At 42.2% G+C, this 245,189-nt stretch overlaps 4 protein-coding genes across 8 annotated transcripts; 3 read left to right on the top strand and 1 right to left on the bottom strand.

Annotated features, from left to right (window-relative positions):
- Window positions 1–5,065: 5,065 nt before the first annotated feature.
- Window positions 5,066–65,949, top strand: gaa2 (alpha glucosidase 2). The gene is made up of 20 exons (XM_048552724.2): window positions 5,066–5,253; window positions 9,925–10,520; window positions 11,464–11,609; window positions 23,201–23,366; window positions 29,450–29,546; window positions 30,464–30,583; window positions 38,993–39,111; window positions 39,425–39,556; window positions 40,703–40,813; window positions 41,654–41,767; window positions 44,583–44,667; window positions 45,168–45,285; window positions 50,030–50,163; window positions 50,854–51,005; window positions 51,950–52,098; window positions 52,600–52,741; window positions 60,785–60,883; window positions 62,235–62,399; window positions 63,933–64,079; window positions 64,731–65,949. Exons 2-20 carry the CDS (start codon window positions 10,002–10,004, stop codon window positions 64,791–64,793), a joined length of 2,778 nt encoding a protein of 925 aa, XP_048408681.1. The 5' UTR covers window positions 5,066–5,253; window positions 9,925–10,001; the 3' UTR covers window positions 64,794–65,949.
- Window positions 65,950–68,605: 2,656 nt separating this feature from the next.
- On the bottom strand, window positions 68,606–86,663 carry LOC125462382 (ADP-ribose pyrophosphatase, mitochondrial-like). 4 transcript variants are annotated; one of them, XM_048552394.1, is made up of 8 exons: window positions 86,249–86,663; window positions 82,532–82,786; window positions 81,993–82,100; window positions 77,821–77,907; window positions 71,811–71,919; window positions 69,728–69,877; window positions 69,452–69,536; window positions 68,606–69,153 (listed from the first exon to the last, which is right to left on the bottom strand). In XM_048552394.1, exons 1-8 carry the CDS (start codon window positions 86,335–86,337, stop codon window positions 69,008–69,010), a joined length of 1,029 nt encoding a protein of 342 aa, XP_048408351.1. In that variant the 5' UTR covers window positions 86,338–86,663; the 3' UTR covers window positions 68,606–69,007. The 4 variants fall into 4 exon arrangements, with proteins under 4 accessions (XP_048408351.1, XP_048408354.1, XP_048408355.1 ...); XM_048552397.1 differs by lacking the exon at window positions 86,249–86,663 and adding an exon at window positions 83,421–83,555; XM_048552398.2 differs by lacking the exon at window positions 86,249–86,663 and adding an exon at window positions 83,171–83,406.
- Window positions 86,664–86,850: 187 nt separating this feature from the next.
- Window positions 86,851–194,675, top strand: ints1 (integrator complex subunit 1). 2 transcript variants are annotated; one of them, XM_048552169.2, is made up of 48 exons: window positions 86,851–87,249; window positions 87,784–87,889; window positions 88,969–89,250; window positions 90,975–91,171; window positions 92,263–92,400; window positions 104,366–104,525; window positions 104,855–104,963; window positions 105,921–106,107; window positions 107,719–107,864; window positions 108,998–109,139; window positions 109,938–110,114; window positions 111,028–111,136; window positions 113,736–113,856; window positions 118,037–118,114; window positions 120,063–120,220; window positions 122,250–122,346; window positions 124,060–124,151; window positions 124,997–125,057; window positions 128,571–128,768; window positions 129,765–129,894; window positions 131,493–131,672; window positions 132,502–132,651; window positions 133,155–133,340; window positions 134,969–135,073; window positions 135,998–136,165; window positions 137,176–137,287; window positions 144,093–144,251; window positions 148,653–148,799; window positions 151,954–152,052; window positions 154,431–154,555; window positions 154,883–155,137; window positions 157,518–157,677; window positions 159,480–159,620; window positions 161,456–161,636; window positions 164,442–164,565; window positions 166,406–166,536; window positions 166,993–167,080; window positions 168,363–168,610; window positions 176,665–176,797; window positions 177,635–177,768; window positions 178,484–178,676; window positions 180,223–180,350; window positions 181,502–181,614; window positions 182,786–182,899; window positions 185,565–185,635; window positions 190,636–190,727; window positions 192,452–192,561; window positions 193,330–194,675. In XM_048552169.2, the coding sequence occupies exons 2-48, from the start codon at window positions 87,835–87,837 to the stop codon at window positions 193,443–193,445; spliced, it is 6,600 nt and encodes a 2,199-aa protein (XP_048408126.1). In that variant the 5' UTR covers window positions 86,851–87,249; window positions 87,784–87,834; the 3' UTR covers window positions 193,446–194,675. The 2 variants fall into 2 exon arrangements, with proteins under 2 accessions (XP_048408126.1, XP_059509916.1); XM_059653933.1 differs by lacking the exons at window positions 181,502–181,614; window positions 182,786–182,899; window positions 185,565–185,635; ... (1 more) ...; window positions 192,452–192,561; window positions 193,330–194,675 and adding an exon at window positions 180,509–181,491.
- Window positions 194,676–228,681: 34,006 nt separating this feature from the next.
- On the top strand, window positions 228,682–240,201 carry si:dkey-43p13.5 (homeobox protein unc-4). Its single transcript, XM_048552654.2, has 3 exons — window positions 228,682–228,928; window positions 237,297–237,454; window positions 239,229–240,201. The coding sequence occupies exons 1-3, from the start codon at window positions 228,682–228,684 to the stop codon at window positions 239,646–239,648; spliced, it is 825 nt and encodes a 274-aa protein (XP_048408611.1). The 3' UTR covers window positions 239,649–240,201.
- Window positions 240,202–245,189: the final 4,988 nt, after the last annotated feature.

Here is a 245,189-nt window from a genome sequence, read left to right as displayed (position 1 = left end):
TTCCCTAACCCGTAAAAGCATATGCCTTTTTTGCCATCTTCCCCACCTGCATGGTCACTTTTAGGGAGCTGTGGACTTGAAATCCAAGATCCCTTTTTCCTCAGAACTGGGCACATTTAAAACCATTATCACCTTTAATTGCACCAAGATTATGGCCCTCTTTCTCCTTCCTTATAAACCTGGCGAGAACCAACTTCAGATTACCTCTGAACTGAGCCCATGTTCACTTGAAATCCTCATACTCTTTCTAAATCTGCTTGGGCTCTGATTTGCCAAAGTGAGGCATTTCCATTTAAATCACAGCACTTCGAGTGGTGTGCTATTTTGTTTTCTCCTCTTTAAAAGGAAGGGTTCGGCAGCATTACCCCAAAGCACTTCACAGGAATGATACCAAATAAACCTTGACGTCAAACTACATAAGGAAACAGTGGGACAAATGCTGAATGTTTAGTCATAAAAGTTATTCTATTTTCTTCCACAAAAATCTTAAAGAAGGGACCTGGTAGAAACAAAGAGGTGAATGGAGCAAGTCCCAGAATTTAGGGTGCAGACTGCTAAAGATGTTGTCAACTGTGGTGGAGCAATAGACCAGAGATCTGAATTAGGAGAGTGCAAAGGGTTGCAAAGCTGGAGGAGGTAGAAAAGATAAGTGAGACCATCAAGGGATCTGAAAAAAATGGATGGAAAACTTAAAATCGGAGTGTGGCTGGAATGGAAGCCAATGTAGATCAGTGAGAACAGTGGAGGAAACCCTCCAATGCCTAAGAGACAAAGTCAGAAGTCACGTGACATCATCAAGTGAAGTCAGGGGCTACACTCTGAAAGGTTGTGATTTCAAATAAACTTGTTGGACTATAACCTGATGTTGTGTGACTTCTGACTTTGTCCACCCCCAGTCCAACATCTGCACCTCCATGTCCTGTCCAGTCCTGTTAGAGTTTTATAGGTTGCTGTGAGATCTCCCATCATTTTTCGAAGCTCCAGTGAATATAATCCTAACCAACTCAATCTCTCCTCATATGCCAGTCCTGCCATCCTAGAAATCAATTTGGTAAACCTTCGCTGAAATTCCTCGATTAAAAGAACATCTTTTGGTAGATAAGGAGATCAAAACTGCAAATAATATCCCAGGTGTGGCTTTCCCACACCCTGTATAATTGCAGCAAAACATCATTATTCCTGTACATTCCTGTTCCTCTCTTTATAAAGGCCAACATACAGTTTGCCTTCTTTACTGCCTGCTGCACCTGTGAGCTTACTTTCAGTGACTGGTGCACAAGGATACCCAGGTTTTGTTAAACATACCACTCTCTCAATTTATAACCATTCAAATAATAGTCTGCCTTCCTATTTTTGCTACCACAGTGGATAAACTAATACTTATCTGCATTAAACTACATCCTTTGTACATTTGCCCATTCACTGATTCTGTCCAAATCATGTTTTCCTCCTCTGCCACGTCTAAACACAAACTTAGCAAATACAAATCCAGTAAAACCCAGACATTCCAACAGGCGATCTGTGTTGCTACTTTTAACAGGTACTAAAATCCCATGAACTGGGAAAAGCATTTTTCTTAAAATTAAAGAACAACAGTATGAGGAAATACTTTAATTAACACTTACTTGGATTTATATTGAAACTTGAGAATGAAACCACTAAAATCCACTGGATAACTGTCTCAATTTGATATTGTATCATGATGTTAATGAACGGTCAGCACCCATAAACAAAACTGAGGACAGTTTTTTAAAAATCATGTTGAATAACCTACTAGAGTATATTTACTTAAGTCTCTCTGACTTAGCACACAATGAAGGCTGACACATCTGCAACAAGTTTGATTGTCAGATGATTCTTTAAATTCAAATTGAAACTGAAGATGTTTTTAAAAAGGGATTTCTTGGGTATGGCGTCGCTAAATCTAACCTCTGGCTGAGGTTGTTAAAGGATTTAAAGCTAAAGATAAAGCTAATTGAGGTGGTGCCTTGTTTAGCCTAATCTGAAATGGGGCACCATGAAAGGATGCAGAATTCATAGGTGTGAAACAAAGCTTCCTACAGAAAGATAAGTTTTTTGTTTTTGCAAGAAAAAAAATACAACTCCAGAATCTGCTCTGATGAAGGGTCTAGGCCCGAAACATCAGCTTTTGTGCTCCTAAGATGCTGCTTGGCCTGCTGTGTTCATCCAGCTCTACACTTTGTTACGATCAACTCCAGAATCTGTTAGCAAAATGCATGTGAGAACTAACAGGGACTGAATCCTGAAATTGGGGTGAACAGCTCATCTATACTAAGTAGCTGAGAGTTTGGTTGGAGGACCAGACTGTACACTGAATGTTGTTCGTCGGTCAGTTGAAAAATAAATCAACACTTACTTGCTTTCCCCTTGAGTAAGAGATTTGAACCAGGGAGACACCCAGTTAAAAGTACTGCGTCCCAACTTGTCCCAATTCATATGTGACAGTGGACAGCTATGACATCAAGACACACATGACCCAAGTGAGAGAGGATGTGTAGGCTTGGACCTTGTCAATGTTAACATTATCTCCGGACACAGTTGCGGACAAAAGGCAGCTGTGGTTGATATGATTTGAGAACTGAATTGATTTATTGAGAGATATGAGAGGGTTCATAGTTAACAGAGGTAATTTTAGAGAAGTTTGAAATTGCATGCAAAGCCATGTATGTATGATATGAACGGTTACTGTTTTCTAAAATGTATCTTTATTGGTATTGGCAATTAAAAGTGAAATTCATCTTATCAAGTGAAATACCTTTGGTTAGTTTTTCTTAAGTTGATTGTTGGTTTGACTGTTACAGTAAAAGTTTCATGAAGTGAAATGCTTTCCCTCTATGCCTTTTATCAATATAATTTGGAGATTCCTTTCTTTCTTCTATGGGATTGGACCACATCCATTTAATTTCACTTCCACATACTCTTTTGGTTCATGACTGAAACCCACCTCTTGCTCCCTTGATCCTATTTTTGATAAACTCTTGACCACCACCTGGCTTCCGTTCCTGATCCCCTGGCATTTGTAATCTCTTCCCTTTCCTTGATTACTGGATGCCTTTCTTTCCAAAAACCAACATTGTGAGACTCCTCCTCATCCCTTCAAACTACCATTCCCCAACCCCACCTGATCTCTACCCTCCCCTACTTTTCCAAGGTCTTTATATTGTCATTTAACAAATCAGTGCTCATCTTTCCTGCACACCACCATTTGACTCGCTCCAGTTCAATTTCTATTCATCCCACTGCAGTGAAACAACTTCACCCAAAATCAGAAAGTACATCCTGTCTGATTGTGGTGCGTATCTCTCTTCATCGTCATCCAGGAGGAGGCCATTCAGCCTTTGTTCTGGTCTGACATTCTAGCAAGACATGGCTAATCTGTACCTCAACACAATTTACTCACTTGCTTCTAGATTCCCTTAGCTGCCAAAAATCTATTGATCATTTGATAGTTCCAGCATTTCTGATCTCCATTTTTCAAAATTAATACAGAGGCTCTTGAGAAGCTACATCATTGACTTCCAAAGTTGATTCCAGAAGTGAGTGATTATTATGAGCAGGGAAGGTCTACAGGTGGCTGAGTTTTGTTTTTTGCTAGAAGTTGAAAGGCTGAGGAGTGACCTAAGAGTGGTTTCAAAAATTCTGAAAGGGTTTGAAATGGTTTACATAGAAACAATTTTTCCACCTGTTGGGAAGTCCAAAATTAGGAGACAAAAATATGAGTCCAAAAAATCCAATATGGAATTCTTTATCTGGAAGGTGAGAAGATGACAGAACTTGAAATAACTGTGGCTCTGTTGGCAACTCTCTCACCTCGCAATCACAAGGTTCTGGTCCCACTCCAGGTCTTGGGTACAAAAATCAAAAGTGACATTCCAATGCAGTGCTGAGAATGGCCAATTATGCTATCATTGGATACACTGTTAAAATGACATGCCATCTGTCTGATCACTGGATATGAAAGCTCCTGTGGCACTGTTTTGAAAAAGAGCAGCGGTGATACAACCAGTGTCCTGGACAGTGTTTCTCCTTCAGTAAACATCGCAATTATAGCCTGTCATTGTCACATTGCTGCATTTGGGAGCTTACTGTGCGTTAGTTCGCTGTTTTGATTTTGAAACATTGAGTCCCCATGTTTCAAAAAGGCTCTGCAGTGCTTTGAAATGTTAGATTGTCTTCCGAATGGTATGTACATGCAGGTTTTTCTGTTAAAACAGCAGGCAGTGAAGACAAAGAATTGAGGCATTTGAGGGGAAGCTAGAAAAGCACATGAAGGAGGTCTCTATGCTGATAGGGTGAGCTGAAAAGGGGCTGAGAAAGGAAGCTGATGTGGAGGACAATAACTAACAGAGAACATTTGGGCCCAATGATCTGTCTTGGTTCTGTTCATTCTGTGTAATTGAACAAGTACACTAAATTTTTTTAGACAGCAGTAGTTCCAATTGACTTTTACTACTCTTGAAGGATGTGGGCATGATTTTTGCCTGTTATAATTGCCCTTGAGGCAATGGCAGTGAAACAGTAACCTTCTTAAACTGCTGCGATTTATCTGCGATGGGTATACCCACAGTGATGTTAGGGAGGTAATTCCAGGAATTTGATCCAGCAACAGTGATGTTGTTCCAAGTCAGGATAGTTTGTGACTTGGAGAGGAACTTGCAGACGATGGTGATCCCCTCTGCCTCCTGCCCTTGTCCTTCTAGGTAGTAAAAGTCACAGGTTTGCAAGTTATTCTTGAAGGAGCCTGGGAAAACTGCTGTAAGGAATCTTGTATGTGCTACACACTGCCATTATCTTTTAAATAAAGCAAAATGCTTGCTCTTAAATGCCCTAGATTTAATTTTATGAATGTATCCTCTTATTCTAGATTTTCCCCATGATGGCTTTTGTACAAAACGCCCCTTTTCTTATTTTCATGTGTTTAGGATGACTGACTGCTTCAAGATAATATGCTCAGAGGGAAACAATGAGTTAACTGAAATGAATACACTCCCCAGCAAATTAAACCGATTGACTCGCTTGAAGGTCGTTGGGAGGTTGTATCTTGTGATGATCCCAGCAGAGGGCACTGTATGATGTGTACATGGGAGAGAGTTTCAAAGCAGTGTTGAAAAGCTTTTCTAAGGGTAAAAGGTTGAAACAGCACGGGAAGAGGCAGGGTGAAAAACACACAAAACTGTTGGCTTTCTATCTGCAAGATTCAGAGGACCTCTTCATCCAGTAACAACAAGTGAAGTAAGCGTGTTTGTACATTGCTGCAGTTCATGAAAGAGGGCTGTGTGTGTTTACAGATGTAATAGTAATACTGCATTGGCAGGCTGTATGAGAATAATTTACAAAGGGGGCCTGTTGCTGAGTGGGATAAGCGATCCATTACTGACAGCAGAGTATATCGGCAATGCTGTTCTTATAATGACAATGCTGGCAGTGCCAGTGTTGCCCTTTAAGTGGATTTATTATTAAAATTCAGCTTGTCACTGTGGTCCTCTCTGAAAAGTGTTGGTTATATTGTTGCCTGGTGAGGTAAGAAAAAGCACTGCTTGATTGAACCATTAGGCTTTAGTACAAATCTTGTAAAAATGACATTTTGGCTTCTTTAGTTGGGCAACTCCCCTGACACCAACAATCATTAGTTGATGCACATGTTTCCTGCCTCCCCTATTTTTGCTTGATCATTTCTCTCCTTTTAAAATGAACAGACTCCATGTTTGGGATATGGTTTTCCCTGTCACCCTGAATAACCAATCAACTTTATTTCCTGAACTCAGCTTTTCTCTTCAATTGTCTTTGTTAATGTCAAGTCATTACTTAACTGCAAGTGACCAGACAACAGTTCTATACCTGATTAGTTCTTCTTTCAATTTGCTTACTCATACTTCTCTGCAAGTCTGTACAGATCACTGATAAATGCATCAATACTTTCCCCTTGTTTTTGGGTACACGTGTTAAATAAGGCCTGTTTGACAGTGATAATGGGAACTGCAGATGCTGGAGAATCCAAGATAATAAAACGTGAGGCTGGATGAACACAGCAGGCCGAGCAGCATCTCAGGAGCACAAAAGCTGACGTTTCGGGCCTAGACCCTTCACGTCAGCTTTTGTGCTCCTGTGATGCTGCTCGGCCTGCTGTGTTCATCCAGCCTCACATTTTATTATCCTGTTTGACAGTGGTAGTTTATCCCAAAGATTGAATTCAACTTTGAGTGCGTTTACTGCTTCCTCATTCTTAGCCTTTTTTTTACCAGCCCCTTGTCTAACTAGGATATCTTCTGTGCAGCCACTATCTGCATACAATGGTGTACTGACTTGATCATTGTTTAAACCTCACAGTGAAGCCAAATTTGTAAAACTTCAATTGAATTCAGTGTGGCCTTGCTTGATTTGGACCTGTGACCTGTTTGAAACTTTTGCCTAATACCAGACCTTTCCATATCTTTTCTTTCACCCATTGCCACTGTATGTGATTTTTGTGTCATTATGCTGCTGAAGAATATTTACAATAACTTCTGAGGTCAGAAAAGCATCAACTTTATTTCAGAAACTTATTAATGTGGCTTCATCTTACCGCCATACTGTCAGTGCAGACTTGATGGGCTGAAGTGCTTTTTCTGCCGTGTGCAACTGACTTTTTATGTCAAAGCTGCAAAGGAGAACAAGATCTGGTGACATTATATCATCCTGTGATGTATATTGAGTTTCATCAGCATATTACACAATCAGTCTTAACCCATTGTATTATAGGCACCACACTTTAGGAAGAATATATTGACCTCTAAAGGAATACAGCTGCAGGTTTATCAGAACGATAAATGTTGAATTGTGAGGAGAGGTAATACAAGCTAGTGCGGTTTTCCTGGAAAACCTGGAAGTTAATGGGTGATTTCATCAAAGTTGTCAAGCTATCAAGGCGAACAGCTAAAGTAAATTGCTGGAAAATTGTTGCACTATTTGCAGAATCAAGAACTGAGGAAAAATCAAAGTGTGTGAGTCAGCCTAATGAGGAATGGAGTCAGAAACACTCCAACACGTGAACAGCAGTGAATGATTTGGAACTTTCTTCCTCAATTGATGCGATATCAATTGGAAAATGCTTACCTGAGACAGATGAGGCTTAGTTAATCAAACACATTGAGAGATATGAGGCACAGGCACATATATAGAGTTCAATCAAAAATCAGGCAAAATTATGTTGAATGGTCAAACAGACTTGGGGTGGGAGTGATGAAATGGCTTCCTCCTGTACCTATGTTGACAGCCAGTTTTGTCATTGATGAGACTAACTGCAGAGAAATGGTGACTAACTTATTTGATTTCAGTAATATTGTTTGAGGGATGTTTATTGGGCACGATACGAGGGAGGATTTCCTGCTATTTTTTGAACTGGTGCTGTGAGATTTTTTTAGCTTCCACTTGAGAGCACAGATCGTACCACTATCGATTCCCTCGATGAAAGACAGCAGCTCCAACAATGCAGCATCTTTCATTTTTTATTCTGAAGAGTCAGACCAGATTGTGTGTCAGAGTCTGTGCAGTCGAACTTAGACCCATGACTTTCTGAGCCTGAGATAAAGCTAATACTGACTGTAGGGGTGACTGCCACAGAGAGCAGTGTATAGACCACTCGGGCATCAGTGCAGCTCGACATTTCTGCAGTAAAATGCTGCTGATTTTATTCATTTAGAGGTTAGCTACTTGGTGTCATCCACGATTGTGAGAATCTCTTTACTGGACTTTGATGAGAACATGATGAGGCAAAACCAAAGAGTTTTGATTCTGGAGTCTGAGCCTATGTCACATATCCAAATCTTTGGAGTGGACCTTGAACACCTGAACATCTGATTTAGCACAAGTTTACCAAAAACAGGGTCACAGCTGATAGTTAAGCAAGTGCGGTTTGGCCCTAAAGCCTCTAGTGTAAACACTGGGAAAGTAAAGGGCCCCTTGTAAGACAGATTCCCATCAGGAGCATGTACATAACAGTGATGCCTTCCTGCCATCATCATGGGTTAAGTGTCTCTAAAGAACCTTTAACCCAGTAGCATGTCTTAAAGACTCCTCCAATGTGCATTGTCCCTGAATAGGCTCTGAATTGCATCAGGAAACATTAGGACCAATGAGCAAAAGCATGAACCTAAAGGGAGGTTTCATACCGTGTTTTAAAGATGAGAGGTTCGGGGAGGGAATTCCAGAGCCTGAAGGCCCTATCACAAATGGTGCAGCAATTTAAACAGTGTTGGGACAAGCAGCCAGAAGTAATGGAATAGAGGTATCCCAGTGTGGTGTAGGGTTGAAGGAGGTTAAGTGATTAGGAGGGCTGGTAGTTTTGGCACTCAGGTTTCTGAAGGCCTTCACCTCTGGCGATTTACTTATCTCATTGGGATCTGTGTCGAATTAGTTGATAGAGATTAATTGCTACCCTTTTGTTAACACCTCCATTACTATTGTATGTGTCTAGACCAGGATGATCTGAGGTCCACTAAAGGAATTCTCTCTTTCTATTCTATTTGTGTGAAATATTTTCCTATTGACGTTGTTTCAGTTCCTCATTTCTGGATGGGCATCAGCCTCCCACGAGCACTGCCTGCTTCATGTCACTTCCCTCTTTCTGTTCCATCAGCTACATTTGTGAGCAACCTTCACATGACCTCCTTCTCTGTCAAACATGTGACTCTTCTCTTGACTTTTTCAAAAAAATTAGACATCCCTGTGCTTTGGATGAAAATGTGAGAGGAGGAAGAATTGGGTTATTAAAGAAGGGGGAAACATAAATATGTGTCTTTAAAACACTCCATATTGGAGAATCGCTGAGGGAGGTAAGGGATTTCACTGAGTTGGGGGGAGAAAGAGCTAGATTGAGAGATGCAGAGATGAGATTTTATCTTTTTGCAGTGACAATGCATGGAGAAGTTAGGGCACCTAAGGGAAAAGGTGGCTTAACGCATGAGTCTATTGGGCTTGATCTAAGCCATGGCCATCAATGTCATCAAGGGATCTATGCAAGCTTAATTTAGTCATGCATATTGTCACATGACTCACTTAGCTGAGTGGGAACCATGGTCAGCGCGGACCAGGTTGGCCTGAAGGGCCTGTTTCCATGCTGTACTAATCTATGATTCTTTTCATTAGTGATGTAAACAGTCTGCAAGGGTATTTTAACGCATCCTTCAAATGAGAATGAGCTGTTTCAACTGCTTTTCTGAGTGACGTACTGTCTCAGAGGTGCAGGTGCTGTTGCCCTTTCTGTCAATGAATAACTTATTGTAACTCTTAAAGGAGCAGAGGAGTGGGTTCTACAATGGAGATGGTTTACTCTCTGTTTAATCTCCTTTGTTTCATGTGAAAAGACAACAACTAGAAAGCAAGTGCTGCATGATTGAATGTTCAGTCACAGTGGAGATTTTTTGCATGTCAGCTTGCCCCAGTGAGGACCCCTCTCGCCAGCTCCTCCACTTAGTTTGTGAACATCTGACATACAGCAGTGTCTCATCTACTGGGTCCTTGGATCTACCTTTTATGCTGATCAGTTGGGCAGTGAAAAGATCAGTGGCCGGTCCCCTACCTCTGACCACTGCAATCACTCCTGTTGCAAGGCATGAATACTCGGGTGTGTGGGTGCACGTGCGTTCGCTTGTGTGAGAGTGTGCACATTTGCATTGATGTTTGCATTCTTGTGTGTTTTTGTGGATACGAGTATTCATGTTTAGCTGTTTGGACATTAGCTGAGGGCAGGATTATATTGACCTGGGCTGTGCCCCACATTAACAAGCCAATGTGACAAATGGACAGATAGTGAGGTACTGGAGGGGCACCTTCGCTTCATTAACCTCTCCCCTTAACAGGAGTTTGGGAAATGGGAAGAAATTGGGATGAATATAAAATAAATTACATTCTTTATAATTATTTCAGGGTTGGTGAGAAGGCTAACGAGAGGGAGTTCCTGTTGAATCTCTTGGTGGGTGAAGAGGGGGTGAAATTCTCACCACATGGCCGAAGGAACTGCATTGCAGGGCAGTAAACAACGACACTGGTACCTGTGGGCGTCCATTCCCACTGTGATACTTCTTCTCGGATTAAGTGCCACCTGGGACCGATGCTGGACAATTGGGCCTTCAGCCAGCAGATGGACAGAGGGTCCAGAGAGGAAAATACGTCATGTGCTTCCCCAGAATATGCAGGAGGATGGATGGAAAGATCTGGACAGCTGCTCTGGGATCCTGGAAGGTCATAGGTTTGACTGTTACCCCGAAAGGGACCGAGTGGTCACCCGGGAGCTGTGTGAGCAGCGTGCATGCTGTTTTATCCAGGTACCCCCAAATCTAGCCGGGGTACCATGGTGCTTCTACCCACCCGACTTTCCAAGTTACACCCTGAGGAACCAGACTCCCACAGAGCTGGGCGAAGCTGGAGAGCTGCTGCGATGGAATAAAACCTACTACCCACGGGATGTTTTCAAACTTCATCTCAATGTGATGTTTGAAGCCAACAACAGACTTCACATCCAGGTGGGCAATTTCTACTGAAGCTGAAGTGGTGCTGCTTTTAAATTTTTGGTATCTGGCAAAGCTGGCATTTATCAGCCATCTTTAGCCATCCCTGTACTGGATGGTGCTGCTGTTGCTTGCATGTGTGCATGGGGCAATGAGGGTAGTTTGAGGGCTTCCCCTTCTTTTGCAGCAGTTGGGTTTTTAATGACATTCCACTACTTGTTACAGCAGAGTCTATGCTTCAAAAAGTACATAAGAGGCTGTGCAGCACTTTGAGACATTTGGAGGATGGGAAAGGTGCTATTTAAATGCTTTCTTCTATTGATAGAATTGAGTAATTTTTAGTGCCACTTCAGCGGGTAAGAGTGAGCAACATTGCTGTGGGACTGGAGTCACAGATGCTGATAAATTTCCTTTCCTTAAAGCACACTAATGAAACAGTCAAGTTTTTGCAACAATCCACCAGCTTCATAGTTGTTATCATTTTATTACCAGTTTTTAGAATGAAAGTTTTTAAAAATTCAATTCACAATCAAACCAAGATGGCAGAATTCAAACTCTCATTGTCTGAATTATTAGTCTGGGGAAAGAAAGGAAGATATGCATTTATATAGCATCCTACTTGGGTCTTAGGACAAATGATCAGCCCAACCTTGTTTCAGTTTAAAACAGGAATAAAAACAAAGCTGCTGGAAAAGCTGAGCAGGTCTGGCAGCATTTGTGGAGGAGAAAACAGAGTTAACGTTTCAGGTCCGGTGACCCTTCCTCAGAATTCTTGTTTCAGTTTAAGATTTATATGTTGACTCTAACAAATAAGATTCTTGGGTGGGAGAGAAAAAGCAATGACTTTATTGCACTCCATAGGAACTGACATTTTGTTACATCACTGGTCTAGTGAAATTAAGGTAATGCAGTTAGGTACTTTCTATAGATTTTCTTCTCTTTTTGTGACCAAACGTAGATAAATGATTCCTCCAACCCACGATATGAGGTCCCCATCGATGTTCCCAAAGCAACGCGAAAAGCTAAGAATCCATTGTATACCGTGGAATATTCTGAGGATCCATTTGGAATCATTGTGAAGAGGACATCCACAGGAACAGTGCTGTATGTACTTTAAAGATGTCTATTCTCCATTGCACTCACCAGAATTTTCCAAATGGGCTGGGATTCGGTATAAGAGCAGGGTTGGAGAAATTCTTTCTTTGTGGATCCATGTGCGAAAGTATGTGTGAGGGTGAGAGTGTGTGAGGATAAGAAATACATTCAGCACGGTGGCTTAGTGGTTAGCACTGCTGCTTCACAACGCCAGGGACCAGGGTTCGATCCCAGCCTTGGACTGTTTGTGTGGAGTTTGCACGTTCTCCCCGTGTCTGCATGGGTTTCCTCTGGGTGCTCCGGTTTCCTCCCACTGTTCAAATATCTGCAGCTTAGATGGATTGGCTGTGCTAATTTGGCTGTGGTGTTGTAGATCAGGTGGGTTATAAGGGGATAGGTCTGAGTGGGGTGTTCTGATGTTCACTGCCGTCTTGTTGGGTCAAAGGGCCTGTTTTCTACACTGTAGGGATGCTATAATGATGCACAGGGTCCAGACAGTATGTTAGGTCCTGACTACAGGGGCTTGCATTGAAGGTGCAGCTGCTGAACCCAGGCCTGGTACAGGGTCTGCTCGAGAAGCAGCAATGGAGCACCTGATTACTTTCCTCAGCCCCTGTGCATGAGTGCGTTTGTGTGGGTGATCTTGCACAGATTGATAACTTTGTAAATAGTAAATCAATAGTCTAGTTAACAGCTGAAAAGATGACACAACAAAATTCCATGTTTTAAGAATTATAATGCAGAGTCTTGGGCAAATTTTATGGATTTCCTATAATTGCCTGTGATCAATATATTTGTATGTGGATATGTATACTTTCTTTCCCTTGAGAGTTTTAATAATCCGACAATAAGCTTTTGTGTATTTCAAATGAAGGAGATCATGTTTCTCTCTCATTTGCCCCAGTGGTTAATTAAAACACAATGACTCAAATATTTGGCTCATGTACCGTCATCATACAAGTCCCAAACACCTACAGAGGAAGGAAAACAAACAATATAACTTAAGTCATTCTCTATCTTACTAAAGGCCTGTAGTTTCTTAGTTGAGTTGTTGATTTCACTGGAGTGAAGGTCTTGGAAACGCAGAGATTTCTCAGTAACTGTGAATGTTCTTGCAGTCTATCTGCTAGGTAGTAGATTTCAAGGGTGAACTTTAAAATGGATCTGGCTAAAGAGAGAGCCTTGCAGGCCAGGCAGCATCAGAGGAGGAGGAAAGCTGACGTTTTAGGTCTGGACCCTTCTTCAGAAATAGGGAAGGGGAAGGGGACTCTGAAATAAATAGAGGGAGGGTGGGAGGCAGATGGAAGGTGGACAAAGGAGCAGAGAGGTGGAGAGGAGACAGACAGGTCAAGGATGCAGGGATGGAGGCAGTAAAGTGAGTGTAGGTGGGGAGTTCAGATGGGGGTTGGTCAGTCAAGGGAAGATGGACAGGTTGAGGAGGCAGGGATGAAGCTGGTAGGTAGGGGTGGGGGTGGGGGTTGGTCAGTGTGGTGGGAGGAAAGGTGGACAGGTCAAACAGGCGGGGACGAACTGGGCTTGTTATGGGATGAGGTTGGGGTGGGGAGATTTTGAAGCTTGTGAAGTCCATGTTGATGCCATTGGGCTGCAGGTTTTCCGAGTGGAATATGAGTTGCTGTTCCTGCAACCTTCGGGTGGCATTGTTATGGTACTACAGGAGGCCCAGGATGGACATGTCGTCTAAGGAATGGGAGGGGGAGTTGAAGTAGTTTGCGACTGGGAGGTGCATTTGTTTGTCATGTACCGAGCGTAGGTGTTCCATAAAGTGGTCTCCAAGCCTCCGCTTGGTTTCCCAGGTGTACAGGAGGCCACATTGGCAAATCAGAATTGTTCAATAGAGATGTGAAGGGGCTTTTTAACTTAATAAATTACCTCAACGCTCGAAAGAAAATAAAACGATAACGCACTAGACAGTTGACCGAATACCTGTTTGAAAAGGTAGATTGTAGAATCCCTACAGTGTGGAAGCAGGCCGTTCGGCTATTGTGTCTACACCAACCCACCAAAGAGCATCCCACCCTATCCCTGTAACCCTGCATTTCCAAAGCCAACTTACCTATAACCTGCATGTCCCTAGACACTGTGGACAATTTAGCATGGCCAATCCACCTAAACTGCACATCTTTGGACCGTGTGAGGAAACTGGAGTACCCAGTGGAAATCCACACAGACACGGGAAGGATGTGCAAACTCAACAGAGACAATCCCCCGAGGGTGGAGTTGAACCCAGGTTCCCTGGCACTGTTAGGCAGCAGTGCTAACCACTGAGCCACTGTGTTATCGTTGATGTTAGGCAAAGGGGTAGTGGGACAGGGAGGAACTTAGATGGCTGAAAGCAGGTCTATCAATAGTTGGGAGCGGGAGATGGCCGATTCCTCCCTTCCCAGTTTCGCCTACAAATTATTTTCAGGTAAATAGATGGTTCACTTAGAATCAAATAATAGCACAGGAGGAGGCCAATTGGCTCATTGAGCCTGCATTGGCTTTTTGAAATAGCAATTCCATCATCTTTTCTTATTCTTTCCTCTCATCCCTGTAAATTTCCTGAAAGTACTACACGACCTGCTGTATTGTAGCTTTCATAACTCTGATCTGAACTATTTGGCAGTGGAATTCTCCATGCAAATTTTATGAATAAGTTTGAGTTGTAAAATTAGGCAAATTACCTTGCCTACGTAATGGCCCCCAGTTATGGGAATCATATATGGCCTTAAAAGAGGTAGGGTTGAGGATGTTCTGGGAGGGAACAGAAGAAGGATTAGATCAGGTTTGGAAGGCCAAATGTACCTCATGGGACCGAGAGTCGGTCACATCCAGAGGTATGGCCTCTGTCCTGTCTGGAAATTTGTTTCTTAATCCACAAAGACTTCTAGTGAGCCATCTTGATTTTAAAACTTTTATAATGTAGCATTGTAAACTGTACTTTCAAGAATTTATAATCTTGTCATGCTAGTACTTGGCATGATAATGGCAAAATACTATTGAATAAACACTATCACTGACTTATAATTTAAATCACAAAACAGACATTTTCTCATTGTATTTTAACGCAGTCTTCACAGATATACATCGTTTTTTCCAGTTGACATTCACTTCACCTGGAACAAATCCAAGGAGATTCTGAACTCCAAAGAAATTATTTCTGTTGTTTTCCTTTCTCAGCATGGGGACTTTTACTCTCTGAACTGTCTTTCACGGTGACCATTTTCTTTGGAAAATCTTAATGTAGCGCAAGCTAGGCAAATCTGCATGCTTCATTTTAACACCTCATGAATTCAAGCCTTCAAAATAGCATTTTTGTGCAAACTACAGAGCTTTTCTGACTGTAATTGTTCTCTCACACCTGGGTCCTGGCAGTCTAAGTTTGCAAGTAAACTTGCAGTACTGCAAGTTTTCAGGCACATTTTCTACCTGTAAACCACCTGAAGTTCTCCAACGGGCAATATGGTGGCTCAGTGGTTAGCACTGCAGCCTCACAGCACCAGGGACCTGGGTTCGATTCCATCCTCAGGCAATTGTCTGTGTGGAGTTTGCACAACCTAGGCACAGGGAGATCTTCTGGAGGTGCTCCGGTTTCCCCCCAGTCCAAAGATGTGTAGGCTAGGTGGATTAGCCATGCTAAATTGACCATAGTGTTTAGGGATGTGTAGTAAAGGTGGGTTATAGGGGGAATGGGTCTCGGTGGGGTGCTCTGAGGGTCGGTGTGGACTTGTTGGGCCGAAAGGCCTGTTTCCACACTGTAGGGGTTCTATGATCTATGAACATTTTTCTGGTATTTTAGAGGTTCTCAGTCTATCCACAGCTAGCTGATGTGAAGTTGCCATTAAACAGATCATAGAACTGCCTTCGAGACAACAAAATGTGAGGCTGGATGAACACAGCAGGCCAAGCAGCATCTCAGGAGCACAAAAGCTGACGTTTCGGGCCTAGACCCTTCATCAGAGAGGGGGATGGGGTGAGGGTTCTGGAATAAATAGGGAGAGAGGGGGAGGCGGACCGAAGATGGAGAGAAAAGAAGATAGGTGGAGAGAGTATAGGTGGGGAGGTAGGGAGGGGATAGGTCAGTCCAGGGAAGACGGACAGGTCAAGGAGGTGGGATGAGGTTAGTAGGTAGATGGGGGTGCGGCTTGGGGTGGGAGGAAGGGATGGGTGAGAGGAAGAACAGGTTAGGGAGGCGGAGAGAGGTTGGACTGGTTTTGGGATGCAGTGGGTGGAGTGGAGGAGCTGGGCTGGTAGTGTGGTGCAGTGGGGGGAGGGGACGAACTGGGCTGGTTTAGGGATGTAGTAGGGGAAGGGGAGATTTTGAAACTGGTGAAGTCCACATTGATACCATTAGGCTGCAGGGTTCCCAGGCAGAATATGAGTTGCTGTTCCTGCAACCTTCGGGTGGCATCATTGTGGCACTGCAGGAGGCCCATGATGGACATGTCATCTAAAGAATGGGAGGGGGAGTGGAAATGGTTTGCGACTGGGAAGTGCAGTAGTTTGTTGTGAACTGAGCGGAGGTGTTCTGCAAAGCGGTCTCCAAGCCTCCGCTTGGTTTCCCCAATGTAGAGGAAGCCACACCGGGTACAGTGGATGCAGTATACCACATTGGCAGATGTGCAGGTGAACCTCTGCTTAATGTGGAATGTCATCTTGGGGCCTGGGATAGGGGTGAGGGGGGAGGTGTGGGGGCAAGTGTAGCATTTCCTGCGGTTGCAGGGGAAGGTGCCGGGTGTGGTGGGGTTGGAGGGCAGTGTGGAGCGAACAAGGGAGTCACAGAGAGAGTGGTCTCTCCGGAAAGCAGACAGGGGCGGGGATGGAAAAATGTCTTGGGTGGTGGGGTCGGATTGTAGATGGCGGAAGTGTCGGAGGATGATGCGTTGTACCCGGAGGTTGGTGGGGTGGTGTGTGAGAACGAGGGGGATCCCCTTTGGGCGGTTGTGGCGGGGGCGGGGTGTGAGAGACGTGTTACGGGAAATACGGGAGATGCGGTCGAGGGCGTTCTCGATCACTGTGGGGGGAAAGTTGCGGTCCTTGAAGAATTTGGACATTTGGGATGTGCGGGAGTGGAATGTCTTGTTGTGGGAGCAGATGCGGTGGAGGCTGAGGAATTGCGAATAGGGGATGGAATTTTTGCAGGAGGATGGGTGGGAGGAGGTGTATTCTAGGTAGCTGTGGGAGTTGGTGGGCTTGAAATGGACATCAGTTACAAGCTGGTTGCCTGAGATGGAGATTGAGAGGTCCAGGAAGGTGAGGGATGTGCTGGAGATGGCCCAGGTGAACTGAAGGTTGGGGTGGAAGCTGTTGGTGAAGTGGATGTACTGTTCGAGCTCCTCTGGGGAGCAAGAGGCGGCGCCGATGCAGTCATCAATGTACTGGAGGAAGAGGTGGGGTTTGCGGCCTGTGTAGGTGCGGAAGAGGGACTGTACCACGTAACCTACAATGAGGCAGGCATAGCTGGGGCCCATGCGGGTGCCCATGGCCACCCCCTTCGTCTGTAGGAAATGGGAGGAGTCAAAAGAGAAGTTGTTGAGGGTGAGGACGAGTTCGGCTAGGCGGATGAGGGTGTCGGTGGAGGGGGACTGGTCGGGCCTGCGGGACAGGAAGAAGCGGAGGGCCTTGAGGCCATCTGCAAGCGGAATGCAGGTGTATAGGGACTGGATGTCCATGGTGAAGATGAGGTGTTGAGGGCCAGGGAATTGGAAGTCCTGGAGGAGGTGGAGGGCGTGGGTGGTGTCACGGACGTAGGTGGGGAGTTCCTGGACCAAGGGGGAGAAAATGGAGTCCAGATAGGTGGAGATAAGTTCGGTGGGGCAGGAGCAGGCTGAGACGATTGGTCGACCGGGGCAGGCAGGTTTGTGGATTTTGGGAAGGAGATAGAAACGGGCCGTGCGGGGTTGGGGAACAATGAGGTTGGAGGCTGTGGGTGGGAGGTCCCCTGAGGTGATGAGGTCATGAATGGTGTTGGAGATGATGGTTTGGTGCTCGGGCGTGGGGTCATGATCGAGGGGGCGGTAGGAGGTGGTGTCGGGGAGTTGGCGTCTGGCCTCGGCGATGTAGAGGTCAGTGCGCCATACTACCGTTGCGCCACCCTTGTGAACCGTAGAACTGCCTTCAGTTTACCTTCATTTAGTGTGTGTGTGTGAGAGAGAGAGAGAGCTCCTCAGTGCGATAGTGTGGGAGTGAGTTGAATTGTCCAATAGCCCCATGGTCTGAAACAAAACAGAAATTGCCGGTCAGAAGGTATGGCAGCATCTGTGGAGAGGAAGCTAAATTAACGATAGTGCAAGGTGATTGCAGGACAATTGTGAAGAAGGGTCACTGGAACCAGAATGTTAACTCTGCTTTCTCTCCACAGACACTGCTGGACCCTATGAGTATTTCCAGCGTTTTTTTTTGTTTTTTGTTTCTTGTTTCCAGCATCCACAGTTCTTTGGGTTTTTTAGGCTCACGGTCTACATCAATGGTGAAGAGCCTTTGCATATGTGATGTTAGTTTGGTGGGATACCAACATGGCAAGATAATTTTAAGTTTGAACAGTCGTCATAGAACCTTGGAGACAGGCCTTTGGTCCACGCACTGTTTAGTGCATTATCTAATTAGTCCCATTCCCCTTTTCTCTTTCCGCATAGCCCTGCTAATTTTCCCTCTTCAAATATTTATTGAACCCATCTTTTGAAAGGTATTATTGATTCATCTTCCACCTTATATCATAACTCACTGGAGAAAAGAAAATTTTCCTCATCTCATCCCAGTTTCTTTGCCAGTTGGTTATCATCACTGACCTTCCTGCCTCATTGCTCTGTCAAAAAGTGTCATATTGTTGAACATTTTCCCCTTTAAGTTTTTTCTGATCTCACATTTTTTCCTGTCTTCCCACATAACTGGAGGCCCTCATTCTAGGTACCTTTCTGGTAAATCCTCTGTTTACATCTCTTTTTAAAACAGGTTGTGCAGAATTGGACACAACACTCCAGTTTGTCCAACATGTGATTTTTAAAGAGTCTTGGGATAACATCTACTCCATAATCGGTTTATTTCCTTTCTTCAGCTTCCTGCAAGGTGACCACTACTTGGCAACCCTGCTGTGTTCACTTTATTTTTATTCATTCGTGGGTTGTGGTAGATGGGCATGTATTACCCATCCCTAATTGTTCAGATGGTTGTTAAGAGTCAACCACATTGCTCAGGGTCTGACTAAGTAATTATGGCGGGATTTCCTTCTCTGAAGAATTTCATTTTAAGAGACCCAATCAGCAGTGGTTACCTGACTCTGTTAGATTAGCCTTTTATTCCTTATTTTTATTGAATTTATATTTCATCATCTGCCATGGTAAGATTCAAACCAATGTCCCCAGAGCATTGATAATGGGAACTGCAGATGCTGGAGAATCCAAGATAACAAAGTGTGAAGCTGGATGAACACAGCAGGCCAAGCAGCATCTCAGGAGCACAAAAGCTGACGTTTCGGGCCTAGACCCTTCATCAGAGAGGGGGTTGGGGTGAGGGTTCTGGAATAAATAGGGAGAGAGGAGGAGGCGGACCGAAGATGGAGAGAAAAGAAGATAGGTGGAGAGGAGTGTATAGGTGGGGAGGTAGGGAGGGGATAGGTCAGTCCAGGGAAGACGGACAGGTCAAGGAGGTGGGATGAGGTTAGTAGGTAGGAGATGGAGGTGCAGCTTGGGGTGGGAGGAAGGGATGGGTGAGAGGAAGAACAGGTTAGGGAGGCAGAGACAGGCTGGGCTGGTTGTGTGGTGCAGTGGGGGGAGGGGACAAACTGGACTGGTTTTGGGATGCGGTGGGGAAAGGGGAGATTTTGAAGCTGGTGAAGTCCACATTGATACCATTGTTCTTCAGGGTTCCCAAGCGGAATATGAGTTGCTGTTCCTGCAACCTTCGGGTGGCATCATTGTGGCACTGCAGGAGGCCCATGATGGACATGTCATTCTAAGGAATGGGAGGGGGAGTGGAAATGGTTCACGTCTGGGAGGTGCAGTTGTTTATTGCGAACCGAGCAGAGATGTTCTGCAAAGCGGTCTCCAAGCCTCCGCTTGGTTTCCCCAATGTAGAAGAAGCCACACCGGGTACAATGGATACAGTATAGCACATTGGCAGATGTGCAGGTGAACCTCTGCTTAATGTGGAAAGTCATATTGGGGCCTGGGATGGGGTGAGGGAGGAGGAGTGGGGGAAATTGTCGCATTTCCTGCGGTTGTGGGGGAAGGTGCTGGGTATGGTGGGGTTGGAGGGCAGTGTGGAGGGAACGAGGGAGTCACGGAGAGAGTGGTCTCTCCGGAAAGCAGACAAGGGTGGGGATGGAAAAATGTCTTGGGTGGTGGGGTCGGATTGTAGATGGCGGAAGTGTCGGAGGATGATGCGTTGTATCTGGAGATTGGTGGCGTGGTGTGTGAGAACGAGGGGGATCCTCTTTGGGCGGTTGTGGCGGGGGCGGGGTGTGAGGGATGTGTTGTGGGAAATGCGGGAGACTCGGTCAAGGGCGTTCTCGACCACTGTGGGGGGGAAAGTTGCGGTCCTTGAAGAACTTGGACATCTGGGATGTGCGGGAGTGGAATGCCTCATCGTGGGAGCACGTGCGGCAGAGGCGGAGGAATTGGGAACAGGGGATGGAATTTTTGCAGGCGGGTGGGTGGGAGGAGGTGTATTCCAGGTAGCTGTGGGAGTCGGTGGGCTTGAAATGGACATCAGTTAGAAGCTGGTTGCCTGAGATGGAGACTGAGAGGTCCAGGAAGGTGAGGGATGTGCTGGAAATGGCCCAGGTGACCTGAAGGTTGAGGTGGAAGGTGTTGGTGAAGCAGATGAACTGTTCGAACTCCTCTGGGGAGCAAGAGGTGGGCCGATATAGTCATCAATGTAATGGAGGAAGAGGTGGGGTTTGGGGCCTGTGTGGGTGCGGAAGAGGGACTGTTCCACGTAGCCAAACTCGTCCTCATCCTCAACAACTTCTCTTTCGATTCCTCCCACTTCCTACAGACAAAGGGGGTGGCCATGGGCACCCGCATGGGCCCCAGCTCTGCCTGCCTCTTTGTAGGTTACATGGAACAGTCCCTCTTCCGCACCCACACAGGCCCCAAACCCCACCTCTTCCTCCGTTGCATTGATTGTATCGGCGCTGCCTCTTGCTCCCCAGAGGAGCTCGAACAGTTCATCCACTTCACCAACACCTTCCACCCCAACCTTCAGTTCACCTGGGCCACTTCCAGCACATCCCTCACCTTCCTGGACCTCTCAATCTCCATCTCAGGCAACCAGCTTGTAACTGATGTCCATTTCAAGCCCACCGACTCCCACAGTTACCTGGAATACACCTCCTCCCACCCGCCCTCCTGCAAAAATTCAATCCCCTATTCCCAATTCCTCCGCCTCCGCCGCATCTGCTCCCACGATGAGGCATTCCACTCCCGCACATCCCAGACGTTCAAGGACCGCAACTTTCCCCCCACAGTGGTTGAGAACACCCTTGACCGCATTTCACGCAACACATCCCTCACCCCGCCTCCGCCACAACCGCCCAAAAAGGATCCCCCTTGTTCTCACACCACCCCACCAATCTCCGGATACAATGCATCATCCTCCGACACTTCTGCCATCTACAATCCGACCCCACCACCCAAGACATTTTTCCATCCCCACCCCTGTCTGCTTTCCGGAGAGACCACTCTCTCCATGACTCCTTTGTTCGCTCCGCACTGCCCTCCAACCCCACCATACCCAGCACCTTCCCCTGCAACCGCAGGAAATGCTACACTTGCCCCCACACCTCCTCCCTCACCCCTATCCCAGGCCCCAAGATGACTTTCCATATTAAGCAGAGGTTCACCTGCACATCTGCCAATGTGGTAGACTGTACCCATTGTACCCGGTGTGGCTTCCTCTACATTGGGAAAACCAAGCGGAGGCTTGGGGACCGCTTTGCAGAACACCTCCGCTCGGTTCACAATAAACAACTGCACCTCCCAGTCGTGAACCATTTCAACTCCCCCTCCCATTCTTTAGATGACATGTCCATCATGGGCCTCCTGCAGTGCCACAATGATGCCACCTGAAGGTTGCAGGAACAGCAACTCATATTCCACTTGGGAACCCTGAAGCCCAATGGTATCAATGTGGAATTCACCAGCTTCAAAATCTCCCCTTCCCCCACTGCATCCCAAAACCAGCCCAGTTCGTCCCCTCCCCCCCCCACTGCACCACACAACCAGCCCAGCTCTTCCCCTCCACCCACTGCATCCCAAAACCAGCCCAGCCTGTCTCTGCCTCCCTCAACTGTTCTTCCTCTCACCCATCCCTTCCTCCCACCCCAAGCCGTACCTCCATCTCCTACCTACTAACCTCATCCCACCTCCTTGACCTGTCCGTCTTCCCTGGACTGACCTATCTCGTCCCTACCTCCCCACCTATACTCTCCTCTCCACCTATCTTCTTTTCTCCATCTTCGGTCCGCCTCCTCCTCTCTCCCTATTTATTCCAGAACCCTCACCCCATCCCCCTCTCTGATGAAGGGTCTAGGCCCGAAGCGTCAGCTTTTGTGCTCCTGAGATGCTGCTTGGCCTGCTGTGTTCATCCAGCTTCACACTTTGTTATCCCCAGAGCATTACTAGTTTACTACAGAGACTACTGGTCCAGTGAGTCTGTCACTGCCCCTCCAATGATTAGCCAATCATGTGACCCTTCCGCAACACTGTTTCTCTACCCTCCTTTCCTCCTCATTGCTCAGATATTGGAACATATGTACACGGCTGTTTAGCTCTGTGTGTCAGATGTGACACACAATCATGGCTAATATCTACCGGTAGTCCCTAAACAATGAACTTCTAAGTTTTAAATGCTCATACTAATGAACAGCATCCTTTACAAGGGTGTAATAGTGTTAATTTTAAAGATCTGGTTTGTGAACGTTTCCCTTCTACTTACGAATGACTTTTTTACATTGCCTTTATTGTGTTCTGACTTGTGTACAAATTGATTTGTGAGTGCACCCAGTAACAGAACTTACAGGGAGGCAATGGGCGACTGGACTGTGAATGTTCTGGGAACCTGGATTTGAATCCCACCATGACAGATGTGGAATTTTTCTTAAATTTTAAGAGTCTGGAATTAAGAGCCTAATGATGACCATGAACCCATTGTCAGTTGTTGAAAAAAAACACCTGATTCACTCATGCCCTTCAGGTGTATCCTAACCAGGTCTGGCCTACATGCGACTCCAGATACACAGCAATATGTTTAACGCTTAGCTTTCCTCTGGGAAACTAGGGATGGGCAATAAATGCTGGACTAGCCAGCAATGCCTTCACACTGTGAATGAATAAAAAATAACCTGCTCACAACCAAGGGACTGCCTGTATCTCAGTTCCATTGGCCTGCTGGCCTCCCCCATTATGATGCCAAAACACGTTGAGGATTTGGTGGTCATTGTGGCCGAGTGCTCCCAGGTCACATGCTCTCTCAGCCTATGGAGCCATCATGGCTGTTGCACCACGCCAGCTCCATCAGTCTGAGGACGTGTGTTCCCTTGTGTGTTACCTGCAAACTGCAATGCTATTGGACCCTGCTGACCTCTCTGTATTTTGAAACAGGTTAAACACCACCGTGGCTCCTCTGTTCTTTGCTGACCAGTTCCTACAAGTGTCGACCTCGCTGCCTTCAGTTTACATCTACGGCCTTGGGGAACACCAGGCCGGCTTCCTGCAGAGCGTCCAATGGAACACTCTGACCTTCTGGGCCCGTGACAGTGTGCCAAGGGTACGGTATGATTTGGAACATGACAAAAACAACTCTGCATTAGTATTAACTGAAGAAGATCTGTGTCCTATTTCAAATATAGCCACCTTGTTACCCACCATTCAGTCTACCTAGGTGCGGAAAAGCATACCAAAGATCAATTACCCTGGAATATCATCAAAACACTGATAAATACCCAGGAATTATTGATTGCAGCAGGGTTCCAAGAAACAATGAATACCTAGGAGAAAAAATAACACATATTTTTGAAATCGCTTTCATATCATCTAGAAATATTATTGGAGATAGAGACGGGGGTTTGAAAGGTCTTTTGACTGACAGTTTACATTTATCCAATGGGATAAAGAAGAATTTACTCACTGCCCAAAAGGCAGTTTCGGATGAGCAGTAATTTGGCTTTGTGGGTGTGTTGTGTAGAGATGTGCAATCGTGCTGAAATCTCCATGAATACATTCAACCAAAGTTGGCAACACCAGTGTATGTTTGCCCCCAAACATTACACCTGAAATCAGGGAGAGGTTTGGGGTGGAGGAGGCCCACAGTCAAAAACCTACCCAACCTCTGAAGGACTGTACACCTTCAAACTTGTTTGAACATACTTCACTATTAGCTGTATCTTCCTAAAAAATGAACAACTTTTCACCAGGATATTGTCTGGTCTCAAGGGCATTGGCTGTGAGGATAGGTTAGAAAGACTAGGACTGTTTTCATTGGAAAGAAGGTGGTTGAGAAGAGACCTGATAGGGGTCTACAAAATTATAAGAGGGATACAGACCGATAAGGGCAGAAGGTTTGTTTTTTTTAGATTAGTCTGGGCATGATGATTGGTACAGGCTTAGAGGATTTAGGGGTCTGTTCCTGTGCTGTACTTCTCTCTTAATTGGGGCTTTGATTTTTACAACATTTCCAGTTTTCTGAAGTAAAGGAAGATCTACATTGTAAGCAAGGCCTTTTGCTCTACTGGCATTGGACCAGTTGCTGTTAATTTTTTTTAACAAGTTAAAAATAAACATTAACATAAAACAGCCATAATCCTCCAAGGAAGCAACTCTGCCCTGTGGATTTTGAAGGATTAATGGAATTTCGATTGTGTGCTGCACCATTATTGGATAATTAATGGGATGTATTAAGTCAATTCTATAAACTACACCATAACCCATTTTGTTTCCTACTTCTTTCCGCCATCCCCTGAAGGCAATGCAATGCCAAGGTTGCCAGTTTTCTCCCATACACCAGTCAAGTGCCATTCTTTATTGCTGAGGTATAAGTGCCAGTTGGCTAATTAGTAGTGTCAGCATCTCTGCTGAAACAGGCGGAGACAATTCAACTGCTACAAAGTTGTTCCACAAGTCAACCTTACCTGCCATGGCTCCATAACTCAATGTACCGTGCATCATGTTACTCAGCACAGGTCCAAGAGAGCGCCTGGGAGCTTTCCTGGCTCAACTACCCGTCATGTAGCCTCACTGAGCCATACCAGTTACAGCCAAACAAATATCATTTTAGCTGAGGTGTTGGTCAGAACATTACACTGAGGCTCCATGTTGCTGGGGCAGTGAAAACTGGGGTGGGAAACTCACCTCCCTTACACAAAACACCCTTGGGTAATAAAAAATGATCAACCTCAGTTGTGAAATTTTTAATTATCCTGCAGCCTCAGCAACTATTTTTTTCAAGGGGAGTGTTTTTTCAATTTAAGTCCCAGTACAGCAGGAATCCTGGATGGTTTTCTCACCCTGGCATTCACTGCCCCAATACAGATTTTACGAATATTTCTATTTTGAGTTCCAGGCTCCTATTAGACCCTCGAGTCTTAGTTATTTAAAGGATATTTCCTCTGAGGAGATAGACGCAAAGACCTCGATATTCAGAGAAATGGCAAGCCCAGTAATATTTATTTTATTCATGTTTGAACCAAACTCCAAATTTCCAGCCAAGGAAGTCTGATCCTGGCTTCTTGAGAGCTTTGGAACATAGGTGAAACCAACACAGTTTGTCCGTGGTGGAGGACACTTGGGGAGACAACAACAAATTGTGCAACCCTTTAACATCAGTCAGTGTGCTATGTCTGCGATTTAAACCCTCAGCAGCACAGACTCACATTTTGACAGCTGCTCTGAAGGAATAAGATGTCAGGTAAAATGTGGGGTTAGGGTCGCAGTTGGTTAAGATGCGGGATATCAGGTGGGTTGCCCACCAGTTGGGTAGTGCCAGGTCATTGAACGGGGAGTTGTACAGTCATACAGCATGGAAGCAGATCCTTCGGTCCAACTTGTTCATGCTGACCAAGTTTCCCAAACTAAACTAGACTCACTTGCCTGCATTTGGCCCATATCCTGACAAATCTTTCCTATTTATGTTCCTGTCCAACTGTCTTTTAAATGTTGGAATTGTACTTGCATTTACTATTTCCTCTGGAAGTTCATCCAAACATGCACCATCCTCTGTGTGAAAAAGTTGCTCCTCAGGTACCTTTAAATCCTTTCTTCTCTCACCTTAAAAATATGGCCCTTGGTTTTGGACTCACCCCCTCCAGGGTGCTATTCACCTTATCTATGCCCCTCGGATTTTCTAAACCTATAGAGGTTGGGGTGGAGGTGGTAGATGTATCAGGGCTGGCAGTGGGCGAAGTGAGGATCCCAATGCAGGTGGCAGAAGCAGTGGAGGGGGAGATAGAGACTGGTGGAAAGTTCAGGGTCAGTCCCTGGGGTTCAGGCCAGGGGCATGGGGCTATCCGGGCAGGCAGGTGAAGCGGTGGAATTGTGTTGAGTGTGGTGGGTTTGGGAGTAGGGGGGAGATCAACTTAACTAGTTAACATAGAAATTAGACTATGTTTTTACTATAGCTCAATCTAAGTGGAACCCTTTGAAATTTCCACCTTTTGACAGATTCTTGTGGTGGGTTCCAGACACCAATGGAATTGCCCATCAGAAAGTTATATTTCTCTGACAATTCCCAGGCAGTCTGCTGCACCTGGGATTTTACAGGGTCCTGAGTCTACACTGCTCAAACAACTATCTTGTTGGAATATCTGGGCTAATATACTTATTTAGCTTCTCTACTATTTATCTATCACCTGTAACTTCACCTGTCTCTATCTGTAATGGAGCAATATTTGTCTTACTAATCTTTCCCTCTTCAGCTTTATTGCTATTTTACATTCGTATTTTGTTTACACTTTTTTTGCTGCAGCCTAATATTTCCCCAATCCTCAGGCTTACAAGTTTTAAAATAACTTTATTAGCCTCCTCCCTTGATATAGTACTACCATAATTTCCCTTGTTAGCCATGGCGCTCTCGCTCTTCCTGTTTAGTTTTGTGGGCGTCACTGGCTGGCCATCATTTCTTACCCGTCTCTAGTTGCCCTTGAGAAAGTGGTGGTGAGCTGCCTTTTGAACCATTGAAGTCTACCTGCTGTGGGTTGACCACAATGCTTTTAGGGAGGGAATTCCAGGATTTTGACCCAGCGACAGTGAAGGAACGGTGAAATATTTCCAAGTGAGAATGGTGAGTGGCTTGGAGGAGATTTTGGAGGGGGTCGTATTCCTATATGTCTGATGCCCTTGTCCTTCCAGATGGAAGTGGTCGTGGGTTTTGGAAGGTGCTGTCCGAGGATCTTTGGTGAATTTCTGCAGTGCATCATGTAGATCATACACACTGTTGCTACAGAGCATTGGTGGTGGAGGGAGTGGATACTTGTGGCTGTGATGCCAATCAAGTGGGCTGCTTTGTCCTGGATGGTGTCAGGCTTATTGAGTGCTGTTGGGGCTGCACTCATCCAGGCAAGTGGGGAGTATTCCATCACACTCCTGTCTTACCCCTTGTAGATGGTGGACAGGCTTTGAGGAGTCAGGAGTTGAGTTACTCGCCATAGTATTCCTAGCTTCTGGCCACTATGTTTGTGTGTTGCTCAACATTGAGGGAAGACAGTATGTAGTAATCAGCAGGAGATTTCCTTGCCCATGTTTAATCTGAAGTTATGTGACATCGTGGGGTCACAGTCAATGTTGAGGACTCCCAGAGCAACCCCCTCCCAACTGTATACACTGTGCTGCCACCTGTGCTGGGTATGTCCTGCCGGTGGGACAGGACATATCCAGGTACGGTGATGGTGGTGTCTCGGACCTTGTCTGTAAGGTATGATTTTGTGAGTTTGACTATGTTGGGCGGTTGCTTAACTAGTCGGTGAGACAGATCTCCTAACTTTGGCACTAACCCCCGGATGTTAGTGAGGAGGACTTTGCAGGGTCGACAGGGCTGTTTCTGCCGTTGTCTCTTCTGGTGCCCAAGTCGATGCCAGGTGGTCTGTCTGATTTCATTTCTTTGAGACTCTGTAGCGATTGGCTTGCTAGGCCATTTAAGAGGGCAGTTGAGAGTCAACCACATTTTTGTGGGTCAGGAGTCACATGGAGGCCAGACCAGGTGAGGATGGCAGATTTCCTCCCCAAAGGGCATTAGTGAACCAGATGGTTGTTTTTTTCCTGATACTCTTAATTCCAGACTCTCTTTTCAATTATTGAATTCCCATACCACCCTCTGCCATGGTAGGATTCGAACCCAGGTCCCCAGAACATTAGCTGGGTTTCTGGATTAATAGTCTAGTGACAATACATTAGGCCATCGCCTACCCCCTCATTTGTCCTAAAAAAAGTAGCTTTTTTTGAAAACCAAGCATTCATTATTTAAATACTAGCCATGGCCTATTTCCAATTGACCACAGCTAACTTCCTTCTCAGGCTTTCATAATTTCCCATGTTGAGACTAAAGACCCTAATTTCTGGTTGAACAACATCTTTTTCAAATGAATGGGAAACTTCTTACATACTTTGATCACTATTTCCTAAGGTTCTGTCCAAGAGGATTATTGATTATCCCTTTCTCATTCCATAATACTAAATCAGTCCTTGCCCTAGCTGTTTCCTCAGCATATTGCTTCAGAAAACTATCTTGAACACAATCTAGGAATTCTTCCTCTACAGCATTGATGCTCATTAGATTCACCCAGTCTAGCTTGAAGTCACCCATGATTTCTGGATTCCTTTTGCTACTGCATATCCGATTTCCTGATTTATAATATGTCTTACATTACCACCACTGTGGGGTGGTTTATAAACCTCTCCTAACAATCTTTGCTACCCCTTGCATTTTTTTTGCTTCCACCTGAACAGATTCTACATCCTGTTTTTCTGAGCAGAGATCCTCTTTCACAAATATGTGTCATTTATTATCAGCATGACAATGCTGACCCTTCCTTTTTGCTTTACTCTCCAAAATGTTGAACACCCTTTAATACTCAATTCCAGTTCTAGGTCATCTTCCAGCCACACCTCCATAGTGGCAATTAAATCATTCTCTTTTACTTCTGCTAGTGCTATCAATTCACTATCTTGTGAAAATGTCACAAGCATTCAGATTCAGGTTTTAATTCTTTCTTTTTGACACTGTTCTATAATTAAACGCTGGTTGGTTCAAGGATTTATTTATTTTTCTTGCTGCTATTCTTCTTGCGTTTACAGCTTTTCTACTTCCCATAACCAATTTTTGTTTTTATTCTGTCTGAATTCCTTCTTAGGTTCCCATTCCCTTGACAGACTCATTTAAACCTTTTCCAACTGCACCAGCAAACTGTTCCTTGAGGATATTAACCCATAATATGGATTTTTTTTTGTTTTGCTTTTTAATCCTTTAATCTTTTGTGGGGTGTGTGTATTGCTGCAAGGCCAGCATTGTTGCTTATCCCCAGTTGTCTCTGAAGTAAGGGTTTGCTAGCCCATATCTGAAAGCAGTTAAGGGTCCAGAGCCAATGTTAGCCAGCCCAAGTAGGGGTGGCAGATTTCCTTCCCTAAAGTATTAGTGAACCAGATGGTTTTTACAATAATCAAGGATAGTTAACCTGGTCGTCTGGATTACTCATCCTGTGACATTACCAGCGCAGCACCATCGACCTATGTTAGTGAGCAAATATTGTTGTATTGAGCAACTCCACCACATTCAAACTTTTTCTAACCTTATTTCCATGAACTGCTTGTAGCTTGTGATGTGATTCTTTATTCTTAAAAACCTACCTCCTCTTGTTCCTGCAGGAGTCTGCTAATCTCTATGGGGTCCACCCCTTTTACCTGTCTCTGGAGCCCAATGGAATGTCACATGGTGTTTTCCTCCTCAACAGCAATGCAATGGGTGAGCACAAGGGTTTCTGGGAGGAAACAAAGCATCATGGGAAAGTCAATTAATTCCATTTCTAATGGAGAGTTTCATCCAGCTGAATGAGCTGTTTATGGTGTGGGGTTTGTTGTGAGGTATTTTTGGGAATCTGCAGTTCATACATTAATATTTTTCACACCATTATTATTGATTACATTGGTAATCTGGTAACTTCATAAGCTTTTTATTTTGTGTTGAATCACAGCACTGAAGCTTGAGTCTAAAATGTATCCCGCGAGTTGGGATTGAACCCACAACCATTTGACTCTGAGAGAAAAGCATTAAATGAGTCATTGTTGATGAGTTGGATAGTTGGTTATGGTTTTGATTTTGAAGTGTTGGATATTTAGTTTGAGTTTTGGTAGTGAGATGTTGAGTATTGACTTTGAGTTTTGATGTTGCGTGTTGGATATTTGATCTGAGTCTTAGTGATATGATGCGTACTTGGGTTTTTGACGTAAGGTTTCAGTAATGTTTGGGTTATTCATGTTTGTTTTGGCAGCATGTTTTGTTCACAAATAAGCACATACTGGTAGAAAGATGGAGTAGACTTCAAGGTTTGATTGTGATGCTGAAATACTTTAAGGCCCTCAGCACTTCGCTGTAGAAAAATGCAGAGGGCAGAAAATGGAATGATTAGATGAGGTACTATCTCAAGCTGCTCTCTAAAATCCACTTCAGAGGGTCATGGGGAAAACAATACCCTGATTAGCGTGTGTCTTGATCAGAAACTGGAAAATTCAACCATCAAACAAATGGAGGCAAGTCCTGTTCTTACATTGATTTTAGGAAATTAGCAAGCCGCTGTACAGAGAAGTGTAGGAGAAAAGAATTGAGCAGCAAAAGCATTTAATGAGCGGGACTGTCATTAATAATCATTCTCCCTAATGCAGATGTGGTTCTCCAGCCTGCTCCTGCCCTGACCTGGAGAACTATTGGAGGGATCCTCGACTTCTATGTATTCATGGGCCCTGACCCCAACTCGGTCATCCAGCAGTACCTAGAGGTCATCGGTAAGTCTGAGAGCATTTTAAAATTGGCTGAGGATGGGAAACAAAGCGTCAATAGTCAATGAATATTTTCTAAGCCAGAGAAAGGTTTGTAGTGGAGTTCCCAAGGAGGGCAGTATTGAGACCCTTACTTTTCCCAATACATGTTAATGATCTTGATTTTTGTGTAGTGAATAATTTGAAATATTGCAATGGCACAAAGCTTGGAAAAATTTTAAACTGCAAGGAGGGCAATGGAGAATTTCAGAAGGTCATAGACAGATCAGAGGGGTGGGCTGATAGGCTACAGAAGAGCTTCAATTGAGAGAAGTTTGAGGTGATGCATTTTGGTTGGAAAGACATTGAAAGATAATAAAAAGATAGTGGGGTACAATTCTAAAGGAGTGCAAGAGCAGAGGGACCTAGTGATTATGTGCATAGGTAACTGAAGGTGTCAGGCCAATTGGAGAAGAATTAATGAAACATACATGTTCTGAGCTTTATTAATAGGTACATAGAGCAAGCAGGCAATGTTGAACTTGTAGAAGATGCTTGTGAGACATCAGCTGGAGTATTATTTCCAGTTCTGGACACCACCGCACAAGAAAGATGTGAATGCATTGGAGAGAGCTCAGAAGCAATTTAGAGGAATTGTTCCAGGGATAAGGAATCTTAGTTATGAGAATTAGATAGAAGTTGGAACTGGAGAGAAGGGGAGAATGCTAAAAGGAGACCTGATGGAGGTTTTCATAATCAGTAGGCTGAATAGAATGGATAAGAAGAAGCTTTCCACTCAGAAGGAACAAGAAGGGGAGGAACATGGGTTTAAAGATTTGAAAAGGAGCAAATTTGATTACACAATGAGTAGTGAAAGTATGGAATGCACACCTTGTAAATGCTAAATTGAGACATTTAGCAGAACTTTGGACAATTATTTGGATAGAAATTATGTGCCAGGATATAAGAAAATATATGCAGGAACGATGGACCAAATAACCACCTGCGCTATAACACTTGTGTGATTCTGTGAAGAGTAAAGGAAAAATGAGCTAATGGTCAGGTGTTCATGTTTATACATAATATCAAATGTGTGGCATTGCTGAGTAATTGGAATGATGTGATAATATATAATGACAGGGCTTTATACTATTAAACTCAGAATGATTCTTAGACAATTCTAGTTCAGCTGTGCTTACCTGGCCTTTCCCTTTTCAGATAACAATATCCATTTGTTGCCAAATATTTGAGTTAATTGCTGTTGCGATGGCTGTGCAATTGCCACTTTGAGCCAGCTCTCAAAATGAAATGACTGCCATTCTCCAGTTTCTGTTGATGGGAATCCAGATGATGCTACAATTTAATAGTGAGGTATATTCACAAAGTGGAATGTAATTGTAAGCAGGGATAGTTTGTTCATTGAGCCAGTACAAAAGCAGTGGGCCAGTCGTCTAAGTAACATTTTACAGTTCTAATACCCTGAATTTGTTTGATTTGGTGAAGTTACATTTGTTGCATTCTTAGAGCTGAACAAAGATCAGAAAAAGGTAAAACTTCTGGTGGTAGGAAGTAAAAATTGTCCTAATTATGAACAGTGCTGTTTATAAAGTTGGAGTGCACTTTTAAACCTAGATTTTACACTTTTTGACGTATGTAATTAATTAGAGTCAACATGAATTTGTGTGAAGGAAAACATGTTTATAATAAACCTGTACATGCTTTTGACTATATCACTCATTAGGTGGTTAAAAGGGAACAGGTTGAATGCAGGGAACTTTGATTTTAAAATCGAACATTTAATGCCACACAAGAGATTGTTAAATACTATTAAGATGAGGAGCAGTATATTATCATGGACTGAAGGTTGATAAATGGAGAGAAGGAATGAATACGCCATTTTCTTGTTGGCAGCCTATCACCTTGAGAATCAATATTTGGTTCTCAGCTGTTTACAAATTATATGAAGAACATACGTGAAGGGAACTCAGTGTAATATATCAAACCTTGCTGATGTTGTAAAGTTAGGTGGGAAAACAGTGGTCAGGAGAGACTATAGAGCAGCACTAGCAGACGTTTCTGGGGATAATTCAGGAGAAACAGCATAAATTTATCTCAAGTAATAAGAAAGATACCAAGGGGAGGACGAGGGAACCATAGATGACACAGGAGGTCAGGGACAACATAAAGACAAAAATAAAAGCACGTAATGTGGGGAAGATTAGTGGGAAGCCAGGAGATTGGGAAGCCTTTAAAACCAGCAGAAGACAATTTAAAAAGCAATGAGGAGAGAAGGGGGAATATGATGACAAGGTAGCTAGAATTATAAAAGAAAATTAGAGTACTTTAGGTATATAAAAGGTAGTAAAGAGGAAAGACCAGACATTGAATTGAAGGAAAATGAATTTGGGCAAGTAGTAATGGAGAACAAAGAAATGGTGTAGGAGCTGAATGTGTACTTTGCATCAATCCTCATGGCTGAAGACACCAGTAGCATGCCAGAACTTCAAGAGAGTTAAGAGGCTGAGGTGAGTGTAATGGCCATGACTAAGGAGAAGGTCCTAGGGAAGCTGAAAGTCTAAAGGTGGATAAATCACCCAGACCAGGTTGAATACTCCCCAGAGTTCAGAAGGAAATAGCTGAGGAGATTTTGGAGGCATAAGGATTGATCTTTCAGGAATCACTGGAGTCAGGAATGGTCCCAGAGGACTGGAAATTGGCTAATGTTACACCCCTGTTTAAAAATGGAGGAAGGCAGAAGTTGGGAGATTATAGACCAGTTAGCCTGACCTTGATCTTTAGTAAGATTTTAGAGTCTGTCATCAAAGATGAGAGTGTAGAGTACATTGAGGTACTTCGTAAGATAGGACTGGGGCTCTGTCAAGGGGAGGTCTTTCTTGACAATCTCCTGGAATTCTTTTGAGGAGGTAATGAACAAGTTAGACAAAGGAGATCCAATGGATATGACCTATTTGGATTTCCAAAATACCTTTGATAAAGTGAAGCACAGAAGGCTGCTAAATAAGATGTAAGCCCATGGTGTTAGGGGGAAGGCAGTGGCATGAATAGAGAATTGGGTGAATGGCAGAGACAGAGACTGGTGAGGAAAAGAGTCTTTCTTTAGGATGGCCGCTGATGACTAATGGTGTTCTGCTAATGTCTGTGTTGAGACCGTTACTATTCACATTATACATTCGTGATCTGGATGAAGGAACTGTAAGCATAGTTGCTAAGTTTGCAGAAGACCTACACATAGGTGGAGGGACAGGTAGTGTTAAAGTGGTGGAGAGACTGCAAAAGGACTTGAATAGGCTAGGAGAGTGGGCGAGAGAGTATGTTTTTTGGGAATGTGTGAGGTCATGCATTTTGACAAGAAGATTAGAAGCATAGACTATTTTTTTAAATGTGGAAAAACTTTGGAGATTTGAAGCTCAAAGGGACTTACGAGTTCTATTTTAGGATTCTCTTAAGATTAGCATGCAGTTTCACTTGGCAGTTAGGGAGGCAAAAGCAATGTTAGCATTCATTTTGAAAGGGTCAGAATTCAAAAGCAGACTTGTACTGTTGAGGCTGTATAAGACTTTTGTTAGACCGTGTTTGGAATATTGAGTAGTTTTGGGTCCCGTATTAAGGAAGTATATGCTGGAGTTGGACGGAGTCCACAGGAGGTTTACAAGAATGGCCTTGGGAGTGAACGGCTTGTCATGTTAAGAATGGTTGAGGACTCTGGGCCTGCACTGTTGGAGTTTATTAGGATGAGGGGAGAATCTGATTGAAACTCATTGAATACTGAGAGGCCTGGGTACAGCGGATGTGGAAAAGATATTTCCACTAGTAGGAGAGACTGGGACCTGAGAGAGACAACCTCAGAAGGGATGTCCCTCTAGAACTAAGATGAGGAGGAATTTCTTCAACCAAAGAGTGGTAAATCCACAGAACTTATTGCCGCAAAGGGCTGTGGAAGGCCAAGTCATTAAGTGTCTTGATTGGCAAAGGGATCAAAGTCTACACAGAGAAGGCAGGAGGATGGAGTTGTGAAACTTATCAGACGTGATAAATGGCAGAGCACAAGTCAATGTCTGACTGGCCTACTTCTGCTCCTATATCTTACGGTCTGTGAGAAAGATGCTGCAATGAGCTATAGATGAGTTGATGTGTAATAAAGACATCAATGGAATGCAACAAGGCAAAATGTGAAACTAGCCTGTACATTAGGAAAACTTAAAAGACAGAATAACTTAAAGAAGAGAGACTGTGGAATATTTGCACTTAAGTGGGTGTTCTTACACATGAATCACAGAATGTTAACATACAGGTGCAGCAAACAATTAGGGAGGAAATTAAGTCTGTCAGCTTCTGTTACAAAGGTACTTGAGTTTCAGAGTGAGGAAGTCTTATCACAATTATGCCAGGCGTAGGAGAGATTAGACCTGCAGTCCTGTGTGCAGCTTTGGTCTTTTTTTCCCTGAGAAAGAATATACTTGCCCTGGAAGAATAACAAGGAAGATTCACAAAACTAGTTCTGGGTATGAGGAGACTGTCCTGTTGTTATGTTCGTTTTTGGAGACCCTCACGGACTTGCTGCAATAACAAGACACTGACCTGTTTAGAAAAATACGAATCCTTTTATTACCAAGCAAGTACAAGCTGTGGAGAATCACTGTACTTAATCCGGCACAGAGCGCAGAGTCTCATAAGTAATTCTCCCCAAGCAGTGGACAGTCCCCACTTTTTATACTTTACAAAAAACATGGTACATGAAACAATTTCACAAATGACATGATACATAAAACAATTACTACAACAGACAAAGACAGGATACCAAACAATTATTACATCAAGAACATAAAAGACCAGGATATAGTATTGAATGCTAGTGAAGTGGCTGCTAATGGCAGGAGGCAATTTCAAATTGTTATCAGGACAGATTGTGATTTCAAGTTGCCAGTGTGTCTGGCTAGAACAAAGTCAGTGCCCTGGCCCCTTTGTCAGCGACAGAAGTTACATGCTTTAGAGGTCTCCCACTTTTACAGATGTTCCCCACCTAACCCTGTTTGAAACAGTTTAATTCTAATTTTATTCAATCAGGAATCTTAAGACAGTGTCTACATACCGATGTGTGGGAAGATAAGGAGTTACAAAAGTTTTACACTGAATTCCTAGCTGGGCAGGAAGCTTCAGGGCAGTGTCTGCATACCTACGTGTAGAGAGATAAAATACTTTGATTCCTATACTTCTATAAATTAATGGGATGTTATCACATTAACATCTCACTATAGAGAGAGATTTAACAGGTGAGACTTTTAGTTCCTGGAGTTTCGAAGAGTGAAAGGTGTTCTGATTGAAACACATGAAATTCTTCAAGGTTTGACAGCGTAGCAACCAACAATATGCTTCCCTTTGTCAGAGAATAAACAAAGGTCATAGACTCACAAAAGGGACTCACCTAATTATAACAAAAGTGAGGAGAAATTTCTTCAGTCAAAGTGTTGTGAATTTTTGGAATTCTCTACCTCAGAGAATTGGGGTACTCCATCGTTGATAATATCTGAGATAGAGAATGATAGATTTTTGGATACTGAAGGAATTAGGGCTTTGGGAATTGTATGGAAAGACAGAACTGAGATAATATGGTAGCCATGGTCTTGTTCAATGGTGGAGCAGATTCGAAGGGCCAAATGGCCTGTTCTAGTTTGTATTTCATATCAACTTTTGTGACCTAGATCAACTGGAGCCCTTGAGAAAGGGGAAGAGAGGGCTGTCAGCAAGTCATCTGTTAGGAATCACTAAACCAAGTGTGGGAGAGTAAACTTGCTAAGCTTAGAATGTATTTAATTGGGATAAAGTGTGATTGAGAAGAAGAGTTGCTGAGAAATACTATAGGAAGTGTTCCACCAAAGTGATTTCAACAAGTGTATGACAGTGCATATTGTATGCAGACTGTATTGGCAGGTAATAATGACCATGTTGTCACATTTTCCACAAAAGTCCACAAAAATATTGTAAAGTTTAGTACAGGTGAAGAAAGAGATTTATACCATCCTTTTATAGAAACCAATGATTGTGTCCTGCCTGTTTTCCGTTTCCTATATTACAGCAGTGACTGTGGGCTGATTTCTGATATCAGAAAAGTGTCATTTTTATTGAGTTTCAGGGAGGACTTTTCTTGGGTAGGCCCCGTGAGTTTTCATTGCACTATCAACCTAAACGCACCTCATTCATTATGAACCTTGCCCTTATAGTGCCGTGCCCAACCTATCCTCCCACTCACGATCGGGGAAGTGCTTGCTACTGCCAGGGTGTCCCAGGATTCCAAGTGCTGGTGCCATCTTTCAAAAGGTTTTGTGTACTTAACCAAACACTGGCAGCCTGGTGATGCCCTGCACAGTTTGGGCCATTTACCCGAGATATGGCGGATAAGAAAACCTTGGTGTTACACTTTTGCAGGCAGGGTCCTAGAGGACCTGGTGGATGGGGTGTGGTAGAGAAAGGGCTGTCTCCTAGGCCACTGCGATAACCGTGACCTTAACCCTATCGTAGGGTTGGTAGCGGAAACAATGACAACAGACTCTGCCAGCTTGGATCTGAAGTTGCCACTCGAGTCAGTGTCGTCTCCACAGGCTCGATAAAGATGCAGTCAATGCCATAGGAATGTCAATGACCTTCTCCATTTTGCCAGGGTAAATGCCACCATCGTCTCCCTGCTACCCCACACTCACTCTAACTTTGCCACTGTACCCGTCTCCCCACAAGTTTCATGCTCTACTGTCTGCAACATCTTCCCTCACTGCCTCTCACCCACCCTAAACCCCTCCCCTTGCATTGCTTCAGTGCAGCCTATTCACTGCCTTGGGACAGCTCTTTTGCCCACGAGCACCAGCACTAACAGCTGCCCTACTCACTTTCATCTCCCTCAACCCCTCCTGTTCTCTCGCTTCAGGATAAACCTGCCCATGACGGGACAGAAAGAGCCGATGCAAGCAGTGTGATGACCAACCTCCCTCACCCCCTATAAGTGTGGGATCGTGACCCTTGCCGGCAATGACAGCACTGGTCTAGTGGAGATACAGAAACATCCATATCTGGCAGAGGAAGAAATATCCCAGAATGCCAGCATTCAGAGGACTGCTGGAGACCAGGCAACTGCTCAGTCCTAGGCATAAGAGGATCCCACGGTGTTGCCAGTTTGTGATTTCATTGAGATGTGGAAGCAGATAGAGGAGCAGCAGGCAGGTTTGTCAGCGGCACTGGGCAACCTGACACACAGGCTGCAGGACTGCAGCAACACTGTTAGGACCCTGCTCCCTCGGGCTGATCTCTCATTACAGAGAGCCGACTGTGCCTGTATTAAACAGCAAGGCAAAACAGGAGTGGTGTGAGAATTTAAGATGAAGCTGAGGGGGCAAGGTTCAATTTAGAAAGGCAGGAACCAAAATAGGTGCAAAGCACTAAAAGAGCAAACAGGCAAGGATCTCTGAGAGGCACACTCATCTAAACCATGAGCTGGATGCCTGTCTCTGTACATAAGGCATCCTTCCAGCAGCATTGCAATGAGAGATACTAGTGTGTTCTAAAGTACTGCAGATCAGTGGTCAGTTGTGCAATAATGATGAGATGCGGCTGGTATGTGTTAGATGACAAAGTCCATTGACATGGAATGCTTGTGGTCACTGCCCATGGAGTCTACATTGAGCAGCTGATGTTGAGGCTTTGTCCGCGATGGGGAGAAATGAGAAGTTTCTCAGAGGAGCAGTCGGCAAGCTGGAGTTGCCAGGTAACAACGCTGACTTTCAGTCAGGAATTCTCAGCATCTGGACTCTATCTGGCAGATTGGAGAAGGGGGAGACTGCATATTAATGAGGTGAGATTAAGTAGTAATGAGGCTGTTAATGAGAGAGAGTGCATGCAAATAAGCCTCTCATTACTCACTAATGAGAATCTTAGCTCATTGTTCACACTTGCTTGGAAAATAAGCCATTTATCTTTCCATGTTGAGAAGGCCCTCATGTGACATCTCTCCCTATTTTCTCAACCTTCTAACCATGGGCATGCCATGCAGGGGCGTGGAAAATTCTACCTGATACTTCACAGGAACTTTAGCTATTGTAAATTCATTTGATTATCCTGAGCACGTAGGCTACTGTCGAAGTATTATTTCTTCTTTTTTTTCTCTTTTGCTTATCTTGTCAATTTGTCTTGTGAATGATTGCAGAGGTCTTGTCTCCCATTCTTTCTAGAGACCATCTCAAAGTACAAGTGATTTATCATTGCTTTCATATATTAGTCTTGACCACTCCTTTTACCCATGTCGCTGTGTGCCAATATCGTGGTTTTGACTGTTTATCTCTCTCTGTTTGAACATTTACGTTGTTCTGTCATTGTGTTGCTGTTCCTTGGTTAACTTACTGCCTCCATGATGCACGTTTTGTGTGTTGGCAGGTTTGCCAGCGATGGTGCCTGCTTGGGGCCTTGGATTCCATCTCTGCCGCTGGGGATACGGATCAAGTAACGCCACGTGGGAGATGGTGAAACAGATGAGAAAAGCTGGCATACCCCAGGTTCATAAAATTAAGTTCTTTGCCTGTCAACTCTGATACGTGACAAGTAATGTGTTGGAAGGGGTGAGAGGCGCACTTTTGTGGGCTGAGAGGGGTGTTGCCCTGGGTGAAAGGCGCGTCGTGTTGGGTGTGAGGCGCGTTTCACTTTGGGCTTGGAAACTAAATTGATTGCCTGCAGTCACTGAGGGTTTGTGAGTTTGGCATTTTGCTCGAGTAAATAATCAATCGTAGGGCTGTTTAAGCTGCTTTCTGACGAACTGGTTACCAGAACTGACGTTTCTAGTGTAACAGTCTCCTTTCCCTTTTTCTACAGGATGCTCAGTGGAATGATATTGATTACATGATGGATTATCGAGATTTCACCGTTGACCCTCAGAACTTTGCCACACTTCCTCAGATGGTTGCAGACTTGCACTCCCATGGGCAGCAATACATCATGATTGTGGTAATTGCCAGCAGCCAATGAAACCCGCAGAAAACGGCTGCAGTTTAGTGGGACTTCAGGTTCAGAAGTGGGTTAACAAGGGGTGCAAGATGCATAGCAACGCCACCAATTGTATGTTCCCTCCAAGTCACACACTATCTGACTTGGAACACTGCTGTCCCTTCCTTATTGGTGGATCATAATTCTAGAATTCACAGCATTGTGGATGTGGGACTGCTATGGTTCAAGAAGGTGGCTCACCTTCTCCCCTTCGGGTTGGCTAAAGAAGCAATAAAAGCCAGCAACACTCGCCACCCAAGAAAAATTGATAAAATTATATGCTGTGCCTGGAAAAAAGAAGCTCCTTGTTTTATCAAATGTTTTAAAAGGCTAACCAAGCCCCAGGGTTTGTAAGCAGATACCGTCTGTTACTGTGATATTGATCCTGGGGTATTGATTTTGTAGAGAATTCAAGAGGTTCACGACTTTGAGTTAAAAATGTTTCTATTTGTCTCTGACCTAAGTGGCATCCCCCTTTTTATTGTTTTAAATTTTAACCCCTTGTTCTAAACTCTCCAACCAAGGGAAATATCTCATCTGCATCGAACCTCTAAGTATTTTGGAAGGTGTCAATGAGATCACGTCTGATTGTTGAAGACTCTAGGCAATGCAGTCCCAGTTTGCCCAATTTCTCTTCAAATGACAGTCCCACCATTCTGGGAACGAGGCTGGTGGACCTTTGTGTGGCAATTATTTCTGAGATAAGGAGACCAAAATAGCACACAGTACTTTGAGTGTGATCTATTCAATTGAAGAAAGGCTTCACTACTGGTAGAATCATAGAATCTCTACAGTGTGGAAGCAGACCGTTTGTGTCCTGTAGAGTCCATACTGACCCTTCCATCAGCATCCCACCCAGACAGACCCCCATCCTATCCCTATAACACTGCATTACCCATGGCTAATCCATCTAAACCTACACATCACCAGACACTATGGGCAGTTTAGCATAGCCAGTCGACTTAACCTGCACATCTTTGGACTGTGGTAGGAAACCGGACCACCCCTTCATATATTCAAATCATCTTGTAATAAAGGCTAACATTGCATTAGCTTCCTAACAGGTCACTGCCCGTGTATGTATCTGTTTTCTGTTGTGTTTTGCAGGACCCAGCAATCAGCAGTGTTCAGCCACCAGGTTCTTACTGGCCATATGATGAAGGCCTAAAGCAAGAAGTTTTTATCAACAATGTGTCTGGAAGCCCTCTGATCGGACAGGTATAGATGCTGCTATAGCCTGTATGGTTACTAAACATTGGAATAATCATTTCGTTGTAGGACTGCCTATCAAGGCAAGTCACCCAGAAATCTTTCATCTGTAGGTGCCTTCAATTTATTTCCAAGCACATACTGTCAGTGTTGCTGGCATTCTGGGTGTTGGATCAGTTCTTTGGTTCTTTTGAGTTGGATTTACCAAAGTACATGGAAACAGGAGAAAGGGGGCAAGGATAGTCCTAAAATTATTGTTCATCACAAATTGTTGAACCGAAAAGCAAGGCAAAGAACTCCCCTAATCCCCTAATTCAGCGTTTAAATACATTTCTATTGTGGTTCAATCAAAGGGTGTGTCACAATGGTATCTGTATTCCTCCGAGTTATTGATTTCAAATAATTGTATTTGGGAGCACGTTAGGTGGAGCATTTCAACAGCCAGGAAAAATAATGGCCTATTGGTCCCATTTACACAGAGTTCGGCTCAGCAGGCTGAAGGGTGAGGATAAGGTGGTGGGGCAATATAGAGGAGAAAGAGTCAAACCTGTGGGCGGCCTTGGAGTCTTAAACTATTGATAGGTGGAAATGAATGGAAGCATTCCCTCAAGGCCCCATTGGCAGACTCCTAAAGGATTGGCACTGGGACTCGGGGTGATGATTCATCCCCAAATTAATCGCTGGTTGAAAGTCACTTTGGTGCCAGCATTTCCAAAAGTTGAATGCTGGTTAAATGAATTCCTCCTGGACAGAGTAACAATGAACCCAATTGGAATTGTTTGAAATGCATCTTTACCAGACAGACACTTTGATTTAATAAGATTTTCTGTGTTTTGTTACGGGATGCAGGTTTGGCCTGGATTGACGGCATTCCCTGATTTCACAAATCCCAACACGCACGTGTGGTGGTTCCAGAACCTGTTGCAGTTGCATAAAGTTGTGCCCTTCGATGGGCTCTGGATTGTAAGTGCCATTTTTATGAACAGGCCATTCCCATCCCTTCGTTCAGCTAAATCATGACTGATCTGTGTCATAACTCCATTCACCAGCCTTTGCTCCTCATCAGTTATAACTTCACTCAACAAAATAAATCACTCTTACCCTTGAAAGTTTAATTTAATCTCTAATACCGACAGCCTTCTGAGGCAAAGAGTTTGAAGTTTCTACCTTTGTGTATGAAAGTGCTTCCTAACGTTGCTCTTCAAAGGCTTACCTCTTATTTTAAGACAGCTACTTTTTTTTTCTAGAATCCCTGACTAAAGAGAGTTTTTCTGTGTGCCGTAACCTGACTAAACTGTGTTTATTGCAATCTGTAGTGGCCTCAAAGGCATTAAGAACCATCAGTGTAGTGTACAACTGGGTGATAGGAGGGAAAAGGTTCTCCTCCCTGAAGGGTATCAGTGAACCGATTTGGGTTTTTAAAAATCCAGCAGCTTTTGCGATCATTTATATCGTGATTGGGGTTATGGAAGGTGATATTTCCATGGCACACTTCACACTGGCACTGACTCCATTGACAATGAGCTGAGTAAATTTTACTCCCTTTGTGCTGGAGGGAAAACTGCTGTAAGTGATAGTTGGTGATGCAGCGTCAATTTCAATGTGGGCTCTGGTGCTGGGGCTGTGATGCTGTCCCGAAATAAACATTGTCCTGATGCTCACCCTTCATTTTTGTAGCACCACTAATGAGGTAAAATATCCCCAAATATTTCATGGGGTCATTATCAAACAAAATCTTGACACTGAACAACATACCGAGATATATCATGGCAGATTACAGAAAGTTCAATCAAAGAATCAGATTTTAGTAGCATCTAAAAAAAAATAGAGATGCAGAGAGGTGAAGTGATTACCAAAGGGAATTGCAGGTGTTAAAGTTGGAGCAGTTAAAGTCATGGTCACCAGTGGTGCAGAGATCTGTTAAAAGCCAAAAGAGGGCTGAGGATTACAAACTTGAAGGATGGAACAGATCTAGGGAGGAGCAAGGCTATGCCAGAACATACATATGAACTCTTCAAATGTACAATTGAACGCTGTGGACACTGGGAAATGTGCTCCATCCACTCCATTACCAAGTGTCTGCTAATGAATACAAGAATTGGAAAAAAAGAAGTGCAAGCCTGGAGCACGGGACATTGAGAGGTGATCTGATGGAAGTTTATAAAATACTGAGAGGTATAGGTACAGTTCATGTTAGTTGTCTTTTCCCTAGGATGAAGGATTTCAAGACGAGGGGGCACATTTTTAAGGTGAGAGGAGAGAAATTTAAAAGAAATATGAGAGGCAGAATTTTTTACATAGAGGGTGGCTCGCATGTGGAATGAACTTCCTGTGGAAGTGTGGTGGATGCAGATACAGCTACGATGTTTGAAAGACATTTGGATAGGTACGTGAATAGGAAAGGTTCAGAGGCATATGAGCCAGGAGCAACCAGGTGGGACTAGGTTAGTTTGGGATTGTTTGGCATGGACAGGTTGTACTGAAGGGTCTGTTTCCATGCTGTATGACTCTGTGACTCAGGCTGGGGTCCTGCTTTATTTTGTAATTTGAACAGGAAAAGGTTCACAACTATTTAGTGTCATTCTCCCCTCTGCAAATATAAGGTCAAATACAGAGAAAGGCAGACCATTCGTGTCTTTTTATGGTATTGCTAATATCATCTTTGTGCCATTTCTTACCCTTTAACTGCAACAAATGATTTTCACTTTTGGATAGAACTTAAAGCAAAGATCATTTGATCCAACTGGACTATGCCAGTGTTCTGCTCTGTATGAACTTCTTCTCACTTTACTTCCTCTCATCTAATCACTATATCCTGGACGTGCCTGTTTAGATCCCTCAAATACATCTCTGCTGTTCACCTCAGCCCCTCCATGTGGTAGAGCTAAAAACAGAAATTGCTGAAAACATTCAGCAGCTCTGGTAGCATCAGCAAGAGAGAGGGACAAGAGGTAATGTTTCAGGTCCATGACATCTCATCGGAGTTTAGATTAGATTAGATTAGATTACCTACAGTGTGGAAACAGGCCCTTCGGCCCAACAAGTCCACACCGTCCCTTGAAGAATCCCACACAGACCCATCCCCCTATAACCCCCACACCCCTGAGTTAGAGGTGAAATGGGCTTCCAACAGGTGAAAGGTGAGAAGGTGGGGAAGAAGAACAACAGGGAGATCTTCGATGAATTGGTGGAAAAGCTAAATCTCAAAGTTTCATGGTGCAAAGCCAAAGGGATTGGTAATGAGAGAGAGAGACAAGTTTTAAAAAACAAAAGATTTGTCCGGAGTGGGTGTGAATGGCATGATCCTGAATAGCCGTTACTTATTCTAACCACACGCCAACTAAAGGCATTTCTATTTTTTTTTAATGACTCTCTCTTATATTTTATGGCATTAGATTTGGACTCTGGCAAGTTTAAACCATTTTTCCAGCAATTTGATTTTTTTTCTCTCTCTATGTCTATCCTATTGTCTCTGTCATTATTTTAAAGACTTCTTTCAGGCCTTCCACCCCTCAACCTTCTTTCCTCTTCCTTCCTTCTGGCCTGTTCAATCTTTCTTGATAGATACAAGCCCTCAGTTCTGACAGTGTGCTTGTCAATCACTTTTACAAGCTCTCCCTGTACCCTTTTTTTGTAATAGCGAACCTGAAATCTGAATGGTGACTCCAAATGAAGTCTAACCAAGTTTATAATGTATCCTAAGACTTTTCAATTCTACTCAATTTTGACGTTAACCTTATCTTAATTTTTTAACACTCATCGTTCTGGAATTTTTTAGGATATGAATGAGCCCTCAAGCTTTGTGGATGGATCAGAGACTGGTTGTCCTTCGAATGAGCTTGAAAATCCACCATTCGTTCCAGGTGATAAATGAATTGCTGGTGTGAATAGAGAGGGGAATAGGAGTGGGATATTACATAATTCCCTCTAATCTAGAAAACAGGATATCACAATATTCACTCTGAGCTAGTATCTAAATAGAAGTCATGTTGCTAATTTTAATGTGGGCATTGCCAATAATTTACATCTCTAGAGTTAATCCACATGAATGATGAGGATCCTCAGTAGGGAATGTGAGAGTCAGCAGTGAAAGAGAGAACAGCTGGCAGGAGAGGCAAGAGTGAGGCAAAGGATACAAAGCAAAGGAGAGTGTCTTGAGTTGGGGTAGAGAGTCCAGTAGGATGGGCCTTGAGGGTAGAGTCCTTAGTGAAGGAGTGAGTCAGGAATGAGGAGTGCCTCCCTAGTGAGGGGAACATCAGAGCTGAGGGTGACAGATGGCCATGGAGAGGGAAGTCAAGAGTGAGGGCATGTTTCTTGTCTGCTCTTTATAACTTGTCCCCATTTTGGACTTTTTTTCTATCAGGTGTGTTAGGTGGCACTTTACGCAGTCAAACCATTTGTGCCTCAGCAAAACAGAGTGCATCAACGCACTATAACGTACACAGTCTGTATGGGCTTATGGAGGCCAAAGCCTCTGCAAGGTGAGTAAGCTTTCACACAATCCACGGAAATGTGTATTAAGCCTTAGGGAATCTCATTGAACAAGTTGTTATATCATTTCTCCCATCTTTCCCACAATGCATTGTGTGCATGTGGTTTAAGCAGGGAGAGTGTGGGAAGGAAGAACTTAGTGAATCCATCTACCAACCATGAGAGTTGTCAGTCAGAGTAAATCACCGCCTTGAGGAGTAGCCTGAAGATTTATCATAGCTATTCAAAAAACTCGGCAAGTCACATTACATTTGACTATGTCAAACTTTACAGGGCTTTCTGCAAGACCACTGAATTGAGGGCTGTGAAGAGAAGAGGTGATATGTTAACCTCCCTATTTTCTGTACTTGTCTTGGAAGAGTGCAATAGTTTACTGAGGACTATTGTGAGACACTGAACGCATTGAATATTGCAGTCATTATATTGCATTGGGGAATCTTTGATTTGACTGACAAAAGGAATTTAATAAAATAGTTAGTCACCAGAATGCAGTTGAGTCCTTGGTCATGGAAAATATCAGTGGCAATCTTGCACCACAGCACAGAAGGAACCTTATGTAGGATGAGAGGTGAATGCAATTTTTGAGGATGCTGCAGTTGACACATTTCATATGACCTGATTGCTTGATTGTCCGTTATGTTGGGCAGAAGAAATGGATTCACATGTCAGAGATAGTAGCCTCTGAGATAACAAGGTGTATAACTGGATGAACACAGCAGGCCGAGCAAGAAAGCTGATGTTTCAGGTCTAGACTTTCGGGTCAATTCTACAGCCTCCTGAAAAAGCACAAACCAGAAGAAACCCTTAGACCCATAGTCTCCCTACCAGGCACTCCATTGCACAGATTAGCCAAGGAACTACAAAGGAGTCTCGGGCACCTAGTCAACAAATCACCCTACTCCATCCACTCAGCCCAAGAATTCCTCAACTCGGACTTTAAAGAGAGAAGGATAGACGACGAGGAGAGCATGCTATCATTTGACGTCAATGCCCTATTTACGTCAATAGACATGCCACTAGCAAGTGAAACAATGAGAGCACTACTGGAACAAGAGCAAGACCCCAGTGAAACCACCTCCCCAGGCAACATGCTCAAACTACTGGACCTATGCCTCACCAACCACTTCACTTTCAACTGCTAAACATACGGACAAATCAATGGGACACCCATGGGATCACCTATCTCTGGACTCAGCAGAAGCAGTGATGCAAACATTAGAAAGGACAGCCCTTCTGCCAATCCAACCAAAACTCTGGATGTGCTATGTGGACAACACCTTTTGCCATCATTAAATGGACCAAACTAGAGGAGACACACAAACTCATAAACAACACCCTCCCCGGAATAAAATTCACCAGCGAGGAGGAGGAGAATAAACCAATCCCATTCCTGGGCGTCATGGCAAGACAAATGGGGAACTGCGCACGAAAGTACACCAGAAAACCCGACACACAGACCAGGTACTGAACTTCAACAGTAACCATCCCGGCGCGCACAAACGAAGCTGCGTGCAAATGCTATTTACATGGGTCACAACACACTCCAGCAAGACACAACTACGCCAAGAGAAAGGATAATACCTCTTCCAGGTTTTCAAGGATAATGCATATTCAAAAAATTGGGTCAGAAGATGTCTACACGAGCAAAATCATAAAGATACTACACGCCCTGACTCATCACACTACCCTACATCAGGAACACATCGGAACTAACCACAAGACTCCTACAACCACTGGGCATCAGGGTGGCACACAAGCCCACGTCAACCCTGCGACAACTGCTGACCTGAACTAAAGACCCATTCCTCATCATGAACAGGACTAATATCATCTGTAAGGTTCCCTGAAGAGACTGAGAGAGTCACTACATCGGACAAACAGGAAAGAAATTAACAACAAGGCTACACAAACACCAACTGGCTACAAAACGACACGACCAATACTCACTCATCTCAATCCACACGGACAAGGAGAACCATCACTTCGACTGGGACAACACCAAAATCCTGGGACAAGTGAAGCAGAGACAGTCATAGGAATTCCTAGAAACCTGGTACTCCACGAAGAAAGCTATCAATAAACACGTAGGGGTCGACCCTATATTCACTCCACTATGAAGGAAAATCGGAAGTGAGGCAATCCAGCTCAACGGATTCCAGAATTTTAAAAACCAGGCGGGAAAACACACCCAGACTTCATCGGAGCCTGCACTGATGTTACCTCGCGGGCTAACGAAACGTCTGCGGAATGACAAACCAGCTCGGCAAGCTGATCAACCTCAACACTCACAACCCGAGCTACAGATCTACTCCAAAACCTTAAAAATTTGCAGTTGATACTTCTTTCTTGTCATTGGTTAACAACAGTTTGACTATAATAAATGTTATTCTCTTGTTAGCGAAAAACCTGGTGGGCATAATAGTTTTATTAGAATTAGACAGTTGATTAGATTTTGCTAGTTCATGGATTTAATCAAACTCAACACATGTGGCAGCTCTGGGAATGGTGGGGCTTATTTTCAACACACTATACCTGAGTGAGCAGTGATAATGGATAATCCAGTCAGTAGTCTGGGGAAACCATTCCTTTGAAGAAGTGTTCTAAATATTGTAATTTCTCGTGACTATGGGTAGAGATTTCTAGACGTGGCACTAAGCTTGGAAAAATGCTTGGCACCTGGGATGAGGTAATTCTGGGGTAGGCATCTAGGGCAATCGTGTGGACATCTCTTTAGTGCGATATTCGATCACTTTGGATCAAAACAACATATGCAAATAATACCACTTTTCTTCAAAAGACAAGTAATGGAGTTGCACCAGTATGATGTGTGGCTTTGGGGATGATACTGTTTTGAACTGGTTCCAGTTTGAGTTTGTCTGGATTGTTAATGCTACAATTGCAAGAAGGGTTGATGCTAGTTTGGGCATCAACTTTGAAATTGCTGATAGCGTCTGACCTGTCTGGGTAAAGGTAAGTCAGGTCACGAATGGGCTTAGTGTTGCAGTCTGGGATCTTTTGTGCTGCAAATGATGCATTTGTTAGCTTATGGATGTTAATGATATCACGTATGACCAATAACGGTACCGCATTTGTGTCAATGAAGATGGGTCCCAGCGTCAACTTTCCTGCTCCTCTGCTGCTGCCTGGCCTGCTGTGTTCCTCGAGCTCCACACTCTGTGTTATATCTGTTTCAGTAGATTTCATGTAAATACTCCATTGAGGTATATTGACATTGAGGATGGATAATACTGATGGATAGAATTTTAGACCCATTGTAAGCAGTTACCTTATTGAGAATGGTTTGCTCCATATTTCCTGAATCCATCTCTTGTGTAAGGATGTGGCATTTGCACTTATACCAGTGTTGCTCTTAGCATTTAGTGCATGTTATCCATTTCTTTTGGGATCTATCGCTTGGATCAAGGTAAAGACTTCAGCTGTACTGCATCCGTACAGTGTGTCCAATTGGGCACATGCCATGTCTGATGGAGGTCTGTAAGCTGTGGTGTTACAGATGCTTCTTGCATTTCAGTGACATGTTTGTGTGCCATAGATGGAACTTCAGAAATTATTCCATCTTGACTCTTTTCTTCACTTGCTGCTCTGGAACATTGTGTTCCACTTTGGATTTTTCTGGGCAATTGGGTTTCTGCAGCACTAAAGTCATCTGATAGAACAAAGCTTGTGCTTATTATTAAATACTCAACACTGTTCCGGTACATGAGACAAGTCACATTTCACATAAGATTTGGATGTTTTACTGAACCTATTTATGTCTTCAGTTGCTGTTGTAGAGTCAAGTGCCTGAAGATGCTGCTGGCCTGCTACAATTGCTGAGAGCATGTGCTCTTCTGACAGTGCAGCGATATTCTATTCTTTGGGTTTGTCAAGAAGTGCCACTTAATGACTAAAGACAACGATCAGTTCCACAATCTTTACGGCTAAGTTAGCTTCAGTGAAATCATTTTTCGTACCTTTAGTGTCAATTCCTGACTATGAATTAATTTTTTTGCCTGAGAATTGTTGGTTTGACATGACATCAAGCCTGCGTGTCCTAGTCTTGAATATCTGACAGAAGATGCACTTAGGTACAATATCAGTACGACTTTGTTTTTACTTTTTTTTCCATTGTGATGCAATCTATGCATTAGCACAATAACATTGCATGGACAGGATCCATCAGAGGCTGCCTTCTGTGTGTGAGGAGCTGATGATCATTGTATGACCTTCAATCATTCAGGGCCAGTGGTATGTGTGATATCTTCCTTCTGTCTGGGGTTTTTGGCCTGTGTGAGGATAACGTTGCGAGATCTTCGGCCTGTGTGGCATGGTATGTGGTCGCTGCAGGGCCTGTGATCAGTCAATCAGGCCTGGGCTCAGTGAAATCTACAGATAGCGAGGGGCCAGTGCTGTCTGCAGTTCCTGTGGGCAATTTAGAGCCTGCAGTTGGTGTCGGGTTATTGGGTCTGCGGTCAATGCAACAAGTATTCCAGACATTGCAGTGGCTGAGGTCTTTGGAAGTTCCGTGGCTAGTGTGGGAAATGTGGTCACAGAGGCCTGTGATCAGTGCCTGACTGCTATCAGTGTCATACCTGTGATTTTTTTTTTTGTGAAGGGTCTATAGATCGGTGAGTTCCTGCGGTTAGTATAGGACTTTGATCAGTGCTGACCCCTAGTCCTTGTAATGCTTCTAGTATGTTGATTAACTGAAATGTTACTTTTTGTTTGTTCCAGTGCTTTAGTTAAAATCCGTAAGAAACGCCCATTCGTAATTTCCCGATCAACATTCCCGAGTCAAGGCAGGTATTCTGGACACTGGCTGGGAGACAATGAGAGTAAATGGAAGGACATGTACTTTTCTATTGCAGGTACTGAGTGCCCCCTAATTCGTGGTGAGTGTGTGCATGTGGGCATGTGTCTGACCTGCACGTAGGAATAGGCCCCCTCAACCAGCATGGTGGGTGGAACTACATCACGTCGATTGCAGTGTTTCAGGAAGGTGGCTCACCCTCAAACTTCCCAAAGATCGCTAGGTGTGAACAATAAATGCTGTCCTAATTATCAGCTTCCATATCTTGAGAATGAATAAATAAAAAGGCAGTAATGGAAAATGCGCATTTTGTGGACGTGTGCTTGTGTGTGTCTTTGCGTGTGTTTTGAGAGTTGTACGTGAACTTAAGTGTATCCACACATTTTGTATATGTTAATGTATATTTATGTTCAAATCCCACACAATCATCACTCCTCTACACACTAATCATTGGCTCCCGGACTGCCAATATCTCCATTTTATAATTCTCACACTTGTGTTGAAATCCTTTGTGGCCTTTACCTCAGCTCCCTATTGAATGTTCTCGATTTTAATTGCTCCAATATTAGCGACCGTGCCTCAGCTGCCTGGAATTTTATTTCTCACTGTCTAAGAAGTTGAATAAAAACTACTTCTTTTGAACAACCAGTCCTCATGTCACCTTATGTCTTGGAAACATTCTGTTTTTATTTCATATCATTGGTGTCTGCATTTTTTTGCTTTTGTTCTACCCCTCTGTATTCTGCAGGCATTCTGAATTTCAATATGTTTGGAATTCCTCTTGTGGGAGCAGATATTTGTGGATTTAGGGGGAGCACCACTGAGGAATTGTGTATCAGGTGGATGCAACTTGGTGCCTTCTATCCATTCTCCCGAAACCACAATACAGAAAACGAGAAGGTACTGTGAAGTTTGCAAGATTTAAGAAACATTTATGTTTAAGAAAGCCATCATTTATAAGGACCTTTCATACCTTCAGGATATCCTGCAGACAGTAAATACTTTGGGAGTGTGTATGCTGTTGTAATGTCAGAAACATAGCAGCCTGTAAGGATCTGCGGCACTTAAACAAATTATCTGATAATTAAATTTTGAGATGTTGTTTGAGGAATAAATATTGATCAAGTCGAAGGGGAGATCTTCTCTGCTTTTCTTCTATAGAGTGCTGTGGGATCTTTGACATCTATCAGAGAGATGAATGGCTTTAATGGCTGAGTTTAATGTCTCATCCAAAAAGTGGCATTTCTCTTTGGACAATGCCCCCGGAGACCCGGAGATTTATGACAGCATTGCTCAAAGGAGCAAGAACTCAACTGGTGTCTTCACTATTAGACAGAGAGAGAGAGCTTTCTTTTTAGTGTTCCAGAAGAGTGGAGCCTCCCCACTATCCCTGATCAGGGTGCAATCTAGTAGCAATCACTATCCAGAGCGTCCTTTTCTATTGAATGTTATGGAAAGAGGGACTACTCGGGATAGTGTCTAGCTTACCCAAGCGATGGTTCTGAAATCGGGCTGTCATTGAAAACTTAGGAAGACATAGCCTTGAAATGGGTGGTGGTCTGCCTCCTGTTAGTATTAAAGAGGACTGATTCTTGGATTGGTCCTTCTGTGCCCAAACAGCATTCAGCCCTCAGCATTGTTACTCTGCTAGAGGAGGCTAACCAGTCCCACTCAGCCTCTTTCTACAGCCCTGTGAATGTTTTCTCCTCAGATAATTTCAAAAGGGAATTGAATATGTGTGCCATATGCACAGAAGCCTTGGGCATTTATATACATCAAGGACTTAATATTTCACATTTAATATAGTGAATTTCTTTTCTGAAATGATTTCTCTGGTTCTCCAGGGTCAGGACCCTATAGCTTTCAGTGAATCTGCTCAGGAAGCAATGAAACGTGCTCTCTTTATCCGCTACTCGCTGCTCCCGTACCTCTACACGCTTTTCCATCACTCTCATGTTTTTGGAGAAACAGTTGCCAGAGCCATTCTCTTTGAGTAAGTTGCTGTTACTGCTTTGCAATGACTCCCACCATGTGTCAAAAAAGGATATTCTATTCTGTAAACTGCTCCCAGACAGCATCTCACCTGCTGATGTTAAATCAGATGTTCCCCTTTTCGCTGGCTTCCCCAGATTCTCAGTCTGCTTACATCTGTTACTTTCTTGTGCTGTAAAGGTTGCTTTGGCTTGCATCTACCCCTTGCCTGACTTCCCCATCCAGGTTTGTGCTTGGTGCAAAGTGGGCTCGTTATTCCTACAAACAGCAGCTATTGGGGCCAGATCATAAACTAGAGCCTTAACCTCTCAGTTCAAACCTCTCAGCTCTCCCTGTCTGACCATCATTGTTTCCTCACTGTTTGCATCCTAAAGCAGCAGGAATTGATTTTGGATTAGTTTGGAGGATGAGATGGTATTTCCGTGGGTGAGGTGGAGTTTGTTTGTGGAGAATTTTATTATTTTGCCGGATGATGTACTAAAGTTACCCTTTTTCAATTCAGGTTTCCTGAAGATCGAAACACTTACTCCATCGACAAACAGTTTTTGTTGGGCAGCTACCTCCTCATTAGCCCGGTGTTACAACCAGGGGCAGTCACTGTGACGACATATTTCCCCAGAGGAGTTTGGTACGACTTTTACACAGTAAGTAGGGGTTTGAAGCACACTGTGACTGATAGGGAGACACACAGTGTGCTGGCGAAGAAATATGCTTTGATGACAGGCTGGAGACAGGCCAGTGGTTTAATTACAAGACTTGATTTTGTCCTTCCCTATATTAGGGTTGCTAACTCTGCTGGGACCTGCCTCTGAAGTTTTGTCACAAAACCCCATGTCTTCAACTGGCTTGGAAAAGCAATCTTTCCCATTTTCAAAAATAATTTAGTTGTTAAATGGAATTATTTGTAGAAAATGGAATGTAATGTTCTTCTGCTTGAGTTTGGCCTGCTTGTTGCTCACAGCAGTATTCTGGAAGTTCAGACCTGGTAGTGCCCTGATAGAAGTTTTAAAAATTGAGAATGGGTTCGACAGGGTAGATGTGGAGAGAATGTTTTTAGTTTTGAAAGAATAAAGGTAGCCACTAATACAATTGATTTTATCATTGTAGCACAGAAGAGAACTGTTGGATCCATTCAGTCCATGTCAGTTCTTTGTAGAGCAAACTAAATGCACCCAATCTGTGCTTTATCTCTGCAGAGTTGCATTTTCCATTTGGCTTCTATCTGAACTCATGTGTACACTGTGTTTCCATCACCCTCATTGATAGCTTGCTCCACATTATCACAAGTTGCTGTGTTAATAAAATGTTCTTCAAATCTTCAATCACTGTACCTCTTCACCAAAATATTAAATTTGTGTTTCTTTTGCCCTTGTACCATTGACAAATGTAAGGCTTTTCTTTGCCCACCTTATTGTTACAATCTTCTCAGATATAAGCATATCAATCTCACACAAGAATTGGTGAAACAAGAATAGAGTTATAATGTTAAACAGCACGGAAACAGATCCTCTGGTTCAACTAGTCCATGCTGATCATATTCCCAAGCTAAACTAGGCCCACATACCTGCATTTGGCCCATGTTCCTCTAAATCTTTCCTATTCATGTACTTATCCAAATGTCTTTTAAATGTTGTAACTGTATTTACATCCACCACTTCCTCTGGCAGTTCGTTCCATGCATGAACCATTCCTGTTTTTAAAAATAAAAGTTGCCCCTCATGTCCTCTTTTAAAATCTTTCTCTGCTCACCATAAAAATATGCCCTGTAGTGTTGAAGCCTTTTGCGGAACGCCTACGCTTGGTTTGCACCAAACAACTGCACCTCCCAGTCGTGAACCATAACAATTTCCCCCTCCCATTCCTCAGACAACATGTCCATACTGGGCCTCCGGCAGTGCTACAACGATGCCACCCGAAGGTTGCAGGAACAGCAACTCATTCCGCTTCAGAACCTGCAACCCAATGGTATCAATGTGGACTTCACAAGCTTCAAAATCTCCCCTCCCACTACCGCATCCCAAAACCAGCCCAGCTTGTCCCTGCCTCCCTAACCTGTCCTTCCTCCCAGCTATCACCTCCTCCCACCTCAAGCCCCACCCCCATCTCCTACCTACTAACCTCTTCCCGCCTCCTGAACCTGTCCGTCCATCCTCCCTGGACTGACCTATCTCCTCCCTAACTCCCCAACTACACTCACCTTTACTGGCTCAATCCCCACTTCTTTGACCTGTCTGTCTCCTCTCCACCTGACTTCTCCTATATCCATCTTTGATTCGCCTCTCTCTCTCTCTCTTTTTTTTTTCTCTCTCTCTCTCGTTATTTGTTTGGTATGTAAGGTACTCACATTGTCACCAGAACCATGTTTTCTCCTTTCTCTCCCTCCAACTTCATCTGAGTGCATTCCCTGGTTCTGCACCTGGGATGGAAGGAGCCCCTCGGCCCCGGCAATTTGGATAGGTGACCCTGGCATTGTTTGTCAGGATGGGCCAGACATGCTGACGGTCTTCTTGCCAGGTGCAAGTGAACCCTTTTCTGCTTGAGGGAGGGGCAGGCAGAGTGCCTGACCATCTCTGGAGTGACTGAGACTTCAGAAGGGAGTGGGGGGGTAGGGAAGAGTTGCCTGGATGTGGTTCCTCCTTCACCTGGGTGCTTCCTGGTGATGTTCCATCTCCATGTGAGGAGAAGTCATCCATTGCCATGTTTTCAGTCCTGAAGACCAATGTGGAGTTAGTGAAGTGCATGTACGTGCTCCTCTCCAGCAGCCCAGAGGGTGCGTAGGTCTCCACAGTAGCAACCAACCCGTCCATAGAGACAGACTCACTGCATTGCTTTAACTTGTGGGCAGTGAGGACTATTGTGTCCCACGTATGTGTTTCTTGTTCCTGCTCCCTGTGCATGTAGACAGAGTCTTTGATTTCTGATACCACAAGGTCATCTCCTGCCTAGGGCTCTAAGTTCCTGGTCTCTTCCAAGTGCCATGTGACCTGGCGTGTTTCTCCCTTGGCTAGTTGTGGAGCTATCAGCATGAGGCGCTCACCAGCTTATGTCTCCACTCTTTCTAACACTAACATTTCCACTGAGCTGTTGAGGGGGTGCAGGACGCAGCCTCGCTAATATTTCCCCAAGTTATTGGTGCTTACAATTTTAGAGATCAAGGAGATAACTTTTATGGAAGCCGGATGTTTCACTGTGGAGATGCTGGCAGTGTCTGCAAAGTAAAAGAGAGAGAAGGCATCCCAGCCAGTGGTTAGAAGTGGTGTGCACTGAATGATGCTGACAGTGGGATTACTGTCGGTTGTAGTGAAATGAAGAAGGTACTTAGCTGGTTGTTGGGATGTGGATATCTCAGCGGCCCCACAGGAGCAGTTCCCTACAAGGGCCAGGATTCTGTCTTTGTAGGAGTTGAGGAGTCTGATGTCAGGCACCTTTCTGTCCTAATGTGGTCGGTCTTCTCCTAAAGACGAGAGAAGGAGATGGCTTGATTGAGGTGGAAGTGGGTGGGACAGTTGTTAGTGCTGGTCTGGGTGATGGAAAGAATCTAAGGTCTTCTGAGGGAGTGAAGAATCAGCACCAGTTTTGGGATTAGCTATTTGGGAGGTTGTGGTTTGGGGTGGTGAGAATAAGTGAGGGGGGGGGGGGCGGTGTTTCAGGCGGTAGTGAAAGTGGCAGAGTGCTGTTGGGGGTTGTTTTAGTAACCGAGATAGAACGAGTGTGAGATTGCAGAATGTGGCACTTTCCTTGTTACGACATAAAGGCAGATAACTAAATTAAATCAGCCTCCCTACCTTGCTATTTGCAACACAGTAAAATTAAAATTAAAAATCCTCAAAGATCTTAAAACTTGACCCCAATGGTTCCTCACCAGAGTTTTCAAATAACTAGTCCCATATTTTGTGAATAATTGATAGTGGACACCAGGTTCATAGTTTAAAGAAAAGACTTAACAATTTATTTATAATACAATAACTTTAGCAAAGCAAACAATGATCTAATTAATGTCTATGATTTAAATCCAATAACTTTTGGTTACAGGCCCCAACCCCCTCTCAAAAGACAGTCCAACCAACAAATGCAATTAAACAAAAACTTAAGAAAAAGGAAAGGCAACGAAACTAACCAGATTACTTGAGCAATTTCCACAAAGCATTGCATCACAAGTATCATCTCTTGACTGATTTTCTGAAGATAGTGATCAGTGCTGCCTTTTACAGATCACTAATGAAGTCAGTGACACTTACGTTCTATTCTCCGAATGCCCAATAACTGATAATGGGAGGTGAGACAGTGAGTTTGGAAATCTTTATACAGTAGCATCAACGACCAAACCCCTTCTCTGAAGTCCCCAGTTCAAAACAATTCTAAAAGCTCTGGCTCCTCCCTCAGTTTCATGGAGGAACACAGCAGGCCAGACAGCATCAGAGGAGCAAGAAAGTCAGAAGAACGGTCCTGACCTGAAACGTCAACTTTTCTGCTCCTCTGATGCTGCCTGGCCTGCTCTGTTCCTCCAGTTCCACACTGTGTTATCTCTGACTCCCAACATCAGTTCTTACTATCACAGGTGTCAGGGACATTAGTCGTTTCACAGATATCCACTGAGTGGTGAGTCATCTAACAAAGACATGTAGTAAGTGGATAGAGTCGGACCTGAGCCACACCTTAGGGGTGGAGACAATAGTTAATGAGGCGCATATGGTGCGATACAGTGAGAAATCTTACTCAGCCTCAGACAGAACCCCTCCAAAAAAAATTCAATGAAACATAAGATTCAGCATAATGTCCATTTTTTTATTTTCAGATTCACTTCCATTTATCACTTCCTTATTACAAACTCGCCATCTTGCCATTTGCTGAATTCTAAAATTCTCGAAATCCTAAGAATTACAATGAATTTTTGTCAGTATTATAAGCCTCCTCCCTTGATCTTAATACTACCTTTAATTCCCTTGTTAGCCATGGCTCTATCACATTCCTGTTATCCAACAAGAAAAGTATGTCCTTTGATAACAAAGCATAAATTATTTCAACACTGGCCATTTCTGATCTCCTGTTCAGTTTTTTTTATTTCAATTCTCCACAGTCAATTTCCTCTTCATACCTTCATAATTGCCCTTATTTAGATAAAAGACCCTAGTCTCAGATTGAACTATATCTTTTTCAAACATAATGGAAATTTTCTTTTAGACTATGGTCACAATTCCCTGACAACAAGATTATTACTTAGCCCTTTCTTATTGCATAATATGAGATTGAAAATAATCTGCGCCCTAGTTGATTCCTCAACATTTTGCTCTGGACAGCCAACTCAAAAACATTGCAGGAATTATTTCTCCATGCCATTGATACCTATTAGATTACCCAGTCTCTAAATATACACTATATAGTGAAGGCACATGTTGCATGCATTTATACCGTGATCTACATTATCACAACTGTTTGGTGGTCTCTAAATCATTCCTTCCAGTATTTATTGTCCCTTACTGTTTCTCAACTCCGCCCAAACAGGTTCCCCTCCTGTTCTTTTGAGCAAAGAACCTTTCTCACTAATACACAAATGCTACCCCGATTTACAAGCGCTACCTCAGCTCCTTTGTGTTTTTTTTAACCTAAACAACCTAAATGTTGACTCTTCCTAAATATTCAGTTCTGAGCCTTGGACACCTGATAGCCATGCCTTCATAATGGCAATTAAACCATACTTCTCCTTGAACCATCAATTCACCTCTCTTGTTGCAAATTTTATGTGCATTCAGGTAGAGCACTTCCAATTCTGCCATTTTAATACTTCTGCACTTTTGACCTAGGTGTTTCAAGGTTATTTCTGCTGCCTTCACTTTAATTGGACGTCTTTGTATATCCTCTAACCAGCTTTATTTTTATTCTATCTGAATTTCCCCTCCGGTTCTATCACCCTGATGACTCTCTCTCTCTCTCTCTCTCTACCTCTCCAGAGGTACCAGCAAATCTCCCTGCAAGGAGAGTTTATTGCATCCTCCAACATACCTCACACACACTTTTTTGTTTTTGTTTATTTTCTCTATCATTCTTGTCAGACAAGGTGGTCTGGCTTTGGGGTTCATTTCCCCAGACTGACCTATCCCCCCCTCCCCACCTATATTCTCCTCTGCACCTATCTTCTCCTCTATCCATCTTTGGTACGCCTCCCCCCCTCTCCCTATTTATTTCAGAACCCTATCCCCATCCCCCTCTCTGATGCAGGGTCTAGGCCCAAAACGTCAGCTTTTGTGCTCCTGAGATGCTGCTTGGCCTGCTGTGTTCATCCAGCTTCACACCTTGTTACCTTAGATTCTCCAGCATCTGCAGTTCTCATTATCTCTGAAGGAAATTTGGAAATCTCTCTCCATCCTGACTTTGACAATAAGGTGATCAGCCGGGTGGACTTCATAAAAGTATGAGTTTCCTGTTTGGGGCTGTGAACCTGGTTCAATCAGGGAGCCCTGGCTGACAGATATAAATAAAGGTGTTAGATATTCTGTTCACTCTGACAGCTGGCTCTGAGGAGGCCTGACAAGTGTAAATGAAGGGTGACTTGGTGACAGGATACTGGCCTTTGTGAAGTTAGTTCATAATTAATATAAATTTCTTCACTCGTGCACTGGTTAAAATGTGGAAGTGGTTGAGGCAAAGCCTTAGCTGTGTTCAAATGGAAACTAGTTGTGTAGATGATAAAAGGGGATGTGCTAAAAAGCTGCAGTGAAATGGATGGACTAGGAGACGTCTTGTGCTGTATGTGAACATTGGTATAGCGTTACCAGCCTCTGATGTTCAGTTTCTGATGTGCATTTTTATATTCCAGGAATCTTGAAACAATCCTGAGGTGTTGATTGACCAACCCTCTGCATTTACATAAATTGGGGTCACTGGCTAATGATTATAGAACATAGAACATAGAACATAGAACATAACAGCACAGAACAGGCCCTTCGGCCCCCGATGTTGTGCCGACCTGTCATACCAATCTCAAGCCCATCTAACCTACACTATTCCATGTACGTCCATATGCTTGTCCAATGACGACTTAAATGTACCTAAAGTTTGCGAATCTACTACCGTTGCAGGCAAAGCATTCCATCCCGTTACTACTCTCTGAGTAAAGAAACTACCTCTGACATCTGTCCTATAATCTTTCACCCCTCAATTTAAAGTTATGCCCCCTCATGCTCGCCGTCACCATCCTAGGATAAAGGCTTTCCCTATCCACCCTATCTAACCCTCTGATTATTTTATATGTTTCAATTAAGTCATCTCTCAACCTTCTTATTTCCTTTATTTTTGGACTATGAGCAGGAATCCTGAGTAATGCTGATTGTGGTTTTGTAATCTGGGCTCAGCTAATTAAATTTATTTGGGGATCCTTCACTAAAGCCTTCTCAAGTGATATCCTTCAACTAACTTCACAAAAACACATTAGCTTGTAATTACCTCGTTGTTGTATATGTGCCTTCCTCTGCACAGGTTGACTTCTGTGATTCTTACATTGACTATAATCTGAAATGAACATCATTGCTTGTAAAGGGTTTTGGGATATGATTGGGGTCATTAGATGTTCTTGTTGTTATATTGAAAACTATGTCCATATTGTACACAGCAAGATAATCTGTTTTTAAGTGTTGATTGAAGGAAGACACTGGCAAAAAAAAAGTTGCTGTAGTCGTCTTTGAGTTAGAGATCATTAAATCTTTTAAATCTACCCAAAAGGCAAGCAGGTCCTCAGTTAATCATTCTTTAAAAGGCAACATCTCTGACAAAGAAACCGTGTCCACTCGTTAATGATATTTGGACTTGGGGGGCACATATTAACATTTTTAGCCAGATGATGCAGGAGAAACGTGAGGAATAATGTTTTTCCTAACGTAGCGAGTAAGTAACACTGTGGCTCAGTGGTTAGCATTGTTGCCTTACGGCACCAGGGACCTGGGTTCATTTCCAGCCTCTGGCAACTGGCGTGGCGTTTGCACGTTCTCCCCATGTCTGCACGGGTTTCCATTGGGTGCTCCAGTTTCCTTTCACAGTCCAAAGATGTGCAGGTAAGGTGGCTTGGCCATGCTAAATTGTCCACAGTAAGCAGGGATGTATAGGTTGGGTGCATTAACCAGGGGAATGTAGGATGTCAGGGACAGGGTAAGGAGGTGATTCTGGGTTGGATGCTGTCCGGAGAGTCGGTGTGGACTTGTTGGGCTGAATGGCCTGCTCCCGCATGTAAGAATTCCGTAATGTGGAAATGACCGAATCTGCTGCTTATGAGATTGGAGGAAAGAATGAGTATTGATGACTTCGAAAAGAAATTGAATTGGTTCTTGGGGAACATAAACTGTTGTGGGAGAATGTCACTGACCAGATTTCTTTACAGAGCGCTGGCGTGGAGTTGATGAAATGAATAGCTTCCTTTTGCATTATATTGACTCTGTAATCTCTCTGCACCTGAGTATCAGCATGGATTTTTGTGTTAATTTTTCAGGAATGTACTTGAGCCCGTGTCCTCTGTCATAGAGGTGAGCCACAATAGGAACGGTCTGTCTTTGAGTCTTTTCAATGTAACTATCCAAATTCCTCTGTAGTTTGGGCGCTGATATATTGCATTTACATACAGAACTATCCAAGTGTTATGTGGGTCTCTGTCATTGGCTTCTAGCTCAAGACCTTCTTGTTTACTTTCTCTTTACCAATAGGGTTCAGCCCTTCATAGCACAGGAGAATATGTCAAACTTTCTGCCCCTCTGGACACCATCAACCTACATCTTCGGGAGGGAGCTATTGTTCCCACACAGGTAATACATGGCAACCTGCCACAGAGCTTTTTGGTTCATTCTTGGATTTCTTGCTTTACTTTTTACATTACACAAGTGCCAGCTAATGATAATCATCAACAAGAGTATATCTGTCTATCTTCCCTTGGTATACAATACAAAGCCATCGCTGAATCCCTTGCCACTAACATCCTGGGGTTTGCCAATCGACCAAGATTTTAACTGGACCAGGTATATCTTTACAACAGTTACAAGGGTGGGTCAGAGGCTAGGAATTCTGTGGAGAATAACGCACCAGGTGCACGGAAACATCAACACCATCCAGTTCCCATCAAGCTACACACCACCATGGGGTCAAACCCATGAGAACATCCTCCCTAACAGTACAGTGGGTGTATCTACGTTGCCTAGATTTCAGTGCTTCAAAAATTCAGCTTGTCATCCTCTCCGTTACAGAAGAGCAGTATGGTGGCTCAGTGCTGCATCACAGTGCTAGGGACCTGAGTTCAATTTCCACCCTTGTGCAACTGTGTGTGTGGCGTTTGCATGCTCTCCCCATGTTTGCGTGGGTTTCCTCTGGGTGTTCTAGTTACCTCCCAAAGTCCAAAGATGTGCAGGTTAGGTTGATTGGCCATGAGAACTGCAGGGTTTCAGCAATAGAGTAGGGAGATGGATCTGAATGGGATGCTCCTTTGGAGTGTTGGTGTGGACTCGATGGGCCAAGTGGCCTGATTCCATACTGTAGGAATTCTATGATTGAAACAGAATGGAAGAGCAACAAATGTTGACCTTCGCAGTGACGATTCATATCACAAGAATAAATAAAAATAAATCATACCTCTTCCAAGTTTCTACTAGTTTTGTCCTTAAATTGAGGCTGATTCTCCAGTGTTAAATTGAAACTCTATTCAGCCTATCTTGTGAATGTACAAGATCCCACGGTACTATTTCAAGAAATACAGGTGTTTTCTTCATCTTGACCTGATCAATATTGCTTCCCCAACCTAGATCACCACAACAATCAACCACTGGTCTTTATCACGTTGTTGTTTGTGATATTCTGCTGTTTGCAAACTGTCACAATTTTGACATTGAAACAGTGACTGCACTTCATAAGTTACTTAACTAGCCGTGAAGCTTTTTGGGACATTCCTAAGATTGAAAGGCAGAGTGAAAACATAAGTTCTTTCATGATGCTGAAGTCTTAAAGCTTTTCATCGGAAAGGAGAAGGCCATTCAGCTGCTGAAATTTTCTCTGCTATTCCATTAGGTCATGGCTGATTTTGTACTCCAACTTCATATCTCTTGACACTCCTACCCAATAATGCTTTCTTCATCCTCATGTTGATGCTCTGTCTCTGTTTCTGAACAGGAACCTGCCACAACCATCTGGGTGAGTAGTGGGAACCCTCTTCACCTGTTGGTGGCCCTATCCCAGAATGCATCAGCAAAAGGCTGCCTCTTTTGGGACGATGGGGAGAGCCTGGATACCTACGAGAGAAACGATTACACTTACATTGAATTTGCTGTGGAGAAGGTATGATCCTGAGCCCAAAATTCCCTAATTCAGGTATTGGCTGATGTTTTACACAATGCTGATTCATATTTTAAATTTATTGTAGACTGGTTACTTCATCAACGTCTTACACCCCACTCAAATCCTCAAATTCTCAATAGCTTGTTCATGTCAGTATTACATCACCTTGTACATTATTAATGTTGAAATATTCACCCTCATTAAACAACATACTGCACAAGCACCAGCTTCCCCACCTGTACGGCAGCCAAGTGCCCACCTTAACCTGTGAACCAAGACTAATTTGGATCTTACAGCATCTGGTCAACTCTGGAGGGCTTCACATCAGTGTCCATTCATGGTGAGTGTAAGCATGATCAAGCCACACTGATGAGGAAAGTCCCAGGCTGTGAGCCTAATTCCACTCCTAATCACTATTCAAAACCCCATTGGACATCTGTACTGCTGGACTGTGGGTAAGAACTGCATTTTGTCCAGTAGTGTAACAATTTAAGAGTTGTCAACTCTAGTTGGATGTATCCCTTAAAATGTCATCATATTATCACCAAACCTATCCCACCCTCCATTTGACATGTCACTGTCCCCTACTCCTGCCCTTCTCGTAGTCAGATGGGAAGAGGACCAGACTCTTCCACTACCCTGTTTCATCATGTCAGTTAAACAGTCTGCTTTCCCCATTTCTGACATTTATACAACCAATAAACTGAAGTTTGTAAGGTGAATAAAGAAACTTCTTTTATTGGCCCTCTGACTCTTCTCCAGTTGTTTTCTCACATTGGTATCCAAGAGATTTGTCTCCAATTTCTGGAAATCACTGGGTGACTGTTCTATGAGCTAGGAAAATCACCATCAGGGAAGAGCTTTTAAAGGCATTCAAGTGTTTTGAAGCACACAAGAAGTCTGATACATTTTGGTAGGAAGAGCACAGATCAAACAAAGCAAAATAACGTTTGCGTCTGCTGACCCTTCCTCGCAACTCTGAAGTGGATTCAGGAGTAAAAGGACCTGGGTTTATATGTGCATAAGTCATAAAAATAGGCAGGACATTACTGAACCCCAGGCTTTAATAACAGGAACATAGAGTACAAGAGCATGGTGGTTATGATGAGCATATACAATGCACGAGTTCAGCTTCGATTGGAATATTGTGTCTTGTTCTAGGTTACAAGCAGAAGGCAGGAGAATGGCACTAAATGAGATGCTGAGTTTGGAGGTATACATGACAGTCTAAATGATACATGGTACATTGCACATACATGATGGTTTAGATGATCTCTTTCTGCACAGTAACATTTTTGTGATTGTACAAAAAGAGAGAGCTGTTTTGTTCACTCATTGTGTCCTATGGGTTTGTTAAGGGACTGTATGTTTTAACATACAATGACATGATTGCTCAGGTGTCCTTTTTACTGGATTGACATGGTGACCCCGAGTTGTCTGAGATTACATGGCCTTACTGTTTAACCTGATGATCTCCTGAGTGCTGTTTTCTTTTTTGAAGTCTTCTTGCTACATTGTGTGTTAACACTGTAGAACCGTCTGATCTCCAGAGTGGTACATGTGAACATTGAGGCTACTTACATCAAGGTGAACACCTTAAGTGTCTATGGGGTCACATTTCGGCCATCGAAGGTTATCGTAAATCAGCAGCCAGCTTCCTTTTCCTATTCTTTGAATAAGGTGAGGCCTGAATGCTGGAATTTCACCATCAATCATTCCTTTACATTGCTTCCCTTTTTTTCTGAAGGATTGTTGCCTCTGTATCTGTGTCACCTCCACCTCTATTGTCCCTTTCCGTGATGTTTTGTCCTCCACCAATATTTATCTCTCGCCTCTGTTACATGTCTTCCGATAGCCCGACTTTTCCTGTCGCCACTCTTTTTTCAGGGACATCTTCATCTCAGTCACCCTGTAACCTTCCATAACCCTGCAACAGTATGCATACTTCCAACCCTAGCCTCCTGTGTCTTGTCCCTTCCCTTTTCCCCACCATTGATGTCTATTCCTTCCATGTCTAGGTCTAGCTCTGGAATTGCCTAACTGTCTCTCCCTTAAACTGCTTTTTAAAACTTATGTGGCTAGGTCTTTGGACTCCTGTTCTAATGGCTCCTGCTTTGGATCCTTGTCAATGTTGCTCAGATAAAGTTGCTGTGAGGTTTTTCAGGACACTTCATCCATATTAGGCACTTCTGTTGACAGGTGCGAGTACAGTGTTCACTTACTGACCTTGTATTCATCATTCTTTGGAATAATGGAAAGTTTATTGATTAAATGATGCATGAAAGACCGCAGTTTTTGAATGAATATTTTGTGGTGCGCATTTCCTTGCAGGTTCTGACGGTTGACAATCTCTATCTCCCCCTTGAGAAAGAGTTCCACATCTCATGGTCATAACATCTTGGAGAAAACTTCAAAGTGAGAATGCCTCCTGCTAGGCAGACCAGGCCTGTGCTTGCCTCCCTGTATGAAGTAATACGTAACTTCCTGGAAATATACAGCAAGCCAATTGACAACTGACAACAGAAAACCAATGTGGGCTTTTAGGTATGCACATTTCTTTAAAGAGGCCCATTCTATGCAAACATACTCCTAAACAAATTAGATTTCAGCTAGTGTCTTTAATCAAATCAGGACGTCCTACAGCCAGTAAGTTTTGAAAATCTATTTTTAATTTTTACTCATGTTGTCTGGTCTCTGGTGTCTTTCCGGAATCTGTGGTTTTTACTTCAGGTTCTGGTCCTTTGATCCCTTATTTAGCATTACCTCCTTATTGCCCTTTCTGCATCAAATTATGTTTGATTTAACTCTGTGCTGTTTAACCTGACGATCTCCTGAGTGCTGTTTTCTTTAATTGAATTCTTCTTGCTACATTGTGTGTTAACACTGTAGGATATTGAGGTGATTCTGGTGTTAATGTGTAAAATGAGGCCTTTAGGCAACCTACAGTGTAAGTGAGAATAAATGAAAACCTTTTGTCTTCCATTCGTCAGAACATATGGAAGGAAGTCAAATTTCAGAAGGAGCAACAATTTGCATTGCATGAAAAAGGTTACTGATTGGTCAGATTTGATTAGCTGAGGTGTTGTCATAAAGAATGCATTACCAATTTAATTTCAGTCAGGCTCAATGTAGCTCATTTTGACTCATCTGAATTTTTATATATTCATATACAGCAGCTTGTCCTCTGCTAGAGAAGGAATTTGTCTAGGCATTACATATTTATTGAATGAAACACTTATATGGGCAGCTGATATGTGCATCTCCATGGCAATGCCTCAAACAATCAGCAACCGTTTAGTAGGCGATATAAATTGCTGTACCATTTGAAATTTGGTATTCTTGCATCAGTCCTGATGAGCGCAAGTTGTAAAGCTGTGACAATGTATGACTTTATAGCAGTTCTACTGATTTACTACCAATCAGTTCAATCTCTGTCCTTGTGGTGACTTACTTGCTAAAACATAACTTGTGTAAACACTGCATCAAATAGGAAAAGATCTCTTGTTTTGTTTTAAAAAATGAAATAAACATTTCAAGTAGATACACTACATCATTTTGATTTGGTTCCCTTTCTTTCCCCCCGTGAACTCAATGGAACTATACAAGATGAAGTGTTACGGTGTTGTGCTCTGGAATGCGTAACTGAAAGCGTGATGGAAACAGTTTCAAAGCTTTCCAAAGGGAGTTGGGTAACTACTTGAAGGAAGAAAATGTGCAGGGCTATGTTGAAAGGACAAGGGAAAAAGGAGAATAGGAATTATAGCTCTTTCAAAGAGATGTAGACCAGCAGATATAATCAATTTGGATTTCCAGAAGGCATTTGATAAGATGCCACATTGAAAATTGTAACACAAAGTAAGAGCTCAAGGTATAGAGGGCTAATATATTAGCACAGATAAAGGTTTAGTAACTAACAGAAAACAAAGTAGGGATAAATGGCTCATTTTCAGATGTAACAGGTAGACTGCCATAGGAATCCAGCTGTTTACAGTTTATATCAATAACTTGAATGATGTACCAAATGTATGGTTAAGGAATTTGCTGATGACAAAAAGACAGGAGAGTAAGTTGTGAAAAAGATCTAAGAAAATGCAAATTGATATAGGTCAAATAAGAGGGCACAAAATTGGCAAACGGATTACAATGTGGAAATATGTGAACTTGTCCACTTTAACTTGGTGAGGAAATTATTGTATTATCTAAATTGGAGAGTCTGCTGAACTCTGGTACAGAAGGATCTGAGTGTTCTGGTAACTGAATCAAAGTTAATATAAAGGTACAACAAATGATTAAGAAAGTGAATTGAATGTTATCATTTATTGTAAGGAGAATTAATTACGGAAGTAGGAACATTGTACTCCAGATGTAGTCTCACCAACACCCTCTACAACTGTAGCAAAATGTATAGTTTTAACCTCCATATTTAAAAGATATAATTGCATTCGAAGCGGTACAGAGAAGGTTCACTTAATTGATTCTTGTGATAAAGAGATTGTCACTTGGACAGATTGCATCTATATTCATTGCAGTGAAGGACGTAGAAGAATGAAAAGGTGATCTTATTAAACCATATGAGATCTTTTTGCGGGCTGGGGAGACTTGACTAGGTGAATGCTGAAAGGTTGCTTTCCTTATGAGGAATCTGGAACTATACTATACACATTTCTTCCACTTTATACAAACATGAGAATTTTTTTTTGCTTTGAGGGTTATTAGTTGTGAAATTTATCTTCCTGAGAGAGCAGTGAAGATAGGGTAATTGAATATTCTAAAAGCTGAATTCGACAGATTCATGCCTGAGAAGGAAGTCAAAGGAGATGGTGCATCGAGGAAAATGGAGGCCACGGCCTGATCTGTCAAATGCAACAGCAGGATGGAGTTACTTTCTGTTTTTCCCCTAATTTTTATGTTAGGAGCAAGAACAGTCATGATAGGCTTGATGACCTCTCTTGTACTGTATGATTCTACAACACACTGAAGTATCCATAATAAATCTTTAAATTTGGTGTTTTGTGTGTGTGGACCTCTACAAATCCAGACTGGAGTTTGAAACTGTGCAGGATTTTGGACATGTAAGTGGTGTAATGCTAATTTTATTACCCAGTCTGCTTCCTAACACAGTTAAAATCAAGACTCACCCCAAACTCCTGGTTGAATTCAATCTTTATTAGGGACCTGAAAATAGCAGAATCTCCATCTCACTCACTCTTCCCTTCCACTTTCTATTCCAAGTTTTAATATCCAACTTTTAAGGTGTCCGCAGCATACATGTATTGCTACCAAAGCTGGTGTTCAGTGCCCATGCCTGGTTGTCTGAAGGAGGCATTGCCAGTTATTCTTGAATGAAGATTGCCTATGTAATGAACATGTCATTTAGGGAGGCTGTTAGAGCACATTAACTCAAAGGATGAATGAATATTGATAAATATAGTCGATTGATGTTCTCATAGTATTGGTGCCTAGATTCAGCTCATTGAAAGCAGGTGGTGGAACTGTAATGGCAACATCAAACAATTTCCTTTTCTCAGTTTTTTTTTCAGCGTTTCTTATCCTACATTATGGTCTGCTCTTTTCCCACATTTGTCAAATGAATAAGAGGCCAAATACTAATGTTGCCAGCAATAGAATGGTTTTGCATTTGAGCAGCACAGTTAATTGTTTCTGATGGTATACAATTGTATTCTGAAAGGAACCAGTGGGATATTTTTAATGTAAGATCCTTCTTGCAAGTCCATCACTTGAATTATGAGTTATAGAGGGAAAAGAAACTACAATCAGAAGTAAGAAAGAACTTGCACTTAGCAAGCACTTTCACAAACTCAAGTCATCCCAAATATGTATTACATCCAATGAAATACTTAGTGATATTTAGTCACTGTTGGATTATTAGGACAGCCACAAAAATGCATATAGCAAAATCTACTAAACATGATCTTTACAAAAAAACTAGCCAGGATACTAGGCTGTAGGATTTTTCTAATCTTCCAGAGGACAGACAGGGCCTCTGTTTAACATCTTGTGAAAAATCACACTAACAGCAGGATTCTATCAGCACTAGCTTTTGTTCCAAATTCATGGAATGGTACTTAAAGCCTTCATGTACTGATTTGATAGAATGTTGGAAAGAACATTAAATTTCTCTAAGTTAAAGTTAAGAAGTACGTGGAATTAAATCACAGCAGTCTGAGTACACAGAAGATATTTTAATAGATGGTTTGTTCTTTCACTTTTCAATGATTGCTTTTAATAGTGGGTCATAAATTGACTTCTTTTATTCTTTGACAATTAAATGAATTGTTTGAGAACTTCTTTACAATTTTCCTCAAAACATTATTTGTAATAAATGGAAAAAGGGAGGATGAAAAACAAGGATGATTGGGAGATAGCAGTAGAGGATAGGGACAAGTGACAGAGGAAAGAGAGACAGGATGAAGGAATAGAGTTGACAATATTTTAGGTTCATTCTCTATGAATGATCGATATTCCAATCTAGTAGCACAGAATGTGACTCAATGTGCAATTTACCTTACTCTCTTCCATTTTCTTAATTCTTTGTACACTTCACATTGAGTTAATGTCTCTAGGACCATATTGATCGTTGTTAGCCACTACCAGTGGGCATCCCTCAGCTCAGTTACACTCTTCAGGAAGCGGCAGTGTGTGGCATAGAGCTGGAGGCTTTGGTCAATGTCAGACCACTGGACGTGGCCAGCATCATCACCTGAATGCAGATCCAGTTGTCCCACACTGTCCCCTGGAAAGAGAGAATATTACTAACAGACTTAATAATGTAATCCTTCTCATTATGAAAGAAAAACTTGTGTATCTTTAGTGCCTTCATCAGTTTAAGCCTATTACTGCCAATGACGTACTTTTGGAGTGTTATCACTCTTAGAATGTTGGAAATGTGGGAGAGAAATCTGGTTCTCGACCTTTTTCTCAACCCTTCTCCCTTTCTTGCTCTTCGGTATCCAACTTCTCCCCTTGTCTTCCCCCTTCGTCTATCTTGTCATCCCTCCCTACTCCTCCAACTTCTCCTTTTTCTCATGTACCTGTCTCATCGTGAAAATTTACTGCCACCGTTTCCACCCAGGCATTGTCGGTGTTCCGAGGATCATCCACATATCCTGTAAACACCTGGATGGGAAAGTCAGGAAAATAAATAGTGAGGAGGCTGCATGGAATTAGATCTGTCCAAGTTTCCTGGCAACAGTTCACGTGTAACTGGTGTTCACCCCTTTCCTGGCATTAACAGGAGTCCCACCCCAACTCTAGTTCCAGAGTGAGAGAGCTGGAAAAGAGACTTAAGATTTTCTCTGCTTACTCACTTCCTTGGAATTCTCTTTACTAAAAATACTCTGGAACAGTTTCCTCAAGCGATTCTTCTCAGAGGTGGAGGCAGCCAAAGAATCAAGAGCTTCTTCCCCAAACTCACGTTTCAGGGTTGCTGACACAAGCTCTCCATCATCCACCATGCCCTACCAAGAGAGGGTGAGACTATTAAAGCAGGAACAGAGGAAAGAGCTTCACAATCCTTTTGCCATTGCAGAACTGATAGAGCACAACGCTGCTGAAGGTGCAGGTATTTGCCTGAGATATTAAACTGAGATCTCATCTGCCTGTTCAAGTGAGTGCAAAAATATCCCATGGCATACTCTTGAAGAAGAGCAGGGGAATTATTGTGAACAGTAGCTATACCTCGATCAATATCCAGTCATCCATAGGGCCACTCAGCCCTTGATCTCATTAGTGGCTTAGTCAAAACATGGACAAAAAAAAAGAGTTTAACTTCAGAAAGTAATTGAGGCTAGCTGCTATTGACATCAAGGCAATATTTAACTCAGTGTGGCATCAAGGAGCTCAGGCAAAATGAATCCGGGAGAAAACTCTGCTGGTTGGAGTCAACCCGAACACAACAAAAAATGGTTGTGGTCGTTCGATCATTCGAGCTGCAGACAATCACCGCAGGAACTCCTTAGGGTAGTCTCAGTCCAACCACTTTCAGCTGCTTCATCAATAACTTTACCCCATTCTAAGGTCAGAGATAGGAATGATTGCACAATAATCAGCATCACTCTCCACTCCTCAAACACTAAAGCAGCCTGTGTCCAAATACAGCTAGTCTAGGACAAAATTCAGGCTTGGTTTGCTAACTGGCAAATAACATTCATGCCAATGCTCATTTCAGCAAGAGATAATCAAACTATTTCCCCACCCCAATGATATTTAATGATATCAACATTGTTGAACACCCCCACGACCAATATCTTTGGGTCCACCACTGACCAGAAACTGTACTGGACTAGTCATATATCTACAGCGGCTACAAGAACAGGTCAGAGGCTGGGAATCTTGTAATGTGTAACTCGCCTGTTGATTCCTCAAAAGCCTGTTCACCATCTACAATATACAAGTCAGGAGTGCAATTGAATACACTCCACTTATCTGGTTGAGTATAACTAAATGACAGCCAAGAAGGTTGACACCATTCAGGATAAAGCAGCTCACTTCACACAATCCCTAGAATGTGGAAGCAGGCCATTCAGCACATTGAGTCTAGACCAACCTTCTGAACAGTAACCCATCCTGTTCCCTAAGATCCTGCATTCCCCATGGCCAGAGATCGTACCCAAAGCGTCAGCTTTCCTGCTCCTCTGATGCTGCTTGGCCTATTGTGTTCATCCACCTTGTTTCCTCAGACTCCCCAATGGCCAATTCACCTAAACTGCACATCTTCGGATGGTAGAACACCCGGTGGAAACCCACACAGACATGGGGGAAATGTACAAACTCCACACAGACATTTGCCTGAGGCTGAAATAAAACCTGGGTCCCTGGCAGCAGTGCTAACCAATGAGCCACCAAGCCACCTAACTTGATTAGCACACAGCACGTTCAACATTTGCTCTCTCCACCATTGACATATAATAGTAGCAGTACATACCACCTATAAGACGTATTGTAATAACTCACCAAGGGTATTTAGACCTCACCTTCCAAACCCATGACCTCTAGAAGGAAAGGGCAACAGCTACATGGGAACACCATCAGCTGCAAGTTTCACTCCAAACCCCATACCGTCCTGACTTGAAACTACGTCATCACTCTTTAACAGTTGCTGGTGTTGGATTCTGAAACTCTCTCTCCAACAGCTTGTATGTGCTTGTACCTTAACCATATGGACTACACCATTTAAAGGCAGCCCATCACGATTTTCTTGAGGGCAATTAGGAATGGCCAATAAACACTGGCTCAGCTGGTGCACTAACATCTAGGAATAAATAAAACTACTGTGAAACAAAACAACCTGGACCTTAAAGAGATGGGGTTAGCTGGCTAACTGGTTCGAGGAGGAGGAATTGCATAGATTGAATACTTAAAGATCTAATTAAAGTGCTCATCTGTTCTCACCCCAGGAATTGCCCATTCTCCATTATCCTTCCGTTTTATTGTGACAAACTGCAGGATGGGTTTACCAGATCGTTTATGAATCACCTTCTTCCCTGCCTTTCTCTTCCACCTGCAACAGAGAAGGAAAATATCCATCCGTTAGCAACAAAACAAGGCCTCAAGGGCGACAATGACCATTGGTAAAGAAATCTGTCACAGCGAGACAGCTTGGAGGGCAGAAGTGACAGAGGGGTTAGCTATCAAATGACAACCCAATCTTGTACTCCTTATGAAATTGCAAAGGATTTTGATGCAGTAAAAAAAGAACAGCTTTCAGTGACAGGAGGGTCTATAACAGGGTGGCATGGTGGCTCACTGTTGCCTTATAGCACTAGAGATCTGGGTTCAATTCCAGCCTTGGGTGATTGTCTGTGTGAAGTTTGTACATTCTCCCCGTGTCTGCACGGTTTTGCTCCAGTTTTCTCTCTCAGTGCAAACATGTGTAGGCTAGGTGAATTGGCCGTGCTAAATTGCCCATAGTGTCCAGGGATGTGTAGGTTAGGTGGATTAGCCATTGGAAATGCAGGGTTACAGGGATGGGGCGTCAGTAATGGACTTGTTGGGCTGAATGGCCTGTTTCCACACTGCAGGAATTCTATGATGATGATGATGATAACTAAGTGGCTTGCCAAGTCATTTCATGCTTTTAAGAGTTGGGACTCAAATGTTAGCCAGACAGTCTGGTAGTTTTGTGCTCATAATTAATATTACTGGTTTCTTATTCCATTGTTATTAATTATTTAGTTTAAATTCCACCAGTAGTTGTTGTGGGTTTTGAATGGATGTCACTACACCATTAGCCTGGGTCTCTTGAAAGGTCCCTTGACGTTCAATAGCATTGCATCACCTGAATTTCCCACTATTTTCAACCTGGGCTTTACAGTTACCGGACCAGCTTCGTAAATACTGTGGCTACAGAGCAGATTCAAGGCTGGAAAACTGTGCAGTGAGTAACATCTCGGCTAACTCCCTGAAGACTGCCCATTCTGTACACAGCAAGGTAAGGGTTGTGATGAAATAATCAACACTCTTGAATGAACACAACTCGCACAGTCCTGCTGCAAACATCCTGTTCATGGTTCATATGTTTGAGAAATTCTTTTTCCATTTTAAGAATTAATATTAACAGGAGAAAATGAATAAATGAAAATGAAGCACCTTGAAATCTACAGCACTTAAGAGTTTGGGGTTATGTTACTGTAAGAAGTTAACAACGATAAAGGCAAGGTAATTAAAATGCTGGGCTTTAGTGGTTGCCAGAACACCTAAAACAAATGTCAGTTCAGAAGTTTACATATATTTGTTTAATAAAACCAAACTTGAAAGTTAGAGCTATTAAAACATCAGGTGGGCCTACTAAAATGGCAACATGGCACAGTAAACTTCCACTAATGGCAGTCCACACAGAGTTAGAGCAAAATTAACTTAAAAACATTCAACAAACCCTAAAGTTCAGGTTTAAGCACAGCTTGGAGACTGGCAGAGTTCAAGAAGTTCTTTGGTTGAAATTTATCTAGATGTGTTATTATTGGGAGCAGTTAATTGCCGTTTGGAGCTGGGGGAGTGCTGACACAGAAGAAGTGGGTCCAGGCTGTCAGCAGACCCCAGGGCAGTTTGGGCTCAGGAAAAATATCAGATCATCAGGTCATCAGCTCCATGGCATGGGAACAAGTTAGGCTGAAAAAAGAAGCCCTATGAATCACTGGTAGTTCAATGTAGCTGAGTGGTGAAGAATGCCCACCAACAGTATTTGCTTGATGCAGCTGAGAAAGGTCAGAATTTAGTGAAATTCAGCATCTCTATGAAGCCAGCTGTTTGATAAAAGCTGAAATTGTGATGGTACCTTTTAAAGAAATGTTAGTTCATGGGAGATGAGTAGGCCAACATTTCTCGCTTGTTATAACTGTTCTGGAGAAGGTGGTGATTAGCTGCCCTCTTGAAATGCTGCAGTCCCTGTTGTCTAGGTAAATCTCTATTGTTAAAGTGGGAGTTCCAGGATTTTGACCCAGCTGCAATGATATAGTGTGTGGTTTGGAGCAGAACATTGCAGTGCTGGTGTTCTCATGCATCTGCTGCTTTTGACCTTCTAGGCGGTAGGAGTTACAAATTTGGAAGGTTATGCCTAAGAAGTCTTAATAAAGTATTACAGACACATTTTGTAGTCTTCCACTGAGTAGTGGTGATGGAGTGAGTGAACACTGAAGTTGTTAGACAAGGTATCAAACAAACATACTGATTTGAGGAGGATGGTGTTGAATGTTTAGGTGGGTGTTGCATCTGCATTCATCAAGGCCAACGGAGAGCATGCTATTAAATTTCAGTTATGTCTTGTGGCTGGAGAACAGACATCTGGGATCAAGGAGTGAGTTACTTGGATTCCTGGCCTCTGAACTGCTCTTGTAGCCACAGTATTTGTATGACTGGTTCAATTCCGTTCCTGCTCAACGATAACCCCAAAATGTTAACACTGGTGGTATCAGTGACGGTAATGCCATTCAATGTCAAGAGGAAACGGTTGAATTCCACATTGTTGAAGATGGTATCAGAGGTAATGGAAACTGCAGATGCTGGAGAATCTGAGATAACAAAGTGTGGAGCTGGATGAACACAGCAGGCCAAGCAGCATCCTAGGAGCACAAAAGCTGACGTTTTGGGCCAAGACCCTTCGAGAGGCGGATCAAAAATGGATAAAGGAGAAGATGGGTGGAGAGGAGACAGACAAGTTAAAGAGGAGGGGATGGAGCCAGTAGAGGGGTGTGTGTGTGTGTGTGTGTGTGTGTGTGTGTGTGTGTGGTGGGGGTGGTCAGTCCGGAGAGGACAGACAGGTCAAGGGGGCGGGATGAGGTGCGGCTTGAGGTAGGTGAGAGGAAGAACAGGTTAGGGTGGCGGGGATGGGCTGGGCTGGTTTTGGAATGCAGTAGGGGGAGGGGAGATTTTGAAGCTTGTGAAATCCACATTGATACCATGGGACTGCAGGGTTCCCAAGTGGAATATGACTTGCTGTTCCTGCAATCTTCGGGTGGCATCGTTGTGGCACTGCAGGAAGCCCAGGATGGACATGTTGTCTGAGGAATGGGAGGCGGAGTTGAAATGGTTCACGACTGGGAGGTGCAGTTGTTTATTGTGAGCTGAGCATAGGTGTTCTGCAAAGCAGTCCCCAAGCCTCTGCTTGGTTTCCCCGATGTAGAGGAGGCCACAACGGGTACAGCGGATGCAGTATACCACATTGGCAGATGTGCAGGTGAACATCTGCTTGACATGGAAGGTCATCTTGGGGCCTGGGATGGGGATGAGGGAGGAGGTGTAGGGCAAGTGTAGCACTTCCTGCGGTTGCAAGGGAAGGTGCCGGGTGTGGTGGGGTTGGAAGGGAGTGTGGAGCGGACAAGGAGAGAGTGGTCCCTCCGGAAAGCAGACAAGGGTGAGGGTGCAAAAATGTCTTTGGTGCTGGGGTCCGATTGCAGATGACGGATGTGTCAGAGGATGATGCGTTGGATCTGGAGGTTGGTGGGGTGGTATGTGAGGATGAGGGCGATTCTCTTTTGGCGGTTATTGCAGGGACGGGGTGTGAGGGATGAGTGCAGGAAATGTGGGAGACATGGTCGAGGGCGTTCTTGACCACCAATGGGGGGGGTTGCAGTCCTTGAAAATGAAGACATCTGAGATGTACGGGAGTGGAATGCCTCATCCTGGAAGCAGATGTGGAGGTGGCGAAGGAATTGGGAATAGGGGATGGAATTTTTGCAGCAAGGTGGGTGGGAGGAGGTGGGCTTGAAATGGATATTCTATTCTATACACATTCTATTAGAGAGATTGTGGTCCATCAAGGCAGATCATAACAAAGCTCAATTATGGTTATAACTGGGATCATAAAAATATCCAAAATGTTTGGCAAGATCCAAGACATAGAAGCCAATTGATCAAAATCTCATCCACCATTAGTGCAATGAATATACCATATGCTAGAAGCACTGCAGCAACTCATTAAGTGTGATTCATCAACTGCTCTTTGATCAATGTATTAATCTGTAACCTCTCCTACCCAAATGGACAAAGGGCAGCAGAATCATGAGAACATCACCATCTGCAAGTCACATCCCCATCCTGACTTGGCAATATATCGCCATTCATTTACTGTCATGTGGTTAAACTCCCGGAACTGTCTCTCTAACAGCATTGTGAATGTGCCTATATGACGACCTGCAGCAGTACTAAACGGGTGCTGACCATCACTTTAATGGCAATCAGAGGTGGGTAATAAATGCTGAATTTTCCAGCGATACTTGCATCCCTTGAATTAATTTTTTTTAAAAACACACAGATTTAAGATAATGTATAGGACGGGAGATGATTTTTTATTAAAAAACTCACTGAATTGATCTAAGGGGATTAGAAACAAAGAGAAATTATTTTCAGAGCCACAGGGCAAAAGTGGGACTAAACTATAGCCTGTCAAAGAATAGGCATAGGCACAAAGAGCTGAATGGCTTCCTTCATGAAGTCTGAGGTTATATGAAATCTGCAAAATAGTCTGAACAGGGTGGCGGTAAAGCTAATCTTTCATGTGTGGAAGTTATCTAAATTTACGTGACCTCCCACAGAGATGTGATGGTCAAAAAGACACAGCTTCTTCCTCAGGAGGCTTAGAACATTTGGCATGTCCATAAGGATCCTCAACAACTTTTCACAGAAGAACCACAGAAAGCATTCTACCTGGGTGCATAACAGCTTGGTATGGCAAATTCTCTGGCTGGGACCGTAAGAATCTACAGAAAGTTGTGTATGTAGCCCAGACCATCATGAAAGCCAACCTTCCATCCACGGATTCCATCTACACTTCTCACTGCCGTAGAAAGGTAGCCAACATCATCAAAGACGCTTCGCGTCCAGCTATAATCTCTTCCAATATTTTCCATCAGGTGGAAGATACAGAAACTTGAATACATGTACCAACAGGTTCAAGAACAGCTTCTGCCCTGCTGTCATTAGGCTCCTGTACAGAACGCTTTGATTTCAAATCTAATGTTGACCTTGCTTTTGTGCTCTTCCAGCTGTAACCTGGCATACTTCGTTCTGTCTAAACACCCTAAGATCTGTATGTCCTTGTATGTTATGGCCTACGTGTACTGCTCGCAAAACAAAATTTTTCATTGTACTTAGATACATGTGACAACAATAATTTAAATCAAAAATTTCCTGTCTTGAAATGTGACAAGCTATGTCAGAAGCACTGGGAATTTGAACAGTCTATTCAAGGTTCCTCTATGTGCCCAATTACAAAGTAATATCTGTTACAGACATTGAAAATAAAATAATGATTTTCTAAAGAGAGGATGAGCAAGGATGCTTTGACAGCTATCCAGATCAGGCACCAACCTCTCACCACTGAGGATCTAGGTTCAAATTTACTTTAGAAATGAAGGTCTCCTTTTCCTGATGGTCAAAGCAAAGCTGTGCAGCATATCTACAACCCAAACCTCTCACTCCACTCCACAAGTCAGAAGGCCATGGGTTATGTTCATTTGTGGACCTCAAGCTCAAGGTATTAGCTAATGCATCAGTGCTGTGCTGGGGTAATGGTGCATTAACTGAGGTGACATCCTTTGGATGAAATATTAAACCCAAGTACCACCTGCTATCTTAGGTAGATAAGCTCCCACAGCACTATTTTGTAGAAGCAGAGGAGAGTTCACAACTAACGTCAATAAAGTAAGAGGGTTATCTGGTCATTGCTCTTTGTATGATCTTGCAAATGTGCCTTAATGTAAAAAATGCAGCAAACCATGACTTTATATCACATGTGTATAAGTGGCTGTAAAACTGTTTGGAAAATCCTGAACTGGGATGATCTAAATACAAACTATTCCCCCCACTACAAAGACCCAGTGTTTGGTACAACCAGGCTCAGCCTGATAGGAAGACATTGGTCCAGCACTGTTGACAGGCTGACCCTTTCAGTCTGCTTATTACATACCGTGTGACAATGGGATCAGCAGCGTGGTTTGGTCCCCATTTTCCCAACAATCCTCGAGAAGTGATTCCCGTTCTTCCCATTGGATTCCTAGGGATAACATCATATGCATGAGTTATCAAAGTGGTAATATTCATGTTCTGATGAAAAGTCACAGGCCTGAAAAGTTAGTTATTTTCTTTCCACAGATATTATGTGACTTGCTTAGTATTTTCAGCATTTTCCGTTATTATTCTGAATCTGATATTTTATGCCAAGATTCATTCTTTAAATATCTGTTATTAAAGGACTTCTCAGTCGTTTTAAACGATGTCCTCTGGCCTAAATCATCTGGTATGCTTTGAAGTTATATTCAAGCATCAGATTTAATATTTTCTAACCTTTAACAAGATTCCTTTTTGATCTTCTCTACAAATTGCAATTTTCTGATTCATTCCATTTAGATGTGGGATTATATTTAATGTTGCTGTACTCATGACTGTAATCTACAAAGTACTGTAATTTTCATGACAATGCTAACCACTGTATGTTGTGTGAGATTTGATAACTGCTTTAGCACAATCTCTGGACTCTACAATTCAGCACTATTGGCTGTTTGGAATCCAAAAGCTTATTCACTTTGTCACTTGTGCTGCTGCTATTCATTGAGACATTAACACTGATGAGCTTGCAATTAGAATCAAGTGCCTCACCCAGTCCCTTTGTTAATTCAACAGTACTCATTTCAAATTTGTATATGTTTCTTCCAATGAGTAAGTTTCACATTGTCAACATCAAATTTAATTTTCATTTGATTTAAATGCAAAACAAACCATTAATTCCATCTTCTGGTTCAACAGAGCGTCCCTTTTGAATGTAGTTTGAAGAGCTCATAGCTGCTTTTGTTGCCTGCATCATTTATCAAGAGGTTACCAATTAGCACAGTGCACATTTGCTCTTATGACTTATCCTCTCTGGTAGCTATAGCTCAGTGGCCAAAAGTTGTTCAAGACCCTGTTCAGCACATTTTCTGGGCAGGCATTCCAGTGCACTTATGTGGGAGTGCTGCTTTTCAGGTTAGATTGTAGACTGAGCAGTAGTCATTGCCTATATAGACCTCAGCAATGCACTTGACAAGGTTCTGCAGGGTCGACTGGTTAGCAAGGTTCGATCACGTGGGATCCAGTGGGAGCTAGCCAATTGGATACAAAATTGGCTTGAATGTAGGAGACATAGGGTGGTGTGGAGGATTGTTTTTCAGACTGGAGGCCTGTGACCAGCAGTGTGCCACAAGGATCGGTGCTGGGTCCACTGCTTTTTGTCATTTATATAAATGACACCTCACCTGACAAAGAAACAGCACTCTGAGAGCTCATGATTTCAAATAAACCTCTTGGGCTCTGACCTCGTGTAGTGTGATTTCTGACTTTGTCTTCCCCAGTCCAACACTGGCATCTCTTCATCATTTCTATAAATGATTTGGATGTGGATGTAGGCAGTATGGTAGAAAGTTTGCAGATGACATCTACATTGGTTTTGTAGTGGACAGTAAATGAGGTTATATCAGAGTACAATGGGACCTTGATCAGATGGGCCAATGAGTCGAGGAATGGCAGGTGGAGTTTAATTTGGATAAATGCGAGGTACTGTATTGCATTTTGTTAAGGCAAATGAGGGCAGAACTTGTACATTTAAAGACAGAGCTTTGGGAGTGTTGAAAGCCTTAGGGGTGCAGCGGCACAGTTCCTTGCAAGTGGAGTCTCAGGCTGACAGGGTGGTGAAGGCAGTGTATGGCATGCTTACCTTTATTAGTCATTGCACTGAGTAAAGGATGTCATGCTGCAGTTGTACAGGACATTGGTGAGGCCATTTAAAAAGTACTGCATTCAATTCTGGTGTCTCTGCTGTAGGAAAGATGTCATTAAACTTGAAAGGGTACAGAAAAGATTTACAAGGATGATCGCAGGGTTTGAGCTACAGGGAGAGGCTGAATAGGCTGGGGCTTGTTTTCCTGGATCGTCAGGGGCTGAGGTGTGACCTTACAGATGTTTATAAGATCATGAGGGGCGTGGAAACAGTGAATAGACAAGGTCTTTTCCCCAGGGTAGGGGAGTCCAAAACTGGAAGGCATAGGTTTAAGGTGAAACGGGAAAGATTTAAACGGGACCTGGGACAACTTTTTGATGCAGAGAGTGGTGCATGTATGTAACAAGCTGCCAGAGGAAGAGTTGGAGGCTGGTATAATTACATGAATTAAAATGTACCTGGATGGAACATGAATAGAAAGGGTAGAGGGGGGTATGGGCCAAATGCTCGCAAATGGAACTAGATTAATTTAGGATGTCAGGCTGGCATGAATAAGTTGGACCGAAGGGACTGTTTCCATGCTGCACAACTCTATGACTCTATGAGATGTTACACTGAGGTTCCATCTGTCCTCATAGATGGATGTAAATGATCCCATAGTTCTATTTTGAAGAACAGCAAACAGTTTCCTGTGTACTACCTTACATTTATCCCTCAATCAACTAGACAGAGGACACACTGGGGCCGAGTTAGTCACTTATTCATTACGGTAGCTGTCATAATCTTCTTTAGATAGTGCCAGAATTGGATGGTTGGAGCCATTGGGAAAAGCTGATTAGGCTGAGGCTATTTTCCCTGGAGTTTCGGAGGCCGAGTGGTAACCTTACAAAATCATGAGGGGCATGGATAGGGTGATCAGCCAAGGTCTTGACCCCAGGGTAGGTGAGCCTAAAACTAGAGCGCGTAGGTTTAAGGTGAGAGGAGTAACGTTTTCCTGCACAGGGTAGGGCATATATGGGATGAACTGCCAGAGGAAATGGTGGAGGTTAGTAGAATTACAACATTCAAAAGGCACCTGGATGAGTATATGGATAGAAAGGGTTTAGCCGGACATGGGCCAATTGCTGGCAAATGGGACTAGATTAATCTAGGATAGCTGCTCAGCATGGACGAGTTGGACCAAAGCATCTGTTTCCACGCTGTGCATCTCTATGACTCTAAATACAGCAACAATAACTTGTATTCATAGAAACTTGGCAAATAGGAGCAGGAGTAGGCCATTCGCCCCTTTCAGTCTGATCCGCCATTCATCATGATCATGGTTGATTATCCAGTTGAGTAGCCTATTCCCACTTTCCCCATATCGTTTGATCCTTTATTCCCAAATGCTATATCCAATTCCTTCTTGAAATCATACAATGTTTTGGTCTTAACTGTTGTCTGTGCTGGTGAATTCCACAGGCTCACCATGCTCTGGACAAGGAAATTTCTCCTCATTTCAGTCCTAACCAATTATCTTTAGACTATCGCCTCTGGTTCTGGACTCCGTGTCATTGGAAATATCCTTCCTTCATTTACCCTGTCCAGTCCTGTTAAAATTATATAGGTTTCTACAGCATCCCTCTTATTGTTTTGATCTCCAGCAAATATGATTGTAACCGATTCAACTTCTCCTCGTATGTCAGTACTACCTTCTCAGGAATCAGCCCCGTAAACCTTCACAGCACTCCCTCTGTAGTAAGAACATCCTTCTCCAGATTTGGAGACCAAAACTGCACGCAATATTCCAGATGTGATTTCACCAAAGCCCCATATAATTGCAGCAAGACATTCCTGCTCCTGGACTCAAATCCATTTGCTATAAAGATCAATAGTATGCCTTCTTTCCCATCTGCTGGACCTGCATGCTCACCTTAACTAGTATATGAGGACATCAGCTCTTGCAACACATTCTCTTTGCTCAATTCATAGTCTTTCAGATAATAAACTGTCTTCCTGTTTTTGCAGCCAATGTGGCTAACCCTAAACTTAGCCCATGTTACATCGCATCTGCCCCGCACTCACCTTGTCCAAATCACACTGAAGCTTCCTTCTCACAGTTTACCCTCCCACCCAACTTTGTTTTATCTGCAATATTTGGAGATATTACATTTAATTCATTCATATAAATGTTGTGAATAACACCTTTAACATAGTCAAATACCAAAAACTATTTCACAGTAATGTTATCACAAAAAATTTGTTTAGGGAGGGTGTTCTGGAGCCTAGGGCCCAGGCAACAGAAGGCATGAAATCAACGGTGGAGCAATTAAAATCTAGGAACGCGAGACATTCTTTCACTGCTTCAACCATGGTGGTTCACCATGATAAGGAATGGGATGAGTACTCACAGAGGCAGCTTGTCTTCATCTAATTCATAGCAACCCAGAAAGCTCCTCCGGTCAATTTTACCATCCAGTGCATTGAATTGTGGACCATGTTCTGACTGTCCTTCCTTTCTATACCACAAACATATGTTAAAGGTGAAACAGGCAACTTCTTTTGTTTCAGAAATGAGCAAATAAATTGAAGCTGACAGATAGAGCAAACCTGCATAAAACGTGGGAGACACCCTCAGGATGGGAGGGAGACAGATAGGAAGGGCACCCAGAATGGGGAAAGAGACGTGACAGATAAAGACATCCAGGAGCTGGCAGACAGACAGGAGGGGCACTCAGATGATGAAGCAGACTGAGAGGGATCGTTGGATGAGGTAGAGGGTCTAGACAGACAGATTTTAAGTGAGCACATAGGCAGGGACAGACGGACAAACACATTCATATGCTGGGTGAAGAGACCCACAGCCAGATATTGAAGAGATTCCACTCCCCGCTGTCATCTTGTCCTCTCTCCTTCCAACCCACCCTTCCTCCCTCGTCCCCCATATTACCTGTAGTCAGGATCTGCCCACACAGGACAAGCCTGGATACTATCTGCTGTGTAATCCACTGGCTCATATTCTGGCCATGCCACGCTCCAGCTAACATAGCTGTCAGGGACAGGGAAGCGCTGGACCTGAGACCCTGGATACGGGGACTTTCGTGCCTTGACGTGAATCATCGATAAGCTTTCTGTATTCTGATGTGAGGCGTCGCACACTGGGTAAGTTGCAGGCTTATACCAACCAGACTGGGCAAGGCAGACACTGAAATAGAAACACTATCATTTAGAACTTATTTCTTGAGAAACCCAACCCCAAAGAACTCCAGTCTCTCAATACATGAACCACTTCTACCCCAATATAATGACTACCGTTCAGAAACTTCCTCAATGATTGAAGTCACAGACAAAGTCATGAGAAACATTGCATCAGTGTAAGTTCCTTACTAAATTCTGGCCCATTTCGTGCAGTGAATTTTTTCAGATTTTCTTGAATTGACCTGGGTTTGAGATATCCAAATAATTGCAACTGAAATCTCCTAAACACACTTATTTAATGCATCATTCAGTATACAACGACATCCGTTTCAAGGAATCTTTCAGAAACCTGCCCCTCCCCATCTACCTCAAACCCTTCATCTTGCTGTACCTGTTCAAATCCTTCTCCAGTCACTTAGAATCTCATTTTCTCCAGCTACAGATTTAATCTTCAGTGATCTGCCCCACCCTGATCTGTGTGGATCGAGAGGCTGCTGGAAATCTCTTTGTCAGAGACTGCTGGTGGTCAGAAAGAGTCAGCTTTTGTGCTCCTGAGATGCTGCTGGGCCTGCTGTGTTCATCCAGCCTCACAATTTGTTATCTTGGATTCTCCAGCATCTGCAGTTCCCATTATCACTAACCTTTGACTGGAGTTCTTCCTCAGCAGAATGCTATGAATAATTCAATAGCACTTGGTCACTGGGGAGTGGAGTTGCATGTGCTGGATGAACACAATCGATTCCTTTTTATATTTCTGTTGCTGAGATTGCTGTCAATTAATGAAACTTGCTGACAGAAATAAAAAGCTCAAATGTTCCTGCCTCACTTCCTCAAAACAGCCACGTACATTTACAGGCATGCAAGAATTTTTCTAAAATAAAAGGCTTTTTGTTTGTGGCTGTTTAGCAATTTTTATAGCTTTTTGAAAATGATCCAGTTCTCCCGTCTGTGTCTGGTCTGCAGCAACATGATAGCCAACTGCCTCTTCAAGAACTCACAAACAGTGGCAGTGTTAAAACTGTTCAACCACAGAAGGCATTGTTGTCAGCCGTAGCTCAGTAGGTAAACATACATCCGTTGGAGTAGGAAAATGGTGGTCTTATTTCACTCCAGAGACTTGACCAGGCAAAATATAACCTCATTTGCCAATGGAGTACTGAGGAAGTACTGCGCTGTTTGAGGTTCTGTCTTTGGCAATGAGATACTCAACTAAGATCCCGCCTGCCACCTGAAGTAGATGTAAAAGATCTCATTGGACTATCTGGAGAGAAGGTACAAAGTCAACAAATTCTGGCCAATTGTCATTCCGCAATAACATCTAGAGAACAGATTACAGTAAACTCCCCAGTATCTGGCATGCATGGGGACTGGGTGTGCTCATTACACAAATCGATTGGTTGTGGCTGGGACCACTCATAAATACAGTCAGTAAGGTTTGATCAAAAGGAGAAAGAGAGGTGACTAAATGATCAGGTTCCAGCAAGCAAATCTACTCCCGCTGGTTTTAGTTTTATTCATTTGTGGGACACGGGTGTCACTGACTGGGCCAGCACTTGCTGCCTGTTCCTAGATGCCATTGAGAAAGTGGTGGTGAGCTGCCTTCTTTAACTGCTGCAGTCCCTATGCTGTATATAAATCCACAATACAGTTAAGTGGAGGCAAAACATCCAGAATTTTGATTAAACAACAATGAAAAATCAGTAATATTTCCAAGGCAGGATGGTGGGTGGCTAAGAGTGAAACTTGCAGTTTGGTAGTGTTCCTGTGTATCTGCTGTCCTCGTTCTGCTAGGTGGAAGTGAACATGAGTTTGGAATGTGCAGTGCTTCTTCTTGTTGTTACACATAGCCAATTATAGAGTTATACTGCAGGGAAACAGACGATTCGGTCCAACCAGTCCATGCTGAACTAAACTAGTCCCACCTGCCTGCTCCTGGCCCATATCCCCCCCAAACCTTTCAAGGTCTTGTTCTTATCCATACATTGTAACTGTGTCCACATCCACCACTTCCTCAGGAAGTTCATTCCACACGCAAACCATCCCCTGTATTAAAAAAAAACTGCCTCTTACATTTTTTTAACTCGATCTCCTGTCACCTTAAAAATGTGCCCCATAGTCTTGAAATTCCCCCTTGTAGGAAAAAGACAACTACCATCAACTCAAACTTGCAACATGAAATGGAAGGAGGAGGATTTCTGTTAAGTGCTCTCACGTGGGCACCCTGATCTGGACAATGGGGATTTTACAGTGGTATCAGAGATAATGGGAACTGCAGATGCTGGAGATTCCAAGATAATAAAATGTGAGGCTGGATGAACACAGCAGGCCAAGCAGCATCTCAGGAGCACAAAAGCTGACATTTCGGGCCTAGACCCTTCATCAGAGAGATGAAGGGTCTAGGCCCGAAACGTCAGCTTTTGTGCTCCTGAGATGCTTCTTGGCCTGCTGTGTTCATCCAGCCTCACATTTTATTATCTGGGGATTTTACAGTGTCTGGTTACTGTCACATTACCGTTTGTGGGCGCTCACGCTGAATATATTCTCTGCTGCATCACACCGGTGACTGAAGTTCAAAATTACTTTATTGAACCTAAATGCACTTTGACTTATCCAAAGATGTGAAAAGGACAGAATGAAAGAGCATCTTTCTGTTTCAGCTGGTTTCTGCGTGTAAGTGTATTTTTCAACATTTCCAACTGAATTTTCTTTTCCACGTAGAGGAGGGAATTGAACAGATTGCAATATCTCCATTACCGGTCCTCGCTATAATACCCAAACTTAGCCCTGCCTGGAACATCCTCATTTCCAGTACACATGCAGGACTGAGTTCACTACATGCACTACTCAGAGTTAATAAACAAAACTATCTGGAGTAACAGATAATGAGGGTTGATCTTATAAAGGTTTATAAAATTATGAGGGGCATCGATAGGGTAAATAAACAAGGTCTTTTCCCCAAGGGGTGGGGGAAACCAAAACTAGACAGCGCAGGTTTAAGGTGAGAAGGAAAGATTTAAAAAAGGGAATTAAGGAGCAACTTTTTCACACACAGGGTGGTAGCTGTATGGAATGAGATGAAGACTGGTACAATTACAACATTTAAAAGACATCTGGATGGATACATGAATTGGAAGCATTTAGAGGGATATGGGCCAAATGCTGGCAAATGGGTCGAGATCTACTTAGGATATCTGCTCAACATGGATGAGTTGGACCAAAGGGTCTGTTTCCTTGCTGTACATCTCTATGACTATTTGACTGCACCACTGCGATGAAAAATTCTAATGGAGAAAATATACATAGTGCAGATGGAGGCCATTTGGTCCAAGATGGAATACTCTGTTTAACTCAGAGGCTTCACCCATCTGGGACACAGCAGTACCTCCAAAATCAGACACTGACTACAGACAGAGACTGATCTTCAAAACCAAGAGTGGGGTTCAGACGTGGCATCTCAGAGTCACTGTACCTGTCTCTGATCCAAATCCAGCATTGGAGGGCAGTGCAGACCATGCACACACTCATTGTCCTCCATAGATTACGTTTGGGAAAACTCATAATTAGTCAGATTCACAACGTTTCTGCTCACATCCAGACCACCTAATATAATTCCAGTCCCATCACACCAACAGCTTTCAATTCTTGTTTTCCACAACATTTACACTCAGCCTGCTCACAGTCACAGCCCAACACTTAGATGCTAACACTTAGCCCTGTTTATATTAACTGGTCAGGTTCCCACTTCCAAACCTAAAGACACAGCCTCCTGCTCAATCCTTGGCTAATCACGTCCTTGGAGCCTACAACACTGACACTGACACTCCCTGACCACACTCGTCCTTGGTCACACTCAGACTCTGACGTTGTCTCTCCCTGGTATTCGATCATCATGGCCCCACCCTCTGCAGGAATGGGCCAATCACAAGCGGAATCCATTTGAATGGCAGCGGACGAACGTCGGCCCTCTGCCCCACAACTTCCGGCCCGCGGACAAGCCGCTCCGGGTGGGACTGTTTCCCTAGGATAGTGTGTGCTCACGGAAGGGGGTGGGGAGGGAGGAAGGGTGTGACACGGCACCGGGAGAGAGAGGAAGGTGTCAGCCCCGGGCACGTAGAGGGTTAGCCGGGCCCAGGGGAGGCCTGTCACTTATCAATTACTGTACACGTAGGCTACCCTTCGCCTTGTGAGCGTTAACTGGTCGAGAGCCCTTTAATTGGGTTTAAAAGACTGATCAACATTTATGTAGCGCCTCTTACATCCTTAAGGCGCGTTACAGCTAAAGGCGTGCAGCCCCTGTTAAAATGTGGGAACATTGAAGACTATTTGAGGACAGTACGATCCCGTAAGCAACATTGTGACACTCATAGTGATTTGGATTTCCATATAGTAGTTGCCCAGAGCCAGCACACGAAGGAAAATTCCCCTGTTCCTTTTGTAGTGACCCAGGAGATCTGCTTGCCCACCTGAAAGGTTAGTTGGGTCTCGGTTAAATATCTCACTGAAAATGTTGCATTTCTAATCGGTAGCACTCCCTCCAACCAGTATTGGTGTGCCCTCCTGGATTTTAATGCCCCTTTTAAAAAATCTGGAGTGGGGTTTGGAGCCTAGATCTACCAATTCAGAAATGTCAGGACTGCCACTGAGCACCAGTTGGTGGTACACAAATGTGTGCTGCAATCTGACGTATTGCATTGACCACTAACCTAGCATGTACACGGTGAAAAAAATTCTTTTAAAGTACAAATTAAAACTTGTTTGATGACACAGCTGTTTTCCATGTTCAGTATTAAGTTTGTTATAAAGAACTTGATTAGTCTTAATATTAGTCTTTTTGACAGTATGTCCATAATTCTAATAAAAGGTGTGCACCTGAAACAGGGATCATCTTTTCCAGATGTGAATGGATTGTTGAGACCTTACTATTTTATCTCACATTTTCCAGCACTTGCAGATTTATTTGTTTCCTTTTTAATGTTTTTGTGCATTTGTATTTGTTGTTGACAGGCTGCACACATTCATAACAACAAGGGAAAGTGAAGTGTATAGTTTACCAGGATGAACCGATCAAAAGCTGTGGCAATCCGGCGCCCCAGCAGTGCCAAACCTAGTGGTGAGTGCGGCATCTTATAGAAATTATGTAGATTTATTTTCTTTTGCTAAACATTTGCTCCTTTGTTTAACAATGTAAAATTTGAAAAGACTTGCCTGAAAGCAGGTTGTGTTTGGTGTACAAGTAGTCCATCATTTTGACTTTACCTTTCCATTATGAATTCCTTAAAACTTGAACAAGGATTCTGAGACGACCAGTTTTCAAACTTTACAATGAACTATGGTGAAAGATAGGATAGCATTAATGCCATGGATCTTCAAAAACTTGATGTTTACACTGTCCAGCTTCACCTTCATTTGGAACTGTTGCCAAGGTGAGCACGGTGGCTCAGTGGTTAGCACTGCTGCCTCACAGCACCAGGAGCTCGTGTTTGATTCCACCCTTGAGGGACTGTCTTAGTGTGGAGCTTGTACATTCTTCCCGTGTCTGCGTGAGTTTCCTCCTGGTTTCCTACCACAGTCCATACATGAGCAGGCTAGGTGAATTGGCCATGCTAAATTGCCCAAAGTGTGCAGGGATGTATAGATTAGGTAGGCTATGGAGTCTGGGTGGGATACTCTGAGGATTGGTGTGGACTTATTGGGCTGTAGGGCCTGTTTCCACACTGCAGGGATTCTCTGATGTTTCTATGATGATGATGATTGTTACAGGAGGAGGCTGCTTAGCCACTTGAGCCTGTTCTGCCATTCATAAAGCTAGTGGCTGGTCTTAATTCCATCTCCTGGCTTACATTCCAAAGCAATGAATGCTTTTCCCTTAAAAAAAATTTAGTTTCTGTTTTGAGAGATTTTGCAGAAAGATGAGACTTTCCACCCGTTTTCCTGGGCTGGTTGAAAGGTCAAGATAGGCAAACTCCTCTGATTGAAAATTTGGGGAAGCCATCATTAATCATGTTAGCTTCTGTTCCTGCATGTGATCTCTGTTATCACTTCTGCTGTTCAATCCTAAATTTGAAGAGCTTGACCTTACTGGCATTCACTTGAAGGGTGATAGTTGGAAAAACCAACCTGCAACCTGTTTATATATGCAACACCACCTGTCTCTGTTTCTCTTGTATGTTGAAATTTTATTTATTTTAGGGCATCCACCCCCTGGGGACTTTATAGCACTGGGGTCGAAGAACCAGGCCTCTGATGCCAAGGCATCGGGAACACTGCTGAAGCCAGCGCAGACTGGATTGCAGTCTGATAGAAAACGTGAGGGATCGTCAGCCATGACCTCTACCTCTGGCCTTTCAAAACGCCCAAAGATATCTTCCACTCCACCATTGAGTGCGCTTGGACGCCTGGCAGAGGCTGCAGTCGCAGAGAAACGGGCCATATCACCTTCTATTAAAGAGCCATCTGTCGTACCAATTGAAGGCAAGTATTGGCTGCAGGGTATTGAGTGATGTGCACCTTTCTGCATGATCTAATACCTGAGATTAAGAATAGCATGCTCTTGCTTCTCTGAGCATTTTCACTATACTGAAATAAAAGTTCATTGCACAGTTTGTAACTCCAAGTCATTATTTCCCAAGATTTCGAAAAAAAAACCGGAAATACTTGCACTTGGAAGTAAGAATGACAGTGATAGACTTCAAGAAGATATGGACAGATGAACAGCAAATTAAATTTTCATGTAGTGAAGTGTGAAATAATAGATTTTGCTGGTGAAAATGAAGAAAAGAACTATAAAATAAGTTTTTAGAGCAGATGCACGATCAGACGCACTTAGAGTTTAAGTGCAGGAATCAGTGAAGATAGCGGTGATAAAAGGATATGAACATAGAGATACAGATACCGATGCAGGGATGTTATAAAGACCTTTTTATAAAATGTCGATATGGCCTCAGCAGCAGTAATGTACCAGATTCTCAGCATCACATTTTAGGAATATACTGAAGGAAAGAAAATCATTGAGTATTGCAAAGATTAGTGCGAAGCCACAGGATTGGGAAAGTTTTAAAAACCAACAAATGACACCAAAACAAAGGGGGAAGATAAACTTTGAGGGTAAACTTGCAAAAAATATGAAAATGAATGGCAAGAGCATTTTTATAAATCTAAAATGAGGAGAGAGGCTAAAGTTAACATAGGCCACATAGAGAATAAGGCTGGAGAAGAATAATGGGAACAGGAAATGGAGAGGAGTTGAGAGAGTTTGAGATTGCAATGTAGTAACCCATTCAGATGAATAAATTTACAGTGAACGTTATGATTTACTGTTGAAGCTTGAGTCGCATGCAATTTATCTAATCTGTTTCATAATTTATAAGCTCAAAGTCTGTTGTGGGACAAGTTTTATTCTTGATAAATATGTATCAAATGCTGGGTACCCATGATAACAGCACTGTTCAGACAAAAGGATTACAGATTCTGATATTAATCACAGAATTTGAATAATAATGTATGATTCAGCCCAAGGCAATAACCCTTTCATATGTTCCGCTGGCTTGTTGTTTTTAGAAGTAGTTGATTTGAAAGGTTTTATGAATCATAGAATCATACAACACAGAATGCAAGTACTCAATCCATCACCTCTGTGCTGGCTCTCTGGAAGAGCAATCAGTTTCATATTTCTCCGCTGTTTCAAACCCTGAAAATTTGTGTTTTTGAAAGTAGAATTGCATTTAAATTGCACTTTTCATGACTCTCTGACATCTCAAAACCAATTATAGTCACTGAAGTACATCAGAAGTATATTGGAATGGAATAATTGAGGGTTGAATCAATTGGAACGTTCAAACTTGCAGTAATTCCTGTCTTTCAAGTGTTGGCCCTTCTATAGGTCAGTGAATTTACTATGCCAGTAATTGAATATTGCAAACCACAAAGGTTCGTGTTTCATCTTTCCTTGAGCATGTCTTTGATGCTGTTAGCAGCAATGCTAGACTTGTCTTGCATTGTGCTGTCTACTGACCTTAGCTAGAATATGGAGGAAGTTACTGCTTTTTCAGTTATTAGGTAGACTGGCTTAACTCTTGAGCAAGCGTAGGCTGCATATCTTCTCAATGTGCATCCATCTCTCATCATGATGTGATTCTAGATTTACCAAAGGCTGTTTGTTACAGAAGAGTGAGTGATTTGATTTTTCATTGCTCTAGTTCCCCCAGCGACACTACTGGATGAAATAGAGGCTGCAGAGTTGGATGGTAATGATGACTGCATTGAGGGACTACTGTGTGGAGCAGTTAAACAGATGAAACTCAACCGAGTGAAGCCAGACACTACACTGTTTCTCAGTCTTATGTACTTGGCCAAAATCAAACCCAACATCTTTGCAACAGAGGGCGTAATTGAGGTAAGGTATTCACAGTAAAGAGAGGAACTGCTGAACAAAATGTCACCAAGCTCCACCTAGTTCACATTCAAATATTGTTTAATCTGTTCACATTCAAATATTGTTTAATCTTTCACATTCAAATATTGTTTAAATAACCGGTTCTGGGAAGTTATTACACACCTCTGGAGCAAATGGAGCTCCTGACTCAAAGATAAGGACGCTACCACTTCACCACAAAAGTCCTGGAGTTCACATTCAGACATCCTGCCAGTTAACTGATACAGTGATAATTGTTGACTATTAGCAATAGCTATAGCAAGCAATTTCCAACAGTTTAGATAAGAGGTGAGAAAATTCCAGTGGTGGAGAGCTTTGGGAATTATCAATTTTAAAGTTGCATGTTCCTCCCAAACATGCAACACATTCCACATGTTACGTTACAATACTGTATCCCAAAAACACATTATTTCCTTAAATCTAATTTGCATTTGAATTAATACCAAATGCTCAAGCATCTCTCTAGGGAACCCTTCCAATAAACTGACTACTCATTTTCCAGTATATTTGTTCCGTAGTTTTGAATTGCACCTTTTATGAATGCAGGCCATATGGTCTGGTTCTACCATTTTGATCGAGGAGGAAAAATGTGATCCTGACTGAAATTACCTGGTCCATTTTTATGAAGAGGAGCACGTCATTTTATGGCACAAGGAAATGCCCACACTCTAGACCTGGCTAAGGGTAGATGATAAATCAAAACTGGTAACTTTCTGATCTGTATGGCATAAGTTGGTGGGCCCATTGGACCATACAGTCATCAGGAATTGTTTTCAATGCGGCTGGAGTGGAGAAAATAGTTAACTTCATAAGGGAGGGAGTATATCTGGTGGCTGAGTATAATAGGGTAGGGTGGGAGGAGGCTCTTGGAAAATAAACAACTGTATAGACCTGTGGAATGGAATAGCGCATTCCTGTCTAAATTTTATTCCACTTTATTAGATCTTCAAGCTCATTCCCTCTTCAGGAAAGTTGAGGCATATAAAGAAAGTTAGAAAGGAAAGCATCATTATCTGCGTTGACCTACTTTTTAATGTCCTTATTTGCTGTAGGCCTTATGCAGTCTGCTTCGACGTGACGCCTCCATTAATTTCAAAGCCAAAGGGAATAGTTTGGTTTCTGTGCTCGCTTGTAATCTTCTGATGGCGGCCTACGAGGAAGATGAGAACTGGCCTGAAATTTTTGTCAAGGTATGGCTAACAACAGTGAATTTTATTTTGGCAATGACGTTGGGCATGTTATACATTAGAAGATAAATGTTTTTAGATCAGGTATACAGTTTCTAGTGAGAGTTTTACTTTGACCAAACGCATACCATTAAACTCGACCACGATTCGGCTGATTCTGCTTTGTGTACACATTTGAATATAATTAACTAACTGGATTTCAAAACCTATCTGCTTTCTTACCTTTAACTTATAGGTATTTTGCATTTTATTAACAAAATCGGGTGCTAACAGATTCCTCTCTTTTAATAAAACCCACTCATAAGAAAATAAACAAATTGATAAAACATCATATTGCATTATTATAAATCTCTAAAGTCAGCATGGACGAGTTGTACTGAAGGGTCTGTTTCTGTATGAAAGTCTGTATGACTGTATAACTCTATATTACGCCCCTACATGTAAAAGTAATTCGGTAAGATTGCAGCCTGAATATTTTTCTCACAATTCATTACAATATAGTGTTATTATTACAACACAAAGTGGTCCTGTTGGAGTGCATTCAACAATTCAAACAAGCATTTCTTTTTGTAAAGCAATCCAACAGCTGATAATTTGTAGTAACCCATTTTGTATTTGAACATACCATTCTTTCTAAGATCTCTTTTATACTTGCAAGATCAAACCTTGATCTCTTTTGAGTAACGCTCTAAATCAAGTGAACACTGTCCTAGAACAAATTATTATCGATGTAAGCATTCCATAGATACACCTTTAATTGGATTGGACCTTATATAGGAGTTCCTTTAAAATACTAACTAAGTTCACATCTAACAACACAAATGTCTCTGCTTGTAAGATTCTTCCAAATATTTATTTTTGATGCCCAAACAAGCAGACAACATTTGCCATTTCTTCTCACTAACGTGATAATAAATCCTGCTATACTTGAAAAACCATCGGGAAGATTAGTATGTGAGATCTCACAAAAACAATGACCAATTTCATTCTGTTTGACTCTAGCCCATGGCTGGAAATTGGAGTCTACACTAATGTCTTATTTGCCTTGAGCACATCTCTAACAATAGCGTATTTCAACGTGATGCTTATTTTTAATACATCATAGTACACGTCCAGTCTAGTTTATTTCCATAACCAGTTTAATTGTCCAATTAAACTCCTTTATCCGGTACACTTTGTCTTTAATTGTGGAAACTTCCCTTGTGTGATCTAGTCTAATTTAACAGGATCCTGTTAGCATTCTCCAAGCAAGACTGTTAATTTAGAGTTATCCTCAACATGGTCTGTCTGATTTCCGGTACTATTTATTAAAAAGCTCCAGAAACCTGACCTCCAATTTTAAAATATGCTTCCAGCCTGTTAATGACAATGTTCTAAATTCATTACTGTCACCCCACTAAATATCATCTATAGGCATTGAAAAGATACCCGAAAGTCTCAGTATCAATGGTCTGTCCAGTACCTACTTCTCTATTATTTTTCAATTCTCCCAGTGACAGTCTCCTTACCTGTCACCATGGCATGAGCAGCTTCTACTTAATGGGTAGAGACAGATACAAAGTATTCATTTAACATCTCAGCCATGCCCTCCATTCTGAAGTGTAAATCATCTGCTTTGTCCTTAATTGGCCATGTTCTTCCTCTTACCACTTTTACTGTTCGTATGTAGGCAGAATGGAATTCCCTGTTATATTGGCTGCCAGCCTTTTCTCATTAATCCTCTTTGCTTCTCTAATATGCTTTTTCACTTCCCCTCTGAACCTTCTACATTCCTCTTGTTTCTCAGTTGTATTTTCTACTACCCACACCTGTCATAAACAAATTTTTCTCCTTTAATTTCTATCTTCTTTGTCATGGGGGAGCTCTAGATTTGTTCCCTTTTGAGAGAATATACATTCACTTTACCCAAATGGTCTCTGTTTGAAGGTGGCCCATTGCTCGGTTGAAATTGCCCCACCCATCTTTTGTTCCACTCTGTTCTCTTGCCTCTTTGAAATCAGCTGTCTGTCTGTTGATTATTCTTACTCTGGATTTACCACTGTCATTCTCCACAATCGTAATAAACTTCAGGGATCAATGGCCTCATTTCGATCTTCAGAACTGGCCTGCCTCTTAGACAAACTGTTCATTGCAAAACTTGATTCTCATATTTGTGTCATATTTGGGTATGAAAAGTTCTTGATTCCTGTTCATTTTCTTGAATTTTAGAAACTGAAAATTTGTAATCCACACCAAGCAGTCTTGAAGCATGTATCCAAAAAGTCTGGTTACCAAAACGTCATGCTGTACAATTGTCAATTTTCTATCTTCAATAATGACCTTCCCTGGATCCCTCCGTTCTTTAAGTTCTTCTCTGATTTGAATCGGTTTATAATACCAGATTTCTCCCAGAAATGAACAGAAGCCTCCTACCATCTGCATTGAATCCTTAGCACGGCCAGTTGATACTGGTAAAACTGATAATTTACAGTTCAGCTGATTTACCAAAGTTTTATGAACCATTTCATCTCTCACTACAGTTTTCCTTACACACACCCCATTGCTAAAAGGATGTTCCGCTGCTGTATTCATAACCGTTATGTTCATATTTGCACACATCTTTAAATTCATTGTTAATAAATACCTCTCCCTCCATTCCAGTGGAATAAAACTTTCACCAAAGAAAAACTTACTGTAGCCCATGACTGTGCCCGTTGCTATCTCATTCTATCACTTTTTTCTTCTAGAAATTTAATATTTTCCTCAGCCCTCATTCTTAAGACCTTTATTAAAATGTTTAATGTTTTAGGAAACAGATGGGCATATAGCAGTCCATTGTGTTAAAACTGCATAGGCTATCTTCTAAATTTCTGCTTGCTGATGTCAGTAGCATTTGTTTAATTTCTTTAAAACCTAAGACTCTGCAACTGAGACATTTATCACTTCTTGAATCTTCTTCTGATTTTTTGATCAATATATCCATCTTCTTCATCAGAATTTTTCACTTAATGTTGAGTTTTTAATGCTGTATTGTGCCACTTGGGTTTGTGCATGGTATAATGGCACTTTGAATCACAAATGAAACATTGACTATTCTTTGGCCATTCTCGTGCCGTAAGTGCCAAATTAGATTAGATTCCCTACAGTGTGGGGACAGGTCCTTCGGCCCAACAAGTCCACACCACCCTTTGGAGCATTCCACCTCGACCCATCCCCCTATAACCCACACACCCCTGAACACTGCAGGCAATTTAGCATGGCCAATCCACCTAGCCCGCACATCTTTTGACTGTGGGAGGAAACCGGAGCACCCGGAGGAAACCCACGCAGACATGGGGAGAATGTGCACACTCCGCACAGATAGTTGCCTGAGGCTGGAATCGAACCTGGGTCCCTGGCGCTATGAGGCTGCAGTGCTAACCACTGAGCCACCGTGCCACCCCAATTCTCTTCACTGCTCAAAAAAGCATTTTTGTCCTCAATTCTTTTAGTTACCATTTTTCTTTCATACTGTTTCCTGCAACCTATGTCGAGAAAGTTTTGCTAGTCTGTACACATTGTGTCCTCAATATGCTGAATAGTCTATTGCACCTCAAGTTCTGCAGGAAAGGAATGCTCTTAAGGAAATTTTTAAAAAATTCTTTCAATAGTTGTTCTAATAAGCTGTTCCATTCTGGCAACAACACTAGAATCTATCCAACCATGTGGAAAGTTGCCCGCTATGTCCTGTACAGAAAAAGAAGGACAATCCAACTCCCCCAGTTACTGCCCCGTCAGTCCACTCTTGATCATCAGTAACGTGATAGAAGTTGCCGTCAGTGGGGCTATCAAGCAGCACCTGCTCAGTGATGCCCAGTTTAGGTTCTGCCAGAGTCACTCACCTCCTGACGTCATTACAGTCTTGGTTCAAACATGGACAAAAGAGCTGATTTCCAGAGGTGAGGAGAAAGTGACAGCTCTTGTAGTCAAGGCTGCATTTAACTAAGTGTGGTAACTAGAGAAACTGGAATCAATGAATATCATGTGGAAAATTCTGCACTGGTTGGAGTCATACTAGGCACATGGAAAGGTAGTTTTGCTTATTGGAGGTCAGTCATTTCACCTCCAGGACATCTCTGCAGGAGTTCCTCAGAGTGATGTCTTGGGCCCAAACATTGTCAGCTGCTATATCAATGACCTTCCCTCCATCATAAGGTCAGAAGTGGGGATGTTCGCCAATGTTTGCACAATGTTCAGCACCATTTACAACTCCTCAAGTACTGAAGCAGTCCATGCTCAAATGTAACAAGATCTGGACAACATGAGGCTTTGGCTGAAAAGTTGCAAGTAATATTCGCACTACACAAGTACCAGGCTATGACCATTTCCAATAAGAGACAATCTGACCACCATCCCTTGATATTCATTGGTGTTATTGTCACTGAACCGCGCACTATCAACATCCTGTGAGTTACCATTGACCAGAAACTTAAGTGGACTTGCCATATAAGTATAATAAAATGTGAGGCTGGATGAACACAGCAGGCTAAGCAGCATCTCAGGAGCACAAAAGCTGACGTTTCGGGCCTAGACCCTTCATCAGAGAGGGGGATGGGGAGAGGGAACTGGAATAAATAGGGAGAGAGGGGGAGGCGGACCGAAGATGGAGAGAAAAGAAGATAGGTGGAGAGGAGAGTATAGGTGGGGAGGTAGGGAGGGGATAGGTCAGTCCAGGGAAGACGGACAGGTCAAGGAGGTGGGATGAGGTTAGTAGGTAGATGGGGGTGCGGCTTGGGGTGGGAGGAAGGGATGGGTGAGAGGAAGAACCGGTTAGGGAGGCAGAGACAGGTTGGACTGGTTTTGGGATGCAGTGGGTGGGGGGGAAGAGCTGGGCTGGTTGTGTGGTGCAGTGGGGGGAGGGGACAAACTGAGCTGGTTTAGGGATGCAGTTGGGGAAGGGGAGATTTTGAAACTGGTGAAGTCCACATTGATACCATTAGGCTGCAGGGTTCCCAGGCGGAATATGAGTTGCTGTTCCTGCAACCTTCGGGTGGCATCATTGTGGCACTGCAGGAGGCCCATGATGGACATGTCATCTAGGGAATGGGAGGGGGAGTGGAAATGGTTTGCGACTGGGAGGTGCAGTTGTTTGTTGCGAACTGAGCGGAGGTGTTCTGCAAAGCGGTCTCCAAGCCTCCGCTTGGTTTCCCCAATGTAGAGGAAGCCACACCGGGTACAGTGGATGCAGTATACCACATTGGCAGATGTGCAGGTGAACCTCTGCTTAATGTGGAATGTCATCTTGGGGCCTGGGATAGGGGTGAGGGAGGAGGTGTGGGGGCAAGTGTAGCATTTCCTGCGGTTGCAGGGGAAGGTGCCGGGTGTGGTGGGGTTGGAGGGCAGTGTGGAGCGAACAAGGGAGTCACGGAGAGAGTGGTCTCTCCGGAAAGCAGACAGGGGTGGGGATGGAAAAATGTCTTGGGTGGTGGGGTCGGATTGTAAATGGCGGAAGTGTCGGAGGATGATGTGTTGTATCCGGAGGTTGGTAGGGTGGTGTGTGAGAATGAGGGGGATCCTCTTTGGGCGGTTGTGGCGGGGGTGGGGTGTGAGGGATGTGTTGCGGGAAATACGGGAGACGTGGTCAAGGGCGTTCTCGATCACTGTGGGGGGAAAGTTGCGGTCCTTGAAGAACTTGGACATCTGGGATGTGGGGGAGTGGAATGTCTTATCGTGGGAGCAGATGCGGCGGAGGAATTGGGAATAGGGGATGGAATTTTTCCAGAACACCTCCGCTCAGTTCGCAACAAACAACTGCAACTGCTTTGCAGAACACCTCCGCCTCAGTTCGCAACAAACAACTGCACCTCCCAGTCGCAAACCATTTCCACTCCCCCTCCCATTCTCTAGATGACATGCCCATCATGGGCCTCCTGCAGTGCCACAATGATGCCACCCGAAGGTTGCAGGAACAGCAACTCATATTCCGCCTGGGAACCCTGCAGCCTAATGGTATCAATGTGGACTTCACCAGTTTCAAAATCTCCCCTTCCCCAACTGCATCCCTAAACCAGCCCAGTTTGTCCCCTCCCCCCACTGCACCACACAACCAGCCCAACTCTTCCCCCCCACCCACTGCATCCCAAAACCAGTCCAACCTGTCTCTGCCTCCCTAACCGGTTCTTCCTCTCACCCATCCCTTCCTCCCACCCCAAGCCGCACCTCCATCTACCTACTAACCTCATCCCACGTCCTTGACCTGTCCGTCTTCCCTGGACTGACCTATCCCCTCCCTACCTCCCCACCTATACTCTCTCCACCTATCTTCTTTTCTCTCCATCTTCGGTCCGCCTCCCCCTCTCTCCCTATTTATTCCAGTTCCCTCTCCCCATCCCCCTCTCTGATGAAGGGTCTAGGCCCGAAACGTCAGCTTTTGTGCTCCTGAGATGCTGCTTGGCCTGCTGTGTTCATCCAGCCTCACATTTTATTATCTTGGAATTCTCCAGCATCTGCAGTTCCCATTATCTCTTGCCATATAAGTATAGTGGCTACAAGAGCAGGTCAGGGGTGAGGAATAATCCTTAGTTGCATGGATGAATGCAGTTTCAATAATGTTCAAGAGGCTTGATACCATCCAGGGCGGAGCGGGTGGGTTGGTTGGCACAAGATCCACAGCATTCACTCCCTCTACCATCAACATTCAGTCGCAACAGTGTGTACGATCTGCAGAATGCGTTGCAGAAATTTGCCAAAGATCCTTAGATAGCACTGTCTAAACCCATGACCATTCCATCTGGAAGGATGAGGGCCGCAGATACATGGGAATACTCTTATATGCGAGTTCCCCTCCAACCCACCCACCGTCCTGACTTGGAATTATACTGTTATTCCTTCACTGCTGCTGGGTCAGAATCATAGAATTCATTCCTTGAGTCTGCTTGTGGAGCGTGGTCTGAGCTGGTTCAAAGGGCGACTTCCTACCACCTTTTCAGGGGATGTGCAATAAATGCTGGACCAGTCGGTGATGCCTGCATCCACAAAAAAAAGTGTTTATCTGCAAATTTAATTCTCATCAACTCTCGAAGTCTGTCCAAGTTCACTACTTTGCATAATGTAATAATTTAGTTTGGGCAATTTGAGTGAAATTTCTGTAGTCTTGCATATGATTGAGTGAATTCCATTATGTACTTCACTGGAATTATCTTCACTCTTTCTGAATCTGGCAAAATCTGACAATGCCTCGTAAGCGGTTAGTTAGTCTTCTTTTGATAAGTTTTATAAAAAATAATTAATACTTTATCCAAACCTTCATTCTGTCCATTTCATCAATTTCTAATTCTTAACAAAAAGCTTTGCCCTTATCCTGCTTTTGTATGGTGGTGAAAGTTAGATTGATAGGTATTTGCACTATAGAGGAGGCCATTCAGCCCACTGTGCCCACATTAGTCAACAAATATCTAACTACTCTAATCCCATTTTCCAGATCTTGACCCATAGCCCTGGTGGTTTTGAAAGCGCAAATGAATGTTGAAGTACCGTTTAAACAGTATTTCAGTATTTCGTGGATTCAGAATCTCGGAATCCACCAAACCTTCACACAGTGAGATCCAGATGGCTAAAAACACACTTCTTTTCAACTTCCCTCTTGGTCTTCTATCTGTTCCATTAAATCTATGCCCACTGTAATTGACCTCTCTACTTTGGGAAAAAGTGCCCTCCAATCCACTTTATCGGTGCCCCTTGAATTCTTATACATCTCTATCAGGTTTTCTCTCAACCTTTGTTACAACAAGGAGGACAATCCCATCCGATTCAATCCTCCTTTCTAATTCAGACCTTCCAACCCATGCAGCATCCTGTTAAATCTCTGCATCTCTCTAGTATATTCACATTCTCCCTATAATGTGGTGATCACAGTCGCATTTGGTACTCAAGTTGTGGCCTCATCAGCTTTTTTTTTTCTACAGTTCCAGCATAAACTCCTGGCTCGTGTGTTCTCTGCCTCACCTGATAAATGCAAGTATTCTATATGTTGTCTCAACCACGTTACCTACCTGCCCTGATAACAGGGACCTGTGGAAATGCACACGAAGGTCCTTCTGATCTTCAGTAATTTTCTGGGTCTTGTCTTCCAGAGTGTATTACCTTGGCTTGTTTGCCTTCCCCATTAACACACACTTTTTCACCTTGAATTGTATTTCCCACTGCTTTGTCAGCCTGACTAGTCCTTTGATATCCTTCTGAAGTTTAGAGCTATCCTCCTCACTATTGGCCATCTTATCAATGTTTGCATCATCCACATACCCACTACAATGAAGTCCATCATTAATGCATACCAGAAACAGAAAGGGTCCATTGGAAATTCTAGCCATAGAAACATTCATCTACTCTCACTGTCTGCTTCCTGCATCTCAGCCAACATAGGTTCCAGTGTCACTTTGCCTTAGATCCCATGGGATCTTACTTTCTTGATTCTTGTGACGTCAGGAGCTTTACTTTGCTAAAGTCCAAGTTGACAATGTTAACTGCTTTACCCTCATCAGCACTTGCTTACCTCCTCAAAAAATTGATCAAGCTTGTCAAACACAACCTCCCTTTCACCAATCCATGCTGATGATCACTGATTAATCTGCGTGTCTGCAAGTGCAGGTGTATTCTGTCACTTTATAATAACTCGCCCACCACCAGGTTCCAAGGCCATAGTTGTTTTTTCAGTAAAGTTGTAACCTGAACCCAAATAGTAACTTTACTTTTCCACTGACCATGGACTACAGCGATTCAAGAAGGCAACTCATCCACCACCTTCTCATTGGCAACTATGAATGGACAACAAATGCTGAACCAGCCAGTGACACACGTACCCCATGAATGAATGAAAAAAGCTCATGTTCAGAAAACAGGGCTGGGCAATCATACTGTAAAATTTTACATTTTGATTTAACCATCCTCTTACCAAGTTAAATACTCTTAGACAAAATTCAAGGATATTCATTCTAGTTACAAACCTATGTTAATCTGCACACCAGAATGAATCTCAGCCACCACCTGGGTGACTCCCTCTAATACACATTTGAGTACTCACTCAACCTGTGTGGTGATACTCTCCTTGAACAGATGGGACCTGAATCTGGGCCTTCTGGCTCAGAGATAGGGACACCACCATTGTAGATGTTTTCTAATCAACCTGTAAGCAATATGATTACACAGCTCCAAAGCAGGTGGCACTTGAACCCGGGCCTCGTTGCTCAGAGGAAGGGATATTGCAACAGTGCCACAAGAACCCTGATTTGAACACTGTCATCATTAACTAATTATTTAACAACATCTGTTTGCCTTCTCAGTTTTAGCTCCTAGGTACTTAGCATCCTATTAATACAATTAAATATTAACAGGGGTTAAATTATTTTTCTTTCATGAGCTATGTTTTGATTTTCAGGCCTAATTTTTCATTGTCAAAACAATGGCAATGCAGTCGGGTACTAACAATAGCCCCTGACCAAAGCCTATTCCCCTTTACTTGATTGAGGTCTGAGGTGTCAAAACTGGCCACCTTCTTTGGATCTAAAATTGATAAAACAGTACTTTCTAAAAGCTATAAACAATGGTGACACAAAGACACTTGTAAGTTCAAATGCCTAGATCATTCTCATGTCATGAAAGGCAGAAAATAATGAAACTATTAATGGAACGTTGTTCTTTAAGAAACCAGAATATAAGCTGTACAAAACCCTGATTAGACCATAATTGGAGTGTTGTGAACAGCTTCGGGCATGATAGTTTTCCTTGGAGGGAGCGCAGCATGTGATACCCGACCTACAATTCTTAAATCATGAAGAGGGATTGCACAAACCAAGCTTGAATTCCTGGAATTTAGAGGTGAATGGGTGGTTTGATTGAAATTTTCAAGGTTTGGTGGAACAGATAGAGTAGATAGAAAGAAACTCTTTCTGCTGGTTAGGGAGTCTAGAACTGGAAGCACAGTCCTAAGATTTGAGCCGAAATCATTCAGCAGCCTAACTGGTATACGGTTGTTTAGAACTCTCTTCACCAATGGGAACAAGGAACAAAGAAACCTACAGCACAGGAACAGGCCCTTCGGCCCTCCAAGCCTGCGCCGATCAAGATCCTCTGTCTAACCTGTCATCTATATTCTAACGGTCTGTGTCTATTTGCTCCCTGCCCATCCATGTACCTGTCCAAATATATCTTAAAAGACGTTAACGTGTCTGTGTCTACCACCTCCGCTGGCAACACATTCCAGGCACCCACCACCCTCTGTCTAAAGAACTTTCCACGCATATCTCCCTTAAATTTTCCTCCTCTCACTTTGAACTCATGACCCCTAGTAATTGAGTCCCCCACTCTGGGAAAAATCTTTTTGCTATCCACCCTGTCTATACCCCCTCATGATTTTGTAGACCTCAATCAGGTCCCCCCCTCAATCTCCGTCTTTCTAATGAAAATAATCCTAATCTACTCAAACTTTCTTCATAGCTAGCACCCTCCATACCAGGCAACATCCTGGTGAACCTCCTCTGCACCCTCTCCAAAGCATCCACATCCTTTTGGTAATGTGGCGACCAGAACTGCACACAGTACTCCAAATGTGGCCGGACCAAAGTCCTATACAACTGCAACATGACCTGCCAACTCTTGTACTCAATACGCCGCCCAATGAAAGAAAGCCTTTCTGACCACCCTATTGACCTGCGTTGTCACCTTCAGGGAACAATGGATCTGAACACCCAGATCTCTCTGTTCATCAATTTTCCCTAGGACTTTTCCATTTACTGTATAGTTTGCCCTTGAATTTGATCTTCCAAAATGCATCACCTCGTATTTGCCCGGATTGAACTCCATCTGCCATTTATCTGCCCAACTCTCCAGTCTATCTATGTTCTGCTGTAATTTCTGACAGTCCCCTTCACTATCAGCTACTCCACCAATCTTAGTGTCATCTGCAAACTTGCTGATCAGACCACCTACACCTTCCTCCAGATCATTTACATATATCACAAACAACAGTGGTCCCAGCACAAATCCCTGTGGAACACCACTGGTCACAGGTCTCCAATTTGAGAAACTCCCTTCTACTACTACGCTCTGTCTCCTGTTGCCCAGCCAGTTTTTTATCCATCTAGCTAGCACACCCTGGACCCCATGTGACTTCTCTTCCTCCATCAGCCTGCCATGGGGAACCTTATCAGACGCCTTACTGAAGTCCATGTATATGACATCTACAGCCTTTCCCTCATCAATCAACTTTGTCACGTCCTCAAAGAATTCTATTAAGTTGGTAAGACATGACCTTCCCTGCACAAAACCATGTTGCCTATCACTGATAAGCCCATTTTCTTCTAAATGGGAATGGATCCTATCCCTCAGTATCTTCTCCAGTAGCTTCCCTACCACTGACGTCAGGCTCACCAGTCAATAATTACCTGGATTGCCCTTGCTGCCCTTCTTAAACAAGGGGACAACATTAGCAAGTCTGCAGTTCTCTGGGACCTCACCCGTGTATAAGGACGCTGCAAAGCCTCACCCGTGTCTAAGGACGCTGCAAAGAATTGTGAAAGAGCAATCATTAAATTTAGAAGAAATATTTATTAACCAAAGGTATTATGTTGTATGAAGCCCTACCTAAAATAGATGTTTGGTACAACTGAATGGCTTGCTAGGCTGTTGTGGGGTCTGTAAAGAGTCACCTGGATGATTGTGACCAGACTGGGTGACAACAGCAATTTCCTTCCATGAGAACTTTAATGAACCAGGTGGAGTTTTTATTAAATTTTTGACAATCCAATAACTTTGTAGTCACCATTACTCAGGTTTATTTAATTAACTGTATGTAAATATCCCAGTTTCTGGGATTTGCTTAGTGATTCTGGATTACTAATCCTGAAACATAAGCACTGTGCCACTGTACACGGTTCTTGACTGCAATTGTTTCTTTTCTGTTGTTAGCCACATTGGAACCGATGGTTCAATGAATGCTCCTTTTTGTTTTTTGCAGGTTTACATTGAGGACTCACTTGGAGAACGTATCTGGGTGGACAGTCCCCAGTGTAAGACATTTGTTGAGAACATTCAGACTGCTTTTGGTACAAAGATGCCTCCAAAAAGCATGCTCCTCCAAGTAGATGGTGGCAAGATTGGTGGTGACCTCAGTGCAGGTGAGAACCAAATGTTCTCAGGCACAATTGTGGGATTCTAAATACTATGTGGTAGAATTAAGCAAAATAACAATCAAATGAAAGTAGAAAATATGCAGTTGGTCCATCGGAATCAGTTTATGTGCTCATCCAGCTTTTCCTGAAATGTTGACATGTTATGCACCTCCACAATGCCATGTGATATTGTGTTTTATATTCTGACGACTCTTGAGGTAAAGAATTTTTTTGTGAGTTTCTAATTGGAATTATTAGCAACAATTTTACACTTGTTGTCTCTAACGTGTGAATGGATTGTGGTGACTGCTCTTGTTATACTAACCATCCTGCAGGTGGGAGCCCACATCCTTCCACACCAGATGATGATGATAATCAGACCGAACTGCTTATTGCTGAAGAGAAACTGAGTCCAGATGTAGAGTCAGGCCAGGTGATGCCCAGGTAAGTGCATTTCTTTTTTCTTACGGTAGTCATGCGAAGGAATGGCCAACCAGGTAAGAAGACGACCATGCAGGAGGAGGGTCTGAAGCCTGAGGTTCTGAAATGTATTATAGCTTGACGTCTAAAGATCTGATGAATTAGCTGAAATTCAGTGTTATTAAGTAGAGTGACAGAAATGCATTTGAGCAACAGGGTTATGCTATTCCCTAGCCTGAGGGGCACATGTAAACAACGAAATGAGTCTGTAATAGTTGTTTTGCCACATACAAACCCTCAAAAATGACAAGAGCTGCAGGTTGGGATTTAGGTTGCCAGTTTAAGCTTCTTGGATCTGACAATGTAAACCGAGAAATAAGAGTGAAGCGATGAAAGTGATTTAATGTTTATTGCTGTCTCTAATATTCAGTTTTACAAAATGTGCAGAATGCTTTGAGAACCTGGGTTTAGAGAATGAATTATTCAGCTGTGTGAGAAATCTTCTATACACTCAAAATCCATTTTCATAATCATTACAGATTAGAATCTTTTTATTTCATTGGACTCCTGAGGTTCTTATTTTTCCAGTTGCTATAGGGAATCACATTCTAGGTTTCTCTCTGCTTCTAATTAGTTGTTGCTGTTTCATAATGATGGAATAAGTCAAATAACCTGACGTTAACTGGCATTTTGGGCGAACATGTTCTGCTGTTGTGTCCTTTTTTCCTTCTTTGATAACTACAGGCCTGGAGGCTTTGGTAGTCCTTTCTATAGGTAAAAGCTTTTGCAAAACACAGAAAGACCATTTTAAGAGCTCGGTTCTTGCTCATGTGAAACAACGGTCCACGCATTTGGCTGTCTTCCAGTGTTGCTAGAACTCATCTACCCATCTCTCTTGCTTGCTGTTTTTTTTTTATTTCTCTCTCCAGTATAACAAGCGTGATTTAGAAATGTTCTTTTTTTATAATTCTTCGCCTGTAGGTATGAGGACTTAGCTGAGAGTGTGGAGGATTATGTTATCGATATGCTTCGCGATCAGCTGAACCGGCGCCAGCCCATGGATAATGTCTCACGGAATCTGCTGCGACTACTCACCACCACCTGTGGCTATAAAGAAGTCCGTTTGATGACTGTTCAACGGCTGGAGATGTGGCTGCAGAACCCAAAGGTGGGACGTCATCGGGTGAAAGGGAACTAAAGGTCACAAGTTGCACTTGCATCTAGAGTAGGATAAAGGAACTTTGTTTTATCGCACATAGCATCTGAGAAGAGGAACATGCATTTTATTTTGTGAAACACCCTATTATTAGACCTCAACATTTTTAGCGAGATAATGTCATGAAGGAAACACTAACCATGTTTAACCAAATTTCAAACCATTTTTATCTTCTCCCCCTCCTGACTTTTGATGTAGTGATAGTGTGCCCATAGTAGTTAAAAGCTGGCATTGTATTTCTAAGTTGTGTTCTAGGAACTGAATCAGGAATACTCTGGAATTTCACATGGAAATCCTTTGAATCATCAGCTATTTAACCCCATTGAGCATATCATTGAAAGTGTACAAAATTGCTTAGAAGCAATTCTGAAGCAATGCAAAATAAACATTCATAAATGGCAACAATTTGTTCAAGATGACTGAGCTTTACAATAAATTATTAGGCTATTCCAACAATAGAACCTGTTGCGTTGCTGGTACTAACTTTAAATTTGAGTTGAGGAAGTTGCTTTGAAACTTGATAACCTGATGTTCAATCTGTACCTGCTCACATCGAGCAAAAGATACAATCCTCAAAGAACTCACTGTATAGAAAGTGAGATAATCTTAAAGGGCTCAATCTTAGACTGTTCATCCTTGTTTTCAAATCCCTGCCTGGTTTCAGCCTCCCCATCTCCACAGCTTCCAGTTTTGGTGTTCTACAAATTCTTGACTTTGATCAAATACTGTTGGTGACCGTGCCATCAGCTATCTAGGCCCCAAAGTTTGAAATTCCTTCCCTAAATACCTCTGGCATTCTGCTGTCCTGTTAAGGATCCCCCTAATTCTATTTGACTAATCTTTTAGTCGCTGTCTTGATAACTACTGATGTGGCTTGGTATCACATTTTGTCTGATAATATTCTTTTGAACTGATTTAAACTATTTTTCCACATTAGAGTGGTATTTAAAGGCAGGTGTTGGCCTCTTCAATGTTGAAGAACAGTGTTTGTCTCATTATTATTCAAAGTGGCATCGTGATGATGCCACTAGTAAACCAAAGGCCCAGGCTAATGCTCAGATGGTGGAATTTAAATTCAAATCTTTGTAATTGTGGACTTAAAAATTAATGTCAATAATGGTGACCATAATGTTACTAGAAACTGTTCGAGGACACTTACTTCTTTCAGTGAAGGAAAACTGTTGTCCTTACCCAGTCTGTCCTACTTGTGATCCCAGACCCACTTTTGACCTTTCGAAGTGCCTGACAAAACAATCAGTTCAAAGGCAAGGAGGAATGGGCATGGGCAATGCTCACGTCCTATAACAGAATAAGGAATAGAATAAAGCTTGGGAAAAAAGGTTCTGTCAGTGATACCTGTGTAAATGTAATGGCTTATTGTTTCATTTTTCTTTTTGCCTTCCCATGAGCCAAATTTTATTAAACGTATTCCACCTATAATCTTTAGTTTGCCTCTTGGGCTCACCAGAGTTTATGAAAGGAGAGATTCTAGCCACATTGGTGTGTCTTGCACATCCTAATTTAATCCTTTGTGTAATGATTCACTGCCTGTCTGTCTGCTAGTTGACCCGCCCAGCTCAGGACCTGCTGATGTCAGTCTGCACCAACTGTTCTACACATGCGACAGAGGACATGGAGGTTATGTCGAATCTCATCAAAATCCGCCTGAAGCCTAAGGTGTTGCTGAACCATTACATGCTGTGCATTAAGTGAGTAATTGAACTACCAGCTGTCCTGTTAACTCTACCTAGAAGGGATTAGGAAGTTAGACAGGCCACAGAGGCCAAAGGGAAGCAATCTTAGAACTCAAGAAGATGTTTCTATTCAAAATCAGGGTGCCACAGATATAACATTGTCACTAAAAAAATTCAGTAGGGAATTCAAGATAAACCTTTTTACCCAGTGAGTATCAAGCATGAGGTGTTCACTACTGCAGTGGGTTATTAAGTTGAATAGAGGAAGCGACAGAAGTACATGAAGGAGAAAGAAATAGATGTGTATGTTCATAGGATTCGACGATGAGGTAAATGGAAACTCATATGGAGCATGGACAAGTTGAGCCAAAAGGCCGCCTTCAATGTTGTATATTCTTTTAATAAACCTTAATTTTAAAAATATTTTCTACATTCTGCAATTTCTATCACACACTTAACTTCAGTTTGAATTGATGTACAATCCTGCTCTGTGTGCAATATGCATTGGTGGTTACTAATGATGAGACTAATGTCTTGGTTTGGTCCTGGATGGTGACTTTGTATGCAGAGACCAAGGCAATATCTCAATCTTAGAACACGTTGGAGGTTCTGTTCGTGGGTACTGTTCAATCTTAGTTATGCCTTTAGCAGTAACTGAAGCAGTCATTGTGAACCCATTAAAATTTCCTACAGCAATATATAAGAGGATGCTAAACACCATCCCTTTGGGGCTGGAATACAGGCCAGTAAAACGTATGGACAACACAGCACACAGACATATCACTGCACCAACTACTTCCTCAACAGATTGCTGTTAATGCTGAAATATGTGATTGTGTTAGACCATACTAAAGTGGAGTAGTTAGCAAGTAGAAATTAATTTTGTTAAGGGAATGTAAATACTGGTTAAAAATCATATAACACATAAAGAAGCAAGAATTATCTAGTTAGTCCAGATTTTCTGCTCTTTGCCTTGCAGTTTTACACTTCCCATAATTAGCCAATTCTCTTTTGAAAGTTATTATTGAATATATTTTCACCACCCCAGAGTGTTGTGTTGCAGATCATATGTTATTGATTTTATTTCTATGTTAATCATGTTAATCGGTGCCTTGGTTTAATCCTTTGATCTTGTGATTTGCTGACAGGGAATTGCTGAATGCGCATCGGGATAACTTGGGGACACTGGTAAAGTTTGTGATCTTTAATGAACTGTCAAATGCACGAAACCCAAACAACATGCAGATTCTTTATACTGTGTTGCAGCACAACTCTGAACTAGCCCCCAAGGTAAGCCTTGCATGAACCTTCAATGTGTAGTCAATTGTGATGGATCTCAAAGTTCAAAACATAAGGCAACATTTCTGCCAAAGCAAATATATTATCCACATACTAATTGCACAATTTTGTAAACAATAAAATAATGTCTTAGATCAAAACAGTTGGAAAATGAGTTGCTTTCCTCCAGCAACTGGTTTGCGAGCAGTGGCCCTAGAACTGGTGTCAGCTGATAAGTGAAGGGACTGTGTCATGGTCATAATACAGAGCCACCACTGATTGTACAACTCATTTCTTGGCAACATCAGAACATGGAAAACTCTAGAATTCCCAGAGTAATTATAATGTGGGACTTGGGAGTTATTGAGTCAAAAAGCATAGATACATTTAGCATGAAGTTAGAGGAACATGAGGGAGAAAGAAATATAGAAACTACTGATAAGATTGAATGAAGCATGGATGAAGGAGGCTTGTGTGGTACCTAAACTAATTGGCTCATTGACCTGTTTCTGTACTGTATAGATTCTAACAATCTCATTCCTATATAAACAAAATACAAGGAAGTAAATCGTCCATGTTCATTATCTGGTGGCCCCACCTCTGTCCTTGTAACTCCCACATGAATGGCACTGAAGTTTGCTGTAACTATTTCTCTGAGTTTGGGATGATCCACTATTGTTTTAAACAATTCTGTAACTGTGTATTTGTTGGCTGGTCAATGATAGGCTGCACGTGATTTGCTTGTACAGGTTTGTGCAGAAGCTTGGTTGTCTTTGTCCTAAGGTTGCTCTCTGTGTTTCCTTTTATTAGTATCTGGCCATGGTGTTCCAGGACTTGCTCACTAATAAAGATGACTACCTTCGTGCATCTCGAGCATTGCTGCGGGAAATTATTAAACAAACTAAACACGAGATCAACTTTCCATCCTTCTGTTTGGGTCTGATGCAAGAACGGAAGGAGCAGACATATCTAGAAATGGAGTTTAAGGTGCGTGCTGGTTTGTAGTGCAGGTATGTAGTACAGGATGAAATGGGGGCTAATTATGTTCTGACTCTGTCTGTTAGGGAAAATCATTCAGCAGAACCCAGCGGTGCAAAAATACACAATCTTCTCTTTGTTAGATTTTATCCTTTGCATTCCTCCTTTGCGATGCTGCCATACAGCTCAATTACATTCCTCTCAAAATCTCAGTCAAGTGGCCATTCTTTGGATGGCAGCCAGCATCAGCCACTGACAAGTTACTCCCACCACCAGCTATGATCAGCTATAATGTCTGTCGGCCCTCTTGGTGAAGACAGTAAAGATTTGCAATATTCTGTGATCAGATTGAATGGTGGAACAGGCTCAAAAATCTGAACGGTCTGTTCTAGTGTTTGTATGTGTCGCTCAGAATTACATCAGCTAGCAATTTGGTGAGCTGTTTTTATAGCAAACTTATTTTGTTTCTATATAAACAATACAGTTCTGCATCAGTGTTAGATCTCATTGTTCGGCAATATAGGGGGAGCACCAGGATTGTGGTGATCCACAGATACAGGCGTTTTTCAGTGTTTTGGTTAGCACAACTCCAAGCGGCAGCAAGGAGGATGACCAATAGAAGAGTAGAATCAACAGCACTTTTGTCCCCATCCCATTTGATAACCTGTCATCATTTTATAGAGTGACATTGGCCGAGTCTGTGGAGAGTCTGCATAACTGGATTCTGAGTTCAGGTTTTTTGGTGCAGGAGTCCACAAGGAATCATGATGAGCAAAGAACAAATGAGTGCAGAAATGACTCATGAATGCTACAAAAAAGCAGAAGATTGTGCTCATTTGATTTTTCTTTTTCATATTATTTGCATGAGAAGACAAATGCCTTTTGCAGCACAGCATGCTCACTTACTTTCTTGGTTGTATAGGAACGCTTTGTGATTCAGGTGACAGACCTGCTGACCCTGTCGATGATGTTGGGGATTACAGCTCAAGTGAAGGAAGCGGGGCTTGCCTGGGACAAAGGCGAGAAGAAAAGTAAGAACTGACATTGGACGGCTTGTTTCTGGGAATTGTGCTCTTGGGCACGTCCAACAAACTATCTTACTCAGAGATTGGTCATGGAAAAGTGCATTGATACATTGCCTTTCACAACCTCAGGAATTTTTTTTACAATCAGTAAAGTAGTTTTGAAGTGTGGCAGTGTTATAATGCAGTGAATGTACCAGCCAATTTTCACCCACAAAAATTGTTAAGATGACAACAGATTAATCTGTTTTCATGATGTTTGTTAGTACTATGGTGTAAAATGTTTTCAGGGTGTTCCACAAACTACATTCTTATTGACTTCACGGTTTAAATTGTATTAACTTCAAGGAGCCAGAGCAGAAAGCATAAAGGCTGTGTTATTTAACTCATCCTGTATGGAATTGGACAGCCAGATGGATGTTTTATTAATATCCATTGTCTGGATTTTCAGTTCCGACATTCTCACTGATGAAGCAAATGTAGCGTAGTCGGTTTGCATTTAATCTATTAAAAAAAAAGTTGGCTCAGTGCATCCTGACTCAGAAAAATGTGGGCTCGGGTCCTAGGCTGAAGACTTGAATATATAATATGGTTGGAATATTGGAGAAGTTTTGAATTGTCCACAGGTGCTGTTCTGTTTTTGGCTGAGACAATAAACTGGGGCCCCATGGAGTCATACAGCACTAAAGAAGCCATTTGGATCATTGAATCTGTGCAAACCCATGTATACTAATCCCACTTTCAAAACTTGGCCCACAGCCTCGAGTGCTTTGACATTCCAAGTGTTCATCCATCTACTTTTTAAAAGTCATGATGTTTCCTCCTTCTACTACCCTATCAGGCAGTGCATTCCAGATCCCCAGCACCCTCTGGGTGAAAAACCCTACCTGCAAATCCCCTGTAAACATCCTGCAAGTATATTCCTTCTTTACATACTTATGGAAGCTTTTAGAACTACTTTGTATCCTTTGTCCTCCTTTGCTGAAATCCGGACTGCTTCCAATCACCAGGTCTGCTGCTATTTTGGCCAATTTTGTATGCCCTTTCCTTGGATCTAATATGTTCCTTAATTTCCTCTGTTAGCCACATTCAGAACACTTTTTCTGGGGTTTTTTTGCTGGACAGGAATGAACAACTTTTGCAGTTCATCCATGCACACTTTAAATGTTTGCTATTGCCTATTTATGATAGCCTGCTTGCATCTCATATCATTGTACTTTTCATTGTTTAGGTTCAAATCCCCTCTTGTGTCGGTATGGAAGATCCTTTTCCCTCATTTAGAAGGGAAGCATGTCAGTTCTTGCTGGAATTATGATCTTTATTTCTCCCTCATCTGAAAACTTATGACCTTTTTTCCAAATAACCTGTTCAGAGATGTTATTACACATCTGTGGACCAGGTGGGTCTTGAACCCAGCCCTCCTGGTCCAGGGGTAGGGACACTACACTGCACCACAAGAAGGCCCATGAAAACTTATAGAAAACAGATTATCTGATTGTAATCACATTGCTATTTGTGCAATTTGTTATGTTTAAATTGACTGCTGTGTTCCCTACATTATAACAGCAATCATGCGTCAGAAAATATTTCATTTGGCTGGAAGTGCTTTGGAGCACCTTGAGGTTGTGGAAGGTGTTATATAAATGCGAGTAATAGTAGCCAGAGATATCAATAGATTAATACTAATAGAATCTATATAGACCCTGCAAGACTCCATGGAATTTCTTCTCAGTAACTCAAAGATAAAAAGCTTAGAGACGCATGATTACAGATATACTTTTAAATGAAATGGATTGAATTATTCTGATGGTGTTTTCCTTATTAAAGTTGTTTGATCCCCCAATAGTGTGTGAATTAACTGCCATTAAATTTTGTGTTCCTATGGGGAACCCAGTGTTAACAACTCTATATTAATGCAATAAATGAGAATCATGTTGCTGTCAGAAGCCTTTACAGAACAGTGAGAGATGATGAACGCAAGTGTATTACACACTGCACTTTAAACTCAGGGCAGCATATGACGTGTTATCTGCCTATACCCCCAGCTGATTCTGCACTTGATATCTTTACTTATTTTGAAGCTATTTTTACCACAGCGTATCTGTACTGAAAAAGTTATAGAAACCTGATTTGGTTAAGTTCAGCACAGATGGGTCTGAATGCCTATTTCCATTCCTTTACTGCCCTAACATGAAAATTTAGTAATACAGGCCTTGGAACTCTCAGCATTTACTTATACTTGCATCGGTTGACTTCTACTTAAGGTAATAGGTCAAATGGTTAGTTGGCTTACTCTAAAATACTACTTGATCTTGATTGTTTGTCAGTTTATTTGCCAATACAAATGAGCAACTTTGATAGTAATGCTTATTTTAATCCAGGGAAATAGAATTAATGTGGTTGGTCAACTATATTGCTGTTGAATGGCAGAGTAGACTTTGGGTCTCCTCTTGTATCTTATGTTCTTAACTGCTTTGAGAAATCTAGTCAATGTATGTGTAAATGATACTTGTGCTCTCTCTCTCTCTCTCTCTCACACACACACACACACACACACACACACACACACTCACATACTGTTTGTCTTTCCACTTCTTTTGGATTGCAGACCTGGAAGCACTCCGAGCGTTTCAGACTCAGATTGCAACTATTCAGCGCGATGCTGTCTGGTGGCTGCACACTGTGGTTCCCACCATCTGCAAGCTAAACCCTAAAGATTACATCCATTGGTATGTGCACTGATATTCAGATCTACTTCAATGTAGCGTGGAGTACTTGCAAAACCACTGCTCCAACTGTAGTTCTTAATTAAAACATTACAGCCGGTAAATTTGCCTGTAATGTCAGCATTTGACCCAGACATTGTGATTCCTTCCTGAGTAAAATGCATTATTATTATGGCATAACAGGTATTTATTATTAGTGTGGCAAGTAAAGCTTTAGCTAGACTCATTTCAAATGTTATCTCTGTTTAGAAGTAGTGTCACCATTGGCACCTTTTCTATTGATACCTTCTTAAACGAAACACTTTTTAAAAATCATCTTTGTCACTCCCTCAAAAAAAATCAATCAAGGTTTGGAAACGTGACCTCCCCTGCACAAAGCCATGCAGTCTGCCGCTAATAAGTCCATTATCTTATTTAATGTAAATAAATCCTGTCTTAAGAATTTTCGGTAATAATTTCCCTGCCAGTGATGTAAAGCTCAGTGACCTGTGATTTCCCAAATTATCACTGTTGTCCTTTTAGGCAAAGGAACAAAATGAGCTGTTATTCAGTCCTCTGGGACCTTGTCTCTGTCAAGAGAGGATACAAAGATTTTGTACAAGGTCTCAGCAATTTCCTCACCTGCCTAAATCACTATTCTGGGTTGGACCCCATCAGGTCCTGGGGACTTGCCTATCTCAAAACACCCAATACCACCATCATTTTGATATCAATATGCCCTATAAAATCAACATACCACTCCAGACTCACCATCCAACACGTCGTTCTCCTTTGTGAATTCTGATGCAAAGTATTCGTTAAGGACCTCATCCACTTCCTCTGGCTCCACACATAAATTCCCTCCTTTGTCTTTAAGTGGACCTACTGTTTCCCAAGCTACCCTCTTGCTCCTTGTAAATGTATGAAACGCCTTAGGATTTTCCTTAATCTTGATTTCCAAGGTCATTTCATTGCCCCTTTTAGCCTTGTTAACTCTTTGTGTAAGTTCTTTCCTGCTTTCTTTATGGTCATCGAAGGGTCTGTCTGGCTTCAGTTTCCTAAGCCTTACGTATGCTTCCTTTTTCTTTCTGACTAAGCTGTCTCTTTTCATCCAAGTTTCCAGAATCTTGCCATTGTTATCTTTATTTTCACAGGAATATGCTGGTCCTGAACTCTAATTGACTGACCTCTAAAAGATTCCCACATGAGTTTACCCTCAAACAGCTGCCCCTAATCTACATTTCCCCAGATCCTGCCTAATATTGTGGTAGTTACCCTCCCCACAGTTTAGTAGCTTCACCTGAGGCCTACTCTCATCCTTATCCGTAAATAACTCAAAATGTACAGAATTATGGTCACTGTTCCCAAAATGCTCCCCCTTTCCACTGAAACTTTGATGACTTGGCTGGGCTCATTCCCTCGTAACCGATCGAATATGGTCCCTTCCCCAGTTGGACTATTTACATATTACTTCTCGCACCTCACACATCCTCCCTCAACCATCCAAGTCCCTGGTGCTAAGGGAAATCCAGCAAAATGTGGGAAGTTAAAATCACCCACCACAAGTTTTCACATTTTTCCACACTCTGCCCACGTATCTGTTCCTCTAATGTCTGCTAGCTGTAGAGGACCTGTAGCACAATCCCATAAAAGTGATTAAGTGATTACTCTTCCTATTGCTGAACTCTACCCAAATGGCCTCGCTAGAATGAGCTCTCCATGGCAACCTCCCTCAGTCAGTTGTGATATTGACCCTTATCAATAATGCAACTCACCCACCTCTTGTATCCTTCTCCATCACAATCAAAACATCGAAATCTTGGAAAATTAAGCTGCTAGTCTTGTCCCTCTCAACTAATTCTCTGTAATATCAGCAACATCATAGTTAGATATATTAATTCAAGCTCTAAGTTCATCTGCTTTACCTGTTGTACTTGTTGCATTAAAACAAATACATTTCAAGATGCCAGTCCTGCCATGTTCATTAACCTCTTTCGGTTAGCCTTACTGGCTTTAGTCTCTAAATGCTCAGCCATTTCACTTGATGACTTACTTCTCTGGTTCCCATCCACCTGCCATACTAGTTTTAACCCTCCTGGGTGACACCAGTAAAACTCACTGTACGGGTTCCACCAGCCCTGGAAGACATCCCAATGATCCACATATTGGAAGCCTTCACTCCTACACCAGATGTTTAGCCGTATATTTAGCTGTACTGTCTTTTTATTCCTAGTCTTGCTGGCATGTGTTTTAGTAATCCTGAAATTACAACCCTATTTTAAAAGGAAGTTGTACCCAGTAATATTGCTAATATTTTATATATCAAGTTTGAATCTAAATGAAATAGAATTAGGTTTATTGTCACATTTGCTCAAAACCAGGGATACTTGAACATAGTGAAAAGTGTACAAAGTTGCCATTTCCAGCACCATCTTAAGTACTAAGGTGCCTAGGTACAAAATTTTAAATAGAAATTAGAAAAATAAAGAAATAAAATTCAAGTTCAGCAGTACAGTCTTTCTAAAGCAGAGAAAGGGAGGTAAAAAGTAGACGAAGTTGGAGCAGATAGGTCTACGCTGGGCTTCATCTCAAGGCCAGAAGCCAGCGCTGGGCTTCACCTCGAGGTCGCACTGGCTCAGCTCACTGCCACCGACGCCATCCGAGGACAGGAGTTAAGTAGAAAGAGGGAATAAAATGAAAAGAGAAGAAATGAAGAAAAGAATTGGATGGAGCAGAGGAGCTCCTGTTCAGGAGCCCTACTCGGCTGCTATCTTGGAAAATCTTGGAAGGCTAATGAAGAGGGCTATTCTGAACAGCAAATCATTTTGACATTCTGCAACTATATTTGAATTACAGAATTAGTGGCATTTTCATACCCTCACGTGTCATAGGTTTTCATTTTCATTACCACATGAACGTCATGAGCCACAATTGTGGAGAATCTAAATAAGCATTTCAGGGGTTGGAAAGAACAGAATTATACGATGATAAGGTTAGATAAAAAGTGGTGGATGGAGGCATGTGAGAAACCAGGTTACTTTATTTCTTAACCGGTACAAACAGATGACCTTGAAAGGTACATCAGTTTTATTTGCATTACTTAGTTTATTGTGGAGGGAGTAGAGACTCCTTATCTTCTCCATTCTTACGTGAAGTAGCCCAAGCCAGAATACCCTAGAGTCATTTGCCAACCTGTTGGGATGTGTTGGTGTTAAACAATACTTGCTGATCCTTTATCAATATTGTCTCAGTTGGTTCAGTTTCACTTTTTGGTTCAAAAATAAGCTTGACAACCATTCAGGATAAAGCAGCCCATTTGATTGGCACCATTTCCAGAAGCACCCACTCCCTCCAACACCAATGCTCAGCAGCAGAAGTGTGTACTATCTACAAGATGTACTGCTGAAATTTACTAAAGATCCCTAGAGAGCATCTTCGAAATTCATGAATTCTTCCATCCAGGAAGACAAGATGTATAGGAACACAACCACCTGCAGGGTTCCCTCCAAGTTACTGACTGTCTTGACTTGGAAATGTATTGCTGTTCCTTCATTGTCACTGGTTCAAAATCCTGGAATTCCCTCCCTAAGGGCATCATGGATCAATTACAGAGCATGGACTATAGTGATTCAAGGAAGCAGCTTACCGCCATCGTCTCAAGGACAGCTAGGGACGGGCAATAAATGCTGTCCAGCCAAACACCCCACGAGTGAACAAAAAAGAATTTTGGTTCAAAATCCATCTTACAAAGACTGGTTGACACTTCTGTCGAAGCACTGAGAAAGTTCAGCACTCTTGGAGGTGGTGTCTTTGGGATAAGACATTAAACCAAGAGCCTGTCAGCTCTCTCAGACGGATGTAAAGATGCCATGACACGACTCTAATGAAGAGTAGGAAAGCTCTATCTAGTGACATGGCTAATAATTATTGCTCTGAAAATAAAACGGATTTTCTGTTTATCACTGTTGTTTGAAGCACCTTGCTCTCTACAAATCAAATTTGTGTTTCCAATCAGAACTACATTAGAAAAATACTTATTCCACTGTAAAGTGTTTTGGGATGTTAGGAGGTTGTGAAGTACACTACAGAAATGCAAGTTCTTTGCCTTGAAAGTTTAAATGAACTACAGTTGGTAGGCCAGGCTGCATTAAATTCTGTGCCTGTTTTTAAGCAAAATTACAACTAACTATCCTTCTTCTTACAGTTTGCACAAGGTGCTCTTCACTGAACAACCTGAGACATACTACAAATGGGATAACTGGCCTCCAGAGAGTGACAGAAAGTAAGCACATTACTTTTAACAAGTGAATAGGACACTGATAGAGCACAAACGGCATTCTTACTCATATTGTGCAATAATGTAAAACATCTTAAAACTTTTCATTGGCTTAATTGTTGCTCTGTAACTTCAAGGCTGAGGAAATAAATCTTTGCTTATTACTAGCTTCAGTTTTCCTGAGGAGACTTCACACCAATTTGAAGACAGTTCACGTTTTGACAGTGATTACAAATGGCACCACAACTGCTGAAATTATGTACAGTATTCCAAAACAGTCCACAACGTTCTAAATCGAAACTAATTTCCCTCTCACCCCATGCTAATAGATTCTTTTGCAAAATTTCGGGTTCCGGATATGCAGCTTCATCAAAAATTAAGGGCCTGTATCCTATCTGTGTACTAAGTTTTGTTGAAACCCATCAATTAGGTTTTTTTAGATATGGTATTAACAGACAAACGGACAACAAATATGAACAAAAACATTACCACTTCTCACCTTCAATTACAAAGGTATTTACCTATGTTCTCCACTTAGGCTACGTTGCAAGGTACATTCTCAACATGCTGCTGAATCATTTCCAACATCTATTTATGACTTTAGTTACCAGTTAAAAGGCAAGATTTTGGGTCCAGCCCTGCCCACAGTAATGAACGCCAGAATGGTACAGTGAGGATTCAGTACTCCAAGTAAAACGGAAACAGAAACAGAAGCCAACAAATGCCCAGATGGGATCAGACTCCTTGGTGGTGCTTTCTAGAGGTTTAGTTTTTCTTCAGCATAACGAAACTGGCACGCTGCATCCTGTTCATTTCCATACAGCCCATCATTTAAACTGTGTATAGACAACAACAAATTGAATTAAATTTTTTATTTATGTAGATAAATTGGGTTTAATCCCTGTTTTTTTTGTCGGGGTGTTTAGACTTCGTTCATCTGGGGAAGCTGGATTTGTTCTCTTCAGTGGCAAAAATCAAGAGGATGCTTAGTGGTGATGTCATATTCTGAGGAGTTTGGAAAAGCAAATGGGGAGAAATTCTGGGACAAACTGTAATCAGAGAGTACAGATTTAAGATAATTGGAAAAAGTTTCAGTGGGAAATGAGGAGAAATTGTTTTATGCAGTGAGTTATGATCTCAAATGCACTGCCTGAAATGGTAGTGGAAGATGCTTCAGTAATAACTTTCAGAGGGAATTACATAAATAATTGAAAAAGAAGGATTTGCATGATAATGAGGAATAGTAGAGCTACTGGGTCTCATTGGATAGCACAATAGGCTGAACAACCACCTTCTGTTCTCTATTTCCTGAGGAAATCCAAGCACAAATACAATAAACACTAAAAAATACACCACAGCTTGAGATTTTATTTCTAGAAGGATAAAATTGAATAGCAGTGAAGTTGTATTAAATTGAAGCATGGTTATAACACACTTAGTGCAGTTCCAGTCTCCATATTCTAAAAATAATATAGAAATGGGGAGGACACAGATGAGATTTACAAAGATGATACCACTCATACCTATAGATATCAAGAAAAGACAGGCAGGCTGAGTCTCTTCCCTTGTGAAATAAAAGGCTTATTGTGACAAATAATAGTGGCATTTAAAATTACGCGTGAATTTGATACACAGTTAGAGTGGATAAAGAAAGCCCTCTCTTATGAGAAAGAACATAACTAGGCCATCGATAAAAGATAGTGACCAAGAAATCCTGGAGAGAATTCTGAAGAAGCTTCTATGTCCAAAGTATGGGGAGCAGTTAAAGTGAATAATATAGTTTCATTTAAGGGGAAGGTGAACAGACGTATAAATGAGAAATGAGTAAAAGGGTCTGATGAAAAATTTTAATGAGGAAAGATGGAAGGAAGCTTCAGAGAACTGGATGGACCGAATAGCATTTTTGTGTGGCATGTGTCCTATGTAATCCAATGCAATTTTTTTCATCTCTCAGTTTTTTTCTGCGATTGTGCTCAGAGGTGCCACTCCTGGAGGACACACTGATGCGAATCCTTGTCATTGGTTTGTCGCGGGATCTGTCACTGGGGCCGGCCGATGCCATGGAACTAGCTGACCATCTAGTGAAACGTGCTGCGTCAGTGCAGGCTGACGGTAAGATGACCATGTGATTGAGGCTGGCTGGCTGGCTTTTATCACTTGTCTCTAGTGTGAGAGTAGAGAAGAAAGTAGTGAGCTTTCTTTCTTAGCAGACTGCAGTTAGTTTGAGGATTGCATTCTTCAACAACCAGTCCAGAATAGGATACTCCCCCAACCCCCTCACCTTTAAGGACAATGTAAATGATGTTCCCATACACCTATCTTTAAGTTCCCCTCCAAATTGCACATCATCCCAGCTTGTATGTATCTCACTGTCCATCATGATCACTGGATCAAACTCATGGAACTCCCTGCCTAGTGGAGGATTACAGTGATTCAAGAGGAAGATACAAAGCTATTGTTTTCTCGGGGACAACTAAGAAAGGGTAATAAATAGCAACCCTACCAGTGAAACCCATACGTCTGGACACACCCACACGCACGTGCACACGCACACATGGTCAAGCACAGTGTAAACAACTCTTGTGGCGCAGTGATGGCGCCTTCCTTACGACGGTGCCAGCTTCCTTAAGTGCCTTACTCCTGCTCGATCATTCAATTGGTTTAACTCCGTGTAAACATATGTGATTTATTTCAAATGCCAAGGTGTGATCTGAAGCTGCAACAGTTGAAGACTACCTAAGCAATAGCATTTTATAACACGTCAATGTACAGTGCAGGAGCAGAGTGGTAGAACAGTTGTGGCTGTTTTGGATATTGCATGAGAACTACAACCAGTGAATTTGTGGCAAATGTGACAATTTACAGCAGGCCATTTGACTCAACTGGTCTGTGCTGATGTTTGCACTTTACATGAGTCTCCTTCTACCCATTTGTATTGAAACCTGCCGAATTCACCTTCTATTCCTTTCCCTATGTGGCCGTCTAATCTCACCTTAAATGTATTTATGCTATTTCCTGTTTGTATTCATTAAATAACCTAAAGCAGTCAGTAATTAATTGCTAGAATTTAATTTTCTGCATGATTTAGACAGATACATGTTAAAATATTTGCTCATCCATTTTACTTGTACTCAATCCTTGGAATCTTCAATCATCAGAGGATAAGATTCTTTGTACCTACCGTATCATTTGTCATTTTAAACACCTTGACCTGCTCATACCTCAACCAATTGGACTAAAGGAAATGCAAACCTTTTTTGTTAATGTAAACTCTCCTGAAAATAAAGACCCTAAGTAAGTATGTATGCATTAGTAAAGAGTTTGTTTTAATAAGTAAGTAGTTATGATGTATTATGTGATTTGACCTGATATTATCAGTCTGGCAAGTGATTGCACAGATGCAGACGTAAAGCATAGTGATAACCAAATGAGTAAAAACACTACCCTCGCTCCCAATACTTGTTTCTCCAATTATAAATGCTTTTCAGTACCTGATGTGCGCTTGCTTCCTTAAGTGCCTTACTCTTGCTCGATCATTCAATTGGTTTAACTCCTTGTGAATATATTTGATTTCTTTATTTTAAAAAAATCCTGTCCAGATACATAACAATACATCTCTGCAGTAGGCACTTAAACACAGACCTTCTGGCCCAGAGACATCACTGCACAAGAGTTGTTTATGCTGTGTGTGTGCGAGTGTGTGTGCGCGCGTGTATGTGTATAGCAGTAAGCTGATTTGTGAAGCATTTGTCTGCCAGAGGTGCTAAAATCAAACCATGCACAACAGTAACCCACTGAGTAATTTCATAAGCCTCTGTGCCAATATTGCTGTCTCTAGTTATAAATGAACCTCATTACAATCAGCATCCTTGACAAATGTAACGATCTATGTGCTTGTGTAAGGGTGTTTTTAAAATGAGAATGCTAAAATAGCACAAAACACTAGATATGCATAGCAAATCTTTCTCCATTTGAAGTAGAGAAGCCTAACTCCTGAAATATTTTCAGCTTTCCAGTGAATGGTTCCTTCTGGCAATAATACCCCAAAACTTTCCCCATTTGTTTCCACATTAATTTGTTTCTATATCGTTTACAAGCAAGACATGAGATTTCTCCAGTTATTTCATTGTTTCTCTTTCAGACCTGGAAGTTCTTCATGTGGAGAGGATTCAGTTGATTGATGCAGTTCTGAACTTGTGTACTTACCACCATCCTGAAAATATTCAACTGCCTCCAGGGTTTGTCCACTGTCTAGTCATCTCATTCTGAGAAAGCTGGTTTAGTTGACTTTCAAAATCTAGATGTCAAAATGGTTATGAGGGAATTAACCACAATTATAATAACTTTGCACCTAGAAAATAGATTGATGTATTTTAACTGCATGTGACAGTCTTAGTGTCACATAGGCGTATGTGGAAACTTACCACAAAGAAGGAGACAATTCAGCTTGATCTGTCTGTGAACAGGTTATGACAAAGGGGGTCACTGGATTCGAAATCTTAACTCAACAGATGTTGCCAAACTTACTGTATTTCTCCAACAGTTTTTATATCCTAGATTGATACCTGGAATGACCAGTTTAGGTTAGATTGATTGGCCATGCTAAGTTGCCCCACAGTGTTTAGGGATGTATAGATTAGGTGTGTTATAAGGGATGGGACCGGGTGGCATGCTCTGAGGGTCGGTGTGGACTTGTTGGACCGAATGGCCTGTTTCCATACTGTAAGGATTCAAAAAAAATTTCTATTATCTTGTGTGGGTAGGTTGGACAGGTTGGGTTTGGTATCACTGGAGTTTAGAAGACTTGAGGGCTGACATGATTAAAGTGTATAAGATCCTGAATGCTGTTGACAAGGTGGATGTGGTAAGGACATTTTGTCTCCTGGGTTCACCATTTTACAATGGGGGGGCGTGGTCACCCTTTACACTGAGATGAAAAGAAATTGTTTCCTCCTTGGAAGGTTTTTGATTTTGGAACTCTGCCTCAGAAGGCAGTGGAGACAGATTCAGAATAAATTCTTGTTAGGCAATGGAATCAGAGTTATCAGGAGTAGATCAGAATATTGAATACAAAATGTAAACAAAATCAAACTGAATGGCAGAATAGCCTCGAGGGCCTGAATGGTCTACTTTAACCCTACTTCATTCGTTCATGTGAATGTATGATGCGTAACGTACATAGAATACATTACCTGAAATGTACCATGTACACTCTGCAACAAATATGACATAATCATACATGATATACATACATATGTATGCTTGATATAGGCATCTCTCTATTATATATCAGGAGTTCCCAATTGTTTTCCTACTGGGACCCCATTCAAAGCTGAAACATTGTTGTGACCCCCTCAGTGAGAACTACAAGAGCATGTGGGGATATAGGCAGACCAGTAAGAATGGTTGAGTGGACAAACCTGTAAAGGCTGGAGTGGAGGTGAATGGTCCTGTAAGGGTGCATGGGAGGGTGAACTTCAGAAAATTATGGGGACATTTCATGAGTTGTTTTAAAAGCATGTAAAACATTCTGTTTTACTGCTGCAGGTGCCAGGATTTGATTTCACTTGTTTAGGAGCCATGCACAATTTGAAGATGATGCAAAGATTTAAAGCTTGCGACCCTGTCTGATCTTGACCGCCTCATTCTCATTCTGGAAATCCCGTTTATATATATATAATATTATATGGAAGAATATGTAGAATACTACGCATCAGAGCAGTAATGTCCAGATTCAGTTAATGCTTATAGTTCGCTTAAATATCTTGGTGTGTAACCTGAGCCTTTGAATATCCTCCCCAAGAATTATAACTTAGCTGTATAAATTATACCCCTTCTAATATGCAGGAAAAGGCACATCAGTCTTGCTACGTTACTGCACCCATTTTAGTTATTGTTAATACCCACTTATGTTGTTTTATGTGAAAGGGCTTTTATTTTTTATATTCTAGGTATCAGCCACCCGCTCTGGCTATTTCATCCCTGTACTGGAAGGCTTGGCTTCTGCTGTTAGTTGTAAATGCCTTTAATCCACAAAATATTGGTGAGTTTCCAGACGAACCACAGTTGCTACTTCCTAAAACATGGTCAGCTCTTGTTTATCTGTGCTGCTTGTCTGATGTAGTTGCAAGTGCAAACACCGTCAGCGTTTCTCATATAGTTCATTTAGGCTTCTTTGCATTTAGCTTTGCAAATTGGTGATTTTTATGAGAGGATGTGAGTTATTCCACCTTGTGGTATTGTGTTAGTAGCACAAACCCAAAAGCTTCAGGCTTAAATTTCAGCCAGTGGCAAGCCTTAGGAGGTCACACAATCTTTAGGAACAGTATCATGCTCGGCATCACTCCTGGGTACTGATGACACCTGCAGTAATGGACAGTGCTTTTTAGTAAGGTCAGAATCTGACTCAGCTGTGACACACTGTGCAGCTAAATACTTTGCCATTGCTTACTGCCTTGTCTGTACAGCTAACAGTAGCTTCACGATTATGCTGAGGAACTGGATGCAACTGGAAGTGTTAGTTTTCAATATAAATGTGAAGCGAAACAGAAAATAATTGCAGACCATCTGGAGTCGTTAGATAGTCCAGTACTAGTGCGGATAAAGCAAGGCTTATAAAGGGAGAATAGATGCATCACTCATTGATATCATCTTGTATAGAAAAAGATTTGACAAGGTTATAAGTACCCCTTTCAAGAAGTGCATTGAAGGAAAAAGTGATTCTAAGCAGAGTCATGTGATGTTAAAACACAAAAATTTTTATTGCTACTGTTAAACTGAATACTATAATAAATAATCAATGACTATACTTTAATTGTGAGATTACAACTAAACAAAATTACTGAAGAAATGTTAGTTTCCAGTTATTGTACAATTTCTTGTCTGCAGGTTTGGCTGCATGGGAAGGGTACCCCACTCTGAAAATGCTGATGGAAATGGTGATGACAAAGTGAGTGATTTTAACATGGAATCAAGCCTCATAGGGAGGGAGTTGATCCATGTCCATCTTTTCCTGAGGTGACGTTGGTCAGCCAGTTATCAGAAGCAGTCCAAAGCAAGCTGCTTCTTTAAGGTGATGGAATGGAAATATATGTCATTCTACACTCTTATGTCGCATCATCAGCGCACGATCTTCTCCGTTCACTGTTTGTAGGTAAACTGTAAACCACCTTTACATAGGTCTGTTAATGATTTTGATACATGCAGAGCGTGATTGAAATTCTCCCTCATATTATTAAGCATGTAGTTATAACTGTCCTTTCATACCCTTAGAAAGTGAACTGCAAAGTAACTTACTCCATTCTATATGGCTTGAAAAGACAATGATGCAAGACTGCTTTAAAGGCAGCTTCTCACCCCATAAGCTTGACACCTTATGTAGGCTGACTTCTGTGCAATGACACACCAGGTTTTGAAAGTTTCAAGTTTTACATCTGGAGTAACATGTTTGCTGCTGAGAAGCTTCTTTTGAAAGGTAACAATTTTGTCAGATCATTACTGTGATATAATCACAGGCTCATTGATATTGGCAGAGGCATAGAAACAAGTTCACTTCCTACTCCCTGAATTGGTAACACAAAAATGTACTTAATCGCAATGTCTCAATATGTTTGGTCCCAGTGTTGGCTTGTTCTCACTTTTCTGTTCAGTCTGCATCCATCAGAACACATAATTTTTTATAAGACACAGAATTCAATTAGCCAGTTTTAACTACCTGCTGCTGGGAGTGTCCTCTTTTTGTATCATCCATTGTCCTCAGTGCTACAGAAATCAAGAAACACACCATGTGGTAAAAGCACTTGATGGTAAAGTGCCCATAGGAGATAGGAAACTGAAAGCATTAATTTAAAAAGGAGAAACTGAAAAATTACGAAAAAATGTTGGGAAAATGCAGCAAGTCAATCAACAAGACAAAAAAAAAGGGTTACAATGGTCTCAGTTGCTTATTCTCTACTGGAATCCCTGCTGATTTGAGGAACATGTGTGTCTGAAGTGAGTCCACCTGCCTTTTCTCTCTAAAGATGCTGACTGACCTGTTGAATATTTCTGTCAATTTCCCAGCTCTCTCGGAAGGTGGATGGCGGTTAGTGTGCTGCATGAGCAACAGCACAGGCCAAATAGCATGCTTCTATGTTTATATGATGTTCTGTACCTACTTTGGTAGGAAGAATCAAAAAGTAGTCCGTTATTTAAATGGAAAGAGCTCCAGAAAAGTGCAGCATGGATAGATCTGGGTGCTCTTTACTATGAAAAGTAAAAGGTGTGGGTGCAACAAGTAATTTAAAAGGCAAAAGGGACGTTGGATTTTACTGCTATAATTTAAAAATAGGCAAGTCTTGTTGCAGCTGAAGAAGGTGTTGGTGAACATAGAACATAGAACAGTACAGCACAGAATAGGCCCTTCAGCCCACAATGTTGTGCCAACTATTGATCCTCATGTATGCACCCTCAAATTTCTGTGACCATATGCATGTCCAGCAGTCTCTTAAATGACCCCAATGACCTTGCTTCCACAACTGCTGCTGGCAACGCATTCCATGCTCTCACAACTTTCTGTGTAAAGAACCCGCCTCTGACATTCCCTCTATACTTTCCTCCAACCAGCTTAAAACTATGACTCCTCGTGCTAGCCATTTCTGCCCTGGGAAATAGTCTCTGGCTATCAACTCTATCTATGCCTCTCATTATCTTGTATACCTCAATTAGGTCCCCTCTCCTCCTCCTTTTCTCCAATGAAAAGAGTCCGAGCTCAGTCAACCTCTCTTCATAAGATAAGCCCTCCAGTCCAGGCAGCATCCTGGTAAACCTCCTCTGAACCCTCTCCAAAGCATCCACATCTTTCCTATAATAGGGCGACCAGAACTGGACGCAATATTCCAAGTGCGGTCTAACCAAAGTTTTATAGAGCTGCAACAAGATCTCACGACTCTTAAACTCAATCCCCCTGTTAATGAAAGCCAAAACACCATATGCTTTCTTAACAACCCTGTCCACTTGGGTGGCCATTTTAAGGGATCTATGTATCTGCACACCAAGATCCCTCTGTTCCTCCACACTGCCAAGAATCCTATCCTTAATCCTGTACTCAGCTTTCAAATTCGACCTTCCAAAATGCATCACCTCGCATTTATCCAGGTTGAACTCCATCTGCCACCTCTCAGCCCATCTCTGCATCCTGTCAATGTCCCGCTGCAGCCTACAACAGCCCTCTATACTGTCAACGACACCTCCGACCTTTGTGTCGTCTGCAAACTTGCTGACCCATCCTTCAATCCCCTCATCCAAGTCATTTATAAAAATTACAAACAGTAGAGGCCTAAGGACAGAGCCCTGCGGAACCCCACTCAACACTGACTTCCAGGCAGAATATTTTCCTTCTACTACCACTCGCTGTCTTCTGTTGGCCAGCCAATTCTGTATCCAGGCAGCTAAGTTCCTCTGTATCCCATTCCTCCTGACCTTCTGAATGAGCCTACCATGGGGAACCTTATCAAATGCCTTACTGAAGTCCATATACACCACATCCACAGCTCGACCCTCATCAACTTTTCTAGTCACATCCTCAAAAAACTCGATAAGGTTTGTGAGGCATGACCTACCCCTCACAAAGCCGTGTTGACTGTATTTGATCAAGCCATGCTCTTCCAGATGGTCATAAATCCTATAATTTAAAAATAGGCAAGTCTTGTTGCAGCTGAAGAAGGTGTTGGTGAGACTGCACCTGGGCTAGTTTGTGCATCTTTGGTCCTGTATTTAAATAATTATGTACTGGTATTGGAAGCAATTTGAAAGAGTTTCACTAGATTGGTTCCTAGGGTGGAGAAGTTGACTTATTAAGGGCGGCTCAATGTTAAGAGCTTTATTTATTACAGTTTTCAAAAATGAGTGGTGGTCTTATTGAAACAACTAAGATTCTGAGGCTGCTTGACAGGGTAGGTGATGAGATTATTTTTCTACTTGTGGTGAATTTCGAACTTGGGACATACTTAGAGAATAAGAGAACACTCATTCAAAACAGATGTGATGGAATTTCTTCTCTCTGAGGGTGATTAATGTCAGGAATCTTCTACCCAAATGGCTGTGGAGGCTAGGTCAATGAAAGTATGGACATTGGAGGTAGGTAGGTCTTTTGAAATATCAAGGAGCTGAGCGCTATGAGAAGTTAAGGCCTGAAGTGGATCAGTCATGATATTATAGAATGGTAGGCAGAATAGTCTGCTGTTATTCCAGTTTCTTATGTTCCTACATGGTCTACGTAACTTGAGCAATTTAAATGACATAAGCTACTGGAACTTTATTCTATCTTTGTACTAAAATGACTTACTACGCTCTCCAACAACTTATCAGACCTCAAACACTCACCTGCACAATTCTGAAACTCACAAGGACATCACAGTGGTATTTGGGAAAGGGTGAATGATGGTATAGTTGTGATGCTTCAATATTCTTGATCTATTTCCAGCAACTTCTCATACCCACAATGTACTGTGACTGATGAAGAGACCCGAAATGATATGATCAGTCGGGAGCTGCAGATGTCGCAGAGAGAGAAACAGGAGATCTTGGCCTTTGAGAGTCATCTGGCTGCTGCATCGACAAAACAAACCATCACTGAGAGCAATAGTTTACTATTGTCACAACTGACCAGCCTTGATCCACAGTGAGTGTCTGGTTGTGAGTGCCAACATTGACCATTCTTTAATGAGAGTGAGCATGCAATTTCCTTCTAATGGTGTTGTTCTATGCTAGTATACATGTATCAAAATGTTTCAGCACCTAGTTGATGTGTATGAGTTCCAGCAAGTGATTTGATCTTGCTGGGTCAAGTAAAATCACAGCCAGGCCCAATTCTAACAGCCAAATCAGTACATTCCCTAGCAGAAGATAAAAAATATAAATTCAAATAGACAACTCTGGTCATTTTTTTCCCCTTCCCTCCCTAATCCAGTCTACTGAGAACAATTGTTACAATACATCTGTTGAAACAAAATGCATCTCCCCATTTGCCCCAGCTGGGAAGCATCCAGTCTGGACCATTAGTGTCAGGTATTTATACATTATGGGAGAGCAAAATAAAAATGTTCAAGGACGATAAAACTAACAAGGCATAACTAGCAAAAACATTTGAGTTTGCTAGGGTTATTTTCTCAGGGGAGGTGTACTATAACTGGGTTCCTAATAGCAAAATACCAAATATTGGAGATACTGGAAAATCTGAAATATAAATAGAAAATGTTATGTATGGATAGAAGAAATGAAGTCATTTGGAGGAAGCTTGTCAGGAGAACTAGCATGTATGTGACAAAAGGTTGCTGGATTCAAAACATTAACTCTGTTTACTCTCCACAAATGCCGTCAGATCTGCTGAGTTTCTCCAGCAGTTTCTGTTTTTGTTTCAGATTTTCAGCATCGACTGTTTCTTTATTTAATTTTTGTTTTATTGTACTAACATAGATATGTTGGGCTGAATTGCTTGTTTATGTGCAGTGTATTCTGTGAAAACTTCAGGACCCAAACATGATCCATTCCTATAATCTCAGGAGTGATATTTCAGAAAACCTTTGAGTCTGGTGGACTAAGAGGGCATGAGTGAGCCTTTGTGACTGTGAATTTATCATCTTTCAGTTTAATGACCTTTTGCCACCCTGTCTTTAAGGGGACCTCCTCGCCGACCACCTCCACAAGTTCTCGAGCAGTTGAAAAGCTTGAATCAGTCACTTCGTCTTGGCCATCTGCTATGCCGGAGTCGCCATCCTGATTTCCTGTTAAACATTATTCAGAGACAGGTGAGTGTACTGCATTGGTTTGAAACAGGTGCCATTTATTGTTGGGAAGAACTTGGATTTATATCTCACCTTCCACCATCTCAGGACTCGTCAAAACACTTTACAGTAAATGAAGTATGGTTACTATTAGAAAGTCAGAAATGTGGTAGCTTTTGATTAACTCAAGAAAGCAGCAGAAAAGTAGCTTATTTTAGATGGTAATGATGTGAGGCTGGTGCTGACATACACACTGAGTCACAGACAAAGGACATGAAATTTCTATCACATATTGTGCAATCTTGGGATGTTCCAAAACGTTTCACAACCATTGAAGTACTCTTGAAGGGCACATTGCAACACTTGATATTCAGCTCCACTTCCGTCCATGGATTTGAATGAGGTTGTGTATGTAGGTGGGGGTCAATCTATTTGTGCTTCCCCTGAATTTCTATCCCAGAACACCAGTGCCTAATAAAGGCATGGTAGTTTGATCATGGCATTAGATATGGGCAGATGCAATGTATGGAGCTGAAGCTGGTGAATTTATTCTATTGCTTCAGAATGCAGCATGTCAGACATTTCCTTGAAATATTTCCAGATTATTAAGATATTTCCAGTTTATGTCTATACACATTGGAACTCTGGGAAGTAAGTTACTGAAAATCCAGGACAATCATAGCCATGAAAAAGTAGGAAGTCAGTTTAACTTTGTACTTGAACTTTTGAAGGTGTTCTGCATCTCTGGAGGAAATGTTACATTTCTCTAACACAGGGGGGTTTGTGGTGATAGAAAACTGTTTTTGTTAACCCAGTTAAGGTGGAGTAAAACTGTGGTAACAGGTTACAGAACCATGCCTCGCAGTTGTACTACGCGTGAATATGCCTCACTTGTTGCAATATGGGTTATGTATTTTATAGAATCATAGGACAGAATCATTGAATTCTACGGCATAGATCGAGACCATTCCACCCATTGCACCTGTACCAGTTCTTGAAAAGCATGATCCATTAATCCTTCTTCCACATTTCTCTTTTTCTTTCTCTATTCTCTTGAGTGTTTTTCTTTTTCAAGTATCTTTCCAGGTCTGTTTGAAAGTTGTTGTTAGGTTTGTTTCCACCTTTTAACACTGTGCACTTCCTATTATTGCTGCATCTAGAGCCACAAGTGATGGTCTCAGGATAAAGGATAAGCCTTTGAGGACTGAGATGAGTTTTCTTTCCCCTGAGCTAGTGAATCTTGACAATTTCTTACCCCAGAGTGCTGTCGAGGCTCAATCATTGCATATGTGCAGACAGAGATTGATAGATTTCTGGATAATAAAGACATTAAGGGATATGGAGATCCTGCAAGAAAATGATAGTGAGATAGCCATGATCTAGTTGAATGGCAGTGCAGGTTTGAGAGACCAAATGGCCTACTCCTGTTGCCATGTGTAAATAAAAAATCTAGCATCTTCCCTGGAATTTTTAACCAATTATCTGTACCCTGTTGGTTGCTAACCCTCTGGTTCTGTCAATAAGTTCTGTCAATTATCATGCAATCATATTTAAAATACTATTGGAAAGTTAAAATTCTATTGATTATTTGAGATATTTATTCCTGCTTTCCTCCCTTTCAGGCCTCGTCTCAGTCCATGCCCTGGTTAGCAGATCTAGTGCAATCGAGTGAAGGATCCTTGGATGTGCTGCCGGTCCAGTGTCTGTGTGAATTTCTGCTCCATGATGCAGCCGATGAAGTGACTTCAACAGAAGAGGAAGATGAGAGTGAGAGCAAAGAGCAGAGAGCCAAGAAGCGACAGGTGAGGCTGTAGGTGTAAAAGTGGGTCAGCCATAATAGCACATTATTACTGAGGAAGTATAGACTTGCATTTACACAATGCCATTCATGATGTTAGGCTAATGCTTCCCAAACATTTTCCTCCCAGTTGTGAGGCCAGTTTATTTGAAAGTCAGCGTGACCCCAGATTGTGGTTGGAGCGGGACATTGGGTAGTTGTTGAATGGAGGCAAATGGTTTTATCTGCAATCTTTTTGAAGACTCTGGGATCTCACAGATATAAATGATGTGCACAAGTTTTATGGAGCCTCTGTACCCAATCCCAGGGCTATGTTGACATTTGCCATTATTTACATTCGCAATCACAATTCCATTATGAGCATCCAAGGCAATTTACACTTAACCAATCACAGTGATGCACTGAATAGCCAATCAGGGCACTGAAAGAATAATTGATCAGTGTGGCAAAATATTTGTCTGACTGGATTTTGCTCTCAAGTGTGTGGAGTGGAAATTGAACACGTGACCTGAATTGGAAGCTGAAGGAAGTTTGAGAGAGGTCCAATTCTAATATTCTTCTGCAGGCAAAAGTCACCAGTGTTCTGAAAGCATTTGAGTGAAGGGAACAAATGCTGCAGATTGCATTCTTTTTTCAAGTGACTGCTTTTCTCTGTAATGCAGAAGGTAAGCAGGAGCTTGGATTTGTGTGTAGGAAAGGTGACAGCTCCAATAGCATAATGTTCTCTCAGCAATGGCATTAGGAGTGTCAGCCAAGGTTCTGCACCCATGTATCTGGAAAAGGGCAGATTGCATCATTGCATGAACCCTGCTTCTTGTTCTCCCATAATACAGAGGCAGCAGAAACAGCGACAGCTCCTGGGCCGCCTGCAGGACCTCCTCTTGGGCCCCAAAGCTGATGAGCAAACCACTTGTGAAGTTTTGGATTATTTCTTGCGGCGTTTAAGCTCCCCACAGGTGGCCTCACGTGTTCTAGCCATGAAGGTAAGTCAGAAGAGAGCATTCATGTAATAAATCAACAGCCTGTTTCCCCCTTAATGAATTTGGAGCAGGTACTGTCTATGTTTTGAAGGAAGTCTGGTGTAACAAATTGTGTTTTGACCATCTTCTACTGCATTGTACTTCCCTGTCTTGGACATGGCAAACACTCCTCACCCCTTGCCAAGTGACTGTTAACTTATGCATAGCCCCAAACAGTGAATATTATTGGGTTATTTAATTGTGAAGCAAGTGTGCTGATGGTTATACTGCACACAATCCTCATCTGTCTGACTGTTGCTCCCCTCACCCTGTCCACATGGTGACTTCAGTGCTTCAAAGGCAGTCACAGAATGTTACTGGGGCTCTCTGCTTATGCTTTGGGCATAACCAGTTCATTTTTTCAATGTTTAAATTTTAGTCCCACTTTGGAAGACTTCTTGTGTGTTAGGGATCTAAAGGAAATATGGTGACTTGGGTACACCGCATATTCTTTCTCATTGGTCCAGGGCTTGTCTCTGGTACTGACTGACTCTGAGAGCAGCCTGCGTGATGTGGAAGAGCGAGAGCAAATGATGGAAGAGGACTCAAGTGACGGGGAACCACTCCCTGGATATCAATGGCTCCTGCGGGATCTTCCCAAACTGCCTCTCTTCAGCAGTGTCTGTACAATGACTTCCTTGGCACTGCAGCAGGTGGGTGTTGCAATCCAGTGAAAACTGGGTATCACTAGAGTGTTTTTTAATGATTATTATTAATGTGGAGAGGCTGTCAATGACTGGCAGCCTCAGCTGAGCATCAGGCTTGAAAGAAAATGTAACAACAAAGGAGGGAATTATATAAAAAGAAGACATGTCACTGAAGCTTTTTGCTTTCAATTCTTTAGGACAAATACAAAAATACTATATTTCAAACTAAATTGATTCAAATTAAAGGAGAAAAGGTTGCTGATTGTTTGACAAATTGACTCTGGCTCAGATATTGCCATGGTGAAAGCACCAGGATGCTTTTGGCTCCCTAAATTTCTAGGTAATTCAAGAAAAGTTACAAGCCTTTAACATATTCTTTTTGTCTGCCCATAGTGGGTCCTAGCATATGAATATCTGTTGCCTCTAGTGAGCATAAATGTTACACATTGGAAGCTGAACCGATTATCTTAAATGTGATGTTAGTGAAGTGTTAGTGGGGAGCTTAAAGAATTGGCACACTCAGGATTCTTCCCAAGTGCTGCCCAGTTGGAGAACACGTAACAGTATTCGTTCTGATGTGAACTCTGCCTTGTACGACCAATCAAAGGAATGTGATCAGCCCAGCCAGTTGTAGGTACATGTGTGCCCATGTATCTGGATTTTTCTAGCACTGAGATTCATGCGCGATGTTTTTCAGTTGTGTGTTAGGCAGAACATTGCTTTGACTGATCGAATCAAGCAACATACTCCTTCGGTTGTTTGTGTATTCCTTGAAGTCTCAGTTGTAACAAAACCATGACAGTCAATTTGTGCACAGCATGATCCCACCAATATCATGGTGCTGGGTAGACAAACAGGAGGCTGGAAGAACACAGCAGGCCAGGCAGCATCTGGAGGAAAGAAACAGTCAACATTTCAGGTATTATCCTTCTTCAGTCCTGCCTGGCCTGCTGTGTTCTTCCAGCCTCCTGTTTGTCTACCTTGGATTCCAGCATTTGCAGTTTTTTTTTGTCTCCAGTATCAGGGCACTAATGATTGGATGAGAGGTGTTTTGTTGTGTTGATGCTCCAGAGATTAATATTGGCCCCAGGACAGAGCAGAATTCCCTGCTTTTGTTTAAACAGTTTCGTGAAAACTTTTACATGCACCAGAAAGAGTAGACTGAGAATCAGTTTAACGTCTCATCCACAAAGCACCCCTCAAACCTCTGCTGTGCTGCACTGGAATGTCAGCCTGGATTGTGTGTTTAAAGTTCTCTACTTGGTCAGACAAGTTCTCATGCAGACTGGACATCCTTATACTAGGTATGTATTTTGCTAGGGCTTTACGTCTTCACCACATGATGGCAGCAGACTCCCTTTTTTTTCCACTGTCTCCTTGAGAAGTAAAGCCTGTGTTGATGGCACTGCGCTGTTTGATGCTGGTTTGGTTGTTAATTTAAAATCTGAGATTGATTGATTTCTGTTAAGTGGAAGTACATTTGCATGGACTTGGGGCAAACTTGGATGTATGGAGTTAGCTCACAAATTAGCCTTGATTTTGTTAATTGGCAGGACAGGCTTCTATATTTTGTTACAGTATGCATGTAGAAACATATGTAGTTATTATATTTTACTGCTGATTTCAATTTGCAGGCCATTCATGTGGAGACTGATCCCCAAACCATCAGTGCCTATGTCATTTATTTGTCACAACATGCACCAGTAGAGGAACAGGCTCAGCACAACGATCTTGCTCTGGTAAGAAAAATAAAAGCAGGTTTGAACAGGAAAATAAGGGAGAAGCAACAAAAAGCTATTAGCAATTATTCTCAGGACAAGTTGCTGTCTCATGTGTAGCTTGTGAAAGTTTTGCCTTAAATTTCAGTGAGATTTCAGATTTGTTGATTGGATGCATCATTTAACACTTTGTTGTTTGTCGGGTTATTAGCAGAAGTTACCTGTGCTCCAACACCAACATCACAGTTTTAATGGAAAGAAAACTGATCTACAAAGTGTTTACAGCACAGAAATGGGGTAGTTGGCTCAGTAAATTCGTGAGGATATTAATGTTCAACAAGAACATCCTCCTTTCACCTAACTCCTCAAGATCTCCTCCATCTATTTCTCCCTCATGTGTTTATCTAGCTTCCCCCTGTATGTGCATCAATCTTATTCTCTTCAACTATTCCATTTTGGAGTGAGATCCATTTGGCAACGGTAAACAGTTATAATTAGAGATGCACAAGAGGCCAGAATTCAAGAAATGCAAAGATCTTTGAGGGTTATAGAGCTGAAGGATGTTAAAGAGAATGACACCATTGTAGGATTTGAAAACCGTGAAATTTTTAGATTTGAGAAAACGTCCCATTAGGAATCAGCGTAGATTATCAAGATTCACGGGACGATGGATGATTGGAATGACATGGTTTGCTCTGTTTTAATAAAAACAAAATGCTATAAACCATCAAATGACTTTTTGCTATAAAAAAGAACAAGCTAATGGATTTCTATTGGAGACCTTTCAGTAGTCTGTTGGGTGTAGCTCATCTCCAGGGATCTGATGGATTTGCACCAAGAATGTTAATTGATCTTCCTCTTTCAAATCCTGCGCTTCCGTAAATCCCTCTTTTCCATAATTCACATTCTTTCCCCTGCCTGTAACCCATCACTGTTCCTCCTTAGGATGTTGCTCGCTTAATTGTTGAGCGGTCCACTATCATGACTCATCTCTTCGCCAAGCACGTCTACCGAACAGAATGTGAGTCTGTGCTGGTGGCACTGATTGCCATCTTCTCTCGTTATGTGAAGCGAATGCGGAAGACCAAGGAAGAGGAGGAGGTGTACAGCTGGGTGAGTTGATTGTCTTGTTAGAATGACTGGGAGCACTGGTTCAGTTGTAACTGGCAGGTGCTGCCCATGGGAGCTGGCAGAGTAAGTTCAGATCAGTGGCTGTAAGGACTTGACTCCTGAACTACTTGATGCTGAGAGAGATTTGGGAGCATTCCTAGTACTCTAGTTTTTGTTGAGGAATTTGCCACTTGTCCCATGTGTGCCAAGTTTGTTATAGTCTCTTCGTAGAACTCCTCAATATCTGATGGAATTGAATTGCAATTACCTTTCAAAATAAAACTACCGAGCAAGACTAGAAATGTGCATGCCCTGAGTGAGACAGGGAACAGAGATGTCAGAAGTGGGATTGTGCTCATTTAGAAAAGGGTAGGTTAAGCATGGTTCCAGTGAAGGTATTAAAGTATGGTTTGAAGACAGGAAGACACTGATCCCTGGTGATTTTCAAAGAACCAAAAGGACAAGGGAAATTTTTCTTTTTTACACAGTGAGCTATAGTTATATGGAAGAATGGTGGAACGAGGTGCAAGAAAAACTTCTAGAAAAGCATTGAATATGCACTTGAAAAAGAGAAATTTCCAGAGTTATGGGAAAAGAGCAAGGAGGTGGGATTATTTGGGGAGACCTTTCAAAGTGATAGCACAGGCATGATGGACCAATTGCCATCATCCTGCATTATATGATTCTATTATTTGATACATTGAGAGGAGACACAGGCACTGGCTTGAGGTTCTGCTGCTTCTAAAATGTTTGCTATACAATGGTATAGCACAGAAGTAGCCCATTCAGCTAATACCTGTGGCTCATTGAGAGAGTTATTTCATTTAGTTTCTTACTACAGGAACCCACAAGTCTTACCTTTTCAAGTAAGTGTTTATCCGATTCCCTTTGAGAAGTTACTATCGACTTGAATATTTTTCAAACTTGCATGCAATTTATTTTCTAGAAATCTGACTGCTGCTATAGGGAAAACATTTCCTTTGTTAACTGTATCTTGTGTTTCTGACTCTCAGTCTGAATCTCAGGACCAGGTCTTCTTGCGATGGACCACTGGGGAAACTGCCACCATGCACATCTTGGTGGTTCATGCCATGGTCATCCTCTTGACGCTTGGACCCCCTCAAGGTATAAACTCAAAATGGGGTTGAGCTGGGGTAAAGGTGTCTGTCTCTGAATTGCATTTAACCTTGTGTGTTTGTGTTAGTAGACAGAAGAACAAACACTGGTGGAATTAGTTATTATATATGTTGTCCACAACTTAATGGATTGCACACTTGCCTCAGAGTCTGAAAGTTGTGTGATGACTCTCTTCATCTATCACTCATCTTTCAGAATAATGCATGTTCAAATCTATCTCAGGGGCTCGAACACAAAGCACAGGTGGATACTTCTGCTGCAGTACTAAGGATAACACTGGGACATGATCAGGTATACCCTAGATCTCTGTGGGAAGCTAGGGAAGAGATTGCTGGGCCCCCTTGCTGTGAGACATTTGATAGCCACATGTGAGGTGCAGGAAGACTGGAAGTTGACTCAAATTGTGGCACTATTTAATAAAGGTGGTCAGGAAAAGCCAGGGAGCTATAGACCGGTGATCCTGATGTTGGTGGTGAGCGAGTTGTTGGAGGAAATCCTGAGGGACATGACTTAAGTGTATTTGGAAAGGCAAGGGCTGCTTAGGGATAGTCAACATGGCTTTGTGCGGGGGAAATCATGTCTCACGAACTTGATTGGGTTTTTTGAAGAAGTAGCAAAGAGGATTGATGAGGGCAGAGTGGTGGAGGTGATCTACATGGACTTCAGTAAGGCATTCGATAAGTTCCTCATGATAGACTTGATAGTAAGGTTAGATCACACTGTATACAGGGAGAACTAGCTATTTGGGTGCAGAGCTGGCTTGAAGGTAGAACACAGACGGTGGTGGTGGAGGGTTGCATTTCAGACTGGAGACTGTGACCAGCGGTGTGCCACAGGAACTGGTGCTGGGCCCACTGCTTGTCATCATTTATTTAAATTATTTTGATGTGAACACAAAAGGTATGATTAGTAAGTTTGCAGTTTACTCCAAAATGGGAGATGTAGTGCATAGTGAAGAAGGTTACCTCAGAGTACAATTGGATCTTGATCAGATGGGCCAATGGACTGAGGAGTGGCCAATAGAGTTTAATTTAGATAAATGTGTGGTGCTGCATTTTGGAAAGGCGAATCAGGGGAGGACTTATATACTTAATGGTAAGGTCCTGGGGGGTGTTGCTGAACACAGAGACCCGGGCATCCAGGTTCACTGTTCCTTGAAAGTGAAGTTGCAGGTGGATAGGATAGTGAAGAAAGTGTTTGGTACGCTTGCATTTATTGGTCAGTGCATTGAGTATAGGAGTTGGGAGGTCATCTTGTGGCCGTCAAGGCATTGGTTAAGCCACTACTGGAATACTGCATGCAGTCCTAATCTCCCTGATATAGGAAGGATGTTGTAAAACTTGAAAGGATTCAGAAAAAATTTACAAGGATGTTGCCAGGGTTGGAGGTTTTGAGCTATTGGGGCAGGCTCAATCGACTGGGAGCTATTTTCCCTGGAGTATTGGAGGCTGAGGGGGTGACCTTATAGAGGTTTATAAAATCTTGAGTGGCATGGATAGGGCAATTAGACAAGGCCTTTTCCCCATGGTGGGGGAGTCCACAACTAGAGGGCTTAGGTTTAAGGTGAGAGGGAAAAGATTTAAAAGGGACCTGAGGGGCAATGTTTTCTTGCAGAGAATGGTGCATGTGTAGGATGAACTGCCAGAGGAAGTAGTGAGGGCTGTTACGATTACATTTAAAAGGCATCCATATGAGGTCTTGAATAAGAAGGGTTTAGTAGGATATGGGCCAAATGCAGGCAGATGGGACTAGATTTATTTAGAATATCTGGTCAGCATGGACCTGTTGGACTGAAGGGTCTGTTTTCGTACTGTACTTCTCTGTGACTCTGTCTGGTCATTATCTCAAAGCTGTTTATGGGAGCTTGTTATGTCGAAATGAATTGCTGCCCTTCCTACATTGTGGCAGTGACTGCACTTCAAACGTATTTATTTTTTTCGATCTGTGTGACTTGGTTGCTTGTTTGTGTGCATGTTTACAAAGAGAATACTCCTTTTCAAAATCCTTTCCTCCAAATGCAATATATACTCTTAAAGTAGAAAAGGTATTTGTTTTTTATTGAGCTGATGATATGAGGAGGAAAACTCAAATTTTATCCCATTTCAATCTACTTTCGACATTTGCTTAATATCCAGCCGGTTGCAGGGACTGTATGGTGAACTTGGTTATCATCTTGTTTGAAATGCAAGTTAGACAGGATTCTGCTCTCCCTTGACCAGCCGTAAACTGAAGTGATATCAGGAAGTCAGCCCCCATTAGTTCAAAAGAGATGTGAGTCCGCAGTAGAAAATTACTCACAATTTGATACAAATTGGCAATCTTATTCTGACAATGTGAGAATGAGTAGTATGGAAAGTGGGCAATGTCACTGCTATAATGAGGGCCCTCTGTGAAGTTGGAGGAGATTGGCAGGTAAAGAACATGGGTCCTAATGTGAAATGACCCTTAGATTTTATGCAAAAAAAAACGATGCAACCCATTGACAAACAGTACTCACCTTCGTATCTCAAAAGGCTAATGGAATGATCAGTTCTGGCCTGTGAAAGCCATGTTGCAGTGTTATATAGCTTGGTCCTTTGCTTTTTGTTTTAAGTGATACATTTACTTGCAGCATTGCAAATGTAATTTCGTGAATGATATTTCCTGATATGTTGCCTGTCTGATATACCTATTCTTCATAATGCAGCAGACTGCTTAATCAACAGTTTCATCTATCAGCTTAAAACATCCCTCCCTACACCACTAATGTATTTGGGGAATTAGAGAATGCCACCTACAGCAACTGTGCAAGTCTTCTTTGACAGCATCTCAACATACACTGGGAAAACATTTGGTAGTCTGTTTTAATGCCTCAGACTTCTTATGATGGCAGGTTTAGGCAAGATAGTATTTTTAGCTGCTCTGGAGGATGGCTAGTTCTTGAGTGTGAATGGGGAAAGAAATTCTGGGAATTGTTCAATCTACAGGGAAACATACCTTATTTTTGTAGTAGTCAGGCTTCGAAGATCTGTCACACCTGCACACATTCCCCCCCCCCCTCCCCCCACCCATGTCTCTCGCAGTCTCTCTCTTCCCCCACCCCTCCCCCCACAGTCCACCCAATAGAATAAAATGCAAGGATTTTGGAATTAAATGCAAGCTTCATGACAGTAATTTCTGTTTGAGTACTCATGACCTCCCAATCTTGTGTCATCTCTGCTCTGGAGGCTATGACCCACAATTTGAGAAGCCCTGATCTAGAACACCAAAGACAGCAGGCGCAGTGGAATGCCAACACCACCAGATTGTGCACAGTATTAACTTGGATAATTATCAGCTGTTTCTTCATCAAATTCTGGAATTAAAAATCATTCCCAATCCACGAAACAATGTAAATAGATGTTTCATGAATGCCTTTTAGGGAAGGGAGTTTACTGTCTTTACCTGGCCTGGCTGACATGTGACTACAGTCTCACAGTAATGTGGTTAACTCTTAATTCCCTCTGCAGTGACTGAGCAAGCTACTCTGTTCAAGGATAATAAATGCTGGCTTTTCAAGTGAGTTTTTTGCCGTTAAAAAAAATCCATTCAGGAGTTGTCACATTTGCTGGACGAGCGTTCATTGACTATTCATAATTGTTCTCCAGACTGTGGTGGTGAGCTGTAGCCCGTGTAGAGCTGGGGCACCCACAATGCTGTTGAGGAGGGAGTTTCAAGATTTCAACACAGACACATTGAAGGAATATATTTCCAAATCATGACAATGAGTGATTTCGGGAGAGCTTGCATATGGTGGTGATTCCGAGTATATGCTGCTCTTGCCCTTCTGGATGGTAGTTGTCATGGGTTTAGAAGATGCTGGCAAAGGATATTTGGTGAACTTCTGCATTGCATCTTGTGGATGATACATACTGCTGCAACAGCGTCAATGGAGGAGGGAGTGGATGTACGTAGATGTGATGCCAGTCAAGAGGGCTATTGGTCCTGTTTGGAGTCAAGCAAGTGGGGAGTGTTCCATCACACCACTGGCTTGTGCCTTGTAGACTGTGGACATGTGTTGGAGAGTCAGGAAGAGAGCTACTTGCTGCTGGATTCCTAGTCTCTCATCTGCACTTGTATGGCTATATTTGTATGGTTCAGTTCATGGCCAGTGATATTCCAAGGATGTTGATAGTGAGGATTCAGCAGAGGCCATGCCATTGAATGTCAAGGGGCAATGAGACACATTCAGTCTTGTTGGAAGTGGTTATTGCATCTGGCACAAATGTTACTGCCTACTTGTCAGCTCAAATCTTGCTGAATTTAGATGAAAACTACTCCCAATATCTGAGGACTTGCAAATAGTGCTGAACGTCATGCAATCATCTGTAGGTTTCTCCACTGCTGAACCTTTAATGGAGGACAGGTCATTAAAGTAGCAGCTAAAAGTTGGTTTGAGTACAAAACTAACCTGAGAAGCTCCTGCAATGATGCTCTGGAACTGATATGACTGACGCCCACGGCCACACCCATCTTTCTTTGTGCTAAGAGAGGTTCGCTCTCTCTCTCTCACTCGCGCGCTCTCTCGCACTCGCTCTCGCTCTCTCTCATATGCTCTCACTTGTCTCCTTCTCCCGCAGCTATTGCTGCTGATTTCAGTAGTTTTGCTAAAGACCCTTTAATGCCAGACTGCATCAAATCTGGTCTTAATATCACTCTTGCCTCACTTCTGGAATTTGGCTGTTTTGTCCGTCTTTAAAACCAGGCTGTAATGAGATCAGGAGTTGGAAGGTCCTGACAAAACCCAAACTGGGTGTCAGTGAGCAGGCAATTATGAAACAAGTGCTGCTTGATAGCACTGTTGATTACACTTTCTGTTACTTTACTAATGATCAGCAGTAGAGTAATGGTGTGGTACTTGGCCAGTTTGGATCTGTCTTACTTTTTGTGTAGGTGACATACGTGGGCAATTTTACACATTGTTCGACAAATGCCAGTGTTGTAATTGTACCAGAGCAGCTTGGCCATGGACACAGCAGGTTCTGGGGCACAAGTCTTCAGTACCGTTCGCTGGAATGTTGTCAGCGCCCAAAACCATTGTAGTATTGAGAGCCTCCAGCCTCGCCTTGATATCATGTGAGTGAATCGAATTGGTTGAAGACAATATCTCTGAGGCCCGGAGACTCCACTGGAAACTGAGATGGATCATCCACTTAACATTTCTGGCTGGAGATTGCAGCAAATACTTAAGGCTTATCTTTTGCACTAATGTGCTGGACCACCCTGTTACTGAGGAAGGCGATATTTGTAGATAGTCCACCTTTTTTTTTTAATTATCTACCACCATTCACATCTGATGTGGAAGGACTGCAGAGCTCAGAGCTGATCTGTTGCTTATGGAATAACACAGCTCTCTATCACTTCCTGTTTATGCTGTTTGGCCTGTCAGCAGTCCTGTTCTATACTTTCACCAGACTGATACCTTGTTTTTAGGTGTGGCTAGTGCTGCTCCAGGCATGCCCTCTGGCGCTCTTCATTGAACCACTATCTTGATAGTTTTGGCTGAGTGGAAGATATGCTGGGCAAAGAGATTGCAGCACAATGAGTACAATGCTGCTGATGAGTACCAGTCTTCAGTTGCTAGATCTGTTTGAAATTTATCCTGTTTATCATAATAGTAGTGCCACATAATATGATGAATGGTAGCCTCAGTGTGAGTATGGAATTCAGTCTCCACAATGACTGTGCAGTGGTTGCTGTCACTGATGTTGTCTTGGACAGATACATTTGCAGCTGGCAGGTAAGTGAGGATCAGGTCAATATGTTTTTCCTTCTTGGCTCTGTCTCCACCTGTTGCAGATCCAAACCTGCAGCGACGACCTTTAGGACTCAACCAGCTCAGTTAGTCGTGGCGCTGCCAAGCCACTCTTAGTACATTGAGTTCCCCCATCCAGAATATATTCTGCTGTTGCTATCCTTAGTGCTTCCTTCAAAGGACGTTTAACATAGACGAATACAGACTCAGCAGTAAGTTGTAAGCAGCGCTTTGTTTCATTATCCACGTTTAACTCAGTGCTAAAATACTTCATGGGGTCCAGAGTCAATGTTGGGGGCAGCCAGGGCAATTCTTTTCCGACTGTATAACTCTGTTCTGCCACCTCTGCTAGGTTTATCCTGTGATAGGACAGGACATACACGGCACTGTCACCATTGCTAGATAAGACATTGTTTGTAAGGGACAATTCCTTAAGTATGACTGTACCAGGCTGTTTCATGACTAGTGTGTGAGACAGACATCTCAATTTTGGCAGTAGCCTTCACATGTTTCTGAAGAAGACATTGCAGGTTTGGCAGGACTGAGTTTGTTTCTGTTATTTTTAGTGCATGGATTGATGCTGAGTGGTCCATCTAGTTTAATTCCTTTGAGATGTTTTAATGGTTTGATACAATTGAAAGGCTTGCTAGGGCCATTTGAGTGGGCACTTAAGAGTAAACCATGTTGCTGTGGGGTCTGGAGTCCCATGTAAGGCAGACCAGATTACGCTGACAGATTTCCCCACCTAAAGAACTTTGGTGAACCAGATGGTTTTTACAGTGATTGACAGTGGTATCATGGTAATCAGTAGACTTTGAATTCCAGATTTCTTAAAATTCAAATTCCACTATCTGCTATGTTGTGATTGAAACCCTGGTCCCCAGAACAACAACTGGATTATTACTTTAGGGCCAATACTAGTAACCAGCCAGTTAACCACACCCCATGAAAATCATTCAATTTTTAAAAGAAGCTTGCAATTTTTTGTGTTTTTAACTATTCTTGAATCATGGTTTGCAGGTGAGAGTGATTTTTACCACCTTCTCGATGTTTGGTTTCCCGAGAGAAAGCCACTTCCCACAGCATTTCTGGTTGATACCTCGGAAGAAGCTCTACTTCTTCCTGACTGGCTGAAACTTCGGATGATTCGCTCAGAGGTGTCTCGATTAGTGGATGCTGGTAAGGACACATTTTTGTTGCTGAAGCGGAATTACAAGCACTGGAATCTTAGCAGCCTGTGCTTTATTCTGAGATTGGTACCGCACTTTCCATGTTTTACAGTTAAATGATCCCAAATGGCTATTTTGCCTTGTTGGGAAGAAAACAGGATCAATAACCTTTTGAAACTTTAAAGAGCGTTTTGCGGGTTCAAATTTAGCCCAGGCTGAAAGAAGAAGAATTTTGGTGGACTTGTACTTTTGAGTTGTTAGGACTAGACATAGAGCAAGTTGATGCACTGTTAATTTCAGCTATCACTGTATCCAATCAAACAGCAAATATTTGATCCTACTCTTGACTTGCATTCATCAGCACATGGTACATGGCCCTAAGGCTATAGGGTGGGCACCAGAGAAATGAAGAGGCTGGACGTTTCTGATGTTGAACACATGAAAATGGTTTTCTGCCGTTATACAGTGCATGAATATTTCAATTGCTGTGGCTGGTTTGTTGAAGAACTGAGTCAAATATCTGGAACAGACATGTGACCGGAGGTGGCCCACTGTTATTTTTCATTTATATGAACGATTTGGATGAGAATTTAGGAGGCATGGTTAGTAAGTTTTCAGAGGATATCACAATTGCTGGTATAGTCAACAATGAAGAAGGTCATCTATGATTGTAAAGAGGTCATGATCAACTGGGACAATGGGCCAAGGAGTGGCAAATGGAGTTTAATTTGGATAAATGCAGGGTATTACACTTTGGTAAAATGAACAAGGGTAGGACTTAAGAAGTTAATGGTAGGGCCCTGGGTAGTGTTGTATAACAGAGAGACCTAAGGATTTGGTTAATAGCTGTTTGAAAGTTGTGTCACAGGTAGACTGAGTGATTAAGAAAGTGTTTAGCACACATGTCCTCAATAATCAAACCATTGAGTATAGGAGTTAGGATGTCATGTTGAGGTTATATAGGACATTGGTGAGGCCACCTTTGGAGTACTATGTGCAGTTCTAGTCACCCTGCTATAGGAAAGATATTATTTAATTGGAAATGGTTCAGAAAAGATTTACTAGGATGCTGCTGGCACTGAACGGTTTAAATTATAAGGGGAGGCTCAACAGGCTGGGACTATTTTCCCTGGAACATAAGAGGTTAAAGGGTGGTTTTGTAGAGTTTTATAAAATCACAAGGGACAGAGATAAGGTGAATGTAAGTGCCTTTTCCCTAGGGTGGGGGAGTTCCCAAAGGTGAGAGAGGGACCTGGGGGGCAGCTTTTTCACAGAGGGTGGTTTGTACATGGAATGACAGTGATGGATGCAGGCACATTTACAACATTTAAAAGACATCTGAACAGGTACATGATTATGAGAGGTTTAGAGGGATAGGGGTTAAGTGTGGGCTAGTGGGTTTAGCGTACTTTTGGAAACTTTGTCGGCTTGAACAAGTGGACCAAAGGGTCTGTTTCCGTACTGTTTAACTCTATGACTGTATAACGGACCACAACTTATAGGAGCAGCAACAGCTTGCATTTATGTAGCACCTCTAATTATGGTAAAAATTCCGAGATGTTTCACAGGAGTATTGTCAGACAAAAATGGATACTGAACTACATGAAGACATTTTTAGCACAAGTGAGAAAGTTTTTATCGGTAAGCATCTCAAAGAGGGAGATGGAAGTAAAGAAACATAAAGGTTTGTCAAAGCAATTTCAGAGCCAACGGCCCATATCATTGAAGGCATACTTTAAGGGCACAATGCAAATTAGAGATGCGCAAGATGGTGGATTTGGAGGGGTGCAAAGTTCTTGAGGATTGTGCAACTGTAAGAATTATGTAGTTGAGGGGAATAAGGACGTTTCATAACTTGAACACAAAGATAAAACAAGCTAATGATGAGGGTGACAGATGAGTCACCCTGTTTAACAAGGAAGTGATTCACTGGAATGGTTTTGAAGACGCATAACCACGAGAATAAGGCTTGAGCATTTTCAACATGTCATTACAAGTGAAGTTGAATTATTATGTTAAATTCCTTGCTTTCCATATATAAATATCTTTACTATACAGCTTTCTCATGGTTCAGTGTGATAGTATGTTGTTCTTCCTTAAGGAGGAAGCATTCTGTCCTTGCACAGTCTGAAGAGTCACCTCCATCCCCTATTCCCCTGGATTTTTACTACCACTGCACCATAACAGCCCTCATTCTTCAGGTAGTGTTCTACACCACAACACCTTCAACTGCTGCATTAATGACCATCCCTCCACCAAAAGGTTAGAAGTTGAAGTATTCACTGATGATTCCGCAGTGTTCAGCACCATTCTTGACTCTGATACTAAAGCAGTCTGTATTCGCATACAACAAGACCAGGACAATGTCCAGGCTTGGGCTGATAAATGCCAAGTAACATTCACACTACACAACTGGCAGGCAATGACCATTTCAGACAAGAAAAGAATGTCACCATTTTTGAACTCAGTGTTGCTGCATTCTTGTCAATGTGCCATTCACAAGAAAGTAAACTGAACTAGCCCTCTAATTAATGTGGCTACATAAACAGACCAGATCTTAGGAATTCTGTGGTGGATAACTCATAGAATCAGAGAATACTGTGTGGAAGCAGGCCGTTTGAGCCCATACCAACCCTCCAAAGAGCATCCCACTCAGATCCATCTCCCACCCTATCCCTGTAACCCTGCATTCCCATTGCTACACATCCCTAGACACTATGAGCAATTTAGCCTGGCCAGTCCACTTAAACTGTACATCATTGGACTGTGGGGTGAAACTGAAGTACCTGGAAGAAACCCACACAGACTCTGGGAAACTCCACACAGACAGTTGCCCAAGGCTGGAATTGAACCAGGTCCCTGGTGCTGTGAGAGAGCTGTGCTAACCTCCGAGCCACCATGCCACTCATATGCTACCTCCCAGAGCCTGCATCATCTACAAGACATAGGCCAGAAGAGTGAATGGAACACTTAGCATTTGTTTGAATGTGTGCAGTATCAACACTTGAAACTCAATGTCATTCAGGACAGAACTGCCTTCTTGAATGGCACCCGAACTACCACCTTCTGCTTTCATTCCCATCAGCATCAAGCACGTTGGCAGCAGTGTGTACCATGCTGATGCACTGCACCAACTCACCAAGACTCTTTTGACAGCACCTTCTAATCCCATGACTTTAATATCTAGAAGAAGGGCAGTCAAACACCATCACTTTCAAACCATGCAGCATTCCCACTTGAATCACTTATTGCAGCTCATCCATTGTTGTTCGAACAAAAGCCTGGTACTTCCTTCCGAACTCTGAGTGTACATAATCCCAAGGACTGAAATAGTTTGTAGGGACACCTTAACATCACCTTGTCCAGGGTAGATAGGAATGGGCAATAAGTGCTGGCTTACGCAGCGATACCCACACCCTATGAATTAATTTTAAAGCAAAGTGCCAAGTGCAGAGGCATTTAACTGTGGCACCCAAGTGTTTGCTATTGCTGTTATTGGCTAGCTTACTATAAAAATAGGGGATTAAACGTTGGATCTTCCTATTTTTTAGGACCATTTGGACACCAGCAAATGCATTTATCTGCTGAGACACTGATGAAGTTGTGACATGTTTGCAGTCAGTCTCTTCTATTCACAGTATTCTTTTGCTCTCCCCATTTTTGGATTGTTGTCATTTAACATTGCACCACCTAAGGGCAGATAAAGCTTTATAAAGTGATATTAGCTTTATTGAGAATGGCAAGAGATTCAGGAATCCAGTCTTGATCATTAATCCCTGGGCCGGAACATCATTGCAAATCAGCAAGACCGAGCATGCTGACAGTAACTGGTGTCCAATAAAAGTAAATAAAGCTACTCTCTGAAGTTGATTGCTTGTATAATTAGGTGTCCTGGAGTGGTTTCAAACCTTGGTGTTAAGTTGACAGTTCTAATAAACCACTTGAGGTTCATTCATGGGGTTTATAGTGTCATCTGTACTCTGTGAATTAAATTACAGCCTTGTAATCCCTGCCAGGTGTTTTTTTTAATTGTGAAACTTGGGTGATGGGCCTGAGCCCATATTGCCAGACACCCTCAACAGTGGAATGAACAGGAGAAGCAATGAAATAAATCAAACAAAAGCTATTTATTGTGACACATTTGTGTTTCAAAATGCTTGGATTCTATGAACAGGAAGGAAACAGTTGAAGGAGATGTCTTTACTGTGCTGAAGCGGGGAGAATGTCTAAAGTCAGGCCGAATCTGTATCTATTGTTACATTATGCATCATCCTGTTTCGTTTTGGTTGCAGCAGTTTTACAGGATCAGGAGTGAAAGTGGAAACCATTTGTATTTGGCTCTAAATGATGCCCGCATTCTGCAGATTGCATGACTGCTGACCCTCAACTGTCTTTCCCTTTTCTCTTGCAGCTCTCCAGGATCTGGAACCTCAGCAGCTGATCTTGTTTGTTCAGTCCTTCGGAATCCCAGTCTCCAGCATGAGCAAACTCCTTCAATACCTAGACCAGGCCGTGTCCCATGACCCCCAAACACTTGAGCAGAATATCATGGACAAAAGTACGTGTGTCAGTAACAAAGAAATAGCAGGAATTTTAGATGTGGATCTCCTTGTTAACAATTAATTCCCCCTTGTGGAAGCACTGATATACTTGGAGGGTAGGTGCAGGGAAGAAATAGTTCACAGATGATGTTGCTTCTTCACTGGCCAGTGTTTACGGGTGAGGTCAGAGCAGCTATTTCAATGTGGGACAGTCTCAGGATCAAAGAGAAAGTGTGCATTGATAAAGCACACTCTATGAAATCAGGGCATCCCAAAATGCTTTACAACAAATTAGCCACTTTTGAAGTATAAGCGCTCTTGGAAACACAGTGTTGAAACACAGCAGACAATTTGCACCCAGAAAGTTTGCATAAAAACATCAATAAGATAATAACTAGATAATTTGTTTAACAATTTGTTAATTTAGGGATACATGTTGACCAGGGAAATAGCCTTCAAATTGTGGCCATAACATCTTCAAAGCTTACCTGAGGACATAAATGGATTTTTGATCATCTGTTTCATCTGATCTCCAGCAATCCTTCTGTGCTATATTGTGATTGTTAGCCTGGAATATATGCTTAATTTGCCAGAGAGAGACATGAACTGAGAACCTTCAGATTTGGAGGCAACAGTGGTACTCACTGAACTTTTAACCTAACCTTGCCTCACCACACAGTAACAAAAGTGTATGTCCGGCATAATTCACCTGAAAGAGGTCACATCAAACTATTCTGACTGATTTTGTTGTTAATTTAGCCCTCCCTCTTGCCAGTCAGGCTGCAGACATTTGCGGCCCCTCAACTCACTAAGATCAGGAGATTGTATTTCAAGAGGTACTTCTTGTTGTGAGTTGGCTGCTGTTCACCCTACTTGTGCATGTAGCAGGCCAAAATTAGCAGGGGACTGCATGGGCGCCTCAGTAATCCATCTTGGACCATCTGCTGTATCCAGCACAGTCATTGTGATTAAATTAGATGGTGTTACTGAATGGATAGTTGTAATAAGCAGACTACACAGGGGAATGGATGATTGCAATGCTTCTAATTCAAAATAATGGATGGTAATTAAAAATGAAGGATGAATGATTCAGAAGTGGAAAATTACAAATTTATTGCGGTGTTCTTTATGATACTGGAACATGAATTATATTTTTTTAATTCCCGATTATTTAACATGCTATTATTTCTGGTCTTGCTGTGCTGGTTGTTTGCATCAGATACCCAACGGCAATGTGCACTGCTTATCCAGCATTAAGTGGCTTGTGCTTCTTTTATTCATTTATGTATGGTCTAATTTTCAGACCGAGTTTCACACTGGTCTCCTAGTTTCCAAGGGATCAAATTTGCCAGCAATAATTTTATTTTATTTTGTCTTGTCAGCAATGGACTTGTGTTAGTCTCATGATTTCAAAAATTATAATTGTTTCTAAAATTAAAACTTTCTTTTTGCAAAAGCAAAACACTTTGGATGCTGAAAATCTGAAATAGAAACAAAATGCCAGAGATACTCAGGTCAGGTGTCATCTGTGGAGAGCGAGAGAAGGAAATTTTTAGCCCTTCAAGTGGATGAACTTTCATCAGAACAGTCATGAATTGAGATATTAACTCTGTGTTTCTCTCTCTTTTCACACATGCTGTCAGGTCTGCTTGGTTATTTCCAACACTTTGTCTTTATTGCAGCCAATTTTAAGTATGTGTAGCAGATTATGAAGTTCACATATTGAATTCACATATTCTAAGTTTGAATTGTGGCAGTACCAACAATTTTTACCGTCATCAAAAGTTCAGTCTTAGAGGGAAAGGCACTTGAAGGAATGAGCACTGTCATCTTAATGTTGTCTTCTTATAGAATCGTACAACACAGGAGAAGGCTATTTGACACATTGTGCCTGTGCTGACTTTTAAAATATTTTGCTAATTAGATTATTTGTCCAATCTTTCCATATAACCTTCCAGATATTCCCTTTTCATTTCATATAGCCATTGCCTTTTGAAAATTATAACTGATTCTGCTTCCACCACCTATTCAGGCAGTGCATTCGTTGCTGCTCTTAAGGATCTCGTCTCACTGCTATTTCTTTCTTTTTGGTTAATTATTTTAGCATTTTTTTCAAGCTTCCCAAATGTTTCAGTTTATCCAATGAGGTATTTAATCCAGAGATCAGGAAATAAACGGTGGTGCTAAGTTAATGGATTTCACAATAGCCTGACTGCCATGTTTGGCTGCGTCAGGCCCGGTTAAACAGGTATGGAATGGTCAGCCTCCCACTTGTTGTTGCTGTTCAGTGATCTACCAAAGGATGCATGTTTGAGCACAGACCAATAAGGTATGTGAAGCCTGTGGAACGAACACCTAGATCCTGATGTCAGTTGTGACTAGGTGGGTAGCTCTCACGTTTGCAACAGAAAGTTGGCTGCGAATCCTAATACTCAGCTTCTAACAATAAGGTGATGACATTCCAGTGCAACACTGAGAGCATTGAGGGCTGTCAGATGTGCCATCTTGCAGCTAAGATGTTACGCTGGGTCCTAGTGAGCCCACTCGTGTACATAAAAGATCCCATGGTCTTACTTTGATAAAGAGCTGAGGGCGTTCTGCCCAGTATTATTTAGTCCATGATTTTTCCTCAAACAACAATACTAAACAGATTCAGATATAGTAAGAACTGCCAATGCTGGAGTCAGAGATAAGTGTGGAGCTGGAGTAACACAGTAGGCCAGGCAGCATCAGAGGAGCAAGAAAGCTGATGTTTTGGGTCGGGACCCTTCTTCAGAAAAAACTAAAGCAGATTATCAGGCTATTGTTTCAATGCAATTTGAGGAAGTTTTCTGTCTGCAAATTGGTCGCTGTGTTTACTACAACAATAGCTTCAGAAGTGCTGTACATTGCCTGTAAAGTGCTTTGGGATGTCTTACGGTTGTGGAAAGCAGTACTAAATTATATGTCTGTCTTCCTTTAGCCAAGCAATAATCATAACTTGGAGAATGGAGAGAAGGAAATTTTCAGCGTGCAATGCATTCCAAGGCCAATCTTCACAAAAGCCAACTTTACCTACGATACAGTTCTTTAGATAAAATGGTTCATATAACATACAAACAGTTTGTATACAGAGACTGGAGGGTAAAGTGTTAGAGACAAGTTCTAATTCTCTTGTTTTTCTCACTATAGATTATATGGCTCACCTGGTCGAAGTTCAGCATGAGAGGGGAGCGACTGGTGGGCGCACCTTCCACACACTGCTCACTGCATCTTTGCCCCCAAACAGAGGTACTCCTTGCAGTTTGAGTTCTTCTGCATTGTGTTTATTCTCAAATCCCTGCTGATTGCCTCCATAAGTGGATACTAGTATCACATCAAATTTCTATTTTTCTTTCATGTGCAGTGCTTATTGCTCCAGGATTACCTCAATCCCATTTGTGATTGTTGTTGTCAGTGCTAGCTATGTATTATGTCTGCAGGGGTCACAAGCTTCTGTCTGTTTTTGTGTCACTGAATATGCTGATTCTTGGCCTACATATTTTTGGCACTCGGGGCAGGAATCCCATGAGGTGGTGGGATCTGAAGACAGGGTTTGCTTCCTTTTCTTTCGAGTGTAGCACTACCTCATCATTAAGATACTGTGACTCTCAGCATGATGGATGGATTGTTGCCACTTAACCAACAGGCAGCACTGTGCCCAGTGATTAATCTCAATGTTGCTGTGCTTCATGGAGAGCTTCAGAGTCTCTTTGAAGCATTTTCTTCATGGCCCCCAGTACTCTGACCATCTGAAAGTTCAGAATCAGGACCTTATGAGGAAGTCAGCATATTTGGGAGGTGAAATATTTGGCTGACCAGGTGTGGGCTATATATGAATTTTGTTTTAGCAACTTTTTAAGGCAGGCTGAGGTTCTTGTCGCAGGGTTGAAGAGATAAAGACTGGCTTGCAAATCTGGTGAGAGTGGGTGCTGATGCTACAGTCACTTGCATACGTTAGATCATATAATTCTGTGTTGGTCAGTTTAGTTTTGGCATGGGGGTGACCAAAAATTAGAGTTCTTTCATCAAGGTAGTGCTTAATATTCTCATCAGCAAATACTAGACCTTTAAGATAAAAAGAACAGACACTGGCCAAGTGGATTTGTAAATAGAGCCTATCATACAGCCTTGCTTGATCCCAGTCAGCATTTCTGAGACGCCTGTTCACATCTTACACTCAAGACAGTTACAATCCTTTCACAATGAAGCATTTGCAGAATTGTGGTGAACTTCCTCGGATGTACAAATCTTTGAAACAGAATTCACAATGCCTGATAATTTACTGAATGAAGTGCTTTGGTCGGGTTGATGAATGCATTTGTGATACTTCTATCAGGCACTCAGTGGGGTGGACTAGTAGTTTCTGTGGGGTGGATCAGTAAACAGTAGCCAAGTTGGGGGCACTGAGAGGGGAATGTGTAGGTATTCATCAGAGCCACTGGGGACAGGAGCTTGGGATCAGTTTTTGTCAGAATGACCACACCTACTGAGTCCCAGTTGTAATCAGCTGACTCTCCATTGTTCAGGGCCAGAAAAGGACAGGTTAAGAGACCATTAAGGAGGCCTACAGGACACATGTTTTCATCAGTCGAGGCATACATTATCGAAGTAAGGAGCTGATATTAAAGCTGTTCAAAACAATGTGCTGATCTAGCAGTCTCACTGTTGGAAGCATGTGATTGCCCTGGAAGCCGTGCAGGTGAGATTCACCAAGATGTTACTTGGATTGGAGTGTTTAGCTATGAAGTGAGGCTGGATAAACTCCGGTCCTTTTCTTTACAGGAGAGACAATTTGAGGGGGACCTGACTGAGGTGTTTAAGATTATGGGGGGCATGGACAGGGTAGATGCCCTGTCATCAGAAAGGGTCTAGGCCTGAAACGTCAGCTTTTGTGCTCCTAAGATGCTGCTTGGCCTGCTGTGTTCATCCAGCTCCACACTTTGTTAACACTTTCTAGGACGATAGTGGAGGTGGGAAGACTCATGTTTAAAAGTACATGTAGGAGCGCGTGAAACGTCATAATGTTCAAGACAATGAGCCAAATGCTGGAAGGTGGGAATGGTGTAGATAGGTCGGCACAGATTCGGTGGACTAAAAAGCCTCTTTTGTGCTGTATAACTTGGGACTTTTGCCTGATCTGATAAGAAGCCTGAAAAATACTGCTTGACCCTTCATCAGAGAGGGGGATGGGGAGAGGGTTCTGAAATAAATAGGGAGAGAGGGGGAGGCAGACCAAAGATGGACAGAGGAGAAGATAGGTAGAGAGGAGAGCATAGGTGGGGAGGGGGGGATGGGATAGGTCAGTCCAGGGAGGATGGACTGGCCAAGGGGGCGGGATGAGGTTAGTAGGTGGGAAATGGAGGTGCGGCTTGAGGTGGGCGGAGGGGATAGGTGAGAGGAGCTTCACACTTTGTTATCTTGGATTCTCCAGCATCTGCAGTTCCCATCATTTCTGAAAAAAACTGCAATGCTTTTACTAATATAACCAGTTGGGGGAGCTCTCTCCAAAAGATTCTCTCCTTAACTCAATGGGAAAGTTGCTGGTTTAGTTGGAAGTAATTATTTTCAGATGACTGAGGTGGATTATTAGCAGCTGCTAAAATGTAGGTTTCTTGTACCTTTCCCAGAAAATGCAGACCTGACTAGACAGAGCTCGAGCCACACAACACCACAGTGCCCCATTAGGATTCGAAGACCGACACACATTCCTGTAATTGGGGCAGATGAAGACTTGGCTACTCTATTTCTTCAGGTACAAAATAAGAAAATATTTGCCTCTGCATACAAAGTAATTCTATTGTTGAATCCTAACCCTTTCTATTATTGAATCCTAACCCTTTTCTCATTCTGAGTAGATTTCAATTGCTTTAGAAAACCAGACAGGACAATTACAGATTTTTCTTTTCCTTTTTAATCCAGTGTTTTAGCCATTTATTTTCTGGCTCATCCTTTAGGAGATTGTGTAGGGTAGGGTGTGTAAAACAAAAGTGTCTAGTTGTGATAGTCAGCCTTTCACTTTGGCAATCTTGATTGACCTTGTCTTGTGTCTCAAATATCATGATGATGATCTTTCTCTCAGCTTTTCCCCATGAACCCTGACCCAAGATGGAAGAGCTCAAACACACACTCAATCTCGCTTATGCTGCAGCATGCACTGGCCAAGGATTTGAGGCAGGTCCACCAAGGCAAGGTGGAAGAAGCAGGAATTGCCATCCGACTGCTTCAAGCTATCTCTGCATTGCTGAGCTCCCCACACAGTGGAGCCTTTATGTTGTCAATGAACAGGAATCATGTTCTCGCCTGCCCTTTAATGAGGCAACTCCATCTGTATCAGGTACTGTTGCATGCTGGTGCTTGATGTGTTTGAAGCAGACTGTGGGAATATACACATGAGGATGTGTAAATCTGTGTAACACTTGAATATTTTTTCATATGGACACATTAATGTGTGACAGTTGTAATCAATGCAAATCACTGTGTATATGTTCAGCATTACATTTAGTTACATTGACGACCGCTCTTGCAAATCTCAAATTTAGAATTCTCATCTTTGTGTCCAAAGCCTTCTGAGACCTCACCCCTCCCTATCATTCGTATTCTGTCACAGCCCCACACTCTGAAATGTTTGTATTCCTTTAATGCTAGCCGACTCCTTTAATTCTAACCTCTGTTCAATGCCCTTTTTTGTCTTGACATTCCAACATTGGTGGATGTGTCTTCAGCCATTTAGGCCTTGAGTTCTAAAATACCCTGTGTTGATTTCCGTAAGGCAACTCTTAAAACCTGTTTCATTGACCAAGCTGTTAATCACTATTCCTAATATCTACTGAGGATAATCTAGTGAAGGGAATGTTTCATGACATTAAAGTCCACTGTAAACTACAGTTATTAGGTAAACCTCTATACGTACATATGCTTTATGTGACCATGTATTGTGTAAAATATGCTCTGTTTTTGTATAGAGTGCTGGTATTCGTACATATGGCATATTGTTGTAGGTACCCCATATTTTCTTTCCAGTGTTTATTTTGTGAAGTTATAAGCTGAAGAGGTTCATTTTTTTTTTGTTAGAATTTTGACTTTGAGCTGATCCGGTTGAAGTCTTCTAGACTAGAAAGTGAACTGAATAAATCATTCTGGCAGAGGCCAAAGAAAACAAAGAGAGATTTGCATTAATATAGTGTGTTTCTCAAGACCTCTAAACACCCTAAAGTGCTCTAAAATGGATGAAGTTCTTTGAAATATGACTACTGTTGTAATGTAGCTGTATTACTAGCAGTAAATATGTGTATAGCAAGCTCTGAATGGATGTAAACATAGGAAATAAGAGCCCATGGAACCTGTTCCACCATTCAATATGATCATGACTAGTCATCCAACTTCAGACCTTGTTTCTGCTTTCTCCCCAAACCCTTTGATCCCTTTAACCCTAAGAACTGTATCTAACTCCTCCTTTAAAATATTCAATGTTTTGGTCCCAACACTTTCTGTGGCAGAGAATTCCACAGGCTTGCCATTCTGGGTGAAGAAACATGTAATAATGAGTGAACTATTCTAGATCATCTGGTGCCATAACATCTTCCCTGACTAGAAAGGCAGTCATTTTAACATCTCATTTTAAACATAACACTCCTACAATGCAATCATCTCTCACTAAAGCACTGGGCATGTCAGCCTCGATTTTGAGCTCGACTGTCTGCATTTAGATTAAAACCAACAATCCAACCCATACCTGTCTGACTCAGTGCTACCCACTGAGGCATGGTGTGAGACTGTTGGGTGGTTTGATGCTTTGGGGTGAAAGAAGTGCATGAGGACATTCCTGAGTTGTTCTCTGTGTATGTTGGGGTCTGCAATAGATAACATTATATATTAATCTGTTGAAGGAAACTGCTTTATGAGCTACAGTTATTTTTAAATGTTTGTATGTTTTGTCCTAGTGAATTATATGGAAACATTGTGTGTTAGGCAGTAATTTTTACAATTACTCTTACAATTACTCTTACAACTCAGTTGAAAACAATACAGTTGTCACATAGACTCATTTTTAAGACCTCAATTTCAACAAGCGCCCTCAAAGTCTTGGCAGCTTTGAAGTATGAAATTGTACTAGTGACAGGTTTTAATACCAATTAATTCTGCTGAACCCTGTCTCCCTACATGTTCCTCCTCCTCCTCTTTGCTCCTCCCATCACCACTACTGCAGCAAGTTAATTTCAGTCCCCAAGCACTGAAATTTTCTATGAATCATTCAGCAAACCCAGTGACTCTCTTTTTATTACTGAAATTTAGTTGAGTCTAAAACAAGAGTGTTGGTGTTTAGTAGGGTGCAGTTATACATGTTGCTGAATAATCATGAATAGTTTGTCTCTAGACAACTTTTCATCCCCAAACTCTAGTCTCCTATGACTCTCTCGTTCTTTCTCCCCAGTCCTTAGTTAGACACCCATACATGCTGGATGCCGTCTTGTGAATATCTCTGGTCAGCTGGTGCATTGCACTGTACATCAGGTTGAGAACAGGCTAATGAAACAAATGGAAAAACTCAAGGCTGCACTGTCCCAGTTCAGATGGGCAGTGCACAGGGCTTACCAGTCTGGACTCTGCCTCAGCCTCCTATTGTACCTTGTTTTAATACCTTTTTTAAAATGGATATGTGTTTTTATGCTTGTGTGTGTTTCAAACATTGATAGTTTGTATCTGCTGGTTCACAGAGGTGTGTGCCAGAGAACTGTGCTGCTGGTTCCTTATTCTACAATGTCGTGATGCAGATGAGGACATGGTTGGAGAATCCTGCAGTGGAGGAGAGTCCACTTCGAGCCCTACTAAAATCCCTAGCCACCCAGTGTTCGCTGAAACACAGAATGGGTGACGGTACTGTAACATCTCCATGTGACAGGCTAATATACAATTTAACACCTTTTAAAATGCAGTCTGGGCTTTAACTAACCACGGTTTAATTTGCCTTATGCATCTTTAACTTGTTTTATGTATTATGCTTGTTTTATGTAATGCCTTGAAGACAGGAGAAGAAAGAAGCCGCTTGCTTTCTACAACATTCTTAAGATAGTAGACTTCTGAAGTGCTATGCAGATAATGAACTATTTTTAAACTGTCGTAATATAAGAAATACATAAGCCAATTTGCATGTAGCAGGGTCCCACAAGCAGCAATGCATTAATGACCAGAGAATGTTTTAGTGAGGTGGGCAAAAGGTTAGTCATTGGCTCAGACACCAGCCTAAGTACCACTGCTCTCCTCTGAGTTTTGCCATTAGATCTTCAATGGCTCCTCAAGAGGATAGATGAAACCTTGGTTTAACATCTCAGGCAAAAGGCAGCACCCCTGGAATTGCAGCATTCATAGAGTCATACTACATGGAAGCAAATCTTTTGGTTCAACTCATCCATGCTGACCAGATATCCTAAATACATCCTAGCCCCATTTTCCAGCATTTGGCCTGTATTCCTCTAAACCCTTCCTGTTTATATACCCATCCAGATGCCTTTTAAATGTTGTAATTGTACCAGCCTCTATCACTTCCTCTGGCAGCTCATTCCATACGGGCGCCACCCTCTGTGTGAAAATGTTGCTCCTTTTAAATCTTTCCCCTCTCGCTTTAAAACTATGCCGTCAATTTTTGAACTCCCCCACCCTGGGGAAAAGACCTTAACTATTCACCCTGTCCATGCCCCTCAAGATTTTATAAACCTCTATAAGGCCACTCCTCAACCTCCAATGTTCCAGGGAAAATAGCCCCAGTCTGTCCCACCACTCCCTAATGCTCCAATCCTGGCAATGTCCTAGTTAATCTTTCTCGAACCCTTTGAAGTTTCACAACAACCGTCCTATAGCAGGGAGACTAGAATTGTAGGCAGTTTTCCAAAAGTGGCCAAACCATATTCCCTGACTTCTCGGAGTGGGCTTTCTATTTAAGTCTCAGGAGTGGAATTTGAGCTCATGACCTGCTGAATCAGAGATGAAATTGCTCACTACTTCCTGTTGGACCTCAACTAACGTATTCACGAAAGTTGCCTGGTCTACATGTTGAGTTCAATTCATGAAATGCACTCATACTCACTTGTCACTGACACCAGTGATGCACCAGCCATTACCTTCACGCTGCTTAGCACTTTGTCTTGTGCAGAGCAGTTGTGGTGGACCCTTCCTAGAAAAGGGGAATGTTAAAGGCAAGATTACTGTTGCTTATCTCATGGGAGCCTGTTTCAGGGCAGCATTAGGATTGGACTTGAGGGAACAAGTAACTGTGACTGTGACACACTGAGTGACCTAGATCATTGAAATGGACGGGAATGAATTAGTAACAGAGAGTTACACCTTTTTGTTTTATCCCAGGAGAATTTTTTTTAAAAATCAGCCTCAGAACAGATCATTCTCTAAATAGACAACAGCAAGCTGCCAGCAAATTCTCGGCTTTTATGATAGACTCTTGCACATAAGGAAACAACAGTTAGTAAAACTGAATGGGAAATTTGCCAATCATCTCAGAATTACAAAATGTTGCAAGTCCAACTTGAGTGTGGCGTTTTGCCGATCACACGAACATAAGTAAAATTCTCTCTGTACCACAGAGTTTTTTGTAAGTTCCTCTCGTTACATCTACTCTTATCATTGTGTCATGGCTAAGACTAAATAATGGGGTCCTATTTCCACAGTAAGAGCTGGCTTCCGGCACCTGGCAGAACAATTGACCTACCAGCAGGACCAGGAACTGATCGATTCAGCAGTGCGGGGAATAATATCAGCTCTGAAAGCTGGAGAGAAATGCAATGTGGAGCCAGAATTAAAGGCAAGAGGTATGGAATTATATAAACTTTTGTTATCTATATCCTATCTAGTACTGAATTTGTAACTGGCTGGAAATAAAATTCTGGGTCAGCAGCTAAATTGAAAGGTATGCATTGATGATTAATGTGTTACATACTACAGAAAAGGAGGAGTTTTGGCCTGCTCTGGTCTACTAATTAACCGGATTCAAAAAGGATCATGTATTTTAGCCAGTGAAATATGTCTAGAAGTAACTGTTATAATATAGGTAGTGTGGAAGCCAATTTGCAGACAGCAAAGTCCCACAAAGAGCAATGTGATTTTAACCATATAATCTATTTTAATGATATTGATTTGACCGACAAATATTAGCTCTAGGCCACCAGAATCTCCCCAGTTCCTTGAAATAGTGCAGTAGGCCCTTCTATATCTGTTGTATGAAGACAGAAGAGCATGAGGTCATTAAGAATGAATCAGCTTGTTCAGGGACTAAAGAGAATGTAAGCCCAGCACATTTCCTTCCCTAACAAAGTTGAACTAGTGGATTATTACAACATTCCAGCAGCTTCATGATATCAGTTTTTTCTAATTTCTAATTTTTTTTAAAAACCGAACCTCAAACAGACCTCAAACCTCCCAAGTGAGAATTAAATATGTGTTCCCTGGATTATTAGACCAATTTCAGAATCCTAGACTGAACCAGCCTTGGTTCCTACATCCTAAAGGTTTCAGTATTGTCACTTCATTCTCCAACCCTGATTGTCTACAAGAACTAGATTAGGATGCACGTTACTGTTTCTCAGGCCCTTAACACATCGTCTGAAAGCAGCATTGTACAGATTAACCAGAGCTATCGCATTTTATACAGCACAGAAACCGGCCAATCAGCCTGACTAGTTTCTATTAGTCTTTGTATTCCAGTGAGTTCCTCCATTCTTTCTCTCACCTCAGTTTTTTGTCATACCCTATCATTTCCTTTTCCCACGTGTACCCATCCAGTTTTCTTTCACAAACATCTAAGCTATTTGCCTCAATTACCTCCTAGGAATGATTTGCACAATCTAACTACTTTGTTGAGTGAATAAATTTCTCATTTCTCTGGTGGGTGTAGCAACTACATCAAATGCACCATAATTCTTGCAATTGGTGTACTTAGTTGAGTCTAATTAACAAAGAGGCCTTAGAGAAACTAGCCATGCCTTAACAGTGTGGGGTGCAACTAAGATAGCTAACAAAAGAGTGGGATGTTCTGCCTAAAATCAAAATGCAGTCGTCCTGAGTTTCTGTATAATAGGCTGGTCCAGTCACAGTTTGCGTGATTTGTAAGCTATTGATGGAGGTGCTGTTGAAGAGGCATATGTAACGGTGATGGTCGGGGATAGTAATGAGGTGTGACGAAAGCATAAAAATCTCCAATTTTTACAGAGTAGGAAGAGTGGTCTGTGTAATATATCTGGAATGTTGCTTTTAAAGGAGAAAATATGAGTAGGTTAAAAAAATCAAATAATAATGCTACTTAAATTTGAAATCTAGGGATTTTATGAGCATTAAGTGATTAATGAAATTTTACTTGTCCTGTTGGACAGTAGCATTGGATATAGTACGTTTTGTCACTGAGGTTCTGGGAGGATTTATTTGTCTTTTATTACTAGCTTTTTGCTGTTTTGGTAGTGAAATGTTGAAAATACATGAATGGAATTGTCTTTAAAATAGGGCTGTTTACTAGTTAACACCAGATATGGCTTACTTTCAGAATTTAGTGCTTTATATACAGTTAAACAGATGGAATGTTTCTTCCTTTTTTTTTCCCATTTTCTGCTTTGTAAATGGATTTTACCTTACCACAACAATCTCAATCCCACAGTTTTAAAGGGTTTAATTCAGATGCGGTCTCCCTACTTGGAGGAACTCTTGACTCTTGTCCTCACTGCCAACTCAGAAATCGACACAAAGCAAGCTGGTTCAGATCCAGTAGCTCTGATAACCATGCTGCTTCAGCAGGAAGGAGAAGATTCAGCTGTAAAGATGGAGATCGACAGTGACAGGTAACCTCAGGGGAATAACGTAGAGTATGGGTGGCGTGCAGGGGACAGAGATTATGAACAAATGGCCAGTGCAGGAGTTAATAAATGACATTTAGTCAGCAGTCATTGTGAATGAATGGTGTCTGGCCTGTGCTGTAGGGAATGGGGCGCTGCTTCATTTGTGGGACATTGCGAATCAGTTTGATGGCACTGAGCTATCTAGCAGTCATTTAATATGCCTTGCAAGTTGGCACAGCAGTTTGTCATCTCTAAAGCCCTGTTGTCCACGCTGATGGTTTGCGTTGCTGTGGTACCCCCACCTTAAAATGGCAGTGCAATTGCCATTGACAAAAATCTTTTGACAAGCTAGAAGTCGCAGAAAGCAAAGTTAATCCAGAGACCCAGATAACATTCTGGAGACGTGGGTTTGAATCCCGCTGTGGCAGATAGTGGAATTTGAATTCAATAAATAAGTGGAATTAAGAATCTACTGATGACCATGAATCCATTGTCGATTGTTGGTAAAACCCATCTGGTTCACTAATGCCCTTTAGGGAAGGAAACTGCCATCCTCACCTGGTCTGGCCTACATGTGACTCCAGACCCACAGCAATGTGGTCGTCTCTTAACTGCCCTCTGGGCAATTAGGGTTGGGCAGTAAATGCTGCCTAGCCAATAATGACCTCAGCTGGTGAATTAAAAAAGAGAAAAAACCATCTTCAATCAGTACTCAGTCCTTGAGCTGCTAGCGCACAGTGTTGAAGATTGAAGGATTCTTCCCTTTCATTGTAAGTGCTGCTGAAAAGTTATGCCCTTCTAATTTCTCGTGAGGTCAGCTCATCTCAGCTCCAAGTCCCTATTAATCCTCCCAAACTAAGGGAGACCAGCTGAAAACTTGCTAAATCTTGACCTTTAACTGCATGGCTCATCCAGATTTATGAGCAGCATAGATGTTCATCATTATCAGAAACCTTTGTTAAAGCTGATGGAACCCAATCTAAATCAGTGCTATCAAGCAGCATCTGCAAATGAATAAACTGCAATCTGGTGCTCAGTTTGGGTTTCACTCTGGCCAATTGGCTCCTGACCTCAATACAGCCTTAATCCAGCCATGGGCATAAGAGCCCAAAGATGAGAGGAGAGTTATGGCCCTTGACATCAAAACATCATTTCACCAAAGGTGACATCAAGGAGCCCAGGCAAAGTTAGACTCAGTGGCAATCAGGGAAAACTCTGTGCTGGTTGGAGTTACAACTTGCTTAAAGGAAGATGGTTTCAGTTGTTGGAGATCAGTCACTCAACCTTTGGACATCCTTGGAGTCTTGGCCTCAGCTCAACCATATTTAGCTGCTCAATCGTTGACTTCCCCTCTATCATAAGGTCAGAAATTGTGATGTTCACTGATGATTGCACAGTATTCAGCACCATTTGTGATACTCAGATGCTGAGCTGTCTTTCTCCATGTGCAACAAGATCTGGGCTTGACTGATAAGTGGCAATTTGCACCAAAATAAGTGACCCCCTCCAACAAGAGAGAATATAACCTTCATTCCTTAACGGTTAACATTGGCCAGAAACTGAACTGTACTGTACAAACTACATATATACTGTGGCTGCAAGACCAGGTCAGAAGCTAGGAACTCTGATGAGTAACTCACTTCCTATTTCCCAAATACCTGTCCTCCATGTACAAGGCATGGGACATGTATGCGAAGGATTTTTCTCTACATATCTGGAAGAATAATGTTCCAGCAACACTCCAGCTTGACACCATGCAAGATAAAGCAACCTGCTTGATTCGTACCCCATTCGCCCACCTTCAACATTCACTCCTTTCACCGTTGATGCACAGTGGCAGTTGTGTACACCATCTGCAAGATGCATTGCAGGAACTCGCCAAGTTTCCTCTGGCAGTAGCCCTCCAGCCCGTAAGCTTTGTTACCTATAAGTACAAGTACAGCAGATACATGAGAATACCACCACCTGCACCTCCAAGCCACAGACCATCCTGATTTGGGACTGCATCGCTATTCATTCACCATGGCTGTGTCAAACTCCTGGGACACCCTTCCCAACAACACTGTGGGAGTCCCTACACCCCAAAGCCTGCAGCTTTGCAAGAAAGCAGTTCTCCACATCATTCCCTAAAGCAACTGAAGGTGAGTAATAAATGCTGACCTAGCCTGCAGCACCCGCATCCCAAGAATAAAAAAAGGAAATCATCAATACAGTGTGGAGCTAGTGGAATACAGCAGATCTGGCAGCATCAGAGGGGCAGAAAAGTCAACGTTTCCGGTTGGGAGCCTTCATCAGCAGTCCTGATGAAGGGTCCCGACTTACTGCTACCTCAAAGAAAATCATCAACTTGCCTTTCTCTTCCAAATACTTTTGTGTCTATTTTATGCTTCCAAGATTCAATCCATAACTTGCAGAAATTCAAATTTCTTCCAGGCAAAGTGATGTAGCCCCTAAGCCTGTGGATCAATTTGTTTTGGCCATTGCTTCAGAGATGATGGACCATTTTAGCAAGAAGCTGCCCTCACTTCGTCAGTTATAATTCCCTCAGAAACAAAAATAGCTTTTCCAACAGCATCTGTGGTGAGCAATCAGAGTTAACATTTCCGATCGAGTGACCCTTCCTCAGAACACCGGAAACTCTGATTTCTCTCCACAGATGCTGCCACACTTGCTGAGCTTTTCTAGCAATCTCTATTTTTGTTTCTGATTTACAGCACCCACAGGTTTTTTTAAAGTAATTTCTTCAGATACCAACAAGTTACTCTGCAGCATATCATCAGCTTTGCTTCTTTTTCTTTGTTTATGCAGCGCAGACAGGATTAAGCCTGTATCAGCATCAGGACTATTTATTGACTGGTTTGAGCTCCTGGACCCTGAGGTTGTTTCCTGCTGTCCTGATCAACAACTAAAGCTTCTGTTTGCTGATCACAAGGTAAAAAACTAATGATGTATGAGAAACTTTAAAGGAATATTATATCGTACATCAAGGAATAGGCAGCTATGCCTAATTAACTAAATGAACATCAGCAAAGTCATTAACCCTGGAGTGTTTCTGCTTCAGTTATGTGCATTCATTGAGACTTCACTTCAATCCAGTTGGGGATTTTGTTGCGATTAACAAATTGAGGTTGTTGGTGCTGGAGAATTTGAAGCTGTTTGCCACCTACTATCCAAAGCCACAGTTGGTGGTGAGATTTCCTCTGTTGGCCATTGGACTAGTTAGTGCAAATGTAAAGATCCCTGCAAAACCTTGCAACAAAGAAGGTTTTCTCGGTGCATGTCTTTTCGACTTTTCCCCATGTGGTCTGGACTTTCCTGTGACCACCAACATCTCCCTCTTTGTTTCACAGCCAATCTACATCCTGACTTCGGTGAGAACATTGAAAAATAGAGGGAAGGCAGATTGACATGACAAGAAATACAAGGACCTGGAAATACAAAATCAGGGTTTTTGTATTTCTTGTGTTCTGGGAGAAAACCCTGGAATTTGCTTCACTGACTTGGTGTCACCTCTCTTCCACAGCATTGGGTGCCAAGGGTCAGTGGAGGTGCAATTGCACCCTGCTTCCTAGTGACTCAAGAGCAACCACTCCTCTGAAAATAAATATAAAATGAGAAAGGCTGTGCAAAAGCTTACTCCACAACCATCACGTTCACCTCTGAAGAGGTGAGCAAGATGCTGAAAGTCACCAGGATAAGTGCCACCTGTGCAGAATTGTTCGAGAACCTATGCCAAATAGATGGATGTAGTTTACCAAACCTACTTCCAACATCATTTACACCGGCATAATCCCAGAAATCTGGCATCTTTCCAAAGTCATTGCCATTCTGAAGTCAGAAAAACTGGTCCCCAATCCCAGGGTACCAACCCTACCCCTCGTCTTCAGTCTGTAAGGTACTTGAACAATTGATCGTTATGGATTTGGAAGCCTCCAAAGTAGGCAAGTGGATTTCAGTGAAGGAGGAAGACCATTCTGACAAGGTCCTTACACTGTTCTCATCATTTGAGGCAAAGTTTCTGATTGCTAGATCTGCCTTCATAATTTTTTCTTTTAAATGCATGGCTAGTGACTGTTGTTCTTCAGAGGAGCTTAGGTATACATGTACAAAAAATGCAACATCAGCATGTAGGCACAACAAGCAGCTGGGAAGGCAAATGGCATATTGACCTTTATTGCAAGGGAATTGCAGTACGAGAATAAGGAAGTCTTTCTCTCAATGTCCGTAGCTTTGGTGAGACCATACCTGGAATACTGTGTACAGTTTTGGTCTTCACATTTAAGGAAAAGAATACTTACATTGGAGGGTATAGAGCAAAGATTACTCTGGTAGGACAATACTCTCAAGCCAGGGATCAATATGAGAGACTGAGTAAATTGAGTTGCTCTTCTGACGTCCAGACAATATTGAGAGGTGATGTCACTGCATACAAGATTCTGAAAGATCTTGACAGCAAAGATACTGTGGTTCTTTCTGCTGCGTAGAGTGTCTAGGACACAGGACCTCAATCTCAGGAGTAGAGGTTGATCGCCTTAAGAGATAGAGGCAAGGAGAAATTTCTTCACTGAAAATTGTGACTCTTTGAAATTCTTTAGCTGAAAGGTTTACGAGATCATGGGGCACATGTACCATAAAAAGGTTAGAGTGAACAGGTAAAATGGTAGAAATTTTAACTTATGACCTTGTTCAGTTGCATCTTTTGTATCATCAGATACCTAGGTGCAAGGCTTGTTTTGGTTCTTGCGTTAATTTGTACTCTGAATTGTCTCCAGATAACAGGTCAGCCAGGATTGCAGCTGCTTTCATTCCGACCCTACCTTTTGGCTGCCCTCATCCACCAGTCAAACTGGACCACACTGCACCGGTGCATCAGCGTTCTGTTGAGTAAGCATGGGGAACTCAGGTGAGTCATAGCTGCCGGCACAAACCAAGAGCTCAGACATTCACAATTGTACAAACAGATAATAAGAGTTTGGGTCACTGAACCACAGTCATGATACGTGCATAAGGGAAAGTCTTATTTAATTAGTTTGACATTTTGTTGGTTAATTTAGAAAATACTAAGATACATACGCATATATTCATGCAAGCACTGACCTGTGCAGGCACACACTAAATACACAGTGTCACATCTTGAGAGACAATGCTACAGTCAGTGTTTTTATTTTTGCAGTTGACCTGATTACTGCTCTTGCTCCATTTGTTTTAATTTCATAACAGTCTCTATTAACAGAAACTCTTGGTCAAAATGAACAATTAGCACAAATTTTGTTTACCTCGTGTTCTCTTCTACTTCCCTTTACTTTCTTTCTTTCTTTCTAGTGACCACTGCCTAATTTTTTTTTTCCTTTAATTGCAGGCTTGACCCCACAGCATGTCTGGATTTCCTCTCCGCCTGTGTGCATATTCCAAGGATCTGGCAAGGACGTGACCAAAGAACTCCACAGGTAGGCTTCACAATCAGATGACATGGGAGAAAGCCAGTAACTATCTTCAGGCAAGTGACAGTGAATTTAAGAAGTGCACGAGGAGTTGACGAGTGGCGTAATCCAGTACGGACTTCTGACATTGTTGGGCCTGTTTTCAGAGGACTAAATTAAATCCACAGAAGTAGAAAAGCATGTTGTGCTCTTCATACCGAGTCACTGCAATGCTCTTAGATCAATATTACTTTAAAATCGAACTCAGTTGTTCGGGTATGATCTCAAGATGCACTTCCATTACACAAGGGACAGCAGAAAACTAGGCCCCTTTCCTCAAGAGCTGTTAATCAAATGAAATCAGTATTCTTTTTGTTAGTCCATGGTATACCATGGTACTGGATGTACAGTTAAGATGCAGACCAACCACTGTGCATTTGAACAAGCTGGAGAAATCAAATGTCTATAGTTCCTATGTTCCTGTTGTTGGCCATAACTTGGATGCAAAAGGAAAAATGCTGGAAGTACTCAGCAGGTCTGACAGCATCTGTGCAGTGAGAAATCAAGTTAACATTTTTGGACAGTGGCCTTTTGTTTAGAAACAATTCTGCATTATGATGTTTTGCAAAATCATTGTTTTTCACTACAGTTAAGTTGAAATCCCAACTGCAAAACTGGAATAATTACACCAATGCAGGCACTACTGACACAGAACAGAACTGTCTTGCAAGGCAATGCATAGGAGCAGGAGCATAGGACCATTGAAGTCCCCAAGCTTGTTCTGTGATTCAGGAAGATCATTGCTGATGTGTATCTTGATTCAAGGTACTTTAATCTGTTGGACCAGCAAAATCTAGACAGACTCCTTCAGCCAAGCTTTGAAAGATTGCACTTTATTACAAGCAGGGTACACAGCTGTCATCAAACTGAATGGTAGAAATTTGCCATTGTCCCTTGTGACTGAACACTGACATCATTAATTTATTCGGGCTTTGCAAAGGGGCTGTGCAAGTAGCTTAGTCTTAGCCAAGCTGTCTTGAAAACAGGATAGCCAAGGCATGAAATGTGTGAGCAATGCACTTGATTTAATTTTTTTTGGGATAAGGATTGAAATGCAACAAAGTTGTGTTAAACTTGTATGAAAGTGGTTTACTGCAAATGAAGAATGCTTAAGATGTAGTTGCTGTTGTAAGTGGGCAGCAGGTTTGCACACAGCAAGCTCCCACAAACAGGCCTCCTTATCTAACAGTGCATCATTATCTGCCTCTTCATTATCTGATGTGAATCTGTGTAAACGCTGCCATTTTAGAAACACAGTGAGGAATATGTCCTGCGCTTGAAGAAGGCGGAACTCATCAGCCTGGTGGATATCATTCTTTCAGAGTCCGAAGTGAGAACCTGCAACGGGTCACAAGAATACAAATCTGCTGAGGATGCTACAGGCACCCTCATCCAGTCACGGCTCCCTTTGCTGCTCAGCTGTTGCCATGGCAATTTGGCTAATGTCAAGAAAGTGACTGAGTATTTGATCAGTTGCATTAAACAGTGGGGAGACAGGTAAATATGAAAACAAGTTTTCATGTTTGTCAACCATTTAGTAGTTTTGTACATGACCACTAATTCCTTACTTTGTAGAACATTCCAGGGGCTGTATTATTTAGTGCAATGACTTGCTGCAGTTCTTTTTTGACAGATTTGATGGATATCAGAAAGTACCCTTAAGAATTTGAATGCACAGAACTGGGTTGATTGCTGCATGTTAAAAGTAAATACAGCCATATCTAAGGTTCTGTGTGAATAAACAGGGCATTTGTGATCAGTGTACAACAGATACAGAAGTTGTGCAAGGTCCATGAGTATTTGGCACTTACAGTGATATTATGCTTCAACAACATTTTTGTACACTCACCACACTTTGTCCACTTCAGAAAAGGCTGTTTGTCACTTTTCATGCAGGTTTGTAGTGTGGGGCTAATTATCCAGAAAACTTGCAGAACTATAAGACCTTGCCCTATGCCAATGTTGTTCAAAGTCTATGCTCACTGTCAAAAGAGAGAGTGTGCACTTAAATAACACCTTTCAAGCCCCACAGCACTTTATAGCGAACAAAGTACATTTTTAAAAATGTACGCACATGGACCAATGAAATAATTTGATGACAAGGTCCCAAAAGCAACAATGTGATAATAACCAAGTCATGTATGTTTCTTTTGTGCTGTTGTTTGAGGGATAAATATTGGCCAAAACCATTCAAACTCCCTTCCTGTCTTTATTCAAAGAAGCACGTTTGCATCATTTGTGCCCTACTGAGAGGTTTAACATTTAATAACACAATGCAAGTGAGGCTCGATTACGTCTGTTGACTAAAGTTTGAACTCAGAATTATCTGACTGTTGTCTAAGTGCCACTGCTGTGGAGTTGATAATTGACCGGCTAGGCGAAGTGCTGGAAAGCTGTGTGGACCCAGGGGGATCGTGTCCCAGCACAAGCCATCTTTATTTGAATGAGAAGGGGCAAAAATTGCAGGGGTGGAGAAAAGATAAGCAGCTTCACACTGACAGAAGAGATTGTGCAGCATGAAGTGTTTCCTCAAATGAATTTCTCAGAAGCTGAAGTAGTGACAAATTTGAGACGTGCATTATCTTAATCTACAGAATGTAATGTTTAATTAGGCAATAAATTATCAACATCCACCCAATATTTGACCACTGGGGTTTCAAGTGAAGATGGATTCTGGGGTTGTGTTCAATTAAAATTTTAATTGAAAGTTGAATGTGACTTTATTCTGAAGAATTGTCAATTTATGTGCTTGAAAGAAGCATAACTTCACAAAGGATTATCATGTCTGAGTGAGTCAAAGGATTTAGATGATAAATGTTGGAAATATGAATGCTATAGCTCATTATTTCTAAATTTAACACTTGCATTAGGAGGCAGGTGAGGGCTGCTAGTGTAATACTGTGCACTTATTTGTCACAATTAAAGGTACAAGGTAGCACTCATCCCTAACTCTGTTAAGTAGTTGACTTGTTGCATTGTGGATTAACAGGGAAAAAACTGCACAAAGAGCAAATTAATGAGTTGCTGGTGGATTATGCAAACTAATAGAGTATAGGAATTGGGCGAATCATGCTTCACTGCCAAAGGTAGATTATTTTATAACTGCATTCCTATCCTAAGCGCACAATTCTGTTCAGCATTAAACAGCAAGGAACATTTAATCTGCAGAAGATGTCTGCTTTAATTTGCCATTGTTCCTTGCCTTTCCGTCCATTCCTGTTCAGTGTTGACCCACACTGAATGCCTTCCTCACTTACCTCCATGCAAAGCATTGAAGATGGCCATTTGGCCCCTTCAGTTTGCTCCACCATTTAAAGGCAGGAAGAGAGTTCCAAACACTCTTGACACTTGTGAAAAGAAATTCCAACTTCAATGCTCGATCTCTCATTTTTCAAACGGTGGCGCCTAGTTCAAGATTCTCCCATAAGGACACAAGAAATAGGAGCAGGAGTAGGACACTTGTCCATTCAAGCCCCTCCCGTCATTCAGTAAGATTATGGTTGATCTACCCAGGCCTGAACTTCTCAATCATGTAAACTCTAAACAGTGCTCAACACCCTGATATTTCCGTGATCCTCCATTCCTCTGGAGTCGAGAATTCTAGCCATTCATTACCCTCTGAGAGAAGGAATTCCATCACATCTCAGTCTGAAGCAAGTGTCCCGTTATCCTGTCAACCCCTTCAGAATCTTAAATGTTTCAATAAGATCATCCCTTGTTTTCCTAAACACGAACGAATAAATACCGAACTTATTCGGCCGTTCTTGATAGGCCAGTCATTCATTTGAGGAATCAGCCTTGTGAATTTCTTTTGAACTTCCCCCAGTGCCAGTATATCCTTTCTAAGGTTTTGGAGTAGATCTCTAGCTTAGGTTATGGGTGTTGAGGTTGGTTGGTTCACGGAGCTGGTTTGTTGCTCCGCAGACATTTCGTTACTGTGCTCGGTAACATCCTCAGTGCAGCCTCTGATGAAGCATCGGTGTGTTTTCCGGCCTGGTTTTTAAACTCTGGAGTCTGTTGCGATGGATTGCCTCACTTCCAGATTTCCTCTGTAATGGAATGTATATGGGGTCGAGTTCAATGTGTTTATTAATAGCATGCTTCGTGGAGTGCCATGCTTCCAGGAATTCTCGTGCTTGTCTGTGCCTGGCCTGTCCCTGGATCTTGGTGTTGTTCTAGTCAAAGTCTGAGACTACTGAAAGTACACCGAAAAGCCACACACACACACACTTGGTATTGAACTTCAATAGTAACCATCCCAGCACACACAAACAAAGCTGTGTGTCAACACTATTTAAAAGGGCAACAACACACTGCAGCAACATAGAAATATGCCAAGAGGAGGAGGAATACCTCTTCCAAGTGTTCAAGGATAATGGATATCCAAAGAACTGGGTCAAGAGATGCCTACGGGAACAGCATCAGAAAGATTCTACACGCCTCGACACACTCATCACACTACCCTACATCAGGAACAAGTTGGAACTCACCACAAGACTTCTACGACCGCTGGGCATCAGAGTGGCATGCAAACCCACATCAACCCTACGACAAGTGCTCACCCAAACTGAAGACCCATTCCCCGCCACGGACAGGATCAGCGTCATCTACAAAATCCCCTGCAGAGACTGTGCAAAACACTACATCGGACAAACAGGAAGAAAAATAACAGCAAGAGAACATGAACACCAACTGGCTACAAAAAGACATGACCAATACTCACTCATCTCAATCCACATGGACATGGAGAACCACCACTTTGACTGGGACAACACCAAGATCCTGGGACAGGCTAGGCACAGACAGGTTCGAGAATTCCTGGAAGCATGGCACTCCATGAAGCAGGCTATTAATAAACACTTTGAACTCGACCCCATGTACATTCCACTACGGAGGAAACCTGGAAGTGAGGCAATCCATCGCAACTGACCCCAGAGTTTAAAAACCAGGTGTGAAAACACACTGATGCTTCATCAGAGGCTACAATGAGGATGTTACCGAGCACAGTACCGAAACATCTGCGGAGCAACAAACTAGCTCAGCGAGCCAATCAACCTCAACAGTGTATCTTTTCTTAAATTCGTGTACCAGAACTGTACACAATACTGTAGGTGCAGCCTTACCAATATCCTGTAGAGTTGTAGCAAGACTTCCCTAATTTTAAACTCCAAATCCATAACAATAAAGTATAGTTTCAGTTGTTTTCTTAATTAATTGTTGCACCTGTATGATGACTTTGTGTGTTTCATGCACTTGAACGCCGAGATCTGTTTGTACTTTGTCGGAGTCTGTCCCTTTTAAAAAATAATCTATCTTTTGATTCTCCCAACCAAAGTGCATGCCCTCACACTTTCCTACATTAAACTTTACATGCTAAGTTTTTGCCCACTTGTTCAACCTATCCATATCCTCTTGCAGATTCCTTATGTCCTCATCATAGCATGCCATCCATGGAAAATGAAATACTTTAATCCTCGACTGACGATTTCCTGCCACCGTGCTTGACAGGGCCCTTAGCCGTATCTGACCCATTTCCCGCACTTTTGCCCTCAGCCCCTGCTCTTCCCTCACACAACACAGATAAGGTCCCCCTAGTCCTCACTTTCCATCCCATCAGCATCTGCATGCAAAGGATCATAAGCTGCAAATTCTACCAACTCCAATAGCATCTAATTTTCTGCACAGGGTCCCTTCAGCCTTCAGGACACAATAGCAAATTCAAAAATTTTAGAACCTGAACACAGCACCTATGTTCTTTACCCACCCTCTACACCCTGGTCCTGCCATGACTTGGGATGCATTCAGCACAGCCAACCCATTTTCACCCACTTGTGGTCCTCATCATCAGCATTCTTTTCTCCCAGGCATACCATCAACTGCCTAACTGTAGTTCTTGTGCGCTCTCTCTCTGTCTGTCTGCCTGTCTGTCTCTCTCTCTCTCTGTCTCTGTCTCTGTCTCTGTCTCTGTCTCTGTCTCTGTCTCCCCTGCCCCTTCCTCCCTCTGTGCCCCATCAATTCTGTAGAAACATCACTGGACGAGAAGTGTTAATCCTGCTTTTTCTCCTGCCAGACTGCTGAGTTTCTCCAGCAATTTCTGGTTTTATTTCAGATTCCCAGCATCCACAGTTCTTTGTTTTATTCATGTAGCATAATACGCATTGTATCTTGAAAACCAACAAAATGACTGTTATGCCAACTCTCTGCTTCTTGTTAGCCAACCAGTATGCCAATATGACACCCCTATACTACAAGCTTGTATGTCCTGCAATACCTTTGATATGGCACAATATCAAATGTCTACTGGAAAGCTAAGTACCATCCCCAACTCCCTTTTATTCGCCACACAATTTACTTACTCACAGAACACCCAGTAGATTGGTTAAACATGATTTCCATTCACAAAACCATGTTTACTCTGCCTTATTACCTTGAACTTATCCAAAGTGCACTGTTGTAACTTCTTTCATAATGCTTCATTTTTCTTATGACTCGTTAAGCTAACTAGCCTGTAATTTTCCTCCTTGTCTTTCCACCTCCTTCACAATTAATTCACCATAACTCACTTCCCTAGAAGACCAATGTACACTTTTTTAAACATGCAATGAGTTAACATATTTATATAAATCTTACTATCTGTTCCAGTATTTCGCTTGTGATCTAAGTTTTCCATATTTTTTAATTTGTTTAGTTATTCTTTAGTGTTTCTTTCTTCTGTTTTATATATATATTTATATAAAACAGAAGACAGAAACACTAAAGAGTAACTAAACAAATTAATTATATATATATATATATATATAAAAAATATTATCTTTAGCACAGTTGTACTTTTTTTTTCCTTTAAATTTGACATTTGTTAACCTTTCTAGTTAATTCATAGATGGTGGGTTTGTCTTTTGGAATTTGTTACTTGCTGGAACATATCTAGTCTGTGTGTTCTGAAATATCTTCTTAGAAGTTTGTTGTTGTATCTCTATTCATCTATCTTTTAACCAATTTTTGACAATTTACGTTGGGCGGTCCTGTTTTCATGACCACAATGGTTCATATTTAAGTTTTAAAATGCTTGCACCCATTTCTTACTCCCTCAAATAGAATGTAAAATTAAGGTATATTCTGTTTGCTGCTACTTGTTTTGTTGCAAACTACATGGAATAATGTAACTTGATCTCTGATCAGCTCTAGAACATGCTTGTTCTAGAATCTCTTCAGGATAGTTTCTATGAACTTATCATCCTTTGTCCATCTGACTTTTCCATTCTGTATGTAGATTGAAATCGCCTGTGGTTATTACCCTGCTTCTCTGACAAACCATTATTTTTACTTTTATGCGCTAGTTTATTCCGTAGTTATTGTTAGATGGCCAGCATCCCATTCCGACAAGTCGTTAATTGATTGTTCAATCATACCCAAATCTTGGCTTCCTGAACTTGGGTAATCCTTCTATATTTATCTAATACCACATTAATTAACAGAGCCAACCTCCCCATCTTTTCCTAGCTTCCTGCCCTTTCCAAATGTCCTGTACTCTTCAAGATTTAGGCCCCAGTCCATGTCACCCTGAAGCTATGTATGTAATGGTTATCAGGTTGTAGTTATCTATTTGTATTTGTGCATTCCGTTCATCAGTTTTGTTTCAAAAGCTACATGCATTCAGATAGCATCTTTAAGTTTTACCCTTCATTTTATGATGTCAAATCTTATCAATTTATTTGCAATTAGATTTATCATCGCTGTCAGAAATACCCATCTGGTTCACTAATGTCCTTTAGGGAAGGAAACTTATCTGGTCTGGCCCACGTGTGACTCCAGACCCACAGCAATGTGGTTGACTTTGAACTGCCCTCTGGGCAATTAGGGATGGGCAGTAAATGCTGCCTAGAGAAGCCCTCATTAATGAATAATTATTTTTAAATTAATTCCGTCCCCTTTGCCTTGTCTGTACCCATTAATTAGTGGGCCTGGACAGCTAGCTTGCAGTGCAGAGTGACGCCAACCACGTGGATTCGGTTCCCACACTGAGTGAGATTACCATGAAACATTCTTCTTCTCAGCCTCTCCCCTCACCCGAAATGTGACAACCCTTATGTTAAACCACCCACAGTCTTCTCTCTCTCTAATGAAAGAGCAGCTTTATGGTGTGAAAGGACTATGGCAACTTTACCTTTTACTCACTGATTTACTATATCTTCTCAAGTTTAATCTGAAATTGCTGGAGAAGCTCAGCAGATCTGGCAGCATCTGTGAAGAGAAAAGAGAGTCAACATTTCAAGTCCAATGATTCTCCTTCAGAACAGTTTGTTGCTTTATTTATTGTAGTTCCCAAATTTAATCCCTTGTGCTCACTATTTATTTTAAAATCCTCTCTATTTCGCAAGAACACCAACCCCAGTTAGATTCATGTAGACAACAAATCAGTGGTACAGGTCCCACAGTACCCAGCAATAGTACCAAGTGTCCCGTGAAGTGGAATGCACCTCTCCCACACAAGTCTTTGAAAGGCGTATTCATTCTCTAATCTGATCTGCCATGTTCTAATTTGCAAGTGGCTCAGGCCATAATCCAGGAATTGTGACCTTTTTGAGGTTCTGCTTCTTAATTATCTGGTCATTCTTTGCATGTACTGTTCAAATAATAGGATATCTCAGAATTACCTAGTTCCTTGTTCACTGTCTATTTTTAGCCGGGACTGCTTTAGAGCAAGCCATGACAAGTTTTTCTGTTCATTCATTTCAAAATCTCTAAACGCTGAGACTTTAAAATGGAAAGTACAAAGTATTGTTCTTAAAATCTATTTCTTTGGTGAACTCTTGATCACCCATCCTAATATTTCCTTTAAACAAAATCAAAGAACTGCAGATGAAGAAAATCAGAAGCAAATGCAGAAATTACAAAAAAGACTCAACAGGTCTGGCAGCATCTTTGGAGAGAAAGCAGAGTTACCATTCCCAGTCCAGTGAAGAAGGGAGGTGATGGCCTTCTGGCATTATCACTAGACTGTTAATCCAAAAACTTGGCTAATGTTCTGGGGACCTGGGTTCCAATCCTGCCATGGCAGATGGTGGAATTTGAATTCAATAAAAAAATCTCAAATTAAGAAGCAAATGAAGACTATGAAACATTGCTGACTGTCAGGAAAAACCCATCTGGTTCACTAATGGAAAGAAATCTGCCATCTGGCCTACATGTGACTCCAGACTCTCAGGTGCTCTCTGTGCAATTAGAAATCGGCAATGAATGCTTGCCTTACCAGAGATGCCTACATCCTCTGAGTGAATAATGAAAAATACCCCTCTGTTGGGATCCAAAGAGTAAGGAGATATCTTTATCCAGGTGAATGGGATACATGCTTTAGATTTCTTTTCCAAGTATTTACCTTCCTAGCTGAAGTAACATGCTGTGTCTTTGGGACTCTGGAATTTCCAGTTCAAAATGGGATAGTTCCTCCCGGTTGTTGCTGGGGCTAATATAGATTGAAAATGCTGTCTGTTTCTGTCCAGGATTATTTTGGATATTTAATTGCTGTATTATATTTCTCTGTCTCTTTTCAGCAGTGTGATGGGCAAGCGTTGTCAGAATCTGCTTCTTCAAATATACTTCCAAGTTGTAGAGGTTATCCGCCATGTCAGTCTCCCAGACTCCGTGCTAACCAGTGATGGTACCACTGATGGAAGTACCTGCAAGGTATTAATGTCTTCAGGGACAGTGTCCTCCTTGGGCACTACATTTTTCAGAATGAGCAGCATCAGTGTCACTGTGGTGAGGGTTTCATGGAATCATACAGATCAGGAGACCATTAAGTCAAGGTTTCCTGTCTCAGCTCTCTGAAAGAGCTGTCCACATAGTTCAGCCTCATTTCTTTCTCCTGAGTCCTACAAATATTTCAGCCTCAAATACGATACCTAATTTCCTTTCACTTGTTGAAACTGCTGCCACCACTGTTTCGGTTCAAGTCATATCTGATTTTTTTGAGCTTTTTTCTGATGTACAAAAGCTACCACTCTTTGAAGAGTGTAATTTTTAAAAATTACTAAAGGAACACGTTAATGTGTGCCTTTCTGAGGAGTAAGTTCATCATTAGCAAGTTTTGTAAGAAATATACATTTACTGTTGAATACTTTGATAACCTATAAATGCTGCTATTGCAAGCTTTGTATGTGATGTTCCATGTCGCATTCTGCCTTCTTGAAAGTACTGTTCTAAGTGTGAGAGCATTATATCAAATCTTAAATATTAAATCATTTATACATCAGGATTATACTCAGGTTAAACTGATTTTTAATAACACTTAGCAGCCAAATCCAGGTGTTATATCAGACCTGAACCTAATCTGTGATATATTCTGTCCTAACGGGCAGCAGCAGTGCTTCACTGCCCTAGGTTCAAATGTAGCGTCGTGTTGTTCAACTGATTGCTGCTGACTGGTGTTCTGACCATAAATAGCAAACCCTGGATTTGGTTTCTGGCTGAAACAGTTTTGGGTGAGCAGCTTTTACAAACACTTTTTTCCTTCTTTCCCAGCTGGACGCACTCGTGCATCGGTTGCTGACGCTGCTCGCAGACACCAATGACTCGAAAACGTCGGAGAACCGTATGGCAGATGCCAACATGGCCTGCAGAAAGTTGGCAGTGGCACATCCTGTTCTATTGCTTCGGTATTAATATTACTATGTTAAAGGATCCTTTTACTATAATGGTTAAAGGGCTCATTTTTGTTTTGCTGTTTATCTGATGCATGGGTTACTTGCTGCTGATCTTTTTCACCTCTAATCTCTGACTCCCACTCTCTCGACATTCTTGTCTCTGTCCAGCACCTTCTTTCCTCCTCTGAGCTACTCTTATACCAGTAGAATAAGTTGGCGAGTAAATCTACCTAGGATAATGACAGATCAATTGTGCTCTTAGTGTTAAGCCAGTGGTGCTTTACTCCTGTCCCTCAAACCCAGCACACAATTCCAAATAAGATCCATATACATTGATTGTGAAACTGCTGTCGCATCTATCTCTATTAGATTCTCATTAGCTAGGATTTCATTAACATTCATCATTAAAAGAGATTATAATTTGGCCTAGTAGAGACACATGAAGAGATACAATAAGCAAGTCAGGCATTTCTAGTACGTTGCATGGACTGGGATCTTTAGATTTTTGGTGGGTAAGGGATTTAGGAGATATGGAGTAATGGTGAGTATATGGGATTGAGGTACAGATCAGTTCACAATCTAATTGAACGGTGGAAGGGGCTCTGGGCTGAATGGCCTACTTCTGTTCCAGTGCATTTAACTTTTAGCTGATTTGCATCTGCTTAAAACCTTACCCATGAGTATTTGCTCAGCAACATTTTGGTGTTTATTTTGTTTTACTTTTCAGACATTTGCCAATGATTGCTGCTCTATTACATGGACGAGTTCATTTGAATTTTCAGGAGTTTCGCCAGCAGAACCATTTAATCTTCTTTCTGCATGTTCTGGGAATCCTGGAATTGTTGCAGCCGCATTTATTTCAGAGTGAGCACCAGGGGGCGATGCAAGACTGCCTTCTCTCCTTCATATTACTTCTGCAGGTCAGTGGAAGCTCAGTCAGAATATAAGAAGTTCATTCATATGCTATTCCATCAAAGTGGTTTTGTCGCACCATTCATTAAGATCATTCAATATCCTAAGTTCATCCACGTACCTTGCTTCTGTAATTCTTAAAACCCTTGCCTAACAAAAGTCTACCAGTCTCAGGTTTTAAATTTTAAATTGACTCTTCAGTCCCAGCTTTGAGTTCTATTTTTCTACCACTTCTGTGTATATGAGTGCCTCCTGACATCACTCCTGAACTGCCTCATTCTAATTTAAAGTCAAGGATCCTCCTTCTGGACTCCATTCCCTCCCAAAAATAACTTCCTTTCTAAACTTTAATTTATTGTCAGCCTTTCAATTAGATCATTCTTAGTCATTTAAAAAAAAGCTTCCAATAACTTTACTGGGACCATTAATAAGACGAAATAGCAAACAGGATTAGGCAAAGCTGGAATTTTGACACCTCATACTACTGCTATTAAAACAATACCATGTACTTATATAGCACCTACCATACAGCAAAATGCTGACTGCTGCTTCACAGAAAATCCTGAGAGTCTTAACTCCCTGTTCAGACGATGTTTCTTATGGGAGAATCTAGAACTGGGAGTCACTGTTTGCTTGTTTAAAGCAAAGATAACGGGAAATTGTTTTGCCTTAGAATGTTATGTGTCTTTGGAACTCTCTTCCTCCGAAGGCATTGGAAACAGTCTGTGAATATTTTTAAAGGCAGAGATGGATAGATTCTTGGAAATCAAGGAGGTGAAATGTTAATGGGGTAGGTAGTAATGTGGATTTGAAGTTACAGTGAGATTAGCCATGCTTGTATTAGATGGTAGAGCAAGCTCAAGGAACTGAATGGCCTCTCTTCCTTGTTTGTATGTTCACGAGGGATTGTTATCAAACAAGACTTGACACCAAGTCACCAAGGGGGATATCATGACTGTAACATAGATTTTAAGAATAGTGCTTAATGTTTAATCCTGAGTTCATTCCATTTCAAGCTAAACTTTGAAAGTGTACAGCAAAAGTATATTTGCTGCCAGCAATAAAGCTGAGCAACCTTATTCTTGATGGCTTTGTAAGTGGTGCGTCCCTTTTATCCAGTCAGTAACTTAGCAGTACAAACTCTGAGGACCACAACTTCAGTCTCTAGATTGCCCTAAGTTATCATTTATGACCCAGCACAGTGTTAAACTATGTTCTGCAACAGGCCTTTGCACTCTGGTTTAGGGCGAAGAGATCAGATCAGATCAGATTAGTTGCTATTTGACAATTCCTGACCAAATGTCTAGTTGGATGCTGAAGTAGGAATCTAACTCGGCTGCAGTAATAAGCAGTTATCTAGTCTGAAGTCATACACTACCACAATTTAGATCTGAATAGATAACAGTGCTGGAAGGTGGCTGACAGCTGTGGAAGAGTATCACAGCTTAAATTGAGGAGGACAATACATGGGTAATTGTTGGGGGGAATAAGTATCGCAGCTAAGAATAAAAACACTGACTGTCTTTGGATAATTTTGAATACTCTTTCTAACAGAATTATGGGAAGTACTCCAGACTGATTGCTTCTTTCATCAATAAATGCGTGCATTTTATTCACAAGTTTATAACCTACAATGCAGCAGCAGCTGTTCCATTCCTTCAGAAGCATTCAGATGTGCTCCAGTGAGTATTTTGTTTGTTTTATTAAAAAATGAATAGTTGGAAGGAGGGATTAAGAAAGAATGCACTATTTAATGAGTCCTTTTGTTTTTATTCACTCACGGGACATAGATGTTGTTGGCTGGGCCAGCATTTATTACCCATCCCTTGTTCCTGTTTAGAAGGTGGTGGTGAGCTGCTGCCCTGAACCGCTGCAGTCTATGTGCTATAAGTAGACCCACAAAGCCCTTAGGGAGGGAATTCAAGGATTTTGATCCAGCGACAGTGATGGAACAGAAGATGTATTCCCAAATCAGGATGGTGAGTGGCTTGGAGGGGGCTGCACTTGTGCTTCTGATGGCAGTGGTTGTGGATATGGAAGGTTGTAATCTAAAGTGCCTCTTCTCTCCTGAAACCGTGCTGAAATGTTTCAGAACGTAGATGGGTGAGTGAGTTGGTTTTCTACTTCTCTGCAATACCTGGATGGCCCATTCCCAAACTAGATATCCAGCGCGATTGTGAAATCAGAAGATCTCTTTTTCACTACGTCTCAGTGTATGTAGGAAATACACGGAATGTAATGCCAACATCACCTGCCATTGCCACGTGTTTGACTTCGAATAAGATCAGGGAAGGGGCAGCTAATTGCATGGTGCTTGAACAGGGAATGCCATTAATTGAGTGTCTGAGGTCGGGTTTGAGAGCACAGAGTAAATGATCACTGACGTAGTCGGAAATTGTTTGGTTTTTTCTAAGCCCGTGTTATGGTGCAGTTGTAAAGGAAGACTTGCATTTAAATCGTGTATTTCAAATGTTGCAACATGCCACAAGAAGTTCACAGGATTCTGTTGATGCAAAGCAAGCCCATGTCTATGGTCTCCCACAGTGAGTTGATCAGTCTGCTGTGCCTTGCATGAGGTATATCTCAAATGCTGACCGGCCTTCGCCCAGCTGTGACCAGCTTGGCAATTGCCTGGATCTGTTGTACTCATTTGTCAGTGTGAACACTGGGGGTCCTGGAGCAGGCAAGAAATCGTCTTTTAAAAATATGAGCCGTTGGAGGATATCTGCCTCCCTTCTCCAACCTGTCCCATTCCCTAAACCCTACCCTACCAAGACACAAAATCTCTTTTCTTCAAAGTCATGCGTTTGTTTTTTTTTGACATTTGATACAGTTACCTATCACGGGAATATCCAGAGATGGCTCTGCTGAAGTCCCTGCTGGCTGGATTAACACTTCCAACTCGGAGTGGACTCATTGAGGAGAATGCAGAGGATGAAGATGGTGGTGAGTTCTTGACCCCTCATTAATTAAAATAATAATAATCAAGTGTTTTGAGCTATTGGCAGTAGTGGGTGGGACGAGGTTTTTTTGTACCTATTAAGGAATAATCTCTGTAACAAAGTCCAGCTCTATCGTTTGAAGTACTTCATGCATTTTTTCATGCAAGTGTCCTTTTAAAACACTTGTAATCTAGGACAATAAAACAAAATAAACCAGAAGACTTGCATTTATTAGCCTCTTTGTGACGTTGGCCCTCCTCAAAATGTTTTATGCCATTGTATAGTAGAAAAAATAGCAGCCAGTTTGCATACAGCAAGCTCCATTTATCAGTGATATGCTTTTTGTCTATGGTGATGCAGTTAAGGCCAATAATTGCCCAAGACACTGAGGAGAAATTCTTCTTGGAAGTACTGGCAAAGAATCTTTTCTGCTGACTTGTGTTGCTTCAGTTTAACCTCTCATGCTTTGGTTGAGACTTTTGGCAGTATAGCACTCCCTCAGTACTACAGTAGAATGCCAGTTTTAGCTTTAAGCCTCTGAAGTCGTATTTGACTCCAACCATCCAGAACTAAGAGTGTTAGTCACTGAGACGACACTGGTGAATTGAAATTGCCGAAACTCACTGTATCTCTACAAAGTCTGCCTACTATTGTACTCAATTAATTACTTTGAATAGCCACATCTGTTGTGTCAGCCAATTTAATTGACAGCAAGAATCAGGCAGTTTCTTTCCTTTCTCTTGCTCTTTCGAACCCTGGAAATAGTTGAGCTTTATTTATTTAGTAAGGAAGCCAGCTGCTGACTATAAATGATGTCCTTGACAGTGTCTAAGCTTTAAGGTAAAACAAAGAACTTCAGAGCTGGAGATCTGAAACAAAAACAGGAATTACTAGAGAAACTCAGCAAGTCTGGCAGCATCTCTGCACAGATACTGCCAGATTTGCTGAGTTTCTCCAGCAATTTGTTTTTGTGCCCAAGCTTTACTTCATAAATGGAATCAGAAGCAAGGAGAAGAATTAATGTAGAGAACTTCAGGCACAAGCCGTGTCATTTTTCAGTCTGTGATGAATCGTCAAGCAGAAGCTTTCAACCCAGAGTGAGGAGCTTGTGTTTGATACCTCTCTTGTTTTCTAATTGCATGTTTTTTAAAAAAAACCCTCTCTCGCACATACAGAGGAAGAAGCTTCAGGCTCCCTCCCACTAGTCAGCTTTTCTGCTATAACACCAATAACCTCAGCTGAAGTGGCACCATATCTCCAAAAGATTGCAAGAGGCCATGCCCTAGAAGGTAAGCCCTTCAGTGTAACCTGCAGGTTTAAACAGAAGCTGGAAAGATACATGAGAGAGAAAGGAAAAAGAATGTGATGATAAGGTAGACCAATCAGCAATGCGTAGTCTGCCCTTTACATTAAAAAATTCTTTGTATTTTTGTAGCACATTTCACATTGAAGTACTTTGAAACATGGTCAGCAGTGAAATGCAGGAGCTTAATGTAAAACAAGGACAATTTTATAGAATGAAAGGGACCCTCTTGTACTGTGGATTGCAGAACTGCACATAGTGCTGTAGCTGTGGCCTAAACAACATTTTATGCAGTTCTAGCACTATCTCCCTGCTCTTCAACTCTATGCATATAGAATATAAACTCCTTTCTGCAGAGCCTTAATATGGGCCTTTAAGTTACTACTTGAGTAAAGTCACCACTGTGTTACTGTACTAGTAATCTTGAGTTGCGAGTTCAAATTCCAGCGTGTCAATTGTGGAATTTAAATTCAGTTCATTAAATATATCAGGAGTGAAAAGGTGCTATTGTAATTTTGGCCGTATAACTATTGGCTTGTTGTAAATATCCACCTGTTTCACTAATTTTCTTTAGGGAAGGAAATCTGCTGTCCTAACCCAGTCTCGTCTTTGTGTGAACCCAGACCATGCCAATATAGTGATGCTTAACTGCCTTCTGAAGTGGCCTAGCAAGTCACTCGGTTGTGTCAGATTATTAGGAGATAATGTAATGATTTATGAAATAGTTCAGTGCCACATTCTAAAGTGCAGTCAAAGATGACCTATCCGGCAAATGAACAGGTAACATAAAGTGCAGCCCAATCAGCTGACATGGCCCTAGGCTACCAAAATTGGCAGGACACATCTGCAGAGATGAGCCTGGCAGCAGTGTATTTTCAAAGGCAAGATGCTGTAGTTGCTGTTCTTAGGTGTTTGAAAGCAGGAACCTGGAAGGGGAAGCTTGGTGTGGGATGGAAAACGAAAGAGGCTGACAGTCACACTAGTATGCTAAAAAAAACTGAGGTTGAATCAGAATTATGATATTACAAAAGGCAGAAAGATGTTGTCATTCCCAATGTACTGAGTGATATTGCATGCTGTGGGCCTTGTCGGAGCCACATCCAGGGTGAAGGGTTTAGGAAGTAGAGGTGACCTTGTCCCTCTGTTTCTGATCTCTCATCTTATTGTGCGCTACATTGACCTGCATGAGAGAAAGTAGCATGTCATTGAATGTTTAGTGCTGCTTTTGGCTGTTGTGCTTGCCACAACGGAGGAGCAGGAAGTTTGTGGAAGAAACATGAGGGAGGGGTGGGGGTACGCTAGTCTTGATGTTGGAGAGTAAAATGGTGTATGTGGATGTTGGGTGTGATTCCTGAGTGCCAGGACCTCGGGTGGTTGCATGATGCTGATGCTGCATTGAGTAATGTGTACAAGCTGTGTGACTGCATGCGCAGATGTTGGATGTCTGTGACATAGCTGTGTGGACTCTGAGTCCAGACATGGAGAGCTAACTTCCCTGGCCATATCCTTCCTGCCTTGCATGTGGTCATGAATGGTCTCTGTCCCCTCTTTACCTAACCCCCCTCCCATCTCACCTTCCCCCAAATGGGACCGTGGCATCTCTCCTGCTGCCCCCCATCACCAATGTCTCCAACACGCATTCGTCCATCTAGATTGCTCTGTGTGTTTTGATGCTTATTTTTCAAGAATGTTCTTTATGCCAAACCTTTTTTTAAGTACCTCTCCTTTGAGAGGTAGCCTGCTTTTAAGAAAGAGCAATCTGTCTGAATGGCTGATATGCCATGCTGTTTCCAAAATGCTTTGGCAATATTACAACGAGAATACCAGGGCTGGAGACCTGGCTGTTTGCTCTGCAATAATGCAGACCATAAAGCAAGAAATTGTTTAACCAACCTCAATCAAAAGAGGAATAGATAAAGTGAAAATTCAGTAGGCAACCCTCATTTCTAGCTCAGAAATCGGGATGTTTAAAAGCAGCACTTTGGCAGCAGCAAATTGGCAAAAAATTGAAAGAACTGCAGATGCTGGAAATCTGAAACAAGGACAGAAAATACTGGAGAAACTCAGCAGGCCTGGCATCTGTGGTGAGAAATCAGAGTTCACGCTTTGGTCCAGTGACCGTTCTTCAGAACAGGATGGTAAATTGAGTTAGCTGTAGTTTAAACCAGGTCTTTTGTCTTGCTTTAGTTCTCCTACTCTTCCCCTTTTCGTACCCTCATCTGTTCAACTGTATAGATCTTACTGTCTGTCTTTGGGTCAGGTTTAAGCAAGAGACCAACACTTTCTGTCTCCTATTAAAATCAAAGTGAGACTGATTATAAATGTCACTGCACTTTGTCATATATTCCCCACTGTGCAACAACAACTTGCATTTAAATAGTGACATTATTGTTGAAAAGCATTGTAAAATTCTTCTGAAGAGCACTGTCAAAATTTAACACCAAACTACTGAAGGGTAGGTCACCAAAATCTTTTAAAAAGGTCAGCTTTTTAGGAGTGCCATAACTGGAAGAGACCGTGAAAGGATTTGAGGATTAGGATGTGACTTTTTAAAATATGACATTGCCACACCAGGAGCCCAGGTAGATCGATGAGCATTCTGAATGGCTTGATGTGTTCCATACTTAATACGTGTATGTTTGCCTGCTCAGATATTCTGGAAGTCCTGAATGATATTGATGAGATGTCAAAGCGTCGAGTGGAGGTCCTCTTCTTCTTTGCTGTAAGTAGAACATAAACTAATTGTCTCTCAAAGCAAACAAGATTCAACCACCATTTGCCTGCAGCATTTAATTAGCCCTAGAACTGTATAATGCCCTGTATTCTGCTAACAAGTGGAGCTGACTGATTTTGATTGCAGCTAATAATGTCTGTAGCTGTGAATTGTCAGTGAACAGCCTTTGAGAGAAAGCTGTTGTAAATATTGAAACTGTCTGATATATTTGCATTGGCAGCAGTGGTGTGATGTAAACGATACAGTGTTATTGCTTTTTGAGGAGCTGAGTCCTATTCCTTTACCTTTTCTCTCCATTTCTTTCTCTTCTCTTTCACACTCTCTCTCTCACTCGCTCATTCTCTCACTCTGTCACTCTCTGTCTCACTCTCACTGTAATGTCATAAGGCCCATACCACAACAGCTCACAGATCCCAGTTACAACAGTGGTGTCGTTTCCCACTCTCTCTGTTCATAAACTGCCTGAACATTGTACCCAATCCAGTAGAGACCACAGATGCTTCTCTCTGTACCCTCTGAATACTAACCATTGAAAGCTTGGATAGCAGGTTGTGTGCCTCAGTATACAGACTGTGTCCTGTTCTGACTACCAGGATTCACTGGAAGCTGTATAACTCTGGGCTACAGTAGATGTTAGCACATATTGTAACCCACCCAGCAAAAGGATGCTGATTTGGGTGATACACCCAATTTACTACCATATCAATTGTGTGCTGTATTAAATTCAGTAGACAGTAATATCTGGCTGGCTTTAAGTCAATATCTGACACTAAACCTGCTCCCATTTCCTCCTCTTTGAGTTAAATTTTTAGGGATTTAGACTGAAAAGAGGAGAGAAGGTTTTCAGTGAAAGTAATATATAAATCTAAACAGAAACGTCAAAGCTACAGGGCAGAGGAGCATTTAAAATAAACTTAAACAGTGTGTTCAGAAAGAAACAAGATGTCTAATGCATAGTTGAGCAAGGTCAGGTCATGAAGAAAGTTAAAAGTTCAAATTAATGGCATTTTGTTAGACTATATGAAGCATTTGTAATAAGCTGGATTAATTACTACTTTAAATAAAGATAAATGTGTTTGATGAAATAGCCATTACAAAAGTATGATTGTGTGGTAATAACCAAAGTTGGGGACAATATATTCCAATGTACTTGACATTTCTGACAGAAAAACGACCATAAGTTGGGAGTGTGGTAGCTGTGATAGTGAAGGATGACATGAGGACAATGATGAAGAGGGATCTTAGTTTGGATGATCAGAAGGTATCATCAGTATAGTGGAGAAAATAAATAACAGGATCAGAAAGTGCTTTTTGGAGTAGTTAAGCAGTAACAGTAGATATATTGTTGAAGAGGAAATTAATCAAGCTAGGAGAGATATTGTAGCAAAGGCAATGCAATAATTGTGAGACTTCAATCTTCATACAGAATGAGCAAATTAGATTGTCAAAAATAGTTTAGAGAATGAGTTCATGAAGTGAATCTGAAGCAGTTTCATAGAAAAACAATAGTGGAATTAAGCAACAAACAGACTAGTTTGGATTTTGTTTTGTTTGATTGGACAGGGTTAATTGGTAATTGCATTGTGAGGGCTCATCTAGGAAAGGGCAATCATAATATGATAGAATTTCGTATTGAGTTTGAGAGTGACACAAACAAATCTAAAATTAGAAATTGAAATTAAGTAAAACAAATTAAATAGGTATGAGGACAGGTTGGCCAAGGCAAATTGGAAAACTCGATTAAAGGGCATGATTGAATAAGCAATAACAAAAATATAAAGAAACATTTCATCATTCTCAGCAGTTCTACATTCCATTGAGTAATAAAATCTCCATGGGAGAAGAGGTCAATCTGTTGCTAACTAAAGAAGTTAAGGATAGTATTAGATTATGAGAAGAGGCTTATAATATTGACAAGAAGGATAGCCAGACTGAGGATTCAGTGGTTTTAGAGAGCAGCAAAGGTTGAACAAAAAACTCAATAAAGAGGGAGAAAATGGACTGAGGGTAAAGTAACCTCAGGAGAAAGGACCAATTTGAGATATTTACAGGTATATAAAGAGGAAGAGGTTAGTAAAAATAAGTGTTACCTTTTAAAGAATGAAATAGGAGAAATTATAATGGGAATACGCAAGTGAAAGGCTTGTAATAAGTATTGTGTTTGTCTTCCCACATTAAAAGACATTTTAAAAAAGAAACTAGTAGTGAGGAACTAATGGATTAATGAGTGAGGAACTTAAAGTAATCAATATAAGTAAAAGAAAAGTACTGCAGAAAAAAAGCTACAAATTCCTAGGACTTAACTGGTTGGATTTGGGGGACTTTAGGATTCAGCAAAGGAAAATCAATAAGTTAATGAAGTGAAAGTAAAAAGAATATGTGAATATACTTGCAAGAGACATAGAAGAAGATTATAAACACTTCTACTTGTGAATGGAAAGAAATTAGTAAAAGTAAACATGACCCATTAGAGACAGAGTGATGAAATGATAACCAGGAATAAGGGAATGACAAAGACATTTAGGAGTGCTTTGCGTCTGTCTTCACAAAAATATTGAAGAAATCAGTATAAATAAAGAAATAACATTGGGGAAATGAATGGTAAGTAGCAAAAAAAAAACCCCCCCAAACCTGATGACCTGCATCCTAGGTAGCTGCAGCGATAATAAATGAGTTGATTTTGATGTTTCAGAAGTCCTTAGATTCTAGAACAGTTCCCACAGCTTCGAACAAAACAGACATTACCCTGTTGCCTAAGAAAGGAGGGAGAGAGAAGATGCGAGCTACAGGACAGTTTGCTTAAAATCAGCAGTAGGCAAAATGCAAGAATCTGTAAATTTGGCCACGATAAGGGCAGAGGGAAGATCAAAATAAGAGTAAGTCAGGTCAACTCCAATTCATGAAGGGGAAATCCAATTTATAAATCTGCTTTTTGAGGATTTAGTAAGAGGCTAAGGGTGAACCACAGTACATAGCATGTTGGACTTTCATAGAAACAGAGTAAGGTGACACACAAGAGGCCACAGTTTTCACATGAATTTATTTGTCCATTCCAGGCATAAAGCAGGTCAGGAGTATAGCTGTTTAAATCAAATAGAAGGTGAATCTGCTTACATTCCACTGACAGTCCCCATCACCAACTCCAGTTCCCCTGTCCCCCCCATCCCTGGTACCCACCCAGCACCCCTGACTCCTCTACTCTGGTTGCTCACTTCAGCTGAAGTCAGAAATAATGCTTGATAGAGGAGAGAAACTAAAGGATGTTAGGGATCAAGTGGAGAGGAGGCTGAGTTTGTGGATCTAGGGATGCCAGATGCTGCAGTTAAAACCACATCAAATAGAAAATTATTAAAATCCCTACCAGTCTTTGAACTGAAGACGGACTTCAAGGGGCATGTCATCAGCTTGTGATGTCAAGAGCGTAGCTACTTGTGATGATGTTAGATTTTTCTAGCCTTCTTTGTTGGACTTGTGTAGCAGCAGAACATAAGATCCAGGAGAGTGAGTAGGCAATTCAGCCTCTCGAGCCTGCTGCATCATTTAATATGATCATGGCTGATCTCATCTTGGTCTCAACTTCACTTTCCTGCCTCCTCTCCAAAAACTTGTAATTCATTACTAGTTATAAATCTGTCTATCTCCTCCTTAAATTTATTCACCATCCCTACACCACTGTTCTTTGGTGTGGTGAATTCCACACATGCATGACTCTTTGAGAGGAATAATTCCTCCCTTTCTCTGTTTTAAACTTGATAACCTTTAGCCTAGAACCATGATCTCCTGGCCTAAACTACCCCACAAGGGGAAACATCAGCTCTGGGTCGACTTTATCAATCTCTTTAATATCTTATACAATTAGATCTCCTCTCATTCTTACGAACTTGAGCAAGTATAGGCCTAAATAGCTCAATCTCACTTCGTAAGACAAGCCTTTCATCTCTGGAATTAATCTAGTGAACCTTCTCTGAACTGCCTGCAATGAGGTCACATCCATACTGTCAGCTACAGAGAGGTGGATTATAGATATACATGCTGTCATCAGCAAATGCCTGTGCTGTACCACTGACTGTAAGAACTGAGCCTGTATATTGGCATGGATTAAGAATAGTTAACAGACAGAAGACAGAGTGGGAATAAATGGGATATTTTTGGAGCAGCCAGCTGTATCTACCAGTACGAAAAAGATCAATGGCAATTTACAATCTATATCAGCAATGTGGATGGAGTTATGCGCAAAGTTTCAGGTTTGCTGATGACACTAAATGATGAAAAGAAAAGCAAAGGGTCTAGAAGGTCAAAATACTTAATATTTTCTAAGAGCTCCTCCTGACACTTTCTGAAGGCTTGTTTTTTGATATTGGGGTTCTTTGTCTTCAGTAGCTCCTTTATTGTTTTCAATAACACTTTTATTAGGTGATGCTGTCATGTGGTAACATTACCTTCTGTATTTGTGATGATATAAGGGAAAATTGGGCTCAGACAGAAGCAGAATTAGAAGGATTGATCAATATCCTCAGTCATTAATACACATTTAAACATAAAGCGAAACCACATAAGGGAAACATTGATTTCCTAAACATCACAGAGCTTGAAGATAATGGGCATAACTTGAGCAGAAAATGCTGTTTTTTTTTAAAACAAAACTGCTGTAGACTTTTAAGGACAAGAAACCATCCCCCTAAATGCATTTTGATAGACTGGTGGATAGCTAAGCAGTTGGGGGTTTGTCCCTAATGCAGTCTGGAGCTGTGCAGTGTGATTTGTATTCTAGACCTCATGTGACCAGTAGAACAAGGGGAGATAATAACACCTTCACTGGCTTGAACTGTTTCTTGCCTGACCAAATTAGTGGAGGGAAATTCACTTCAGTCTGGAACCCTAAATTATAATCATCTTCTAGACAATGAGGACCATCACCTTTTGTATAGCCTCCCACAATGTGAACTTAGCTGTTGCTGCACTGACAGCTTTCTTGTTTTTTTTTACAGAATGATCTGCAACGGTTAATGAGCTCCCCGGAAGAACTGTCACGAAATGCAGCATTTGCCTTGGCCATGAGGAGTATCCAGAGCAATCCACGGTAAAGGAGGGGGAGAAGGATAGGCATGCAATTGCACAGCATTTACCATGATGCTAAAACACAGTGCAGCCAATGAATTACTTATGGAAGTGTGGTTTATTATAATAAAGGAAACAAGGCGGTCAATTTATTGCAGACCAAGCTCCCTCAAAAGGCAGTGACATAATGACAAGTTAAATGTTTTCTAAATGAGATCATAAGGTGGACAAAATATTTGAAATATTTTCTAGGACACCAAGCAAACTCCCCTGGAAATGTTGAATCCAAGATTAAATTACAAGAAGAGGTTACAGAACTATAGTTGTAGTCTCTGGGAATTTTGGTCAAAGCTTTCCAGATATTTAAGGTAAACGGTAGCATAGGATAGATAGAGAAACATTTATTCTGCTGGTTGGGGAGTTTAGGACTAGGATATAGTCTAAAAACTTAGAGCCAGAGCTTTCTGAGAAATTATGAAACACTTCATTAATAAAAATCATGTTTGAAGTTTGGAGCATTCTCCCATTGGCACAATGGTGCTAGTTCATTTGTTAATTTTAAATCTGATATCCTCATATTTCTGTTAATATTAAGGCATATAGGCCATTAAGTGATGTTGCAGATTAGCCATGATATCACTGATTGGCAAAATGGGTTTGAGGGATTAAATGGCCCCTTCCTTGATTATATTCCTTGTCTAAAATTATGCTGCAGGCTCTTTTAATATTTGACTGAAAAGACATTCGAAACTTTCCTTTAGCCTCTTATCAAAACCAAAGTTAGTAATGTTTTAAGGGTGCCACTCTTTCCAGGCACCACCTTGGACAAGCCAAGATATATGTAAAGAGCAGCGTTGCGTCTGTGTTCTCCCTGTACTGTGCCAGGTGAGACTGTTCAAATGCTATCAGAGACCCAAACTGTTGCAGTTTTGATGAGTAGTTTCTGTATTAGAACCTTATAGTTTTTGAGAAAATTTGTAGCTCAGGTTATGGATGAGGTTGTAGACATGCTCACTGGGCCGGTGGGTTTGGTTGCAAACATTTTGTCACCCTGCTAGGTAACATCATCAGTGCCCCTCCAGTGAAGTGTCGGTGTTCTGTCCCACTTGTTATTTATCTCTCCGGTGTGCTGGGGTGATTGGTATTACTTCCCGTTCTGTTTCTCAGCAGTTCGTACCTGGGGTCTAATTCAGTGTGTTTGTTGATGGAGTTCAGGTTGGAATACCAGGTCTCCAGGAATTCCCTGGCATGTCTGTGTTTGGCTTGTGCGATTATGGATGTGTTGTCCCAGTCAAATTCATGTCCCTTGTTGTCAGTGTGGTCTCTTGGTGGCTAGTTGGTGTTCATGTATCCATATTGTCAATTTTCTTCCAGTTTGACCTAGCATAGGCAAAACCCATCAAATTAGACAAACCACTGAGGAACAAAACGCAAGTAGTACCAAACACCCCAGTAAACAGGGTCAGTAAATAACAAGCATGTCAGAACACCGATGCTTCACCAGAGGGGTACTGCTGATTTTACCTAGCAGGGTGATGAAATGTTTGCAACCAAACCCACCGGCCAAGCGAGCATGTCTACAACCTAGAACCTCATAACACACAGACCTTTGTATGGCCCTTTGCTGCAGCCTCCAAATAGTATCACACAGTATTTCCTGTTTGCTGTATTATGAGACTGTTCTGTCCTCAAAGTAAACACTTACCACTGACTGCGTAGTTAAATTTGTTTGATTTCCTTTTCCAGTACTGCTGCCGATTTTCTTCCAACTTTCATGTACTGTCTCGGTTGTGGAAATTACGATGTGGTGCAGACAGCCCTGAAGCACCTGCCAGAATATGTGCTGCTCTGCCAAGGTAAAATCACTGAATCTTGTAATCCAATCTTGAATTTAATCTATCATGCAAAGAAATCTTTAAATTTAGTCTTTGGTTTTAAGCTACCCACCCCTGTCCCACAAAACCACCAATGCCAGTTCTTCCCCTGCCTTTCTCATGAGCAATGGTGCCATGGAGGAATGAGCCCACCTCTTGTCCCCCTTACTCAAAACCACCACCACTGCACACTTTGGGCACGTAATCATTGTATGCCTGACAAAAGGGACAAACACATACCTACAGTGACAAACACAGCACATGCTGGAGAAACTTAGCAGGCCTGACAGCATCTATGGAGAGATGTTCTGTTTAAAAAAAAGATTTATACTGGACTTGAAATGTGAACTCTGTTTCTCTCTGCAGATTCTGCCAGGCCTGCTGAATTTCTCTGGCATTTTCTGTGTTTGTTTCAGATTTACAGCATCTGTCGACTTTTGCTTTTAGTTCCATAGAAACACACTACATTTTCGGTGGTAACTTCTAATCCTTGGAGTATTAAACTTAACGAAAACATGCGTAATACTCCACTCGAAAATTGAGTAATTGCACAGACTGGGGACCTTCTAAGACTCTAATGTGTAATCTGATGACAACTGTATTTACCTTTCAAACTGTTGGAACTTCTTACATGCATGCAGATACTATCTTGACGCAATTACTGATCAGTTTAATTGCTTTGATTTGACTGGTAGAGTCCTGTCTCTCATTTATGCCAGTCATTCACTCTCTACCGTGTTCTGTTCACAGAGCATGCTGGAGTCCTCTTGCACAAAGCCTTCCTGGTCGGAATGTACAGCCAGCTCGACACAAGCCCACAGATTGCAGAGGCCATGAAAATTCTGCACATGGAAGCCACAACTTAATGATTGAACAGTATAAACAGACTGTGGACTTGGATGGAGATCAAACATGATTGAAAGCAACAGAGAGGAAATATTGTCACCACAAAGTCATTGCAGGCATCTTATACATTCCACAAGGAATCACCAAGAAAGTGTCAATCTATCCAGGATGCCTCTGCTCATAAGGACTTTTCATTGGAGCCCTAGTGCAAATTCCACCAAAGCTACTGGGAATTGCGAGCTAAAGCATTGCGTTTTTTCACATGAATTGAAATGCAATGATTGTTATCAGCCCTTTGCAACATTTCTGAAAGGCACAAAATCAACTTCTCTTCCCTGTTTTTACATTTTTTTTTGTCTTTTTCCTTTTCTTCTCTCTTGCTATCTCTGTCTCCAAGGACAAGCACAATAAGGTGCTGACTAATTATTAAATTCAGTTCTCATTTCCTTTCTTCCCCCTCTCCTTCTGTTTTCCTGTTTTGTACTATTTTCTCATTCGGGTGAGGGCTTGGTGGGAGCATACCTCAATGTCCCACTTTAGTCGAGATGTAGGGGGTTGGTAGCCCAGTTGACTGGATGGCTTGTTTGTGAGGCAGTGTTGTCCACAGCGTGGGCTCAGTTCCTGCACTGGCTGAGATTACTATGAAGGACTTTACTTCCCAACATCTCCTCTCACCTGAGGGAAGATGACACTCTGGTTAAACTCACCACCAGTTGTCTCTGTCTGTGATGAAAGTGACCCTGTGGCTCTCTGGGATTGTGGTGACATTACCTTAACCAAACCTCTCTTCCAAACTAGCAGCTTTTGCCAGTTTATCCTTAAAGCATAAAACTGGGCTCTACCTTTGCTACCTACTTAGAGTTGGGGGCAAAGCTGGCAGAACTGCGTAATGAGACCTGAGAGTCTGAAAATGAAGTGGAATTACAACCCTTCCTAATTATTGCTATCAACATTCACTAGCTTTTTGTAGCCAGGACTTTACAGGCACATTTAAAACGAATAAATCTCTTCAAATAAAACTGTGCTGCCACAAGTCGTTAGACACAACTTTGTTGCTGAAAGGCAGCTTAGAAGGACGGTGCTGTCGACAAGCGTGGAGTTATGAAACACAGGGAAAGGGAGCATTCACTCCACTTAAAATACCAGCAACATGAGACCAACAAGAAAAAGTATCTTGGCTCCTTTACATCTGTTAAAACATTATACTTTTGTTACGAACTTTTTTATAAAAATTGATATTTGACAATAAAGCACCGTGAGTCGTTTTTATTCACTATGACAGGGCAGATTGAGCAGGAAACCTTCACAAAGTTGGCAGAAGCCTGACCATTCACCAGCACGAGCAGGAAGTGAAGCCTTTGGGGAGAAAGTGGGAACAGAATGTTATATCAAAAGTGATGTAATTAAGACTTTGGAGTATTTTCACTAAAGCTGATTGTCATCATTTTTATTATGAAGAACAATACTGAAGAAGGTAATTTTAAACTTTTTCAAGAGTAAGCTGTGGAACTTGGAATTTTTTGTGTTGTGACTAGTATATATCTATGTTCATGTGTCTTTCTGTGTAAGTGTATATTGTACACAGGTGTCTGAACACTGCTGTTGAGGCATAATTGACTCACTCCTTGAGTTATCCATTGCCTTCAGTAATTAGTAGATGTATTATCTTAATATCCAAACAATCAAAATTGACTGTCAGTAAACAAAAGGGGCTTTGCTTCCAACATCATGAAAGTTTCGTTGTGTAGATTTAGCAGATGAACATACAAAATCCCACAGCTACCTAGAATACACCTCCTCCCACCCACCCTCCTACAAAAATTCCATCCGCTATTCCCAATTCCTTCGCCGCCTCCGCTGCATCTGCTCCCAGGATGAGGCATTCCACTCCTGCACATCCCAGATGTCTGCGTTCTTCAAGGACCACAACCCCCCCACCACCACCCCGCAGTGGTCAAGATGCCCACATCCCTCACACCCCGCCCCCCGCAATAACCGCCCTGAGAGAATCCCCCTTGTCCTCACATACCACCCCACCAACCTCCGGATACATGCATCATCCACCGACACTTCCACCATCTACAATTCGACCCCAACACCCAAGACATTTTTCCATCCCCACCCTTGTCTGCCTTCTGGAGAGACCACACTGTCCGGGACTCCCTTGTCCGCTCCGCACTCCCCTCCAACCCCACCATACCCGGCGCCTTCCCCTGCAACCGCAGGAAGTGCTACACTTGCCCCCACACCACCTCCCTCACCCCTATCCCAGGCCCCCAGATGACTTTCCATATCAAACAGATGTTTACCTACACATCTGCCAATGTGATATATTGTATCCATTGCACCCGTTGTGGCTACCTCTACATTGGGGAAACCAACCGGAGGCTTGGGGACTGCTTTGCAGAACACCTCCACTCGGTTCGCAATAAACAACTGCACCTCCCATTTCCACTCCCCCTCCCATTCTTTAGATGACATGTCCATCATGGGCCACCTGCAGTGCCACAATGATGCCACCCGAAGGTTGCAGGTACAGTAACTCATATTCTGCTTGGGAACCCTGCAGCCCAATGGTATCAATGTGGACTTCACAAGCTTCAAAATCTCCCCTTCCCCCACCGCATCCCAAAACCAGCCCAGCTCATCCCCTCCCCCCCCCACTGCATCCCAAAACCAGCCCAGCTTGTCCCCACCTCCCTAACCTGTTCTTCCTCTCACCTATCCCGTCTTCCCACCTCAAGCCACACCTCCATTTCTTACCTACTAATCTCATCCTGCCTCCTTGACCTGTTCGTCCTCCCTGGACTGACCTGTTCCCTCCCTACCTCTCCACCTATCTTCTCCTCTATTCATCTTCGGTCCGCCTCCCCCTCTCCCTATTTATTTCAGAACCCTCTCCCCATCCCCCTCTCTGATGAAGGGTCTAGGCCTGAAATGTCAGCTTTTGTGCTCCTAAGATGCTGCTTGGCCTGTTGTGTTCATCCAGCTTCACACTTTGTTATTTAGCATTCAGCCTTTTGACCCCTCGAGTCTGCTCCACAACCCATCCGAATTTGCTGACATTTGTGTTTCCAATTCCACATAGCATCTACTCCTGATAACCTTGGATTCCATTGCCTCAAAAATTGATCTAGCTTCACCCTAAAAACATTCAGTAACTCTGTCTCTAAGGCAGTGAGTTCCAAAATTTCTCAGCCATCTCAGAGAAAAGAATTCTGACCCCTGTCCTAAAAGAATCTTCCTAACTTTGAAAACTAGTTCCGGACTCTCTCACCTGGGAAACACCATTGCCACATCCACCTTGTCAAGACCATTCAGGATCTAAGACAGTTAAAAAGAGTTCACCCCTAAATTCCAGAGTAATCAAGCCCAGTCTGTCTGATCTTTTCCTCATAAGACGACCAGCTCATTCCAAATATCAATCTACTTTCTCAAAACTATCTCCAACTTAGTTACATCCTTAACAAACATGAAAATCAAACAGAAATTGCTGCAGAAACTAGGTAGAGGAACAGCGTTAATATTTTGAGCCTTGTGATCCTCAAATCTAGAAACAGCTAGGAAAAGGTAGTGTTTATGTTTTTGATTGGGGTTGGGGTGGTGGGGGTAGTGAGCAAATCAGTGGAGAGGGAGCACAGGGAGAGAAACAAAGATAGACAGGAAAAGGCTTTGCTGGTTATGGGTCTGGGAAGAGGGGAAGCTCGGTAGGTGAGAATGGGGGCCTCTGAATAGTTATGACAATTCATGTGTTCAAGTACTTTTTAAAAGTTGAAGGAATACCCTCCTCAACTACCCAATCACATCCTCCTTATAATGTGGTGACCAGAATTTCTCACAGTACTCCAGCTGTGACCTAACCATAGTTCTGTACAGTATCAACATGACATCCCAGCTCTTATAGTCTATGCCTTGATTGATAACAGCATGACTTCTTAGCAACCCTATTAACGGGCCCAGCCATCTTCAGAATCTGTGGATAAGTGTCACACGATCCCTGTTAGTTTCCTAGTATCCTGCCATTCAGTACCTCCTTGTCTTGTCTTCGTAAGTGCATCACTTCACATTTATCGGGGTTACATTCCTTCTGACTTATGCCTCTGAAGTTGGGACATTACCATTGCACCATAAGAAACCTTCTTGCTGAAAACTATATAAACTATATTGATTGATTTCATGGCAGGGTAGTATTTCATCACAGTTGTTAGTCAGCTTTGCAGATCAATCATAGAATCCCTACAGTGTGGAATTAGGCCCTTTGGCCCAACAAGTCCACACTGAATCTCAGAGCATCCCACCCAGACCCATCCTGTAACCCACCTAATCTACACATCCCTGGACACTACAGGCAATTTACCCTGGGTAATTCACCTAACTTGCACATCTTTGGACTGTGGGAGGAAACCGGAGCACCTGCAGGAAACCCACGCAGACACTGGGACAATGTGCAAACTTCATGCAGACAGTTGCCCGAGGGTGGAATCAAGCCCGGGTCCCTGGTGCTGTGAGGCAGCAGTGTTAACCACTGAGCTGCCCCATGTTCTTCAGCTTCACTATTGATATTGTATAATCAGTTGTTCCTTACTTGGAGTGAAGTTTTTGAATCTCAGCTATCAGTGCCTAAACTAGTGCTAAGCCCTCTTCTGCCTACACCCTTGTGCTGGTGATCAGCGTTCTTTGCAAATTGTCATCCCTGTATTCAAATTCTTCCAAGGCCAAATGCTTACCTATACCAGTAATCTCCAGTCCCACATTCCTCTAACATCTCTGTACTTCACCAATGTTGGTCCTCTTGCAGATCTCGAAAGTTAGTCATACTGCTATTGGTGGCCATATAGTCAGCCACCCAAATGCTAAGCTCTGAAATTCACTCCCTAAATCACTCTACCTCACTCTCAAAATGCTGCTTAAAACCAACATTTGACCATTTTTTTTTGGTTCACCTGTGCTAATTTCTCTGCAGCTGTCAAATTTTGTTCCAAACTGCACCTGTGAAGAGGCTTGAGATCTTTTACTCAGATAAGGGTGTAATGTGAGTATGAGTTATTGTTGAAGTTGGATTGCTTAGCATTTGTGTAAACTTAGAAGTCTACAACTGCTCAGAATTGTTGCGGTTTGTCTTGCATCTGAATTAAGCAGAATCCGGAACCACTCCCAGCAAAAATGGTTAGCTATTCCAAAGCAGAAACAGAACGGAGATTGTGAATATTCATAATCAAATTTTATATTTTAAATATGTTCCACCTAACCAATGTACAGATTGTATAATGTTATGTGCTATATTGGCAAGGCACACATACCATACAGTGGTTCAGTCCTGTATGCAGCAATCTCTACATTCCACAATCTCTGGGCATTGGGACCAGTTCTGAAGGAAGTGGAACCAGTACAAACAAGTTACACATGGGCAAGACCGGGACTGGTGGCCCGGGGGACAGTGTTTGCCAGAGTGGTTGGCGAGAGTTTAAACTAAATTGGCAGGCAGATGGCAACCTATACAAGGAGTCCGAGGAAGAGGAATCAAAGATAAGCAAATGATGAAAAGAGGAATAAGAGAAGTGATAGAGGAATCAAACAAGACCACAGTAAAAAAAAACGTATAATGGGAATGGGACAAGGAACATTAAAAAGACAAGCCTTCAGATTTGTCTCTGAGCACATGGACCATTTGAAATAAAGTGAATGAATTAATCATGTAATTGGATGCGAATGGGTACAATATAGATGGAATTATGGAGACCTGCCTGGATGAACACAGCAGGCCAAGCAGCATCTCAGGAGCACAAAAGCTGACGTTTCGGGCCTAGACCCTTCATCAGAGAGGGGGATGGGGTGAGGGTTCTGGAATAAATAGGGAGAGAGGGGGAGGCGGACCGAAGATGGAGAGAAAAGAAGATAGGTGGAGAGAGTATAGGTGGGGAGGTAGGGAGGGGATAGGTCAGTCCAAGGAAGACGGACAGGTCAAGGAGGTGGGATGAGGTTAGTAGGTAGGAGATGGGGGTGCAGCTTGGGGTGGGAGGAAGGGATGGGTGAGAGGAAGAACAGGTTAGGGAGGCAGAGACAGGTTGGACTGGTTTTGGGATGCAGTGGGTGGAGGGGGAAAGCTGGGCTGGTTGTGTGGTGCAGTGGGGGGAGGGGACGAACTGGGCTGGTTGAGGGATGCGGTGGGGGAAGGGGAGATTTTGAAGCTCGAGACGTCCACATTGATACTATTAGGCTGCAGGGTTCCCAAGCAGAATATGAGTTGCTGTTCCTGCAACCTTCGGGTGGCATCATTGTGGCACTGCAGGAGGCCTATAATGGACATGTCATCTAAAGAATGGGAGGGGGAGTGGAAATGGTTTGCGACTGGGAGGTGCAGTTGTTTGTAGCGAACCGAGCGGAGGTGTTCTGCAAAGCGGTCCCCAAGCCTCCGCTTTGTTTCCCCAATGTAGAGGAAGCCACACCGGGTACAGTGGATGCAGTATACCACATTGGCAGATGTGCAGGTGAACCTCTGCTTAATGTGGAATGTCATCTTGGGGCCTGGGATAGGGGTGAGGGAGGAGGTGAGGAGACAAGTGTAGCATTTCCTGCGGTTGCAGGGGAAGGTGCTGGGTGTGGTGGGGTTGGAGGGCAGTGTGGAGCGAACAAGGGAGTCACGGAGAGAGTGGTCTCTCCGGAAAGCAGACAGGGGTGGGGATGGAAAAATGTTTTGGGTGGTGGGGTCGGATTGTAGATGGCGGAAGTGTCGGAGGATGATGCGTTGTATCCGGAGGTTGGTGGGGTGGTGTGTGAGAACGAGGGGAATCCTCTTTGGGCGGTTGTGGCGGGGGCGGGGTGTGAGAGACGTGTTACGGGAAATGCGGGAGACGCGGTCAAGGGCATTCACGATCACTGTGGGGGGAAAGTTGCAGTCCTTGAAGAGCTTGGACATCTGGGATGTGCGAGAGTGGAATGTCTTATCGTGGGAGCAGATGCGGCGGAGGCGGAGGAATTGGGAATAGGGGATGGAATTTTTGCAGGAGGATGGGTGGGAGGAGGTGTATTCTAGGTAGCTGTGGGAGTCGGTGGGCTTGAAATGGACATCAGTTACAAGCTGGTTGCCTGAGATGGAGACTGAGAGATCCAGGAAGGTAAGGGATGTGCTGGAGATGGCCCAGGTGAACTGAAGGTTGGGGTGGAAGGTGTTGGTGAAGTGGATGAACTGTTCGAGCTCCTCTGGGGAGCAAGAGGCGGCACCGATACAGTCATCAATGTAACGGAGGAAGAGGTGGGGTTTGGGGCCTGTGTAGGTGCGGAAGAGGGACTGTTCCAAGTAACCTACAAAGAGGCAGGCATAGCTGGGGCCCATGGCCACCCCCTTGGTCTGTAGGAAGTGGGAGGAGTCGAAAGAGAAGTTGTTGAGGGTGAGGACGAGTTCGGCTAGGCGGATGAGGGTCCATTTCAAGCCCACCGACTCCCACAGCTACCTAGAATACACCTCCTCCCACCCACCCTCCTGCAAAAATTCCATCCCCTATTCCCAATTCCTCTGCCTCCACCGCATCTGCTCCCATGATAAGACATTCCACTCCCGCACATGCCAGATGTCCAAGTTCTTCAAGGACCGCAACTTTCCCCCCACAGTGATCGAGAACGCCCTTGACCGCGTCTCCCGCATTTCCCGCAACACGTCCCTCACACCCCGCCCCCGCCACAACCGCCCCAAGAGGATCCCCCTCGTTCTCACACACCACCCCACCAACCTCCGGATACAACGCATCATCCTCCAACTCTTCCGCCATCTGTAATCTGACCCCACCACCCAAGACATTTTTCCATCCCCACCCCTGTCTGCTTTCCGGAGAGACCACTCTCTCCGTGACTCCCTTGTTCGCTCCACACTGCCCTCCAACCCCACCACACCCGGCACTTCCCCTGCAACCGCAGGAAATGCTACACTTGCCCCCACACCTCCTCCCTCACCCCTATCCCAGGCCCCAAGATGACATTCCACATTAAGCAGAGGTTCACCTGCACATCTGCCAATGTGGTATACTGCATCCACTGTACCCGGTGTGGCTTCCTCTACATTGGGGAAACAAAGCGGAGGCTTGGGGACCGCTTTGCAGAACACCTCCGCTCGGTTCGCTACAAACAACTGCACCTCCCAGTCGCAAACCATTTCCACTCCCCCTCCCATTCTTTAGATGACATGTCCATCATAGGCCTCCTGCAGTGCCACAATGATGCCACCCGAAGGTTGCAGGAACAGCAACTCATATTCCGCTTGGGAACCCTGCAGCCTAATGGTATCAATGTGGACGTCTCGAGCTTCAAAATCTCCCCTTCCCCCACCGCATCCCTAAACCAGCCCAGTTCGTCCCCTCCCCCCACTGCACCACACAACCAGCCCAGCTTTCCCCCTCCACCCACTGCATCCCAAAACCAGTCCAACCTGTCTCTGCCTCCCTAACCTGTTCTTCCTCTCACCCATCCCTTCCTCCCACCCCAAGCTGCACCCCCATCTCCTACCTACTAACCTCATCCCACCTCCTTGACCTGTCCGTCTTCCCTGGACTGACCTATCCCCTCTCTACCTCCCCACCTATACTCTCTCCACCTATCTTCTTTTCTCTCCATCTTCGGTCCGCCTCCCCCTCTCTCCCTATTTATTCCAGAACCCTCACCCCATCCCCCTCTCTGATGAAGGGTCTAGGCCCGAAACGTCAGCTTTTGTGCTCCTGACATGCTGCTTGGCCTGCTGTGTTCATCCAGCCTCACATTTTATTATCTTGGATTCTCCAGCATCTGCAGTTCCCATTATCTCTTATCCATGGAGACATGCCTGTGGGGTGACCAGGGATAGGAACTGAATATCCAGTGTATTCACTATTTAGGAAGGACAGGCAAAAAGGGAAAGGTGATGGATTTGCATTCCTGGTTAAAGAGGATATAACCACAAAATTGAAGAAAGATATTAGCTCAGTCAATGTAGAAGCAACACAAATAGAATTGAGAGAAAGGAGCAAAAAACATTAGATGATGTGATATATTGACCACAAACTGTAGTGGTGATGTTTGAAATGGCATTAAACAGGAAATCAGAGATGCATGTACTAAAGGAATAGTTATAATTATGGATGACTTTAATCTGCATATAGTTGGTTGAATTAAATTAATGACAAAGCCATAGAGAGAATTGTATGGTATGGTTTTGTGGACCAATACGTTGATGAACCAACTAGAGAACAGGCCGTTTTGGATTGAGTATTATGCAATGAGAAAGGAATAATTGGTGATGTAGTTGTGGGAGACCCTTTTGGAATGAGTTACTCTAAAGTTATAGAATTCTTTATCAGGATGGAGAGTGAGGTATTGATGCTGAAACTAGGATCCTGAATCTTATTCAGGGAAATTACAATAGTATAAGTCGGAAGTGAGGTATAATGGATTGGGAAATATTACTGAAATGATTGAAATTGAATGGGCAAAGGCAAACATTAAAAGAGCAAATGGGCGAATTCCAAAAATTGTGTATTCCTCTACAGCACAAGAGACAATGGCCAAACTATGGCTTATGATGGAAATTAGCGATAGAATTAGATGCAAAAAAGAGGCATGCAAATTGGCAAAAAAAATCTGCGGATTGAGAACAGGTTAGAACAAAGAAATGGCTGCTCAGCCAAATTCTTACTTTGCTTCTATCTTCACTAAGGAGGACACAAATAATGGGAAAAAAGGGGGTTTGGTGAGAGGGAGGAACTGAAACAAATATGTATTAGTAGAAAAATGGTGGGCTTGAATGCTGATAAATCCCCAGGGCCTGCTAATCTACATCCCAGAGTACTCCAGTAAGTGGTCCTAGAAATAATGGATGCAGTGGTGGTCATCTTCCAAGATTCTTTAGGCTCTGAACCATTCCTACAGATTGGAAGAGAGTTAATACAACCTTTCTATTTAGAAAAGGGAGGTAGAGCATGAACAGATTATAGATTAGTGACTCTGTTGTCAGCAATCGGAAAAATGCCAGTGTCCGGTATTGAAGATTTCACAGCAGAGCACTCAGAAGATGATAGAATCATACACTGTCAGCATAGATTTACGAAAGAAAAATCAGATTTCATAAATTGCTGGAATTCTTTGAGGTTTTAACTAGTAGACTTGATCAGGGGAGCCAGTGGATGTATTTCCTTTGGATTTTTAGGAAGTTTTTGACAAAGTCCCACCTAAGAGAAATATGAAAAATGAAAGTTCATGGGAAATGGGGGTAGTGTATTGAAATGAATCAAAAATTGATTGGCAGACAGGAAACAGAGTCAGAATAAATGAGATAACAAAGTGTAGAGCTGGATGAACACAGCAGGCCAAGCAACATCAGAGGAGCAGGAAAGCTGATGTTTCGGGTCTGGACACTTCTTCATTTTCTGAGAAGAGTCCAGACCCAAAACATCAGCCTTCCTGTTCTGCTGATGCTGCTTGACCTGCTGTATTCATCCAGCTCAACACCGTGTTATCTCAGATTCTCCAGCATTGGCAGTTCCTACTACCTCTGTCAGAATAAATGAGTCTTTTTCCAAATGGCAATGATTAGCGGGATGCCCCAAGGATAGGTACTCGGAGCCAAGCTGCTCACAATATATATTCATGATTTAGATGAGGGAATGAAATGTAATATCTCAAAATTTGAAGATGACACAAAACTCGTAGAAGGGTGAGCTATGAGGAGGATACTGGGGTGTTGAAGTGTGAATTGGACAGTCTGAGTGACTGGGCCAGTGCATGGCAGATGCAGTATAATGTTGGTAAATGTCAGGTTATCCACTTTGGTAGTGAAAATGGTAAGGTTAGATGATTATTTGAATGGCTATAAATTGAAAGAAGGGAATGTTCAATGAGACCAGTCGCTGAAAGTAACTGTGCAGATACAGCAGGGAGTAAAGAAGGCAAACTGTGTGTTGGCCTTCATAGTGAAACAATTCAAATGTAGGAACAACGATATCTTGCTGTGATTGTACAGAGCAATGGTGACGCTACATCTGGAATATTGTGTGCAGTTTTGGTCTCCTTATCTGAAGAAGGATGTTCTTGTGATAGAGTGAGAGCAGCAAAGGTTGATTCCTGGTATGGCAAGACTGACATATGAGGAGAGATTTAGTCAGTTAAGATTGTATTTGCTGGAGTTTAGAAGAATTGCGGCGGGGGGGGGGTGAAATCTCATAGAAATTTATAAAATTCTAATGGATAACAGATGAGATGCAGAAAGGATGTTCCCAATCAGCAGTCCAGAACCATGGGTCATAGTTTAAGGATAAAGGGTCAACTTTTTAGATCTGAGATGAGAAATTTCTTCACCTAGACAGTGGTGAGCCTATGGAATTCTCTGCCACAGGAAGTGTTCCGGGCCAAAACATTGTGTTTTCAACACGTGAGTAGATATAGCTCTTGTGGCTAAATGGATACGGGGGAGGGTGGAATTACAGTGCTGAGCGCAGTGAACAGTCATGATCAAAATGAATGGCAGAATAAACCTGAGGGCTCAAATGGCCCACTCGTGTTCCTAACTGCTGTGTTACTACTTGCTAAGTAGATGTGTGCCATTCCGAATTGTATAGCTGACTGCTTTTGTTGCTTTTCGTTTTGAGTCGCGAAACATCGGCAAAGATTATAAAGTAGGACACACATAAAACCAGAGACAGAAAATGGAACCATTTATTTCCGAGTGGAGATCAAATAGGGAACTATTCAGGTGAATTACTATAGACTTTGCAAGAAAAGGGAAAGAGCGGGAAATTAACTATCAACTGGTATTGATGAAATAGCTGAATAATTTGTTTCATTGTAATTTATGTGCCTTTGTTTTGTTGTAGCTTTTCTTTACAACAATTTGCAGCGGGCGCACGGGATATTAAAGGATATGAGAGTGAGCAGTAGAGTTGGGATTAAACAGGGTCAATTACAGAAAAGAAAAAAAAGGTGCAGTTTCAATGAGCCCAAGTAACTCGTTGCAAACTGCACCTTTCCACAATGCAAGTGTCCTGCGCTTGCAACCCAAGGAGCACCTTATCCAAACCTTTGCAAATAGGAAGACGGAGCAGGAGGTTGACCCTGAGCTGCGTCCGGAACGAGCGTTGCTGTTTAGTGCGAAGCTTTGCGCTGTCTGTTGGAGTTAGAACAAATATATCATGGAAAGGTATTGGTTATTGCAGTACTCGCACCATGTAGAGTATTTAATGTTTTCAGGTTACATAATGAATGGGTCCTGCACTCCCGGCGACACAGATCACTAATAGCTTTGTCCGGGAGGAGGGAATAGGCACTGAAGTGCTGCTCGAATGTCAAGATCGACTTCTTTCGTGCTTTTCATTCCAGACGAATTGGCAAGGACCCGTTTGCAGCAGGGAGGGAAGAACTGCCTTTATTTTTGCTGAAGCTTCAGTTTTAATTTAAGGTTTGTAAGAATGTATGGTTGATTGGATCAGTGGGGTTAGAGGATGCTGACAGATGAATTCAAACTGCACGGATTATTTCTGGCGAGATGTGTGTGCGTGTTTAAAAAAATAAATTCAATCTGTTGACCGTCTGGTTGTGTGAGCGGGTGGTTGAAGAGGTTTTGGCTCAGTGCTGGTGTCGGGCTCACTGTACTTTGGAAGTGAGGTGGAACGCGTAGAATGACAGGTAGGGAGAGCAAGGAGTAAGAAAAACAACAAAACAACCATCTTCTGGAGAGGAAAGTGACAGAGTTTAAGAGGGGTTACTGATGGTTTTGACGAGTTACTGATGGATCAAGACACGGGATTTTTGTTTTTACTTTGCTTGCTTTGTGGTTATTAGCTGGTACATTTGATCTTCTGCAAAGGGCAGCTTTGCCTAGTTCAGTGAAACTGACCTAACTTTCCCCCCCCCCCCCCACCCCCACAACCTTTTCAATGGTCTTTCAAAGAAATATACACAGCACTTTTTCTCCTCATCGCTGGGCATTATGCCCTTATTGGTATCCTGTGCAAATGGCAGTCCTTTATATTTGTTTTAGGATTGTCGTTGTGCTAATGGTTTGTAGGGGCGCCATTGCCTGTTCTAGCAAGCGCTGATTGCGTAAAGATGGAAAACAAGAGCCTGGCTGGAATTATTAACGTCCCCAATCCAGCCAGATCCATTACAATGACCACCAGTTATCAAACCCCACCACTTGCTTTCTCAATTGATCAAATGGCTCAGCACAAACCAGGGGGTCAAAAAAAGTCCAAACCCACCCAGGGCGGCGGAGTTACCATTTCATGTAGTATAGGTACATCCTTGCTTTTAAACTGAAACTCCATTTACCCTCTCAAATGGACATAAAAGAACGAATAGAAATGATTTGAGGAAGAGGAGAGTTCTTCCATCCTCTTCTGCTCCACATTTATTCCTCAAACAACAGCAGAAATGGATGATCTCGTTATGTGGTTAATTCCCATTGGTGGGATCATGCTGTGTGCAAATTGGGAGCTGCAATTCCTGCATTACAACATTGACCACACTGCAAAAGTACTTTACTGGTTATAAAATGTACTGGGACATCCCGGCACCCAGAAACTCTCTGTAAAAATGCCAGTCGTTTCTTCTTTACTGGCTATCTTTTGTGTCTGGTTGGATTTTTTGGATTCCTTGAGTGCTGATTTTTATGGACCTAGACACTTACCTCAATCCACTTGGAAGGAAGCAGGACTGTGGGTTGAAGCCTGAAAAAACCTGCATTTCCATAATGTGTTTAATGTGATCGTAGCCACTGAAGTTCTTTTTGAAATGTAATCAATGCTGAAGAGAAACTAATGGGAAAATTACAGATTCCAAGTATACTTTCATTCTAATAATTTCACAAATGTAACAATTTGACTTTTTTTTGTGATGTAAAGTGATGAAAAGCCACCAACTCTCTGAATGTTAATGGTAGGTATTTCAGATCTGCTTTGCCTTTTCATTGGCTAGGCCTCAATTGAAAGTTAATGGGCAATCTTTCAGTTGATGCAGCAGCGAGTCAGCACCTGAAATGACATACCTATCTAACATGCTCCTTTCTCAACGCCATTTCACTACAAATCATCTAATGCTCTTCCACGCATGAACTCCCACCTGCTTTCAACAGAAGTATGCAAACCGCTTTCTCAGAGTAATTTTCCCACTTTGAAGTCTAAAGTGTGATTGCTTTGGACTTTAACCGTCCGCTTTATCATTTCTTTATGAGCTCACCTTCCATTCTCACATCTTCTCAATGTCAGTGATCCCCGACTAAACTAATCAACCCTCTGAATGCGAGATCCAATTACATAGAGAGGACGAGATGCAAGTTCTGAGTGTTCAAATTCTTGACAGGCTTGAGCTTTAGCAAGGAGGCTAACCCAAATAAGGAAGGGACAAAAATCAGTCAGAGATCAATTTTCTGGTTATTGTCTACTTTGCGAGGGGATCATGCTCTTTACTTCCAACTCTCACCCAATCCAAAGATAGCATAGTTTTTTGGCACTCGTTGTCTAGACTTCTTAGTGTCAAACGACACTTCAGAAGACTTTTATCAAATGAAATTTAACACCAAAACTCAAAGAAGTGTTAGGATGATGACCAAAAACTTGGTCAAAAAGTTGGTTAAAAAGGAGTGCCTTAAAGGAGGCAAGTGAGGCAGTGAAGTTTAGGGAATAAATCCCGTTCCCTTATTTTATTTCTGGACCCCTGCAACTTTGTTGATCTCAATTGCACCTTCAATTCCTTTTTGAAATCACCAAGTATCTCCACTCCCACCAGCTGCATGGGCAGCAAGTTCCAGGACCCATTCATTATGTACTGAATATGAAAACTTTCTCCCTTGTATCATCTATGCATCTGTTGTGCAATACCTCAAATCCATATCCAGTAATCCTTCTACCATTTTCTAATACAAACAGCTTTTATTTGTCCACCTTAATTCAAACTATTATAATCCTCTGCAGCTCTACTTTGGAGCCATTCTGGTAAATATCTGCACAGACCCTTACATCTATCCTAAAGAACTAAGGACAATACTGAAATGAGAATTTTACAAAACCTCAGTGCTCCATGCTTTTGTATCTGATTCCTTTATTTAGGAAACCTAAGATTCCATATGCATTGCTAACTTCTCAACCTATCCATCTATCTCAAAGATCTGTACGCATGAACTCCAATGTCCTTTTGTCCATGTACAACTCTTTAGAAATGTGCCACTTAGGCTCGCCGTAAACTTTCTGCCAAAATGCATGGCTTCATCCTGCTCCACGTAAAATCCTTCTGCCCATTCTTAACCTGTCCAATTCCTGTTGTACTCGATTTGTACTACCCTGTACCATCATTTACACTGATAAACCTCCAGGTTTGGTAACAGCAGCAAACTGAGAAATTTTACTCAGTGTACCTTATCCAAATCTTACATCAAAGAAAAGAGTGGCCCCAACACTAAACCTCTGAGAAGGCGCACTTCATTATAAAAGAAAATATTTAGCATGACTCATTGTTTTCTGTCTTCAAACCAATACTCTTTCATTCAAGGTGACATTGACCATTCTACTTCATGAGAATCATTTTATTAACTAATTTTTGTAAATTGTGCTTTGTGGTAGCTGAAGATTAGATGGATTGGCCATGCTAAATTGCCCATAATGTGTAGGGTAAGTGGATTAGCCATGGGAAATGCAACTGTACAGGGATAGGGTAGGGGGGGATGATTCTCGGTGAGATGCTTTTCGGAGAAGATGTGGACTTGTGGCGCAGATTGGCCTGTTTCCACTCTGTAGGGGTTCTATTCAAAAGGATTCTGTTCTAATAGGGTGGCACAGTGGCTCAGTGTTTAGCACCGAGGATTCCACCCTCGGGCAACTGTCGGTGTGGAGTTTGCACGGTCTCCCCATGTCTGCGTGGGTTTCCGCCAGGTGCTCCGATTTCCTCCCAGAATCCAAAGATGTGCAAATTAGGTGGATTGGCCATGCTAAATTGCCCATAGTATTCAGGAATATGTAGGTTAGGTACATTAGCCATGGGAAATGCAGGTTTACAGGGATAGGGGATGGGCCTGGGTGGGATGCACTTTGGAGGTTGGTGTGGACTTCCCGGCCTGAATGGCCTGATTCCACACTGTAGGGATTCTAAGATTCTAAGAAAATGGTGCAGCAATGAAAAATGGGAATGCACATGAGGCCAGAATTAGAGGAACGCATATGTCTCAGAGCGTTGCAGAGGAAACAGTTACTGAAATAAAGAGAAACAGGGCCATGGACAGGATTAAGTTCTTTCTTTTACCCCACCCGAATACCCAGCATTGGTGAAGAGAAAGAGAGCAGCCCACTCTTGCGTATCACAGAATCCCCACAGTCTGGAAACAGGCCCTTCGGCCCAACAAGTCCACACTGACCCAACCCCCTATAACCCACCTAATCTACACATCCCTTGAACACTATGGGCAATTTAGCGTGGCCAATTCACCTAACCTGTGCATCTTTGGACTGTGGGAGGAAATTGGAACACCAGGAGGAAGCCCACGCAGGCACAGGGAGAATGTGCAAACTCCACACAGACAGTTGCCTAAGGTGGAATCGAACCCGGGCCATGGCAATGTGCAGTAGTAGTACAAGTACTAAGCACTGAGCCACTCAATGTCTCTTTCAATGTGTAATGAGAGTGTTGTTGACAGAGACCTGAGAACAGATATAATATGTGCAGACTGTGAATAAAAGTAAAACTGAATAGAATAGCTTTTGTCCTCACGAAAATATAGATAACTGCGCAAAGGTTAGCATCTAGTTGTATTGAACTGTACTTTGCACAAAGCGCAGTATCTTGTGGCCTGGTTGTTCTGTGTATAAAACTTTACCAAGGTAAGTAGTAGTGATGATTTGTCAAATGCTTTAAATTTGTTTTATGCTCTCAGTATGCTCGGTGTGATTCATTGTGCTTACCTGCAAAATATGACTGTGCTATCTATTCTATTCCTGGCCCAAATTAGTTCAAAGCAGACAAATGATTTCATTTATTTCCATTTGAGACTAAAATGACACCTGGTTTTCTGAAGAAGTGTCTAGATCAGAAGCGTCAGCCTTCCTACTCCTCTGATGCTGCTTGGCCTGCTGTGTTCATCCAGCTGTACACCTTGTTACCTCCCAAATCTGCCAGCTCTGCTGCCTGGAAGGACACAGGTACCTGGAAACACCATCATCTAAATCACACAGTATCCCAAACACAACTGCCAGTCTATCAGTGAGTCAAAATCCAGGAGCTCCCTCTGTAACAGTGCTCTCAATGTACTTATGCCACAGGAACCTCAACAGTTCAAGAAAGTGACTCACATCCAGCTTTTTAAGGCAGCTAGAACAAATATACTTAAAATGTTGGCCTTATCAATAATGTACATGACCCATTAATTCATTATTTTCCATGATCTCGTGCAAAAATCATCGGAGCGTCAATTCTAGGAAATGAGAAAAAGGCCACGTGGCTATAGGCAGTGGGTGGGGAGGGGCGTTGTGATGCTGTTTTCTGTTTGGGTCCTGGGTTGATGTTGGGCTAGACTACATAAAATCTTTCTTTCGCCAACCATCCAGAAGGTGAACTGAAAGGCTAACATCTGATGCAAGTGCCTTAGCAATATTCTATTCCCCCAGTCATGGTATCTCTTTCCAACGCAGGCTTAACACACATTACAAGCTACATATAATTTTCGGCAGGTCCAGTCTTCTCTCAGATTTGAGGGAGACTTTCCAAAGGGTTAAGCTGTGAAAGGCCACCAAGTAAAACAGGAATGTCTCAAAAACCTCACCCAGGTGATCAGACTTGAGGTGCTACAGACACAATAATACTCTTGCCCTCTCACACCACTGAGAGTTAAGGAGGGCAGCTTTAGACAAAGCCCTTCCTTCAGAATGCAGTATTTTTGGACAACTGGACAGTTCAAGGACTTTAGGTCCTTAACATCAAACAAAATAGTGTTTGGTCTCTTAGCTCTCAGGATCTCACTTAGCCTTTGAGAGTTGGTGAGTGCCTGTAGAACCCTGCTGCAAGAATTCTGTTCCTTCCGAATAAGAGCAGTAAAGTAGCAGAGGAAGACTTTTGTGTAAAGACTATCCACTGTAAGGTAGATTTGCCTGGATTTCCTGGGCTCAGTAACTTGCAATGTGACACTGGGAGAATAGAGTGTCTGAGGCTCGGAGATTTGTAATTGAGAGAAGAGCCACTATTGTTCGCTTGATCCAGCCTGGTTAGTGACATGGATGTAATTTGTAGCTGCAGTTGACAGGATCTTGAACTGAGCCTTTTATACTGATCGCTCCAACCTGGGGAATTAGTTTGTTGGTGAAGAAACAAATGGCTGATTAAAGCACCACTGTTTTTTACTAGTCTCCTCAAATCCAACGTTTTCTGTGCAGATTTCTGACCACACACACACACACACAAATATTCTACCAAATAGCAGAGGTGTTTACATCTGTATTACATTCTGTGAATGAAGTCCCTGACCAATTTACTCAGTTCCCTCTAATGAAATAAAAATGTAAAGAATCATTAGTTACATAAACAGGAAACATCGAAGACATTGACACTTTTGTTTCCCAAGTAAAACGTCTGAAAACATAATGTTAATCTGATTCCAGCCATACTGTGTTTGTATTGTGATCATTCTGTTTTTAATATTCATTTCTAGGATGTGGCTTTCATTAGCCTTTATTTTCACGTCTCAGCACCGATAAATTAGAGGCTTTCCTTCTATAGTTTCTTGCATTATCGATCCCCAAGCACCTTAAAAAAAAGAGGTATTTTTGAAGTGAACTCCCTATGTAATATCAGAAACACTCCGGATGTGAGTTTGCTCGCTGAGCTGGAAGGTTAGTTTTCAGACGTTTCGTCACCATTCTAGGTAACATCATCAGTGAGCCTCCGGTGAAGCGCTGGTGTTATGTCCTGCTTTCTATTTATCTGTTTAGGATAAATAGAATTAGATAAGTTATCCTAAACAGATAAATAGAAAGCAGGACATAACACCAGTGCTTCATCGGAGACTCACTGATGATGTTACCTAGAATGGTGACGAAACGTCTGAAAACTAACCCTCCAGCTCAGCGAGCAAACTCACATCCAGAACCTCAACCTGAGCTACAAATCTTCTCAAAACTCGCTATCAGAAACACTTGTTCGTTTTCACATAGCATACTTCCACATTCAGCAACAGGACAGCAAAGCAAACCTTTGCAATTATGTTTAGGTAGTGATGATCTATCTTCTTGAACCAACGCAATCTGTCTGTTGAAAGTGCTCCCACAACCTCCTGAAGTAGTGAGTTCTTGGATTTTGATCCAGCCACAAAGAAGGAACAGTGAAGAATGCTGAAGTTGGGATGCTGTGAGACTTGAATCCGATGTTATTATTGCACCTGAGATAACAAGGTGTAGAGCTGGATGAACACAGCAGGCCAAGCAGCATCAGAGATGCAGGAAGGCTGATGTTTCGGGCCTAGACCCTTCTTCATTTCTAAAGCCTGAAGGCCTGAAACGTCAGCCTTCCTGCTATCTCAGTTCCTACTATCTCATTATTGTACCTGCTGCCTTTGTCTTTCGAGGCTGCAGACATCACCCTTGGAAAGCGTTTTCAATGAAGCCTCGGCAAGTGGTATTACATTCTACTCATTTGTATGTTGCAGCAATGGTGCACTTGTGAGACAGGGAGTGGATTGTTTGGGATGGAACGGGGGAACGGGAAAATCCCTTAATAGTTAAGTTATATATTTGGTATTAGACCATTTGATATAGCAGCAGAATGAGGCCTTTCAGCTCATCAAGTCTGCTCTGCCACTTGATCATGCCATATTTCAACCATCATTCTCCTCCCTTCTCCCTGTAACTCTTGATTCTCTTACTAATCAAGAACCTATCTGTCTTCATCTTAAAAACACTCAGTGACATGGGCTCCACAGCCCTCTGTAGCAATGACTTCCACAGATTCACCACCCTCTAACTGAAGAAATCCTTCCTCATATCATACCCTTCACCCTGAGGCTGTGCCCCTGGCACCCCTGGGTATAGGTCACATGTACAATGTGACATACCAGTAAGTTTTGCTGAACACTTGCTATCAATATCTCAGTAATAAATGAAGAAACCTGTCCATTGGGAGAGGAAGTTATTCAGTGTGCCAGATGGAAGAGTGCGTAAAATCAAGGGGTTTTCTTCTAATGTATCTCATGGTTGAGCAGAATATGCTATAACCAGCAGTAAGTTGAGGAACAAAATTATTTTCTCACCTCATATAATTGCTCGGTCGTGATGTTTGGGTTTTTTTGGACTCTATCTTTTTTCTGGCGTGCTGAGATTGTGGCTCCAAACAGATGTCAGCGGGTTGGGGTTTGTCTGCTTTAAAATAAATGATTTGTTGATGTGCATGCTTTGTCAGCACCTGCATCTGTATGAGGGCCCTGCATGTTTACTGCTGTCAGATCGCCACGGTATTAATCACAGTGTACCTAAAGCAATGTGTTTGAAATAGTTCAAAAGCCAGAGAATGAGGTATTAACTGGACATTAGCATGTCTGCATGTTGGGTGGATAGGTAAGGTTAGGGATACCAATACCAGGACTCAATCTCCCAAACCCCAATTCACTGCTGATTATTGTATAATGTCTGACAGATTTGCAGCCACTCATCGGGAACTGAGCACTAGGCACCTTCTACATGTTATTGAATGCTCTGCAGTTGATTATGGGACCTACCAAATTTCATCTACTTGACAGAACTTATTCTAGACCTTCAGCAATCCTCATCAGCAGACTTGACAGAGAGGACACTCATCAAGTAAAGGCGAGAAATTATTACATATAATTTTGGTTCAGTGGAGCCACTTTAGACTATAGGCTGCTGCTGGCCTAAGCTTCCCCTTCTCTTCCTTGCAGCACCCATCTGCCATTCCAACGTCTACCCAAGACCAAAGTAAACTACTGCTTTGAGAGATGTCTAATCAGCTTCTACAGCTCAGGGGTGTCAGGCAGATGGTGCAGTTGAGCTTCAGGTCAGCACAGGTGACCCCATGTTTGCATAACCAACTATTCTGCATCATTTCCAACACTTTTCTGTCACCACTACCCCTTCCAGCCTTTATAAACTCCCTGCTTAAACTCATGGTTGGTGGATGCTGTTGAGATCTCAAGTAGAGAAATGGCAGTAGGAGAATCACCGGGTATTTATACATTTTGCTTTGGTAAAGGCCCATCATATTGAAACTGACTTCAGGCTGATTCTTTAAAGTTACTGATGATATGAAACCCTGTACATTTGAGACCAGCTTCATTAACCAAAATGAGTGCCCATTGCAGGCCTGGCAACTCACCTGGACTCAGAAAATTCTCTGTTTGGTGTACCTGGCACTTAGCCAAATGTACCAGCCTGTTTCATTTAAGGAGCACACTTGCTTCTCGGATAGAAGGTCATGAGGACTTCAAGGCTTGTACAAGCATCTAAGCACCACAGTTGTATTTAATATTCCATGCAGTGCCCCAAAATGAAGATTTGAATAAGACATCTAGTTCATAACAGATTTAGCAATAATGGTCCCATCACTTGTCTCTGGTTTACAAATGCAAGGTCCCTCTTGCTTTATTCAGACAAAGGCCTGCACATCAAGAAGTTGCTGGTTTCCAATGATTGGGCAAAAGTGATCACAACCCAAAACTGATTTCCTTAACCTTAACTGCCCCCCATAAAGTTCAATAATGTCCATTTTTACTCACCACTTCACCAATCCCGTGGCTTTAGAACTCTTTCAAACATTAAACATGCTGTGACGAGCGCCTTAGTTATTTGACACAGGCTGCCACTTGTTCAAGTGGATGTTAAGGATTCCATGACATAACGTTTAGATAAAGTCAGACAGAGCACTTTGTGAAAGCCAATCACTTTCTGACCCTTTGCTTCTCCACCTTCTTATGTTGAAGACTTTTTTCCACCTTGAATTTGTCCAAAATTGGCTCCTTTCTGTTCCAACATGAAACATTTCTCCATGATTTCCACTCTGGTGCTTGGAGTGAAGTATTAGATGCAAATGTATTGTCTGACGTCCAATCATAAGCTCAGTTCCAACTTGAGCATTCTTCTAATTCCACACAATCTCAAAGTAGCAGTGGCCTCTTCACTACAGGAAGAGAGCTCACCAGTCAGCTACCAAAGAGACAAAACTTTCCCTGATCTTATTGCGATGTAAATGAGTCACATGTAAGTTACTGGGTAAGGAAGACTGGTTACCTTGATGGACAAGTGCTATTACCAGTTGGCTGTTTATTACAATCCAGTTGCTTCTTGGACACTTTAAGAAGCTGAAGTCTTTTTAATTTTCATGCACAAGATGTGGGCGTTGCTGGCTAGGCCAGCATTTTTTGCCCATCTCTAATTGCACAGAAGACAGTTAAGAGTCAATCACATTGCTGGGGGTCTGGAGACAAATGTAGGCCCGACCGGGTAAGGATGGCAGTTTCTTTCCCCAGTGGACATTCATGAACCAGATGGGTTCATCATGACAATCAGGAATGGTTTCATTGTCATCACTGGACTGTTAATTCCAGATTTTTATTTGCCATGGCCGTATATGAACTCAGAACTCCAGAGTATTACCTAGGTCTCTAGGCAATAGTCTAGTGATAATACCACAAGACCATCACCTCCTCTGTATTTTGCACATAAAAGTCATCCACCTGTCCAAGAACCAACCAGAGAGTTGCTGTGATGCTGAGCATACTTTTTGCAAAAACTGGTCCTGATTGAAAACCAATCAGGCAGTTTCTGAGTAAAAGTGCCTGGAATATGCATCCATGACAAGTCCAACAATCGCCCTCCGATGCTCGAACAAGTCTTCGTGTAAACACAACTCACAATGATGTCCAGGAACTTGCTTTGACACTGCAATGTCCTCTTCCACTGTCACCTTCATTTAAAGCAATACCTTTTCCTCATTCACATTCGCAATCCCAAAAAAAATTGAAAAGATGTGTTCTTTGCACCACAAATATTCATTTCCATGACCACCACAGCAGTGCATATCACCTACAGATGCACTGCCAAAATTCACAAAGAACCCTTAGACTGCACCTTCCAAACTCAAGACCACTACCATCTAGAAGAATAATAGTGACAGATACATAGGAACACAACCACCTGCAAGTTCTTCTCTAAGCCTGACTTGGAAATATTTCACTGTTCCTTCACTATTTTCCAGTCAAAATCCAGGAATTCCCCCTCTAATAGCATTGTGGGTTCATCTACAGCAAATGAACTGCGTTCAAGAAGGCAGCTGCCTTCTCAAGCGCAATAAATGTTGACCTAGCCAGTGATGCCCCCATCCCATGAACAAATAGGAAAAAAAGTAAAATGCTTCAGGACATTCTGAGGTGAACAAATACTCAATGAAATAACTCCAGAGAGGCTGGTATTTTCTCACCAAGTCCCCCGTTCTTTATACATGGAGAGTTCTTGGCACTGATCTAGCTCCCTCAGAACCAGCTCTCAGGGTCAGCAAGATGTCTATTGCTCTTCTTTTCATCTGTCAATCAGACCTTCCCGATTGGACCAGATTAACAACCCCAGTCGGGGAACTCATTCGATGAGTTCCACCTGGCTGATCTCATTGCTATCACTATACTTAACAGAAGCGATATTTTTGGCAAGCCCTGGAATTGGTAGAACAGAATTTACCAGATTAATTCCTAGTTTCTGAGGTTTGATGATTTATCCAGATAGACTGGAAATATTGCAGTTTCTTTGGGAATCAATGTTGAAGGAATCCTTGTGGAAATTAACAAACTATTAAATTGTGTGGGAAAGATAAGTCCAGAGTGTTATTTAAGGTAAATCTTGATGGTAAACCAAGAGACACAAGTGAGAGACAAGTGTCGGACAAATGCGAAATACATATTTTCAAAGAGTAAACAATCCTGTTTAAAATTTAGAGATATGTAACAAGATACAATAGATAGGAATAATGTGCTTCTACTGGCATAAGAGTCACCAATCAGAGGATAAAGATTGACGATTGTTTTCAAGTGAACCAGTGGAGAGATTGGATTTGTGTCTTTAACTCAGTGAGTTGTTTGATTTGGAATGTTTTGCCTGGAAAGACGCTGGAACAAGATTCAGTAGTAACTTCCAAAAGGAAATTGAATAAATGTCTCAAAATAACAAAATCTGCAGGGAACAAGAGAGTGGAACCAACAGGATAGCCCTTTCTAAGAAGTGAAACAGACTCAGTGGGTCGAACATCTTCCTTTTGTACTTTATGATCCTGAAGACCATGTGAGTATTGAATTGTAACATTTTTTTGAGCTAGATTGACAAAGGTGGGTGTAGAAAACTTCCTGAGCCCTATTTCTTTGTCGTTTTCTTTATGACTGTCACCACACTTCAAGATCTGCTAATGGCCATTGACGGATGCTGTCTCCATTTCTGTGGAATAATGGATTCATTTCCCAGCTGTCATCTACACACAGACTGAAGATGTTCATTTTTACACTTATTCATGGCACGACAGTGAAACACTAACCGGCTCCTGGCCTGTATCCAACAAACCCGAATGCTCAGGAGATGACAGCTGAGCTGTGAATCAGCAGTCTGAAGGGGTTGGGCTAAGTGAGCTGGAAACAGATGGCAACAAGTAATGACTAACAAAGTCATTAGATCAGGAACTTGTTTAAGTCTGTCCAAAGTAAGCAATGTAAGAGTGACTACATTTCAAAAGATAACTCACAGGGGTTGGGTTGTTGGGCGGGGTGGGGGGGGGTGGGTAGGTGTGAGTGGGGTGCAGTGCTACTAACTTTGGCCTATGATGTAAAATGGGTAATATTGATACAACCACATGCTTTAAATCTAGGATGAATGGACATCGACATGAGATGTTAATGCTGTTTCTATCCACATTTGCCGTCTGACCTGTTAAGTATTTCCAGCATTTTCTGAATTTGTTTGAGATTGTCAACTTCCATGCCAAATCTCTCTTGATTTAAATTTCCACTGAAATTGGCTTGAATAAGTAACAGGATTGATAGCATCTGGTCAAGTGAAGTCACAATTAACATCAATGTTTGAAACAGTTTAGTATGTTTATTGGTAATAAAGTGAGGATGTGTATTATAAAATCATTTCATTTTAGACTCTCACAGATAGGAAAGGGAAGACTTTGACCATCAACCAGGGCAGGATCAGTTGAGTTGGCTGCATGTTAATTCTACCGCACGATCTGATCAATGATCTCCACTTTCATCTACTCATCAACCCACCCCTATGTGTCAAAGCCTTGTTTCTGCTAATGTTACTGGTAGCACTGTTTGGAATCTTCCTCCCTTTTGACCAAGCTCCAAGGAAGCAGTTCTAAAAGGTTGCCTCCCCTTACTACCTAATGCACCCACTTAAATAAAACAACTTACAGAGGCATTTGGCTAATAGGTGCAAAGTAAATGCAGGCCAAACCAAGAAAATTAAGATTTTAAGGAAGAACCAACAGTTTGAGTGAAATTATGGGACTTCGGAGCAGTTTAAATGTTGCCGGCCGAGAGCTTCATGTCAGATGTACCTTGATGGGTAGCCAAAGTCAGAAGTCACCAGTTTATAGCCCAACAGGTTTATTTGAAATCGCATGCTTTAAGAGCTTAGCTCCTTCTTCAGGTGAATTGACTTCATGGGTTGAAGGGGCTATGTTCTGAAATTTAGTTGTGATTTCGGATAAACCTGTTGGACTATAAACTGGTGTTGTGCGACTTCTGGCTTTTTCCACCCCAGTCCAACACCTCTATGCCAATGGGTAGCATTGTCAACAATGAACCTGAACATTGTGAGTTCAAGTCCCAATCCACAAATACCAGCATATAATCTTAAAACTGACATGCCAACACAGTCTGGAGGCGATACCTCGCTATTGGTCACGCCATTGTTCAAATAAGATGTTGAAATTAAGTTTCATAAAAGACCCCCTTGCATTATTTCAAAGAACAGCAAAGGAATCCTCCCCAGATTCTGGCCAGTATTTGTCCTTCAATTAGCTTCACTAAAATAGATGTTTTGTTCATGATCACATCGCTGTGAAATCTTGCACTGTGAAAACAGGTTTCCGTGTTTCCTATATTGCAACAGTGACCATGATTCAAAAATATTACAATGCTGCAAAGTGATGCAGGGTGCGTGAAGTCCTGAAAATTACTACAAAAATGCAATTCTTTATTTTTATCATGCCATTTGTCGGGTACGGTATTAAAATGGTTTTAAAGTACAGTTTAGCTGTCATCTAATTGAATAGCTGAAAGGTTTAATGACTGCTGTCTTCTTTTGTAATTGAGTGAATAGCTCAAAAAAACCAACATTCATCAGGCAAATTTCTTCATGGCATTTGACAGTGATCTTGATCTGATTGTGGGATTTCCCTGCGAATCATCCTTGAGCATGTGAAAAAGAAATAGCAAAATGCTATGAATGCTGGAAATCTGGAATGAAAACAAGAAGTCATGAATGCAAGACGAATCATATCAGAATCAAAATATGAACTCTATTTCTCTCTTCAGGATTACTACCAGACCTGTTGTGATTTTCCAGCATTTTCTGTTTTCATTACCTATCAATATGCGATTTTCAGAGGGTGGGAGACGGCATTATATTTCAGCAGCTCCCTGCTGTTTAAGTCTTGGCCACCTTCTCTGCCCGTCTAAAAATATTTTGTATTGAGTCTTTAGCTTGGAATATGTCAGCCATAACCATGTTAGTGTTGTGGATCCATTGGGGAGAAGAGTGCATCCGTTGGAAGAATAGTGCCAATTACATTTTTCTTCATGGGACGAGTTACAAAATGATGCTCATCAATCATGTTTCAAGCCAACACATCATTAGTACACAGATTGTCACAGATACCAAAACCTCTCTTCAAGGACTTGCTTTGATTCACTTATGGGATATGGGTGTCACCAGATGGGCCAGCATGGATTACCCATTCCTAGTTGCCACTGAGAAGATGGTGGTGGCTCAACTAGTGCTGGAGTGCCAATGCAAGTTGGGTATTTCCAGGGTTGTGATGCTGATTTGGGACAGAGTTATGAACTTTCATGATTATCATGAAATCTTTAGGAATTAAAATAATTATTTACAGAGACGCTGTTTGAACAAGCATTTGAGAAAAATCTTTGGGAAATTTAAATAAAAGGCGTGTTTGCATCTCTCTTTTCTTTGAACACTTTAATGTCTTAAATATAAAAAGTATTGAAAGTCGAAAAGTACTGTTTTATTGGGTATGAGGCAATTGAAGTCAGGAGGTCATATAATGACATAGCCAGGAAAACATTCAACCAGAATTGGCAGCTTTTAGTCAGGGACAGTTGGTGAAATGATTCATTGCATTTAAAGCAGAAAAGGGAATGGCTTCTGAAAGTTCAGTCCATACAGTCAATGAGGTACCACATCAAATGTTATTGAGGAACGTAAAAGCTCATGGAGAAGGGGTTAGCACATTTACATGGATAGAAAACTGGCTAGCTGACAGAAAACAGAGTATTCATAAATGAGTCTTTGTTTAATTGGCAGGATATGACAAATGGAGTCCCACAGGGGTCTGTGCTGGAGTCTCAAACTGCTAACAATTTACATCAATGACTTACAGGAGAAGAGTAAAGACATGTTAGCTAAATTCACAGTCAGCATGCAACACAGGTAAGAAAGTCTGTTGTGAATAAAACCTAAGAAGTTCGCAATTGGAGTGATAATTTGAGTGAGTGGGCAAAAATCTGTCCGATAGGGAAAATGAGAAGTCATTCAATTTAGCAAAGTATAACAAAGTACAGCATTACTGAAATAGAAAATGACTGCAGAATTCCTTGATGCAGAGGTCTAGGGCATGTGTCATAAAAAATAACATGCAAGTACAGTTTGTAATCAAGAAGGTTAATGGAATGTTCTCCTTTATTCTAAGCAGAATTGAACACAACTGTAAGGAGATTATGTGCCAGTTCTGCAGGACATAGGTGTTATCACATTTTGAACACTGAGTGCAGCTTTATCCTCTTCGTTTAAGGAACAATGTAAATATGTTGGAGGTGGTTCAAAAGATGTTTACTCAATTGATACCTGGAATGAGTGTGGTATCACATAAGGATAGGCTGCACAGACTGAACTTGTTTCCACTTGAATTTAGATGAGTTAGGAATGACTTGGTTGAAGAGTGTATGATTCTACACTGTTTTGACAGGATGGACATCGAGATGACATTTTTCTTGTGGGCTGAGCTCAGAACTAGGGGGCTAATTTCTAGGACAGAAATTACATATATATTTTCTCTCAGAGGTTTGTGTGATTTTAGAACTCTCAGTGGCAGTGAAAACAGGATCATTAAATATCTTAAGGCATTATTTTGATTGTTGAAAAAACCCAACTGGTTCACTAATGTCCTTTAGGGAAGGAAACTGCCATCCTTACCTGGTCTGGCCTACATGTGACTCCAGACCCACAGCAATGTGATTGACTCTGACCTGCCCTCTGGGCAATTAGGGATAGGCAATAAATGCTGCCTAGCCAGCGATGCCCTCATCCTGATAATGTACAAAAAAGGCAGAGGTAGATAGATTCTTGTTCGGTAGGAGAAACAAAGTTTATTGGGAATTAGACAGGAATGTAGAATGTGAAGTACAAATTGACCAGTCACTAACAGTGAATGGAATTGCAATCTCAAGAGCCCAGACTGACTGTGTCCCTCCCAATTTCATGTATTTACAGTTCTCTGCCCTCCCTTTTAAGGGCCTCAGTCTTGACTTCTGAATTAGGGATTTTCAATTAAAGCCAATAGTTGGCCCACTGCAAATAGCCTCCATTTCTTGAGAGTGGGATTTGAACCTTCAGACTCAGATTTGAGAGCGCTGCTCGCTGAACCACAACAGACACTGTCAATGCACCTTTGATTTACTTATTATTAGTGATTCTGGTGGAACAGACACAATTGGTGATTAAGGACAATCTGGAAGATTGATGTGCGGTGACTAAAGGAGACCAGGACCTATGCACACAAACATCAAAGTGAACAGAGCGGAAAGCTTCCATTAAGTAGATGATTGGTTTATTTGTTTAAAACAAATACCAGTGCGAATCAAACAGGTACATCCCCATCCCTACCCATCGTCCCTTCCAACCCCCTTCCCCCTTACACACCCCGATTACTTTGGGCTCTAATTAAATTAGCTGTTAACTCAGTTGAAAGGTTGATGGCAGCATTTAGATTCCTTTTCACAGAGTGTCAGTGAGAACCTTTATGCGGCACATGAGGAGCATTCAAAGGGTGAAAGGAACTGACCCCAAACCGATAGCTTTCCTGCTTTCATTAGCCAACTCCTATAGCGTCAGTTTCCAAGTGTTACCAGAGGTCTGAGACAGGGAATTCCAGTTTTACAAAATACAGTCCTTTCCTGTAACATTTTGCCCTCCCTCTTGTGAATGTTGTGATGATAAATTCAATCTGGGATTCGGAAGAATTATTTTATCAAGACAGTGTTTAGAATGTGGAACTTCCAAATGGAGTAGTTGAGGTGAAGAACGTAGATACAAGCAAGGGAAAGATTAGTTAATACATGAAGGTGAAAGGAATAAAAGGTGATAGTGATAGGTTTAGTTGAAGAAGGGTGGGAAGATGTTCATGTGGATCTTGTAAACAAGCAAAGATTTGTTGGGCTGAATGGCCATTTTCTGTGCTGTACACCTGAGGTAAGGGTATTCTCTCATTCCCTAGGTGGGTGGTTTCTTGTTGTTCTATTTCACAGTCTGAGCATTTTTACTGTTGTGTTGGGGGATTTGTATCCAGGCGGTCCATTGTAAAACCAGTAAATCCCAACAATTAACCTCTCTTCTTACACCCATCTCTAATTATTTCCTTTCCAAAGACGAGCACACAATCGAGGCTGACATTTTCAGTCCTGTACTGAGGGAGTGGTCACTGCTGGAGGAGCCAATTGTTCAGATAAGATGCTAAACCAAGGCTGTATGTCCCTCTCGACTGAAGGGAAATGATCCCAAGACACAATGCAATTTCATGACCAATATTTATTTTCAACCAACATCTGCCATTACCACGTTACAGTTTGTGGGATTGTCACATTTCCTCCATAAAATTAGCAACTACCCTCTTCAAGGACCATAAAAAGCACTGTACAAATGCAACTTTCTTTCTTTCTTCACCCCAGCCTGTTTCAGTTTCACAATAATAATCCCATTTCAATAAAATTGAATTAAGTAAGTGCTGTGCCTTACCATATTCACATTGTTTCAACTTGGTGAGACACTTAGTCTAGCAGAGTTGGGCCTGATAACATAATAATTTACTGTTTCCTCTTTCCTTGATGCAGAACTGATTTAGCACTGAGCCACACAGGGACAGCTGGCCAAAAGCTTGATGAAGCAGTAAGATTTGTAGGAGTGTTTTAAAGGAAGAATGAGGTGTGGAGAGGCAGAGAGGCTTAGGGAGGAAATTCCAGATGGAAGGATGTACCAGACAATGGAAGGCAGAGACACAGATAGTGGAGTGAAATGGAGAGTGATATAAAAGCAAAATATTGTAGATACTGGATATTGGAAATAAACACAAAATTAGCTGAAGAAACAGAGCAGGTCTGGCAACACTGGTGGAGAGAAAAACAGTTAATGTTTTGAGTCCAGTAGGACTCTTCTGGGTCACAGTGGAGATTGGGTGGCTGAGGCTATTGGAGAGAATTTGATAATGAAAGAAACATGAGGTTTTCCCGAACTGGAGGAGAGCGAGACACAGTGGAAAATAAATTTGGAACGGATCTAGGGAATATATTCTTTGCACAAACGAGTATCGGGAAAAATCTAGAATTGTTTAGAAAAATGAGGAGGGGAGAATATTTTGGGATATTTGAGTAAAGCTGCGCAATGTTTGATGACATTGCAGTTTAGCTTAAATTGGTGTTGTGCAATAATAACACGCTGAAGAAGAAATCTCTGGAGTAAACAGATTAATTCATTAAAGAGCTCTTGTTTATTTATTTAATTAACATCCAAACAATTCTCAGTTACGTTGTACTGGACAGTATCTCCTCGCTGCCTTTAATCTTTAAACTCTATCCACCTTATGTTTCAAATGTGTTGAAATGATCTGTTTTGTATTCTACACGGTTTAGCAAGCCCAGGAGTGAAAAAGAAAGTAATGCTTTCAAATGGAAGATACAAATGGAACGTGTCGCTTTGGCGACTTGATGGGCCGGTGGGTCTCTTCCGTACTATATGATTCTACGGTAACATTATTAGAAATTCAGCAGAAAGGTACGAAACCCTTTCTGTGATGTTTGAAGAAATGACAGCTCCGTGTTTAACTTTCAAAGGTGCAGGGTTTGGCAGCAGTTGCAAACTAAAAAAAAAGACGATTTTATTTAAATTAACCCTCAATTAACTCGATAACATCTCCCTTAGTGTTGACGCGCCAGACAGGTAGATAGATTGGCCGTGCAATCTGCGGGCGATAGAGAGGGAAGCCAGGCTGAGAACTAGCACCAGGCTGAATGCACACAAATAATAATTTTAGGCCGCAATAATAAAGCAGAGATGGTATCTATACGATGGGGGATGGGTAAACTGTAAGAATTAAAGCGGGGTGGAAAAATGGGTTGAAGCAAACCAGTCAGAAATACATTAGGCTACACGTGATATTATCTGATATAGTTCCCTATATTGTTTGTATTTCCCTAACCGTGGCCCGTCCCCAATATTTGTTTCATTTGTGGTTCTAACGCTATTGGGCAACTTTTCAAAATAATGGTCTAAAGTGTTTAATTTATCTAATAATATTTACACCGAGGGCCGTTTAAGGTGAGGATTGGGTTACACCCACATTCAAACAAGTCTAACATTGACAATAAAACTTCAGTCTCAGTAATGAAAAGCCATCGCCGTGAACTAACCACTATCTTCACGGTCCCTTCCTCAAGTTGTCTGATTTTGGAATTGATATGACAAGATTTTAAATAGTCGAGGCACTGGGAAAGAGAAATACCAGCTGCCGGCTTGGGAAATAATATATGGAATTTATTACAAATCGGATCCATTACAAGTGGAGGTCTCAATGTAAATCCCAAATATAATCTGATACAATTCAGTCAGTTGTTACAAAAAATATCACCAAGTTGATAGATGGAACATTTACCATAGTACAATCTGAAATATTACAATCTGATATTACAGTCTTATACCTTATAAATTGGTATATTACAATTTTATACGTTACAATTTGATACTATACTACGGGACGTCGTCAATCTAATGCCCTATTACTCTCTAATGAAACCGCTCATAAAACTCGAGGTCAGATAAACAGGCCGTGTCATGGGAACAGATGCAAACCAGTTTGCAAATCTCACAGCACCTGATCATGCAGTGCAACTGCAGTCCACCGTGAATCCACTTATTCATCTTTCTCATTTAATTTGTAATTTTTTTATGTTACCAAAGGCAACCGTTTTATGATTGTTACAATCATCTGTCTCCTAGCATTAGAAACCCAAACAATTCTTCACCATATCGCCTAAAAGAAAGCTGGTTTAGAGACGAAGGCAGATTTGCACAAAATAAAGAAATCTGCAGCAAACATAAAAATTGCTGGAGAAACTTAGCAGGTCCGGCAGCATCTGTGCAGAGAAAACAGAATCAGCGTTTCGAGTCCAGTCGTTTCTGAAACATAGTCATCGGAACCAAAGTGTTAAGAAAGACTTGTATTTATGTAGTGCCTTTTCCTAGGTGGTCCAAAACATTTCATAGCCAATGTAATGTTTTTGAAGTACAATCATTCGTGTAATGAAGGAAGCAGACAGCAAGATTTCACCAGGACAGAACTGCAATTCAATGAATAAATCTGGAACATAAAAATTTGTCTCAGTAATGGTGACCATGTCACCTATCATCAACTGTTGATACAAAAAATCTAGTGCACTAATGGCTTTTATGAGAGAAAATCTGCTGCCCTTACTTGGTCTGGCCTAGTTGTGACTCCAGACCAACAGTAATGTGGATTGACTTTTAACTTCCTTCTAAAGTCATGGAGCAAGCCACTTAGCTCAAGAGTGATGGGATGGGTAACAAATCCTGGCCTTGCCTCGCCACATCCCATGAAAGAATTGTAAAAGCCACACCGAGTAGCTAACTTGCTTTCTCAGTAATATTCATGTTGACCATGGGGAGATCTTCATTGCTTTTCTTGGTGTGGTTCCACAGGCATGGTTTATGGAAACAGGAGAATGGCTTCAAAGATCTTAATGAAAGGACAGATCCTGTGACAGTGTAGTGCTCCTCCCACACTGCAAGCCCGCATTTTGTGCTAATGTCTTTAGAGCAGAACTTCAACCCTCAACCTTATGATTCAAAGGTCAAAGCACAAACCACTGGGCTGAGAATTGAAATCTGCTTCTTAAATTTGCCATTGATAAATCTGATGATAGTGAAACAAATCAGGTCCAGGTCGAATAAATCATTCAGTGGCATTAGTTTTGAATTATTGCAACAAAGTGCGAGCACAGATACAATGGACTGAAAGACCTGAGATTCAATGATTGAATCCTTGATAGTTCAAATAAATCCAACATGCATAATCTAACATGGGCTGTATGTCAGTAGATTTGTAATCTGACAACCTGGGTTAATGCTCCGGCACATGTTTTCCAATATCACCATGACAGGCGGCAAATTAAATTTGAATTCAATAAAAGACCTGGAATGAAAACATGATCAATCAACTGCCAGACAACTATTGTGGATTGTTGGAAAAAAAATCTTGTTCATTAATGTTGTTTAAGGAAGAAAAGCTGCCATCCTTACATGATCTGGCCTATATGTGACTCCAAACTCACAGCAATATAGTTGACTCTGAACTGCCCTCTGGGCAATTAGGTGTGGGCAATGAATGCTGGCCTAGCCAGAGATGCCCTCATCCTGCAAAGCAATAAGAAGAGTTACTATACCAAACAGAAAAGGCTGGAAACTCTCACCAGGTCAGACAACAGGCTTCTTCTGGGGTACTGTGTGCAGTTCTGGAACCCTGTTACAGGGAAGATATTATGAAGCTAGAGACTGTTCAGAAGAAATTTACTGGGATTTTGCTGGGAATAGAGGGTGTGAGAGGATGGATAGACTGGGACTTTCTCACTGGAGGTTGAGGAGGTGGCCTGATAGAGGTTTGTAAAATCATGAGGGACACAGATAAGGTAAGTGGCAGGTGTCTTTTCCTCAGGACTGGGGATTTCAAGACCAGGTGGGTATATTTTTAAGGTGAGAGAAGAAAGATTAAAAAAAATGAGGGGTATTTTGTTATTACACAGAGTGGTCAGTGTGTGAAATGAACTTGCAGAGCTGGTGGATGCAGTTACAGTTACAATATATAAAAGACATTTGGATGAGTACATGAATAAGAAATGTTTGGGGGGATATGGGCTAAGCACAGGCGGGTGGGACTAGTCCAGTTTGGGATTATGGTCAGCATGGACTGGTTGGACGGAAGGGTCTGCTTCCGTGTTGTATGATGCTGTAGCATCTGTGGGGAGAGAAAACAAGAGTTAATGTTTGGAGAAAACAAGGTCTAGAGCTGGATGAACACAGCAGGCCAAGCAGCATCAGAGGTGCAGGGAGGCTGACGTTTCGGACCTAGACCCTTCTTCAGAGTAATGTTTGGAGTCTAGTGACCCTCCTTCAGACTTGAGGACAAAAATCTGGCTCCACCAAGTTCGCCCTGGGCAGATTCTATCCTGTATGAGGTCACTTACAGTTTGGAGTGAATTACATGTTTGGAGTGAATTCTTTAGACTGGTTGAGCCTATCTCTGAGCGAGGAGCAGCGCTGAGCTGATAACTAATAGCCCACCGATGGTCTCCCCACTCTGGGATTACTTTGGTTGGAGAAGTGGGGGCAGGGGTGTGTTGGACGGAGAGATGATGTTGCAAGGAAGGTGCAGGGAGAAACCTGTTTACCTTTTGCAATTCACTGGGGCTGGGCAGAGATTGAGCTGTGTGGGTCAGTGCAGAGCAAGCAGATGAAGGCTTCAGCTATTGACAGAGGAACTTAAGCTCGGAGCTGATTGAAGAGCTCACTTTGAAGTCTGTCAGAGGTGCTGAAACTCAGGATGACGTGGTTCAGAGGGAGGGTGTTTTTTTCTTCAGAAGTGAGTTTCAGGTGAGTTTGGACCCCGCCAACTCTCTCTGTGTCTCTCCCTCACAGGTATACACACACACACACACACACACACATTTACTTGGCCTCAAGTGGCATCTCCAGTATGTTCCGTCTCGGCCAGTTCCTGCCCCCGGCACTCGCCACTGGGATCTTCCCCCCTCACACAGGCCACATCTGCCCAGCGTTCTCTGGCCGGATCCCCTCGTCCCCGCTCTCCAGTGTTCTCCTGCCTCCCGCTCCCATCCTCAGCTACGACCTGCTGCAAAGTTACGCTCCCCCGGATCCGTGCAAACAGGCGCTGCTGCTCGCTACACAGGCGGCTGGACTGGCCGGAGTGTCCGAATACTCCGGTAAGACAGAGAGGGGGGAGGGGAGAGTCAGCTTAACTCTGTGTGTGTGTGTGTGTGTGTGTGTGAGAGAGAGAGAGAGAGACTGTGTAAGAGAAGGAGGAGCAGGAAACTGTCATTCAGCCCCTCGTGTCTGTCCGCAATGCAGCCAGATCAGTAGCAGGTTTGAACTGTATCCTGACTCGATTTACCTGCGTTCACCCCATAATAGCCCCGACTGGGCCGGTAAGAGAGAGAGAGAGTTGTGTGGGCGAGAAGCGGAGAGAACGTGAGGTAGACACAATGGGAAACAAGCTAATGGATAAAAGTGACGAAAGCAACGATAGGGAATCAGTGAGCGAATCCAAAAGGAATTGCAGGATGTCTTTTTGGAGGAAGAATATAAGGGAAAAGTAGAGATGGCCCATGCAACAGGCTGACATGAAGAGCTGAGATAAAGAAAGTCTGAGAGAACCCCAAAAAGAGATGATTACGCACACTAAAACAACCGGCAGAGGGGAGTCAACAGGGAGGGGAGCGGGGGGAGTGATCGGGCAGTGAGTGAGAGGAAAGTGGAGGCTGAAGACCCGAGGAGAGCAAGAAGAGTAACTAAAGACTTCGTAAGAGATGGAAGATTCAATAAAGAAAGGAACGAAAACAACAAAGCGACTTTCGTGGGATTCAGAAAGATATTTTCACCTAAAAACGCGGGCTTTTATGTGCGAGACCCTGGACGTGTTAGTTTATCTGTTTATAATAAACAACCTCAGTTTGTTTGTCTCTCTGTGTGTGCTGGAACATTCTTGCTGAAACGTGTAGGTTTACCCTCTAGCTTAGTTAACTGATTGATCCAGCCCTAGTTTAGGAAAGTTTCATTACTTGGCTAGTGGATGTAAAAGTTGAGAGATACAAAACTATCTTCAACGGCCCCACGTCTGCTCCATTCTAACACCGATTATTCTATCTCGTGTTCGTATGCGTTGCCTGAAAGTTTATTAAAAGATAGTAAAATGTATCCAGGGCTCTGCTGCAATCACTGGAAGAAATCAATCAATTAAAGTCAGCTTCTGATTAACTTGCCTATACATCAAATCTGCAAGAGTTACATTGATGTAATCACTTCATGGCATTAAATGTAACAACGTTTAATTTATATTTACTTATTTGTCTAGCAGAAGTTTTCTGTGTTATTTTCTGTTCTATATTTGTTTTATATTCGAGTTTTTATTCCCCAGTAATAATCTTTCTTCAATTTAATTAACTCCAATGCAGATTTGGTCTTTTTTATGCATTAATCTGCATGTTTTATCTTATATTTTGCTTTTGCTGTTTTAAATTTGATTTCTTCCTTGCGCCTTTTATTTGCTTCAGAATTGATTACTGCATGATGTGTTTGATCTATTTTAGATTTTATTTCTTATCTGTCTGTGTCATGTTTTGGTGTCCATGAATGGTTGTTCCACCAATTTTAGAGTTCATTTACTGCTGTGCATCTGACTTGTTCTGCATCTTTATTAGTTTCTTTCTGAATGTATTTTTTTCAGTGTGTTGCTGGTGTCATGTGCTTTCAATGTTCTGAAATATTGCTCAGTGTGGTTTATCCTTTTTAGGTTATTGTTTTGTGATTTCTGTACTTGTCATATTTCTTTGTTAATTCTGCCTGGCTTATTTGTATGAGATTTCATTTATAATGACTCTTTTGTGTTTATCTGTTATCTCACTTCTTCAGTTTCTTTGGTATTTCATTACTTATGTTTCATTTGTTGCTAGTTCTGTTGTCTATTATGCTGCTCACATTGTGCATTTTCGTAGTTTTGTTTGTTAATCTCTGTAAACTATATCTCACACTGTACATTTTATCATTTTATTTAATATCTTTCCAGTGGATTATACCTGTCCTCAAAAATCATTGATTATTCTCCAGGTAGTAGCCATTGTATATTTTATTGTTTGACCAGTCTAGTGGGGGTAAGATTCATCTTCAAAGGTAGCTCAGTTGGTAGATGATAGGGAATTCCACTTTACATCCTGTCTTATTTTCTTTTCTGTTGACTTCAATAGAAAATAAAATTATATGGCTGTAAATGGGGCTATCCATTTAATATACACTTGCTGTGCTACCTCTCAGGATGGATTTCATGTCCAACGTGTTTTATGCACTACTTGTTCTGTGCAAGTTAAGCAGTTGTAGAAGTCATTTCTTGTTGTGTGATTTATATCTTTTCTATTTAATTTCATGTTCTGTTTTATATCCCTTCTGTTTTATGTCAATGGCATTTTGCTTTCTTTTTGTCTGTTTTCTCTTCAATGCCTTGATCCAAATATTTTACACATTCCCTATTTGTTTGATTTGCATTGTTTAATATTTGGCAATATGTTTGTGGTTTATTTCTTGCTCTGCTCATTTTACCTGCAGTACCTTCCTGCTCTGTTCTTTATCCATTATATATTGCTTTTACTCCTCTATTATTATTTGTTATAAATTTTGTTTCTTGCTTTTTATATTTTCGTATGTATTTTATGTGAAACAATTTTATAGGCAGTCTACTGCACTGAGCATTTCATCTGTCATGTATTTCATTTCCAACAGTGAGTGTTTTATAAGTCTGTCTTATTTCTTCCACTGTACTGATATCTGATTCACACTTCACATTTTAACTGTGTTGTATTTTGTTTCTCACTCTACTCATCTTAACTTCAGCAACCTATAGTGCATGAATCCTGTTGTAATTATTGGTAGTGTGCTCTTTCTTCTATGTGCTTTATCTGTTTTATGTTTTATTTCTTGCTGGGAATAATTCATCTATAGTTATTTATTAGTTGTTTTGTCTCATTGGTTCATATGTCTTGTTATCCCAAGTTTAAATGTTCCCTGTACAGAGTAAAATGTTTCCTCATCTTTTATTTGTTTGTTTCCTGTTTTATTGGTCTTACATTTGACTTTATTCTCTGTTACTTTACCCATTTTATGTGTTTGGTCTTGATTTTTGTGTTTTATTGACTTTATAGTCTACTTCTTGATTTCTGTAGTAGAGCTGTTGCATATTTGATTTCTTGCCCTATAAGATTTATGTGTTGCGTTGTACTCTATTTTAGCCATTAGCTATTTTTTAAACCAGTCATATTTTCCCTCTTGATTATCATGCATTATAGTTTCTTTATTGCTAAGTTTTGATCCCTGTGTTTCTTACACAGTAAACCACATATTTCAAAAGCTAAGGGACAAATTTCAACAAAACCTGATACACAGATAGGCTGTGCCCCAAGAAAAAGTGATTAGTTTTTGACAAAGATGCAGATCTGGATTCTGAAATTGTTTAAAATAAATGTGAGAGACAGCATTTTGGAAAGGCAAATCAGAGCAGGTCTTATACATTTAATGGTAGGGTCGTGGGGAGTGTTGCTGAACAAAGAGATTTTAAGTCCAGATTGGAAGTTCCTTGAAAGTGGAGTCTGAGGTAGACAGGATAGTGAGGAAGGTGTTTGGTATGCTTGCCTTTATTGATCAGTGCATTGAGTATAGGAGTTGGGAGGTCATGTTGTGGACGTTGGTTAGGCCATTTTTGGAATACTGTGTTAAGTTCTAGTCTCCCTGCTGTAGGAAGGATATTGTGAAACTTGAAAGGGTTCAGAAAAGACTTACCAGGATGTTGCCACAGTCAGAGGGCTTGAGCTTTGGGAGAGGCTGGGTAGTCTGGGGCTACTTTCTCTAGAGTTTCAGGGGCTGAGAGGTGACCTTACAGAAGTTTATAAAATCAAAAGGGGCATAGAGCGGGTGAATAGCCAAGGTCTTTTCCTCAGAGTGTGTGAGTCCAAAGCTAGAAGGCATAGGTTTAAGGTGTGAGGGAAATATTTAAAAGGGACACAAGGGGCAACTTTTTCACACAGAGGGTGACGCACGTATGGAATGAGTGGAAGTGGTGGAGGCTGGTACAATTGCAATATTTAAAAGGCATGTGGATGGGTATATGAATAGGAAGGGTTTAGAGGGATATGTGCCAAATGCTGGCAAATGTGACGAGATTAATTTAGGATATCTGGTTGGCTTGGATGAGTTGGACTGAAAGGGCTGATTCCACATTGTACAGCTCTATGATTGTAATAGAAATAATTTACATTAAAATGGCCCCAAATCTGTCCAGACCCCATAATCTCATTTTCAGCCAGACCGTAGTTCATTGATAGCTCTTGTAGTTCATTGATAGTTCTTGTGTTGGTTTGGCTTCTATGGGAACTATCCTTAGTTTCATTGGTAAGTGTCTCCTGAAAGGTATCACCATCTAGGTCCTTAGACGGAAGGCCTTGAATTCAGAGAGGCACCAATTCAATCTGCAAAACCTATGGTAGATTTGAGTGACGCAGCATGATGGATTTATGGCAGTTTCTGGGAAATCTTGTTCACACATCACAATAAACATACAAGGTCAAGAACTTAAAATTACGGGAATGGTTTCCCTTCTGGTTGATAAATATTTCAGGATTATATGTTAGAGCCTTGATTGCCATAAAGAAACAGTCTATAATTCTCTGCAGCAAAGGCAAGAGCTCTGTATCTGGTTGGCCTTATCGGTGCCAGAGTGCATAGATTGTGCAGCTTTGGTAAAAATGGCATCTACTATTTAGAAGGCTGACTTATGGATGGCAAAGTACAAGATCTTGTAAATATCCCACCAGATGCCTGAAAGGAGTCAGAGGTAAAGAAATTCGGGACCTTAATAGTCACTGGCAGTTTGTTTATGTTCTTCCATTATTTATAAAAAGAGTTTTGAAGTCATTGTAGCAAAGTTAAAAATGCGTCAGACCAAGCTGACCCAAACAGAATATGACAGTGGCCATATAATTTGCTTTTGGGATCTTGATGAGGAAATAAAGTTAGCCAGGAGACCAAGGAGAACTCCTATGCTTTTCTTGGAAATAGTGCCACTGAATTTTTAAAATTTGATAGGGCAGAGAGGGCCTCAGTTTAGTATCTTTGACAATGTAGAATTCCATCAGTATTGACTGGATCACATCAACCTTGATTTTTTGCACTCATCTCCTAGAGTGGGACTCAAACTCACAACCCCTCACACAGCAAAAAGGCTACCATTTCTCCATACCAGGCACCTTGCTATTTAACTAACTGCTGCCAGAGAGGGGTCCAGTGTTTTCATGTAGGGCTACACTTCAATTTTTCTCTCATTCAGTGATTTGTGAATAGACTACAGAAAGATAGGGTTTGCTACAGCATTAAACATGAATTTCGGAACAAAAACATTCCAAAGCAAGACCAAAACCCATATTTCAGTCTTGAATATACATAATGATCAGCATTGACAGCCCTCTTCAGTAAAGAATTCCACCAATTCCCTACCCTCGAAGAAAATAAATTCCTGTAAATTAATGCTCTATCTTTGTCCTACACCCTCATTATCTGCTGATTTATTTTGCGTCTCACCATGTAGCTATTGTTATGGATCCTATAGACGACTCCTAATAGTGTCTTCTCTCCCCTTTGTTATTTCTTACCTCCACCCATGTAGATTCTGTGTCTTCCAATCCAAGATCATTTCTTGCTATCATACTTATTCCATCCTGTACCAACAATAATACCCCACTTTCCTGCCCCCCCCGCATCTTTTTGTAAAGTCACACACTCCTGACTATTTAGCTTCCAGCTTTGATCATATCTCTGTAATGGCTGTAAGATCATACCCATTAACTTGTATATGTGCAAAGTTAATTAATTTATTTTGTTATGATTACTCTGTACATTCAGTTAGAGAGCCATTAATTTTCCCTTTTCATTGTTTTTTTTTCCTATTCTGACCCTAATTACTGCTGGGTTTTTTTTCATTGTACTCTGTCCCTTTCAGTCCCCCTCTGGATATCATTATCCAAATAGCTGTCCTCTCTACAGCCCTAGTTATTTGATACTCCAGGACACCAGTCTTGGCATAGTTCATTGAAAGCCCATCCCACTGGAATGGCTCCCTTATACTCCAGTACTGATGTCAGTGCCCTATGAACTGAAACCCATTCTAACCACACCATTCTTTGAGCCACGTATTTAACTCCTTGATTTTATGCCAGATGCCTCTGTCTCAGGTCATAATCCACAAATTATTTCTTTGGAGATTCTGCTTTTTGATTTAGCTTCCAACCATTTAAAATCTTCCAGCAGAACCTCCTTTCTAGTCCTGTTGTTGGTACCAACGCGAACGGTGACAAGTGGATCACTCCCCTCCCTCTCTAATTTCTTCTCCAACACTTAACCCTGGCACTGGGCAGGCGACTTAGCCTTCAAGACTCCTGCTCACGACTGCAGAGTACCGTGTCTATTTTTTCAATTATACTCTCCCGCACCACTATTTCATGCCCCCACTTGAATGGTTCCTTACAATCAAATTGCCGCGGTCAGTTTACTCATCCTCATTGGAGAATTATTGGAAGTACCTCTGCAATTTTCATTCTTAGTATTCATCAGTATCCTTGGCTACATCTTTGCACCTGGTTCTTTATCAACTTTTAAGTCCACACAGACAGTCTGCTGTCTCATTCTCATTAATCATGTACCCGTTCATATATTAATTACTTTCTCTTTCACAATGACCTGGGTAGTGTCTTCCACTTTATTAAAGATAAATGCAAAGTATTCATTTAATATCTCAGCTGTGCCCCTTGCCTTTGTGCGAAAAAACCTTTTTAGTCTCTAATCAACCCAGTTCTCTTTTTACTGCTTTTTTTTGCCTAGACTTTTATGTTAACTACCGTTCTCTTTCCATACCCTCTCTTTTCTTCTTTTGTTTGCTTTTTCGCTTTGCTTCTGTACATTCTATAATCAGCCTGGTTCTCTGTTGTATTATCCACCCAACTAGTATGTGTTGTGTTTTCTTCCTCATCATAGTTTCTACCTCTTTCATCATCAAGATAGTCTTGATTTCTTTGTTCTACCTTTCTGCTTGGTGGTAATTTACTTCGTATCCAAACTATCTCTACTTTGAAGTTAGCCCATTGTTCAGGTCTGGTTCTTCCTGATCACCTTCAGTTCTGATTTATCTGGGTCTGATACACATCTTGACTGCAGGAAAGCCAACTTCAATGGATCTGAAAGTTAACTTTCCCACTGTTAATTATTCTTTCGTTTGATCCTTCCTTGTTCCTTTCTAAAGTCAATATAAGTCTTTACATTAATCAATGTCTCTGAACTGTTCGCCAGTTGATATTTGATTGACTTGGCCCATATGCCAGGCCTAGCAATACCATCTTTCTTGCTGGGTGAGTAGAAATTGTAGAAACTTTTCCTGAGCATAATTTAGGAACTCCCTTCATCCCATCAACATTCGGAAATTTAGCTCCACTGCATCCACCTGTACTCCATCCCTCCATTCCACCAAATCTGTTTTATTTGTTACATGACTGTAACTTCAATGATTTACTTGATGCTTTGAGTATGTTGTGAGCTTTATTTATTAATTTTAATCGCTCTGGTGATATTCTATGTGGTGTGTTTAACTTTTTTATGATTCCCATCTATTTAGCCTATTTATGTTTATCCTTTCTCTATCCTTTTGTTTTATTGATTGAGCTGCATGTTTTAGCTGTCTTACATTTTATTTTTTATTCTGTGGTGCCTGTGTAATTTCTTGTTCCAAGCATTCAATTTATTTTCTTACGTGAATTATCTGTTTTATGTTTATTTTCTGTTTCTGTGCATTTTATATTTAATTCCTTGGTCAGAATATTTGATCAGTTTTATTATTTATTGATGTCTGTGTGTTTTAGCTGTTTTGATTTAATAATCATTCTTTGCATTTTTTTGTGTTTAATATTTTAGTTTTTGCACCATGTTTGATCTATGTTATATTTTGTTCTTTGATTTGTACATTTAAAAAAATATGTTTTACATGTTGTCTTGAGTTCTGTGCAATTCAATTTTAGATTTTATCACTTGTTTTTGGCACTGTTGAGTTGATGATGAAGGGTCTAGGCCCAAAACGTCAGCTTTTGTGCTCCTGAGATGCTGCTTGGCCTGCTGTGTTCATCCAGCCTCACATTTTATTATCTTGCAGTTTATAGTTAATTGAGTGACTTTGATGCAATAAGGAATGAATGCTATGTTATCAAAGATGCTGTGTTCAGCTGCAGATGTTAAACTGTCTGCTAATCCAAGGGAACAGAAAAGATCCCCCCGATACCATCTGAAAGCGTCTTTGCCCCATATCAACAGCCCAGAAAATACATCAGCTTCATTTTTTAAGGCACTTTCTTGTATTCATGATTATTTATAGTGGACAGTGTCAACAATGGTGATATTTCAAATGTTATTAATTCATTGTGACAGTGCATTTGGGTCAGCCTGACGATTTGGGCAGAAACAATTTCCTTTTGTGATTTTTATTTTGCTATGAAGATGATTCAAAGCCAGTGAAGCAGCGGCGAGCGCGAGCTAACTACAGCAGCTGGCAGCTGGAAGAGCTGGAGAGAGCATTCAAGACAACTCAGTATCCAGACATTTTCATGAGGGAGGCCCTGGCACTCAGATTAGATCTCATCGAGGCCAGAGTTCAGGTACAGCTTCCAGAAACATTTAACCCCACAAGTGTAGAATGACAGCATCAACAGAGTGCAGGAGCGAGAGGTGAAAGCTTCTGAGCAATGGGGAGGCCAGAGTTCAAAAGAATAGGAACATCAGAACATGTGTGAGCAAGCAATGGAGAATGAGCGTGAGAGGAAGAGAGAGAGATAAAGGTGGGGCGAGGGATGAGGAACAGTGCAGGAGAGGAGGAGGGAATGGAAGGAGAAGTGCAGGAGATGGGAAGGATCTGTGTGCGAGGATAGGTAAGTATAGATACAATGAGGGAAATGTAGGGTGGGGGAGCACAGGGAGAGGAGGGGACTGGAGTGAAGGGGAAGGAGTGTGGGTTGGAATGGTGTGCAGGGTGGGGGAGGAGATAAGGAGTATGGAGTGACGGGAGATGGAGGGAGTGATGGCAAGTGGAGGAAGTGCAGTGGAGGAGAATGGAGTGAGGGGAAGTGTGGGAACGGATTGGATTCAAGGCGGGGGGAGAGACTGTGGTGGGGAGGGGTGGGGCAAGGGTTAAGTGGGGGTCCTGAGGGGGTGGCGATGAACCGAGGAGGAGAGATCAGGGGTTGTGGTTTGGAGAATATGGAAGCAGGAAAATGCTTACGGGACAATGGAAATTTCTTGATGCAGAAGTGTGAGGACGATGAGGCTGGGAAAATACTGAAGCGTTAGATTATTGTTAATACTGTTGAAGGTTGCTGTGTTTTAGGATGTTGTGCAGTTTATAAACAGCACACTTACCAGCTCACAAACTGCACCTGCTGAATTCTATCCTTCATTCTAATAGTTCTTAAATTACAGTTTCATTCAATGTTTTGACACTTCATGACAACGTACTTTTTTTTTCTTTCATAAATTACTGTTGGATCTTTCTGAGGCAATAATGCTAAACAGGATAATATTAAACAGGGTAATATTAACATGAGATTGTGATTTGACAAGCTTTACCCAATTCACCACCCCTGCACACCCCCACACCTCTCCTTCCCCGCATTCAGCCTAGCTGTCTCCCACCACCTCAGTCTTCGCCTCTCCTATCCTCTCCCCACACAACCCATTCCCCATATTCAGCCTAGTCCTCCACCCGCAACTCCCCCACCTCCCTGTCTACCTATCCTGCCCCCTCCCACTCCCACATTCAGCCTCGCTCTCTCCCACCACCTCAGTCTTCGCCTCTCCTATCCTCTCCCCGCACAACCCATTCCCCACATTCAGCCTAGACCTCTCGCACCATCTCCATCTCCACCTCTCTTGCCCTCCCCTCCCCCGCAATTCAGCCAGACCCTCTCTCCCACCTCATCCTCCCCTCTCTACTAGTTCTTCAAAATAACGATGAGAAAATGATCTGGTTCATTAATATTGATTCAGGAATTTACATTGAGAGATCCACCTCCGTCTCAGTCTACATTGAAACAATAAGGGATGTTTTACAGTCAGATTGGCCCTTAGCCCAAGTGACTGTGCAGTACTCTCTCAGTGCTGAACTCAAGAACAATATAAGTTGGCAACGTTTACCTTTATGCCCAGTTTAATGATCAGCAAATTGACTGAGGGCTTCATTCCACAGATAAGTGTAGAGCTGGATGAACACAGCAGGCGAAGCAGCATTTGCATTTCTGATGAAGGGTCTAGGCCCAAAATGCCAGCTTTCGTGCTCCTAAGATGCTGCTTGGCCTGCTATGTTCATCCAGCTCTATACCTTGTTTTCTCAGATTCTCCAGCATCTGCAGTTCTTATTATCTCTGCTTCATTCCACAGGTTTGGTTCCAGAATCGCCGTGCTAAAATGAGGAGACAGTTGAAAATCCAGGGCAAATCTCGGGAGAAGAGCAGCGACCAGGATCCCAGCAGCTGTCCTGTTCAGGTGGAGAAATGTGACCGATCGGAGATCAAAGCCGACATCCACAAGATGGAGAAAGCCAGCTACCCCTGGCCAGGATCACAAGCTGACTGTAGGGAGGTCACGGTCACTGCTCCTTTCCACACAGTGTTCCGGGGAATCAGAGATAGTTCCAGCCCCAATCCTAGTCCGGAGCAGATCCGCAGCTGCAGCATTGCCACACTTCGAGCGAAGGCCAGGGAACATGAGGCTGAGATACACAGTGGGGCGGCTAAACCTCTGTCTGTCTCTCAGTCCTCTTCTCCAGAGATCCAGGGAGCCAATGATGAGGCCATATAGTACAGTCTGTAACAGAGTTGGGGGTACTGGAAAGTACTGAGCTCCTTTATCATACACAAAAGGGTTACGCACTCAACAATTGGCACCCACAGAGAGGACCTGTAAAGCAGAGAAAGTTGGAGATTGTGTAACTAACAGATTAATTGACTCAGAGACACAGGCTCTTTAATACAGGGAGTATACGACACAGCGATTGTAACATATTGAGAGGCTGTATACGTAGATACTGTTTAATACAAAGGGTTTAACAAGAGAGAAATGGTATCATGGAGTTTGTATAACACATTGAAACTGTTTAAAATGCAAAGACTACATAACACACAAAGAGACTGCATGACATGGACAGTAGCTTAATAGCTGTTCAAGAAGCTGTTTAACTGTACATCACAGAGAGGTTAAACAGGGACAGTACAAGACCCAGAGACTGAAGTACAGTCTGTCACGCATATAAATTAGGAGACTGTAACAAATGGAGACTGTGTAACAAAGAGAGACAGACAATGTAACAGCTACTTAAGTTTTAAATATTTACTGAGTAGATCCGTAGCAGTACAAATGATGTTACTGAAGGAGGAATAATACATGGGCTGTAATCTGATAATGAAGAAGACATTAAGCATGTGTTTATGATTCTTAGCATGTCATAATGTTAAGGACACTGATGGCAAAACTTCAAAAATAAACATCAAGTAATGTTCACTTGTGGGTAACAGGAGCACACTGTCTGAGAGCTGTGGTACAGTTTACAGCCCTGGGTTCAGCTGTTGATCTGTGGCCAAAGGCATCTTTTCTTTCAAAAACATCACACACATTAGATGCTTAGATGAAATTTCTTTGCTTCATGGTTCAATCAAAGGTGAGATGACTGGACTGTCCTCACCCAGAATATGTGGAATTAGATGTCGAATAAAACATGACCTGCAGAATAAAATAGATGCAAAGAGTCCATAGTCCACAAGGAATGAGGTTTAGTTACTCAGTAAAGTCCTTTAGAACTCCCTGTTTCTTTAGTTGTTCAATGCACTGGGTGACTCTCAGAAAGGACTGACTGCGTGCAAACTAACTGCTACATTTCTTGCTTTACAACAGAGACCACTTAAAAAAATAATGTAGTAGTAAAACACTTTGGGATGTGCTGATGACATTAAAGGTGTGATATGAATCTCCTTTAATTCATTCATTGGATGTGGCATCGCTTGCATGGGCTAGCATTTATTGGTCATCCCTGTGGCTATTTAGAAGGTGGTGCTGAGCTGCCTTCTTGAACTGCTGCAGTCCATGTGCTGTAGGTAGACCCACAATACCCTTAGGAAGACAGTTTTCAGAATTTTAGTGCAAAGATGTTGCAGGAACAGTAATCTCTTTGCAAAGTGGGTTTGGATGTATGGCTTGGAGAGGAACTTGTAGGTGGTCATTCATTTCCTGTCTTTGTGGTAGAAATCATGAATTTGGAATACGTTATTAAAGGAACCTTGGTAAATTGCTGTAGTGCACCTTGTAGATGGTACACATTGCTGTCTGAAGTGTTGATGGTAGAGAGAGTGGATGCTGAAGATGGGGAATGCAGTGCCAATCTAGCAGGCTGATTTCTCCTGAATGATATTGAGCTTCTTGAGTGTTGCTGGAGTTGTATTGATCTAGGCAAGTGGAGAAATCTCATCACATTCCTGATTTGTGCTGATGGTTTACAGGTTTTGAGGAAGATAGGAGGTGAGTTACTCACTGCAGGATTCCTAGCCTCTGACCTAGCCATTGCATTTATGTGGCTAATCCAGTTCACTTTCTAAGCAATGGCCAACCCAAGTTGTTGATAATGGGTGATCTAGCAATGGTAATGCCATTGAATGTCATAAGGAAATGGTTAGATTCTGTCTTTTTGATGGTGGTCATTACTTTGCATTCGTGTTATGTGAATGTTATTGCTGCTTGTCTCCCAAGTCTGAATGTTGTCAAGATGTTCCTGCATATGGAAACAGGCTCCTTCAGTATCTGAATGTTGTGAATGGTGCTGTTGGAGAACGTGCCCATATCTGATCCTGTGTGAGGAAAGGAAGTTCTTTGATGACACAGCTGAAACTTGTTGGGCCTAGGACACTACCTTGAGAAATGCTTTTAAAGATTGCCTGGGACTGAGATGATGGACCTCCAACAACCATACCCATTTTCCTTTGCACTAAGTATGACTCCAACCAGGGGAGCATTTTCCCTTGATTTGCACTGGCTCAAGCTTTGTGAGGCCTTTTCGACCCCAAATTCTGTTAAATGTTGCCATTGTGTCAAAGGCACTCTCACCTCGCCTCTGGAGTTCAACTCTTTTGTTCATGTTTGGTTCAAGGCTGTAATAAGGCAGGAGCTGAGTGGCCCTGCGAGAACTGAAACTGAGCATCAGTGAGCAGGTTATTGCTGAGCAAGTACCACTTGATAGTACTGTTGATGACTCCTTCTGGTTGCCACATTACGGAAAGGATGTGGATGCTTTGGAGAGGGTGCAGAGGAAGTTCACCAGGATGTTGCCTGGTATGGAGAGCGCTAGCTGTGAAGAAAGGTTGAGTAGATTAGGATTATTTACATTAGAAAGCTGGAGATTGAGGCGGGACCCGAATGAAGTCTACAAAATCATGAGGGGTATAGACAAGGTGGATAGCAAGAAGCTTTTTCCCGGAGTGTGGGACTCAATTACTAGGGGTCATGCGTTCGAAGTGAGAGGAGGAAATTTTACGGGAGATATGCGTGGAAAGTTCTTTACGCAGAGGGTGGTGGGTGCCTGGAATGCGTTGCCAGTGGAGGTGGTAGGCGCAGACACAATAGTGCCTTTTAAGATATATTTGGACAAGTACATGGATGGACAGGGAGCAAATGGATACAGACCCTTAGAAAATAGATGACAGGTTTAGACAGAGGGTCTCGATCGGCAAAGGGTTGGAGGGCTGAAGGGCCTGTTCCTGTGCTGTAATTTTCTTTGTTCTTTGTTCACTTTGGGTGTAACACTTATTTGGCAGTAATTGGCCAAGTTGAATTTGTCTCACACTTTGTGGACAGGACATACCTGGATAATTTTTCACTTTGCAAGGTGAATGCCAGTGTTGCAACCATATTGGAAATGATTGATTTGGGACATGGTTGGTTCTAGAGTACAAGTCTTCAGTACTATTACCAAAACGTTGCTAGGGCCTGTAGCCTTTGCAGTAGCCAGTGTCTTCAGGCATTTCTGGAGATCTTGAAAAATGAATTTGAATGATAGAAGTCTGGCATCTGTGATGCTGGAGACCTCAGGATGAGCCTGAGTTGGACTCAGCACTTGGCACTTATGCTTGAAGAAGGATGAAAGTACCTCAATGTTATCTTTTGTACTTTTGTGATGTACAGGGCCCCCCATCACTGAGGTTGGGGATAATTGTGAAGCTTCTTTTCCATGTTCACTGTTTATTCATCGACCGCCATTCAGGACAGCATGTGGCAGGACTTCAGAGCTTAGATCTGATCTGTTAGCAGTGGGATTGCTTAGCCCTGACTATTGCTTCCTGCTTTTGCTGTTTGGCACCTGTGTTGTATCATCATGTTTCACTTATAGGCAGGGCTTTTGCTGCACCTGGCATGACCTCCTAACTTCTTCATTAAATCAGGGTTGGTCCCCCGAGGTGATGGTAATGGCAGAATTGGGTAAATGTGATAGTGCTACATTTCACAGCGGAGGGAATCCTCAATGTGAAGATGGGACTTTGTTTCTACGTGGACTGTGCAGTGGTCAATCTTACTGATACCATCATGGACAGATGCATTGGTGATACGCAAAGCAGTGAGAATGAAAATATATATGTTTTACCCTCTTGGTGGTTCATCACCAACCAAAGACCTGGTCTAATAGCTAGCTCCTTGAGGAATTAGCCTGCTTGCTTTGTATTGGTGCTACCTAACCATCATGCTGATGGTTACTGAAGTCCCCCCACCCAGAGTATATTCTGTATCCCTGGCATCCCCAGTGCTACTTCAGACTGTTGTTCAACATTGACAAGAATTGATTCATCAGCTGAGACAGGGTTAGTTGGTGGCTTCATTGCGCATGTTTAACTTGATGCCATGAGTGATCATGGGGACTGGGCTTAATGTTCAAATGTTAAGGCCAACTCCCTCCCAACTGTATATATTATATTTAGGGCAGCACAGTTGCCTCACAACACCAGGGACCCAGGTTCAATTCCACCCTTGCGCGACTGTCTGTGTGGAGTTTGCACACTCTCCCTGTGTCCGTGTGGGTTTCGTCCAGGTGATCCAGTTTCCTCCCATAGCCCAATGATGTGCAGGCTAGGTGGAATGGCCATGCTAAGTTGTCCATTGTGTTCAGGAATGTGTTGCTTAGGTGGGCTATAGGGGGGTGGGTCTGGGTGGGATGCTGTCAGGGTTGGTGTGGACTTGTTGGGCTGAATGGCCTGTTTCTACACTGTAAGGATTCTATGATATTGTGCCACCAGCTCTGGTAGGTCAGTCTGCTGGAAGGACAGGATATACCAAAGGATTGTGATGATAGGCAAGGGGCATTTCCTGAAAGGTATGAATCTTCACATTTGTCTATGTCAGACTATTGCTTGACTAGTCTGCGGAACAGCTCTATCAATGTTGGCACAACCCCCCAGATGTTAGTAAGAAGGATCCTGCAGGATCATCAGGGCTGCAGTTGCCATTGTCATTTCCAAATCTTAGTTTGGTGCAATGTGCTCAGTCTAATTTCATTCCTTTTCTTCAACTTTGATGCAGCTTGATACGACTGCATGCCTTGTTAGTCCATTTTTAAAGGGTATTTAAGAGTCAACTACATTGCTGAGAGTCTGGAGTCACATGTAGGCCAGGCCAGGTAAGGATGCCTGGTTTCCTTCTCTAAAGGACATCATGAACCAGATGGGCTTTGACAATAATAGATAGTGGTCACCATAAACTAGCTTTTAATTCCAGATTTAATCAACTGAATTCAAAATTTACCCGTTTGTCACAACGGGATTTGAGCTCATACAACCAGAACATTCATGTGGATTTCTGGATCATTAGTCCCAATGCACCACTGTCTCCGACTTTAAATATTTTCGTAATCAATCTGTTCAGAGATGTCATTACACACCTCTGCATCAAGTGGGGCTTGAACCCAGACCTCCTGACTCAGAGGTAGGGGCACTACCACTGCACCGCAAGAGCCTTACTGCATCCTCTTTTCCCTTTCAATTGACCAAGCTAACCAGCAGCTGGCTGCTCCCTAACTATTGTCCCATCTTGCCACCTCCTACATCTCCTTTGCTGTAAGCCTGGGAATGATTGGTAAGAATAGATTTATTCATGACTGTGATATCTCCCACAGCCAAATACCCAGCTAACACTGATGAGCTGGGATTCATATGCAAAGAATATCCCCTTGATTGAGGTGCTGGAGGACTGAATCCCCTAGAGCTACCTCTGAGGAATGGTGAGAAGAGTGGTATAGAGATGGGTGAGTTGGGAGGTCGAGGCAGAGGAGACACGTCATTTCTTTCAATGAAGTGCAAATTATGGAATTCT

This window comes from Stegostoma tigrinum, chromosome 23 (assembly GCF_030684315.1).
Source record: "Stegostoma tigrinum isolate sSteTig4 chromosome 23, sSteTig4.hap1, whole genome shotgun sequence".
In the NCBI taxonomy this organism is placed as follows: Eukaryota; Metazoa; Chordata; class Chondrichthyes; order Orectolobiformes; family Stegostomatidae; genus Stegostoma; species Stegostoma tigrinum.
This window is presented reverse-complemented; position numbering and strand designations above follow the sequence as displayed.

Bases quoted from the DNA above. Each gene is read 5' to 3' on its own strand.
- LOC125462382 (XM_048552394.1), bottom strand. From the start codon at position 86,337: ATGAGTTTTCCCAAACGTAATCTATGGAGGACAATGAGTGTGTGCATG. The intron at 69,537-69,727 runs GTGAGTAAGCAG...TTTCCCATCCAG, and splicing joins GTAAAGAGAATTCCAAGGAA to GTGTTTACAGGATATGTGGA. The intron at 69,154-69,451 runs GTACATGAGAAA...CTCTCTTTCCAG, and splicing joins AAATTTTCACGATGAGACAG to GGGACAGTGTGGGACAACTG.
- gaa2 (XM_048552724.2), top strand. From the start codon at position 10,002: ATGGCCGAAGGAACTGCATTGCAGGGCAGTAAACAACGACACTGGTAC. The intron at 40,814-41,653 runs GTATAGATGCTG...TACGGGATGCAG, and splicing joins GAAGCCCTCTGATCGGACAG to GTTTGGCCTGGATTGACGGC. The intron at 50,164-50,853 runs GTACTGAGTGCC...TGTATTCTGCAG, and splicing joins CATGTACTTTTCTATTGCAG to GCATTCTGAATTTCAATATG.
- ints1 (XM_048552169.2), top strand. From the start codon at position 87,835: ATGAACCGATCAAAAGCTGTGGCAATCCGGCGCCCCAGCAGTGCCAAA. The intron at 136,166-137,175 runs GTGAGTTGATTG...TCTGACTCTCAG, and splicing joins AGGAGGAGGTGTACAGCTGG to TCTGAATCTCAGGACCAGGT. The intron at 155,138-157,517 runs GTACTGTTGCAT...GCTGGTTCACAG, and splicing joins GGCAACTCCATCTGTATCAG to AGGTGTGTGCCAGAGAACTG.
- si:dkey-43p13.5 (XM_048552654.2), top strand. From the start codon at position 228,682: ATGTTCCGTCTCGGCCAGTTCCTGCCCCCGGCACTCGCCACTGGGATC. The intron at 228,929-237,296 runs GTAAGACAGAGA...TTTGCTATGAAG, and splicing joins CGGAGTGTCCGAATACTCCG to ATGATTCAAAGCCAGTGAAG. The intron at 237,455-239,228 runs GTACAGCTTCCA...TTCATTCCACAG, and splicing joins TCATCGAGGCCAGAGTTCAG to GTTTGGTTCCAGAATCGCCG.